We start from the raw sequence: 288,358 nt of genomic DNA, 5'->3' as shown, positions 1-288,358 counted from the left end.
TGATTATTATATGTAAATGAGATAGTTCACTGCAATTCCAGCAAAATTGCTGTGGACGGGTAGAACTAGCCTTTAGAAAATTCCCATTTTAAAAATTATCTTTTTATCAAATGCCCAGCCTTAAAAGATGCCCTCAATATAATGTTACTTGCTTAAATTCCTTGTACATAATTGTGTAAAACTTTACATTCCTGCAGCATTTCATCCCCCTATGTCTCTCTCCTGAAATCTGATATCTTAATAGCTTTTTTTTTGTTCTGTTCTCATTTCAACTTTACCATTAACAACTTTATAATCACTAGGCCCCAAGAGGTATACCTAAATTAATGGAAGGAAAATCTATCAGGTTCTGTAAGGGGACTACACAAAATTCTTTTCTCCATACTCCTCCCAAGCAATCAAGGCAAAATTATCTACCCACAAATGTTCCTTTATTTCAACTCAATTTACTAATTTCTTCTCATCAGTACGAGGATTAAGTTGGTTCCCTCATTTGATATTTTCCTGAAGTATTGTGCTTTTGTACATAATTTATCCCTAATTTCGTTCCCAAATGTTTTCCTTAAAATTACATGACATATTTTATTTCCAACCTCTTAAAAAACGTTATGATTAAAACTAAGTCACAATGATTAATTTTTCATAACCTGCCTCAGCCATGCTTCCATTTCTGTTTATGATGTTGTGGCTCTGTAAAATCCTGCCCATTCAGTCTCCCAGACCCACCCAAAGTGACTCTGCCAATTCCTAATTCCTCATCTCCATAAAGTATATAACATCCCTGCCACCTTTACTTTCTTTCCTATTTGATAATTCCTGACACAATTAATTCCAATCCTCAGGGAGATTTAAAATCTAAAGAGCTGTCCACCACCTGCAGCAACATCCAGTGTTGCTATGACAACAATGACAGGGAATGTGATGGATGACATATTTGTGCAGTCGTATCCACAGCCACCAATACTCCTGGTGGAAAATCCCAGAATTAGCATCAATTATTGGGGATCTTCTCTCACACCTTCCTGCCCAATTTCTTACTCTAATTAGCTAGCCTCTGTATTCCACAAAATCAGGATGTTAACTCCTTGGGAATTCCAGGAAAATACATACTGTAACAGATAATGTTTGGCCTTTTGGGTACATTGAATTTCTCATAATTTTACTCAAGTCAATTAAAATAGAAAGCAGTACATAATTGTTTTCTCAGTATGTTCATGCCCACCAGTTCAACATTTTATTCCTGTGTTGATTTGAAGACAAGTTCTGAATTCATTTTTGGTTGATCTAATCTAACAGCACGTGATCAGTCTGAAATTTTATTCACCTCAATTTAATGGATTACTTTAGAACTAAGAACACTTTCATCCCTGTATGTGATATTTCTGTATATATATTTTTTATTAATGAAACACCAAGAACTTGATTTCCAAAATCTATCTTGCAAGCCCTAATTTCTGTTTGGATCGGGCTATACAGGCAACAGACTGTCCTACACAAAGTACACTGCAGATGCTGTGGTCAAATCAACACGTACAAACAAGCTGGATGAACTCAGCAGGTCGGGCAGCATCCGTTGACGTTTTGGGCTGAGACATTGACTGCTCATTTCAACGGATGCTGCCCAACCTGCTGAGTTCATCCAGCTTGTCTGTACATATAGACTGTCCTACAGTAGCTCGGTTAAGTGACCATTCTTCATGTTGTAGATCTTAAAACCTGCTGAAGTTTAATACCCAGTAACAGGCTGCAGCCCGCTAGGCTCAGGTGAAAGGTGGACTTAGGGTTAAAGGGGGAGAATTTTTGGTTGAGTGCCACAAACAGAGTATGAGTGTAACTCAGGTTAATGTTAAACCATAATCTTAATACTGGAGCATCTCTGTAGTAGTTGGCATAATGTTTCACAGCACATGAGCAGGGTTCAAATCCCACCGCTGTCTGGAAGGAGTTTGCACATTCCCCCCGTGACACGTTCCAGGTTAGATTTAGTGAGTTGTGGGCATGCTGTGCTGGCACCAGAAATGTGGTGACACTTGCAGTCTACCTAGCACAACCCTCACTGATCTGATTTGACACAAATGAAACGGTATGTTTCAATGTACACTGTACATATAACAAATAAAGCTAACTTTTTATAATTTTTTGTGAAACCTGGAGAAGGCCTCCAGTCCCTGAACTCATTCAAAGAGCATTTATTTTTCTGAAAGTTTAAAATATCTTCCAAATGCTGGAAATCTGAATTATAGACAGAAAATGTCGAAAACAATAGGTTAGGCAGTACCTGTTGGGGGAAAAAAGTTAGCTACACAGGTTGAAGACTTTTTGTCAAGATGGTTCATAATTTTATATTTTTAGCTCTTATTACCTCTTAACAATGTAGACTCAGTAGATACCAATGAAAGGGATGACCTTCATTAATTATGTAGGGAGATAAATATGGACCAAGATACCAGGGACATCACCCTACTCTTCTTCAAAATAAGATCATCTTTATGATCACACATACATCAAAAAATGCCCCAGAATCAGAATCAGAATCTGGTTATCATCACCGGCATGTGACGTGAAATTTGTTAACTTAGCAGCAACAGTTCAATGCAATACATAATACAGAAGAAAAAACAACAAAATAAAATAATAATAATAATTAAAGTAGATCAATTACAGTATACATATATTAAATAGATTAAAAATCATGCTAAAAACAGAAATAATATATATTTTTAAAAGGGAGGTAGTGTCCAAGGGTTCACTATCTATTTAGGAATCGGATGGCAGAGTGGAAGAAGCTGTTCCTGAATCGCAGAGTGTGTGCCTTCAGGCTTCTGTACCTTGTACCTGATGTTAACAGTGACATCCAGTGAAATGTGTCATTTTCATCTTTGTGTCAATGACCCAACACAGTCTGAGGACTGTGCTGGGGACAGTCCGCTAGTGTTACCACACTTCCCGCACCAGCCAGCATATCCACAACCCTCTAATCCTAACTATATATCTTGGAAATGTAAGAGGAAACTGGAATACTCATGGGAAATCCACACAGTCACAAAGAGAATATACAAACTCCTTATAAACATTATCAGGAATCGAGCCCCAATCGGTGTTCACTGGTGCTGTAAAAGAATTGTGCTAATTATTATGCTACTGTGCCACCCTTCATCAAGCTTCAATAGATATGTAATACTGGTATAAGAATGTCATGCAATAGTTAGATTGAGATACAGGATACATAGAATAGGAATAAATGGGGCTTTTTCAGGTTGGCAGGCAGTAGGATCAAAATTTCACCTCATCTATTTACAATAAATATCGGTGATTTGGGTGAGGGAACCAAATGTAATATTGCTGAGTTTGTTGTTGTGACAAAACTGGATGGGTTGCATGTTATGAGGCAGATGCAAAGAGGCTTCAGAGGGATTTAGAGAAATTAGGCTAATGGGCAGATACAGTCTAATGTTTTCTACTTCTATTGAATAAACAGAAAGATGGAATGAATTTAAATGATGAAAGATTGTGAATGGTGATGTACGAAAGACCTGGATGTCCCTGAAATTATGTCACCAGTTACCTAAGAAAAGACTAAGTAAACCAGACATGTATTCACAGAGCAGCACAGCTGCATGGCATTTAGTGTGACGTTGTAAACTAATTGCGTTCAATTCCAGTGCCATCTGTAAGGAGTTTGCATGTTCTCCTGATAAACCATATGGGTTTATGGTACTCCAGGTACTCCAATGTCCAAAGATGTAGGTTCACTCTAAATTGTCCTGTGATTAGGCTTGTAATGAGTTTATTGGGCCTGCGCAGGGAGCCGGAGAACATTTGGCACCAAGATTTCCAGAGCACTTTAATTGTTTAATTGTTGTGTAACTAGTTTCATTAATTGTTTAACCTTGTTAAGTTTAGTTTGATAGACTGGAGGATTTCAGGTCACCTGTTCTACTTGCGGAGATGTGCCTCAGCGCTTATAGTGGGGTCCTAGCTCAGAGAATGTTTCGTTTCATGGTGTCGCTCTGTCAAGCCACCAATGTTCTGTCGGAATTCCTATGTATGAGCTCATGTTTGCTGTCCATACATGGGAGTCCATCTTTCCTTCGCACCTGGGTTCCATCACTGCCAGCGCACACTGTGACAAGGTTAAAGAGGTGGGTTGCTGCATTGGGCCAGAAAATGTTCATTAGAGGTCAGAAGAATGAGGAGAGATCTAGCTGAAATATGTAATCTGACAGACATTGGCAGGCTGGATGCCAAGAGACTGTTTCCCTGGACTGGTAGGCCAGTGCTAAGTGTACAATCTTTTCAAAAAGTACTTAGACTGAGATGAGGAAACACATCTTCACTAAGAAAGTGGTGAACCCTTGTAATTCTCCACAACATAAAGAGATGGAAAGTAAGTCACTGAGTATATTTAAGAAGTGTTTCGATAGATTGACAGGCACAAGATCAATCAAGACTTCTGAGATTGAAACAGAGTATTAACCATGACCATATGAATAATAGTACAGTCTTGAATGACTGAGGGGCCAACTAATGCTCCAAATTTCTGTTCTATGTTTTAAATGTACTATTCATTGATCAAAGCAGACAAATATTAAATTTAAGAAATCGTGAAATAATTTTGAGTGATCCATCTATCCCATTTCTACTACTGTTTTCCAGTTTTATTTTCTGCTTTCACTGACCAATAACATTGCCTCATGATGTGAATTGTTAAATTTTTTAGTGTAATCATATATGTGAATTACAGTCAATTAATTTGATGTACATTTTTTGGAATGTCACTCTCATGCTCATTCTTCACCCCAATTTTCAGTCAACTGTTAGCCAGAACCTTTGCTTACCTCAGACTGTCATGTATTTCAAATCACATGTTTACATTAAATGTACTGGTACTAGCTCTCTTGAAAAAGAAATGTAATATAAAATATTTTTATTGCAGTTTAACTAGTTTGAATGTTCAATTTTCATTACAAAGCTGCACTATTACCTCATTTCCATTTCTTATTATTCACAATCAATGCACTTTTGCTGATTACAGTGAAAATCTAACCCAGAATCTGTCCTGCTGATTAAATTACTCCCAAAAGTCAAAAGAATTTTGAAGGGGAAAGAACTGATTCAACCAGTTGACCTCTTTCCATGCCCTTAGGACAAACAAAGAAGAAAAATCATCAATTGTGGTCCCTGTGGGCAAATCAAACAATTGGCATTTCTAATGAGTTTTAGACACATATTTGATTGGTTATATCCTCGTGGTTGACATCCTGAAAACTGCTTTAATGGAGAAGGCACAGTTAGAACATTGGAGCTTAAAGCAATTCAGATAAACACAGGATCTTTCTAATTATAGCTCCTAGTTGCTCAGTTCTTACTGTACTTTATTCAATAGCTTGATTTGATTTTAGTGAAATGGGCTCTATAGTATTTAATTGATAACAAATATGTATAATTAAGTACTCTGGTTTTATTCTAAAATTTTAAAGAAGCTTTTCTCATTGATTTATGGTATTGGTGTTTCAATATACATCACGCAGTTCTGTGTAATGCTGAACCCTATTGTTTAATGTTATTGTTAAAGCAGGGAGAATTGACAGGCAAATACTGTAGATTGAGCTGTTTAAACTAAAGGAATGAAGCAAGGTAGATTGAAACAGATTTCCTTGCCCTTGCTGGGGAGTGTCAAACACAAGGGCAGAAGTAAACTAAAATGTTGAAAATATAAGACAAAGGGCTGAATTGGGGGGTATGAAGCAACAAAACACAGATTATGTTACTGATTGAAGTATTGACCATTGAAGAACAGATGGCTGAAGGAAAGAGAAATAAATGGAGAAAGAACAATGATAAGAAATGTTGCTCTTAGTTGAGGATGAAAAACAAAATAGATCAACTAGACAAAATAGTCTATTAGAGTGTTGTAATTGCAATCTAATTTTACATCATGTATTTTTCTTGTATGATTGAGCAAGTGACTTTTGAATATAGAGGAAACCCTGAAATAATAAGTGACTAAGCTCAGTTAACCAATAATGTTATTTTATAACCTGAAAGAATGAATACCATTTGCTAGCTGAATAGCGTTTGTAAGAATAATTTTATTTCAGAAAATTTTTGAGTTATTTTACAGAGAAAGGTGAATTAAGAACGTGTGACTGTCCATCAGGTAATAGAGCATAGTTTGAAGTTTCTCATATCAATTTGTCATGACCAATCAATAAAATTTGGCGCAACTGCTTCAGAAATTCCTGCAGTGTATTTAATATTAAAGTAATATTTGAGTATTCTGGCTTGTTTAAATAATACATTATGAGTAATATAGTGTGTATAAATACACAAATTGCATATGTCATGTTACCACATGTTATGTGAACACCTTGCTTAAAGTAAGCACAAAGTTAGACCCACATTCCTGGACTCTCATATCTTCCTTTGAATTAGTTTAATATTTTGAAGTTACAAAACATAACACTGGCAACAAGGTATTTTTAAAACAAACCCAAGATGACTATTGCCCTGATGAAGAACAGTGAGACTTTCAAACTCAAAAAGATGCAGCCCAGCACATACAGAGATGGTTAAGTTTATAAAAAAAGGCAGTAAAAAAATAATGGAAGAATTCACAAGTTCATAAGGTGTGAGTACTGGGTGATAATAATCATAAAAAAGGCAAAGGAAAAATTGATATGTTTGATTACACAACAGATAACTGGATTTTATATACTGAACAAATTGAACAGTATTTTTGAAGCAAATGAAATAGCCAATGAGAAACAAGTACCAATTTGGTTGAGTGTATTAGATTTAAAGGCATACAGTTGGCTCTAAAGTTTTAAATGCTCCAACCAAACATTCTGAAATGAGCTTTGCTGATATTCTTAAAGAAATACAGGAACATTTAGAACTGAAAACAATGTTGATTGCAGAATTTTTTAGGTATCATAAGCAAAATCAAAAGGAATTGGACTCCATTTCAGTGTTAATGGCTGAATTGAAGAGATTGTCTGAGCATTGTCAGTTCGGTAGTGGGATTAATGATGCACTGAGAGATTGTTTAACTTGTGGAATCTTACAAGAAAACATTCAAGAATAGCTCTTAACTGAAGCACATCTCACTTTTAAAAGAGCAGTTGAAATTGCTGTATCAATGGAAACAGCAGACAGAGACGCAATTGAGTTGCAGTCAGGAATGAAAGCAAGTATGAACAAAACAGCAAAGTCTAAACAGAAACCAGCCTGGCTGAACAAATTGTGTTACCATTGTGGCAAGCACTCACCTACACCAAACAAATGCAGGTTTAAAGATGAACCTGGCAGAAAATGCAACCAAGTAGGACACCTACAGAGAGCATGTCAGGCAGACAAAAAAATAGATGGACTGCACAGGGAAGAGAAAGAGCTAAAAACTAAAGCTGAAGTTTCAAAAAGAGAACTAATCTGCACACTGTTGATGAAAAAATCTGATAATGATGAAGGTGACACAGAATTGTATAGCCTTGAGACTTATTGTGTGAAAATTAACAATAGACAAACAATATGGCTTATGCCAGAAGTGAACTAGACACTGACTCAGCTTTGTCAGTCATTCCACAAAATGAATTTGAACGGCATTTCAATGATACCTAACTGAAGCCTGCAGGTTTTCAATGCAGAGCTTATGCTGGAGAAAAGATAACACCTATGGGAATGGCATCTGTAATAGTGAAAGACAACAAGCAACAAGCCACATTGGGCTTGTATGTGGTAAAAACAGTATGGCCAGCATTGTGGGACTGTGATTGGCTGAGACAACTACAACTTGATTGAAAATCCATTCACCATTTGAATACCACATCCGCTGGAATGAAGCCAACCGAAAGAGTATTAAGAAATGTACTGGATGACGCCACAGTAGTGTTCAAGGATGGCATTGAAAAAGTCAAACATATCAAAAGTAAAATAGTGTTAAATGAAAATGGCCCACCCAAGTTTTGCAAAGCCCATCCAGTTCCTTATGCCATCTGTGATAAAGTAGCCAGTGAGCTAGATCACATGGAAGCTAAAGGAATTCTTTTCAATGTTGAATGGAGTCTGGGGGCAATGCCAGTAATTCGAATAGCCAAGAAGAATGGGTCTGTCAGGATCTCTGGTGATTTTAAGGTCACCAGCAACACAGTACTGAACACAGATCAACACCCTCTGACCGGGATAGAGGATATCTTTGCATAGCTTTCTGGAGGGGAACACTTCAGCAAAGTGGACTCAGGCAAAGGCTACCTAAAGATGGAAATGGAAGAGGAGTCCAAAGTGTTTCTCACCATAAACACTTAGGAAGAGCTTTATCACTATAATACACTTATTTTTGGAGTAGTGTCTACACCTGCATTCTGACAGAAACTTCTGGACTGGGTGCTGCAAGGCTGCCCAGGCGCTCAGAGTTACCTGGATGACATCACTGTTACTAGTCAGAATGACAAGGAACATCTCCAAAATCTCAAAATGGTGTTGTAAAGATTAGAAGATCATGGGCTCAGAAAATGATGCAACAAGTGTGAATTCCTTAAACGAAGCATCACTTACTGTGATCACACAATTGACACACAAGGTTCACACAAGTGTGCTGAGAAAATTCAAGCCGTGGTGGATGCCCCAATGCCAAAGGATGTGTCACAGTTATGGCCCTTTTTGAGAATTTGTCAATTACTGTAAGTGCTTCCTGTCAAACCTGGCTAATGTGCTCCACCCCTTGAACTCATTACTACAGGTCAGGAAGAAATGACAACAGACAAAGCAGGGTGATATGGTTTCCAAAAAGGTAAAGGAAATTGTGACATCAGACACTGTACTGGCACAATATGATCCACATCATCCAGTGAAGCTGGTCTGCGATGCCTCAGATTAAGGTACAGGTTCAGTCATGTCACATGTTTTGAGTGGCGGAAGTGAGCGCCCCATTGCCTTTGCAACATGTTCCCTTAATAGTGCAGAGAAAAATTATTCACAGATTGACAATGAAGCTCTGAGCCTGGTTTGGGATTAAAAAGTTTTAACCAGTACTTGTATGGGAGAGAGTTTACCCTCATTAACTGGTCATTGACCATTGGTGTCTATTTTCAGTCTACAGAAGGGTGTTCCACTAACATCAGCAACGTGAAAACTGGGAGGGGCTCTGCTTCTTGGAGGACACAATTACAAAACTGAATTCAAGAGAATCATGGAAATGCTGATGGATTATCCCATTCGCTCCTGGAAAAGGAAATACCAGAAAAACTTACCAAACAAAACACTTCTCGATGTATTCTCCCTAATGCAAATCAAAAGTCTCACTATTATGGCAGAGATGATCCAAAGGGAAGCTAGAAAAGACCCTACACTATCTCAGCTCTACATGGCTAACCAAAATGGTTGGAAGGTGCAGCAGAAGCTCCAGTTCCCCCATTTTACCGGCACTGATATGAACTTTCCCTTGATGGAGGCTGCCTTTTGTGGGGATTGAGAGTTGCTGTACCATCCAAGCTGAGAGCTAAGGTGTTGGAGGAGCTACATGTCGGTCATCTAGGCGTGGTCAAAATGAAAGCAATGGCTCAGAATTTTGTCTTCTGGCCAGGATAGATCAGCAGATCTAGCAGCTTGCTAGATCTGTACGGGATGACTACATGCCAAGAGCAGCGCCTCTGCACCCCTGGGAATGGTCTGCATTGCCCTGGCACAGGACTCGTGCGGATTTTGCTGGACTGTTCATGAGCACAAATTTCTTGGTATCAGTGGATGCAACTACAAAGTGACCAGAAGTGTTCCCTACAGCCTCCAGTACTCCTCGCACACTGTTGATGTATTGAGACACCTCTGCTCAAGTACTGGTGTTCCAGAACACTTAGTCTTGACAATGTACCACAGTTTACTGTCAAACAGTTTCACTCATTCCTAAAAATGAATGGAATAAGACATATTCCATCTGCACCATACCACCCAGCTATAAATGGCTTGGCAGGAAGGTTTGTCCAGAGTCTAATGAACACACTGTGAACAATATCAGCAGAACACACTACACTAAAACTGAAGCTGAAGCTTGCCAAATTATAATGCAACGTACTGCACAACCAACAACTCACAAACTTTGCTATTTTTGGGTTGTCTCATGTGTTCACACTTGGATCTCCTCAATCCCAATCTCAGAAGGAGTGTGCAGGACAAACAGCTGAGTCAAACTGAGGGCTCCTCAAACAAGGAGGTTTCATGTTTCACTCCTGACCAAGCAGTCATGGCAAGGGTCTACAGGTGTGTTCAAAAGTGGGTTCTTGGAAATATTAAGGATAGAACAGGACCACTCTCCTACATTGTGAGATAGCATATGCTATCATCTGGAGACAACACATTGATCAGTTGAGGACAGCAGAGTCAATTGTTGGAGAAGAAAGTTGGCTACGGCTATCATAACAACTTACTGCCGTGTCAGTCAACTCCTACAACCACCACGGAGGAGGCCCCAGATCCTGAGATTGTTTCACAGCCACAAATCTCACCTGTAAAGCAGAATGATCACCCTCATCAGGAAAGATGTTATCCCACAAGAGGAAGAAAGCTGCCACAGCGATTAAATCTGTAGACCTAAACAGGACAATTCAAACAACAACACACACAAAATGCTGGTGGAACACAGCAGGCCAGGCAACATCTATAGGGAGAAGTGCTGTCGATGTTTCGGGCCGAGACCCTTCATCAGGACTAACCGAAAGGAAAGATAGTAAGAGATTTGAAAGTAGTGGGGGGAGGGGGAAATGCAAAATGGTATGAGAAGACCGGAGGGGGTGGGATGAAGTTAAGAGCTGGAAAGGTGATTGGCGAAAGTGATACAGAACTGGAGAAGGGAAAGGATCATGGGATGGGAGGCCTCAGGAGAAAGAAAGGTTGGGGGGGAGCACCAGAGGGAGATGGAGAACAGGCAAACAACTAAATATGTCAGGGATGGGGTAAGAAGGGGAGGAGGGGCATTAATGGAAGTTAGAGAAGTCAATGTTCATGCCATCAGATTAGAGGCTACCCAGCCAGTATATAAGGTGTATATAAGGTATATAAGGACAATTCAAAATTTACTATGCTGTGGATGTCTGCATATAGTAGTTGTGTTATATAGTATACTGTTTATATAGCCAAGATGCATTCTCTATTGAGTTGAAGTTTATAACTAAGCAGGGAGGAGTGTTGTGTATTTAATATTTAAGTAATATTTGAGTAATCTTGTATATATATTGATTGGTTAAGCATTCTTGTTCTTTTAAATAATTCGTTATGAATTATATGTATAAATGAATGAATTGCATATGTCATCACACTACCAAGTAATACGTGCGTACCTCATTTAAAGTAAAAATAAAGTTAAACTAATTCAAAAGAAGACATTCCCAGACTCCCATATCTTCTCTTGAATTAGTTTAATGTTCTGAAGTTACAAAAAAGGAATTCCAAAATGACTACTGTAATATTTAAGGTTCTTTGCTACTTATGAAACATAACTTTTTCAGAATCTGTAAAATATAAGCCAAGCATATTTTACAGCAATGATTTTATTGAGCACAATCACTGTCCTGTATCTAGTCATGCATCTATTGATATATAAATTGATAATATTAAACTTAATGTTGTAAAGTACAATAAGTATATTTTAGTTCTATATATTTGGCCATTATGGATGCACAAACGATTCATATAATTCCAAATTATATTATAATGTAGTAAGAAGCTATTTTGGCTCATCAACTCTATGCCAGCTCATGGACCAATCCCATTTCTCTACTAATTTACCCTGTGACCTCTCCCAGCCCTTGCCCACCCCACTTCACATTCACATCAACTCTATTACACTCCTACAAATACTGGGGGCTATTAACCCTCCAATTTGAAAAGTTTTAGGAAAACAGAAAATAGAGGAAACTCTTGCAACCATGGAAGAATATGGAAAATCTACAGACAGCATCAGAGGTCAGGGTTAAACCTAGGAGATGTGAAGTTCTACTATTTGGAGGAAGTTGGGGTTGATGGTTAGAAGACTGGAAGATGTGTTACATCAGAGCTCAATAATCAGGGAACTGAATCAGAATCAGATTTAATATCACTGACATATGTCATGAAATATGCTGTTTTGCAGCAGCAGTATATTGCAGTACATAATAAAAACTATAAATTCCAATAAGAAATATATATATAAAATTTAATTAAGTACTGCAAAAAAAGTGAGGTAGCACTCAAGGGTTCATTGTCCATTCAGAAATCTGATGGCAGTGGGGAAGAAGCTGTTGCTGAAACGTTGAGTGTGTGTCTTCAATCTCTAATACCTCCTCTTTGATGATAGCAGTGAGAAGAGTGCATGTCCTGGGTGATGGGGGTCCTTAATGACAGGTACCATCTTTTTGAGGCATCGGTTTTTGAAGATGTCCTCAATGCTGGGAGGGCCGGTGTCTATGATGGAGCTGGCTGAGTTGGTAACTTTCTGCAGCTTTTTCTGATCCTGCGCAGTAGCCACTTCGTACCAGGCAATAATGCAACCAGATAGAATGCTCTCCACAGTACATCTGCAGAAACTTGCAAGAGTCTTTGGTGAGCAACAAAGTCTCCTCAAGATCCTAATAAAGTATAGCTGCTGTCATATCTTCTCTGTAATCGCATCAATATGTTGAACCCAGGATAGACTTTCAGAGATGTAGACTCCCAAGAACTTGGAACTGTTCACCCTTTCCACTGCTGAGCCCTCAATGAGTACTAGATCCCCTTCCTGAAGTCTACAATCAATTCCTTGGTCTTACTGATGCTGAGTGCATGATTGCTGTTTCGACAACATTCAACCAGTTGATCTTTCTCCCCGCTGTACGCCTCCTCATCATCACCTGAAATTCTGCAACAGTAGTTGTTTAAGCTTTGAGCTGAGCCTAGCCACACTTTCGTAGGTGTAGAGAGAGTAGAGTAGCAGACTAAGGACACATCCTTGAAGTGCATCGGTGTTGATAGTCAGCAAGGAGGAGACTTTATTTCAGATCTGCACTGAGGCCAGAGGTGCAGGGTGGTGATCAGTACCTTGGGGAATGGGAGCAAATGCCCTTCAGACCTTCCAGAATCAGGAGTATTGGGAAAGTTGCTGATCGGGGCTTTGGGACTGGACTGATTAGGTTTCTTGGTGTTGTGGGTGTAATTTTGTAATCTGGACTCTTCGTAACTAGATTTTGGACCTCTTGACTGAAAAAGCACAGTCAGTCTGTATTGACAGCAACTTCTCTAGCTCCATCACACCAAGCACCGATGCCACCCAGGACTGTGTGCTCAGCCTGCCGCTTTTGATGCTGATGCTAGATCCAGTTCAACAGCAGTTGGCCTCTTCAACAATAATGATGAGACGGCATACAGAGAAGAGGTGGAGTAGCTGTTTGAATGGTACGAGCACAGCAACCTGAGTCTCAACGTGGACAAGACTAAAGAGATGATTGTGGACTTTAGGAAGTTGCAAGCTGACCACTCTTGCCCACACCTAAACAGCTCCTCTGTGGAGAGATCTAGGAGCGCCAAGTCTCTGAGAGCACACATAACAGGTGATCTCACCTGGTCCCTCAACACCACCTCTTTAGTCAAGAAAGCACCACAGTGTCTCCACTTCTTAAGGCAATTGAGACAGGCGTAACTCCACCTGCCCAACTGTAACCAGTTTTTACAGGATCACAACTGAGAGTGTCCTGACTAGTTGCAATATCATCCTGGTATGGGAATTACAAGGCATACGACCACAAGTCCTAACAAAGGACCACAAGGACTGCAAAGTGGATCATCGAGGTCTCTCTTAGGCACTGCTGAGGGCTCACCTTGGGTATTATGAACAATTTTGGGCCCCTCATCTTAGAATAAATGTGCTGGCATTGGAGAGGGTCCAGAGAAGGTTCACAAGGATGATTGTAGGAATGAAAAGGTTATCATATGAGGAAAGTTTGACGGCTCTGGGTCTGTACTCACTGGAATTCAGAAGGATGAGGGGGGATCTCATTGAAACCTTTCAAATGTTGAAAGGCCTAGACAGAGTAGATGTGGAAAGGATGTTTCCCATGGCAGGAGAGTCTAGGACTAGAGGGCACAGCCTCAGGATAGAGGGACACCTTTTCAAAACAGAGATGCGGAGAAATTTCTTTTTGACAAAGGGTGGTGAATTTGTGGAATTTGTTGCCACATGCAACTGTGGAGGCCAGGTCTTTGGATGTATTTAAGGCAGAGATTGATAGATTCTTGATTGGACATGGCATCAAAGGTTACGAGGAGAAGATCGGGAACTGGAGTTGAGCAGGAGATATAAAAAAAAGAATCAGCCATGATTGAATGGCAGAGCAGACTCAATTGGCCAGATGGCCTAATTCTGCTCCTATGTCTTATGGTCTTATGGTATTCCACCCATCTGAGATATACCAGGACCACTGCATATGCAGGGCACTTAGCATTGGATCTGATACCTCCCACCCAACCAACAATCACCATCAGGCAGGAGATACTATAGCATTCAGATGTGAAACAGCTTCTTCACCCAGGCTGTGATACAACTGAATTCTCTGCCACCACCCAGATCATCATCACAGAGGCAAGGGATAGGAAGGGGCAGAGCCCTCCACCGGGCAATGGCAATCTGGCCTGGCTTACCCGACAGTGGCAAGGGATAGGAAGGGAGCTCGGTCCAGGGTGACCTCAATACTCTCTGCGGCCGGAAGACTCAGGCGGCTACGGAGCAGCCCAGTCCATAACTCACTCACAGAACTCGTCATTAACATTGGTACTCCAACCGAGGATGGACAGGACAAACCCCCAACTATATTCACTCCCAGAGCCCCTTATATTCACAGCCAACCGATAGGCATCAGGTGCACCTCCTTGAGCCCAACCAAGCTAAGATGATCCTCAGGTGTGACTATTTGAGTTTGAGGCGAAACGAGGGGCGGTCGAAGGACCCGGAGTCCAGAGTCCGCGCACCAGATCAAGAACCGGAATGCGGACTTTGGACCCGACCATAACAATATTAACTTCTAAATTGTACTTATCTTCTAAAAATATAAGTACAATTTATTTCCTGTCATCAAGAGAAAGAAATAAAATTAGTGTATTTATAAACCAATAATTCATTTACATTGAATTATCAATGGACTGCATTGAGCTGAATCTGGCCCACTGCCTAGAGTTGATGCACACAATCCTCATTCATTCGTGCTTACCTATGTGGATGCAGAGGACTGAATGAGATCAGGAGCAGGCTGTCCAGCATAATGTAGGGGACTGCACTGTTGAACTCCACGTAGACAGGTGGAAATAGCAGCTACTCCAACACTATTGCTCACCGCATCCTAGACATTCACTGAATTAGCCTAAGTTTGAAGCTGACCAAAAGCCACTGAATACCAGCTATTTCCTTATAATTCAATATCAATGGATTTTACTTTCAGATTTAATAAGATTTCTGAAAGGAAACATAAGCTAATAATCTTGTGAATCAATATTACAACTGGAAACTGAAATATGCAAAAGATATAATGCTATTCTGAAAGTAGAGGTTGTGCTAAAATCTCAGGAATAAAATTTTAGGATCTCAGGACTCCAAAGTGATATTTGACTTGGTTAGAACAAAACATTGAAACTGACAGTATCAAAGCAAGTGAATTATTGCTGAGAATCTTCACTGTTGTACAAACCCTCCTGTGGTGAACTACGTATACCTGTCTGGACACGCCCCCCCTGCTGACTGCTCCTGTGGCTCCTCCCACTGACTGTGGCTCCTCCCACAGACCCCGGTATAAAGGCGATTGGGGCCTGAGCCCTGCCTCTCAGTCTCCAGGATGTAGCATGGTGGTCAATTGCTGCTTGTTCTTTCTTCCAGTCAATAAAAGCCGATATCTCGCCTCACGTCTCAGAGAGTTATTGATGGTGCATCACCTCCTAATTACTTTTAACAGCTCCAGTTTACTGTTATAAAGGGAGAACTTTGTCTTTAGCTCTTAGTGCTCAGTACGTGCAAGTGTTTCAGTTAGTTTTTCTTCTCTCCTCTTGACATTCAGATCCTTTAACTCCAGGTTATCTAGGCCATCTTGTCTGTGATAGCTCATTCCTAGATGATTTGCCACATATATTCCCATGACCGTCTTATATATTATGCACATATTTCAGTGACCACATAGATGTTTCATAACCCATCAAACACTCCAATCCTGCCTATACTAATAATACTTGATCATACAATTATTATGCATTCAAGCGAAAAATAAACTACAAAGGAACTCAACAAGTCAAGCATCTGAGGAGGCAAAGGAATAGTGGATGATTGACATTTGATGCAGGGTCTTAGTATGAGATGCTGACGATCCCTTTGCCTCCACAGATACTGCTTGACCCACTGAGATCATCCAGCAATTTAATTTCCCCCGTATTCCAACGTTCCAACATTGTGTCGTCAATAATCCATTCAATTATTATACCAAAAGCATTCTGACAATATTGAGCTATACCATACTTCAGCAAATATATCTGAAAACAATAAACCACTCTAATCACATCACTGTAACCTATATTCAGAGAACAAAGCTCATTCTTGCATTAACATCTTTAAACCTGCCATGCTTAACATTTATGACAGCAGTTTGTTAATAAACTGAATCCATCTCAATTATTAACCAAAACATTCTGAATGAATTAATTAAAAGGAGAGCTCAACTGTCTGTTATAGGTGCTGACTGAATTTTGGGTGCATTAAAGGATTGGGGCAGCACAATGACATGGACATTAGAGCTGCAGCAGAGCTCCAATGACACAAGTTTCATGAGACTCCTAGTGTAGTGTATTTAATATTTCAGTGATATTTGAGTAACATTGTGAATATATTGTTTGATTAAGCATTCTTTCTTTGCTTATACAATTCATCATGGGTTACATGTAACAAGTACATGAATGACATACAACATTACAGCATTACATCATACGTGAGCACTTCACCAAAGTAAAACTAAATGGATGTGTTCATCCTGGCCCCTGTGTTTCTGGATTAGCTTCTGGATTTACAAAATGTAGTAGTGGTGAAGAGGAGGTTTTAAAATGAATCCGAGGTGATTACCTACCTGTTGAAGTGCAGCACTTTTTCTTCAGAAGGGGAGAGAGATGTTCAAGCTTTTTTTAAAAAAAACACAACATGAGTTTCTTCAGAAAGGAAGTGAGATGTTTAATTTTTCAAAAAGGCAGAAAACGGACGAAATTAACAAGTAAGCAATGTGTACCAGGCAAAAATAATAATCATAAACTAAAAAAAGCAGAAATGGCTGGCTACATCAGAAGGATAGACACATTCAAATGCACAACAGAAAACTGGATGATGTATACTGAATGAATTGAGCAGTATTTTGAAGCAAATAAAATGGCCAATGAAAAGCCAGTGTTACTGACTGCAATATGTGGAATAGCATACAGTTTGCTCAGAAATTTAACTGCTCCAAGAAAAAACAGCCAAAATTAATTCTGCTGATATTGTGAATATAATGAAGGAACATTTAGAACTGAACCCATTGTTGATTTGCAGAACACTTTAGGTTTCATTAACAAAGTCAAAAGGAAGAGGAGTCCATTGAAGAAATTGTCCAAGTGTTGACAGTTCAGTTGTGGGCTTAATGATGCACGGAGAGGTCATTTAGTTTGTGGAATTTTATAATGGAGCATTCAAGAACATCACCAAGCTGAAGCACAGCTCACATTTAGAAGAGCAGTTGAAGTTGCTCTATCAATAGAAATAGCAGCCAGAGATCGAGTTGCAGTAAGGAATGGAAGCGGGCATGTACAAAATTGCAACACCTAAACAGAAACCTGCCTGGCCAAAAAAAAATAGTGTTACAGTTGTGGAAGCAGCCCACATCCACTAGACCAACACAGGATCAAAGGCAAAACTTGCAGAAAATGCAACAAAGTAGGACACATACAAAGAACATGGCAGGCATAGAAAAATTAATGGACATCACAGGAAAGAGAAAAACATAAAAAGATAAGTTGCAGTTTCGAAAACAGCACCAATCAGCATGCTGTTGATGAAAAAATTGACACTGATGAGACTGACACAGAGCCATGTAACCTTGAGATTTAGAATGTGTAAAATAACAAGATTCAGGCAATACGGCTTACACTAGAAGTGAATGGCAAATTAATTAAAATGGAATTGGACACTGGCTCCACTGTTTCAGTCATTCCAAAAAAAAAGAATTTGAATGGCATTTCAAATACAAAGAACTGAAGCCTGAAGATATTCAGCTAAGAACTTTAACTGAAGATAACTCCTGTGGGAATGAAATTTGTAACAGTGAAATACAACAAGCAACAAGCGACCTTGGACATGTATGTGGAAAAAGCAGCAGGGCCAGTATTGTGGGGCTGTGATTAGCTGAGACAACTACAACTTGATTGGAGATTCAACCACTTTGCATGCCATATCCCCTGTAATAATGTCAAACTAAAGCAAATTAAGTAAGGTTCTGATTGATGTCACAACAGTGTTCAAGGATGGCACTGGAAAACCCAAACATATCAAGGGTAAAATTGTGTTAAAAGAAAATGTAATACCCAAGTCTTACAAAGCCCATCTGGTTACTTAACCATCCATGATAAAGTACCCAGTGAGCTAGATCGCATGGACGCTGAAGGAGTTCTCTCCAAGGTTGAGTGGAGCCCCGGGTAATCCCATCAGCCAAGAAATATAGGTCTGTAAAGATTTGTGATGGATTTTAAGGTCACCATTAACCCTGTACTGAAAGTTGATCAATACCCTCTGCCCAGGGTAGAGGGAAATGCTTCGGCAAAGTGGACTTAGCTGAGGGCTACCTACAGATGGAATCAGAAGTCAAAGTGTTTTTCACCATAAACACTCACTAAGGGATTTACTGCTATAATGGGCTTGTTTTTGAGATAGCATCTACAACCTGCACTCTAGCAGAAAGCTATGGACCAGGTGCTGTAAGGTAGCCCAGGCACTTAGTGTTACCTGAATGACATCATTGTTACCAGTGAGGATGACAAGGAACATCACCAAAATCTCAAGACTGTGTTAAAAAGACTAAAAGATTATGTTCTTAGAGCAGAATGCAACAAATATGAATTCTTTATATTAAGCATCACTTACTGTGGCCACACCATTGATGCACAAGAATTACACAAGCGTATTGAGAATATTCAAGCAGTGGAGGATGCCCCAAAGCCAAAGGATGTGCCACAGTTGTGGTCCTTTTTAGGATTTGTTCATTACAATATAATAAACAGGTTTGTTCCTGCCAAACCCGGTTACTGTGCTCTACCCCTTGAACTCATTTCTACAGATCAAGAAGAAATGGTAATGGACTAAACAATGTGAGGTGGATTTCCAAAAGACAAAGGAAATGGTGATATCAGACACTATACTCACACATTATGATCCACATTATCCAGTGTAACTTGCCTGTGATGTCTCTCTTTATGGTATAGGTGTAGTCATGTCACTTGTTACGGGTGACGGAAACAAATGCCCCATAGCATTTGCATCACGCTCTCTTACTGCTGCAGAGCAAAATTATGCACAGATTGACAGGGAGGCCTTGAGTCTGCTTTGGAGTGTAAAGATAGGTATTTTACTCATTCCAAAGGAAATCACAGTGTCACAGTAGCATTACAAGTGCGCAGATGTACAAATATACACATATTAGAAGGGAAGTAAGAAAGAATAAATAAATAAGTTACCTCAAACAATCTAACAGGAGGGGGTCAACACTTCCCAGCTATAGATTGATTCATTATAGAGCCTAATGGCCAAGGGTAAGAATAACCTCATATAGTGCTCTTTGAAGCAGCGCAGTTGTCTTAGTCTATTACTAAAAGTGCTCCTCTGCCTAGCCAAGGTGGCATGCAGAGCATGAATGACATTGTCCAGAGTTGTCAGGATTTTCCATAGAGTCCTTTGTTCTACCACAACCTTCACTGAGTCCAGTTTGATTCCTTTTCAATCAGTTTATAACATGAAGCTGGTTGATACAGAAGTTTTTATACAACAAAATGAGCCACTCTCAAAGGAAGAGGCCTGTGTGATGAAATATCACATGACAGTCTATATGCAAAAGAACAAAGGGAGTGGCAGAACAATTCTATAGTGACAATATATCTACAATGCTTCCTTTGAACTACATATGAGTTTCCACCTCCTTCTTCATACCAACACTCCAGACAGCCAAAATGAATGTTAATCAATATTGCCTGGTTTTCAGTTAGCTGATGTCCAAAGGTCCAGGAAACTATTGTCCAGAGCTGCATTTTAAATTTAATCTACAATCTGTGTTCAGGTCTAAAGATTGGTTGCTGAAGTTAATATTTTGCTATATACCCTGACTCCAGAGTATGCCCTAACAGGTACTTGTATGGGAAAGCGTTTACCATCATTACTGACCATCATCCATTAGGACACAACTACGTGATATGGAAACCATCTACAACTCATGATGTCTACAGCAGGTTTGCAAAATCGTGATGGATTCATCCCAGCCGAGTAATCACCTGTTCAATCTCCTACCATTCTGTAGCAGATATAGAAGCATCTCTACACGGACATCCAGACTGAAAAACAGCATTCTCCCCAGGGCTGTTGTGCAAGTGAACCATACCCCATTTCAGAGTTGTTTCTTTTTAATTCAGTTGTAACTCAGATTTTCTTTTAAATTGATTCATTATGTTTTTAATAATTGAATTACCAGCATGCTGCTTGCACTGAATGGAGTAGCACTGCAGTCTTGGTGTCCTCAGCAATGACAATAAAGTTCTAACTAACTAGTGTCCTTTTTCAGAAGACTGTTCCACTAACAGCAGCAGCATGATTGCGGAGATGGGCTCTGTTCCTCAGAGAGCACAATTACAAGATTGAATTCAAGAGGACAGCTAATCAAGGAAATGTTGATGGATTGTCCTGTTTACCCTTAGAAAAGGAAGTACATGAAAAATTTACAAAAGAAGGCACTCGTCGTGACACATTCTCTCTAATGCAAATAGAAGGTCTCCCTGTTACAGCAGAGATGATCCATAGGGAAACCAGAAAAGAGCCCACACAGTTTCAGGCCTACATGAGAACTCAAAATGGCTGGAATGTGCAGCTGAAATTCCAGACTCCCCTGCCCCCACCCAGTTTTTACCAGCGCCAGGATGAACTTACTCTTGATGGGAGTTGCTTTAAGTGGGGATTGAGGGTTGTTTTACCATCCAAGTTAAGGGTTAAGGTAGAAGTAGTTCCTGTAGAAGTAGTAGAGGCCAGTTCAGTTGTGTCATTTAAGGTAAAATTGGATAGGTATATGGACAGGAAAGGAGTGGAGGGTTATGGGCTGAGTGCGGGTAGGTGGGACTAGGTGAGATTAAGAGTTCAGCACGGACTAGGAGGGCCGGAATGGCCTGTTTCCGTGCTGTGATTGTTATATGGTTACATGGTTAAGGTGTTGGAGGAGCTACATGCCGATCACCTAGGAGTGATCAAATTGAAAGTGTTAGCTTGAAACTTTATCTGGTGGCTGGGATAGAGCAGCAGATTGAGCAGCTTACCATACACTGTTCAGGATGCCAACACGTCCAGAAGAAAGGTGTCCAGAGCTGTCAGAAACATATATATATGAAAGATGACTAGAGAGCAATATGCAATATTTTTGAGGTGAAATACTTTCTATGCTGAGTTGGAGTTTATAGCTAAGACAGGAGTAAAGTGATATTTGAGTAATGTAAATATATTGTTTGATTTAGCATTCATTATCATTTACATAATTCATTAAGGGTTATATGTAAGAAGTACATGAATGGCAAATGTCATTATGCCAGCTCATCATATGTGAGCACCTCACAAAAGAAAAACTAAATCAACACGTTCACCCCGGCTCCTGTGTTTTTCCTCCAATTAGTTTCTTGAGTTACAATATATAACACCAACTACTACCTAAATGGAGTTCCAGTTTCTTCCCACATCCCAAAGAATACTGGTTGCTAGGTTAATTGGCTGCTGTAATTTTTCCCTCGTGTAAGCTGAGAAGCAGGATGAACTGATGAGCTTGCGTGAGTGAATAGTTTCAGGAGACGAGTCAAGGAGCGGGGCTGATGAGACCCAGCATAGAGTAGATTGGCCAAATAGAAATGTGAAGCAAGAAAGTTGTGGGAAAACTGGGTCAGGGTTACAAAAACATAGCCAATTCTGAAATAGGCAAATAGCTGGTGCAAGTGGGGGGAGGGGGAAGGGGAGGGTGGATGCTTCTGCTGCTGCATGTACATGGGAGGGGGAGAGTTTGGGGTTCTGATGTTACTATCATTCTTTGCGGTTTCTTGTTTCGTGGATGATTCTGTGAAGAGTAAGAATTTCAGGCTGTGTACTGTGTACATTCTCGGATATTAAACTGAACCATTTGAACCAACCATTTGAATTCACCATTTTGTGGTAGTTTTGTAATAGAAAATGCCTGTGTTATATCCACACTATCACCCAGCACACTTTTTGGCCATAGACTATGTTGCCCACATTTTGTGTTAGTGGTGACTTCCATTTTATGAGTATTTAAGAACTGCAATTAACACCAGTAAAGTCATTCTGACTATATGGCATTAGCATTTTAGTTCTCCCTCTCTTTAAAAAGTCCACCATTTTAGCATTTCCTCTTGATAGCACGTTGAAGAGGTTATCTTTTAACTGGCATAATTAACAGGCACAATGGCCATAAACAGATATAAACATAAAAACAGAAATAAATGCATGACATTTTGTCGGGAAGTTCAAATGTCATTAACTGATAAGGATGTAGGAGTGGAAATTCATGAAACAATCAACTAAAAGTTCAAAGTTCAAAGTAAATATATGTCACCATATACAACCCTGAGATTCATTTTCTTGTGGGCATACACTGTAAACCCAAGAAAAATAATAGAACCAATGAAAGACTGCACCCAACAGTACAAACAACCAATGTGCAAAAAAAACAACAAACTGAGCAAATACAAAAGAAAGAAAGGAAATAATAATGATAATAAATAAATAAGCAATGAATGAGAGTGTTGGCGCGTGGCCAAACAGATAAGGTGTTGGTCTAATGATCTGAAGGTTGCTTGGTCGAGCCTCAGCTGAGGCAGCGTGATGTGTCCTTGAGCAAGGCACTTAACCACACATTGCTCTGCGACGACACTGGTGCCAAGCTGTATTGGCCCTTGCCCTTCCCTTGGACAACATCAGTGGTGTGGAGAGGGGAGACTTGCAGTATGGGCAACCGCAGGTCTTCCATACAACCCTGCCCAGGCCTGCGCCCTGGAAACTTTCCAAGGCGCAAATCCATGGTCACTCGAGACTAACAGATGCCTATAAATGTTGAGATCATGAGATGAAGAGTCCTTGAAAGTGAGTCCATAGTTTATGGGAACAGTTCGGTGTTGGGGTGAATGAAGTTGAGTGAAGTTCAAGAGCCTCATGGTTAGAGGTAATAACTGTTCCTGAAACTGATGGTGAAGGTCCTGAGGTTCCTGTATCTTCTTTCTGATGGAAGCAGTAGGAAGTGAGCATGGCCAGGGGTGGGGATCCTTGATGATGGATGCTGCTTTCCTGCGATAGAGCTCTGTGTAGATGTGCTCAATGGTGGGGAAGTCTTTAACCGTGATAGACTGGCCCATATCCACTACCTTTTGTTTCCATTTAAGGACATTGGTGTTTCCAACCCAGACTGTGAAGCAATCAGTCAATTTGCTCTCCACCACAAATATATAGAAGTTTGTCAAACATTTAGATGCCATGCTGAATCTTTCTAAACTTCCAAAGAAGTAGAAGTGCTGCTGTGCTTTCTTTGTAATTGCACTTACATGCTGAGCTCAGCTCCGACTTCCGAAATGATAATAAGGAGGAATTTAAGGTTGCTGACTCAAAACTAAACAATAAGTTTCAAGACCTTGGCCTCAATATCTCCTTGTGCAATTGGGTTCTCGATTTCCTCAACTGTTTGCTGACAACACCATTTCAAAGGTGGTGATGGATCAGCATATAGGAGGGAGACTGAATTTCTGGCTGAGTGGTGCCATAACAACATCTGCTTACTCAATGTTAGAAAGTCCGAGGAGCTGATTATTGACTTCGGAAGGAGGAAACCAGACATCCATGAGCCAGTCCTCATAGGAGAATCAAAGGTGGAGAGTTTGCAACTTTAAATTCCTAGGTGTTACTATTTTGGAGGACCTGCCCTGAGCACAGCACATAATAGCAATTAAAAATAAAGCATGGTAGCGCCTCTACTTCCTTAGAAGTTTGCAGAGATTCAGCATGACATCTAAAACTTCTACATATGTGTAGTGGAGAGTATACTGACAGGCTGCGTCACAGCCTGCCTGAGAATGAATATGGCCTGTAAAAGCCAGTGACATGGCACCTGCTGTGGACCTGTAATGCTGGATTGGCAAATTGGAGTAGATCCAGGTTATTTGTCAGGCAGGAGTTGATAAGTTTTATCACCAACCTCTCAAAGAACTTCATCACTGTGGATGTAAGTGCTACTGGACAATAATCATTGAGGCAGGTTACCACATTCATCTTAGGCACCGGTATATTGAAGCCTGCTTGAAGTAGTTGTTTTCCTCACATTGCTAATGTGAGAGGGTAAAGATATGAGGGAAGACTCCAGCCTGTTGATCAGCACAGGTATTTAGTACTCAGCACATTACCCCATCTGGGCCTGATGCTTTTTGTGGGTTCGGCCTCCTGAATGGTGCTCTTATTTTGGCCTTGGAGACTGAAATATCAGGGTCGTTGGGGGCTGTGGGAGTTTGTGAAGATTCCTCCATGTTTTGGCAGTTAACGAGAGCATAGAAGACATTGAGCTCATCTGGAAATAAAGCCTTGTTGTCACCTATGTTGCTTGGTTTCACTTGGCAAGAGATAATAACATTCAAGGTTATGACTCCATGGCTGCCAAGCATCCTTCATGATTCAAGTTTGGTCCTTTGTACATTAGATGACTTTCTGGAGATTGTACCTGGACCTCTTATATCTCACTTGGTCACCAGACCTGAATGCCACTGATGTGACCTTCAGCAGATTGTGGATCTCATGGTTCATCCAGGGCTACTGGTTGGGGAAGACTGAATAATATTGTGGGAACACACTCGACCATGATGGCTTTATGAAGTTCATGATAACTGTGATGTATTCACTCAGATCCTCTGATGAGTCCTTGAACACAGCCCAGTCCACCAACTTGAAGCAGTCCCATAGCTGCTTCTCTGCCTCCCAATGATTACCTCCTTTTTGTTCTTATCTCTGGAGCTTTCCTCTTTCGCCTCAGCAGACAGGGGAAAGACAGCCAAGTGATCAGATTTCCTGAAATGCAAAGGTAGGCATTCCTTATCATAGTATATGAGAAGCGAGTGTGCTGGGACCCCCTCGTGCTGCAAGTTATATGCTGATGATAAATGGGCAAAGATTTCTTCAAGCAAGCCTGATTGAAGTCCCCAGCTATGATTTGAAATGTGTCGGGGTGGGCTGTTTCTTGGTTGGTGATGGCAGCATTCAATATCTCATCAGATCAGAATTATTGTTATTAAAACTTTAACAACTCACTAGTTATTAAACTTGATTCTGATTCTGAAAAATTAATAAACTTTCTGTTCATTGGTGCATAACTTTCCACTTTTACATCTTTATCAATCAGCTATATTTGAACATCCAAAGAAAAAGATGTGCATTCATTTTTATTTATTTTCCTTTTTATTTTTATATTTGTTTATGACCATCCTGGCTGTTAATTGTGTCATTTTAAAGATAATCCATTCAATATGCTATTACAATGAAATGCTCGAATGGTAGACTCTTTCAACATACAGGGAGAACTAAGCTGCTAATGCCATATTTGACTCTACTGGTGTTAATTGAAGTCCTAAATACTCAAAAAGCAAAGTGGAAGCAACCGCTAACTGCAAGGTGTCCCACTCTAAACTTTCTTTTTAGTCTATTTTAATGTTAATCCTACAACTCTTTTAACTGCATTGTAATTACAAGCATCTAGGCCACATCATAGTATGCCATTATTTTGTTTTAATTGGGGGAAAAAAGAACCTGCTATGTATTCAGTTACAAAACAACACCTTTATTTCATCATGATGTTCCAAAAGGCATTAACCCATTGAATACAGGTAATGTGTTTGTATAGAGTAGGTAATATTACAAATTACTGTGCAACTTATAGGGCAACACTATAACCTGTACCTTTGCTAATTAATTAAGAGGATCATTCCAGATTTACAGACTATTGTCCATTTCAAACGTGCTTGTGGGGGATGGCAACTCAGTTTAAATGTTATTATAAAATTATCAAGCTAAACGGTGTACAAAGAGTTAAAATACACCCAAATCCCTGCCATAATGTGTGGTGTTGTTAATACAGATGAGTTAATAATTGGCTAGCAGATTTATCTTCTGAAGTGCAAGACAGACAACAAAGCTTAGATTTTTTTTTCGCTTTCCTTCAGGTTGTGTGGGTAAGCCACCAGCTGACAAACACAAAAGAGCCAGACATCAGAGAATGGTGGAATTTTGAAGAAAACACCTTGTTCCACACCTGCGTTGCTGCAGTAGCCTGCAAAGAAAGTCAGCCTGAACAGATTTTAACATACCAGCCTCCAAGTGGATTACAAAGAACACCCTTGATCTGATTCAGTTGCTACAAAAGAATACAAGTTTATTGGCACTCAGGCAAAGGAGGTGAAAATAAGAATAAACCCTTGAAATGCCTTGAAATATTCAAGATCTGCTCTTGGTGAGGGTTTAAATGTTTACTGAGAAAAAAACAGCCCACCTGTTTGGTGATATTATGTATAATGAATGTCTTTAACTTTGTTAGTTACATTGTGTTACTTAAAGTAACTTAAAAGCAGTTTTATAAGTATTTTGTGAAGCAGAATGCACCGTTAATAGATCACTGGTTGTTGAAAAAATATCCAATGTTCATTGGAGATTATATTATGAAATGTTCATAACCAATTTCAATTTTAAACTTGGATACTAGCAGTTGTAATGAATAACAATAATTTTTTTAAAAAAAAATTAATATACTATAGGTGATTTTGTTAGTCTTTCAGAAATTTGATCATTTTTCCAATCACTTGTTTTCTCTCAGTATTTCGGAATGTGGATTTTACATTATTTCCATATATTTTCGTATTTACTCTCAATTAACACAAAACATGCCTCCATCTATTCTCTCTGCCAGTCTCCTTTGCAGCTAAGATGGTCATCAATTATTTCTCTATCCTTTATCTAAGAACAAAGAAGCTCTTGGATTAGCAATTTGCATGTACTTCCTCTGATCAGCAATAGTATATTACCAGATGGTCTGCAGTCTTCTCTGAATTATGAACACAAGCATTACTTGTCTTGTCAATATGCCAATCTTCTCAATTATGTCTGCAATTAGCTTGGCTTCTCTTGTCACTTGAATTATCACCATTGGCCTAGTGACGCAGCTAGTGGAACTGCTGCTTTACAGGAGCAGTCCTGGATTCAAACCTCACCTTGAGTGCTGTGTGTGTGGAGTTTGCACGTTCTCCCCGTGGACTATGTGGTCTGCTCCAGTTTCCTCCCATATCCTAAGCATGGTTGGTAAGTCAAATAATATGTAGCCCTATAAGTTAGCCCTAATGTATAGATGAGTGGTAGAATCTAGAAGAATTTTCAAGAATATGGGGAGAGTTTTGAAAAATAGGACTAATGTAGAACAAGTATAATTGAGTGCCTAATTGTTATTGCATTCTCAGTGGACCAACAAGCCTGTTTCTGTCCTGTCTCTCTCTACGCATCTATAGTTCCATATCTATGACTCTAATTTCCCTTTTCATTCTATTCCAATTACTATATCATTTCCCATTCATATTGCTCTATCCAAGCTCAATGTTGGCCAGGAGAATAATATCTCTTAGCACATTAAACTCAGATGTGAAAGGTTTCTTTGAATTCAGATATCAGCTTTTTTAAATATGTATTTAAAGAAAGAAGGTGGTAAAGACTGAAATTGGAACTGTTGGCATTGAGCTGGGCCAATGTAGCAAAACTAGAATCCAGACTAATTCAGTTTGTTTCCTGAATATTGAATGAGTGATGGACTGCACTCTTGTGGCACTTTATGGTCTTCATCAACAGCAAAGGCTATGACTTGCTGCCACTCATCTTCAGTAAGGCTACCAACAAAATCTGGCATCATCAGTGCTGTATTCCTGAAAAGCTCCCAAAATTGTTGGTGGCTCTCAGTAGACAAAGACTACTGCTTCTATGAGTTCTCATTTCTCGCCTAAGCTAACCATAGCCATCAGATCACCAGGAGCAAAATGAATCAGAATCCTCAAGATGCACTTTGCAATACTCTGCATAGAGGACCTTTTGCTTCATTATTACCTGCTGATTGCAACCAACCTCATCAATCTCTTGTTGCATTGTTGCAAGAAAGATTGGAGATCTATATTAATAAAGGTAAAAGGACACTCAGTCCACACTATCCATTTGTCTGTTATCTCTAGAGTCACATGCTCAGGAAGTTGGCCATAGGCCCAATTTGGATTATTTACAAAGTTCAAAGTAGGTTTATTAAGTAAATTTAATATGTTGCCAATTATAATCCTGAGATTCTTTTCCTTGCTGGCGTACACAGTAAGTCCAAGAAAGACAATGGGATCAATGAAAGACCACACCCAATAGGATGCACAAACAAACAATGTGCTAGAGACAAAAAACTGCAAACGCAGAAGCGATCTAATGATAATAAATAATAAGAAATAAATATTAAAAACATGACTGAAGAGTTCTTGAAAGTGAGTCCATAGGTTGTGGGAACAGTGCAGTGATGGCGGTGAATGAAGTTATTCCCTCTGGTTCAAGAATCTGATGTATGAGGGGTGATAGCTGTTCCTGAACCTGGTGGTGTGGGCTCCTGTACCTGTTTCCTAATGGCAGCTGTGAGAAGAGACCATGGCCTGGATGGTGGGGATCTTTGATGATGGATGCTGCTTTCCCGCAACAGCACTCCATATAGATGTGCTCAATGGTGGGAAGGGCTTTATCCACAATGGACCGGGCTGTTACCACTAATTTTTGTAGGATTTTCCATTCAGGGGGCCATCTTTAATTTGGCCAATGATGATGGCGTCATCAGCAAAGTTAAATATGGCTTTGGAAATGTGCTCAGCCTCACACTCATAGTATGAGGCGAGTAGAGCTAACTAATATATCTAGAAACATGTTGAAGAATCCATCGTTGCTTCTATAAATCCTGTGAGCAGTTTCTGGATTACTCATCTAATAGCAAGTGATCTTTGTTTACACTGCTGCACCCTAACTTCAAAACTCAGCACTGCAAGTTTTAGTGGAAACAATTTGTTTGGTGCTATCATTTCCTTTTACATAGTTAAATGTTGTAAAGTGTTTGTTAACAAACATTAATGTTTTTAGAACATTAAAGGATGTATTTATGTTTGCCTGGGGGACTGAACATGGGAGGGGTTCTTGGTTGTGCACATGATTTTTGTTGCCTACAGAAATTTTAGGCTCCTTTTCTCAGCACACAAGGACTTGGTGCCTACTAATCATACAGGTTTTCCCACATCACTCACTCGTGCACTGTATTCTGTGAGGAGAAACACAAGCCTTATCTCTCAACAGCGCATAGTCCATGGTCTGAAAATGAATACAGTGCAAGCCATAGATTTAAGTCTTAAAGTGCAAGTTTAAGATAAAATTCTGGGAATAGCAAGATCAAATGTGGAGCTAGTGGTCTATAGGGTAAAATTCCAAATCATGTTAAGGAGATGAATGCTGGATTTGCCTCTTTAAAAAACTCTAATCCGCAGTAATTGCATGCATCACAGTTGAGATAGATACTTGTGATTACCAAACAGTTCTAGTCCTGTTTGAACTGGAAAGATAGCAATATCAGGGAATTGTTCAGAAAAATTTTTTAAAACTGATATTCAAGTATTTTGTGAAAGATACAAGTGATGAAGAAAAGCATCAGAGTTGTGAAAGAAGGATTAGCACAGAAAGGATGGAAGGATAGTGAAAGTGAATGTGTGGCTGCAAGGATGGTCCAGGAGGAAGGGCTTTTCATTTCCAGAACCTCGCCAGGTTTGGGACCGATATCCTTGCAGGAGGGTTTACTTGTCCTAAAGGAAGGGTTTGAACTAATCTGGCAAGATGATGGTAACTTCAAGGAAGCAGAAAAGGGAAATTAAAAAATAACAGTAAGTGAAATAAATAAAAAGAGAAGGGTGAAATATAGTCAAAGTATGGAAAAATGTTATATAGCCAAAACTGAAGGTCTAATATCTAAATGCTCACAGCATTTACAGCAAATTAAGATCAGTGACAGAAATAGAAGCAAGCCATTCAAGGAGAATATTTTGCTTATTCCAAGCTATGTCTCTAAATTAATCAATATAAAATATTGTGAAGCATGTGTTGACTTGATTGGTGCAGACATGAAAATATATGGAAATACTGAAGTGATCACGGATGCATCGGTCATGATCTTTTAAAAATCATTTGATTCTGGCATGGTCCCAGAGGACTGGAAGATAGCAAATGTCACTCCACTTTTTAAAAAGAGAGGAAGCAAAAGATAGGAAATTATAGGCCAGTTAGCCTAACCTCAGTGATTGGGAAAGCGTTGGAGTCTATTATTAAGGATGAGATTTTGAGATACTTGGAGACTAATGATAAAAATAAGTCAAAGTCATCATGGTTTCTGTGAAGGGGAATCTTGCCTGACAAACTTGTTAGTGTTCTTCAAGGAAGTCACAAGCAAGGTGGACAAAGGAGAGGCAGTGGATGTCATTTACCTGGATTTTCAGAAGGCATATGACAAAGTAACACATGAGGCTGCTTAACAAGATAAAATCCTATGGCGTTACAGGAAAGATAATGGCATGGATAGCACAATGGCTGACCGGCAAGAGGGGAACAGTGAGTGGGAATAAAAGGTGCCTTTTCTGGTTGGCTGCTGGTGACTATCAATGTTCCTCAGCGGTATTGGAACCGCTGCTTTTTACATTGTTTGTCAATGATTTAGATAATGGAATTGATGGTTTTGTGACAAAGTTTGCAGCTGATACGAAGATTGGTGGAGGGGTATGTGGTGCTGAGGAAGTAATGCAATTGCAGCAGGACTTGGACAAATTGGAAGAATGGGCAAAAAAGTGGCAGATGGAATGCAGTGTTGGGAAATGTATGATAATGCATTTTGGTAAAAGAAACAATAGTGGGGACTATTACCAAAATAGGGAGAAGGTTCAAACATCAGAGGTGCAGAGGGACTTAGGAGTCCTCATGCAAGACTCCCAGAAGATTAATTTACAGGTTGAGTCTGTGGTAAAGAAGGCAAATGCAATGTTGGCATTTATTTCAAGGGGATGGAATATAAAAGTAAGGAGATAATGTTGAGCTTTTATAAGACACTAGTCAGACTTCACTTAGAGTATTGTCAACAGTTTTGAGCCCCATATTTCAGAAAGGATGTGTTGTCATTGGAGAGAACCCAGAGGAAGTTCACGAGGATGATTCTGGGAATGAAGGGGTTAACATATGAGGAGCGTTTGGCAGATTTGTGCCTGTACTCACTAGAATGTAGAAGAATGTAGGGGTATCTCATTGAAACCTACCGAATGTTGAAAGGACTAGATAGAGGGTGGATGTAGAGAAGATGCTTCCTAGGGTGGAGGTATCCCGAACTAGAGGCACAGCCTCAGAATTGAGGGGTGGCCCTTTAGAACAGGAGGAATGTTTTTAGCCAGAGAGTAGTAAATCTGTGGAATGCTTTGCCACAGATCGCAGTGGAGGCCAAGTCCATGCATATATTTAAGGGGTAAGTTGATCTTTTGCTGTTCAGTCAGGGCAACAAAGGATATGGCAAGAAGGCAAGTGTATGGGGTTGAGTGGGATCCGGGATCAGCCATCATGGAATGGCAGAGCAGACTCAATGGGCTGAATGGCCTATTCTGTTCCTATGCCTTATGGTCTTATTGTCAAGATGACATATTTAAGTACTGGATAGACGGAGAGGTGATTGGGAAAGGATCAAATTTATGGAAAGATCATCTAATTGTTATTGTGGAAATATGGGTACAGGGCTACAAACGCTCAGTGCTTAATGCTTAAGTATATTTAGGAACGACAAAAAAAGGGAGAAGTTGTAGTGATATTAATAAGAGGGGAGATTGGTGCTATGATAAGATTTTTTTTTGGTTATATACAACAAGTGGTAGAATTATAATCTATATAGTTGTTCTAAGAAAGAGAAAAGGGCAGATATCAATGGTAGAGTTTTTTTAAGCTACCAAATAATTGTTATAAAATTAAGCATGAAATAAATCAGGAAATTAAAAGTTTGTATGTAATAGGGTCAATTTAGTAGTAATGCAACAATTTAACCTAGGTATAAACTGGTCAAGTCACATTATCCATAATAAAATGGAAGACTATTTTCTAGAAAATACACCAAATGGTTTTCTCAATCAAAATATTGAAAAAAAATCTAAGTTATTTTCGATCTCATTCTGAGCATGAACTCAGAAGAGGAAGAATATCTTCAGCCAGACGTATATCTATGGAATTATTTGCTATGGAGGGTAGTGGAGGCCAAGTATTGGTGCATTGAAGTTAGATATTTAAGGGTTCATAATTAGTAAGAGGGATTTATGTGAAAAAACAATGGGGTTGACAAAAATCAGCCATGATTGAATAGCAGAGAGAATCAATGGGCTGAATACCCTGATTCTACTCCTACATTATGGTCTTATGGAATTGAAACAAAAGCTTGAAGTGAAACTTCAGAGGATGGAGTTGAAGAGGGTAATAGTGAAACTCACAAAATCTACTGGCTGCCTGAATTTTACCAGCTAGTGAAAAGCCTAATGTACAAGAAAGAACAAACTTTGACCAAAAAGAACTAAATAAATAATAAAGAAGGTTCACTAACTTTATCTCTCTGACAAGCATTGTAAAAGTCAAAGTAAATTTATTATCGAAGTGTGTGCAATGTGCAATACTACCTTTTCATTTTCATTTTCTTGTAGGCATTTACAGAAAAATAAAAATATACAGTAGAAGTTATGGTAAATTATATATAAGTAAAGACTGACGAACAATCAACATGCAAAAGAAGACAAATTTTGCAAATAAATAAATAATTCTGAGAACATGAGTTGTAGACTCCTTGAAAGGCAGTTGAGGTGAATGAAGTTAATTCATGCTGGTTCAGAAGCCCCACAGTTGTAGGGTAATAATTGTTTCTGAACCTGCTGATGTGGGATCTGAGGTTTCTGTACCTCCAGCAAGAAGAGAGCATGTCCTAGATCCTTGATGATGAATGTAGCTTTCTTGTGGCAGAATTCCTTGTTAATGTGCTCAATGGTGGTGAACTTAGCCGTATCCACGACTTTCAGTAGACTTTTCTGTTCCCGGGCATTGATGGTTCCATTCCAAGCTGCAGTGTAACCAGTTAGGATACATGATGGAAGAAACGGGCAGTGAAGTGTGAAGCTATATGAGGAACCCTCACTGTGTGTCTTAAAGCAAACAAGGGTGTGCTTCACCAGAAAGTAATCACGACTCACTGAGAATGCAAGCCAGCAGTATGAATTACAAATCTATGATGTAGGTGGGAAAGCTCATGACTGTAATTTCCACAAAGCAACAGGAAGAAGCAGAAAGGCTGGCTGAAGTTAAAAGCTGACAAATGAATCACAAAAGAGAGAGAAAGCCAGTTCAAATAGGACAAGTGAAGTTAAGACCAGAAAAAGTTACAGCCATCTCTTAGATGAAAGCATCAAAGGGGAAGAAAGAACAGAGAGACTTTCTAGGGCTAATCTAACACATGAATTCTTTTATTCCTTACATGTCAGAACATGTGATAAACCCGACAGAACAACTGGAAGAAGATGCTGAATGCCAGTGGTCATCATCCCATGAAACAGGTTTTAACGAACTCATGAAGATTGTGTACATTGAAACTAGTCTGTTGTATTACAATAGAAAATAAAGTTACATGTCATTGTCTCTATAAAAGGAACAGAAGTAGCAACAATGCAACTTGAAAATCCAATGACATCTACTTGGAAAACAGTCACATTGGCAAAAACTAAATATATTAGCACAGATATATGTGCATAAGCAATTGTGCATGGAAGTTCCACACTTAGCTCTAAAGAAGGTAATTTGAAATAAATCATAGTCACTAACTTTCATAGCAAATCTACAAGAAAAACCTATGCAGAGAAGTGACAAGAATAGAAAGGTTATTCTTGAGGCTTTAGAGTTACAATTTCCATCTGAAATACAAGGCAGAAAAAGAAATGTTGCCAACGGATAGACGACCTCATCTGTCACCGCACGAAAGGTTTGAGATGAGAGACCTAGGTGGGAAAATATACCATTTTGTAAACATGATACCAACAAAGGCGAATAAGGACAGCAAACAGACCAAAGATGAGATGTTACAGATACTTTCTGAATAAGTGATTCAGGAGTGGCCTGAAAAGATGAAACAAACATAGTCAGTTACAAGGCATTTTTGGTCAGTCAACAATAATGTCCGATTGGTATATGGTGTATTTTACCCATAGAGATGTGAGGAAAATTACTCAAGAAAAGACATTTTCAACCTCTCACTGCTATGAGTGGAAGTTCCTGCTTACTTCAAAAAGGCAACAATTATTTCAGTGCCTAAGAAGAACCATGTGGGAAACACAAAGTACACTGCAGATGCTGTGGTCAAATCCACACGTACAAACAAGCTGGATGAATTCAGCAGGTTGGGCAGCATCCGTTGAAAATACGTTGATTTTCGTTGATCCGTTGTGTAACACTCACATCGACAGTGATGAAATGCTTTGAGAGGTTGGTTATGATTAGACTAATCTCCTGCCTCAGCAAGGACCTGGACCCATTGCAATTTGCCTATCGCCACAATAGGTCAACGGCAGACACAATCTCAATGGCTCTCCACATGGCTTTAGACCACTGGACAACACAAACACCTATGTCAGGATGCTGTTCATCGACTGTAGCTCAGCATTTAATATTATCATTCCCATAATCCTGATTGAGAAGTTGCAGAACTATCTCTGCAATTGGATCCTTGACTTCCTAACCAGAAGACAACAATCTGTGCGGATCAACACTGGCAAACCTCAGGGATGTGTGCTTAGCCCACTGCTCTATTCTCTATATACACATGATTGTGTGGCTAGGCATAGCTCAAATATCATCTATGAATTTGCTGATGATATAACCATCGTTGGTAGAATCTCAGGTGGTGACGAGAGGGCGTACAGGAGTGAGATATGCCAACTAGTGGAGTGATGTCACAGCAACAACCTGGCACTCAACATCAGTAAGATGAAAGAGCTGATTGTGGACTTCAGGAAGGGTAAGACAAAGGAACACGCACCGATCCTCATAGACAGATCAGAAGTGGAGAGAGTGAGCAGTTTCAAGTTCCTGTGTGTCAAGATCTCTGAGGATCTAACCTGGTCCCAACATATCAACAACACACACAAAATGCTGGTGGAACACAGCAGGCCAGGCAGCATCTATAGGGAGAAGCACTGTCGACGTTTCGGGCCGAGACCCTTCGTCAGGACTAACCAAAAGGAAAGATAGTAAGAGATTTGAAAGTAGAGGTGGGAGGGGGAAATGCGAAATGATAGGAGTAGATCGGAGGGGGTGCACCTCAAAAGGTGGACACTGCATCAGAAACTTTTCAAATGGAATTGATTGAGATGCAGAGTGACGACATATTGAGATTGAAATTTCATTCTGAAGATGTGTCAGTGCTTGACATCTTATATTCATCCAAGTAGGAAGTATCCTAACTTAGTGGACCATGCAAAAAAGATGGCATCATTGTTTGGCAGCACTTATCTGTGTGAGCAATTATTTTTAAAAATGAAGCATACCAAGAGCCATTTGAGAACAAGATTGACTGATGCCCATCTGGATAATGTCTTGCTCTTGGCATCAACAAGTCTGACACCCAATATTGAGAAGCTTTCAAGCAACAAACAGCATGAAGTTTCATTTCATGTTGACTTATCAACTGTTTGCATTAAAATTTTCTTTTTATTATACTTAAATTACCACCATTCAATGCATCATGTTCATACATTTTATGTTTAAAGACGTTGTGTCCTTTTAATAGATTCAAAAGATGCCTTGATTGAAATAAATTGCAACTAAACTGAGTTCTTTGATTACTAATTGGCATCCTTGGTTAAGCAAAAATGATTTTCTAGCATGTGTTATTCATTAATTTGAGGCAAAACATAACTATATGTATTTAAATGGATAATTCCCATATTTCAAGTTTTTTATGGCATTTATCTGGCCCACAATCCGCTCATTAATATGCGATCCGGCCCACAGAGGCAAAAAGGTTGCCGACCCCTGACCTAAGCAGTGGGAGTTGCAGATGATACATGCTGCTTTCCTGCAAAATGCATTACGTAGATGTGCTCAGTGGTGGCGAGGGCTTTAATCGTGATGGACTGGGCCATATTCACTACTTTTTGTAGGATTTTCCATTCAAGGTCGTTGGTGTTTCCATAACAAGCTATAATGCAGCCAGTCAATATACTCTCCACCACACATCTATAGAAGCTTGTCAAAGATGTCATGCCATATCTTTGCAAATTTCTAAGGAAGTACGGGTGCTGCCATACTTTCTGCACTTACATACTGGGCCAAGAAATAAGTTCAGAGTTCAGAGTAAATTTTCTATCAAGATATATATGCGTCATCATATACTACCCTGATATACATTTTCTTGTGACCATTCATAGCAGATACAAAAACACAATAGAATCAAAGAAAAACTATACACCAAGATGGACAAACAACCAATGCGCAAAAATGACTAACTGGACAAACACAAAAAGAGAAAGAATACTGCAATAAGTAAATAAATTTTAAATAATGTTGAGAACATACTGAGTTGTCAAGCCCTTGAAAGTGAGTTCATAGGTTGTAGAATCAATTCAGTGCTCAGGTGAGTTAAATTATCTGTTCTGGTACAGGAGCCTGATGGTTGAAGGGTAATAACCATTCCTGAACCTGGTGGTGTGGGACCTAAGGTTCCTGTAACTTCTTCCCAATGGCACCAGTGAGAAGAGAGCATGAACTGATGGTGGCGGTCCTTGATAATAGATGCTGCTTTTTTATACCAGTGCTCCTTGTAGATGTGCTCACTGGTGGGGGTGGTCTTTTCCTGTGAAGGACTAGGCTGTACCCACTACTTTTTGTAGGTTTTTCAGTTCATGGGCATTGGTGTTTCCACACCAGACTGTGATACAGCTGGTCAGGATACTCTCCACTGTACATCTATAGAAGTTCATCAAAGTTTTAGATGACATGCCAAATCTACACAAAGTTTTAGTTGACATGTCAAATCTAAGAAAGTAGAAGAGCTGCCATGCCTTGACCACCATATATGCTGGTCCCAAGATAGATCTCCTTAAATATAAGGCCAAGGAATTTAAAGTTACTGACTCACTCCACCTCCAGTTCCCTGTTGAGGAATGGTTTATGAACCTTGGGCTTCATTCTCCTGTAGTTTCTAATCAGATCTTTGGTTTTACTGACATTCAGTGAGATGTTGTTGTAGCACCATACAGACAGATTGTTAATCTCCCTCCTATATGCTGATTTATCACCTCCTTTGATTCAACCAACAACAATGGTGTTGTCAACAAAATTAAATATGACAATTGGAGCTGTGCTTAGCCTCACAGTCATAAGTATAAAGCAAGTAGAGCAGTGGGATTAGCAAATAGCCATGTGGTGCACCTGTGCTGATGGTGATTGTGGAGAAGATGTTATTGCCGGTCCAAACTGACTGTAGTCTGCTAGTGAGGAAATGAAGGATCCAGTTGCACAAGGAGGTAGCGAGGCCTAAGTCTTGAAGCTTATTGATTAATTTTGAGGGAATGGTAGTGTTGAATGCAGAGCTGTAGTCAATAAAAGGCATCATGGTGCATGTATCTTCATTGTCCAGGTGTCCCAGGGTTGAGTGAAGAGCCAATGAGATAGTGTCTGCTGTTGGCCTGTGTGAAGGTAGGCAAATTGGAACTGACCCAAGTCACAGAAGAGATAACACACATTCTCCTAGCTCCATTCTTCTGCTGTTGACAATTTTATTTTCTCTAGATCATGGATTCTGGAACCAAGAAAAACAACGTGCCAGGTCCAAACCTGACCTCCATTGCAGTCTATTAATGACTGCATGAGACTCCCCTCCCCCCACCCTCCGTGTTCTGACTTCAACCCACTTCACATGGTTGTTAGATTCATTGACTTCACTCTAAATTGCGAACTGGTGGGAATTTTTGTTTTTGGGGTTGGGGAGGGGTGGTGTGTGAACAGGCACAAGTGAGAAAACAGATCGCAGAGGAATAAGCGGGAATAGAAATGCTCTAGGATTTGGCATAGCCTAAGTGGGACAATGGGCCTGCTTCTAAGTATTAATGGCATGTATTGTCTTTCCTACTACAAATGTACTTCTGTAACAATGGACAGCCAATTATTCATCCATGAACTTAGCTCTTCCCCAAGGAAGGGCATCAGCTCACAGAACACATCCCAGAGCTCAAAATATGTTAGAATAGAGGGTTACCCTGGATGGCAGAGTTTCAACCTCCTTGGCAGCAATCTTGCATAAGGTCTGATCTCTGCAAGACAAGTCTGTGTGTCTAGGTGTATTGTGTTTAGATGAGGCTGGAAATATTCAGCTGGACAAGCAGCATCTGTAAAGAAAGGTAGATAAATATTGAAAAAGTGGGGGAAACAAAGGGGGTGTCTGTGATGGTTCAGAGCCCAAGACAAAGTAATTGATTAGTATCAACTGAGAGACGGGGGAGAAGATTTGTAATGGCAACCAATCTATCTGGAGCAGATATAAGCAGAGAGAAAAATAAGAGCCTTCTGAAACTGAGATACAGAGCACAACAGCTTTACTGTAATACCATGGGCTGTTAACTTGGTAAGCAGCCTCATGTGTGGCACCTTGTCAAAGGCCTTCTGAAAGTCCAAATATACAACATCCACTGCATCCCTTTATCTATCCTACTTGTAATCTTCTCAAAGAATTCCAACAAATTCGTCAGGCAGGATTTTCCCTTAAGGAAACCATGCTGATGTTGTCCTATCTTGTCCTTTGTCACCAAGTACTCTATCACCTCATTCTTAACAATTGACTCTAACATCTTCCCAACCACTGAGGTCAGATTAACTGGTCTATAATTTCTTTTCTACTGCCATCTTTCTTTCTTAAAGAGTGGAGTGACATTAGCAATTTTCCAGTCCTCTGGCACCTTGCCAGAATCCAATAGTTTTTGAAAGATCATTTCTAATGGTGCCATAATTTCTAACACTACCTCTTTCAGAACCCCAGGATGCAGTTCATCTAGTCCAGATGATGTACTTTTAGGTCTTTCAGCTTTTTGAGCACCTTCTCTCTTGTAATAGTAACTACACTCACTTCTCTTCCTTCACACACTACGATATCAGGCACACTGCTAGTGTCTTCCACGGTGAGGACTGATGTATAATACTCATTTAGTTCATCTGTCATCTCCTTGTCCCCGTTATTATTTCTCCTGCCTCATTTTCTAGTATTTAGTATCTAGTATTTGCACAGTTTGTTTCTTTTGTACATTAGTGTTTGTCAGTCTCTGTCGTGTGTGATTTTTAATGGATTCTATTGTGTTTCTTTGTATCTACTGTGAACACTCACAAGAAATTGAATCTTAGAGTAATTTATTCTGACATACATGACTTTGATAATAAATTTACTTTGAACTTTCTGAACTGTGAAGTTGAAGATCCATGATTAGATCTCTGACCTGAAATTTTAATTCACTCTTAAATTACTATAAATAGCAAGATCAAAGGAATTAGGGGGAAACTGAGTCATCTTGGTGTGAAGGCCCAATGATTCTTGTCAGTGCAGTTGAATAACATTGTGAAAAAGGACTTCATTAGTCAGGGCTGTAGGGAAATATAGTGGAGGCTGGCAGAGTAGTGAAGATGATTTAGCAGAGAGCGTTAACTTTAATAATAAACTGCAAAGTAACAAGCTATGAGGAGCCGCAAAACAGGAAAGGCAAATACTTAACTCAACAAAGCAACAAGGTAACTGAAGGCTAGGAACAACTGGTTGAAGTTAGCTGTTTCAAAGGAGTAATAAAGGACTGTGGAAGGGCTGGGTTTAAATAGGCTGCAGGTGACGAGTTGGAAACAAGTGTTAGGTGACTCCTGTTAGCTGGATGAAGGACTAAGAGAACCCCTCCCCCCTAAGGCCAGCCTCCAACAGCCTAGGATGATCCAGAAGGGTCCAATGAAATTCCTCGAGGCATGATGGGTCCAAGATGTAACTGGACGGTACATCCCATCCTCGACAATGTAAATCCATCAACCAGCGACCTGTGTACTCTGGAGCACCTTCCATCATCCTAGGTTCCAGGTATGCAGGCACCAGTGGGTAGAGTGGTCCTTGGACAATGGGCTTGAGGCAGGGCAAGTGGAAGGTACATGTGATCCTGAGAGATGGTTGACTGGATTGATGAAATGGGTAATCTTAAGGGGACTAGTATAACAGGGCGGGAGCCTGTGGGAGTCATTGGAAGGAGGAGATCTCAGGTGGACAGCCAGTCATGATCTCCAGGTGAGAGTAGTCTGGCCAGGTGCCGACAGCAGTTGGCCTGGTGATATTAAGCATGGTTGATAGTTAAGATAACTCTCTGTGCTCTCTTCCAAACATTCCAGTATTAGCAAACCAGGGTGCTGGAAGATGAGAATGAGACTATTTGCTCCTGTGAGGGCTACAATGGGGGTTGGTAGGCATGAAACACTGAAAAGGGTGACCTACCTGTGCAGAGGAGGTGTGTAGATTGTGGGACAGCTCAGCTCAGAGTAGATACTTCTTCTAGGTGGAAGGGTTAGAGATGGCAAAGCATTATAAAAACTTTTTCTGACTGGCCATGACAGCCAGAGAACAAACCCACTGAGATGTAGAGGAGGGAAGAGAACGCTCACCAAGAAGTGGGAGAAAAATTGCATTACCTGGTCCAACACAATATTCTGAGGAGGCCACGGAGGTGAACTACATGTTGGAGAACCATGTCTGACATCTCAGCGGCTGATGGAAGTTTTGGAAACGCAATGAAGTGGGCCACCTTGAAGAACCAGTCCACCACTGTCAAGACCACCAATATGGCCCCATTGGAAGGTGGTGAAATCTATGGTGACGTGGGACCTTGTGTGTCAAAGGACCAGCAGGGGCTGTCAGAGCCTTGTGGGCCCATTGAGGGCAAGCAATGAACTAATGACACAGATCTTCGACTTTGGTGCGCCACCAGAACTAGCTTCACATAAAATCCAGAGTCCAACACGTACCTGGACAGCAGGAGGAGTGGGCTCACTGGAGTGCCTTAGAGCACAGAGGCACAGGCACGTACATGCAGTTGTCGGGTGTATTGGCCAGAGTAGGCTTTGCTATAAGGCCTGGCTGATCTGGTTCTCAATGCCCCAGGTGATTGGGGCTAAGACCTACGAGGATGGAATGATGGGCTGAAGGTTGATCTCTGTCTCAGCTTCATCAGAACAGGGCCTTGGTGTTCTTGGAGCTGGTTCAGTAGGAGATGGTAATGCTGAATTGCTGAAGAAGAGGTGCTAGCAAGCCTGATGTGGGTTGAGTTGGCAGGTCTGTTGAATGGATATGAGGTCCTGGTGGTCAGTCCAGATGAGGAAGGGATCAATGATCCCCATCACATAATGACTCCTTTCCTCTGAGGCCCATTACAGTACTGTGTAGGGCTGAATTGCACGAGAAGAAAGCACAGGGGTACGTATTCCCATCCAGTCCTTGCTAGGAGAGGATGGCCCCTGCACCCACATCAGATGCGTCCACCTCTACCACAAAAGGTCCAGTGGGGTTTGGATGGCAGAGGATGTTAGTGGTGGTGAAGCATCTCTTGAGCTCCTCAAAAGCATGATCTGCTGCAGGAGACCAGGTCATCCATGAGGTAGGCAACTTGGTGAAGGAGGTGAGATAAGCAGCAATTTGGCTGTAGTTTCTGATGAACCAGAGGTGGAAGCTGGAGAAGCATAAGAGGCACTGTACCTGTTTGAGGGAGCACGGTCGAAGCCATTCAATGACAGCATGCACTTTGGGTCTATGGTTATGCCTTGGGGTGAAAGAATATAATCTAGGAAGGAAATGACTGGGGTGTGGAAATGGCATTTCTGCAACTTGCAGTACAGTGGTTTTCAAGAAAGTACAGAAGGATTGATCAGATGTGACATTCATGTTCTTGGGGATCCATGGAGAAGATGAGGATGTCGTTGAAGTCGTCAAACACGTACCTCTGTAGCATGTATCAGAGGATCTCATTGATGAAGGCTTGGAAAACAGTTGGGCCCCTGGAGTGTTTCAAATGAGGAGAGAGAAATGTAGAGGAGGCTTGACCAAAACACAGAACAGTGAAGACAATTTTGTGTTGAGCAATAACATTAATAATAAACTGTAAAATAATAAGCCACCAGCGGCTACGAAGTAAGAGAGAACAGATATATAACTTGACAAGGCAACAAGGTAACTGAAGGCCAGGAGCAACTGGTTGAGGCTGGCTAGTTTGAATGAGTAAACAAGAGCTGTGGAAGAGAAGTGGGTTTAAAGAGGCTGCAGGTGATGAGTTGGACAAGAGTGGCAAATGACTCATGCTGAAAGAGTAAGGAGGTTATGCTCTAAATTTATTAGACATTGGTCAGACCTCAGCTGGAGTACTACACGTAGTTCTAGTCACCACACTCTATGAAGGATGACAGAATGCTAGGGTGGGTGCATTGGAGATTCACCAGGACATTGCCTCAGATCGAGCATTTCAGTTATGAGGGGAGACCAGAAAGGGTTGGACTGTACTCTCTAAAGTGGAGAAAGTTAACATGGAATATGATTGAGGTATACAAAATTATGATGAGTTCAGATAGGGTAGCCTATAGGATTTTCCCCCATATTATCGGTGAATGAAACTAGAGGACAGAGAGGGTAAAGGTCAAGAGATTTAGAGGAGGGTGTCTTTCAACCTGGAGAGTGGTGAGTACTTGGAATGCACTTCTTGAGAAATTGGTGGAAGCAAATCCCAGCATTTGAAATCCCTAGCAAAGGAGATTGATAGTCTAGGCATTGAAGGCAATGAGTCCCAAGCTGGAAGATGGGACTAATTCAGAGAGATGATGCTGCTGTCAAAAAAATTAATTTATCACACTGATTCATGTTAGAATAATAGTGGACATTATATTTAAGTTCTGAGAAATTAAATATCATACATACTCTTAAGTGAACAGTTGGACTGTGTACATGTACAAGATCACAAATCTCATCATTTTTGTGACAGATTGTGCTAAGCTTATTTAGAATACAAGCAGAACAACAAAACCCAACCAATAAAGCTGCCCTCCATAATCATAGATCAAGGAAAAGACAAAAAAAATGTCAATTTTGGTTGGTATTCGTGGACCACTGTTGGAAAGGGTATGTGCTGGCTTGTTGGACGTGGTCAGTATGATGGCTATCATTGTTCTCACATTTTGGTGGTTTGTCGGTACTCATTGCCTATGCCTCCAAATAGGAAGTGGAATGGTCTCTTGGGCATTATACCAGGTTATTTCCGAAGTTGTTAGAGTTGCAGCCGGGAAAATCTTTCAGAGAAGACAGTCAACTGAGAAAATTTCATTTTGGCATTTCAAAATGTGTACTATTTTTAATTTACTATATTAATTGCTAGTTATTGTTTTGAAATGTCTGCTTCACAATTCTGTGTTTTTATTTGCACCACTTTCAAAGATAATATCAAAAAGATTACAAACTCTGTTGCAACATGCTTATCCAGTCTGTGTTGCTCAGGTCAGTGCCAATTCTACACACTTAAAGATACCAAATAACATAGAGTATGTCTGATCAAGAACCAAGAGAAATACCCAGAAGTGCTTTCTCAAAATGCTGCTCAAGAAAATTTCCTTGACATGTAACTCAGCAAAATGACTGTCTGTTGTCTCTGTAGAAGTAGAATTGTCTGGTATAATTGGCAGACTTTAAAGGACCAAAACAAAGAGATGAGGGTCAATGAATTCTCCATGGATGAGTTATCTTCCCCTTTCTGAGGCCCACTTCACTGCCTTGTCAGTTGACAACTCCCAGGGGTACCTGTTCTCCATATCACATCTGCTTCTGCCAAATTAGAACAAAAAACATTTGCTTAGTCCCAGGCAAGACTTAATGGGTCATTGTATAATTCATTGAAACTGCAAATCACAAGCAGCAGAATGGATTATATACGACACTGGGACGATGATTCATTTAAGGAGAAAAGAGGCTTCATTGGCTATGGGTGACATTGTGTTATTATATTGAGTTACAGGTGCCTTAAGAAATAGATAAATGGTATTGAATGTGGACTGTGGTCAACTGACACTGGAGCTGAATGGAACTGGAATGACTCAATGCTATTATTCAGCCTGTGAAGGTATACAAGGAGCAGGGAGTATATCCAAACGCTAATATAAAAAGACCACCCAAATGCAAAAAGACTTCAAAGGAACAAGCTACTCCATTAAAGGGAACTATTGTCTTTACCAATTTGTAAAATATTTTAAACATTTAATTCATATAATTAAATGCTTAACCAAATAAATATATTATTACATTTAGAAAAGCTAGATTGAGTTTCTGATAGTGATTTAATTGTTTATTTTTATTGGACTTCGTAAACATGATAAAGCATCAATGTTCTGCTTATAAGAGAAAATAAATGAGAACTTCTTTCAAAGTTTGCTTTTGTTACTATGGTGCCAAGTTTCCAGATATTAAAGATATGCTGAAGTACAACAGCAAAAGAAACTGGAATCCCAATGAAGGATTTTAATCCTGTAGACTGCAATGGTAAATCCTTGCATCAGATAAATGGTTAGAATTCAAATACTTAAGCCAAGCTTGAGAAAAAAAATCAGTGCAATATTGCAGCTATTTGAAAAGCGCAGCTGCATTAAAGAAGTAAAAGGCAGATATAGCGTCACTCCAGGTCACTGTGCATTTTACCACATAAGCAATCCAGATTCTTCTGTTGCAATTATGGTGGGAGAAGGGAAAGTCACTTTTTTCATCATTAAAGTGGAACATTCATGCTGATTCCAGTGTTCTGCACATTGAGTTCATTTTTGTATTTTCTCCACTTCCTTTCCCCTCCTTCTTGAAGGCATTAATCCTGTTACAGTATGAACCTAAAATATATTCCTTCATATTGTAACCTCAGCAGGGAGTTTCATCGGACCACTTAACCGTAGACCATCACAACCAAGCTTCTGTTCACCTATCACAAACAAAAGAAAATCTGCGGATGCTGGAAATCCAAGCAACACACACAAAAATGCTGGAGGAATTCAGCAGGCCAGGCAGCATCTATGGAAAAAGGTACGGTCAACATTTTGGGCTGAGACCCTTCAGGAGGACTGGAGAATAAAAGATAATGAATAGATTTAAAAGGTGGGGGAGGAGAGGGAGAAGCACGAGATGATAGGTGAAACTGGAAGGGGGAGGGATGAAGTAAAGAGCTGAGAAGTTGATTGGTAAAAGAGACACAGTGCTGGAAAAGGGGGGATCCGATAGGAGAAGACATAAGGCCATGGAAGGAAGAAAAGGGGGGTGGGTGAAGGACAGGCAAAGAGATAAGATAAGAGAGCGAGAAGGGGATGGGAAATGGTGAAAGGAGGGCATTACTAGAAGTTTGAGAAGTCAATGTTCATGCCACCTGTTGGAGGCTACCCAGACGGAATAAATGGTGTTGTTTCTCCAAACTAAGTTGGAGGAACTCATCGCGACAGTTGAGGAGGCCATGAATTGACATATCAGAATGGGAACGGGAAGTGGAATTAAAATGGGTGGCCATTAGGAGATTCTGCTTCTTCTGGTGGCCGCATGTCTGTTCTTACTCCTATTGTTATCTTTCGTGTAAGTAGGTTGTCAGAACTGCACACAGTACTCCACATTAGGCCTACCAACATCTTATACAACTTCAGCAAAATGTCCCAACCCCGTACTTAAAACTTTGTGAAACCCAATGTGCCAAACACTCTGTTTACGATCACTTTCTATCTGCCACCACTTCCATGGAATTATGGATCTGTATTTTCAGTTCCCTCTGTTCTACTGCATTCCCCAGTCCCCTACAGCTCACTGTATAAATCCTACCTTGGTTGTCCTCCCAATGTCCAGTAATTGTTCAGTAATTTGAACATTCTTTCACATTTGGGAAGTCCAGAACGAGGGGTTTGAGGATAAAGGGGAAGCCTTTTAGGACCGAGATGAGGAAAAACTTCTTCACACAGAGAGTGGTGAATCTGTGGAATTCTCTGCCACAGGAAACAGTTGAGGCCGGTTCATTGGCTATATTTAAGAGGAAGTTAGATATGGCCCTTGTGGCTAAAGGGATCAGGGGTATGGAGAGAAAGCAGGTACAGGGTTCTGAGTTGGATGATCAACCATGATCATACTGAATGGTGGTGCAGGCTCAAAGGGCCGAATGGCCTACTCCTGCACCTATTTTCTATGTTTCTATGTTTCTTACCCTATCCTCCTGCCACCCTACCAGGGATAAAGTTCCTCTTGTCCTCACCAACCTCCGCATGCAGCATATAATTCTCCACAACTTCCACCATCTCCAACAGGATTCCACCACCAAGCACAGCTTTCCCTTCCCCCACCCAACACTTCCTGCTTTCCACAGGAATCGCTCCCTACGTGACTCCCTTGTCTATTCGTCCCTCCACACAGAACAAGTGCTACACCTGCCCCTACACCACCTCCCTCACTACCATTCAGGGCCCCAAACAGTCCTTCCAGGTGAGGCAACACTTCACCTGTGAGTCTATTGGGGTCACCTACTGTGTCCGGTAGTCCCGATGTAGCCTCCTATATATCAGTGAGACCTGACATAGATTGGGAGACCACTTCGACAAGCACCTATGCTCCATCTGCCAGAAAATGTGGGAACTTCCAGGAATGCCATCAGGATCAGAGTAATGTACATATTTTTACAACTGCATGCTGCCCAAATACTTCATAGCAGTGGTAGTAATAACTAGTGTGCAAAATTAATGTATTTTCCAATTTATTTAAGAACTATAAATAATTGTTCTGTTTACATTATAATATCATACTGCTAGAAGTTAGTGGAATGACAACACAGAGTACAATTAATTTGCAGTGTAATTTCAGGAATTATTGCCAAAGAAATTAGCAATCAAACAAGCATTCAAAAGTGGAATGGATTAAAGTTAAAATGAACACATGGACAACATTTGATCCAGAATTATTAATTCTGCATAATCACTTTTTGAGCACAACTAGAGCACTTAAAAGTTGCCTGCCTATCATTCCATATTGATGACTGTCTGTGAAGAGAATTCCCATCAGAGTATATAGAATAGTTAGATCAATCAATGTCCAACCATAATTTAACATCAACTATTTAGAGGTACACTCACCAGCCTACACCCTCCTTTCTGCATATACAACTAAACATGAATCTAACAGCAAAAGCACCTCCTGAACTCACCTCAAAGAAAGAAATCAACAAATAGTTTGAAATAATTTGATTGTTGACTTCTTCTATTTGATGTTGCAATATTACAAGGGTGTGTGCCAGCTTTGAACTACTCCCTCTCAGTAGCCAGCGGGGATAGCTGTTTGGCTGACATACAACAACAATGGTGAACCAGCATGGATAGGAGGATAAATGCTGAAATTACAACAGAACCGTTACTGCTTCTCTGGGGTATGGCTCCAGCACCCTAGCTGACAGTTCACTGGATTCCAGGCACTACGTTCAAGTCCTTTAAATGATTTAAAACACAGCCCAAATGAGAGCATTCTGAGCTTGTTTAGCAAAAGTCTGATTTTTCTCTGCAACTCAGGCAAACATTGTTTGTTTTGCAATGAAAGTTACATCATTGTATATTAGATAATGATTGGGTCAAGAGTGCAAATTGGGTTGGCCACCTGTCTGGCAAAGAACAGGCTTCAAGCTCTATTCTAGCAAATCATTCATGATGGCTCTCCATCCATTCATCTCCAACTCCAAATTGGGCTATAGACTAGAGACACAAAAGACTGCAAATGTTAGAGTCTGGAATAACAAGCAAGTTCATAATTTAAAGTTCTAATTTCTAAGTAAATTTATTATCACACACACACACACACACACACACACACACACACACACACACACACACACACACACACACACACACACACACACACACACACACACACACACACACACACACACACACACACACACACACACACACACACACTCACCAAATACTACCCTGAGATTAATTTTCTTGCAGGCATTCATGATAGAACAAGTAAATATAATAGAATCAATGAAAACTTATACATAAAACGGACAAGCAACTGATGTTTCAAAAGAAGACAAACTGTGCAAATACAAAATAAATAAATAATGCTGAGAACGTAGAGTCCTTGAGGTTGTGTTCAGTGATCAGATCAGTGTTGTGGTGTGTGATGTTGTCCACACTGGTTCAGGAAGTGGATAATTGAAAAGTAGTCAAATCAAGTCGTGGTTATTGTCATTTAACTATACACATGTATACCATCAACCGAGACAATGCTTCTCTAAACCAGGGTGTAAAGGACAGTAGTACACATAACACACACTAACTTATGAAAGTAAAGATGAAATCTACAGATGAATTACACATAAATAAACAAAACTACAGTGCATAAATTAAGTATTTTAAGGTACAAAACAACTAAGGATCCTGGGTATGCAATGCTCCTGATAAGTCCCCCGATGGATGCCAGGGAGACCCCAATGATACTCTTAGCTGTTCTTATGGTCCTTTATAGGGACTTCCATTCCAATGCTTGGCTGCTCCCATACCAGATGGAGATGCAGTTTATCAGGACACTCTCAATGGTGCCCCTATAAAATGCAGTTAAGATGGGTGGGGGTGAGCCTCGCTTGCCTCAATCTCCTAAGGAAGTGAAGGCACTGCTGTGCTCTCTTCTTCAGTGAGGTGGTATTAAGGAACCAGGTGAAGTCATCCCTAATGAGAACTCTCAGGAGTAATAACTTTTCCTGAACCTGGTGGTAAGGACATTGGGCTCCTGTACCTCCTTCCCGATGGTACAATGAGAAGAAAGCATAGCCTAGATGGTGGGGTACTTGATGATCAATGCTGCTTTCTGAAGGAATTCAGTGAGTCAAGTAGCATTGGTGAAAGGAATTGAAAGGTTGACACTCTTGATTCAGATATTTCGTGGGAACTGGAAGATAGAGGGGAGATAAGCCTATATAAAGAGGTGAGGGAGGGGCTGGAGCAAGAGCTGTCAAATCATAGGCAAATCTAAGTATGGGAAGGTGAAAAGAGGAGAGAAGGATGGAAAAAAGCAAGAGGATTGAGCTAATAGTTGGAGACAATAAAGGGCTGCAGATGATGGAATCTGATGGGAAAGGGTTATGGAATCAAGTAAGGAACGTATGGTGATCAGATGGGAACAGTGGGAGAGGGGACCCAACAGATGATGGACTGATATAATGGGTAGTTTTAGACTACTTTGTCGAGCATATTAACATCAGATTATGTACAATTGTGTGAATATGAACATCTCACTTATGTGCCACTGTGTGAAGAATTTGTTGGAGAAAAAATAAAAGTTGCAAGTGTGAAATCCTGGGACTTTGTGCCGTCATCTTCACTGTCCTTAACTGTTTTAGTTCACCGAGTTTCCAGCCTTTGCGGTCTGAAACAAAAGACTAATAAAGGCAAAGATGTAGTGCAGGAATGAGGAAAATGTGCTTGCACTGTTTCCCTGTAATTCAGAAGAGTTTGTAGATCGAGGTAGAGGTGCAACATGAAAAGAAGGATCAGGTTGAGAGTACAATCCCTTGAGCCTTTGGCCACAACCTTAGTAAGAGGTTGTTCATCGATGGCCAGCACCATCTTTCCTATAGGAATTAAGGGCTGCTTAGAGGTCTTCTGCCTTTCACTCCATGTTGCTAAGAAGTGTTTATGTGCCTTGCAAAAGGGAGGCAAGTAAGTCCTGTGCTATGTTTTTTGGCAAAATGTCTGATGTTATTGTATAGTTAGTCCTGAAACAGGCTGCAAGAGTAGTTAATGCAAGAGTATGTTAGGTATGCACACTGATTGACAGAGATTGTTAGAAGATGGCCGATGAGGCACAGTGAATAGAAGTGCTCTGAGGCAGTTAGTAGGCATTGAAAATGAATATACTGACCCCAAGTGATGTAGTTCAACATCTTTTGCATTTGGCCACTCAGGATTTGACTCAGACCACTAAAGTCTACAGCTTACTAATCCAATTGCTACTGAGTTAGCACCTCAAGGAACATCTGGTCCTCTCCAGATAAGATTCAAGATTCAAGTATATTTATTATCAAAGAATGTATAAATTATGCAACCTTGAGAGCTGCTCGCTCACAGGTATCCACAAAGCAAGAAACCTGAAAGAACCCAATTAAAGAAAGAAGAGAATAAAAATGTAAATAAAAGACCAACACTCGATGCACAAAAGAAAGAAAAAAAAATCATGGAAACAACTGAAACAAACAAGAGCATTCCAAACCAAAATTGAGTCCTCAGGTCCAAACCCGGAGCAGCCTGGAGTAGGCCCAAAGCCTCACTTATCAGTTCAGCATATGAGTGGACATGGAGCACAGCAGCCGGGACAATCTTCATAGCCGCAGTGCCATGGAGATGAATCTTGCGGAAGACGAGTGAAGTTGGCTCTCACTTTGGATCTCAACACCTTCTTTCCAGTCTATCTGGGCTGGCATTTAAATTGACCCAACAGCAGAACAGTGAAAGGTTCCAGCACCATGGAGAGATGAGTGCAGATTGCGGGGAGTGAGAAATTGGCTCTTACCTCCGATCTGGGCTGGCGTTTAAATTGTCTAAACCACGAATTGTACCTCATTCTAGGACCCAACTATAGCAAAAGGCTCTAGGCCCAGACCACATTGCACCTGGCCTAGATTTCATTGCCCAGCTGAAGTCGCTCTCAAGCTCTTCAAATCAGCTTGGCACCCAGAGCAATCCAAGCTCAGTCCCAGGCCGGCAAACGCCATTTTGCCTCACCACTGCTTGCCCCTTCACTGTTTGTGGCGATAATTTAACACTACCTCAGAAAAAGTATTTTTAGTGACGTTTCAGTTGCATTTCTTAGCTTTTTGACTACCAGAAGCTGCCGTACACATTCTAACCGGAAGTTAGATAATAACTTGAAGATAATAATCCTCTCTTCTCCTTCGTCCAGCACACTATTCAGAAAACCACTTTCTTCAACACTGTGCATACTAAACAGTTTTACAGGTTAGCTTCAGTTGCATGATTTCTGTCAACTTTCTCTCCATCCATATTTTACTCTCTTTAAAAAACTGCATGTAATGTATCAGCTACAATATAACTTGGGCTAGCCATTATAACAATATAACATTGCGCTACTGCTGAAATCTCCCAGGGAGAAATATGATTTGCACTGACCAATCACTGCCATTAAAGCTGACAGCTAAAATTAGGATGACGCATTGCCTGAATTATTTTGCATGAACATAGGTAAATTGGATTTCTTGATCAATGTGCTAATTTTTAAAGTATTTTCAAATTGAGTGCTTGTTTGTTTTGAAGCATGTTGTAATAAGTAGTCCATCTAAAATAATAGTTAATTATTTTTATCTGTAAAGTAAATCCTTGAGCACATCAGCCACTTAAACTGGTTTCTTTCTCATTACAACAAGTAATGGAATTGTCTAATCCATTCGAACAACTGTACCAGTTATCTTAGGATTTCTAATACATGAACTTTTCCTTTTATCACAGTATTTCATTAATATGACATGGTATATTTTAAATGAATGAGACAATATTTTATTAATTTTAAAAGCACTCTGCCCTATAAATGTGACCGATTATCTTGAACAAGTCTAGCCACATTCTTCATACATTCTTTAAATGAATTGGGATTTAGAAATTAAAGATGCAGCAGATTTGCTAAAATACTTCAAATGGGCTAAGTACCTGGCACAGGGCCATTTTGCTGCACTATCTTAATATTCCCCTATTCTATTTTAAAATTGTAAGTGTTCCAATGGAATAAAACATATTTCAGCAAGCATTCAATAAAAGAAAAAAAACATGCACAGAGCCAAGCTTTTGCTAGCCAATGCACATCCAGCATATCATGCCTTTCAAGATGACAAATCTTTAAAATATGGCTTAGAACCTCATAATTAAGGACTTTACCCATCAAAGTGTTATTCATCCAAGGGGCAAACATCAAACTTTGACTGCAAATCACAGTCATGTGCTCTGTTCCTAATTAACTAATTGATTAATTCAGTGTCAGTATTTTTATAGTTTTATACACTGAGGCATTTTTAACAAATAAACAGGTAAGTAAATATAATTGTATTTTAATCAAATGCTATAATCTATCATCTATGGGACAATGAAAACTTAATAATAGAATAACCAATTTGCAGTATGTTAAGCGAGCTCTGGAAAGCAGTCAGAGGCTATCACTACAATGAATATTCTCAGCATTCCCCTCCCCCACATCTCTTCGCGTCCTACTTTTGATTAGGATAGAATCCTTATGGGAAGGAAGACTTCTATTTTCCCTGGAAAACCTAAGCGACTTTTCGGCTTCATGGTCATATCTACAGCAATGCTGGTATACAAATAACTTTTGGAAGGATTAATTTATTTGGAAGTTCTGTTGCACCTTTCGAAGGCTCATGATTTTCTGAACTTACCGTATTTACATAAATGCTTCGGTTAAGGTTTTGAGCTCTAGTCCCTCATTTGCTATCTCATGTCTTAATTAGCACGTTAAGGGCTGCTGTTTTATGTAAGTGCCAGTAAAATCATAAAGTCCAGCCAATTATTAAAGACTCTTTACATGCTCTTAAACTCTTTAATTCGTAGAAGTACTCCTGATGTTTACTTTGACAGTTTAAATTAATGATGATGGTAATGTGAGACACAAACTAACAGTGAATTATGCAACCTGAGACGAATCATTATCACATTTAGCATCTACCCTAATAATGAGATGGTGATTTTCAAATTTATTAGCGGTAGAAAAACTGCCATTAGCAAATCAGCCAACCATTATGCACTTTGCCTAATTTTATATTGAGGTCAATGGAAAGCAAAATTAAGGAAGTTGCAGGAAGGGCAGCCAGTCTGTTACCACTGTCCTCAGACCCTGGCCACAAAATGATCAGAATCAGTTAATCGATTAGGTTTTAAATACTAGTTCAAAATGCTAGGTCTCGGAGTCTAGCATCTGACGCTAAAAGTGCAAATGTTGAAAACATCGCTCTTGTCCATTTCTGAATCTTACATGATGTGCCCAATTTGCTTGCAGAGGTAAAAACTGTAAGGTGGACATAATATGTAATATTTGAGAAGGTAAAATTAGTGAGGGGAGAAGCTCATGTCAAAACAGAGTGTGAAGCAGGACACAACTCGTGGCTGTTGCTACATTAAGAATATCAGTCCTTCATCTCCTTCTTAAGAAGTCAACCAAATATATTAATCGGCATGAACTAATTACCTAACTCTCATTCATCATTTCCAATGCAAAATAAAGTACTAATGAGATGTCTTCAGTGTTGATTCCTTTTTATCCATCCAGAACTTTACACATGTTCTACAATTCATTTTTCATCCAGAAATTATGTTTCTATTGAAGAAATAAAACAGGCACATTATTTAAAAGATACACAACTAGTTAAAAAATAAATATATATCTTGAGGGTAATATTGTCTGCAGCTTCTGTTTGAAGGATACACCTGAAAAGAAGGGAGGAGTTGGCCTTTGCTGAAGTCCAGGTGACAGAGTGTAGGACGTTAGAAGTACACAAGATTTCCTTTGAACCAGAATCTATTTAATAAAAGGGCTGCATCCCATCTTTCATTTGTGTACTGCATAATCTTTCATTTTTAATATAAATCTGAACATCAGATTTTAATATCACGGAGATCACATCTGTTGTGATGATTAGAAAAGCCCTGTAATTTCCAGTGTTCTCTGATCCTAATCTAAAAGACTAAAGTTAAATTCGTCCTCCCTAATCCCCATGTTCCAGCTGCAGTACCAACCAAAGATATGCAGATTTACTTCTGATTTACTGTGCCGTTACAATTAAATTGATCTCCTAATTTCTTGTGAACTTAATTAACACATCAGCTTGCTTTAAAGAAACACTCACAGAAACGTGGCCTGGATCTTGCTCGCAAAGGAAAATGAAAGCACCAAGCATTCACTACATGTAATAAGCACAAGAGATTGTGCTGTTGTTGAAAGTCTTGAGCAAAACATACAAAACGCTGGAGGAACTCAGCAAGCCAGGCAGCATCTCTGAAGGGCAATAAGTAGCTGATATTTTTGGCCCAAAATGTCAACTGTTTATTCCCCTCCAGAGCTGCTGTCTGACTTGCTGAGTTCCTCCAGCATTTTGTCTGTGTTATTTATTACATGTAGTCTTGTTCATAGACTGTAGGCTTTTGCCCTGGAATTTATTGTATTTTGAAATCTTCTGCAATCTTTACAGAAAATATCAAGAATGTACATGAGGAACAATATCTGTTTGTATCCTCCAATCGGACTGAAGATTATTTTCTGATATTTGAAATCCTGCATTTTGGTCCACAGGAGTGCTGGGGTTTGGGTGTAGATAAGCATTGAACATGGGAACTTGTTGGGAATTGGGAACACACACAAAATGCTGGTGGAACACAGCAGGCCAGGCAGCATCTATAAGGAGGAGCACTTTGTTAGTCCTGACAAAGGGTCTCGGCCCGAAACGTCGACAGTGCTTCTCCCTATAGATGCTGCCTGGCCTGCGGTGTTCCACCAGCTTTTTGTGTGTGTTGCTTGAATTTCCAGCATCTGCAGATTTCCTCGTGTTTGCTTTGGGAATTGGGAAGTTTGCTCCAAACCACCAAACTATTCATTTCACTAGTTGCATGTGTGGAACTAATCAGGAATAAAGGTTGTTTATTATATATTGATTACTTACACATTTTGAAAATTTACTTTGCTCTAGCATAGATTTCCGAGCCTTCCAAAAAGTTGATAATGAAAGGAATATGAGTATATTCTGGCAGTTAAAAGAGTTGAATCATTCACAGGACACCAGGCCAGATGTTCTCAAATACTTGTTAACTCGCAGAGAGGTTTCATTTTACACTTCCCCTGTCATGTCTAGAGTGGGTCTGCTAATATAGGCATCGATTGGGCCTTAGATCAGGACCAAAATGACCGATAATAGTATCAGCAAACAATCACAGAGCTATAACTGCACTGCAATGAAGGAAACTGGCAAGCAGCAATATAGGGTCATCAGGGAAAGGCTTTGTTTGGTTAGGATGTCTGAATATCTCCCAAGGTGCAAATTGTTATATCATTTGGTAGTTGACATATGCATCCTCAGAGAAGTTCTGATGGCTGCTAGTGTCCCTAGTCAGCTGCCATTATCGAGGTCACTGGTACTAAATGGCCACTAGCAAATATTCTGCTTCCACATCCTACTCAAGTATGCTGCAGGAAATCACAAAGTGGTGGAGCCCATGAGGGGATCAGCAGTTCTGGATTGGCTGTTGTATAATGAACCGGATATGATTAGGGAGCTTAAGGTAAAGGAACCCTTAGGAAACAGTGATCATAATATGATAGAATTCACCCTGTAATTTGAGTCAGATGTATCAGAATTACAGTGGAGTTAAGTGAATTACAGAGGCATGAGAGAGGAGCTGGCCCAACTTGATTGGAGGGGGACACTGGCAAGGGTTGTGTATTTAATATTTCAATAATATGAGTAATGTTGTATATATATTGTTTTATTAAGCATTCTTGTTCATTTAAATAATTAATTACAGATTAGATGTAACAAATGTTAATTGCATACATCATCACGCCACCAGGTGATAAGTGCATGCCACGCTTAAAGTAAACTCGAAGCTACACCCGTATCTTAGACTCCCCGCATCTCATTTGAATTAGTTTCATGTTTCAAAGTTACAAGACATAACATTGGTGATGAGGTATTTTTGAAATGAAACCAGCACCTCTACCAGCACAATGGTGGAAAACGTTCCTCTTGGCAGTCGTGAGTTCCTCCGAATCGGAGCAAGCTTCCAACTTTCATTCCCAATGCACGGTGGCCCAGGCCAGTCAGAAGAGTGATAATGGAGGCCTCTTTTCCACACTCTGAAGGGAACTCGGATGGCTGGAGTTCGAACACTAACGAGCATTGACTGGGAAAGCCGTGGCAAGAGCCTGTCTGGGGCTGGAAGTTACGCTGGCTCCGCACAGCAACCAACCGGCCCTCCCTGAGTGACTCTGGCTTCCTTCTTGTGGAAGTTGACAAACAGCTACCTGGAGGTCATGAATCTCCAGACTCTGTCTGGAAATCTTCGCACTGTGGCTGGTCATAGTGGATGAAAGACTCCGATACCCCGCGGGGTCCATGCTGCCTGAATCATACTGTGACGAGAGTCCTTCACCAGGATGATTTGTACCTAAATGCTAGAGTATCCTAGGCTAGGATTGGAACACGGAATAAAACTGGATTAAAAACAAAATGCTAGACGATATCACTGGTTGGCATTACAATTGAGCACTGAGGCTTCGTTCAGGTGTCCTTTAAATACTTAGTCCTTGGTACCCAAAACATGATTCCCAGTTAGCGGGACAGTCCTGACCCCTTAAGGGGGCCATGCCAGCTATCCATACTCTGGAGAGTTAGAGCATCTAAAGCGGGCATAGTGGATGTGTCTTGTGCCAAAAACTTGGGAAAAATGAAACAAAGTAGGACACATACAAAGGGAATGTCAGGCAAACAAAAATAAAGGAACTGTTCAGGAAAGAGAAAAGACTCCAAAGTCAAATTACAGCTTCAAGAAGAGCACTAATCTGCATTCTGTGATGAAAAGTCCGATAACGTTGACAGTGACACAGTAGATTTTGCAGCCTTGAGAGTTACAGTGCGAAAATTAATAATAGACAAGCAAAATGGCTTTTGTCAGAATTAATAACTAAATTAATTAAAATGAAATTAGACGCTGGCTCAGCGATTTCAGTCAGTCCATAAAATGAGTTTGTACAACATTTCAAGGATACCAAATTGAAGCCTGCAGATATCCAGCTGAGAACATATACTGGCGAAATGATAACTCCTGTGGGAATGACATCTGTAACTATGAAATACAACAACCAATAAGCCGCATTGATTTTGTATGTGGTAAAAACAGAAGGACCGCATTGTGGGGGCATGATTGACTGAGACGACTACAATTTGATTGAGATCCATCCAGCAGTTGTATGCCACATCCCCTGCAATGAAGCCAACTGAAAGCAAATTAAGGGAGGTACTGGATGATGCCACAATTGTCTCCATGCCAAACACCATGAATTATTGCCCAAAGGAGGACAAGCTGCTATTGGTGCAAATCTCTATTCCTTGGGTTGGAAAGTCTATTTAACCAAAGAAGGATCATGCCGCTCAGAGGAAGCAAGAAATTGACAAAAGTAATGGTCCAAGTACAACAATTTTTGTCTGCAACATCTGAAAAAGATTCTGATATGTTAATCAGTTACTTGCAAACTCTGGCTTGTTTTTAAGTTGGAAGAGAGTTCAAGAAGTTTCAGGAAAGTTGCAAGCTTTTGAGTTTAAAGAACCAAAATCTACTCTGAATGCAGTAAGCTTATCGCATGAACTTCAAGTGAGAGACAAAAACCTACTTGTAAAAGTAGGTGCAAAGACCAAAGTCCAGCTGGATGAATGGAAAAACATATGGAAAGTAGTCAATGGAGATACAAAAAAAGAGGATTTGTCAGATTACGTTGTGGATGAGGAAACCAAGAGGAGACCAAATCGTAAAGGGAGCAATAGAAGGATTTATAAGAGAATACTCCAGTAAATTAAATTAATCTTCCCAAGATTAAGATGCACCAACTAGAAGAAGAAAAAGGAGGGAAAAGATGGAGAAAAAGAATACAACAGAGAAGGGTGTGTAAGAAAGAATGAACATGAGAAAAAAGAAAGGGATTGAAGTAGATACAGAGAGAGAGAAAAGGAGAAGAAAGGTGTACAAAGTTGTCTGAGCCACTTCCTGAACTCTCAAAGTCAGCTCCTGCGACTACCATGGAGGAGGAACCAGAACATGAGATTGTTTTCACAGCCACAAGTTTCAACTGCCAAGCAGAGTGACTTAGCCCACCCCCCCCATCCCCCACTGCCAGGAAAGGCATTATCCCACAAGAGTAAGAAATCCTCCACGGCAATTAAGTTTTTAAGTCTGAATAAGGCAGTGTATAATTTACTATGCTGTGGATGTCTGTATATAGTAGTTCTCTTATGTACTAAAATGTGTATATAGTTGAGATGCATTCTATATTGAGTTGGAGTTTATAGCTAAGTAGGGAAGAGTGGTGTGTATTTAATATTTCAAAAATATATGTAGATATATTTTATTTTATTAAGCATTCTTGTTAATTTAAATCATTAATTACAGGTGATATGTAAAATACATTAATTGCATACATCATTAAGCTATCACATAATACTTGCGCATCTCACTTAAAGCTACTTGAAGCTACAACCATGTTTCAGACTCACTGTGTTTTCATTTGAATTAGTTTAATGTTTTAAAGCTATAAAACATAACAGCAGGGATGATGGCAGAACAGCAATGGCTGGAGCTTCTGGGAGCAATTTAAAATGTGCACGATAAATACATCCCAAAGAAGAACAAACAACAGACACAAAATGCTGGTGGAACACAGCAGGCCAGGCAGCATCTATAGGGAGAATCTCTTACTACCTTTCCTTTCAGTTAGTCCTGACGAAGGGTCTCGGCCCAAAACGTCAACAGTGCTTCTCCCTATAGATACTGCCTGGCCTGCTGTGTTCCACCAGCATTTTGTGTGTGTTGTTTGAATTTCCAGCATCTGCAGATTTCCTCGTGTTTGCTCCCAAAGAAGAAGTAGGATGATGGCAGGACGATGCAACTGTGGCTGACAAGGAAAGTCAAAGCCAACATAAAAGCAAAAGAGCAGGCATAGAATAGAGCAAAAACTTAGTGGGAATTTAGAGGATTCGGAATGTTTTTAAAAACCAACTGCAGGCATCTAAAAAAGCCATAAGGAGGAAAGATGAAATATGAAAGACAACTAGACAATAATATCAAAAATGATACCATATGTTTTTCAAGTATAAAGAGTAAAAGGGAGGCTAGAGTAGATATTGGACCACTGGAAAATGACACTGGAGAAATGGTAACAGGGGACAAGGAAATTGCAGATGAACTGAATAAGTATATTACACCAGTCTTCACTGTGGAAGACACTAGCAATATGCTTGAAGTTCGAGAGTGTCAAGAGGCAAAAGTGAGGACACTTACTAGGGAGATGGTGCTTGGGAAACTGAAAGGCCTGAAGGTGGATAGGTCACCTGGACCAAAAGGATTACACCCCAGGTTTCTGAAAGAGATAGCTGGAGAGATTGTGGAGGCATTAGTAATGATCTTTCAAGAATCAATAGATTCTGGCATGGTTCCAAAGGACTGGAAAATTGCAAATCACTCCACTCTTCAAAAAGGGAGGGAGGCAGAAAAAATGAAATTATAGGCCAGTTAGCCTAACCTCAGTGTTTGGGAAGATTTGGTAAAATTGGCCAAAGTCGGCATGGATTCCATACAGGAAAATCTTGCCTGACTAATCTGTTGGAATTCTTTGAATAAATAACAAGCAGGATTGACAAAGGAGAATCAGTAAATGGTGTATACTTGGACTTTGAGAAGGCCTTTGACAAGGTGCCACACAATAGACAGCTAATCAAGGTAAGAGCCCATTATACTACAGGAAAGATGCTAACATGGATAGACCATTGGCTGATAGGCAGGAGACAAAGATTGGGAATAAACGGATCCTTTTCAGATTGACTGCCAGTGGTGTTCCACAGGGGTCTGTGGTGGGACCGCTTCATTTTACATTGTGTGTCAATGATTTAGATGATGAAATTGATAGCTTTGTGGTCAAGTTTGCAGATAATATGAAGATAGCTGGAGGGATAAGTAGTGTTGAGGAGGCAGAGGCTGCAGAAGGACAGACAGATTAGGAGAATGGGCAAAGAGGTGGCAGATGGACTGCAGTATTGGGAAGTGAGTAGTCATGCACTTAGGTGGAAGGAGTAAAAGCATAGACTACTTTCTAAACAGGAGAAAAGTCAAAAATCCGAGGTGCAAAGGGATTTGAGAGCCCTCGTGCAGGATTCCATAAAGGTTAATTTGCAGGTTGAATTGGTGGTGAAGAAGGCAAATGTAATGTTAGCATTGATTTCAAGAGGACTAGAATATAAAAGCAAAGATGTAATGCTGAGGCTGTATGAGACACTAGTTAAGCCTCACTTTGAGTACTCCGAGCAGTTTTAGGCCCCTTATTTAAGAAATGATGTGCTAACACTGGAGAGGGTTCAGAGGAGGTTCACGAGAATGATTCCGGGAATGAAAGGGTTACCATGTGAGTAGCAACTGAAAGCCCTGGGCCTGTACTCCCTGGAATTTAGAAGAATGAGGAAGGATCTCATTGAAACCTATCAAATATTGAAAGGCTGAGATAGAGTAGATGTGAAGAGAATGTTTCCTTTGGTGGGGGACTCTGGGACGAGAGTGGAACAACCGAAAATAGCAGGACATCCATGTAGAGGAGAGATTAAGAAGAATTTCTTTAGCCAGAGGATGGCAAATCTGTGGATTTCATTGCCACAGGCAGAAGTTAAGGTAGATTTAAGATCATCAGACCATAAGGCATAGGAGCTGAATTAGGCCATTTGGCCCATTGAGTCTACTCCGCCATTCAATCATGTCTGATCAATTTTTCCCCTCCTCAGCCCCACTCCCCAGCCTTCTCCCCATAACCTTTGATGCCATGTCCAATCAAGAACCTATCAATCTCTGTCTTAAATACACCCAACGACCTGGCCTCCACAGCTGCCTGTGGTAATAAATCCCACAAATTCACCACCCTCTCAGTAAAGAAATTTCTACGCATCTCTGTTTTAAATGGACACTCCTCTCTCCTGGGCTGTGCCCTCTTGTCCTTGACTCCCCCACCATGAGAAACATACTTTCCACATCTACTTCATCCAAGTCTTTCAACGTTCAAAAGGTTTCAATGAAATCCCCCTTCATCTTTCTAAATTCCAGTGAGGACAGACCGAGAACTATCAAACATTCCTTGTACAATAACCCTTTCATTCCTGGAATCATCCTTGTGAACCTCCTCTGAACCCTCTCCAATGCAAGCACATCTTTTCTTAAATGAGGAGCCCAAAACTGTTCACAATACTCAAGGAGAGGCCTCACCATTGCCTTATAAAGCCTCAGCATCACACTCTTGCTCTTGTATTCTAGACCTCTTGAAATGAATGTTAACATTGTATTTGCCTTCCTCACCACCAACTCTACCTGCAAGTTAACCTTTAGGTTGTCCTGCACAAGGACCTCCAAGTCCCTTTACATCTCAGGTTTTTGAATTTTATCCCCATTTACAAAATAGTCTGCACATTTATTTCTACTATCGAAGTGCATGATCATGCATTTTCCAACATTGTATTTTATTTGCCACTTTCTTGCCCATTCTCCTAATCTGTACAACTCCTTCTGCAGCCTTCCTGTTTCCTCAACACTACCTGCCCCTCCACTAGTCTTTATATCATCTGCAAACTTGGCAACAAAGCCATTTATTTCATCATCTAAATCATTTATATAGAGCATAAAAAGAAGTAGTGTCATGGTCCAGTCCGTGAAAACCGTATTCCGGTTCACGGTCCGGTCCATGTACCTTATTCCAGGTTTTCCAGGTTTCCCCAGTTTCTGTTGAGGCAGCTGATTCTTGTTTAGGCTGGCTTCATAAATAGCTTCAGGATTCAGCCTCTGGCTGCTGGATTGTTCCTGTTTGTATCCCCTCCCTTTGCCTTCCTCCTGGAGCCTCTGCCTCAAGCCTCGCCTTGCCCTGTTTGGAACTGTCTGTTGGTGTCCATGCCTTTGCTAGGTAGAGTTGGCTGTTTTGCCACTACCTAGAAATGGGAACTGCCTCTCTGTGTCCATGCCTTTGCTAGTTAGGTCTGGCTGTTTTGCTGTGACCCAGCATTGGGAACTGTCTTGTGTTCAGAGTTGTGTGTGATGAGTCCTGGCCCTAGGTCCTGTACCCAAGGAGGGGTCCTGGCTCTGTGTTCTGTGTTCCTGTCACTTCCGCGACTAAGTCAAAGCTTCGGGGTCTCGTCCGGTCCTAGTCACATCCGAAGTCCTTGTCCTGTCCAAGCCATGGCTTTGTGTTCTCGTCTTGTCATGTGCCTCACTCAGCACAGGAGTACCTTGCCCAGCCCAGTGCTGGGATTCCCTCGTCCTGTGCTGAGGTCCCCTTGTCCCGTCCAGGAGTCTCACAGCCAGTCCTGTTGTCTCTCCCTCGACCAAGGCTCTGGGATCTCCTCATGTCCATGTGCCTCACCCAGCACAGGAGCACCTTGCCCAGCCCAGTGCTGGGATTCCCTTGTCCAGGAGTCTCACGTCCAGCCCTGTGCCTCTCCTTGTCCTGTAGCCACGTCTTGTCCTTGCCTGGTTCTGGAGTCTGAGCCCGAGTCAAGACCCAGGTTCTGGGTTCTTGTCCAGTCTCTGGCTTGGAGTCCAAGCCCAGGCTCCTAGTCCCCAGTTCCATATCCTGGTTCCCTGTCCTAGTCGGGTCCTAGCTCAGGGCTGGAGTCCTTGTCTCGTCTGGAGCCAGTGTCATGTCCAATGTCTTTTCTTCCTCTCTTCCCCTGCTTCCTTCTCATGTCTAGTCCTGTTCCTGGTAGTTAGGGGTTTGTGTCTCGCATTTGGGTCCACTCCCAATGTCCCCTGTTATGACAAGTATTCCCAACACTGACCCTTGCAGAAAACCTCCAGTCACTGGCAGCCATCTAGAAAAGGATCCTTTTATTCCCACTCACTGCCTCCTACCAATCAGCTAATGCTCTAGCCATGTTAATAACTTTCATCTAATACTGTGGCCTCTTAGGTTGGTAAGTGGCCTTATGTGGCACCTTGTCAAAGACCTTCTGAAAGTCCAAATATACAACATCCACTACATCTCCTTTATCTATCCTACTTGTAATCTCCACAAAGAATTCCAACAGGTTTGTCAGGCAAGATTTACCCTTAAGTTAACCATGCTAACTTTGTACTATCTTGTCCTGTGTCATAAAGTACTCCATCACCTCATCCTGCACAATTGACTCCAACATCTTCCCAGCCACTGAGGTCAGGCTAACTGGTCTATAACTTCCTTGCTGCTGCCTTCCCCCTTTCTTAGAGCATGGAGTGACTTTTGCAATAATGCTTTCTTGATTGTGGAAGAAGTGTTCTGGCACCACGTGAGGATGTGTGAGACGTACACTCCCAAGCTCGCAGTTTCCACTGCTGTGCCACCGATGTGAAGAGAGGTGAGTGTTCAGGTCTTCCTGAAGTCGATAACCATCTACCTGACTTGTCTTGTTGATATTGAGGAAGAGGTTATTGCCTGGCACCAGACCTTGAGCTCCTCTCTCTAAGATATCTCATTGTCCATCACTATTGTGCCATCGGCGAACTTGACAATGTAATTGCTTGGATGCTTGCCCATGCAGTCACGTGTGAGCCAAGTATACAACAGTGGCTTCTGCACACAGCCCTGGGGGTTGGGGAGGCCTTGCTGAGGAAAATGAGGAGAGAGGAGTAGTTATACGTCCTGACTGTCTGAGATCAGATGGTAAGGAAGTCCAACATCCTGTTGCACAGTGGTGTATTTAGACCAATTAGTAAGATTTTGTTCACCGAGTTCTGTGGAACAGTAGCTTTGAATGCTGAAATGAAATTTGGAAACAGCATTCTGACATAAGTGTCCTTGTTTTCTTGGTGTGGCTAGGTGCATGACAGATGCTATGGCAGGCAAGGTCAAAGTCAGGCAAAACTGACCTATGACTTTACATTCCAAATGGAGGTGATTTCTTTGTATAAATTTCAAAATTAAAATAGTTATTCAATTATCATTGCAATAAACTAACTGACAACAATAGAACATGGAACATCCGTCTCTATCAGTTTTATCAAAACTTATTCTTAGAAGAATTCAGCCAAAATATTAAGCGGACTTTGGCAAAAACATTGTTGCTGTTCATACAGACTCAGTTGTTAGCCAAAGAAAGGAATGGGATTCATAATTGTTGAAATAGTGCATAAAGAGAAGTTGAATGGTCACTTTGTCCTAATAGCATGCTTCTCTACCTGTTCCATAGCCAGTACTTCACTGGGTGACAAGATTGTACATCCCGGTGACAACCTTTTAAATTTAGACTCACACCAGATATATTTTGCTTGATCTCACACCAGATATATTTTGCTTGCCAGAGAAAATAATAGGCATCGAAGAAAGCCAGAATCAGTCTCTGCCCTTTTCGAAGAAAGCCAGAATCAGTCTCTGCCCTTTTCCAGTAGTTCCATTATCTCCCTCTTTTCAGTTCTGATTCAATTCCTTATTGGAAGTTATGACTGGCTGTGTTAGACGGTGTGATCAGGATGCTAATTAAAGTTTCTCTTTATGGCTTTATGGCTTCATCCTTCCACCAATAAATAGTGTTTTGGGAGTTCAGACAGCTGCTAAACCCGGGGACCGTGGGGTAGATACTGTACCTACCAATGAGTGGTTTTGCTTCTTCTCCTTCTTCCACTACCTCCCTCCCTCTCTCTCCACTCCAGCCCACATCTCCCAAACTGATGGGATTTACAGGCATTTGTCCTGTTGTAATGTACAAACTAGATTAGAAACAGCTTTATCTGAGCAGCGCTCATTGGAAGATTTGCCCGATATAACAGCAGCACTGCATACGCAGGGCCCTTAGTGTTATTAGGGATCCCACCCATCCATCCAGCATCCTCCCTGACTTTCTACCATCAGACAGGAAACTATGGTGCATAAAAGCAAGAACGGTCAGGATGAGAAACAGTTTCTTCCCCCAGGCCAGTCGTCTTCTGAACTCCAGGCTGCATCATATTCAACGTGTCACTGTTTAATCTGTTCCATACTTCACAATATTTAATATTAATGCACTTTAGTTTGTTATTTATGTTTGATTCATCTGTAGATTTTATCTTTACCTTCATCTTTACCTGATCGCGTCCAAGATATCCTGAAGTGGGAGGGTGAGGAGCCAGAGGTCGTGGTACATGTAGGTACCAATGACATAGGTAGGAAAGGGGAAGAGGTCCTGAAACGAGAGTATAGGGAGTTAGGAAGGCAGTTAAGAAGAAGGACCGCAAAGGTAGTAATCTTGGGATTACTGCCTGTACCACGCGACAGTGAGAGTAGGAATGGAATTAGGTGGAGGATGAATGCGTGGTTGAGGGATTGGAGCAGGGGGCAGGGATTCAAGTTTCTGGATCATTGGGACCTCTTCTGGGGCAGGCGTGACCTGTTCAAGAAGGACGGGTTACACTTGAATCCTGGGGGGACCAATATCCTAGCGGGGAGGTTTGCTAGGGCTACGGGGCAGACTTTAAACTAGTAAGATGGGGGGGCGGAAATCAATTTGAGGAAACTATGGGAGAGGAGGTTAGTTCACCAGTAGAGCAAGTAAGTAGACCGTGTGTGAGGGAGGACAGGCAGGTGATGGAGGAGGGATGCGCTCAGCCCGAAGTTGTAGGGGAGAAGAAAGAAAAGGATAATAAATTTGAATGCATTGCTAGGGATGAAAAGAGAGGAGGAGGTGGAGAGTATCTTAAATGTATCTATTTTAATGCTAGGAGCATTGTAAGAAAGGTGGATGAGCTTAAAGTGTGGATTGATACATGGAATTATGATGTTGTAGCTATTAGTGAAACATGGTTGCAGGAAGGGTGTGATTGGCAACTAAATATTCCTGGATTTAGTTGCTTCAGGTGTGATAGAGTAGGAGGGGCCAGAGGAGGAGGTGTTGCATTGCTTGTCCGAGAAAATCTTATGGCGGTGCTTTGGAAGGATAGATTACAGAGCTCCTCTAGGGAGGCTATTTGGGTGGAATTGAGGAATGGGAAAGGTGTAGTAACACTGATAGGAGTGTATTATAGGCCACCTAATGGGGAGCGTGAGTTGGAAGAGCAAATGTGTAAGGAGATAGCAGATATTTGTAGTAAACACAAGGTGGTGATTGTGGGAGATTTTAATTTTCCACACATAGATTGGGAAGCTCATTCTGTAAAAGGGCTGGATGGTTTAGAGTTTGTGAAATGTGTGCAGGATAGCTTTTTGCAACAATACATAGAAGTACCGACTAGAGATGGGGCAGTGTTGGATCTCCTGTTAGGGAATGCGATAGGTCAGCTGACAGATGTATGTGTTGGGGAGCACTTCGGGTCCAGTGATCACAATAGCATTAGCTTCAATATAATTATGGAGAAGGACAGGACTGGACCTAGAGTTGAGATTTTTGATTGGAGAAAGGCTAACTTTGAGGAGATGCGCAGGGATTTAGAGAGAGTGGAATGGGTCAAGTTGTTTTATGGGAAGGATGTAATAGAGAAATGGAGGTCATTTAAGGGTGAAATTATGAGGGTACAGAATCTTTATGTTCCTGTTCGGTTGAAAGGAAAGATTAAAGGTTTGAAAGCGCCATGGTTTTCAAGGGATATTAGAAACTTGGTTCGAAAAAAGAGGGATGTCTACAATAGATATAGGCAGCATGGAGTAAAGGAATTGCTCGAGGAATATAAAGAATGTAAAAGGAAACTTAAGAAAGAGATTAGAAAAGCTAAAAGAAGTTACGAGTTTGGTTTGGCAAATAAGGTGGAAGTAAATCCGAAAGGCTTCTACAGTTATATTAAAAGCAAGAGGATAGTGAGGGATAAAATTGGTCCCTTAGAGAATCAGGGTGGTCAGCTATGTGTGGAGCCGAGGGAGATGGGAGAGATTTTGAACGATTTCTTCTCTTCGGTATTCACTAAGGAGAAGGATATCGAATGGTGTAAGGTGTGGGAAACAAGTAAGGAAGTTATGGAACCTATGACAATTAAAGAGGTGGAAGTACTGGCGCTTTTAAGAAATTTAAAAGTGGATAAATCTCCGGGTCCTGACCGGATATTCCCCAGGACCTTGAGGGAAGTTTGTGTAGAGATAGCAGGAGCTCTGACGGAGATCTTTCAGATGTCATTAGAAACAGGGATTGTGCCGGAGGATTGGCGTATTGCTCATGTGGTTCCATTGTTTAAAAAGGGTTCTAGAAGTAAGCCTGGCAATTATAGACCTGTCAGTTTGACATCAGTGGTGGGTAAATTAATGGAAAGTATTCTTAGAGATAGTATTTATAATTATCTGGATAGACAGGATCTGATTAGGAGTAGCCAGCATGGATTTGTGCGTGGAAGGTCATGTTTGACAAACCTTATTGAATTTTTTGAAGTAGTTACGAGGAATGTTGACGAGGGTAAGGCAGTGGATGTAGTCTATATGGACTTCAGCAAGGCCTTTGACAAAGTTCCACATGGAAGGTTAGTTAAGAAGGTTCAGTCGTTAGGTATTAGTGCTGGAGTAATAAAATGGATTCAACAGTGGCTAGATGGGAGATGCCAGAGAGTAGTGGTGGATAATTGTTTATCGGGATGGAGGCCGGTGACTAGCGGGGTGCCTCAGGGATCTGTTTTGGGCCCAATGTTGTTTGTAATATACATAAATGATCTGGATGATGGGGTGGTAAATTGGATTAGTAAGTATGCTGATGATACTAAGGTAGGAGGTGTTGTGGATAATGAGGTGGGTTTTCAAAGCTTGCAGGGAGATTTATGCCGGTTAGAAGAATGGGCTGAACGTTGGCAGATGGAGTTTAATGCTGAGAAGTGTGAGGTTCTACATTTTGGCAGGAATAATCCAAATAGAACATACAGGGTAAATGGTAGGGCATTGAGGAATGCAGTGGAACAGAGAGATCTAGGAATAACAGTGCATAGTTCCCTGAAGGTGGAGTCTCATGTAGATAGGGTGGTGAAGAAGGCTTTTGGAACGCTGGCCTTTATAAATCAGAGCATTGAGTACAGAAGTTGGGATGTAATGTTAAAATTGTACAAGGCATTGGTAAGGCCAAATTTGGAATATTGTGTACAGTTCTGGTCACCGAATTATAGGAAAGATATCAATAAATTAGAGAGAGTGCAGAGACGATTTACTAGGATGTTACCAGGGTTTCAGCACTTAAGTTACAGAGAAAGGTTGAACAAGTTAGGTCTCTATTCATTGGAGCGTAGAAGGTTGAGGGGGGATTTGATCGAGGTATTTAAAATGTTGAGAGGGATAGATAGAGTTGACGTGAATAGGCTGTTTCCATTGAGAGTAGGGGAGATTCAAACGAGAGGACATGATTTGAGAGTTAGGGGGCAAAAGTTTAAGGGAAACACGAGGGGGTATTTCTTTACTCAGAGAGTGATAGCTGTGTGGAATGAGCTTCCTGTAGAAGTAGTAGAGGCCAGATCAGTTGTGTCATTTAAGGTAAAATTGGATAGGTATATGGATAGGAAAGGAGTGGAGGGTTATGGGCTGAGTGCGGGTAGGTGGGACTAGGTGAGATTAAGAGTTCGGCACGGACTAGGAGGGCCGGAATGGCCTGTTTCCGTGCTGTGATTGTTATATGGTTATATGGTTATAAATTATCGTGTGTTATGTATTTTACACCCTGGTTTGAAGAAACTTTGTCTCATTTCTATATACATTATGTATGTTATATACACGTATGTAGTTAAATGATGATAAACCTCACTTGTTACTTGTCACTTGTCACACTGACCAGTGCAAACAGCTCACTGCTAATTGCAAAGTCCAGCCCATTGATGCTGTAGACAGATCACTAGCACCTAAAGAATCCAACCCCATGAATTTAAAAGGTGAGGAAGTTTCAGAAGCTTTAGTCATAATTTATCCCGAGGTTCTCTTAAATATGAAATTACCCCTACATATTAGAAAATTGCAAATCCAACTTGAGGAAATTATAGACTTCTTAGTCTAACATCTGTCAGGGGGAGATATTGGAATCTATAATTAAGGACAAAGTGAAATAGCACTTAGAGAAATTGGAAGAAGGTTTGTAAATGGTAGTCATAGATAACAATCATTTAAATATTTTTGAGATGTAAGTAAAAAAGTAGACAAGAAAATGTCTATTGAAGTAGTTAATATGGAATTCAAGAAGGAATTTAAGAGATTTTTTATGTTTAAGTTTAATAATGAATCCTAACTATGCAACTTAGTGACAAACTCTAAAATGATTTTTTATGTGGATGAAAACAGACTGAGCAATACATTTTCCTCCTGTTACATCGTTTTTTTTAGCATAATGATGAGCCAAAAATCCTGGCAAGCATGGGAAAATCAGCCTATGAAGCATTCGAGGTGTTACTCATTTTCTGCACAGTGAGAAAGCAGTCACAAATCTTTCCAGGTTTACAAAATGGTGCAATTCAGTAATAAAATGGCTGCGAAGACAAATACCACTGTGTATAAAGCCTGTATCATCAGTACCATACGATACAATAGAGATATATTTATGACTAAGATAACACAATAGAGAGAAATATATCAAAATTTGCTAAAGATACGTTAGTGGATTAGATTGGTTCATAGTGTTCAAGAATAAAGAAAAAAATCATTGCAAACAGATCATCACCGTCCACAAAATCCAGCGTCCACGGTCCACAAAAACTACTGGGAGAACAAGCGCATTGTAGTCTGTGAATATCAATTCTGATTCAGAACAGAACAAATACAACTATTATTTGAATGGTGGAAAGTAGGTCTGTCAATCAACTTTAAAAATGAATTGCTATTAACAATATTGTTTAAAATTAATTGTAAGTTAATAACAGCTTTAATTGCATTGTTAATCAATAATGGAGTATCAAGAATTTACACTTTATAAATTTGAATTAATTGACTTATATATTGTGTGATTTTTTTTAAATGTTTTAATATTTTTATAGTTTAATTTTTAATGATTTAATTCATTTTTTATTGTTTTTGTTTGGAGAATGTTTGTGTCATGGCAGACTTAGACACATGACTGTTAGGTCACTTTCTGAAGATCAAAATCATGCAAGACAAGAGGCTTAAAAATGCTTAATCAATGCAAAGGACAATAAAATAATGAAACTCTGTCCACAAATAGATGCAAGTTCAAATTGAGTCATGTTTTACAGCACAGAAATATGCCCTTTGACATACCACATCCATACTGACCATTGTACTTTTCCATACAAATCTTATTTATTTTTATTTGCTTCATTGTCTTCTCTGCTTTGGCAATAAAAGTATTTGTCTTGATGCTTCCTAAATGCCGTGAGAGGACCTGCTTTCACCACCTCCTTAGCATATTCCAGATTCTAACTATCCACTGTGTGAAAAATCTCCCCCTCGGATCCCCTTTAAAAATGAGTAACTTTATTTCAGGAATTACTTTCCAAAGTATGGATTTAAAATTATATGAAACCAAGCAGGGATACACATTCTGGTACAGATCAGTTTGCTCCTGACCCATTCAATTCAGTTGCCCAGACAAATAATCTCAAGATTGAGTTGAAATCCCACCATACAAATGCCTATGGCAAAGTTAATAAAATTAGCATTGATGCTTCCAGTGTTTAATGGAGGAAACTGTATAAGATTCAAGATTAACATCAAGGATTGTCAGCAGAGGTCATATTAGGCATAATTAAGCAATATCAGCATAAATGTGAAAGCTGATGTCTGCATTCATCAAATATGCCTTCAGTAGTCTCTTTCATTCTCCAACCATTAAAATGTCACTTGGATGAAACATGTTTCCAATAGTTTCCTATAATCAAGATAGTGACATGAACTTCAATCTGTTCGGGAGAAATCAAATGAGTACAAGTAAATTACCTAGGATTACTTGACTGTTAGAAGGCTGCCAAAAACAGTGTTGCACATTTTAGCATGTTTAGCATAGACACCTGCCCAGAACCATGGGTCTTTACGTCTGCATGCTTTGTCCCCTGATATAATTCAGTGATAGTCTGACTGGACATTTGCTGTAACTCTCCTTGCAGACAGAAGTAGGATTAGAAGTTATTTCATTTAGGAAAAGAAGCACCAGTATCCTAGAAACTAATGAAATGTTGGCAAATATTATGACTTGTTAATGTGCTCTAGATTCTTTTCCGGCAACACCTAATGAAGGAAAGGAAGCAGTAGGTCTGGATGGTACACTTCCACGAAGCTCGTGTTTTCACTTTTCAATTTCAGTGTTTATAAAGAGTTGTAAAATATATTTTTTCTGCCAGTAAGTGACATAAAGAAGAGAATGAGGGCAAGTGGTGAATATATTGAGCAGTTACATCACGGTCTGATATGGAAGCACCAATACCCTTCAATGGAAAATCCTGTAAAATGTTGTGGATTCAGCCTAATACATCATGGGTAAAGACCTCCCCACCACTGAGCACATCCACAGTGAAAGCAGCAGCCATCATCAGAGATCCTCACCACCCAACTCATGCTCCCTTCTTGCTGCTTCCATCAGGTTGAAGCTACAAGAGCCTCAAGACTCTTAACACCAGGGTCAATAGAAGGGGATAACTACACTCACTTGGCTCATCATTGAAATTTTCCTGCAACCAATGATCTCAATTTCAAGGCTCTGTATCTTATTATTTCATGTTTCTGTTATTTATTGCTATTTTCCTGTATGCTCAGATGAAAATGAATATGGTGACATGTATGTACTTTGATAATAAACTTACTTTGAAACTTTTAAGTTACAACAGATATTAAAGAGAGGAAGCAGCTCTATATACCGAAGCAAATTCGGACATAATAGGATCCTCTCAACTTCCTAATATTCACACACTTTATAGCTTTCCTGCTAACACACTTTTACACCATCTGAAGCCCGTGATACCTGTCTCTCCCTTGTAAAATGAAAATGATGGCCACCTTTTAAAGATCTGATCAAAGCAGACTCAGTCCAACAAAGTCCTTGGTGAATCTTCAAATACCAGCTGTCATTTTTCAAGTGAAATGCAGCTTGCCATCATCTTACCCTGTGATTTGTTTTCTTTACATTTTATTTGGTGAATTTTATAACTTAAACAAAAACACATAAATCATTGCAATTGAATTATTATACTGTTTTACATGTCTCTTGACATAATGAATTTGATGTTTCACTATCAGTTTCAAAAGCTTTTAAATGGCTGTAAAATTCTGAGCTATTCTGAGATTGTGAATGGTGCTATAGAAATGAAAATCTGTCTCATTCCTGCCTTAATGTTGTTTTGTTTCTGGTGGTGGCCTGACTTCTGAACTGTATAATTAGGCACTTGGCAAGGGCCAATAAAAAGAAGTTAGGTTTAAGCAAAGTGGTCGTTGTAGGAGTGGGCATTGTGTGAGTGGGGAGTTGAGGCTTTGGAGAGGTGTAAGCTGTAGGTAGATTTTTTTTCATTATTTATTCTCTTTCTTTCTTTCTTTCTTATTACATATTTCGAGCATTGGGCATACCAGGCAGAAGAGTGGAATGCTCCTCTTGCAAAATATGGAAAGGCAAGAAGACCTCCAGTGTCATTGACCCCTGCACCTGTAAGACATGCATCCAGCTGCAGCTTCTAACAAACCATGTAAAGCAGTTGGAGCTAAAATTGGGTGAACTCTGTATCATTCAAGAGGCTGAGGGGTTGATAGACAGGACATACAGGGAAGTAATTACACCCGAGGTGCAGGACACAGGTGGGTGACTGTCAGGAGGGGGAAGGGGGATAGGCACCCAGTAGAAAGTGCCACTGTGGCCATTCCCCTCAACAGGTATACCACTTTGGATACGGTTCGGGGGACAACCTACCAGAAGAAAGGCACAGCAATCAATTCTCTGGCACAGTCTGGCTCTGTGGCTCAGAAGGGAAGGGTGGAGAAGAGGCAAGTTGTAGTGATAGAGGATTCATTGGTTAGGGGAACAGAAAGGAGGTTCTGTGGACGAGAACGAGATTCCCAGACAAAATATTGCCTCCCAGGTCCCGTTGTCAGAGGCATCTCAGATCAGGATGTCTCTGACTTTGGAACCTGGGAGGCAACATCACATCTGGGAATCTCGTTCTTAAGTGGGAGGGTGAGCAGCCAGAGGTTGTGGTCCACATTGGTACCAATGACATCAGTGGGGGAGGTGGGGGGGGCAGAGGGTGATGAGGTCCTGTAAAGTGAGTTCAGGGATTTAGGTGATAAATTGACTGACAGGACCTCCAATCTTTTTCTCAGCATTGCTACATATGCCACATATTACTGAGGTCAAAGAGAGGAAGATCATACAGTTTAACACATGGTTAAGGAGATGGTGCAGGAGGGAAGGCTTCAGATTTTTGAATCATTGGGTTCTTTTCCAAGGAAGATAGAATCTGTACAGAAGGAATGGTTTGCACCTCTACTGGAAGGTGTCTAATATCCTAGCAGGAAGGTTTGCTAGTGGTGCATGGAGGGGGTTAAACTAGAGTTGCAGGAGGATGTGATCAGATAGTGGCGTGGTTGTAAAGCAAGATTTGTTAAGCCTACTGTACATACAAATTCAGAATCAAAATGTTCAGCGTTGTTCTGATCTGTGTATATTTTAATGCAAGTATTGTAGATAAGTGGATGAGATTGGGGCACGGATCAGAATGTTGAATTATGGCACTGTAGCCAATAGTGAGATTTGGTTGGGGCAGGAATGATAGCTCAGTGTTCTGGGGTTCCATCGTTTTAGACGTGTTAGAGCACAACAGATTAAATGGGGAAGGGTAGCATTACTAGTCAGGGAAAGAGTCATGGCAGCACTCAGTCAGGACAGACTTTGAATTATTGAATGGCGGAGCAGACTCGATAGGCCAGATGCCTGTCGAATGACTGGCCTGCTCCTATTTCTTATTTTCTTACGTTCAGACTTGGAGAACCCATCTAGTGAGGCCTTTTGGGTGGAACTGAGGAATAAGAAAGGTATGACCATGCTAAAGGGATTATGTTATCCCAACAGTCTGTGGGATTTAGAGATTGCAGACTTGCAAGAAACATATGGTTGAGATAGTAGGTGACTTTAATATTTCACTTATTGACTGGGACTCCCATACTCTAATAGGGCTGGATGGGAAAGAGTTTGTCAGACATGTTTAGGAAAGTTTCCTTAAGTCTCCTACTTGGAAGTAGGTACAGAGGAGATGTCAGGGGTAAGATTTTTACGCAGAGGGTGATGAGTGCGTGGAATGGGCTGCCGGTGGCGATGGTGGAGGCAGAAACGATAGGGTCTTTTAAGAGACTCCTGGATGGATACATGGAGCTTAGAAAAATAGAGGGCTATGGGTAAGCCTAGGTAGTTCTAGGGTAAGGACATGTACGGCACAGTTTTGTGGGCCAAAGGGCCTGTATTGTGCTGTAGGTTTTCTATGTTTCTTAATCAGTACCATAAAAGTACCAACTAGAGAGAGTATGATACTAGATCTCCTATTAGGGAATGAGACAGGGCAGGTGACAGATGTTTGTGTATGGGAACACTTTGCATTTGGTGGTCATAATGCCATTGGTTTCAAGGTAATTATAAAAAAAGGATACGTCTCCTCAGGTTAAGATTCCAAATTGCAGCAAGGACAATTTTGATGGTATCAGAAAAAAATCTGGCAATTGTGAATTGGAGCAGATTGTTTTCTGGCAAAGATGTACTTGGGAAGTGGGAGATCTTCAAAGGTGATAGTTTGAGTGTACCAATGTATATTCCTGTCAGAATAAAAGGCAAGGATAACAGGTTTAAGGAATCTTAAGGTCTTCTACAAATACATTAAGAGCAAAAGGATAGCAAAGGTCAAAATTGGACCTCTGGAAGATCAGATCTATGCATGGAGCCAAAAGAGATGAGGGAGATCTTAAATAGATTTTTTAAATCTGTATTTACTCAGTAGAAGGACACAGTCTATAGATGTGAGGCAAAGCAGAAGCGAAGGTCATGGACCCTATACAAATTACAGAGAAGATGTGGGCTGTCTTGAGGTAAATTAAGGTGCATAAATCCCCAGAGCCTGACAAGGTGTTCCCTCAGATCCTGTAGGAGGTTGCTGCAGAAATTGCAGGGGCTCTAGTAGAGTTATTTAAAAACCCTTAGCCAAAGGTGAGGTGTCAGAGGATTGGAGGATAATGTTGTTGTGTCGCTTAAGAAAAGCTCTAAAAATAAGGCAGGAAATTTTAAGCCAGGGAGCCTGACATCAGTAGTGGGAAGTTAATGGAAGGTATTCAAAGGGACTGGAAATATGTGTTTGGATAGATAGGGACTTATTAGTGATAGTCAACATGGTTTTGTGTGTATGTCATCTCTAACTAATTTTATAGAGTTGTTTTGAGGATGTTGCCAGGAAAGATGTTCAATGCAAGATGGTGCATGTTGTCTACATGGACTTCAAAAAGGCCTTTGACCAGGTCACACATGGGAGGTTGGTCAAGAATGTTCAGTTGCTTGGCATTCAAGATAAGGTAGGAAATTGGATTAGTTATTGGCTTCGTGGGAGAAGCCAGAGAGTGGTGGTAGATGAGCGCCTTTCTGACTGAAGGCCTGTGACTAGTGGTATGCCACAGGGATACCACGGGTATGTCCATTGTTGTTTGTCATCTATATCAATGCTCTGGATGATAATTTGGTAAACTAAATCAACAAATTTGTGGATGGCAAGATTGGAGATGTCGTGAGGATATCTATCAAATTTTGCAACGTGATCTGAGCTGGATAAGTGGGCTGAAAATTGGCAGATGGAGACAATTTAATGCAGGTGAGTATGAGGTGTTGCACTTAGGGAGGCCCAACCAAAGTAAGACTTACACGCAGAACATTAAGGCACTAAGAAGTGCAATAAAACAGAGGAATCTGAGAATACAAATCAATAATTCCTTGAAAGTAGTGTCACAGCTGGATAGGGTCAGAGAAGCAACACACACAAAATGCTGCTTCTCCTTATAGATGCTGCCTGGCCTGCTGTCTTCCACCAGCATTTTGTGTGTGTTGTTGTTTGAATTTCCAGCATCTGCAGATTTCCTCGTGTAGGGTCATACAAGAATCTTTTGGTACATTGGCCTTCATAAATCAATGCATTGAGTCTAGTTTTGGTCACCTACCTGCAGGAAAGATGTAAGTAAGATTGATAGAATGCAGAGAAAATTTACAAGGATTTTGCCAGGACTTGAGGACCTGAGTTATAGGAAAAGGTTGAATAGGTTAAGACTGCTCCCTAGAAGATAGAAGACTGAGGAGAGATTTGATAGAGGTATATAATATTATTAGATCAGGTAAAACTACAACTAAAGGTCATGGATTAAGGGTGAAAGTTGAAATGTTTAAGGGAACATGAAGGAAATCTTCTTCACTCAGGTAGCAGTGGGAGTGCGGAATGAGCTGCCAGCACAATTGGTGGATGCAGGGTCAATTTCAACATTTAAGAGAAATGGATGGGAGGGATATGGTCCAAGTGCAGGTCAATAGGACTAGACAGATCAATGGTTTGGCACAGACTAGATGGGCCGAAAGGCCTGTTTCTGAGCTGCAGTGCTCTGGGACTCTATAACTCTATTTCTTTTGAAGCACGTGTGATTGTGATTGACTTTCGAAGTGCAACAAATACCCTGTGATAGAAGTTAAATGTAATTCAGTTTAAATGGAAGTTTCAGTCGGTGGGTCACTAATTTAGTAATCAACGATATTCCCTTCAGAATATCAGATAGCTGTCACTAACTGTTTCACACAACAATGACATATACTGACAAGGGGTAACAAATGCTGCGTTTCCAGATATCATTATTTATAATATTAAAAACTGAAAGCCTGCTGAGGCATACACTTCCCCTTTAAACAATATTTCCAGTCCATGCAATTAAGAATGAAGATGAACCCTTCTCTTAGACCACCCAATCTGTTTCCAGCAGGGAGATCATCTCAAGATTCTCTTTCCTATACCAGAGTGTGAAACTGCTATTAGAGGCATGGCCTTGGATAAATCATTAGGTTTGGATGGATTGTCCTCATTGTTCTAAGTCATGACAAATGTTACTTAATAACTTTTAACAGCAGATAGTCATCTGGCATCCTCCCATGTCTATGACCTCAGTTCAATTCACTATACTCCCACAGGAAGAAAAAAAAATCACTTGCACTTACCACCAACAGAATAATATCATTAGTTAATCCGGACTGTAAAATTGTGACAAAACTGTCCTTACATGCCCAATGACCATGCTTCATGCTACAATTCATTTTGATCAATAAAGTTTATGAAGTGTGTCACTGACAGACAACTTGTAAAGGATCCTCAACACCCCTGAATATTGTAGACTGAATATTATAGTAGACATTCAATCTGCTGATGTAGTGAAGCTATTTGTTGTGATGTCTTACCCCGTAGAATGTATCTGAGGTTTAACTCTGTCTTATGATGTTAAATGCTTGTTCAACAACAAGGGCTTCAAATAAGTTTTATGAAGTTTACTTCAACTTCGAAAAACCTAGCTGAGTGTTGGTCAATTATTCAAGGAGATTAGCATTTAGTGAAAGAATTAGGCTGCCTATCTTTTCCTTTTTCAGTGTGAAAATGGTCAGTGTCAAATATTAGTTCAAGTTTAATGACTGTTCTTCTTGCGCCAAAAATAACAAAATTAATGAGATATTTTCTTCACAGCCAAGTATCTCTCCTAAGGTAAGACATAACTTAGAACTGAACACTTTGGTATTTATATGTTTAGTTCTTTGAGATTCAAACTTCCTAGGAGACCCATCACGGAGAAGATAAAAGACTATGTAGCCTATTGTTAAATTTTATCCATCCAACCTTCCTACAAATAGATAGACCTAGAAGATTTGACACCATAATATTTCTAATATGAAGACAAAGTTAAATGATCTAGTACCAAACAGCATGAGAGAAAAGAAATGGACTGAAAACGTCCACCAAATTTGGCAAAAGATAAAAACATAAATATCTGAAAATGCAGTTGCTTTATACATAAAATGCCTGATTTCACCTTGCTTGCTGAGTTCCTGACATAATCAGTCTAACTTGAAATTCAGGAGAAGTTAAAAACCATGCAGTGATACTGTATGGTATTCAGACCATCAATAACAATTTTAGTTGAATCTGGCCCAGATTTATCAGTAAAAGCAAGTGACAGTTGTTGAAGCTGTATAATAAGATGTTAGCAGATAAATGAATGGAAATCAAAGGTTCTTTTTAACTACCTAAAGAGTTTGCAGCTTTGAAGTTTCTTCTTTTACACTGTTTTGAACTAAATATTTTCTGTAAGCATTAGCTGCTCCTTAGGCCTTCTATTTCTATGACTTTATTCTGCATTCAGAAAGACTTTGAAGACACAATACAAATTCAGCCTTTGTACCATTATCCACAAGAAAATAACATATCTAAACTACACAGGGATCATCTACTCAGAGGAGTTTCCCAGTACATAGATTGAAGTAGCAAAGTACCTTTACTGAAATCATACAAAGAAACAGTAAAGGTCAGAGGAAAACATTCTTGAGCAGGTTCTGCTGACCTCCCAAACCTTGTCTGTTGGACATTGAGCATGTCAAAATGGACAGTGCTGAATTGTAAAAGCAATTACTCTAAAACTGGCAGTGAAGTGAGATAAGTTGCAAATTCATCATTTCTGCTATTACAAACATTACATTGTTTTTTATTCATTGTCAAAATCATAGCATCACTTGCAAGACAGTATTTCGTGTCCATCCCTACCTGCCCTTGGGAAGCTGGTAGTGAGCCACCTTATTGAACTCCCATGATCCTTCTGGTGAAAGTAAATCTGGTGTTCCCAGATTTAGTACACAGAAAGTAGAAAGTATAACAGTACTGCACAGTAAATGATGTTAGAACAACCTTTTAACTACAAGATCAATCAAATGCCTCCTTCCCAGGTAGCCCCCCATTTTTCTTTCATCCATATGCTTATCCAAGAGTTTCTTATATGTCTCTAATTTATCTGCCTCTGCCATCATCCCTGACAGTGTGTTCCACACACCCATGTGTAAAACACATACTTCTGGCATACCCCTATACTCTCCTCCAATCACCTTAAAATATTAGCCATTTCTGACCCTCTCATTAGCTATGTCTGCCCTGGAAAAAGGCACAGGCCGTCCATTCTATCAATGCCTCTAATCATTATATACTTCGCTATCAAGTCAGCTCTCATCCACCTTTGCTCCAGTAATTTAGACCCATCAATGATGAACGACAGGCAATAATGTATACACTCCCAGATCAGAACTGTGTATGACTTCATGGGGAAACTAGTGTAGTGAGGTTCCTGTGACTACTGTAACACCTGTGTAGCACCAGTCTTTACATGTGTGATTAGTCGTCGCACTCTTTAGAGAAAATCAAATTACACTAGGTGCTAATACACCATCAGAAGAATCCAGGTATCGGAAGGAGGCAGTGAATAGAAACCACACACTTCTGGAAATAAGGCTATGTTTATAAGAAAAAACAACAGGTACAAAATATTTACATGAGCAACAGCAATTCAAAATTCAAACATTCGGTTTAGGTTCCAAATCAAGATTCAAGATTCAAAAACTTTATTGTCATTCTAACCGTACATCAGCTCTGCAGGGCAGAATGAGACAGCGTTTCCCAGGAGCAGTGCAATCATAACATAACACACGCAACACTAAATAATAAACATAACAATAAATAGTAAAACACAACAGCCACATGTCAGTTAAAAACAAGTTATAAGTGTCCAGTGCAAGTTAAAAGAGTCCAAAGCAGAGTCAGGTAGAGCAGCTATTTAGCAGTCTGACTGCCTGTGGGAGGAAGCTGTTTAGTAGCCTTGTGGTTTTAGTTTTGATGCTCCTGTAACATTTACCTGATGGCAGAAGAACAAACAGTTCATGGAGAGGGTGTGAGGGGTCTTTAATGATGTACCGTGTCTTCTGAAGACATCGACTCTGAAAGAGGTCTTGGACAGAAGGTAGGGAGACCCCAATAACCTTAGATATCAAACCACAACAAATTCCTTTTTAGTTAGAATCAATGACATTCATTAGAATTACCATTGTTACTCCAATTTATCTAACTAATTAGATCTAGTGTTATTCCCTATTTAAAAGTTTTCAGACTAAACTTTCCTTTTTACTTATCCCCAGTTGGTTAGAAAACCAAATACAATCCCTATTCTCAAGTATTATAGTTAATTTCAGTTTCAGTTCCAGGCAGTATATCTACAAGTTTAAATACAAATTCAAAAATTATATATGCGCAGTTTAACACCTTTCACAAGTTTTCCAACATCACAACTTTTAAACAAAGTAAATCTCATTCAGTAACATATCAAAGTCTTTGCAAAAGTAATCAGTTCTTGCAGATTCTTCGAATGAAAATAAACTTATACATCCAATCATACTAAATCCTCTGCGTCATTACACTTTTCATTCCCGCACTGGTTCTTCATCTTGGGTGGCTCGCCATCATGTTTTTTGGATTCGTTGGAATGAAATAGTTCTTCATCCACAGAAAGTCAATTCACAAACTTGTGCAAAACTTGACCAAGTGCCTTGGTATGATTTTGCAGAACTAATTCCCAACTACACGGTAGGGATTTTGGACACTGGTCTCTGACGATATTGTCTCATTATAGCTGCTGCATATTGTAGCTGTACCTTCAATAAATCTTTTATTGCTATTGTCTCTCCTCCAGCAGTTTCACCCTGAGGGTTTCAAATTAGGTAGGGTAAAGCTACTCACTACTAATTCCACTCTTAACAGTTCATGTCTTCAGCTTCTAATCGCTGCTGCGTTTCTCTCCTTGTCCATCCTGTATTCAGCCCACCCCTCCCCCACATAGTGTTTTTTTCCCAAATTCTTTTTTTGAATCAGTAAACCTCATGTTCATCCCTCCGCAAGTAGAACTTTCTAACATTCCAATTTTGGGTTTAATTAACCTGGGTTACGCTACTGTTCATGTCCATCTTAATGGTTGTTAAGGGATTAGGAGATGCTGTCAAGGTAGCCTGGATGAGTAACTGCAAAGTATTTTGCAGATGAGCAAGGAGGAGGGGAGGAATTTTAGAGGTGGTAGGTAATGCCAATTAATTCTCTTGGATGATATCAAGTTTCGAGAGAATTGTTGGTACTGAGCTCTTCTAGGCAAGAGGAGAGTATTCTATCATATTTTTTATTTGTGCCCTGTATAAGGTAAAAGAAACTTTGGAGTCAGAAGTGTGCAATTGTCTATCATTATTCGCAGCTAAATGTGTTAGGATTGTGGAGCTTTGATCTGATCGATTGGCTGGGAATGTTTTGTTCTGAATATTGAACACTGTTGAAAATGCACTGCAAAAACTTGGTTAGTATTTGCATGGAATATCCAAGTGTTGACCTGGTCTTTCAGATGTACATATTAAAGTGGTCATTGAATGTATACTTAATGTGGGATATACAATATATTCTAATGAAACTTCATAAAGTGTTGGTCAGACCATAATAGGAATACCGTGTGCAATTTTGACCCCCGTATGTAAGGAACAAAGTGCCAGCCCTGGAGAGAATACGGAGGAAGTTCCCAAGAATAATCCAGAAATAAAAAAGCTTAATGAATGAAGAGCAATGGCCCTGGGCCTGTACTCGATGGAGTTCAGAAGGATGACATGGGACCTCATTGAAATCTACCAAATATTGAATATCTTGGATAGAGTGGACATTCATTTGTAGGAGAATCTAGGACCTGATGACATAGCATCAGAATAAAGGGACATCCCTTTAGAATTGAGACGAGGATGAGTTACTTAACCAGAGGGTGGTGAATCTGTGAATTTCATTGCCACAGAAGGCTGTGGATGCCAAGTTATTGGGTATATTTAAGGCAGAGATTGGTAGGTTTATGATTGGTAAGGGGGTTAAGGGTTATGGGAAGAAAGGGGAAGAATAGGGTTGAGGAAAAAAAACTCAGCCATGACTGGATAGCAGAAGAGGCCCAGTGGACCAAATGATCTATTCTGCACTCATATCTCATAGTAGTATGGCGTATAATACATAGATTTTGAAGACTGCAAGGCTATTTTAAAAATTAGATAACTGAAAATCTGACTATTTTTTATCTTCCATGTATTTAACATTGTTTAAGAAAGTGTCCAGAATTATAGTTTGGCCCAGTGCTGCTTGTCCAGTATCGTGGGCCTGTCCAACAAATCCCACCTTCTACAAGTCATGCCTACAGCCGGGATGACGTTTATTTGCTCCTTTTAATAGTTCCTCGTGCAAAATCCAGAGAGAGACTGATTAGCAGACTTGCTGCCTGCAAGGCATGAAAGCACCAGCTAAGCAGGTACAAGCTGAAATTAGGCAATTACAGAATCATTACAAGACAAGAGACGGCTGTTCAACCTATTAATCCTACTGGTTCCGAGTAATGCAATCGCTTCAGTTACATCTCACTATTTTATTCCATAACCCTGCAGGTTATTTCATCATTTGTGACTCCGATTCACTTCTGAAAGTTTCTCCATATATGCAAGCAGTAAGCTCCAGATCATATCCACTCTCTACTTACGTACTTTTCTTTACATCTCCCTTATATCTTTTCCTAAAATGTTAAATCATTGTCCTTGAACCATTCACTACTGAGAAAACCTTCCCTCTACCATCAGGGAGGAGGTACATGAGTCTGAAGATCCACACTCAATGCTCCTAGAACAGCTTCTTCCTCTTGGCCATCAGATTTCTGAATGTTCCATGAACCCACGAACATTAACTTACTATTTGCCACTAACTCACTATTTGTCTTAAGGTAATTCTTATATCAAGCACTGTAGTGCTGCAACATAACAACAAATTGGATTTCCCATGTAAGTGATAATAAACTATTCTGGTCCTGTACATGTCTACAAATTCCCCTCTCATCCTTCTTTTCTTCATGGTGGTCATTAGGGAAAACAAGTCATGCAAAGAGATGTAGTTATTAGGCCAGGAGGAAATGCTCCTCTACCATATAAACAGTGCTGTAAGCTCATTTACTTCATGAATCTAGTTTTTCTTTCTCCAATTTATTTACAGGACTTCTCCGTGGATTGTCACCTTGTCATGGTGGAGAAGCTTGTGTGGTCCTGAGATCCCAAGAGCAATGCCGTCTGGAGCGATGCTCCTGGTCAGGTCACCCACGATGGTAAGGTCGAGGGTGAGGTCCCCAACAAAGAACAATCCAACCAAGACCTCAACGGTGGAACAGACGGATGAAGTTACTTCGAACTCAACAACTGTGAAGGCAGATGAAGGCGGCAACAAATCCATCAGTTCCAATCGTTGTGGTTTCCATGCCATTGGAATCAGTTGTTTGGTTTGTAAAGTATCGTGTGCTTCTTGGAGTGCAACATCAGGTACATGTTAAACAAGTACACGCACAGGCATCTTCGCTCTGTGATAGATCAACAGAACGAAGACCATCATCCTCAACCTCGAGGGATAGCCACGACGATGACGATTTGCAGGAGTTCCCTCCAAGTTCAGTTTAGAGGTTTTAAAACATTTTCGTTCCTGGTCCTACTCCTGGACTTCGAGACTTTCAAATTCAGATTCATTTATTTATCGCAAGAACCACAAAACATACACTGAAATGTGCTGTTCATGCTAACAAACCTAAGGGGCAGCCCACAAATGCCACCACATATTCCAGTGCCAACATTGCATGCCCACAATATTCAGCAGAGCAACAAACCACTTTTCTCCCTCCTAGCCACCTATTCACACATACAGAAAGTCCTCTAAACCCCAGACAGGGTACTGCATGGAAGCTGAGTGTTGACATCAATAATCTTTTTTGAGACCAATACAGAATGATGGGATGGGATCATTTGTAGTTCACTGAAGGCAATGAGTGGATGGCAGGGTCCTGAATAATCTCATGGGTTGAAAACTCCTGAGAACACAGAAACAAAAGAAAGGCTGCTTCATTCCACTTTGGTTTTACAGGAAGCAGAGGCTTAAGATATTTGATTGAGCAAACATACTGTCAGTGACATGATTAGTCCATTTGTGTAGGACAGGTTGACTGAAATTTCTGATGTCTTCTGAGGTGCTTTGAAAGGAGCATGTGACATAAAGCCTGCTCACAGTTGAACAGCTATGGTGGAAGTTGTTTCCAGAGCAGATTCCACAAAAAGACACAACGGCTGGGCCACAACTGCTGAAATGGTATTTGTAGAAGCCTTGTTTCCCCAAAGCTTTTCAACAATGCTTGTTCAAAGTTGGAATTATCCAACGTAAGAGTGCCATTGTAAGTACTCCCACAACAAATTCAACAATTCAACAAATTCTCTCCAGTTTTTTGTCCATTTTCCAAATGTAAGCTATAAATATATAGGTCAGACAGAATTCTAATAATTAATAACTTTGTTGTCAAATATCCTTTAGTGCAGATGTACCCACTGAAGTAGAATGTTAAAAAGGACTATAATTTCTGATAAGTTCTGGAGAATCTTCAGTTACGAAAAATATTCCATTGCATAAATATTTTTATATTCATTCAAATTATATGGACTTTAGTTACCCTTTAGTTTCCCATCCTTAGTTACCCTTGAGAAGTCTTGTAGTGAGTTGCGATCTTGAATTGCTTCAATCCTTGAGGTGTGGATATAACCACAATGCTGTTAAGGAGAGAGTTAAGGATCTTGACCCACTGATGGAGAAGGAACAGTGACACATTTCCAACTCAGTATAGCGTGTGGCTAGAAGGGTAACTTCCAGGTGGAGATTGAATACTGTATGTTTTTACTACCCTTGTCCTTCTAGCTAGTAGAGGTTACGGGTTTGGAAAATGCTGTCCAATGAATGCTGGTGGGTTCAAAAGTTGAAATTTCAAAGTAAATTTACTAGCAAAGTACATATATTTCACCATATATAACCCTGAGATTCATTTTCTTGCAGGCATACTCAATAAATCCAATACCATAGTAGAATCAGTGAAAGACTGCACCAGCAGGATGGACAATCAGTACGAAAAACACAACAACTGTACAAATACAAAAATAAAGTAAAATAATTAATTTTAATAATAATAATAATAACAAGAAATTCAAATGGTAGAATTATTCTCTAAAGATATAAACATGAACTTTGAACTAGTTAAGAGCAGAACATTAATCATAAAGACCAGTACAATAGAGCTAGTAGAATATAAAACAGGGCAGCAGGATACAATACAGCTGATAGATGAATATGAAACACATCAGTATCTGGGATACCAACAAACAAAGTAAATAGATCATAGTGTGAAAACTTTCAACAGAATTTACTTGAAGGCTTAAGAAAATCTGCCAGATCTCAACAGTAAAAATATAACAAAGGCAATAAACACTTCAGCTATACCAAAATTAACATATTCATTTGGCATATCTTGGTTTGAAACCAATCTTGACAATTTACAAAGAAAAATAAGAACTGGAACGATACATTTTAGAAAACACTAAAATGTTTAACACACTAGCACAGGAGGTGGAAGAGGAATAACAAATATTAAAAATGTACACAACAATTAGATAAAATTTCTAAGGATATACTTTCATCAACAAAAACACATTCAGCACTCCATGCAAGCATATGCAATTCTGATAAGAAGTATACCCTAATAAACCCAACTGAAAGCACAACCCTGAAAAGTGAATCACTATTGAAGAAAAAGTTACCAATTGAAGAGCATGACTCTCCATGGAAGATAACCTCATTATCTGAGAGGACTAGATGTCAACAAGGAAGCGTCAAATGCCTGGCTCAGAGTTGGTAACTCTTCCCAGAAACAGAAGGGTTCCTTTTGGCAATACAGGACCAGGTGGTTAACACAAAAAAATATCAAAACTACATAATAAAAGACCAACAAATTCATGACAATAAATGCAGAAAATACCAAGAGAAACCAGAAACAATCCAATATATTATAGGATCCCGCAGCAGTTCAACTCAACCTGATTACTTACACAGGCAGAATCAAGTAGCAAACATTGATCAACAAAATTTTGCTTTAAAATGCAAACTCATAAAAGACACCATACCTTACTATAAAAACAAGCCTGGTCTAGTTTTAGAGTCAGAGTCCCTCAATCGATCCATTATTACAGATAGGGCAAGCCATATTAACTGTCTGGATATAATATTACAGGGGAAACAAGCAAGAACAACTTACTTAATCGATACAGCCGTTCCAAACACACATAATATAAGAAATCAATAGGTGAAAAACACCAGAACTGTGCTGAACTATCATCAAAATGAAAGACTATGGAGCATTAACAGGGTATATATTATCCCAATAGTAATATCTATGACTGGTCTCATCCTGAGGTCACTACATAATAGCATTATACAATTACGGCTACACAGCAATATTTATGTAAATTTCCAGAAAGCCAAAATGCTAAACACCAGCAGGATAGTCCGAAAGTTCTTAGCAAATGGTAAATGAGTGTGCTTGGCTATGCCGGTACCTCAGATTTTACCAGCTTGAGCTGAGAAAAAAATAAAAATATAGTACAGTGTGGACTTCCATTGGTCAGAGGCAACCATGGATGTTACATGATTGGTGACTAGACATGCAAGTCTGGGCAGTACAATACAGAGAGAAAGCTATTGCCCATATAGTAAACTCCCCCTCTCCACGCATCTGATGAACCCAAAGGAATGGCAGAGTTTGGCGCCAGCAGCATCACAGGAGTTGCCAGTCAGCTTCAAACTCAATGTAGATTTGGCTTAAAGACTCTGGCTCCAGAGTTTTCCTTCTGGGCTATTTCCAAAGCCTTCCATGAATGGGTATAACCACAAGGCAGTGGAGGTTTAAGATTAAGTGGTCCTGTCTCTGGCACTGAGGTTGGACCCACGACTAGGAAGGGGAGGAGGGAAGAGAAGAGAGCGGTAGTGATAGGGGATTCTATAGTCAGGGGGGCAGATAGGAGATTTTGTGGGGAAGATCGGGAGTCTCGGATGGTATGTTGCTTCCCTGGTGCCGGGGTCCGAGACATCTCAGATCGGGTGCAGGTTATTCTCGAGAGGGACGGCAAGAATCCAGATGTTGTGGTCCATGTAGGGACCAATGACGTGGGTAGGATGAGTGAGGGGGTCCTGCGTAGGGAGTTCAGGGAGTTAGGTGCGAAGCTGAAGAGCAGGACCTCCAGGGTAAACAATCTCAGGATTGCTACCTGTGCCACGTGCGAGTGAGGCAAGGAACAGAAGGATTATACAGATTAATACATGGCTGAGAGAATGGTGCAGGAGGGAGGGCTTCAGGTTTGTAGATAATTGGGCCTTGTTCCAGGGAAAGTGGGATCTGTTCCAAAGGGACGGTTTACACCTGAACTGAAGCGGTACTAACATTCTTGCAGGGAAGTTTGCTAGAGCTTCTTGGGGGGGTTTAAACTAAATTTGCAGGGGGCAGGGATCCAGAATGTGAGAGAGGATAGCGAGAGGAAGAATAAAGGACAGGTGGGGACTACACGGTTCCGGAATATTAAGTGTGTAGTAGAGGAAGGTGAGGCGGAACAAGTGATAAGGAGGACTCGTGTACAGAGGGATGGTCTGACGGAACATGGAGTTAAATGTGTTGAAAGAATAAGTAAATTTAGGAAGGACAACAAAATTCTAGGGGTGTATAGCCCGATGGGAGTTCGGGGAGCTGGGTTAAGCACAATAGGCAGCGATTCAAACAGAGAGAGGAGAAATGGGTTAAAAATTCTATATCTGAATGCACGAAGTGTCAGCAATAAGGCAGATGAGCTTGAAGCCCAGGTGCGAATGGGTAACTATGACGTTGTTGGGATAACGGAGACATGGCTGCAGGGAGATCAGACCTGGGAAATGAATGTACAAGGGTATACGTGCTATCGCAGGGACAGAAATGTGGGCAGAGGGGGTGGGGTGGCCCTGTTGGTGAGGAATGAGATTCAGTCCTTTGCAAGGGGGGACATAGGGTCAGGAGAAGTAGAGTCTGTGTGGATAGAACTGAGGAACAGTAAGGGCAAAAGGACCCAAATGGATGTTGTCTACAGGCCACCAAACAGTAGCATGGATATTGGGTGCAAGTTGAATAGGGAGTTAACATTGGCCTGTGGCAAAGGTAATGTTGCAGTAGTTATGGGGGATTTCAACATGCAGGTGAACTGGGAGAATCAGGTTGGTGCTGGACCACAGGATAGGGAGTTTGTAGAGTGCCTACGGGATGCATTCTTGGAACAACTTGTATGAGAGCCGACCAGGGACAAGACTATTCTGGATTTAGTGTTATGTAATGAATAGGATTTGATAAGCAATCTCGCAGTAAAGGAGCCATTAGGAGGTAGTGATCACAATATGATAAGCTTTTATCTGCAATTTGAGAAGGATAAGGGCAGCTCGGAGATGTCAGTGTTGCAGATGAACAGGGGAAACTATGGAGCCATGAGGGAGGAGCTGGCCAAAGTTGACTGGACGGATAGCCTAGCAGAAAAGACAGTGGAACAGCAATGGCAGGTATTCTTGGGAATAATGCACAAGGTGCAAAATCAGTTCATCCCCCAGAGAAGGAAGGATTCAAAGGGGGAAAGGGGCCTCAGTGGTTGACAAAGGAAGTCAGAGACTGCATAGCATTAAAAAAAAGGAAATATGACAGAGCTAAGGTGAGTGGGAGGACAGATGATTGGGAAGTTTTTAAGGAACAACAGAACTTAACTAAAAAGACAATACGGGGAGAAAAAATGAGGTACTAACGCAAGCTAGCCAGGAATATAAAGGAAGATAGCAAAAGCTTTTTAGGTACGTGAAGAGAAAGAAGATAGTTAAGAACAATGTTGGGCCCTTGAAGAATGAATTGGGTGAAGTTGTTAAGGGAAACAGAGAAATGGCAGAAGAATTTAATGAGTACTTTAGATCTGTTTTCACTAAGGAAGACACAAGCAATCTCCCAGATGTATGGATGGGCCAAGGACATAGGGTAACAGAGGAAATGAAACAGATTGACATTCGGAAGGAAACGGTGATGAGAAGACTGATGGGACTGAAGACTGACAAATCCCCAGGTCCAGATGGTCTGCACCCTGGGGTATTAAAGGAGGTGGCCCTGGAAATTGCAGATGCATTGGTAATCATTTTCCAATGTTCCTTAGATTCAGGATCAGTTCCTGAGGATTGGAGAATGGCTAATGTTATCCCACTTTTTAAGAAAGGAGGGAGGGAGAAAACAGAGAACTATCGACCTGTCAGCCTGACATCGGTGGTGGGAAAGATGCTAGAGTCCATTATTAAGGATGAAATAGTGGCATATCTAGATAGCAGTGATAGGATTGGGCCAAGCCAGCATGGATTTACCAAGGGTAAATCATGCTTGACTAATCTGTTGGAGTTTTTCGAGGATGTAACCAGGACGTTAGACGGGGGAGATCCAGTGGATGTAGTGTACCTCGATTTTCAGAAGGCATTTGATAAGGTCCCACATAGAAGATTGGTGGGTAAAATCAAAGCTCAGGGCATCGGGGGGAAGGCATTGACATGAATAGAAAACTGGTTGGCAGATAGAAAGCAAAGGGTAGCGGTGAATGGGTGTTTCTCGGAATGGCAGGTGGTGACTAGTGGGGTGCCACAGGGCTCGGTATTGGGACCACAGCTGTTTACCATTTACGTTAACGATTTGGATGAAGGCATTGAAAATAACATCAGCAAATTTGCTGATGATACTAAGCTGGGTGGCAGTGTGACGTGATGAGGATGTTAGGAGAATTCAGGGTGACTTGGATAGGCTGGGTGAGTGGGCAGATACTTGGCAGATGATGTTTAATATGAATAAGTGTGAGGTTATCCACTTTGGGAGTAAGAACAGGAAGGCAGATTATTATCTGAACGGTGTAGAGTTAGGTAAGGGAGAAATACAAAGAGATCTCGGAGTCCTTGTTCATCAGTCACTGAAGGTGAATGAGCAAGTGCAGCAGGCAGTGAAGAAGGCTAATGGAATGTTGGCCTTTATTACAAAGGGAATTGAGTACAAGAGCAAGGAAATCCTCTTGCATTTGTACAGAGCCCTGGTGAGACCACACCTGGAGTATTGTGTACAGTTTTGGTCTCCAGGGTTAAGGAAGGACATCCTGGCTGTAGAGGAAGTGCAGCGTAGATTCACGAGGTTAATTCCTGGGATGTCTGGACTGTCTTACGCAGAGAGGTTAGAGAGACTGGGCTTGTACACACTGGAATTAAGGAGATTGAGAGGGGATCTGATTGAAACATATAAGATTATTAAGGGATTGGACAAGATAGAGGCAGGAAATATGTTCCAGATGCTGGGAGAGTCCAGTACCAGAGGGCATGGTTTGAGAATAAGGGGTAGGTCATTTAGGACAGAGTTAAGGAAAAACTTCTTCTCCCAGAGAGTTGTGGGGGTCTGGAATGCACTGCCTCGGAAGGTTGTGGAGGCTAATTCTCTGGATGTTTTCAAGAAGGAGCTAGATAGGTATCTTATGAATAGGGGAATCAAGGGATATGGGGACAAGGCAGGAACCGGGTATTGATAGGAATTGATCAGCCATGATCTCAAAATGGTGGTGCAGGCTTGAAGGGCCGAATGGTCTACTTCTGCACCTATTGTCTATTGTCTATTAGAATTTCCCTTTTCCTAGATGAGCTGACAACCACAGCTGACGAGCCCCATCTGTCCAAAGCAACTGTTTTTAAGGCAGCAGTAACCTGCCTTTACCCATTCTCCTGTCAGTAGGAATGGTTTCATCGGGCTTAGGAGCTAAGCCACGTTTGAAGGCCAGGAGCTGGATGTGTTTGTCAGAGGCTACTTGAGGTGCATGCCATTGGCAGCATTTAATCGGTATTGGGAGCTTGCCCCCATTACCATCGCCAGTTACAACAACCTTAAGGAAACTTAAAGATATACGGTAATATTTAATTAATAGATATCAAGAACATGAGATGAAGAAAAGTGAGCCCATAGGTTGGGGGAACATTTCAGTGATGGTTCACATGAAGTTGAGCGAGGTTATCCCCTCTGGTTCAAGAGCCCGATGGTTCAGGGGTAATAATTGTTTCCAAACCTGGTAGTATGAGTCCTGAGCACCAGTATCTTCTTCCTGATGGCAGTAGCAAGAAAAGAGCATGATCTGGGTGGTGGGCGGCCCCGATGATGAACGTTGCTTTCCTGCGACAATGCTCACTGTAGATATGTTCAGTGGTGGGAGGACTATACCCATGATGGATTGGGCCATATCCACGACATTTTATCGGATTTTCCATTCAAGGGCATTGATGTTTTCACAACAGGTTTTAGATGGCAAGCTGAATCTTCACAAGTTCCTAAGGAAGCAGAGGCACTGCAGTGCTTTCATCATCATTCCACTTACATGTTGGGACCAGGACAGGTTCTCTGAAATGATAGCACAGAGGAATTTAAAGTTGCTGACCTTCTCCACCTCTGACTCCCCTGATGAGAACTGACTCATGGACCTCTGGTTTCCTCCTTTTGAAGTCAATAATCAGCTCCTTGGTCTTGCTGACATTGAGCAAGGGGTTGTTGTAGTGGCACCACTCAGCCAGATTTTCAGTCTCCCTCCAATATGCTGATTCATCACCATCTTTGATTTGACCTCTGACAGTGGTGTCATCAGCAAACTTAAACGTGGTATTGGAGCTGTGCTTAGCCTCATAGTCATAACTGTGAAGGGGCTAAACACACAGTCTTAAGGTACTGTGTTGATGGAAACTGTGGAAGAAATGTTGTCATCATTCCAAACTGACTGGGATCTGCATGTGAGGAAGTTTCTATTGCACAAGGATGTATTGATGCCAAGGTCTTGAAGTTTATTGATTAGTTTTGAGGAAATGGTGGTATTGAACGCTGAGCTGTATTTAATAAAGAACATCCTGATGTTCGCATCTTTGCTGTCGAGATGTTCCAGGATTGAGTGAAGAGCCAAAGAAATGGCATCTGCTGTGGAACTTTTGTGACAGTAGGCAAATTGGAGTGGATCCAAGTCACGTCTCAGGCAGGAGTTGATGTGTTTGACCACCAACCTCTAAAAACAGTTCATCGCTGTGGATGTAAGTGCTACTGAATGATAGTCATTGAGGCAAGTTACCACTTTCTTCTTGGGCACCAGTATAATTGAAGCTCATCCTGTACATGGTACTAGCTTCTATTGTTGTGCTTTTGTGGTGGAGTCAGTAGATGGTGTGGATGTGTACCTATGACGCAGGATGCTATGTCCCGTGTGGTATCTAGCTTCTTGAGTTTTGTTAAAAGATGGGAATCCATTTAAAGGGATTTCTATACTCTTACACATGTTTAATATCCAAACCAATCCCACTCACTAGAAAATATACCCTGCAATCCTTATGAAAGGAGGGAAGAAAAATCATGAGAATAAAATATAAAATGTCATATCAGCAAAAGTATGGCATTAGACCACCCATTGTTACTGCCAAAGTAACTTCTTCAGACAAAAAATACGTATTCTTTTTGGGCATAAATATAGTAAGCCTGATATTGAAATTCAATACAAGTGGAAAGTAAAGGAAACAATGATTGAATCAATGGTTTAACAATGCTGCAAATGGCTGGAGTTAGTTGAAGTGATTTGCATTGTCATTGGAACCCAAAGGTTCAAATTACTCCCTTACATGTGTCAGTCAATTTTTATTCGTAATAATGTATACGAGCTAATATTTATAGCTTGTTGAAGGTAGGTTGGTTTCAAATTACTGAACTGTGTCTTCAAGGTGATGTGGTGAAGATGAAAGCTGTTCCAAGTGCCATAGGTGAGAGGATAACAAAGATAAGACTAATGTTGGACGTGAAGGAGTACAGAATCACATAACTAATACTATCATGTGTAAGGCTCATTTATCCTCAAGCAAAATTTACACTGATGTTGTCAGTCAGCTTTCTTATATACCAAGTCAAATAAGAGCAATACTACAGTGATAAAATAATTAAATGATAGTTAAAAAGTATATACTTCAGTAATTTGTTAACCTAGTGAAGAGCATTCTGATTTTATTTGTTTGGTATTATTGAACTTTCTTGTTATTATATAATATTATCGAACTTACATCAAAGCTTGGTTTTGCCCTCAAAATAGCGATTACATCTATCTACATGCATATGTTGCAAAAGCTTTGCCAGGAGAAAGATTAGCTGTAAGAGTGGATATCCAGACTTGATGTTTGAGAATCACTGATTCAGCATATTGACGTCTCACTGTCTTTAATACCTCATCACTGAAAAGCATGTTATATATGAACTATAGACTCTGCAGAGCATTATCATTTTAAAACTTAGCCACCCCTTTAACCAAATGATAAGCATTTATTACTGCTATATTACCCCACTCGTACAGGAAGATAATGAATTCAAGTGTAGAATCACTTTAAGGAATGAACGGTTGATGGAGACATTTTAAAAGTGTAACTTTTATTTTTTAATTTTTTTTATTGAAGTTCATCATCAAACAAACATTTCCATAAGATGTATTTCAGACATTGTACATATATATCTCATATAATCATGATATAACCATTCCATATATAACCATATAACCATTCTTCCTCAGATATAATTATCCCTCCCTCTTTCTCCCATTTTGTTTTAATGTATGAAGTCAAATGTGTTTTAAGATTTGACAACCCCTTATGTATGCTTGAAATGATTCTACTACTGGTATCTGAATTATAAGCCTTTTTAAATAGCTCTATCAAGCACATACTTGCCTTAGTTACATTCTTAAGCATCTTATTAACATATTGTCGCATCTGTAAATACCAATTAAAAATCTTGTTTTTAAAACTTTTCATTTCTCCTTTGCTTTTCTCGGAATGCAATCAATCTTTTTATCCTTTTGTTATTAGTCATTCAGTGTCTGATTTAACATGGAATTACCTTAACTAATTCACAGTTTTTCCTTAAGTTTTGTGCTATTTATTTCACTATCTTTGTATCTGAATGATTGGCTCTGCCTTTCATTCCAAGATACCACTTCACTGTGACGTTTTCATTTAGAAACTTGCCATTTTTTCCATTGATGCCAAAATCAGTTCTAAAGTGTCAGACTGGCATCAAACCAGGGATGTCAGAACTTGCTAAAAATTACATTGGAAAGAACAAAACTTTCATTTTCAGCTACTTTTCCCATCTCATTCCTGTTGCCAACAGCACAGATTCAGGACCTGCAAAACCACACACCCATCAATCGTCGTCTTTTATCTCTGCCACTACTAAACTCTCAGTTTTGCAAAATTGTTGAACTGCCAATGCTCAATAATATTTTGGAGCAACACACACAAAATGCTGGAGAAACTCAAAGATTTCAAAGGTACATTTAATGTCAGAGAAATGTATACAATATACATCCTGAAATGATTTTTCTTCGCAAGCATCCACGAAAACAGTTGAATGCCAGTTAAATGTTAGAACCCCAAAGTCCACCCCCTAGCTCCCCTCCCTCCCGTGCATAAGCAGTAGTGAGCAAGGCAACAGCAAAGACACAGACTTGCAGTACCCCAATGACTACATTGTTTATCTGACATTCAACATACCTCAGGTTCTCTCTCTCACTAATAAGGGAGAAAGGGGTGTCTCCATTTCACAGCGAGAGGGGAGACATAACAAACAACATGCTGGTTTATGATATTAAAAGTCCATTGCGTTGCTTCTTCTGAGCTCTGTGCCCAAAGATCTCGGGTCTCTGGACACACAGCCTTAGATTTTCCATCTCTCATGACACACTTCTGCTTGGACTCAGACCTTCAATTTCACCCCCCCCCCCCCACCCCTTATCTCCAGAGTTTTGAAAAATTGGTGCTCTGAAGGCAAGTGGAGCTCTTAGGCCAAGCACTTGGCGTGCTGAACAACGGCCAGTTGTGAAACCCCAAGAGCGGGTCCCATTCCCACAAAGAACCATAGTCAGCCTGTAACTCCAGGTCAGGGTTTTCAAATGAACCCTGAAAGGGAAAAATAGAGACATTAAAGATGGAAATAGAGCTGTTTCCAAAGATGCCAGCAAAGGAGTTGCCGTGAAGTGCTAATAACCCTCCTAAGCTGTGCCTTCACAGTCAATGTTTTGGGTCTGAGTCCTGATTGAAGCCCAAAACATTTACTATTAATTCATTTCCATGAATGCTGCTTGACCTGCCAAGTTCCACCAGCATTTTTTGTGTGTTGCTCTGGATTTCCAGCATCTACAGGATCTCTTGTGTCAACATTAACATTTTATCCATGCTTTGTTGCCTGCAGGTTTAACTCTTCAAATGAAGTACCTAGTCACTAAAGCTATATTAACACTTTATTCGTTGGCTATACTGTGCAATACTACCTTCTATTTTCCTTTCATAATATCAATAATAATACTGCACTTATGATCTCTGATGGCTGATGTTTCCAATCTTTCATTTGCATCTTTTAACCAACTTTGTTCAACTTTTATTCTGTCCTTTAGAAATCAGAATACAACATTTTTAAAATTAATTGCTTGTTGTTGAAATGATTACTGCAACAATACATTAGCCCTCTTGGCTCTTGAAAATGTCCACCATGTTGAAAATTCCTTTAGGTCAAACAAAACATTCAGCCTAGGATGGCCTAAAAGAAGAACATATTACAAAAATGAACCAGAAAGATAGCAAGTTTCAAAGCAACAGTTCAATGGAAAGTCAATATTTAAGTGGACTCCAAATTATCCATTGAAATTAAAACGTATAGTTGTTCCTTCAGTTCTTCAAGTGTGTTAGTCAAATTATACAGTAATCTGTATTTAGAACTTTTATTTATTTTGGGTCACTGTAATTAAATTTCTCCACAACTACACAAATAAGTCATGTGACAAGCTTTATCTTGAATACCCCATGAATTGAATTCTTCTTGGTGAAGAAAGAGGCTTTCAACATAGTGACCAGAGCATGTGGATAATATAAAATGATGTAACATGATGTATAATGTCACATCATTCTCTAGATAAAATCAGAATTCAAAACATACGCTTGAGGTATAAATCCAAATCAATGCCATCCTTTTTATAACAGTTTTGAATGCAGAATATATAGAGTTCTTAAGATCAAATAACTTTTAAAATCTCCTTTGAGACTTCTGTAATTCTGCACAACAATCCTTTGGAATGGGCAAAATCGTTTTTTTTTTGTTAGCAACTTAAGCTAGAATTAACTAAATGCTTGAATGATGTTATAATCTATTGAGTATCAGAATCATTATACAGGAATGCATGCCGATGCTGGAGATTTGATGTATTATTACAGTAATCAGCAGGTAAATGCACAGGAGGCTTTTATGGATTTGCTTGTGTCAGTTGTGTAGAAACAAATACCGGCTATACATAAAATATTTTTTCTGACCTTCAAATACCTTTATCTAAGTCTCTTATTTCTAAGTAGTGTGGGTACATTTAAAGAACAGCTATTTCATCTGTTCAACAAAAGAATAATAGGTCTGTCAGAAGCATTCAAAAACTTGCAGTTCTGACAAAGATAAATTATGGAGAGTTTTTGCGACTTGAGATGTGCTATTAAGTGCTCATATTTCATTCTCTGCCTTCGTATATGTACAAGAATGATGTTGCATTATGACCTCTGTCATCCTTCAACAAATGTCATGCTAGAATTATTGGATGAAAATAAACAAACATTAGAATGTCAGAACTGGAGATTTTATCTCCAGTTAAACATCCCACAGGCTGTTCACTACAAGGGATTTGATTGCCGTGGAATTTACTTTAAACAGAAGAAAATACTGATAAAAAAACATGCAAAAATAAAAAAAGGATGAACCAAACATTAGCGTTTTATGCTGTAGAGCTTATATCTACAAAAAAATGATTTTGAGAAAAGAATCCCCACACATTTTTGGAATCATAAACAATAATATAATACTTGCTAAATGTGTTTTCACTATATTTTAAATGGTATTCAAAAGTATTAAGAAAATATTGGTAAATATGTGCTGTGGAAATTTGTGATTAAATCAAGTGAATTTCAATGATTTTCAATAAATATCATATACCTAATGTATTTTCACTGCAAGTTTAACATCAATACAGATGTGTCACAGCTTCACACTGTGATCTTAAACTTGTGGAGTATAAATCAGGTGTTAAAGCACAAACTGCGTCCAAAGCAAGGTAGTATTAGACTTTGACCTCTCAAGAGTATAGAGAGTTTCTCTGATATTTGCTCTTCTGACGGGCTGTGTTGAATCTTCCAGATTATACTTACAACTCAACCATACTGTTTCAAATGGAAGTGGAAGTAAAATGCCTTTTCTCTGATGTTACAGTTACTGTGTGAAAACATCTTCAACTACCTTTACTGAAAAGAAATCTCCATCATTCTGGTTTGCAATCTATTTTTTTGCTTGCAAAATCTAAAATGGAATAATTCTTCAAATCAATCAATACAAATCATACCAAAATGTAAATGAAGCCAGATTATACAGTCTCCAGTTTTATTTTATTTATAAATAAATAAATCCATGCAATAGAAGGAAGTTACTTTGCCTATCATCTCCATGCCATGCAGGAAATGACTATTTGGATTTACCCTATTTCCCCGGTGTGGCTGTTCCAGAAATCATCCATGTATTGTGCAAATGTGGTAAATGTTCACTGAAGTTTGCTGCTTGACCACCTTCGAGGCAGATTTTATGCTTTGATACAGCAATGGCATAAGGAATATTGTACTAAAATCACTGTGCAGCAAACTTATTGAAAATCTTTTCAAAATTGATATGTGCTATCCAAAAGCAAGATTGCATTTTCTGATAAAACAACTGGAAAATGAATAACCCTGTGTTTATTTAGGGTCCATGAGAGGCTTCCCCTCTGGCTTTATGTCAGAAAATCTTTACTTTTTTTAAAATGTATTTATATTCAATTAAAAAAATCTTATTTTGTTTTTGTGATTGTCGAGGATTGTCACAGCAGACAAATAATGGCACTAAAAGACAAACAATTCAAAGAGCTGGTGTATTTTTTTATAATCTGTTAGATGAGCAATTCAGAGTTCTATTTTTATCTTAAGGCTTTAATCTTTACCAAATATCTCATTACAATAAGATGTCTAGACTTCCAGGATATTTTACCACCCTGAGTTGTCAAGTAGGCCAAATGAATGCAATGAAATATATTTCTAATGTTCTTATTGAATATGCCCCAATTATATTGAAAATCAATCGTATTTAAAATTGTTGTCGATAATTTTACCATCATAATTCTATCCTATAGAGAACATTTTCTAATCTTAACATATTAGCATTTATTGGAGGAATGCATTTGAATCCCACCATTATAGTTAAAGAATTCATATTTGATTAATTAAATCTGGAATTCAAGAGCTAGCATCAATAATTGCTGTAAAACCCATATCCTTCAGGAAAGGGAATTTGCTGTCTTTACATGACCCAAAATGTCTATAGACCTACAACCATTAGATCTAGAATAAAATTTGGATGGACAATAATGTAAGTCTGAAAGTGACCACCACATCTTGTGTACAAAGTCATTTTTTTCACTTAACATAATGTTTTCTCATCCCCCAAGAAAAGTCTGTCAAACCTACATGTTTTAGCAATAATAAAATTATTTTTATTTTAATTCACAAAAAGACTACCAAGCTAGCTGAGAAATAAAGTTTTTAATATCCTGCCTCATGCTTAACTACAATAGTGTTAAATGAGTCTAGTATTCATGATAAAATCCATCAATAAATGCATTAAATTAAAGGAATATAACTGACAATTTGATTTGTATGCCTTAATGGTATCATCTAAGTGTACAGGTATTTAAAAACTAAAAAAGTAAGCTGAGATAAATTAGGTGCAGTGCAACCCTGGAAATGTAGTGCCATAAAGAATATAAAGAGAAGTTTAAAATGAACAGAATAATTAGGTATGACATCATCAGCTAGAACACCTGAAATGTTTTTTTCTAAAGTTAGTTTTACTGTTAAGCATTTTCTACTAAATTTGATGTATATATGCTCATCGTTCATAGCAGGATGCAGCATATAAAATGAATGGAATTATATTTGTTTAAATACCAATACAATAACCAATAACAGTGTCTCGTCACATATTTACAGAAAACAATGATAAAGGCCAGAGTACCAACTGTTACTATGGTCTTATAAGTCTGAAATTAATTCTTCCAAAATTGGCAAGTCAGATTTTATATTAACAGGATCTTCAGCACAACCACATAAAACAGCAGATTAATGAAATTTTATCAAGTGCTGTGGCAATAATAGGTGGCTTGGTGAACATCAACTGAATTTATCTAATCCTTGCATGATGACGGGAACTAATTCTTAAACATGTCCTTCAATGCAATCCCACTAAAATGCCACAATGAAAAGAAATTGAGAAAGTCAATGGGAAAACTGAGATTTTGCAACTTTTTGTGCTCAGCTAAAGAGTTTTTCACCAGAAGCTGATTTTGTCTTTAAAACCAGCCACGCTCATTGGTCAAGATAATCACATCACAGATTTATAACAATTGGGTATATGCATAAACCTTCCAGGAAGGACTTGAAATTTACCTGCTTTTAAGGCATGGGGGGACTGCTAAAAACAGTTAAAATCAAATAAAATTTAGAGTATGTCAATGAAGCTAAAAAATAGTTCTGTACATGTTTGTTTTTTTTAAGTCATCTTACTCATAGCTGCTAAATTAGACATTCATCTAAAATGCTTATCTTTTGTAATAAGTCTATTTCACTGTATAAATAAAGATTCATCAGGTCACCATCCTAAAATATATTGAAGAATTTTTTCACGCAAAAGAAATAAACAATTATATTCTTTAAAAATTCTCAGACTCATCTCATTCGTGAAAGGTTATAAATTAATGATTATGCAAACACTTTTAAACATTAACTTAAAGAGTCACTGCTCTTTAAAAAACCAATACAATTTGCTCATAGGCTACTATTTATGACCAAAACCAAAACAATGTTTAGGTGAACCATAAATACATAATAAATCAGTTATGCTAGAAGGGACATTTTATTCTCATAAATTATGTGCAATGAAACATTATAGAATAAATGATGTAGTCCTGCAAAGATATTATTGCATTATTTTATATGGCTTTGGTGCAACAATGTTATGTGCAACTATGCAATTATCAATTTGTAAAAAAGAAAAAGGTTTTATTGTAATATGTTGTGTGCTGGTCTCATCTCCTAAATTTTCTTTAAGATGAGGCATTGCATTGTTTCTAAGCTACCCCAAACCTTCTTTTCCCGAAGGTAAATATACATTTATGATTAGCTTTCAATGATCAACATTGGGATGCATTAGTATATGAGGATGAAGACATTTGGGAAAAGATTATTAAATCATTAAAGACTGTTCCTTCGCATATATCAAGAAGTAGGCAGATGCTTCACTGGACATAGAGATTAGCATAGGTATCATATCTTAAAAATTGGTGTATTTTTTGAGTAACATGCTCTTTTAGACCCACGACAGTAGATGATTTTTCCTGTTAAGTGGTATTTCATAATAATGTTACCCATTCTATTGGCAATTGACAAGACATGATTAATCAATCCCATGAATGTTCACTAGATATGTTAAAGTGTACTACACCTATGATCAAATGGAGCAGTATGGTACAATAATATTTCCATGGAATACTGCTCTTATTGTCATCACCTGAAAGATCTATAATTCAAAGAGACTGTTAATGCAGTTCATTTCTGAAGATAATTCCTAATAGTCACTCAAAGATGGTGGACACCAACTTTCATCTGATGTTCTTCAAAATATATTCTGAAAACATTGAAGAGATGGACCCAAAGCTATTTCTAAATATTAATACTGTTTATGAACATTAACACAGAAAGATAGCGGCTGTATATTTGCTTCAATTCTCACTCAAGCAAAGATGGCTTTTATGAATTATAATTATCAGATATACTATGTATATATTACATGATTTTGACTTCAAACATATGTAGAACTGTCATCAATAATTAAACTATATCCACAAAAAATATTCATATTTGCCCTAGATAGTGAATTTGTGCAAATATGTAAAATGGGTAATAGTGAAATGTATGTCTCCCCTTATTTCATTAGACTCAAGAGCAACAATTCTATCTTTAAACTAAAAAATGTTTGTCAGAGTAAATAAAAAATCAGGATATTGATTATTCTCTCTTAATTTATCAATATTATATTATAAAGCACTTTAATCTGAAAGTTTTCAGTTAGTTTTAGATTAGGTTACTGCAGTACCCATTAAAACAATGTCAAAATCTTCACTCCAATATTTGTTTTAACAGTGTGGCTGTCTGAATAGTTGTTAATTGGGATATTCCTAAAACACAAAAAACAATAATCATCACTGATACCTAATAGTATTTTATCAAAGTGAAGAGTAATGTTAGAGAGTTATTTTGCATAAGCCATTTAATAACAAAAGGAAAAACACTTTTACAGTTCTCATTGGATAAAAGTTCAACAAAATATTACTGCAAAATAAACTCATTCCATTTGCTCCCAATCAGGTAGCAAATATTACTATGGCTTTATTGTAGAATTAAAATCTAATCCCCTAATTATGATAAATTACTGTTTTTTCAAGATTGGTTCTTAAATGAAGAAGACTCTGTGCCTATAAATTATTTTCAATACTTTTTTTAATTCCCTTTTGAACATGTGCTGCATTTAGTACAGAAATGGAAACAGTTCCTTATGAAACAAAAAAGAAACTGATATTGTCTTACAGTACAGTCAAGAGACAGATACATATGTGGATTACAAAAAAATGCTTCATGTTAGGGAAATCAATGTTTGTAATATTTCATGATGTATTGAGAAAATCCTCTGAATTAATATTAGCATAGTTCATTTTGTGTTTCTTTAAATCTTACCTGTACAGTTCTCAGTAAAAATAAACTCTGTTTCATAAATAATTATATAAAATAAATATATGCAATTTGGAATTGTATAAATACATCCATCTAAAAAGACCTGTAAAGGCTCTTGTCCAAGGTCGCCCAAGGCAATGTGAGTATAAGTTCTGAGCAACATTTATGATGGAGGCCACACTATTGTGAAATAAATTACAGTAACTCATTCATTGTTCTGATACTCTGTAATAAAAGTGAAAAGTCTAGCAGTAGTCTTCATTTTGGATATCTTAGGTTGACCTTTAGCATTTCTCCATCAAGTCCAAGTGGTGCTTATCCACAGTGATACAAAGGAACATTCTTGTAGCACTACTCTGTCAATGTAACTTCTCGGTGAAAAGGCACCTGCAGCATCATATAGCAAAGTCTACAATCGACACATACCAATTCCCTTTGTCTGCTGCTATTTATAGCATTACTGATGTCCATAAGCTGTGAATGCCTAGCAATAAGATGTAAAGATCCTGAACAGGTGATTACACATCAGAAATGCTTTTCATTTGATGACAGTAAGGCCACCTCCTTTCCAAACCATTCTCTCAACCAGATGTAGCCATAGGAAGCTCATGTTTCTGTGATAAACAGAGTAAATAATTCTTCGTCTTCTGATGTTGGGTTGTTTCAGCTATAACCTAATAAATCTTTGTAGAGTTCAGGTACTTTCTCTGGATTCACAGGTCTTGGCAAAAAATGAGTAAACTTCTGGTGCCTTTTGGATCTGCTCCCATCTCTTGGAGATCCATCTTTATTGAGTGCAACAAAATACCGCCGCCCCGTATCACTGTGTTTATATAGGTTGGACGAATACGTGTTATACCAATTTTCTTCAAATTGTTCTCTGAAGATGCACTCAGCTGTCAGCTTTTCCTAAAAATAAAATAACAGATAATAAAGTCTCACTTACTGCAGCAAAATAGTGCAATAATATTTACATTTATAAACAGAAAATAAATTTAGTGAGTGTAACTTGTTGAATTCAATGCTTAGCTAACAACACACCTCAAAATGGGAAAAATATATTTAAATCTATATTTGTTTGCAGGTACGAACAGATTAGTTCAGTGAAATACAGTAAATTTAATCACAGAAGCATATGTGAGCATTCTCCAATTGGAATAGGGGCAGATTGGAAGATGTTTCAGTTGAGATAAGCCACTCCAACAACTACATTACCCATACCCCACAATGACCATAGCAATATTGAGGATGTATATGTCTGTAATGTGCTGCTTCTTTACACGCTGTTACATAAATGGTCAAATTTTGTCAGGTTTCTGAATGGACTATGAACCCAAGAACACTACATCACTATTTCTGCTCTCTTCTTCCTCTACTTATCGATATATTTATCTCCCCCTCTCTCTCCCTCCCCCCCCTCTCTCTTCTCCCCTCTCTCTCTCTCTCTCTCTCTCTCTCTCTCTCTCTCTCTCTCTCTCTCCTCTCTCTCTCTCTCTCTCTCTCTCTCTCTCTCTCTCTCTCTCTCTCTCTCTCTCTCTCTCTCTCTCTCTATATATATATATATATATATATATGTTATAGTCTATTTTAAGTATTGCACTGTGCTGCTCCCAAATGACAAGTTTTACATCATACATCAATGATAATAAACATGGTTCTCATTCTGAAATTTCAACTGTTGCACTCTTGCATCTTCCTTGTCAGGAATATTGGATCACAGGGACCTAGTTCAGAACAAAATAAGAGTATGCTCATAAGGCAGCTAACCCAATGTGTTGTATTAGTGTCTGAATGACATGAGTACTAAGAAGATGACAGATCTTTGCACTCAAACTACAGCAGTTCTTGTGTTTGAACACAAACCCTCCAACAACAGAAAAAAACTTGCTAAAGAATAACTTTACTTCATATTTCCAGCAGTTGCGGTTTTTTTTTGATTTTCTAAAATCTTTCATGGGTTTACTCTATAAATAATGCTATTATTAATATGAGGTTAGTTTCTCTGTGTTTGTCTGGCTCTTTTCAACCTGTCTGTTCATGTGTTTGATCTATACTACCCAATAATTAGGCCATTCTTCTAACAAATCTATCCATGATGCTACAACCTCATTTTGCCATAAATGATAACTTTTTTCAAATTTTATTCCTATTTTTTGTAAATTAACTTGGTACTGAATTATTTAAGCAAAATGGCCAATGTTATATCAATACATCACTTTAAAAATTCCACATCAATATTATTCCTAGTTGTAAATAGTATTACAAGTATTTTGTTATTTAGACACCACCTGCTGGATCTTCATTCTATTGCAGCAAAAAATGTGTAATGTATAATGTGACTGTTGATAAACCAAAATCTCTATACAGCAATGATCCCATTAATGCTTAATCAAGCTAATCTGTTACATATTTATTATGTGCTGTTAATATTATATTGTATTAATCAATTACCATTAGTTATAAATTCAATAATATTCATCACTATGCACTATTTATCAGCAAGTATACTATTTGAATGTGACAATTTTTATATACGTTATCTTATCCATTGTATAAGAATACTAGCAAGAAGGAAAGTGTAAATATAAAATTCAAATATCATTATAACAACACACTTCCTGGATTAATATTTGAGCTGGCTATATTCAACTTAAATGTTACAATTAGTTGTCATTAATTCAAAGAAACATCCTAATACTATCTAATTTTCTAAATATAGCACAGATTTTTACATGCTGAAGCACTGGTCAGTAACATTGTCTAATCAACGTCCAAGATCCCTCTATAGTATTAAGATAACTTTGTTTCCAAGACCATTTGTGCTTACTATTTCACTAAGTGTGATTGCTTAAGTAGCATTATTTAGCACTGAAATGTAAAATTTTGACATTTGTGTCCCTTGACAACCAGATCGAAATGCATGTATTAAATACAATATGTGACATATTCTTAAAATGTCAGATAAATTGTTTCTAGGCAGTCATGAAATGGCCCATGAACCAGAACCAATACCTGGAGGCAATTATTCAAATTTTTCATCCTCAAATTTACCTTTTCTGTGAAATATATCACAAAAAAGCAATATTTCCATGCCCTGTTGCTCTAAGATGACTCAAGAATTGCCTATACCCAGAAATTCTCTGCAAGCCCTGACATAATTCAATAGATACTTAGCAAAGCTGGCAGAAAACAGACATCTTATTTTAGAGGAAGTATTTCTATTTCATGCTTTTGACATGTTGGGTAAAAGTAGCACAAGTATAAGCTTTGCACAAGTGAAAAGTAATGTCAGCACAATATCACAGGACAAAAGGCCTGTATTGTGCAGCGATGGTCTATGTTCCAGTAGCTTAAAAGTAATGAAAAGAATATAAAACTTCCCCATTATTGTACCAGTACAAATTTTAATTCAAATTGATATAAAATAATGAAGATGTACACTATGGTGTAAAACCACATGCATCTTACCATAGCTCTCAAACTCTTGAACTCTTCCCAGTGTATTTACATAAATATCACGATATTTCACTATTTATAAAAATAACTTTATGGAAACAGAGAGCAGTATAGCCCATCTAAAATATTGCAGATATTGTTAATGTCCACACTCCAATATCAACTTTATTTTCTTTTTCTCTGATAGAAGCTTTGGAATTTATTACCCACCGAGCCATATAATTCTCCTTTGTCGTTCATTCCTAGGTACAGTCCACTATCCACTCCTCTAATGCTGACCAGCCCTACGGCTATACTGATGAACTCCAGGATCCCTAAAAGAAAGTGGGGAAAAAACGCATTGAAAGTTTGCATTTTTCAAAGCCAGTTTGCACAAGCTACATATTTAAATGTTCGCGTTAGCTCAACCGTCGCACGTTCCGGATTGCGCATATCAAAACCCCTGTGAAAGTATGGAATTCTGAGTGCTCAGATATTTACGATGTGCATTTCGAAGATTGAAGTGCCATGCAATATCTACAATTTCCACAGGTGCATGCAAGAAGGAGAAAGTACTTTCGCCACTGTCCGATGTTATTTTCCTGATAACAAGGAGGATTGTCCAATTCAGATTATAATTTTGGAACGATTTTAATAAGATGACATTTACCGGAAGAGTGTTTGAAATTTCCGAATGTCAAATTCTGTCTGCGCTGCTTCCCCAATCAACCCTGCTGGAGAAGAGCCAACTTACGATCGTACCTTTGACACGAGTACCTACGCATTCGGGGAGAATCCCAAACGCGGAGAGCGACTCTCCGGAGAACTTATCGCGGAGAAACGGTTACAATCTAAAGGCTGGACTATAAGAATCTAGGCTCTGGAGATGGCATTTTGTGAAGGTCTACAGTGGAGCGGGAATGCAGGAAACCCGACCAGTCATCCTATGGCTCGGCACACGTTATGTAGTGAATTTCACTGAATTCCCTATGATGTTCAAAGTTACGGCGGTCGAGGGTTGTATCGCTGTGTTCACTGCAGGCAGGCGGTTTCATATGCTTTAATAGGGGGTCTTACAATTCTGAATTATGTCCATATAGTCTCAAGAAAACCAGTAAATTCACGCGTACGTTGCAGGAAATAAGTTGTTAAACTCGTTAACAGGAACGCGTGTGCCTCGGGCATTGAATGTGACAAGAAGTGTGATTTATCTTCTGTCTTATACACCTAAGGGTCTAATGAAAGGTAGATGTCTAAAAGAACGTCTCGAAATGTTTGATGTCTTGCTGAGTGATGTCTGCGGAGTTTCTCTCTACAGTGTGTTAAGAGTTCCCAAAACGTGGTTTAAATGTCTTGCAAGTATTTTTAAAGGGGTCCATCTACTTCGTAAGTATCACAAAATAGGTGCCTCTCAAAAGCAGTTATTGTAACCCTGAAGGAAGAAGTGATGCACGAAAGGACACTAACAGCTAAATTTGGGGGATATGGTCCAAGCACGGTGAAATCTTACCGATCCGGAACAACCTTTCAAACCTGGCTGTCAGCGGAGGGAAATAGTCTTGATAGCTTTAGGATATTATCGCGTATGTTTCTGAATTTTGGTATATAAGAAGAAAAAAATATGATATCGGATTGCTTGTTTTACTTTTGAAAGAGGCATTGCCTACCGAATCGGCTGTGGTCTCGCCTGGTCCCCCGCACTGCTCCACCTGGAAGGATCTCCAAATGAAAGCCAGTCCTGCAATAAAGCTGCCTCCTTCGCAAAATCCCTTGCAAATGCACTAAGTCCGTGGTGGTGCTGCGAGACAGCCTGCTTTCGGTCTGGGCGAGGTGATCGCTCAGAAGGACCGGGGCGTCCACCGCAGGAAGAAAGAAAGGGGCTGCCACATGTCCACCGTCTAGACCGCCCAAGTAGCTCCCGATTTCGGTTAACGGGGCCATAGCGAGCCGCTCTGCACGATCAAGGAAATACTCCAAATACTGAAATAGAAAATGACAAAAGAAAAAAAAACAAAAATGAAAAGATAAGCTTCTGATTATATATTCTTATCTCTGCTTCTCATTCGGTCTTCTTGTTCTGTTTCCTAAAGGCGCCTGGAGTAATATATTCTGGTTTGATGCTGTTATGAAAACGGATCAGATTAGCCGACTGTTTATACCGTATGTAAATAAGCCCTCGGGGCATATGCTAATAAATTCGTCTTCAGATCGCCAAACTTTTTTCGTTTACTTTCCTATACCGCAACACGATCTTACGCAATGTTCAACACACTAGCAGTACAATTAAAAGACCGGCGAATGTGAATATGAGTTGTGCACAAAATCTCTATTCTAAGATTTGGTGCCGAACAGCTGTTGAAAGCTTTCCCTTCTTACCTTTTGCTCAAGGAAGGAGATATATTCGGCTTATTTCCCTAGTTTAAGACATGGATTTTATATAAACACCGGGCAGTTTGATTTAATGGGTACTCTTTGCATTACGTGGAACAGGTGCAAGGTAGGAGTGGAGGCGTTACCCGAGACTTGTACCTGCCCAGGCACATTAAGGCGTAAATGTGTGAACCACCCCTCCCCCTCCCCTCCCACAACGGCAACACCACCACCACCACAAGATTCTTGGAAGCAAACTTCAACTGTAGATGCTGCGTTAACGCTGGAAGAGCGATTTATAGCAGATGTAGGGAAATAAACAACGTTAATCAGTCGAATAAAAATAAAAGCTATGCACCTTCCCTTTTCGAATGGGAACTAGTAAATTTGATTTTGAGCCTCTTCTTATAAGAAAGGTCCAATGAGGTTATTATCAAGATTTAACCACTTACTTATCAGAATATAATATTGTATAAGAATAAGGAAGCGCGTATAAAGTTCCACAATGCTCATTTACAGTACCTGAATTAAATCCCAGTCTCGGGTGGTATGAAAAGAGAATTATTTATAAGAAAGCGTTTAGCGTGTGTTCTAAATCTAATCAATAACAATTCACCAAATTAACATTCTAATAGGTTTAGTTTTGGAGTCCTTCAAAACTCAGCAATGTCTTGTATTTTGTTGGAATCGCCAAGGTGTGTGTGTGTGTGTGTGTGTGTGTGTGTGTGTGTGTGTGTGTGTGTGTGTGTGTGTGTGTGTGTGTGTGTGTGTGTGTGTGTGTGTGTGTGTGTGTGTGTGTGTGTGTGTGTGTGTGTGTGTGTGTGTAATGTAAAGACATAATTAAATAACTCTGTTGCTTAATTCATTTGTCAAGAATATTCCACACAAAAAAGGACGACAGATGAGAAAAAGCTACCTCGAAATCAAACTGGCGATGTTCCAGCTAAGGACGGATTTCCAATTTAATTTCATTTTTGTATTAAACAATGCTGATAAATTACCCCAAACAAGTATCAACGATCCCGCAGCAGGTGCCTGTTGCATTATTTCCCTTTGTAAACTATGATGTCATGTGGCGCGAACCGCAAACCGCTATAATTGTAATCTCAAAGCATATCCGTGTCAACATAATAACCTAAATGTTAACACTTCTACTGATCAGCTCTTTGAAAATTTTGTTTGATTCTAGAGTGAAATCAAAGGGAACAGATCAAAGTTTCAAAAAATCCTATATTTAAACATTATCTCGAGGCAAATTTTATGACTCTGACAATGAGACGCAACTGTTGAAGATATGGTGTAAACCATTATAAACCATTGTACTTTATCAGAGATATCGAATGTCTTTTGGTTAGAAATTCACTGTAGTTCATAGATTATTGTTAAATCGATGCTTTTTGCCTACATTAGAAAATCAGTCGCACATTTTTGTTCTAAGTTAAAATGTGTATATGGTAAATCATCCTCACCCTGGGGCTAAAATACACAACAGTGATTTCACTACCAGTTTAAATTCTTTCAATTCATATTCTGTGTTTTAAAATCATCATGGAGTTTTATGGTGGCCCTGATTCAGCAATTATTACGTGACAGTCACTGTTCTATTTTTAATTAATGGAACTATCTGAGCTTCTTGTTCAAATTTGATTAATTAGACCTAAAATTTCACAAATGCTACAACATCCTGGTGAATTTCATTTGCATCCTTTCCAGTGTAATCACATTCTTCCTTTAGTATGGCGCCCAGAAGTGCATACAATACTCTAAATGTGGCTTAACCAGGTTTTATAAAGTTGCACCATGGCTTCCTTGCTCTGATATTCCATGGTTCACCTAATAAAGGTGAGCATCTCTGTACCTTCTTCACCATCTTAACTTTCTTTCTGCTATTGTTAAGTGTCTTTGGATTTGCAATCCAAGGTTCTTCTGTTGCTCTATACTTCCTTGGGTCCTAACATTCAATGTCTGCATCCTACTCAAAGTGTATCACCTTTTCAGGATTGAATTCTATCTGCCATTTCACTGTCCAGTTTACCAGCTAATCAATTTCATTCTGTATTCTAAGACAATCCTCTTCAATATCAACAACATCACCAATTTTAGTGTCATTGGCAAATGTAGTAATCATTATTCCTACATTTAGTATACCAGATTATTAATGTATATGCAAATAATAAGAATCCCAGCACCAGACACTATGGTCCACTATTCATCACAGACTTCCAATCACAAAGTGAACTTGATCATTTCTTTCCATCTTCTATTAACCAAACCAATTTTGAATCCAATTTACCTTGGATCCCTTTTGGGCCAGTCCTCCATATGGGATCTTTCAAATGCCTTAATATAATGCCCATGTAAGCTAAATCAACTGAACTGCCTTCATTTCAATACTTAGTTACATCTTCAAAAGTGCAGGTCAAATTATTCAAACAGAATCTCCCACCAACAAAGCCATGCTATCTATTATTGATCAATCCTTGTTTTATGAGTGTAGATAAATCCTGTTCCTCCATTTTTTCCAATAACTCACTGGCCAACATTCACTTTGAAATGCTGAAAGAGGGGAGTGGGGGGAAGGTATTCATTCAGATATTGCAGGCTGGGATATTTGCATTTCCTTTTGAAATATACTGTTTTTCCTATCAAGTCTATCACCAAGCTTCTATACTAAGGGTAATCTGTGGTAGCCAATTCATGTCTTTCGGACAAGAAACATGCTGCTGGGGGATCTCAGCAGATCAGGCAGCATCTGCGAAAGGAAAGGTCTGATCAGCATTTCAGGTCAAGATTTTGCATCAGTTCCTCCAGTAGCCTGCTTATTGCTCCAGATTCTATCATCTGCAGTCTCTTGTATCTTCAAGTCTTTGGAATGTAGGAGGAAACTGGAACACCCAAAGGGATCTCCCACAGACACAGGGAGAACTGGTAACCTCCACAAAATCAAAACCAGGTCACTGAAACAGAACTACCCTCTGCATCACTGTCTTACTCTATGATATAATTAGGGAATGATATAGAACATTAGAGAATACTAGGTTATTTTAGATGAAATAATGAACTTAAATTCTCCAAAAGGATATTCCCACACCTAATTTTCATTAAGAGTTATATCAAATACGATAAGTACTCAAGTACTGAAAGAAAAGCATATTAAAAGGCACAACATAAATATAGATTTGAAAATAGAATGGCATTTTCAGTTACTCAAATGAAATGTATAAATCTAAATGAAAGATTCCAAATTTGGAAAATAAATTATTTTTATAAATCACCAGCTTCTACAAATCAACCAATTTGTAACGAATGTCATTTCTAGAATTCAAATGGAAATTATTTAGGACGGGGGGGGGGGGGGTAATTAGAAGAAATTAGCCACATACAGTAGATTCCAAATGAATCTTCAGTAGGTGGTTCCTAAATTTATCTTCACATTTGCTTACCTATCAGATAGACTTATAAGTATTTTGTGAATGTTCTTTCTCTGTGGAGGGTTCTCCTAATGTATTTCAGTTTAGCATTGGGGCTCAGAGTCTGCACAGGAAACTTGTGCCATGAAAATTAGAGTCAAATCCATTGAATGCAATGAAGACACAGAACTAAACGATTAGATCTAAAGTATGCCCAACTATTAAAATCAACCAGGTTTCACACTTGCATGATGTTGAAAACTTTTTGTTTGTTTCAGCCTCCTTTGAACCTTTGCCATTTGCTTAACATCAAAGCCCTTCATCTTATGAATTCGAAGAAACTAATATAAAAGAAAAAGTACTGTTGTGTCTGCAAAAAAAATCTTTAGATTGTATCCAAAATACTGTCTTTTTCTTTTGTGTTCAGGTATGGAGAGTGATACAGAAACCCTGGAAAGAGTTCAGAGGTAGACCATTAGATTAATAACAGTTTTAAAATCCTTGGTTATTATAATATATCCAGATGGCTGGATCACATTACTCTAAACAAAAATGTAGGCTTCAACATGACCTCACTGAGTTACTTAAAATGATAAAAGAATCCGAGTATGTTCAGAAAAACACATTGACTTGCATTTACTAAGTCAAATAGAGTCTTAGATAGATATAGCATGGAAACCAGTCCTTCAGCCCAGTGAATCTACACTGACAATCAACCAATGATTTACACTAATTTTACATTAATCCCATTTTTATACTGTATATGATTAACTGGATATGATGGAGATGGTCAAATGGTTCAGGATTGTTTCCTTAATGAACGTATAAAGGTCCCAAACAGAGAAAGTGCCATACTGTAACTCCTGTTAGAGAATGAGACAGGGCAGGTGACAGAAGAGTGTGTAGGAGAACACTTTGGATCTAATGATCATAATTCCATTAGTTTCAATGTAATTGTGGAGAAGGATGGGAATTGTCCTCGCACTGAGATTCTAAATTAGAGAAAGACCGATTTGATGACATGAAAAGGATCTGGCTGGTGTGGATTGGGACAGGTTGTTCTGTGATAAAAGGATGCATGGTAAGTGGGAGGACTACATGAATAAAATATTGAGAGTATAGAGTTTGTATTTTCCTGCTAGAACAAAAGATGAAGCTAGCAGGTTTAGAGAACTTTGGATTTCAAAGGATGTTGAAGCCCTTAAAATGAAGAATGAGGTGCATTGCAGGTATAGGCAGCAAGGAACAAGAGCAAAAGGATAGTAATGTCACAGTCCGGTCCATAGACTCAGCATTCCAGTTCACGATCCGGTCCATGGATTCCTCAGTCCAATTGTTTCTGTTTTCCCTTGTTCCGTTGGGCACCTTAATTGAGACACCTGATTCTCGTTTCGGGCTGGCAACATAAATAGCTCGGGGGTCCAGCTATTCCTTCACTGGACTGTCCTGTCAGAAATCCACACCAAGAAGCTCGGCATCAGAAACTCACACCAAGAAGCTCGGCATCAGAAACTCACACCAAGAAGCTCGGCAACAGGAACCCACACCAAGAAGCTTGTTACCAGAAACCAGTTACCAGAAAAACATGACCTCAGCCAGTGCAGGAAGTCTGGACCATTATCGGAGCTACCGAGTATCGTGGACTCTAGGTTGCTTCTGTACCTGTGGCTGCTTAGCGAATTCAGTCATTTTCATGTCCAGCTGTCTGCCGCTGCTCTGAGTAAGATGCAAATTCTGATGCTTTCGTGGCCAGCTGAGAATTGCTGGCAGTTTGCAGTAAGAAGAGTCCCGGCTCTGTGTCCAAGAAGAGTCCCAGTCTAGTCAAGTCTGAGTCTGAGCCAAGCCCAAGTCCCTGGTCAAGACCCAAGTTCCGAGTCATGACCCGAGTTCCCAGTCAAGTCCAAGTCCCAAGTCCTAGCCCAGGTTGTATCCTACGTCTATGTTCATGTTGTCATCTTGTCCTTACTCCTTGGCTTCCCTAGTATTCTTAATAAACATTGTCCTGTTCATACTACTTCAGTGTCTGTGTCTTGCAGTTGGGTCCGCTCCCAACACCCCTTGTAACAAGTAAGGAACAAGTTTGATCCACTTGAAGATCTGTGCATGGAGCTGAAGGAGATGAGGAAGGTCTTAAATGCATTGTTGCATCTGAATATGGATATAGGTTTGACAACAATTTTTAAGAGAGGTTTGGAAAAGTACATCGATGGGAAAGGTATGAACTACTATGGGTCAGAAGCAGGTCAGTGGGACTAGGCAGAATAACAGTTCTGTATGGTCCAGGTAGACTGAATGACCTGTTTCTGTGCTAAATAGTGTTCCATGACCTAATGATGTGACAGTAGCATAGCAGTTATCCAGAGTTCAGAGTTCAATTTCCCATGCCCTTCTGTAAGGCGTCTGTTTGTCCTCCATGTAGAATGTGTTGATTTCTCCGGGTGCTTCACTTTCCTCCCTCGGACTGGGTAGGTTAATTTATCATTGTAAATTGTCCTGTGATTAGGTTAGAATTAATTGAATTTGTCAGGGTTGCTAGGGACAGCATGGATCAAAGGGCTGGAATGGCCTATTCTGTGCTGTATTACTAAATGGATAAACTCTCCACAGGTTCTCCTCACTGCACATACATGGTTTCTCCATGGAGAGTTAGGAGCAGTAAGTTTCTAGACGATCTCTCCTGGTCCCTCAACAGCACCTCTTACGTTAAGAAAGCACAACAGCATCTCCACTTACTGAGGATATTGAGGCAAGTGAGGCTATCCTCTCCTCTCCATTTTAACCAATTTTACAAGAGCACATTGAGCATGAACAGATGAATTGCATCACCATCTGCTACAGGAATTGCAAGGTATCTGACTGCAAGTCCCTACAAAGGATTGCAAGGACTGTTGAGAGGATCATCGAGGTCTCCCTTCCACCCATTAGAGATGTTTATCAGGAGTGCTGTGTACACAGGGCCCTTAGCAGTCAGTGATCCCGCCCATCCGTCCAACAATCTCTCTGACCACCCTACCATCAGGCAGGAAGTACCATAGCATTAGGACAGGAACTGTCAGGAAGGGAAACAGCTTCTTCCCACAGGTCAGAAGAATACTGAACTCCCTGCCACTACATAGGAATCTCATCGTATGGTTTCATTGTGTATGAAGTGCCAGTAGTGTTATATTGTTTACTTTTTAACTTGTATCATATCATAGTGTTATTATTTGTTAACTTATTAGTGGTAATATCACCTAACTTGTGTTATGTGCGTGAGCGATATGTACTGTGCTGCACACCTTGGTCCAGATGAATGTTGCTTCATTTGACGGTATACATGTTGTCAGTATCTCCAGTTGAACTCTGTCTTTTTGTGTGTTTCCCCCAGCTGTCAGTCTGTGGTTTTGTATTGCCATGTACTCCTGTCCCCGCTCCTGCTCTACTCCGGCCCCTGTATTACTGAGTACTCCGTCTCTCACCTGTTTCTCATTATTACCTGTATTGCTGCCACCTGTGTCTCATTGTGCTCCACCTATCATCTGCCTCTCTGTTTATTGCTCAGTGTATTTCAGTCCTGTGCTTTTGCCAGATTGTGCCAGTGAATTTTTCTGAGCCTTTCTAGTATGTGTATCTGTACTCTGTCTGCCTGCCTGAATGTTGACTCTGTGTTTTCCCTGATTCTGGTTTTTGGATTTCCCTGCATGTTTTGATCTCTTGCTAAACTTTGACTCTGACTTTTTTTTTGTACCTCAGGATTGTACTCTGTCTGCCTGAATATCAACTCTGCCTGATTCTGGTTTTTGGATTTCTCTGGATGTTTTGATCTCTGCCTGAATGTTGATGCTGACTTTGTTGCCCCCTCCTGTGGGATTTGTTACTCAGTAAATATCACAGTGTGCACGGTGCTTGGTCTGCGATTGGGTCCTTGCTTCAGTACCCTGACATGTGTACAGCTGAATGACAATAATCTAAACTTGAACTTGAAATTCAACCACTTAACTACATACTGGTAGTAGTGGCCAGTGGGAGGAAACTCAAATGAAGCCCTTGTAATCATAGAACATGTAGATTCTATGCAGACCAGACTAGAGTTCAAGATTAAACCTGGGTCACTGGCAAGTAAAAGGGCTGGGTGCACTTCAGATCTGTCCACTCAGTTTATGCCAGTCATAGCTATTGTATTTGAAACTGAACCCTGACTGAAAAGGTGAGTGATGACAGATTTTAGTTTTACTTCACTGATGTTTTAATTCATTTACTTCAGTCATATATGTTGAATTTAATGTTTTGATATTATTAATAATTTTGATTCTTTAAATGTTTTTCATCTGCTGTCATAAGGTTTTAAGGTCTGTCTATTTCTCCCACCTAGTTACCATTTGTAGATTGCTCTGCTTATGGGATGAGAGCAGCAAAAATACCATGGCAAGGCTAGTGTTAGTGTCTGGGCTGAACTTGAACTTGATTGGCTTGTGAATGAAGAGTGCTGCTAGCAACATTTGGACCACTGCATTAGTCAAGACACTTTTATTGTCATTTTGACCATAACTGCTGGTACAGTACACAGTAAAAACAAGACCATGTTTTTCAGGACCATGGTGCTACATGAAACAGTACAAAAACTACACTGAACTATGTAAAAACAACATAGAAAAACAACTACACTAGACTACAGACCTACCCAGGACTGCATAAAGTGCACAAAACAGTGCAGTCATTACAATAAATAATAAACAAGACAATAGGCACAGTAGAGGGCAGTAAGTTGGTGTCAGTCCAGGCTCTGGGTATTGAGGAGACTGATGGCTTGGGGAAAGTACTTAGTCTGGTCATGAGAGCCTAAATGCTTTGCCTTTTCCCAGATGGCAGGAGGGAGAAGAGTTTGTATGAGGGGTGCATGGGGTCCTTCATAATGCTGTCCGCTTTGCGGATGCAGCGTGTAGTATAAATGTCCGTAATGGTGGGAAGAGAGACCCCGATGATCTTCTCAGCTGACCTCACTATCTGCTGCAGGGTCTTGCAATCTGAGATGGTGTAATTTCTGAACCAGGCAGTGATGCAGCTGCTCAGGATGCTCTCAATACAAACCCTGTAGAATGTGACGGGGGTTGGGAGATGGACTTCCCTCAGCCTTCGCAGAAAGTACAGATGACCAGGTTGAGGGACCAGGTGGGATTCTCAGCCAGGTGAAACCCAAGAAATTTGGTGCTCATAACGATCTCTACCGAGGAGCCATCAATGTTCAGTGGAAAGTGGTCACTCCGTGCCCTCCTGAAGTCAAGAACCATCTTGTTTTATTCACATTCAGAGACAGGTTGTTGGCTCTGCACCAGTCTGCTACCTGCTGCACCTCTTCTCTGTAAACTGACTCATTGCTCTTGCTGATGAGAGCCATCACTGTCGTGTCATCAGTGAACTTGATGATGTGGTTTGAGCTGTGTTGCAGCACAGTCATGGGTCAGCACAATCCAGACATACTCCATTCAGTTCCATAGACCCATCAAGGTTAAACATTTTATCCTCGGTGTTTTGTCTGGTTTGACAATTATCCTCTTGTTCCAATGTCTTTATCTTTTGCTGTATTGTCTGTATGTTATTTTCCTCAGTAAACAAAATAAAATATGAATTTAATATTTGTATTGTATCCCTGTATTTACCAAAATTGTTAACCTGTATTAACTTTTAGTTTCATCCTACTTTTACTATAAATGTAACCTTAGAATACTTTGTTTAATATTTAATTTTTATTGCAATGCACTTTGGAATAGGCCCTTCTGGCCCCTCAAGCTGTACTGCCCAGCAACCCTAGCCTAATCACAGTACAATTTATTGCTTAATTTTGTTTGTGTTTTTGTTATTTGATCTAGTTTCTAGTCCTCATTGTGGTCACACTTTTTTGGTACTACTTAGGTTTTTTGAATTAGGATGGCTTGCAGATAACGAACACTCAACTGAACCATACTGAAGTATGCCTTTTGATTTTCATTTTATGATCTGTATTTTTGCTCTTATTTTTTTGTTGCCATTTACATTTTTTTGTGTGAGGGGGGAGGGGGTTTTAATGTTTTCCTTTGAGTGTGTTGCTTCCATAGTTCTTTGTTTCATAGCTGTCTGTGGGGATGACAAATTTCAGGCTTATATACTGCATACATAAATAATGTACTTTGAATCTCTTTGTCCTTTTGTCATATCCTTCATTTTAGTGTTCTCTTTTACTATAGTTTCTATTGGGTTTTTTCTTCATTCATGGGGTGAGGTGACAAGATTACTTGTTTTTAATGACTTGTATTCCCCTTGTATGTTAGCAAACAACACCATTGCTGCTCTACCACTTTGCCAGTATGTTTCAGAACATGAACTTGGAATATTGCAGCACAATACAGGCCCTTTGGCCCACATTGTCATGCTAACCATTTAAGCTAGTCTAAGATCAATCTAATCCTTCTCTCTGACATAGGCATATGGATGATAGCAAATTGGAAGTCTAAGTTTCTTAAATGTTCTTCATTTACTTAGTTCCATTCTGATCCCTTTATATTTAACCATTCAATTATTTGTACAGTGTAACTGATCCTCTAAATTTTTTTTGTCATAAACCTTGTGCTGCGATCACCAGTACATGGGGAGTAGACAGGCACCCAGAAAACAATTGGAAAAAGTCATTTGGCACACTGGCCTTCAGCAGTTAGGGCATTGAGTATTGGCATTAAGCTGCTATGTTACAGTTGCATGATGCTGGTGAGGGTGGACCAGTAGTACTGTGTACAGTTTTGGTTACCCTGTAATAGGAAAAACACCGGTTGAAAAGGGTGCAAAGAAGATTATATGAATGCTGCCAGGACTCGTAAACCTAAGTTATAGAAAAAGAATGACATAGTAGAGATGTATAAGATCATGAAGGACATGAATAAAGTGTGTGCATTCATGATATCCCAGGGAAAGGGAATCAAAAGTAAAAGAAATAGGTTTAAAAGGACCTTTACACACAAGATTCTACAGATGCTGGAAATCCAGAGTAACGCACACAAAATTCTGAAGGAACTCTGCCGTTCATCAGGACTGAAGCATCTCAGCCCGAAGCATTCATTTCCATCAATGCTGCCTGGCCTGTTGAGTTTGTCTGGCATTTTGTGTGTGCTCCTCAGGCTCAACTACCTCTCACAGAGGATATGTACGTATTATATAAACTCTCAGAGGAAGTGTTTAAGGTGGATACAATAACAATATTTAAAAGATGTTTGGACAGGTACATGGATAGGAAATGTTATCGGCCAAAAGGTAGGCAAATGGGACCAGTTTAGATGGATATCTTGGTTGGCACAGACAAGTCATTACACTAATGCAACGATATTGTCTTGCAATTTTATTTGAATTAGTTCAACTCCAGATGGTAGCTCCAATGGTTCTTATGTTAGCATTTTTTTTATATAGTAGGTAAGAAAGTGATCCTGCACTTTTTAAAAACACTGTACCATACCTGCAATATTTTCTTACAAATTTATTTTGGGTGGTTACAAGCACCCACAATTATTTTTCCTTGCTGTTACTCATTTCTAGAAAACATACTTCACTTTCTCTCTCTCATTTATTGATTGCTCCTGAAGGTATTTCTTTAGAGCTTGAAGACTTTTGATATACTGGATTCAGGGAAATTTAAAGCATTATTTTTAATAATTAATTAATGAAATCACAATTTATAACCAGTTGTCAATTAACAAAATGACCCAGGTACTTTCCCCAAGCCATCAGGCTAATCAATACCTATGCCCGTTAACACACCCCGTACCCCAACCAACTTCCTGTCAGTCACCCTATGTATAGATACTCGTGTACCTACACTTAGTGGCCAATTTATTAGTGCAGGAGTGGAATCCAGTTTGGTCTTCTGCTGCTGTAGCCCATCCACTTCAAGGTTTGACATGTTGTGCATTCTGAGATGCTCTTCTACACACCACTGTTGTAATGCATGATTTTCAGTTGTTGTCACCTTCCTGTCAGCTTGAACCAGTCTGGCCATTCACCTTTGATCTGTCTTTAGTAACAAAGTGTTTTTTTGCCTAAAAGAGTGTTGCTCATGGAATGTTTTCACACGATTCTCTCAAGACTGTTGTGTGCATAACTCCCAGATCAGCAGTTTGTGAGATACTCAAACCACCCCATCGAGCAGCAACAAACATTCCACAGTCAAAGTTATTAGATCGTATTCCTTCCCAATTCTGATGTTTGGTCTGAACATCAACTAGACCTCTTGACCATGTCTGCATACTTTTCTGTATTGAGTTGTTACTGCATGACTGGCTGATTAGATATTTGCATTAATGAGCAGGTGCACCTAATAAAGTAGCCATTCAGTGTATGTATATAAGATTAGCTTATACTGTACACATAGACTGTATACATCTGTATGTACATAAGGTAATCTTGTATATTTATAGTGTATTTATGCTTTATGCAGTATTGAATATGGAATAACAATCATTTCCCTGTCTTTTCACTTGTGTACTGAAGAATGACAATAAACAATTTTGCATCCTGAACCTTGAAATTATAGTGCTTGCTCTACTTTAAATAATTCTTAACAATTTATGTAGCTGGAACAACAATGAATGAGATTTTCAGATTCACAACAATGATTTGTGTAGATTCATCCATCCTCTTGGCATTTCACCTATCAGGGTAATCAGCAATCCATATCAACCTTAATTTTAAATCTAGTTTATTTTTCATTTTGACTTGATTATCTTCTTTATACTCCTTGTGTACTTAAAGACATGGCTATATCTGATCTTGCATGTAACGAAGCTGTGGAAATTAATGTTCTCTGTATTCTGTTACTGGTATGGTTAGAGCATTGGCTGATTGGTAGGAGGCAGCGAATGGGAATAAAAAGGATCCTTTTCCGTTTGGCTGCCAGCAACTCGTGGTGTTCCACAGGGGTCAATGTGGGAACCACTTCTTTTAATGCTATATATCAATGATTTAGATGATGGAATAGATGGCTTTGTTGCCAAGTTTGCAGATGATACAAAGATTGGTGGAGGGGAAGTAGTGTTGAGGAAATGGGTAGGATGCAGGAGGAGTTAAACAGATTAGGAGAATGGGTAATAGTGGCAAATGAAGTATAATGTTGGAAAATGCATGGTCATGCACTTTGGTAGTAGAAATAAATGTGCAGACTATTTTCTAAAGAGGAGAAAATCCAAAAATCTGAAATGCAAAGGAACTTGGGAGTCCTTGTGCAGAGCACCCTAAAGGTTAACTCGCCGATAGAGTCGATGGTGAGGAAGGCAAATGCAATGTTAGCATCATTTCAAGAGACCTAGAATGCAAGAGCAGGGATGTGATGCGGAGGCTTTGTAAGGTACAGATGAGGCCTCATCTTGAGTATTGTGAACAGTTTTGAGCTCCTCATCTAAGAAAAGATGTGATGGCATTGGAGAGGGTTCAGAGAAGGTTCATAAGAATGATTGTGGGAATGAAAGGGTTATTGTACGAGGAATGTCTGATAGCTCTTGGTCTGTACTTGCTGGAATTTAGAAGGATTGGTGGGGGGGGTGGAATCTCATTGATACCCGTTGAAAGGCCTTGATAGAGCAGATGTGGAAAGGATGTTTCCCATGGTGGGGGAGTCGAGAACAAGAGGGCACAGCCCCAGGTTAGAGGGGTGTCCATTTAAAAGAGATGTGGAGAAATTTCTTTAGCCAGAGAATGGTAAAATTGTGGAATTTATTACCACGGGTAGCTATAGAAGCCAGGTTGTTGGGTGTATTTAAGGCAGAGCTTGATAGGTTCTTTTCCTGAAGCTGAGAAAGACTAATTATCATCCCTGTGTTGCATTGGACACAAATTCTGAGTTCACATCTATATATCCAGTCCACTAAGCTGCATATAATAATCAATGTAACAACATCTGACATTTGACCCTGTTCCTGACGCAATATCATTTTTCCAGCTGATGAAGCCTCATCAAAACTTTTGTTACCTCTGGATCTGAATATTCCAATGCTCTCTTGGCCAAATTCCCATCTTCCACCCTATATCAAGTTCATTCAAAATTCTGTTGCCCATAATTTAGCTCATTCTTGGTTTTGTTCACTCATCGTATAAGTGCCTGTTCATATTGACTGGAATCTTCACTAACGATGCCTCAATTTTAAGGACCACTTTCCTTCTTTCAAGTCCCTCCTAGGCCTTTCGTGCATCTACTGTATCTCAAAACTTACTGGATATACAAGCTAGGCATTATTTCAACTTCCTTGACATCAGAACATTCCTCCTAAAACACCCTGCCTATTTCTTTGACATTTAAGATTCAATTTTACCAGTGTACTTTGACATTCAAATGCAGTCTTCATGCCTCAGTTAATCTCACTGAAACTCCAGAATGTTTTGTATGTTTGGATTAAGATTGTAAAGAAGTGTTAGCAGAATTGAAATTAAATGTGGGGTGAAAGTAAATGCTGCTTGACAATATTGTTCATGACCTATAATCTTCGTCATTCCTGAGAGTAGATATTGATTGACCGGGTTGGATTTTCTTTTTCATAGATATACTGGAACAAGTTTCAATTTGTAATATTCAATTTATCCTCTACATTTGTTTAATGTAGGATATTTTGAGTCATCAGCACTCAATACAGTAATTCATTATCATTGTAAACACTACACTTGTTTGACATAGCATGTTATTACTCAATACAGTATTCAATTACAGTAATTCATTTTTAACATTGAAGTAGCTTAAAAAAATTATATCTGGTGGTTCTTCCAATTGTTATCTTTCAACAGTGCTACAAAATACTTAAAGCATGAGAGCTGAATGAAGACATGAGTCTACAGCAAAAGTGTAAATGTACGATACTGAAAAGCAACTATCAACTTTTCTATAAACCAATGAGATGTCAACATTGACTGGTTCTTCCTCATCTGAAAGTTGATGGGCAGCACCATATGGTGTGTATGTTGGTAGTTCTGAAAGTTCTGCTGGCTGATAATGGCTATAATAATTACCAATGATCTCTACCAGAAGAATCTGAATGGCAATACAGCAAAATCACTATTTTTGAGCTGATAAACATGCAAAATATTGCTCTCATTCAACATCTCCACAGAATCCTTGTGTCACAATGTCAGATTGTGCTGATGGAAGGTTTCTGCTTTGGTTCCTTCCTTTTAATGAGACACTTCTTCAAATGACATTTTGAATTGAGGAAATTAAATTGATAAACTGGTTTATTATGGCTATGTGTACTGACAGTGAAAGACTTGTCATGCATACTTATATAATTAAATTGATTACAACTGTACATCAACATAGTACAAGGAAAAGCAATAGTCACAGAATTAAGTGTATGATCATAACAAGGTAGAGCGTGTAAAACAGTATAAGGAAAATCCAAGAGTAAGGACATAATTGTTCATATCGGATAATATATAAAACAATGCAGCCTCCTCTCTGTAGAGACCCATTGTAAATTGGGGTACTGCTTCGCTAAGCACCTCTGCTCCATCCACCAAAAGCAGAACCCCTCCCCTTCCCCTCTTTTATTCCTCACTCTGGCCTTTTAACTCGTATCTACCTATCCCCTCCGCCAGGGTGACCCCTCTTCTATGGCCCGCTCTGCTCTCATATCAGATTCCTTCCTCTTCAGCCCTTTATCTTTCCTACTCACCTGGCTTCACCCATCGCCTTCTAGCTATCCTCCCTCCTTCCCCTCCCCCTCCCCCCCCCACATCATTTTATTCTAGCATTTCCCTCTTCCTTTGCAGTACTGAAATGTCGACTGATAATTAACTTCCATGGATGCTGCATGATCAACTGATTTCCTCCAGCATTTGGTGTGTGCTGCTTTGGATTTCCAACACCTGCAGATTTTCTTGTGTTTAAAACAAAATATGATTTGCCTCCTATTTATCTAATTCTTTATAATATACAATTGGTGCAGAATGGTGACTTATTACATAACAATGATTTCACTTGAAAAGTGAATGCATATAACTATTACATTAACATACAGAAGCATGCAATGCAAGCTTTCTTGTAACAATTCTGTTCATTTCAGTCTAATTACCTCTATCTTTCATTTTGTTTTCCTATTTTTCTTCCCTTTGTGTATTTTTATAATCTTTTATGTTTTAGTTTTCATTTCATTTTCTAACATTTGTGAAGCCAACCTTCCTAACTCTGTTCTTTGATAGTGGGGCTAGGAGATGTTGAGAGTTGATGCAGTGCACAGATTGACAAAGCTGGAGGATGAGAACAAAGGATTTAAGGCAATGAAAAAGAGTTGGGTGCTTGATGTTAAAGATAGTCTGGGTGTAGCAAATGTGTCTGGGACAAAGTGTATAACTAAAAAGTCAAAGTGGTGGGGGTGTGTAGCAGATCACATTAAGGAATAAAGGGCTTGGTGAAACCTGCTGGTGCAGATGAATAACCTGGCAACAGTTAAGAAGGTGAATTCAAAGAGTATTCAGGGATGGACAGGTAAAGGTCTTAAATTTCCTGGAGAGCATTTTCAGCACCATTCACCTCTTGGGGGGCACTCAACCTTTTAGTATTTGGTCACTGATTTAAATTGAAAATCCTAACAGCTCTTAAAACATAGTGAATTCCGGATCAGTGGGCCTTTTTTGCCACTTATTTGCGGCAACTCTTAAAGAACAAAAATGAATCGAGAAAATAGCCAAGATTCCCTTCATTCATTTGAAACACTATGCAGCATAATTGGGATAGAAGACTGTTACTGAATGGTTTTTAACTAGTGTTGCTCACATGCATGTCTGTGGCTGTTAGACATCATGCCATGCTTAGAGCGAAGAGTTTATAAGTAGCATTATTTGCATGTTTTGTGCTTAAGAAGCAGTGATTTTTGTCACTGATAGTTGGCGAGTAATGAACAGTAAGACAATTCAGAAGTGTTTTGCTCACTGCAGTTTTAAACATTCAGGCTTGGAAATGCCAGAAACGGGCAGGAGTGAAAATGAAATGAGTTAGGCACTATGAAGAATTTTGTTGAAAGTTACAAATAAAATGAAGATTTGGAAGATGCAATCGTTGAAAGCAGAATTTTAAGGCGATCCATTGTCTGCACTAGGTGTCTGTGCTGATTTTGTTCATTTACAGTCAATGAAGAGAGTACAGCAGCATGTGGATTAATTCCTCTGTTGATAACTATTAGGAACTAATATGCAGATTTATAGTACTGTAGTGGTTTTGATAGTTTCCTAATTTGTTCTGTATTTCATTTAAATATATAATTTGTTACTTGGTTAAATGGTAGTTTGTCTTTTCTTTAAACCTTTAATTATTTCCATGAAGGTTTGGCTAATTGGGGCAGCTGCTTAATCAGATCAAAAATAACTGGTCCTGATGTCTCCCATTGAACTTGCTACTCGTCCCAGCTTTCGACAGACCACCGCCGTGCCCAGCGGTTCGGGGCTATGCATGAAACTCCTGCTGCGCTCGATGCATCGGAGCCCTCAGCTGGTTCACTCACTGCGAATCGCCGGGAATTGCAGCACCGGCGCCCGCATCGCTCACGTCGCGTCGGGCGAACCGGCCCGCACGCGCTAACCGTCGTTCTCGCGAGAGTTGCCGGTGCTGCTCCGCTGGCAGCCGAGCCGGTTGCCAACGAGACGCAGCAAATGGCCGCGATGCGGAGATTCCTTTTGCTGCAGCGTTTGTACCCCGGGCGCAGGCGAACGGCCGCTTTGAGCAAGCCTGCCTCGAACAGAGGGGCGAGCTCGGTTGCATGGCGGTCGGGACCGGGTGGAAGGCGCGGGCTGTGCGTGGCGGCGGTGTGCGGTGCGGCAGCTGCCGCCGCCTCCTGGTGCTACTACGATACGGAGTCGGAGGCTGAGAGCAGCAGGAGATGGGCTCTTCCCCGCGGGGGTGTGCGAATACCGGCTGTAAAAGCCAAGGTAGGAGCTGGAAGCGGTGCGTTCGTGGCTTCGTGGTCGCAGATTGAGAGGGCGAATGACTGCTTTGAGCACCCGGGCTGCCAGCCGGAGCATCCAGGCTGACGTTTCTCATCACGCACTGCAAACAAAAATTTTAGTAATATTGGTCTCACTAATTTATAATATCACTTCTGTAACCTGTCTTCAGAAGGTTGTTCTTTATGTGTAGTGACAAATGCCTGCGGGATGCTGCACCAATTGTTGCAGACTCCCTCCCACCCTAAAAGGATGCACCATTTTAAGCCGATCTAGCAGCAGCGTGTATGTATTACAATGCCTCTAACTAAATAAAATCTTACCAATAAATTTTACCGGAGTGTTATCAGGTTTTTAAAAAAGTTGATCCCAAGCATCAGATGTGAATATTAGAACAGATGACGAAAACTTACCTGTTTTATAAGCAATATCAAAAAGATATTCAAAACAAAATTCTACAGATGCTACAGATTCAGAGTAGGGCACACCAAATGCTGGAGGAACTTAGCAAGTCAGGTAAAACCTAAAGAGAGGAATAGGTGGTGCCTGACCTGCTGATTTCCTCCAGCAATATGTTTCTGTTATTCAAAACACTGGAACTTTGCGACTGACGATCGAGCTCCAAACACAGGAATATCTGCAGATGCTGCAAAATCAAAGCAACACATACAACATGCTGGAAGAACTCAGCAGGCCAGGCAGCATCTATGGGAAAAGAGTGAACAGTTGATGTTTCAGGCCTAGACCCTTCATCAGGACTGTTTACTCTTTTCCGTGGATGCTGCCTGGTCTGCTGAGTTCCTCCAGCGTTTTGTATGTGCTGCTTTGAAGTTTGAGCTGCTAGAAGACGAAAAGTTAGATTTGGGTTATTGAAGAATATCATGGATGACTTGGAAAATTAAAGGATGGGGAGAGATAATAGAACTTGGAAGGGTGGATTTGAAAACCTGGAGTGTAGGTATAAAAATCAAGTTATTACTTAACTGGAGGCAATTAACCACAAGGGCCTGTTTCAATTTCACTAGCACTCTGAATGACCTCAAGTTTGTTGAGATCAAGGGAGATTAGTTAGGTGTCTCTTGGAATTGTCAAGTTAAAAGGTAACCGGACATTATTGAGGGTTTTAGCACCAGAGAAACTGAAGTACAGGCTGAATTAAGTAGCTTTACAGAGACTTGGTTAACAGTCAGAAAACAAAGATAAGTTGGTGTTTTCGCATGTTGGCAGGCTGTGATAAGTGGAATGCCCATAGCAATTGGTGCTTACTTAGGCAATTATTCAAAATCTATGTCAACAATTTGGCCAAGGGGATGAAATGTCTTATTTTCAAAATGCTGGTGGAACGCAGCAGGCCGGGCAGCATCTATAGGGAGAAGCGCTGCCGACGTTTCGGGCCAAGGCGTCAGTCCTGACAAAGGGTCTCGACCCGAAATGTTGACAGTGCTTCTCCCTATAGATGCTGCCTGGCCTGCTGCGTTCCACCAGCATTTTGTGTGTGTTTCTTGAATTTCCAGCATCTGCGGATTTCCTCGTGTTTGTCTTATTTTCATATTTGCTATTGGTACAATGCTAGGCAGGATTGAATAGTGAGAATGAAAATCCTGTAGGTGATTATTAATCCTTTATGATCAGCGTTTCGAAACTCTTTCCTTCCACTGAGGTTAAATTATTTGAGAAAGTAATATTTGCTACTTTCCAGTCATCTGTCACCAGCATTTTAAGTTAATGGTTTCCTGGGTGATTTCCTCCTGATCCCATCAAACTCCTTGGATGCTTCCCATTCAGACGTTAATCGACTTAAATTCAGCCAACTTTTCTCATACCTCCATGTTACCAGTTTTGGATGTACCTTGTGTTTCAGTTATCTCCTCCTTCACTTTTTTGGTGAAAACAGGTGGAAGAGATTTGGAAAAAATTAGGTAGTGATCTCATGAAACTTATAAAATTTTTATAGGACTCAACTTCATCTGAGTTGTATGTGCTGTTCAGCAGCATTGTGGTTAGTACTTCCAGGCCTCATGCTGGTTTGTGTCATTATCAAAAAAGCAATAATGCTTTGAAAGGATGGAAATGAGAGTAAATGTGTCTGGCTGGGTTTGCATGCATAATTACTTACCGTATTTACTTACCAGATTCCATAAGTCATTATTGGAAACAACAAAATAGCAGTTGAATAATATCATCTAAAAATAGTGTTAAGTTTCAAGTGAACTCCTCTGGTCCTAACAAAGAGTTGTGGGTTGAAATCTATCCTCTCCATAGATGCTGCCTGAGTTGAGTTTCTCCAGTATTTTGTATATGTTAAGCTGCTCAATTATTAGTGGCTCTGGAGGCATTGAAGGATAGGTTGGTTTGGAAAGTGGTAACGCAAGTGCCATGTTCTGAAGAAGAGGTCTATGGCCTTGGGTAGGTTTTGAGAGTGCTGTGGGAGCTATCCCTTGTGTTCTGGGTATTACTGAAAAAGATTAGTGGGCTTTCCCATATTGTGTCTGTGGGACCTTAATGTGTGCGAATCATTTGTATTGTTAATTAATACAACACATCTATTCATTCCGTCTATATCCCCCAATTACCCCTCTGTTCCCAAAAGCCACCCACTTGTCTCCCCAAAACTACTTGTTATGTTCAGTTAACTCTTTATCCTTTATCTCATAAGTTTCATTTATGTTCAGACTAGGATGTTTTGAACCAGTTCAAATTTTCGAACATTTTTGTTGCAGGCTGGAGTATTCTGTGCAAATCACTATTTTGCCAGTAGGTTTTTCATGTTTGTGGAAATTAGTAGAAGGATGGTAATAATAAAGTATTAGAAACTTCAAGACATGTTTCTGAAGCTTTTTATCATCGTACCAATAAAGTACATTGGATTCTGGTTAACTGGGACACATAGGGGCCAGTATATTTTGGCCCATTTAGCTGAACTTTCATGGAAATATTTAAAATGTATAAAAAAAAAGACAAACCACAGTTTAACTGAGTAACAATTCATATACAGGTGTCCCTCGCTTTCCGAACGTTTGCTTTACGCAACTTCGCTTTTACGAAAGACTTACATTAGTACTTGTTTTCACTAACCGAAAGAGGATTTTCGCTTTTACAAAAAAAGATGCCTGCTTTAAACTTGTTTACCTCGAGAAAGACTACCATGACCGTGAAGCCTTATGTGGGCAGGTGTATGCGCATGCGTGTACGTGCCGATTTTTTTTCTCTACAAATCTGTTTTGGCTCAATCTTCCCTATTCTGGTAAGTGAAACTACACTGTACATACATTATTTGGAATTTATATAGCTGTGTATTTATCATATCATTCCTGCTTTTACTACATATTAGTGTTTTTTAGGTTTTATGTGTTATTTGGTATGATTTGGTAGGTTATTTTTTGGGTCTGGAAACGCTCAAAAATTTTTCCTATATAAAGTAATGGTAATTGCTTCTTCACTTTACACTATTTCGGCTTACAAACAGTTTCATAGGAACACTCTACCTTTGGATAGCGGGGGGAACCTGTATTTGAATGAAATACACAACAGATTAGAACACTGCCAATACCGCTAAAGTTCAAAGTGCATTTATTACCAAAGTATGTATGTAATAGAACCTTGAAATTTGTCTCTTTACAGGTAGCCACAAAACAAAACTTAAAAGAACCATTAAAAAAAGAATACTGACACCCTCAATGTATGGGGGGGAGGGGGGAACAAATCGAGCAAATAATACATAGCATTTAGAACAAAAATGAGTCCTCAGACACAAAGCAGGCCACAGCCTTAGCCTCAGATCAGCATATAGCAGGATAAGCATCGCAGAGCCCGGAGCAGGCCACAGCCTCAAGTTTACCGTAGCGCAGAGCGGAGTAAACGGCACAGAGCAGCGTGCAAAACTGGTCCGACCCTCGCCTCTCTTCCCAACACCCTGCCTTTGCGAGCCGTCTGGCCTGTTGTTCAAATCGTCCAAACATCAGGTTGTTCCTCACTGTAAGACTTGGGGCCCTACCATATTGATATGCTCTGGGCCAGGACCCTGTCGTCACATCTCAGCTTATCCCAACCTTTACAGATCAATCAAACCTCGCTCTCAGTTTAGGTGGATAGGCTTCGAATATGCCTCTCCTCCACTCTGCTCGCCACAAGTACGCCTCAATCTTGCCATTGTTTTCGAAGATTGTTTACCATAATACTGCTATAGAAAAGGTGTTATCGATAAAAGTATCCTTGTTTTGTTAACCACCAGTAAGTAGTCACTTACTTCACAGTACCACCTATAGAACTGTAATATTTCTTAACATTTATCAATGTAGGAATTCATCTACTGTGTCCTTCTGATTGACTGTAAATGAACAAAGCCAGCACAGACACCTAGTGCAAATAATGGACTGCCTTCATACAATGCTTTAAACGATTGTATCCTATAAATCTTAATTGTTTTTGTAATATTCAAGACGATTGTCGATACCATCAAATTTTGTTGTAATTTCTAACTTGTTGAATTAGTGAAATTGTTTCATTTTCATGCCCAGCCTTTTCTGCCATCTCCAAGCTTGAATGTTTTAAAGCGCTGTGAGCAAACCAAGTCCAAATTGTCTTATTGCTTATTTCTCACCAACTATCAGTGACAGAAATCTTTGCTTTTTGAACAAAAGCACGCACAACTGATGACGTTTCAAAACTGATCGCTTTAAAATGGTGTGGTGTTTAACAACCGAACAAGCATATGTGACTGATAGTAGTTAGGAGCTATTTGGCAACAGTGTCTAGCCCCAGTTAAGCAGCATAGTGTCCCAAATAAATGAAGGGAATCTTGGCTATTTTCTTGATTTAATTATTGTTTTTTAAGAGTTGTCTTAAATAAGTGGCTGCCCTGATTAACCGATGGCCCGATTAATCGGAGTCCACTTTACTTAAACTGATGTAGACCTCTTTTAAGATGTTGACATTATTTTACTGTTTTGATGCTGGATTTATCCATGTGAGTTTACAATGAAATGTAAGTGCACACAAAGGATTTCAGTAAGTAACTCTATTTGGTACAAAAAACAACAAGAACAATAAACATTTTGAGAGAAAACTTTGCCAAGAAGTGATCATGTTCGTTATTTTAAAAGTTAATCCGTCTCCATGCTTGCTTTGAGGGACAGTGCTTTACTTTCTGCACATGTTCTATTCCCAAAGTAAACTTCAGATGCAGTTGCATAATTTATACAAGAACATAATGGAAGGTCTGATAACAAGAGCAAGCCTTCACACTATTGTTCTATATGTACAAATTAAATAATTTAGTTTTTAAAAACAATTAATTTACTATATCTTGGTGGGCTTTCTGTTGTTGCTGTGTCAGTGCAAGCTTACTGTTTAATGCATGATTGTTAGGCAAGGGTACTCACATCTTTCCAAAGAAAGAATCTGTTTTGACACTCGGTTTTAGTTAGTGCCTTTGCTGAAAATTCAATATTCACCAAGGTAAGTGGAATGACCGGCAGAATGTTTTGGACTGCAGCTTTAATGAGTTCTGGATATTGTTTATTGACTTAATGAAGCAGGTAAGTTTGGTCTGTAAATTGTAACTTCAAACCCTTGACACTTGACATGTCTAGATTTGAGAATGGGTCACATTCCTTTCCATGAATCAGAGTTAAAGGGGCTCCTGAACTTCTGGAAATTTGTTGAGATGATATTATTTTACTTCGAAGTCTGAGATCAGTGTCTTCATTGGCATCAATAGCCATCAATGCAAAAGACAGAATTATGTCAGAACAATTGCTTTTGACTCTTTCTTGCCCAACTGTGATCGTCTCCCACTTCAAATACACAGGATACACTCCTCTACATGATTGCTAGATAAGCTGTTGGATAAGCTCAAATTTAAAGTAAATTTATTATCAAAGTATGTATATGTCACCATATATTACCGTGAGATTTGTCTTCTTGCAGGCTTTCACAGTAGAACAAAGATATACAATACAATATATGAAAAACTACACAAAGACCAACAAACAACCAATGTGCAAAAAAAGACAAAAAAATTACTAAGTATATGAGCTGTAGAATCCTTGAAAGTGAGTCTTATCGGTTGTGAAATCAATTCACAGTTGAGACTTTTCATGCTGGTTTAGGAGCTTGGTGGTTGAAGGTAATAACTGTTTCTGAACCTGGTGATGTGGACGCAAGGCTCTTGAACCTACTTACAGATAGCAGCGGCAAGAAGAAGAACATGTATGGTGGAAGTTCTTGATGATGGATACTGCTTTCTCGTGGTAGGACTCTTGTTGATGTGCTCAATCATAGAGAGGTCTTTGCCTGTGATGGATTGGGTTGTATCCACCGCCTTTTATAGGCTTTTCTATTCTTGGGCATTAAGCCTTTATGTAACCAGTCAGGATATTCTCCGCTGTACATCTATACAGCCTTGTGAAAGTTTTAGATGCCATGCTTAATCTGCGCAAGCTTTTAAGGAAGTAGAGGCATTGTCATGCCTTTGTAATAGCACTTATGTGCTGGTCCCAGGACAGGTTTGTTGGTATCATAATGCCATGAGTTTAAAGTTACTGAACCATTCTACCTCTGAACCCCTAATTGGCAGTGGCTCATGGACCTGCGGTTTCTTCCTCCTGTAGTCAATAATCAGCTCTTTGGTTTTGCAGACGTTGAATGAGAGGTTGTCGCTGTGGCACTATGCAACTAGATTTTCATTCTACCTCCTATATACAGCAACCTGTATTCTACCATAGGAGACTTAATAAATGAAATGTCTTTCCATTCATGACAGTTCATGCTCTCAATTCAGCCAAAGAAGCATTGTGGTGCTTGAGTACCCAGTGTACATAATGAATAGGAATGCCACATTTCTATATGTCAATCTGTATTGTAAAGAATTAACATTTTTGCTTGTTGAATATCTTCAGCACCATGGCCTTGAGCTTATTGTGCAAATGCAATACAACTGTAAGAATACAGTGCATTGGCCATGAGAGTACAGCCGTGAGAACATGGAAGTTAGGTGAACAGTGTTCCTTCTAATTTAGCTTACAGCTGCATGAACCAGCTATTGCTCTGAGCAGGAAATTTTTACACGGCCTGAAAACTGCGGTACTTAGTTTTTTTTTGTAATATGCATACTATAAATACTTAGAATGAAAACAGAAAAATGACATACTTGATTTTATTTATTAATTAATGGTTATAATGAAATACAGTACAACAAAGAAAATTTTTCACATTTTCTAAACTTTTTTTTGTTTGTCTATCATCTTATGTTTCTTCCTCCCTTCCCCCACCACCTTATTCTGACTCCAGTCTTTTTTTCTCCAGTCCCAATGAAGGGTCTCAGCCTGAAACACCGACTGTACTGTTCTCCATAGATGCTGTTTGGCCTGCTGATTTTCCTCCATCATTTTGTGTGTGTGGGGGGCTTGGATTTTCAGCATCTGAAGATTTTCTCTTGTCTGTAAACACTGCCCAGATTAATTTTGCATCCCGATGAAAGATGCATCTTAATACTCATAAGTTCATCCAAATGTTCCGCTTCTAGTCTTATTTCTGCATTTACATTTGATTGAACTCAAAGATTGAATCCACATTCGTAGTCATCGCAATAAAATTGAAATGTTCCAACAATATCAACAAGAATTGACTGTCCTTCAGACTCTTCATTTCCAAGCATGTAGTTCAACATATCAGTGAATATCTCAATTTAACTACTTAGCTTTCTCATAAATGACAAATTTGAAATCACAGTATTGCTGCAATATTTTTGAGGCAACACTTTCGTGATAGATCATAATGGTAGCTGAGTTTTTTTTGTCAATAGTACAATATTCACTTTTCCAAATTCACAATTAGTTGCACTTGCAATAGCAACAAGGTCAAAAACTTGCCATTCAAGTGTTATAACCTAAAGCACAATGACAATGTAAATATGTCGAAGCTCTAAAATGTTTCAAAGTAAAGATTGTGATAAGTTTATTATTCAGAAAATTTACAGGTTATATGCATTAACACGTAATTATAGTGTTTTTCACAATTATATTAACATCGTATAAAGTGTTATATAATTTGCGCAGTAACAAAGCCTGTGTGCTCAAGAGCATTTCAGTTGCTGCACTGCGGTGCACCGTGTACCTTAATGTAGGTGAACATGGGTGGGGCTCATTAAGAGTGGTGACAGGTGATGATTGGTTCTGGCTCAATGGTTTGAGCTGGTATTAGTCCACTTACTGCACCATACATCAGTGGAGAAGGTATAAAAGAGCAGTTGGGAGCTTGTAGATTTTTGGGGCCTCATCAATGGGCTAGTTGTGATGGTGCTATGGATCATGTGGGAGGTGTGCTACAGTGAGAGGGCCCCACGCCAACTTAGGTAACTGTTTTAATGCTTGTATTCCATCCTAATAAACAAAGTTTTGTAGTTCTAAGTAGGTAATTGGAGTCTGTGCCTCTCTGCCTCACCCAGTTGAATCTGTGAACTTTTTGGTGTAACGTAATACAGTCACATCACAAATCAGCCTGACAAATTTTGCTCTCAATCATTTGGGATTCAATATTATCTATAATGTTGAATTTAGTGTAAGGCATTAAACATCTGATGAAGAATGTTGCTAATTATTAAGGGTATTACTAAATCTCCATGTAATGTAAATGATTTACATTTAGCAATGCCATGGACAGGTGATGAGACATTTTCATCGTACCTGTATTATTATTGCAATGCATTGGGATAGCAGTCTGTCTTGTTTCTATTGGAAAAATTCCAGACTTTCTTATGCTCGTGTGTTTGGTCTTGATTCAAATGATTTGTATCAGTTTTATTGTCACTGATATATTATAAGTCATGAAAATAGTTTTGTGCAGCCATATAGTGCAGGCATGACAAATTACTGTAAGTTGCAATGAAAGTAAATAAATAATGCAGAAAATCAATAGAGAGGAATAAGAATAATGAATAATGAGTTCATGGGCTATTCAGAAATCTGATGGCAGAGGAAAGCACCTATTCCTAAAGTGTTGAGTGTTGTACTTCAGGCTCCTCCTGTACATCCTCCCTGATGGTAGTAATGAGAAGAGGGCATGTCCTGCTGTAGTTATAGTCTGTAGTGATTGATGCCAGCTGCATGTCTTTGGAGATGTGGGAAGAAAGCAGAGCACCCAGAGGGAATCCAAGTGTTCACAGAAAAACCGTGCTCGCTCCACACAGACAGCACTGAAGACAGCAGCTCTACTGACTGCACCACTGTGCTACCACAGGTGTCTGGTAGATGATCTGTCTTAGTGTCATCTTGAAACCCACAAAATAGATGTCAGTTTTTAGGCAATAAAAATACCCTGAATGATACTAAGAGATGACATATTGGATGTAGGAAATTCTCTGGGCCCTGTTGATACCGTGACGAGCACTGGACATGTGCCCTAGTGATAAAATGCCATTGTTTATACTGTAAACAAAGATAGGATGGATCCAATGTGTCATATAACAGTCCTATTTGCCTTCTCTTAATTATCAGCAAAGTGATTATTTATTGAACAATAATCTGTTTGCCAGTGCTCAGTCTGAGTTTTGTCAACTTCTCTCAGCTCATTTCAACCTTGGTTCAAATATGTTATAAGAGCTGAATTTCAGAGGTGAGTTGGGAGTGACTGTAGTTGAACAATAAGCTTGTTAGTATATTAACCATTGAAAGTTACTGGGTTGTATAGCTTCTCATCAGAATTTTCCCATAACTTCTCAAGATAGTGAACAATATGGATTATAAATTCTTGCCTTGTCGTCTGGGATCAGTTATTCTAAACATCAGATTTTGGGTCTCGGATATCATTAAATACACTGCTTTTAATTATTACACTTTATCTATCATAATTTAGATAACAAAAGATTCAGAGGTTAAATCACTATGTGGGTGTTAGATTTTTTTATCTGTTCTTGCTTTCAGAAAAACAAAAAGAAAAGCTAAATATGTCTTGTCACTTGTAAATTAGTCACACAGTTAATTAAGTTACTCTCCCATTCCCTGCTTTGGTGCTCAGGTCGAAGGAAGATCGTATTAAACATTACAACTGAAGTCCAGTCCCAACATTACACAAAAGCCTATGACTGGTAACGATTTAACTGTCAATGTAGACATTGGAAGCCAGCTAGCATCATTCTGTGTTGTAATGTACATAAGCATAAATATATCAGTGATACTTTTAGCAAAGACCAAGCTGGTGTCTTTTGTAATGCTGAATGTTATACTTTAAAAACTGACTTCCTAGTGCTAAACTCAAAACATAAGGTAGAAACATTTGCTCATGTTTATTTAAATAATAATGCTACAGAGGTGAAGAAATCTGCCCTTAATTTTATGCTTTTCGCTTTTTTAGTTGCAGCAAGATGATGAGAAGCACGCTTTATTGGAAAGGAGAACTGTCTTAATAAAAAGAACAAACATACATTATAGAAGTAATTACCATAATTTGCAAAGAATTTAAGAAGCAATGTGTTGCGATGAAATAGACAAAGCATTGATTAAAAGATTTATCAAATGGCATATGTCTTTTTTCTGACCATGCTATATGTATTTTTCATGAAAATCACATTTTGAATAAATGACCTCATTGCTCTCTCAAGGCAGGAGATTGAATCATTCTGTTATTTTCAGAAAGTTGTTTATTTAGGAAGTGCTCTGAAGGTTTAAATGTGTAAGTGTTGTTTGCATGTGAAAAGCATCTTAGAAGGAATTAATATTTCAATGTTTTACCTGACCCATACCTATGTTGCTGCCATGACATTCTTTGAAGCACTGCAGAGTCTTCCATCTTTTCCTTTGTCTGGGGTTAATACTTTACTGCAGTTTGACTGCTGCTGTGTGAAGCCTAGGGGAAAAAATGGAGACAGTAAAGCCAAATGACTAATGCTGCACTATCTTGCACATACTCTTGGGACAGCAGCATTTCCCAGGCCAAATCCCATCAGAACACTTAATCAGCAGAACATATGAAGCATTAGCAAGCAGCCCAGAACAAGATATTCTGCCGTGTTGTGATCACTCTTTCCTAAGGAATTTTTACTATAAGATTATTAATTACACAGAGATGACCTTCAAAGTCTTTCTCCTGCTAAAGCATGTCACTTCTTGCAGAAAGGAATGTCACTTTATTACAATTCTGATACTGCCTGTGCTACTATCCACTACTGAGATTCTAGCCCCCCAGTAGCGCATGGAGCACTAGAATAGGTGGTAGGTAGAACAGTAGAAAAGCATTACCAATAAAGCCAAATTCTTCTTATTTTCTAATTAGAAGAACAAAAAGCTATGTTGATCTGAATGTTTTGCTTCAAGGTAACAGCAAGAATGAATAGTGCTCTCACTTGGTTCAAACTATACAACACTGATGCCTGTCCTACGTTAGGATTAGACACACATTGACAGAATACCCTTTTGTTGGTTTCAGTGGAAGAGTGCAATAAAGTGACATGCATTTCTGCAAGAAGTATCATACTTTAACAGGAGATGAAACTTAAGAAATCTCTGTTATTAATGATCTTACAGTAAAAAATCCTTAAGAATGATCACAACATGGCAGAATATCAAATTTATTTGGAAATAAAAAAGGGTATGAAATTAGTGTATATAAATTTAAGTAAAGTAATAATGATTTGAGGGCTGTATTGTCTAATGTGGTTAGGACAAAGTAAAAACAGCAAAATAAATAGTGTCAAAGATTTAAGGAGATATTTTATACATTTCAGGAAAAGTATTTCTGATGGAGGGACTTGCAACATATACTGGGGTGCTGTCTTCAGTTCCCTGATGAAGTAACAGTAGTTTTTGGCCAGGCGCATATATTGTCAGGTGGTGCCCAACCTTCTTGAAGTGTTTCGACCTTTAACCACAATGCTGTCCAGTTGGCGGGTTGGCAGTGGTGGCCAAATCACTGCCCATTTGCTTCTGACTTCTGGTTCAACTCTTCTCACCTCCTCCATATCTAGCAAGAGGCTCTTTCTGCTTCCTCCCCCATCCTGTGAGCTGCTTGATTTTTGCTCTTTTCATCAAGGCCCGGTGCATTCAGCAACCTCCATGCCAACCTTGCCGGGAACACTCTACAGCCAATCTCAATGGGGAAAAGCCAGATCTGCCATACTTTGTTCCTGCATGCCTGGACTAAGGGCTGGTATTTCAGGGGCTTCCTCTCGTGAGCCTCCTCACATCCTTCCTCCCATGGTACCGTGAATTCCACCAGGATGATCTTCTTGTCTTCAGTGGACCACAGTACGATGTCTGGTCTAAGTGTGGTTTGAACCACCTCCAGGAACTGCAGCTTCCTCCCCACATTAACTCTTTTCTCCCATGATTTGGCAGTTTGCAGCAGATTGAATTTAGGCCTCTTTGGTATGACTGGCGAGGCCCTTTCCTTAATGAATATGACTGCCCTGTTTGCCTCTCTGCCAGCTGGTCTCTTTTTACACCTCTTTCGCTCCAGTGTGTCAGCAAGGGACAGCAGGACCTTGGCATGACACCACCTATACTGTCCTTGTGTTAAAACTGGTTTGCATCCTGTCAGTATGTGTGCCAGTGAACCCCGCTGACCACAAAGCATGCACTTAAGGTGCACTCTCAGTCCCAATGTGTACAGCTGTGATCGTGTATGGAGAGTGCCATGGCTGGACCGCAGGTTGAAAGAAATACAGAAAAGCTCCAGTGTCCAAAGCTTTCCCCAAGTGGTCTTGTGCTTGGGAAGATCCTATTTCATCCAAGCACCCTATGACTCCAACACCACTGCCTTTGATGCCTGCCTTTTGTCCTCGCAGTTCCATACCTCTGCCTGGACCATATCACACCTATCCCTTACACTTGCACTCCCCCATCTTTGGAAGTGTGCAGACCTGAGGCCTTGCCATCCCAGGCAAGGATTGCTGCTGATGTCTCTCAATTGCAGGGAACTCACTGCCTGGCTCATGGTTGAGTTGCTGTCCCACTTCCAGTCTAATCTTCTTGTGACTCCTGCTTGGTTTATTAGCTTGTCACCGGAGCCCCTCAGTGTTAACACAACTCTATACTTTGCCATCTTGAACTCCTCCACTACCAATGTCAATGGTAGCTGTAGCTGGCCTGATATTATGTAGACCCCCACTGAAGAAAAATATGGTGGGATGCCTGGTCACCTCCGCAGGTGCTTGTTGACTTTCCTCTTGATGCCTTCTGGAGTGGTCATGAGGAACTCGTACACAGTGAAAAGCTAGAGCAGTCTTGGAAGAAGACCATGTTGGTACAGCCATGTCTTAAATTTGCCAGAGAGTCCGGTTTTGTCTATCTTCAGCAATTCTGCAGTCAGCTTTACGGTGTCAGTGATGTTGACACTGTCTGCCATTGCTGCATTAAACTACTTTCCAAGACACTTTACTGGGTTCTCCTCTATGGATGGAATGGTTTCCTCCATACTTAAAGACAACTTGCTAGTAACTTTGCCCTTTCTGATTACCACACATCTGGACTTCTTGGCCTTGAGGTTATCCTAGCCCAGGTAGCTACATTGTCCAGGGTTTCCAATACACATCTTGCTTGGACATGGATTACGATGGTTACTTTGATGTTATCCATTAACCCGCTTATAGCAGGCCTTCGGATGCTGAGTTTCATCACTGGACCTCAGGTTAAATCTGCTGCTGCTGATATGAGGAGGCTCATGCACATGACAAACAAGATGGGGGAGATGGTACAACCAGTTTGAATCCCTTTTTGGAGGTCTTGCCACCTGGTTGTAAAGTGGGCTGAAGTGAAGCGTAGCTTGAATCCTCCTAGGTAGCTGGTGATCATGTCCCGTGTTACTGCTGGGATACAGTAGTAGTCCAGGCCAACCTGGAAGAGGATGTGGAATTGATTCATAGGTATTGGCTAAGCCTAATCAGATAACTGTTAGGTCACCTTTCTACTGCCTGGCCTTGTTGATCAATTGGCAGATTTTTGAAGTGTGTTCAAAGCACCCAGAAAAACTTAGGGTGCCACCTTCTGGATGGATGTGTTGAAAGCGATTCTCCATTAAGTAAGAGGTCAGCCTTGGAATCACTGAGAAGAATATCTTGGACTCTATGCTAAGGTGGGAAATACAGTTGTATCAGCATGAATTAAGCAGTCTGTTGGGCTGGTGGAAGAAGCTGTCCTGGAGCCTGTTGGTCCTGGCTTTTAAGCTGTGGTTCCATTTCCCAGATAATAGCAGCTAGTGATTGCGGTGGCTTGGGTCCCCAATGATCCTTCGGGCCCTTTTTACATACCTGTCTTTGTAAATCTCCTGAATAGTGGGAAGTTCATATCTACAGATGTGCTGGGCTGTCCACAACACTCTCTGCAGAGTCCTGTGATTGAGGAAGTACAGTTCCCATACCAGGCAATGATGCAGCCAGTCAGGATGCTCTCAATTGCGCCCCTTTAGAAAGTTCTTAGAATTTGGGGGCCCATACCAAACTTCCTCAACCATCTGAGGTGTAAGAGGTGCTGTTGTGCTGTTTTCACCACACAGCTGCTGTATGCAGACCATGTGAGGTCCTTGGTGATGTGGATGCCGAGGAACTTAAAGCTGTTTACCTTCTCGACCTCAGATCCATTAATGTCAATAGGGGTTAGCCTGTCTCCATTCCTCCTGTAATCCACGACCAGCTCCTTTGTTTTTGCGACACTGAGGGAGAGGTTGTTTTCTCGACACCTCTGTGTCAGGGTGATGACTTCCTCTCTGTAGGCTTTCTCGTCATTATTTGAGATTAGGCCAATCAGTGTAGTGTCCTCAGCAAATTTAATTAGCAGATTGGAGCTGTGGGTGGTGACACAGTCATGGGTATACAGGGAGTAAAGGAGGGGACTTAGTACACAGCCCTGAGGGGCAGAGGTGAGGGAGCCCACTCTTAGCACCTGCCAGCAAGCTGACAGGAAGTCCAGGATCCGGCTGCACAAGGCAGGGTCAAGACCGAGGTCTCTGAGCTTCTTGTCAAGCCTTGAAGGAATTATGGTGTTGAATGCTGAACTGTAGTCCAAGAACAGCATTCTCACATAAGCATCCTTCTCCAGATATGTAAGGATGGTGTGTAGAACTGTGGCTGTCATCTGTCAATCGGTTGTGTTGGTAGGCAAATTGTAGGGGATTTAATGTGGGTGGCAGCACGCGCAAATGTAGTCCTTGACCAGCCTGTCAAAACAATTGCTTATTATTGGGGTGAGTGCAACAGGATGCCAGTCGTTTAGCCATGTTGCCTTGGTCATTTTCGGTACAGGAACAATGGTGGATGTTTTGAAGCAGGAGGGCATTCTACACTGGGAGAGGGAGAGATTAAAAATGTCTGTAAACACACTAGCCAGTTGGGCTGTGCACACTCGGTGAGTACCTGCCCTGGGATGCCATCCAGTACAGCAGCCTTGCGACTGTCCACTCGTTGGAAACACCTGCATACTTCGGCCTCAGAGATGACCAAGCTGCTGGTCATATCAGGGGCTCAGTATTGGCAACATCGAATCAAGTGTAAAAAAGATTTAGCTCATCTGGGAGAGAGACACTGATGATGTGCATACCTTGCTACAAGCTGCATGTATTGTTGGTGACTAAGGGATGATGTCAAATTAAAAGAAAAGTTGGATCATGCTGCAGCAATTGGTAGTAGGCAGCGGAGATTGTGGACACAGTGGTTGTAATCTGCCAAAGTTCCGTGGATTTGGAAGACATCCCAGAAGACTGAAATGAAACTATTCAAGAAAGAAGGGAGGCAAGAAGCAGGAAATTATAGGCCAGTTAGCCAATGTTTGTCTTCTGGAAAATGCTGGATTCCATTATTAATTTGTAATATGACATTTAGAAGACATTTAGAACACTGGACCATGAAGATTTTGCTTCCTGAATACTTTTGGGAGTATCTTATAGATTTTGAACTGCTGATAATGAAAATCACCATGAAATTTCCCTATCACACTTTTTTTTTTGACTTCGCCCATATTTGAAGGACTTGATATTCTGAGAAAGGGTGAGCAAATTGGATTTATATTCATTGGAATTTAGAAGAATGAGAGAAAATGTTGAAGCAAATGAGATTCTAATGGAGATTGACAGTGTGAATGCTGAAATGATGTTTCCTTTATTCAGATTGTCTAGAACCAAGGTGTATAGTTTATCTATAAGGTGATGCCCAATTTGGGCAGATGAGGAAAAAATTGTTTTAAACAGTTGCAAATCTTTGGAATTCTTTGCTACAGAGTCATGTAGGCAGTATAAGTGAATATATTCAAGTGGAATTTGAGGTCTTTGGGGAAAGAGTTGGTAAGTGAGATAGATCAGACTCTTCCTCCAGGAGCTGAAACATATCCAGTAAGCCAGATGGCTCCCTCTCATGTCATGACAATTCTATGATTCAGATCTAGCATGATTAAAATCTGAAGGAATGTGTTTTCACACTGGCAATTGTTAATTTTCAGTGCCAAAGAAGTTACTTAACATTAATTACAACATTAAAATTTCAACTAGATAAAATGAATATCCTTTTATCCTCGGATATTCAATAACTTTCTCTCTCATAAGTACCACAGTAAATACATGCCATTGCATGTATTTCTCTGGAAAATGTCTCAGTGAGATGCTAATATTAGCAAAGCTTCTGGAGGGAGACAGCAGAAATAATAAGTTAAAGAAAGATGTTTTCAACTATTCATTTCTCTTTGATCTAGACTTTAATGATTGCAAGTGTTGGTAGATACACCAGTATTCTAAGGCATTTTGCTCGTGCGTGAATGATAAACATGGTATTGCTACTTACTGCTATTTGCTGAAAGCAAAATTTGAAAAATCTATTAAATATATAAAAAACCCTCTTATTTGCACCTAAAGCTCTGTTCCTTCTGTTCTTCTTAATTTAGTTGGAAGTGGCAACTTTTAAAGCAACCAAGAGTATTGATCAGTATTGCTTAGAATCATTTTTGTCATCCTTTTAGCCTTTGCTATATTTGAAGATGCCCAAAACCATGTATAGTTGCAATGTAATTCCTCTCATTTAATAGATTGAGAAGGGAATGAGATATTGCAATAGTAGTAAGTTAATGGATTTGTTGAGTATGCCCACGAGAAAATGAACCTCAGGGTTGTATATGGTGAGAAATCTATACTTTGATATTAAATTTACTTTGAACTTTGAAGTGTGAACATGAAGCAGAAACTTAATTGATTATTATCATGCTTTCTTGCCAATGCAAATTTTAAACTCTATGTTCCATTGCTTTGTGTTGTATTCTAATAAAAAGATAAAATTATTTATTGGGCATTTCTGGCCTGATTTACCACTTACCCTAAGTGGCAAATGTTATCACTGATGGACATGTCCATAGGTGATGAAAGCCTTGTGTTGTATTAAGTAAGATGAAAGATTAAATTGTCTGTTTACTTCCTTGAGGCCCCATACAATTGTTTGACACCTGCTTTCCTTGAGTGGTTGTGAATTCTTTATCTGGAAGCCAATCATGTTGTCATGGGAAAACAAAATGTAAAAGATCTGAGTAAAAATTTAATGATGTTAGTTCAAGGTAATATGAGACAACATATTGGCAGTGAACCTTGATTTTAGTTAGTACTTAAGATAATGATAGAGAGTACAACCTACTTATAGAACATCTATTGCTATGCTTCATTGGAAATCAGTTAAGAATTTGATAGAAGGGAATTGGGAGTGAGAACAGAAAATCTCCAAGAACTTGAATTAAAATAAACTTCAAATTCTGAAAGCGTTTTACATTATTTAGTTATAAAATGTAATTCTGTGTTTGTTTGGCCATTTATTTGAGTTTACAATCAGTATGGCTCTGATGGTTATTCAATACAGATTGTCAGCAGTATGAAATGTTTAAATAATCCCATTGTGGTATACATTTCCACTGCTTAAACTAATGGAGGAAAAAAATGTTGAGCTATTTTATACTACTAGGAAGTGATGAATGTCATGGGTAACTACACTGTTCTGTTGAATAAGATGTTAAATCAAGCTCCTGCCTTTTCTAATTGATTCAGATGGATGCTAAAAATTATTCTTGCTGCTGATCAAAGATGATGAGCAAATTCACCCAATATTTTCATCCTTAATGTCACTAAAATAAAGCATTTAACTTGCTAGTCTTAAAGATGTTGAGTCAAAAGGCACCCTTTGTTTTTGTAGCAAATGATGCATTGTAAAGAACTTTTAATTCATGTGATTTATTCAGAGATACTTGTGAGGTTTTATAATCTGTAGCCGCATATGGTTTGAATTGATGACCTTTTAGGTGAGATCCTTAATTGCAATATCTTTATGTTGATGTATCAAATATGATACTAAACCACAATATTATTATTAGAATAACTTTAAGGTACATCTGTAGGAAGGAGTGAAAAAGATAGAGAGATGTTGTACTTTTGGAATTGCAGAGCAATGTTGATGAAGTTTCAAGTTGCCAATGTCCTAGAATGCAAACGTTGAAGAATCCAGGACTGGAGGAGGTTACAAAAATTGGAATCAAAGCTTAAAGTATATCAGAGTCGGGTTTATTATCATCGGCATGAGTCGTGAAACTTGTTACCTTAGCAACAGCTGTTCATTGCAATACATAACATATTAAAAAAGGTAAAAATAATTAAATACATCAGTTACAGTATACGTATATTGAATAGATTAAAATCATGCAAAAGCAGAGATAATATATTAAAAAACGGAAGTAGTGTTCATGGGTTCAATGTCCATTTAGGAATCAGATGGCTGTTCGTGAATCGCTGAATGTGTGCCTTCAGGCTTCTGTAACTCCTACCTAATGGTAACAATGAGGAAAGAGCATGCCTTGGGTGCTGGAGGTCCTTAATAATGGACGCTGCCTTTCTGAGACACTGCTTTTTGAAGATGTTCCGGGTTTGTTATGTTTTGTACCTTAAGAATGTTAAAATAATTCGCAGGAAGACATGGGAGTCCAAAATGAGTCTTGACTTCTTGTTTACTTTAAGTGAAGCGTGTGCATATCACAGGATAGCATGATGACATATGCAATTCGTGTATTTATGCTGTTATGAATGTACCACAGCTCTGAGGGGCCGAAGGGTGCGGGGGTAGCCCCCTCCTTTGTGAGAATCGCAAGATCACTATTGAGTCAATTCAGGAGACACAGGAAATGAGAGAAAGACATGCAGAATCCACAAAAGGGTTAGAATGTGTCCTAGCCTCCGAAAGGCGGACCCATTGATACCGGCTATTGTCTCTTGGAGACGGACTTTTGTATTGCACCCTGTACGATGCCATCAAAGCCCCAGGCAATGAACCAACGAGGAGGTTGGTGGAGGGATTGCATCATCCCCAAGCTGATTGACACCTGAGACCCTATGAGTCAGGATAAAAAGGTCTGTGGGAACAGCCCCTCAGACGCACCAGAAGAAACGCTAGCGATCCCGTAATAGCGAAAGCCGGTGGAAGGCCACGTGCGTCCGCTTCCATTTGCCCGGAATCGGTGACCTTTGCCACGGAAAAACGGTTTTTAGCTAACAACGGGGAACTCAACTCTCAACGACTCTCGAAGGATTGACATCATAAACAGAATGGGCAAGTTTTAACCCGTCTCTCTCTCTCTCCAACAATTGCCACACAGGGTCTCCAACGGCGGCAGCCTGTATGAACTGAACGAACTATATATTTCCATCGGACAATTCATTATCCCCTAGACAACGATACAGCTTATTTCTTATTGATTATTATTATACCCGCGCTTTTAGATTTAGTATTGACGACGTATATTATCTGTGTATTTGCATTGATGTTATTTTTTGTGTATTTCTATCAATAAATACTGTTAAAAATAGTACCATCAGACTTCAACGGACCTCTCTATCTTTGCTGGTAAGTGACCCAGTTACGGGGTACGTAACAATGCATATAACCTGTATTAATTAATTAATTAAGCAAAGAAGTGTTTAATCAAAAAAATTATAAGATTACTCAAATATTGATGAAATATTCCTCCATGCTTAGCTGTAGGTTCCACAGTATATTATGTAATACAACCACTATATACAGACATCCGCAGCATAGTAAATTTTAATTTGTCCCTATCAGGCCTAAAGATTTAATCACTGGAGGGTTTCTTACTCTAGTGGAATAACATCTTTGCTGACAGAGGATCACACTGTTTGGCAGGTGAGACTTTTGCCTGTGAAACAATCTCAAGTTTTGGGGATTCCTTAGTGGTGGTTGTAGGAGTTGACGCTGGGACTGCAGGAAGTGGTTCTGACAGCTCTGGACACCTTTCTTCTTCTGTTTTCTTATTCTGGTTTGTGCATCTTGATCTTTCAGATGCATTTTTTCACTGGAGCAGTCTAATATTAATCCTGTTATTTCCTTTACAGTCTGATCTCTCCTCTTGGTTTCCTCACCCACAACATCCTCTGACAAATCCTGCTATACCTCCATTGACTCCTTTCTTTTTGGCCTTCCATTCATCCAGCTGGAATTTAGTCTTTGCATCTACTTTTACAAGCAGCTTTTTGTCTCTCACTTGAAGTTCATGCAGTAACTTTAATGCAGGCAGAGTAGATTCTGGTTCTTTATACTTACAAAAGCCGAATGCTTGCAACTTTCCTGAAACTCCTTGAATTCTTTTCCAGCTTAAAACCAAGCCACATTTTGCAAGTAACTGTCAGATAAGCATTTCAGAAGGTTTCTCAAATGTGTTGTAGTTGGACCACTGCTTTTGTCACTTTCACGCTTCCTCTGAGCTGCATGGTCCTTCCTTGGTCGAATATGCTTTTCAACCAAAGGCAAAAAAGTTGGCACTAATACTTGTTTGTCCTCTGCGTGGCAACATTTCATGGTGTTCGGCATGGATTTATGGCGTCATCCAGTACCTGTCTTAATTCACTTTGTTGGCTTTATTGTGGGTATGTGACATGCAAATCAAATTGTAGATGTCACATTATGCTGGTCCTCCTACATTTACCAAGCTCAATGTGACTTGCTGATTGTGGTATTTCACTATGAATATCATTCCCACAGGAGTTGTCCTTTCTCCAGTCTAAGTTCTTAGTTGGATATCTGCATACTTCAGTGTAGTATTTTGGAAATGCTGTTCAAGTCATTTTGTGGAATGACTGAAACAGCTGAGCCACTGTCCAATTCCATTTTAATTAATTTGTCATTCTGGTGTAAGCCATATTGTTTGTCTATTGTTAGTTTTCACATTGAAAATCTAAGGTTATTCAATTCTATGTTACTCTAATCAATATCAGATTTTTCATCAACAGCATGCAGATTAGTGCTATTTTTGAAACTGCAATTTGACTTTTTAATCCTTTTCTCTTTCCTGCACATTTCATTTATTTTTGTCTGCCTGATATGTTCTTTGCATATGTCCTGCTTTGTTGCATTTTCTGCAAGGTTCTCCTTTAAGTCTGCATTGGTCTGGTGTCTTTCACAACTATAACTCAATTTGTTCACACAGACTGGTTTCTGTTTAGACATTGCAATTTTGTTCATGCTCACTTTCATTCCTGATTGCAACTCAATTGTGTCTTTCTCTGCTGTTTCCATTGATACAGCAATTTAAACTGCCCTTTTTCATTTAAGCTGTGCTTCAGTTAGAAGCCATTTTTGAATACTTTTTTTTGTAAAATTCCACATACCAAACAATCTATGCATCATCAAGCCCATTGCTGAACTGACAATGCTCAGACAGTTTCTTCATTTCAGCCACGTATGCTGCAATGGATTCCACTTATGTAAAGTGTTCTGTAATCAGCTTTCATTGTAAGTGTTCCTGCATCACTTTCATAGTATCAGCAAAGTTCATTTTGGATGGTTTGCTTGAAGCCATTAAACTTCAAAGCAAACTATATATCTTTAAACCCAATGCACTCAGCAAAATTGGTACTTGTTTCTCATTGGCTATTTCATTTGCTTCAAAATATTGTTCAATTGCTCAGTATATAAAATCCAGTTATTTGTTATGTAATCAAACGTGTCTTATCTTTCCAATGTAGCCAACTATTTCTGCTTTTTTTTAAATAATTGTTATCACCCAGTACTTCCTCTTTATGAACCCATGAATTCTTCTGTTGACTGATTTTTCTTTTTAACTCAAGTGTTTGCACGTGCTGAGCTGCATTTTTTTTAACTCGCCATTCCTCACTGCATTCTTTTTAGTTCGAACATCTCACTGTGCTTCAACAGTTCGATAGCCATCTCAAGCTCATTTTATAAATACATTGTCACTAATGTTATGTTTTGTAACTTCAAAGGAAGACACGGGAGTCTGAAATGTGATTTATACTACTCTAGCGAGGTGTGTGCATATATCGTGACAATGTATGCAATTTGCATATTTATACATATAACCTATAATGACATTTAAATGAACAAGAATGCTTAACCAAACAATATATATAAGATTGTTCAAATATTGAAATATTTAATATTCAACACTATTGAAATAGCTTTATAATATTTTAATACTCTAGGAAGGAATTGTTTTTATTCATTTTAACAGCATTTTTAAAGGTTGAGTTTGCAATAAGGAAATCATCCTTGTAAGTTGATGTGTCGTGATTAATTGAGAAGTCTCAGATTTTAAATTTGATTTTACATTTGATAGGGTAATGCTGTTAACCAAAATTGCTGCTTCTATTTATATTTAAGCTTATGAGCTAGTAGATGATTATCAAGTTAGATAATGGCATGGAAAAAAATTGTTCACTATTGTGTGCCAAAATTCTGAAATTCCCATGAATTAACAGGAAATTTCTGGACTATTTCAGTGCCAGTTGAATGGTTTAAATCATTTGAGGAGTGTGTTTTGACATACTCCCTCAACTTGTTTTTAATGGTCTGTTCTAGACATTCCTGGTCAAGCTGCCTTGAATTGAATTGACTTTATTTCTTAAATCCTTAACATACATGAGGATTAGAAATCTTTACGTTACATCTCTGTCTAAATGTGCAATCATAGTAATTTATAATAAATAGAACAGTCAATGTAACATAGAAATACACTCAAATCAGCGTGAGTTAATCAGTCTGATGGCCTGGTGGAAGAAGCTATCCTGGAGCCTGTTAGACAGATAGACAGACAGACAGACATACTTTATTGATCCCGAGGGAATTTGGGTTTTGTTACAGCCGCACCAACCAAGAATAGTGAAGAAATATAGCAATATAAAACCATACATAATTAAATAATAATAAGTTAATCATGCCAAGTGGAAGTAAGTCCAGGACCAGCCTATTGGCTCAGGGTGTCTGACACTCCGAGGGAGGAGTTGTAAAGTTTGATGGCTACAGGTAGGAATGACTTCCTATGACGCTCAGTGTTACATCTCGGTGGAATGAGTCTGGCTGAAAGTACTCCTGTGCCTAACCAGTACATTAAGGAGTGGATGGGAGTCATTGTCCAAGATGGCATGCAACTTGGACAGCATCCTCTTTTCAGACACCACCGTCAGAGAGTCCAGATCCACCCCCACAACATCACTGGCCTTACGAATGAGTTTGTTGATTCTGTTGGTGTCTGCTACCCTCAGCCTGCTGCCCCAGCACACAACAGCAAACATGATAGCACTGGCAACCACAGCCTCGTAGAACATCCTCAGCATTGCCTGGCAGATGTTAAAGGACCTGTCTCCTCAGGAAATAGAGATGGCTCTGACCCTTCTTGTAGACAGCCTCAGTGTTCTTTGACCAGTCCAGTTTATTGTTCATTCGTATCCCCAGGTATTTGTAATCCTCCACTATATCCACACTGACCCCTTGGATGGAAACAGGGGTCACAGGTGTCTTAGCCCTCCTCAGGTCCACCACCAGCTCCTTAGTCTCTTTCATATTAAGCTGCAGATGATTCTGCTCACACCATGTGACAAAGTTTCCCACCGTCGCCCTGTACTCAGCCTCATCTCCCTTGCTGATGCATCCAACTATGGCAGAGTCATCAGAAAACTTCTGAAGAAAAGTCTTGGCTTTTATGCTGCGGTACCATTTCCCGGATGATAGCAGCTGGAACAGTTTGTGGTTGGGGTGACTCAGGCCCCCAACGATCCTTCAGGCCCTTTTTGCACACCTGTCTTTGTAAATGTCCTGAATCATGGGAAGTTCACAACTACAGATGCACTGAGCTGTCCACACCACTCTGCAAAATCCTGTGATTCAGGGAGATACAGTTCCCATACCAGGCAGTGATGCTGCCAGTTAGGATGCTGTCAGTTGTACCCCTGTAGAAAGTTCTTAGGACTTGGGGACCCATATCAAACTTCCTCAAACATCTGAGGTGTAAGAAGCGCTGTTGTGCTGTTTTCACCACACAGCTGGTGTATGCAGACCATGCGAGGTCCTCAGTGATGTGGATGCCGAGGAACTTTAAGCTGTTTACCCTTGCAACCCCAGATCCATGCTGTCAGTAGGGTTAACCCATCTCCATTCCTCCTGTAAACTACAACCAGCTCCTTTGTTTTTGCGACACTGAGGGAGAGGTTGTTTTCTTGACACCACTGTGTCAGAGAGATGACTTCTTCCCTATAGGCAACCTCGTTATTGTTTGAAATTAGGCCAATCAATGTAGTGTTGTCAGCAAATTTAATTAGCAGATTAGAGCTGTGGGTGGCGACACAGTCGTGGCTATACAGGGAGTAAAGGAGGGGACTTAGTACACAGCCCTGAGGGGCTCCTGTGTTGAGAGTCAGAGGGATGGAGGTGAGAGAGCCCACTCTTAGCACCTGCCAGTGATCTGACAGGAAGTCCAGGATCCAGCTGCACAAGCCAGGGTCAAGGCTGAGGTCTCTGAGCTCCCTCTCTAGCCTGGATGGAATTATGGCGTTGAATGCTGAACTGTTGTCCAGGAACAGCATTCTCACATAAACACCCTTCTCCAGATGTGTAAGGACAGTATATAGAGCAGCGGCTATTGTGTCGTCTGTCAGTCGGTTGTGTCCGTAGGCGAATTGTAAGGGGTCCAGTTTGGGTGGTAGCACGCTGCAGATGTAATCTTTGACCAGCCTCTCAGAGCATTTGCTTATTATTGAGGTGAGTGCGTCAGGACGCCAGTTGTTCAGGCATGTTACCTTGGACTTTCTTGATATGGGGACAGTGGTGGATAATGTGAAGCAGGAGGGCTCTCTACACTGGGAGAGGGAGAGATTAAAAATGGCTGTAAACACACCTGCCAGTTGTGGTGTGCACATCCTGAGTACTCACCCTGGGATGCCATCTGGTCCTGCAGTCTTGCGACTGTCCACTCGTTGGAAACATCTGCATACTCAGCCTCAGAGATGACCAGGTTGCAGGTTGTAGTGGTGGCTTTCCTCAGAGGCTCAGAGTTAGCGACGTCAAACCAAACGTAAAAGCGATTGAGCTCAGCTGGGAGAGAGGCCGCAATGTTGGTGACTCCAGTATGTTTGGTTTTGAAGTCTGCGATGGTATGCAACCCTCGCCACAAGTCACGTGCTATTGGTTGTGAATCTTGACTCAATCTTGTCTCTGTATTGTTGTTTCACAGCCTTGATAGCTTTGTGCAGATCATAACTGCTTTTCTTGAGCTCCTGCTGATTGCCGGTAGCATAAGCTCTGTGTCACAGTAAGTGCTGCTCGCACGGAACTTTTGATTCAGGGTTTCTGGTTTGGGAAGACCCTGACCTTGGACTTTCTTGATATTTGGGGGACAACATCGTAGATGCACTTTGGGATGAAGCACGTGACTCCGTGAGTGAACTCGGAGACATTCTCATCATGGAATACATTCCAGTTGATGTCATCGAAGCAGTCCTGTAGCATGGAGACAGATTAGTTGGATCAACAGTGGACAGTTTTAACCATGGCCGCCTCTTGTTTCAGCTTCTGCCTGTATGTCGGCAAAAGCAGGATCGAAGAGTGATCTGATTTTCCAATAGCTGGGCGAAGGAGGGCTTTGTAAGCGTTGTGGAAGGGAGAGTAGCAGTAGCAGTGGAGCTGTTGCATGCCATACTCGCATATTACTCTTGATGTTCCTCTTTCCCTCAGGGTCTCCACCACTCTCTGCCATGCCGCACTCCCTGCCACGCCCCTTGTCCCTTCCCCCCCACCACACCCGCTCTCTGAGTATATTTAATGTGGAGATTGATAGGTTCTTGATTAGTAAGGGCGTTAATGTTATGGGGAGAATGCAGGGTTGAGAGGGACAATAAATCAGCTATAATGGAATGGTGGAGCACACTCTATGGACCAAATAGCTTAATTCTGCTCCTTTGTCTTAGGGCACTCTTATTGTCTTATTCAAGAATTTGGAGAAAACGGTAGAATAGAGATAAAGTAATTGAGTTTTGTTTATGAGACAGGCAATAATATGAGATCTGAATGCAAAAAAATGACAAAGCCTGTCAACAATCAAGGAAGGGTCATTCAGTTGTTTTGTAGAAACAATTAAAAATTAGAGGTGAATCTATATATGTAAGATGAAACCAGTGGCCCCGTCACCTAATTAAGATGTCCATAACTTTGCATGACAACTAAGTTAATTTTAAAAAAACATTAAAATAAGAGTAGTCAGGTTACGCCATACTGGAGAGAGACAAGTAATTAATATTTGGGTTTATTGCCTCACTGTACACCCATGATTGTATAGGCAAGTTTCCATCAAACTCAATATATGTTTGCTGATGACACCACAATTGTAGGCCGTATCTTGGGTAATGATGAGTTGGAGTACAGAGAGGAAATTAAGAACCTGGTGGCATGGTACGAAGACAATAACCTATCCCTCAATGTCAGCAAGACGAAGAAATTGGTTGTTGACTTCAGAAGGAGTAGCGGACCGCACAACCCCATCTGCATCGGTGGTGCGCAGGTGGAACAGGTCAAAAGCTTTGAGTTCCTCAGTGTGAATATCACAAATGACCTGACTTGGTCTAACCAAGTAGAGTCCACTGCCAAGAAGGCCCACCAGTGCCTTTATTTCCTGAGAAAGCTGAAGAAATTTGGCCCGTCTCCTAAAACCCTCACTAATTTTTATAGATGCACCTTAGAAAGCATTCTTCTAGGGTGCATCACAGCCTGGTATGGAAGTTGTCCTGTCCAAGACCGGAAGAAGCTGCAGAAGACCGTGAGCATAGCCCAGCACATCACACAAACCAATCTTCCATCCTTGGACTCACTTTACACCACACGCTGTCGGAGCAGTGCTGCCAGGATAATCAAGGACACGACCCACCCAGCCAACACACTTTTTGTCCCACTTCCCTCCGGGAGAAGGTTCAGGAGCTTGAAGATTCGTACGGCCAGATTTGGGAACAGCTTCTTTCCAATTGTGATAAAACTGCTGAACAGATCCTGACCCGGATCTGGGCCGTACCTTCCAAATATCCGGACCTGACTTGCACTACCTTACTTTCCCTTCTCTATTTTCTAATTATGAATTATAATTTAATTTTTATTATATTTACTTCGATTTGTACTCCAGGGAGCACGAAGCACAGAATCAAATATCGCTGTGATGATTGTACGCTCTAGTATCAATTGCTTAGTAAAGTAAAGTAAGTTTAGTTGTTTATTTTGATTATGAATGTCATTTAAACCAATTATCATTACTAATGGTGCATAGTTGCCTGTTAAAATTGCAGCTAATGGATATCGTGCAATGTGATACCATTAACATGAGAAAAGTTAATTGTTCTCCAGTATGTGAGCTATTGTTACTGTACAACTTGCAATAAATTTCAATTATCACACACTAAATGCTGGTGGAACACAGCAGGCCAGGCAGCATCTATAAGGAGAAGCACAGTCAACGTTTCGGGCCGAGACCCTTCGTCAGGAATTAAATTTCAATTAAATGAGTATGTCTTAAAAAACTTAAGATATGTAGTTCTCTTGTTTTTAAACACTAATTCTCAGTAATACCAAAGCACTGTAGTTCTTTTATACTCATTGTGTCTTGAAAGAGCAACCAAGTGATTCATTAATTTTTATCTGATGACATACATATGTGAGATGTACTTAAGATGAAAAATATTGATTCTTTCAGTTTTTTGATAAAACTTGTGTAGTGCACTTCTTAAAAAGCATATAAAATTAAACTAGGATGGCAAATACATTCAAAAATAATGCTTGCTTAGATATTATATGCTTTGGTAATCAATACGAAAGTCATAAGTGTCATTGTCTTCTTCCAGCTTGTAAAATATATAGATAATCACTAAGTCTTTTAATTGACAAATCCAATTTATGTGGTGTGTACAGCAGCAGAGCCAGATGCAGTGGTAATAGACATCCAGCTCATTTCAGACTTCTGTATTTCAGTTAGAAATTGCTGGTCGTTGGCACTATGACTAAAAATGGACAGGGAAAAGAGTTCACTCCTCCCAGATCAACTAGCTAAATCCTTTGAAATTAGACCACAACACTGGATTAACACTCTCTACATGGTGAATGGTGCAAAGTGAAATCACGTTTCAGTTATATTAAACTTCAACTTTCTATTATTAATAAGTCGTTACACAACACTGAGGATTATGTTGGTTTTGAAATGACGGTGTGTTTTTAAGTTTTCCCTGTTTCATTTATTTAAGAAACATTATAATCGAATTGAATAGGGTGCCATGAAATTTCACATCTAAGTGACTTAATACATCATTATGAGTTGCTACTACATAAATGTAAATATCAGTATTCAAAAACATAAGACCAGCATTTAATTTTGTATCTTTCAGAATACAATAGAAGAAATTGATTTTGAAGATGTAGAACTATATGTTTCTTCCCAGGAACAAAGATTTAGACTGTTTACATCGCTGGAATATGAAGGGCAGCTCTTTATGACCCCACGGGACTTCATTGAGTCTGTCACAACAGATGAACCAAGAAGTAAGTATATCTGTTCTCTCCAAATGATTTCATATGTAACCATTTTTAAAGCATGGTAAAGAAGCTGCTACTTTGGGAGATGTTAAATGCAGATTTTGAAGAAATGTGAAAACAATGGAACTTAGGAAAAGGGCACTTAATTTGTCCAAATACATATGGACTGGAGGCAGAAATGGTCTTGAGTTGAAAGGTTTTAGTTGGAGCTGGAGAAGATGATAAAAGGGAAAGGAAAATAAAGTGTGTTTCCAGGGAACCACAATGCTCATTTCTAGAACAGAGCAATACTGGATCTAGTTTTTGGAGATTAAGGTATAGGACAAAGTGGTCCATTTTAATGCAATAACATATGATGAAAATTATCAGATCAGTCTTTAAACGGTATGTTACAGACATATGATAAAATTCAAAGATAAAAATATCCAGCTAGAAAACTGAGGTGGAGAACACATTTAGGTGATTTTAAGAGAGATTTTGTACAATTTGACTTGAAACATTGTCTAAGAACATTCCCTATGAAGTTGAATTAAGAGACATTCGAATTTGATGCTCCCAAGATAATGGAAAAAATTAAATTAAAATAGGAAAAGAATGTTGGAAGAGCTATCAGGAGTGGAATTCTTAGGAAAATCAAGTCAAATGCAGAGAGTACATAAGAAAATTGAAGAGTGTTTCATGAAGGATTAAAAGCTAGGTAATTTCAAAGGAAACACACAAATATTTTATAAACTTAGAAAATGATAGATCCAGAATGTAAATTCCATGGACAATGGGTAGGGTCTGCATCAAGAAATGATATAGAGATGACTGGGTGGGTCTGTTTCAGTACTGCAGCTTATGACTACAGCTGTTGATGGTACTAAATCCTCATACAGTTAGTAGTATTGTCCTTGCATCTACAACATGGGCTTTTCAACAGCACAGAATTTAAGTCAATATGGAGAAGCACCTTGCAAAATAAGCAGAACCTACTGAGTACAGTCGGCCCTCCTTATCTGCAGGGGATTGGTTCTGGGACCCCTCGCAGATACTAAAATTCGCGGATGCTCAAGTCCCTTATTCAACTTGTCTCAATGGGGTGGACCTTAGGACTCAGCGGAACCCCAGACATTATTTAACCTGTCTCAGTGCGGTGGACATTAGGACCCAGCAGCAGAGATCTGAATCCGCAGTGTTTCTGTTTGCGAAAATAATCACAAACACAATTGAAAATAAAGTGGAAATAATAAAGCAAACGGAAAGAGGTGAAACGCCATCGGTCATTGGAAAAGCGTTAGGCTACGTCGGTCAACGATCGGAACAATTTTAAAGGATAAAGTGAGAAAGGCTCTGCACTGATGAAAGCTACATTTATTACTAAGCAACGCAGTGGCTTAATTATTGGGCTTTGGGGTTTTAGATTTTGGGCTTTTGATCCTCCACATTAACCTGGCACGGTGGAGAGTGCACTCGGGAGTGGTCTGGCCCGAGTCCCGAGAACTTCCATTCCCAAGCCTGGTTCTGAAACATACGTTTCTTAAGTGTTTTATATGCATAGAAAGGTAAAATATATACTAAGACAAACGTTTGACTAACTGATGCTAAGTAATACCGGATGAACCTGTTCCAACTTAAGAGAACTTCCGATTTTTTTCGATCCCGATCCACGATAACCCACGCACATCCTCCCGTATACTTTAAATCATCTCTAGATTACTTATAATACCTAATACAATGTAAATGCTATGTAAAATGGTTGCTATACTGCTTTGTTTAGGGAATAATGACAAGAAAAAAAAGTCTGCACATGCTCGAACATCAAGTGCTGGAAGAGCATTTCCAGGTTTTTGCGATTGCGGTTGGTTGAATTCGTACATGTGGAATTCGCGGATAAGGAGGGCCAACTGTATACTGTATTCACAGAACCGCAATCTATTTCCAGAGAAATTGGACTGTTGAATTTGCAGTCCTGTGAGCTGGAATGGCTACCCACTGTGTTGTAATAAGTATGTGTAGTGTATTCAATCTTTCTGTAATATTTGAGTAATATTGCAAATATATTGTTGTATTAAGCATTCTTTGTTTACATAATTCATTATAAGTAATATACAGGTAGTCCCCAAGTTACGTACATCCGACTTACGAACAACTCATAGTTACGAACCCAAGATGGAGAACGCAGTCTGCCATTTTAAGTTGGATTGCGATGCTGTCTGCCATTTTAAGTCATTGCCGTTGACACTGTGTTGACTGTGTAACTTTGTATTTGGCTTAAATTTTTCTTAGCACGATTCACCGCAACCCCGCCACCCCCCCCCCCCCCTTTTCTGGTCAGCTGGTGGTGCAGTGAGATCAGCGTCGGGCTCGAGAACGGGCGTTCCCAAATTCAATCCAGTGACAGACCGCTCTCGAGCGCGCTCTCCATTCGTGCCGGGTTGATGTCGAGCTTGCCACTCGACCTCGTAAAAATAAACACTGCCACCTCCAGTTTAAATTCCCATGCAGAATATTGTGGATGATCAAATACCCAAACCCAGCACAGCCCCCACTTGTCCCATTTAAGCTGTCTCAGTTCGGTGGACTTTAGGACCCAGGGAATTCAGTGTGGTGATACTTAGGACCTGGCGGAGCTCTGGACCCGCACCAGCAGTGTTTCTGTTCCGTTGACGGAAAGTGATCACGATTGAAAATAAAGTGGAAATAATAAAGCGTTTGGAAAGAGGTGAAACATCATCGGTCATTGGAAAAGCATTAGGCTACAGTCGGTCAACGATCGGATCAATTTTAAAGGATAAAGTGAGAATAATGGAGCATGTGAAAGGCCCTGCCCCGATGAAAGCTACAATTATTACTAAGCAACGCAGTGGTTTAATTATTGGAATACATACGTTTCTTAAGTATTTTATATGCATGGAAAGGTAAAATATATACTACATATTAAGACAAATGTTTGACCAACTGACGCTAAATAATACCGTATTGTTCTGACTTGCGTACAAATCCGGCTTAAAGGTGAACTCAGGAACGGAACTCGTTCGTAACCCGGGGACTGCTTGTATAAGAAGTACGTGAATGACATACGTCATTTGCTACCACCCCATGTTTGAGCACCTCACTAGGAGAAGAAAGAAAGAAAAACTAAGTAGACAAGTATCCTGGCTCCTGTGTTTTTCTTTCAATTAGTTTCTGGAGTTATAAAACTTAACACTGTTAACAAGGAACTTTTGAAACAAACCTAAGATAACTACCTACCTGTTGAAGTGCAGCACATTTTTCTTTGGAAGGGGAAATAAACTTTCGAGTTATAGTATAAAAAGACAAAAAAAAAGGATGAAATTAGCAAGCAATGAGTATGGACATGGGTTCATAAACAGTGAGTACTGGGTGATAATTTTAAAAAAAGTAGAACTGACTGGCTACATCAGAAAGATAGCCTCGTTCGATTGCACAAGAAATAACTGGATGATGTCCACTGAATGAATTGAGTAGTATTTTTAAGCAAATGAAATAGCTGATGAAAACAAGTGCCAGTGTTGCTGAGTGCAATGAATGGAGGAGGTCTCATACACTAGACCAAAGCAGGTTTAAAGTGAAAACTTGCAGAAAATGCAACAAAGTAGGAAATAGAAAAAGAGCATGTCGGGTGTACAAAAATAAATGGACTGCACAGGGAAGAGGAAAAGATTAAAAAGTCAAGTTGGAGTTTCAAAGAGAGCATTAATCTGCAAGTTGTTGATGAAAAATCTGATAATGATAAGATTGACACCGAACTGGGTGGCTTTGAGATTTAAATTGTGAAAACTAGCAAGAGACGAGCAATATGGCTTACACCAGAAGTGAATTGCAAATTAATTAAAATGGAATTGTATACTGGCTCAGCTGTTTCAATCATTTCACAAAATGAGTTTGAACGGTATTTCAAAGATACTGAACTGAAGCCTGCAGATATCCAGCTAAGAATATAAGCTGGAGAAAAGATCTTTGCTGTAGGAATGACATTTGTAACAGTGAAATACAACAGCCAACAAGCCACATTAGACTTGTATGTGGTAAAAACAGAGGACCAGCATTGTGGAGCTGCATTTGGCTGAGAGAACTACAACTTGAATGGAGATTTATCCAACATTTGCCACACCCCCTGAAATAGTCAATTGAAAGCAAATTAACAATGGTACTGGGTGATGCCACAGCAATGTTCAAAGATGGCATTGGAAAACTCAAAACATATCAAGGGTAAAATGGTGTTAAATTAAAATGCCACACCCAAGTTTTACAAAGCCTCTTCCTACTCCTTATACTATCCATGATAAAGTCGCCAGTAAGCTAGATTTTATGGAGGTTGAGGGAATTCTTTCCAAGGTTCAGTGGAGCCCATAGGCAACATTAGTAGTGCTAGTAGCCAGGAAAAAAATGTGTCTGTCAGGATTTGTGGTGATTTTAAGGTCGCTATTAACCCAGTACTGGAAGTACTGTAGATCACCCTGCTTTGTCCAGATAAAGGATATCTTTGCAAACCTTTCTGGAGGGACACACTTCACCAAAGTGGACTTGGATGAGATGTACCTACAGCTGGAGATGGAAGAAGAGTCCTGTGATTCTCACCATAAGCACTCACAAAGGGCATTATCATTATAATGGGCTTATTTTTGGAGTAGCATCTGCACCTGCACTCTGTCAGAAAGCTATGGACCAGGTGGTATAAGGCTTTTTCCAAGTACTCAGTGTTACCTGTGTGACATCATTGTTACTAGTAAGGATGACAAGGAACATCTCCAAGATCTTGGGACAGTGTTAAAAACATTAGAAGATTATGGGCTCAGAGCAAGACATGACGTGAATTCTTTAAACCAAGCTTTACTTACTCTGGTTACACCATTGACACACAAAAATTACACAAGTGTGCTAAAAATATTCAAGCTGAGGTGAATTCCCTCAGGCCAAATATGTGTCATAGTTGTGGTTCTTTTTAGGATTTGTCAATTACTATAAAGGGTTCCTGTCAAACCTGGCTACTGTGCTCCATCCCTTGAACTCATTACTACAGATTGGGAAGAAATAGCAATGGACAAAGCAGTGTGAGATGGTAACCAGAAATGGTGACAACAGACACTGTACTTAAACATTATGATCCATATCATCCAGTGAAGTTTGTCTGTGATGTTTTGCCTTATGGTACAAGTGCAGACATGTCGTATGTTATGTGATGTAAATGAATGCCCATAGTCTTTGCATCACTTTCCTTTCCACTGCAGAGAAAAGTTACACACAGATTGACAGCGAGGCATTGATTCTGCTTTACAGTGTAAAATGTTTCAATCAGTACCTGTATGAGAGAGAGTTTTCCCTCATGACTGATCATCAGCCACTAGTGTCCATTTTGAATCCACAGAAGGGTGTTCCATTAACAGCATCAGCACAAATGTCTTGGAGAACACAGTTACAAGATTGAATTCATGAGGACAGCTAATCATGGAAATGCTAATAGATTGTCCTTCTTACCCTTGCAAAAGGAAGTACCTGCAAAATTTACAAAAGAGGACACTTTTCTTGACATATTCTCCCTAATGCAAATCGGAGATCTCCCTGTTACGGCAGAGATGATCCAAAGGGAAAGCAGAAAAGACCCCACATTGTTGCAGATCTACATAGCAACCCAAAATGGCTGGAATGTGCGACAGAAATTCCAGTTTCTACCTATGTGTACCAGTGCTGGGATGAACTTGCCCTTGATGGGAGTTCCTTTATGTGGGGATTGAGAGTTTTTGTACGATCAAAACTGAGAGCAAAAGTGTTGGATGAGCTACATGCCAGTCATCTAGGTGTGATTAAAATTAAAGTGTTGGCTCCAAGGTTTGTCTGGTGGCCTGGGATAGATTCGGGGATTGAGCAGTTTGCTATGCACTGATTGGGATGCCAGCATGTTCAGAAGATGCCAAAAGCAGCACCTCTCCTTCCCTGGGATTGCATTCTTTTGGCAGAGGATTCATGTCGATTTTGCCAAACCATACATGGGCACAAATTTCTTCATAGTAGAAAGTGGCCAGAAGCATTCCTGAACTCGTCCACTGCAGCCTCGCATGCTTGATGTGTTAAGAAGGCTCTTCTCAAGGACTTGTGTTCCAGAGCACTTTGTCAGTGACAGTGGACCACAGTTTGTCGAAAATGAATTTCTGAAAATAAATTGAATAAGACATATTTGAGCACCTCCCTAAGGGGGAGAAAAAAAGGAAAGATATTAAGTAGACAAGCATTCAGGCTCATGTGTTTTTCTTTTGATTAGTTTCTGGAGTTACAAAACATAACAATAAGTTTAAAGAAAGAGAAGGAAATGCGTAGAAACTGGAAGTGATTTGTGATGTTATCTAGTTAACTAAAGAGGAATGATTACGGAAGAGCAGTCTCAAGGATTGAATCGAGATAAAGAATAGTAAGGAGATCCTTTACAAATTAAAAAACATAGGGAATCAGAATCGGGTTTATTATCATCGGCATGTGACATGAAATTTGTTAACTTAGCAGCAGCTGTTCAATGCAATACATAATCTAGCAGAAAGAAAAAAAAAATAACAAATAAAATAAAACATAATAAATGAACAAGTAAATCAATTACGCTTATTAAATAGATTTTTAAAAAGTATGTAAAAACAGAAACACTGTATATTAGAAAAAAGTGAAGTATTGTCCAAAGCTTCAACGTCCAGTTAGGAATCTAATGGTGGAGGGGAAGAAGCTGTTCCTGAATCACTGAGTGTGTGCCTTCAGGCTTCTGTATCTCTTATCTGATGGTACCAATTAGAAAAGGCGTGTCCTGGGTGCTGGAGGTCCTTAATAATGGACACTGCCTTTCTGAGACACTGCTCCCTGAAGATGTCCTGTGTACTTTGTAGGCGAGTGCCCAGGATGGAGCTGACTAAATTTTCAACTCTCTGCAGCTTCTTTCGATCCTGTGCAGTAGCCACCCCCCCCACCCATACTAGACAGTGATGCAGCCTGTCAGAATGCTCTCCATGGTACAACTATAGAAGTTTTTGAATGTATTTGTTGACATGCTAAATCTTTTCAAACTCCTAATAAAGTATAGCGGCTATCTTTCCTTCTTTATGACTACATCAATGTGTTGGGACCAGGTTGGATCCTCAGAGATCTTGACACCCAGGAACTTGAAGCTGCTCACTCTCTCCACCTCTGATTCCTCTATGAGAATTGGTATGTGTTCTTTTGTCTTACCCTTCCTGAAGTCCACAATCAGCTATGAATGAGATTTTGACTGGGCCAGAGGAAATAAGGACCTAAGTTGTTAATCACCATCTATACATAATTGTAAGGAGAAAGCCAAATTTAGTGGTTGTTTGCAGAAGACCATCAGCATGATGTATTACTTTTTTAGGTTGGATCCAATGCATTCTTCATATGACTATTTCTGGGATGCATTAGATAAGCTGTTATTAATAATTAGATATTATGCAAACTGCATCAAATGAAGGAGATTCATTTAATGCCTTTCTTATAAAAATTAATCATTGGGACTCTACAATCTTGAACAAATTTGAGCAGTAAGCATTCAAGTATCAAAAGCTTTTCATCTCTGTACATTGACAATATGATACCAATACCAATAGTTTAGGATTTAGTACAGAATTTGCAGTTGAACTTCACTATAATTACTGTAAACCTGACAACTGTTTCTAATATTTGCCTATTTACAACTAAATGCAAACATCCAGAATTGTCCTGTTCCTCCCAGGTGAACACAATACCAAATCTGTGTCATAGCTTAAATATCAACATTTTCATACTATGTTCATATACTTAACCATCAGCTGTTTATATGTTACTTTCCAGAGGGTGTTCAATAAGAGTCCTCAAAAAAGATATGTCCATAAAATAAGGATGCATGGAGTTGGGGGTTAGGTGTTAGTTATTAGTTAATCAATAGAAGACAGAGAATTGAGATAAATGGATGTTTCTTTGGTTAGCAATCAGTGGAGAGCGGATTGCAGCAGGGGATGGTGCTGTGCTTGTAACTTTTCACCATATACGTTAATGATTTGGAAGAGGGAACCGGGTGTAACATATCCAAGTTTGCTGATGATACTAAATTGAGTAGAAAAGCAATTTGCAGATATGTGGAGAGTCTACAGAGAGATAGAGATCTTTTAAGTGAGTGGGCAAAGGTCTGGCACATGGAGTACAATGTTGCCAAATGCAAGGTCATCCAATTTGGAGGAAAAAACTGAAGATCAGATTATTATTTAAATGGTGAAATATTGCATATATGATACAGAGGGAATTGGGAATGTTTCTGTATGAGTCACAAAAGGTTGATTTCCAGGTGCAGCAGGTTGTCAAGAAGTTAAATGGAACGTTGACCTTCATTGTTAGAGTGATTCAATTTAAAAGCAGGGAGGTTATGCTGCAACTGTACATGGTATCAGTGAGACTGCACCTGGTGTACTGAATGCATTTCTGGTCTCCTCACCTGAGGAAAGATATACTTGTTGGCCATGGAGGCCATACAGAGGAGGTTCACCAAGTTGGTTCAAGAGATGAGGGGTGAGCCCATGAGGACAAATTGAATTGGCTTGACTATACAGTACTCACGGGATGGAATTCAGAAGATAGACTAAGGAATACTTGTTTTGGAATTCCATAGTCTTGAAAAATTAATTTGATGTCTGATTTTTTTTTACCAATTTATTGCTTCACTATACACACACACACACACACACACACACATCCTAATGTCTGTTTATGTTCTGTAAAATGTTTTGGGTAAAATTAGTGTTTTTTGTTTCTTTGTTGTCTATGTGAATTCTTCATTCAGAGTTCCCATTCAGTCTTTAACATGTGGACTCTTTCTGGGAGTTCACATATCTCTTGCAGAACCCACCTCATTGCAAATCGGATTATAATAGGAAGAAACATGCCACATAACCTGCTTAACCTATTTTGGGCAGGTTTCAACAATGTCATTAGTGAGCAGCATCACTGTGCTACTGATTAAAGATTTAGGTCAATGTATCCAGGGACCAAGTAATTGCTCAAGCTTTGGTTCTGAGAGTGTTTTTGCAAGAACGAAGGTTATTTTATTATCTTTATTGTGAGTCCACAGAGCATATGTAATAAGCTGTTCTTTTCATCGTTGCACAAAGTCTGTATCTATTGCACTTGCATGTATGTCTATTCCTATTGGACACTAATCTCAGTTTGTTTAGGTTCTTGCAAGGTCCTGACTCTGAAGATGTGATGCAAGTCTAATGAAATTTATGGCTTTATGTCCTAGTCATAAAAACTGCATATATGTACATAGTAAATCTAATTGTGTGAAGTGCATTGATGATAGGCAATTATAGTCAATGGGTGTATTACTAGTTTATTATCTTGATCCATAAAGAAAGCAATACTTTGGATATGTTACTAATGCAAACACTTTTTGTATTTTTAATCAAAACCATATGCATAAAATATCCATTTCAATGTTGTAATTTCTGGTAAAATTAGGTCCTGAATTTTTAATTTTGTTTTCACTGAGTTTATAAAGAGAACTCACGCTTGAAAGCATATGTTTAAACAATAAAGCTTGGCTCTGGATCATTTTGAATCCTTTTAGATCTTGGCAACAAAGAATCATCTGGACTGATATTATTTGATATGCCTTCTTGTTTATTTCTGAATGGTGTATTTTCAATATTTTTTCAAATCAGATATATAAAGGGAGTCTGACTACTTTCGCATTATTTACTATTTATTATTCTGTCTTTTTGTACTAAACTATGGAATAATTAAGTGATTTCAATTAAATAAAATGTGTAACATTCAAATTGAGAATTTAAATAGAATTATTTAAGTAGAAATATTGTTTTCGACAGCAGTGTTCTGGTGCACACAAGATCATACATCTTTCTGGAGCCTTGCACTTCTGGATAGACAAAAAATATTATTATCAAATGGAACAGGAGAGGATTTGAAGAAACATTGTAGGATTGCATTTACTAAGCTTGAATTCCCTTGAGTTCAGAAGATTAAGTGATGATGTAATTGAAGCATTCTAGCATATGTAAATATTTTGATAGGATAAAAACCAATCTGAATCAGGTTTATTCAAATATGTATATGTACATATGACACCATATAGTACCCTGTGATTCATTTTCTTGCAGCCATTCACAGTAAGTACAAAGAAACACAAATAGATTCAATGAAAACATGCGACAAAGGCAGACAAATAACCAATAGGCAAAAGACAACAAGCTGTGCAAATATAAAAATAATAATAATATATAAATAAGTAATAAATATGAAGAACACACAGGTTGTGGCGTCCTTAAGAGTGAGTCCATAGATTATGAAATTAGTTCAGTGCTGGGGTGAGTGATGTTATTCCCTCTGGTTCAGGAGACTTATGGTTGAGGGGTAATAACTGTTCCTGAACCTGGTAGTGTGGAACTTGAGGCTCCTGTACCTCCTTCCTGATGATAGCAGTGAGAAGAGAGCATGGACTGGATGGTGGGGTCCATGCTGATGGATTATCACTGACATATGTCATGAAACTTTTTGTTCTGCGGCAGCAGTACAACAGTACATAATAAAAAAATACTGTAAATTGTAATTAGAAACAGTGCCTATAAAAGTATTTCTTCCCCCCCCCCTCCCACCCCCGGGGTGAAGTTTCCACATTTTATTGTTTTACAGCATTGAATCACAGTGGATTTACTTTGGCGTTTTTTGACACTGATCAACAGAAAATACTTTTTTTTGTCAAAGTGAGAACAAACTTCTACAAATTGGTCTAAATTTATTACATTTATTAAACACAAAATAATTTATTGTATAATTCCTCACCCTCTTTAAGTCAGTATTTAGTAGATGCGCCTTTGGTAGCAATTACAGCCTTGAGTCTCTGTGGATGCATCTCCATCAACTTTGCACATCTGGACACTGCAATTTTTCCCCATTCTTTTTTTTACAAAATTGCTCAAGCTCTGTTGTATTGCATGGGGATCATGAGTGAACAGTTCTTTTTGGATTGAGGTTTGGACTCTGACTTGGCCACTCCAGGACATTCATTTTGTTGTTTTTAAGCCATTCCTTAAATGGTTGAGGGGTAATAACTGTTCCTGAACCTGGTAGTTATCTTTGGCTTTATGCTTGGGGTCATTGTCTTCTCCCAAGTTGCAGTTCTCTTGCAGACTGCATTAGGTTTTCCTCCAGGATTTCCCTGTATTTTACTGTATTCATTTTACTCTCTTCCTTCACAAGCCTTCCAGGGCATGCTGCAGTGAAGCATCCACATAGCATGATGCAGCAACCAACATGCTTCACAGTAGGGATGGTGTGTTTTTGATGATGTGCGGTGTTTGGCTTACATCAAACATAGCATTTAGTTTGATGGCCAAAAAGTTCAATTTTGGTTTCATCAGAGCATAAAACAGCCTTTCTCAACCTTTTTGCCCTAGAGGAACCCTTGAAATAAATTTAGGTCTCAGGGAAACCCCTGCATACAAATTATTATATGTAGAACTTACAGTACATTAGCATGATCAATAAGATGTAAATATAATAATCCAAAGATAATTGTCAATGCTCCTTTAAGTAGAGAATGAATTTTTAGCCAATCTTTCTTGAAAAAAAAGATAGTTAAGCTTAGCTTACCTTTCTTGAAATTAATCTTCTTTTCATAAATTTTAAAACCTCATAAGGTAAACCTAATAAATTTCTCAATTCTGGGTTTAATTTCACATGGATTTCATCTTCAACTGAAATGAGACGATTGCAATCCTTGCTCTGCCGCTGTTAAACGAGAAAGGTTGCTCACACACGTAAGAAGTTCAAAACTGCAGCAAAATGTTCATTGCTTTCATATGAACGTGGCAGGATGCTCTTTCACAGAGATCCAGAACTTGTCCAGGGGCAGGTCAGTAAATCTAATCTTGAGTGCATGATCAGAATGTAGCTTACAAAGTTCTTCTTCTCTCAAAGTCAGGTTGTCAGGCTGAGCAGAAGATTAAGAGAAAAAGTCCCTCACGCTGTCATACACTTGTGTTGAAAGGGAGGAAAAATACTGTTCAATTTTGTTCTGCAGTTCTTCCAGGTTGTTTTCAATAAGGCTCTAGACTTTCTGACATTCTTCCTCATTCTCAAGCCCAAGCAGCAGTGGAAACATTTCAAGGTCCTTGTGCAACATGATTTTTTCAAAGAATCAGTTTACTTTTAATTACAAGAATCTTGTCACTTAACGTCAAAACATTTTCTCCAGGGCCTTGCAGAGACTTGTTCAGCTAGTTCATATGATGAAAAATGTCTTAAGTTGGTTAGTTTCTGCAGCCATTCTTCATTTCCATCTTTACTCACCTTTCAGCTCAAACCCTTTATTTGCTAAGCCACCAGTTATCTCGATGTAGCAGGAGATTGGTGTGCTCTGTCCAGGTTTTCAGTTTTTTTTAACATTCTGGAGTGAACTGGTCTTTACAGATACCAAATAACTTGCTTCCTGAATCTTTCTAGTGACTGTGACTTTATTTTAAAAAGCTTTAATCTGTTTGTTTTGAGATTCCAATGGCCATTTAAAATAATCAGCACTTTTACGTGTCATATGGCTGTGATTTGTAGTTCAGTGTCTTTTCAATTTTGCTGGAGCCATTGCTACATTTGTAAGTTGTTTGCCACAGACCAGGCACAATGGAAAAGGACAACCTGGATCACCAGTCCATGTAAAACCCATTGATAAATAGCTTTCATTGTAAAAATGGGCTTTTTTGTGTCTATTGTTGGACTAGTGCAGTGAAATGACTCAGATGATTGTAATTCTTCATCATTAACCTTCGTCATTGTCTGGAGGTCTAGACCTAGAATCCTCCTCTTCCATCTCACTCCTCCTCTTCAAAAATCGCTACACTGTACAGTTTTTAGAATGAAAATTTCCCTCCAGTTTTCTGCAACACTGGAAGCGCGTTCATTCCCATTAGTCAGTTGGTGATGTTTAAGGCAAAGTTGGGAGAGGTAGTTCAGGAGGGACTAGCTTGTGTAACACCCCATGTTGGGCGAGTCCATTCAATGCTTGGATAGCCCACTTCATCCTCATCAGCCCACAGTCCTCCCCTCTGTGCAATACAGCGCTCACCAATTATCAATGGCCTCCCTATCTTGCATCAAAAACTGAGAATGGACTGAACCAAATAAGCATGGTCCAACTTCGCACTCCCATTACGGGCTGAAAGTGGTAGCTCTGTCACTGCCCACCTCTGCAAGTGCTAGCATTGTGCATTGCATGAGGTTGAAGACAATTTTAAAAAAAATCTTTTTTATTAGTTATTATTGAAGAGCAACAAAAATACATTAAGGTAATCAAGTCAATATATCATGTACAATGAATTAAATTAGCAAATAACTGATTAACAAAGCTAAGCAATGTATCAATAATAATAAGAAAAAATAAAGTGTTAAGAATTTTTTTTGAAAGAAAGAAAAAAAAGAACCCCTACTAACTAAGAGAAAAAACCCTACTAACTAAAAAAAAATGAAAAAAAAAACCATTGGGAGCACAACCCTGGAGCTATACATCATACAAGCTTACATAGAATAAAAACATCAATCGGTCAACTCAAATCCATTTAAACAAAAATCAGAAGGAAACCATATTAATTAACTCAAATCAGATGATAGTAGCGGGCAAATGAACCCCACCTTTTCTCAAAATCAAATCAAGGATCAAAAGTTGAACTACTGATTTCTTCAAACTAAGACATAGCATCACCTGAGAGAACCATTGTATCAAAGTAGAAGCAGAAGCATCTTTCCATTTCAACAAAATAGCCCTTCTGGCCAATAATGTAATGAATGCAATTACATGTTGGTATGATAGAGAAATACCATGAATACATTGCGGGATTATACCAAACAAAACTGTCAATTTATTAGGTTGTAAGTTAATTTTTAGAACTGTAGAAATTGTAGAGAAAATAGATTTCCAAAATTGTTTCAATACAGAACACGACCAAAACATATGTGTCAATGTGGCGGTTTCGGTTTTACATCTGTCACACTAACTATCAACATTAGGAAACATTTTAGACAGTCTCTCCTTTGTCAAATAGTAATGATGTACAATTTTAAATTGAATTGAAGAGTGACTGGCACAGATCGAAGAACAGTTAACCAACTTCAAAATCCGCAATCAATCCCTCTGTTATCAAGGTCATGTTAAGCTCTCTCTCCCAATCTTGCTTAATCTTAAGTGAAGGGTAGTTGTGCTGTTGTAACAATAAATTATAAATTTTCCCAATAAAACCTTTCACTAAAGGGTTCATTTAAAAAATAATACCTAACAGGTCAGAATCCTGTATATATGGAAAATTACCTAAATATTCTTGTAAGAAGTGTCTGACCTGAAGATATTGCAGGAAATGTGAATATGAGAGAGAGTATTTAGTTACTAATTTCTCAAAAGACATCAGTCAGCCATCTTGGAACAGATCGATGAAGGATCCTTTATTCCATCAAAGATGAAAGGCAAGATCACTTAATGAAGGTTTAAATAAATAATTTCGATAAACTAAAAAGTTTAAATTTTTTAAGATTTAAAAAATTACAAAACTGGAACCAAATTCATAATGACTGCTTAATCACAGGGTATAAATTTAAATTAGTAATTTTGGCCAGTTGTACAGATAGAGAAGTTCCTAATAACGAGGTTAAGTGAAACTGTTTCACAGCATTCAATTCCAAATCAGCCCAAGGTGGTTGTTTATTTTTATCAGCCCAATATAACCAAAACACATATAACGTATATTAAAAGCCCAATAATACATTCTTAAATTAGGCAAAGCAAGACCTCCATCCTATTTTAATTTTTGTAAATGATGTTTACCAATTCTTAATCTTTATTATTCCAAACAAAAGATGAAATAATAGAGTCAACCTGATCAAAAAGCTTCTTAGTTAAAAAAGTTTAAAAAATAGAGATATTTTGAAATACATATAAAAATGTTGGTAAAATTATCATTTTAACTGAATGAATTTGGCCGGCTAACAAAAGTGTAAGTGGATTCCATCTACAAAATAATTGCTTCATAAAATCCACTAAAGGAACCAAATTAGCTTTATAAAGGTTTTTATGATTGTTAGTAATAATAATACCTAGATATTTAAAAGAGTCCATAACTCTAAAAGGAATGCCATCATATATAGAAGCAGAATCATTTAGGGGAAATAATTCACTTTTATGAAGGTTTAGTTTATATCCCGAAAACATTCCAAATTCGTTTAATAGTTTCAATAAACAAAGAGTGAATTCTTCAGGATTTGAAATATAAACTAAGAGATCGTCAACATAAAGGGAGATCTTATGAATAGTCCCATTTATGAAAATTGCATGAATATCTTTAGCTTTACGAAGTGCAATAGCCAAGGGTTCCAACACCAAATTAAATAACTAGGGACTTAACGGACATCCTTGTCTCGTACCCCATGAAAGCTGAGAAAAAGGAGATCTGCAATTATTAGTAATAACAGTAGCAATAGGGCTTTTATATATCATTCTGATCCACTTATTAAAATTAATACCAAAGCCGAATTTCTCAAAACATTAAATAAGTATTTCCATTCAACTCTGTCAAATGCCTTTTCAGCATTGAGAGAGACAACACATTGGGGAGTCTTAGAAAAGGATGAATATATTACATTTGACAGTCTCCGAACATTAGAGAAGGAATAACGGCCCTTTACAAAACCTGTTTGGTTTAGAGATATAATTTTAGCTAGAATATTCACCAGCCGATTAGCCATTATTTTTGAAAGAATTTTAGCATCTACATTTAATAATGAAATAGGTCTATATGACAATTTATTTTAATCACAGTCTTGCAGATCCCCTAGCGATGTCTCACGGAATCCCAGTTGGGAAACCCTATCATTGAACCTTCTTCCAGCTGACTTTAGAGTCTCCCACGTGCTTTATGGCAAACTCTAGCCGAGATTTCATGTAAGTTTGTTTTCAACAGTGGCTTTCTCTGTGCCACTCTCCCATTGTAAAAATTGACTTTTTTGTGTCAGTTGTTGCACTAGTGCAGTGAAATGGCTCAGAAGATTGTAATTCTTCATCATTAACCTATCATTAACCTTCATCATTGTCCATAAGCCTAGATCCAGAATCCTCCTCTTCCATCTTATTCCTCTGCAACTAGTGAGTTATATGCGCAGTCTCTTCCATCTCAGCCACTGAAGCTTGTAACTCCTCCAGAGTTGTCATAGTTTTCTCGGTGGCCTCCCTCACTAGTCACCTTCTTGCACAGTCACTCGGTTTTTGAGGACAGCGTGTTCTAGGCAGATTTACAGCTGTGCCATATTCTTTCCATTTCTTGATGATTGACATAACTCTACTCCAAGGGAGAGTCAGTAACTTGGAACACTTCTTGTATCCATCTCCTGACTTGTGTTTTTCACAAAGATCACTTTATGGATATCTGTTTCCACTTTGACCTTTACACCGGGTTGTTTGGAGTGGTCTTTTGTCTTCATGGTGTAGTTTTTACCAGGACTCTGACTCACCAGCAGTTGGACCTTCCAGATACAGTTGTATTTTCACTACAATCAATTGAAACACCTTGACTGCACATAGGTTTTCAACAATAGATCTCTATTTAACTACCGTAGATTCCGGATTTTAAGCCGCTACTTTTTTCCCACATTTTGAACAGCTTTGAACTTTGCGGCCTTTAATCCAGAGCGGCTAATACATGATTTTTTTCATGCCGCCTCGTAAACATTTTGCCTCATAACAGTAGACCAATAAAATTGATGAGTAGTTCACAAAGGTCCAATGAAATTGTACGATAAATCAAGCACACTTTCACAATTAAATTATTGTAAATCAGTCATTTGTACTCACCCTCATCAACATGGAAAACACTCGAAGCATTGTGCTGCCTTATGGCAGTTACTTAGTTTATAATATTTTCGCTTAGTAATTCATTTTCTAGTTAAAGTTAGAAGAGTTTTAACTATATTTGTTTTCTGTACTACATTGCGGGATGCTATGACGTCACACCCGGTTTCGCGGTGTCTTGTGGGAAAAATGCCGTTTGCGATAAACGGAAAGGTGGGAGGGAGCACATTACGCGAGCGGCTTTGGATCTGAGCGAACGCTGCTTTTAAGTTAAAGGCGATCAATAACTTTTCCTGGTAGGCTGCAGTATATATATTTTTTACCAGTCGTTAGGAGATATTGGAATGTTGTTCAGTAAAGAAGTATACGCAACGTATATTTAAAAGTAGCCGCGTTACGGGCACGGTTCGAAAAAAAGCATTTGCAATATGTATTTGTTTTTGTTACCATATGGATTTAATTAAAAGTTAAAAAATCCTCATGTGTAATATCTTTCTGTGTAAATATCTCATATTACAACGTGGGACACCTGCGGCCGAAAATCCGGTGCGGCCTAAAATCCGGTGCGGCCTAAAATCCGGTGCGGCCTTTACAATTAAAAAATTGATTTTATTTCTAAAATTAGAGCCAGCGGCTTTTAATCAGGTGCGCTCTGTAGTCCGGAATCTACGGTAATTATGTGACTTCTAAAACCAATTGGCTGCACCAGTGATGATTTGGTGTGTCATATTAAAGGGGGTGAATAGTTATGTTTTATATTTGTAAATAAGTTAGATCACTTTGTGGAGATCTGTTTTCATTTTGACATGAAACACTCTTTTTATGTTAATCAGTGTCAAAAAAGCCAAATTAAATCCACCGTGATTCAATGTTTTAAAACAAGAAAACATGAAAATTTCCAATATTTTTAGAGGCAATATGTATATAAAAATTAAATAAGTAGTTCAAAAAGAGAGCAAAAATAGTAAAAATCTGCTGATGCTGGAAATCCAAGCAACATTCACAAAATGTCAGAGGAACTCAGCATCTATGGAAAAGAGTATAGAGAGGGAATGCTCGTGGGTACTATTCTGATGGCAGAGGTGAAGAAACTTGAGTGTGTCTCTTCAAGCTCCTTTACCTCCTCTGATGATAGTAATGAGAAGAGAACACGTGCTAGGTTATGAGTGTTGTTAATGCTGGATGCCACCTTTTTGAGGCATCCTCTTTTAAACATGTCTTCGATGGTAGGGAAGCTAGTGCCCATATTGAAGCTGGCTGAGTCTACAACCCTCTGCAGCTTCTTGATCCTGTGCTATAGAGCATCCATGCAAAATGATGATGCAACCAGTTAAAACAGAGCACTTGTAGAAATTTGGTGGTGTCTTCAGCGGCATACCAAATTTCCTTAAATTCTCAATGAAGTATATCCACTGCCTTATTTGTAATCACATCAATATGTTGGGCCCAGGATAGATCTTCAGAGATGTTGACTCCCAAGAATTTGAAACTGCTCACCCTTTCCATTGCTGACTTCTTGATGAGGACTGGTGTGTGTTCCCACATCTTCCCCTTACTGGTCCAAAATCAGTTTGTTATTCTAACAGGCATTGAGTGTGAGGTTAATATTGTGACATCGTTCACCCAGCTAATCTATCTCAATCCTGTACGCCTCCTCTTCACTGCCTTTAGATTCTCTCAAAAACAGTTGTGTCGTTGTCAAATTTATAGATGGCATTTGCACTGTTCTTAGCCACACAGTCATGGGTGTAGACAGAATAGAGCAGTGGGCTGAGTGTGCATTCTTGAGGTGCACTAGTATTGATGGTCAGCGAGGAGGAGATGATATTTTTGATCCACATTGACTAGTCTCCTGGTGAGGAAGTCAAGGATACAGTTGCATGGGAAGATACAGACTCCCAGGTTTTGAAGCTTGTTGATTAGTTCTGGGGGGGATGATGGTGTTTTAAACAGTGCTAAAATCAATAAACAGCAGCCTGAAATAGGTCTTACTATTGTCCAAGTCATCCAAGGTCGAGTGAAAAGCCAGTGAGATTGTATCCCCTGTAGACCTATTGTGATGGTAGGCAAATTGAGGTGGCTCCAGGTCCTTGCTTGGGCTGGAGTTAATTTTTGCCATGATTAACCTCAAAGCATTTTATCACAGTAGATGTGAGTGCAGCTGGTGATAGTCATTGAGGCAGCACACCCTGCTCTGCTTGGGCACCAATAAGATTGATACCCTTTTGAAGTAGGTGGAAACCTCAGACTACAGCAGTTAGAGATTGAAGATGTGCTGTAGGTTTTCTGTGTTTCTATGTAACTCCACGCAAATATCCCTGAACACTTGCCACATTATATACCTTTCCACACCTGTACTGTACCCAGTGTTATACACTGACAGACCCTTACCCACCTGTACTGTACCCTAATGTTATACAGTCACAGACCTATCCTCACCAGTACTGTACCCCAGTGTTATACATTTAAACCTGTCCATGTTCCCTTTCAGTTCACTGCTACAGTGCACCAATGAGCAGCCAAACAATCTTTTGAGGCATTGTACTCCCTCGTCAAGCAATTAACTCCTGCCTCAATAACTTAAATGTGTTGTCACAGCACCTCTATTTCCTGAAGGATGCACATCACTTAAAGCACTCAGAACATGCACATAATCCATTCTCCTTAGAGGTTTTCCATGTTCCTCCGAAGAGCTTTAATGAAAGTTTCAATACTACGGCAGTCCCATTGACATCCGTGGCAAACACTCACTAGTATAACCAATACAGCTGAGCTAATGAATGTCACATTACCTCAGGCACTTTGGCATGTAGAGGTTTGGGAGTTGAGAGCTAGTGTGAGGTTATTCATTTTGGTCTCCAACCAACCACATCCTTCCTAAAGTGTGGCAACCAGAAGTACATACAATACTCCAAAGGCACTTAATCAGTAAAGTTTCAACATAATGTCCTAATTTTATAGTCTCTACCCCAACCTATGACAATGATTTTATTTCTTTATTTCAGATATAGCACGGTAACAAGCCCATCCGGCCCACGAGCCTATGTCACCCAATTACATCCATGTGACCCCTTTTTGTGATTTTTATAAATAGCCTGGATAAGGAAGTGGAGGGATGGGTTAGTAAATTTGCTGATGACACAAAGTTTGGGGGTGTTGTGGATAGTGTATAGGGCTGTCAGATGTTACAGCGGGTCATTGATAGGATGCAGAACTAGACTGAGAAGTGGCAGATGGAATTCAACTCAGATAAGCATCAGGTGGTCCAGTTTGGTAGGTCAAATATGATGGCAGAATATAGTATTAATGGTAAGATTCTTGGCAGTGTGGAGGATCAGAGAGATCTTGGGGTCCGAGTCCATAGAACACTCAAAGCTGCTGCACAGGTTGACTGTGTGGTTAAGAAGGTATACAGTGTATTGGTCTTCATCAACCATGGGATTGAATTCAAGAGCTGAGAGGTAATGTTACAGCCATATAGTACCCTGGTCAGACTCCACTTGGAGTACTGTGCTCAGTTCTGGTTGCCTCACTACATGAAGGATGTGGAAGCCATAGAAAGGGTGCAGAGGAGATTTACAAGGATGTTGCCTGGATTGGGGAGCATGCCTTATGAGAATAGGTTGAGTGAACTCGGCCTTTTCTCCTTAGAGCGACGGAGGATGAGAGGCAACCTGATAGAGGTGTATAAGATGATGAGAGGCATTGATCTTGTGGATAGTCAGAGGCTTTTTTCCCAGGGCTGAAATGGCTAACACAAGAGGGCACAGTTTTAAGGTGCTTGGAAGTAGGTACAGAGGAGATGTCAGTGGTAGATTTTCTACGCAGAGAGTGGTGAGTGCGTGGAATGGTCTGCCGGCGACAGTGGTAGAGGTGGATACAATAGGGTCTTTTAAGAGACTTCTGGATAGGTACTTGGAGCTTAGGAAAGTAGAGGCCTATGGGTAACCCTAGGTAATTTCTGAAATAAGTACATGTTCGACTCAGTATTGTGGGCTGAAGGGCCTGTATTGTGCTGTAGGCTTTCTATGTTTCTAAGTCCTTGAACACTCTCCCCAGTTGGTTGCATAGATTTTAAGTGCCTTTCTGTTATGTTTGTAACTTCAAAACATAAAAACTAATTAAAAGCGAAAAAACTGAGAACTGGAAATAACGTGTTGAGTTTTACTTTTATTTGACATGGTGGCGTGATGACGTATGCTGTTCACATACTTCATTCACGGAACCATACAGTTGAAGTCAGAAGTTTACATACACTTAGGTTGAAGTCATTAAAGCTCATTGTTTAACCACTCCACAGATTTCATATTAGCAAACTATAGTTTTGGCAAGACATTGGGGACATCTACTTTGTGCACGACACAAGTAATTTTTTCAACAATTGTTTACAGACAGATTATTTCACTTTTACTTGACTATATCACAATTCCAGTGGGTCAGAAGTTTACAAATAAAATCAAAAGAAATCAGCTAAGAGCTCAGAAAAAAATTGTGGACTTCCACAAGTCTAGTTCATCCTTGGGAGCAATTTCCAAACGCCTGAACAAACAAAAGTATGAAAGTATAAACACCATGGGACCACGCAGCTGTCATACTGCTCAGGAAGGAGACGCATTCTGTCTCCTAGAGATGAACGTACTTCGGCGCAATAAGTGCAAATCAGTCCCAGAACAACAACAAAGGACCTTGTGAAGATGCTAGAGGAAACAGGTAGACAAGTATCTATATCCACAGTAAAACAAGTCCTATATCGACATAACCTGAAAGGTTGCTCAGCAAGGAAGAAGCCACTGCTCCAAAACCGCCATAAAAAAAGCCAGACTACTGTTTGCAAGTGCTCATGGGGACAAAGATCTTACTTTTTGGAGAAATGTCCTCTGGTCTGATGAAGCAAAAATTGAACTGTTTGGCCATAATGACCATCATTATGTTTGGAGGAAAAAGGGTGAGGCTTGCAAGCCAAAGAACACCATCCCAACCAGGAAGCATGGGGGTGGCATCATCATGTTGTGGGGGTGCTTTGCTGCAGAAGGGACTGGTGCACTTCACAGAATAGATGGCATCATTAGGAAGGAAAATTGTATGGATATATTGATGCAACATCTCAAGACATCAGCCAGGAAGTTAAAACTCAGTCGCAAATGGGTCTTCCAAATGGACAATGACCCCAAGCATACCTCCAAAATAGTGGCAAAATTCCTTAAGGACAACAAAGTCAAGGTATTGGAATGGCCATCAAAAAGCCCTGACCTCAATCCGATAGAAAATTTGTGGGCAGAACTGAAAAAGTGTGTGTGAGCAAGGAGGTCTACAAACCTGACTCAGTTACACCAGTCTTGTCTGGAGGAATGGAACAAAATTCCAGCAACTTACTGTGAGAAGCTTATGGAAGGCTACCCAAAACATTTGACCCAAGTTAAACAATTTAAAGGCAATGTTACCAAATACTAACAAAGTGTATGTAAACTTCTGACCCACTGGGAATGTGATGAAAGAAATAAAAGCTGAAATATATCATTCTCTCTACTATTTTTCTGACATTTCACATTCTTAAAATAGTGATCCTAACTGACCTAAGACAGGGAGTGTTTTCTAGGATTAAATGTCAGGAATTGTGAAAAACTGAGTTTATATGTATTTGGCTAAGGTGTATGTAAACTTCTGGCTTCAACTCTATATGTACACATACATATATACAATTGCCTATAAAATGTATTCACTCCCGTTGACAGTTCACATGTTTTATTGTTTTACAACATTGAATCACAGTAGATTTAATTTGATTTTTTTGACACTCATCAACAGAAAAAAGACTCTTGTGTCAAAGTGAAAACAGCTCTCTGCAAGGTGGTCTAAATTAATTACAAATATAGAACACAAAATAACTGATTGCATTAGTATTTACCTCCTTCAAGTCAGTGTTTATTAGATGCACATTTGGCAGCAATTACAGCCTTGAGCCTGTGTGAATAGGCCTCTATCAGCTTCGCAATTCTGGACATTGCAATTTATCCCCATTCTTCCTTACAAACTGTTCAAGCTCTGTCAGATTGCATGGGGACAATGAGTGAATTGCCCTTTTCAAGTCAAGCCACAAATTCTCAATTGGACTGAGGTCTGGATTCTAACTTGGCCACTCCAGGACATTAACTTTGTTGTTTTTAAGCCATTCTTGTGTAGTTTCGACTTTATGCTTTGGGTCATTGTCTTGCTGGAAAACAAATCTTCTCCCAGGTTGCAGTTCTCTTGCAGACTGCAACAGGTTTTCCTCTAGGATTTCTCTGTATTTTGCTGCATTCACTTTACCCTCTACCCTTACAAGCCTCCCTGCGGTGGTAAAGCACTCCCACAGCATGATGCAGCCAGCATATTCACAGTAGGGGTGGTGTGTTTTTTGATAATGTGAGGTGTTTGGCTTATGTCAAACAGAGCACTTAGTCTGGTAGCCAAAAAGCTCAATTTTGGTTTCATCAGATTATAGAACCTTCCTCCAGCTGACTTCAGAGTCTACCATATGCCTTCTGGTAAACCCTAGCTGAGGTTTTATGAGTTTGTTTTTAACAGTGGCTTTCCCTTTGCCATTCTTCCATAAAGCTGCGGTTAGTGAAGCACCCGGGCAAAAGTTGTATGCACAATCTGTCCCATCTGAGCCAGTGAAGCTTGTAACTCCTCCAGAGTTGTCATGGGTCTCTTGGTGGTCTCCCTCACTACTCCCCTTCTTGCACGCTCACTCAATTTTTGAAGATGGCCTGCTCTAGGCAGGACTCTGCAGAGAGTGGTGTGGACAGCCCAATGCATCTGTAGTTGTAAGCTTCCCATGATTCAGGACATTTACAAGGACAGGTGTGTAAAAAGGGCCCATAGGATCATTGGGGAGCCAAATCACCCCAACCACAATCTATTCCAGCTGCTACCATCCGGGAAACAGTACCGCAGCGTAAAAGCCAGGACCAACAGGCTCCGGGACAGCTACTTCCACCAGCCCATTAGACTGATGAACTCATGCTCATTTGAGTATATTACATTGACTGTTCTATTTATTATAAATTACTCTGATTGCACATTGCACATTTAGATGGAGACATAACGTAAAGGTTTTTACTCCTCATGTATGTGAAGGATGTAAGAAATAAAGTCAATTCAATAGAATTTACAGTTGTGTCATATTCTTTCCATTTGTTGATGATTGACTTGCCTGTACTCCAAGGGACATTCAGTGACTTGGAAATTGTATCCATCTCCTGACTTGTAATTTTCAATAACCTTTTTGTGGAATTCCTTGGAGTGTTCTTTTGTCTTCATGGTGACAAAATACTGCCAGAATACTGACTCACCAACAGTTGGACCTTCCAGGTACAGGTGTATTTTTACTACAATCAATTGAAACACCTTGACTGCACACAGTCTCCAAAAACAGATTTCCATTTAACTAATTATGTGACTTCTAAAACCAATTGGCTACACCAGTGATGATTTGGTGTGTCATATTAAAGGGGGTGAATACTTATGCAATCAATTATTTTCTGTTTTGTATTTGTAATTAATTTAGATGACTTTGTAGAGATCTGTTTTCACTTTGGCATGAAAGAATCTTTTTCTGTTGATTAGTGTCAAAAAAGCCAAATTAAATCCACTGATTCAATGTTGTAAAACAATAACCATATAACAATATAATAAAACATGAAAACTTCCAAGCAGGTTGAATACTTTTTATAGGCACTGTATATATACCTAAGACTTTTACACAGCACTGCATATTTAAAATATTACTCAAGTTTGACCTAAATATTAAAAACACCTGTCCTCCCTGCTTAGCTATAAAATCCAACTCAAGATAGAATGCATCTTTTACACAATATACTATGTAATACAACTATTATTTAGATATCCACAGTGTAATATATTTTAATTTGGCCCATTCAGGCCTGAAGATTTAATTGCTGATAGAGGTGTATAAGATGATGAGAGGTATTGTTCGTGTGGATAGCCAGAGGCTTTCTCCCAGGGTTGAAATGGCTAACACTAGGGGCATAGTTTTAAGGTGCTTGGAAGTAGGTACAGAGGGGATGTCAGGGGTAAGCCTTTCACACAAAGATTGGTGGGTGCGTGGAATGCACTGCCGGTGATGGTGGTGGAGGTGGATACAATAGGGCATTTTAAGAGACTCTTAGATAGGTACGTGGAGCTTAGAAAAATAGAGAGCTATATGGTAGGGTAATTCTAAGCAGTTTCTAGAGTAGGTTACATGGTTGGCACAACATTGTGGGCCAAAGGGTCTGTAATATGTTGTAGATTTCTATGTTCTACACTCTGGGGGTTTTCTTACTCTTGTGAGATAATCACTTTCCTGATTATGGGGATCACTCTGCTTCACAGGTGAGACTTACAGATGTGAAACAATATCAAATTCTTTGGCCTCCTCCATGTTGGTTGTAGGAAGTGGATCTGACAGCTCTGGATATCTTTATGCGTTGCTCCAAAGAGCACTATATGAGGTCATTCTTACCCTCAACCATTAGGCTCTATAATGAGTTAATCTATAGCCGGGGAAGCGATGACCCCCTCTGTTAGACTGTTTGAGGTAACTTATTTTTTTATTTCTTCCTACTTCTCTTCTAATATTTGTATATTTGTGCACTCGTAATGCTACTAAGACACTGTAATTTCCTTTGGGATCAATAAAGTATCTCTCTGTCTATTTCTTCTGGACACATTGGCATCCTTAACAATGCATGGCAAGCTTCACTGGGATGATGTGGATCAATATGTGTGAGTACATATTGAGTCTGACGCCAACAGTTCCTTTACCTTTTGGAAAGCCACCCCTCACTACTTTGTCCATTGCTATTTCTTCCCGATTTGTAGTAATGAGTTCAAGGGATGGAGCACAGTAGTCAGGTTTGGCAGGAACCTGTTATAATAATTGACAAATCCTAAAAAGTACTGCAAATCTGATACATCCTTTGGCCCTAGGTCCAGGACATCTACCACTGCTTGAATTTTCTCTGCACACTTGTGTAATTTTTGTGCGTCAGTGGTGCAACCACAGTAAGTGATGCTGGTTTAAAGAATTAAGATTTGTTACATCATGCTTTGAGTCCATAATCTTCCAATCTTTTAACATTGCCTTGAGATTTTGGAGAGGTTCCTTACCAGTCACAATGATGCCATCCAGGTAACACAGTGTGTCTGGACAGCCTTGCAGCACCTAGTCTATAGCTTTCTGACAGAGTGAAAATGCAGATGCTACTCCAAAAATAAGTATTATAATGATAAAGTACTTTTAGTGTTTATGGTGAGAAACACTCTGGACTCTTCTTCCAATTCTACCCATAGGCAAGCTTCAACTAAGTCCAGAAAGATTTGCAAAGATATCAGTACTTTTTAGTAGTGGGTTGATGGTGACCTTAAAATCACCATACATCCTGACAGACCCAACCTTCTTGGCTACTGGGACCACTGGTGTTGGCCATGGGCTCCTAGGAAAGAATACCTTCAGCCTCCATGTGATCCAGCTCACCGGCTACTTTATCAGAGATGGTGTAAGAAACTGAACAGGCTTTCTAAAATTTGGTGTGGCATTTTCATTTAATACTATTTTGCCCTTGATATGTTTGAGTTTTCTGGTGCCATCCTTGAACACTGCGGTAGCATCATCCAGTATTTTCCTTAATTCACTTTTGGTTTACTCTATTATAGGTGATTTGACATGTAAATGGTGGATGGTTCTCCAGTCAAGTTGGAGTTATCTCACCAAGCACATCCCCACAATGCTGGCCCTCCTGTTTTTTTTTTACTGCATACAAGTCCAGTGTGGCTTATTGGTTGCTATATTTCACTGTAAGAAATGTCATTCTCACAGGAATGATCTTTTCTCCAATGTATGTTCTTAGTTGGATATCTGCTGGTTGCAGTTTAGTATCTTTGAAATGTCATTCAGATTCCTTGTGTGGAATGACTGAAACAGGCAAGCCAGTGTCCAATTAGATTTTAATTAATTGGCTATTCATTTCTGGTTTAAGCCATATTGCTTGTTTATTGTTCGTTTTTCACATTGTAAATCTCAGGGCTACTCAGTCCTGTGTCACTTCCATCATTATCAGATTGTTCAACAGAATGTAGATTAGTGCTTTTTGAAACAGCAACTTTTTCTATTTTTCTCTTTCCTGTGCAGTCCATTTATTTTAGTTTGCCTGACATGCTATTTGTATGTGTACTTTGTTGCATTTTGTGCAAGTTTCAATTTTAAATCTGAATTGTTCTGGTGTGCATGAGCCCCTCCCACAACAGTAACACAATTTGTTTGGCCAGGCTGGTTTCTGTTTAGATTTTGTAATTTTATTCAGGATCACTTTCATTCCTCACTGCAACTCAATTTTGAATCTCTCTGTGGTTTCCATTGATACAACAATTTCAATTGTTCTTTTAAATATACGTTATGCTTCCATTAGTATCCATTTTTGAAAGATTTCTTAGGTGATTCCACAAACTAAACAATCTTTCATGCATCATTAAGCCCAAGACTGAGCAGACATTGCTCAGACAATCTCTTCAATTTAACCATGTACATTTTGAAGTAGACTCCTCTTTGTTTTGATTCTGCTTACGAAACCTAAAGCTTTCTGAAATCAACAATGGTTTTGGCTCTAAATGTTCCTGCATTACATTTACGATATCAGCAAAACTCATTTTGGTTAGATTGGCAGAAGCAGTTAGCCTTTTGTGCATTAGTAAGTTTAGAACTTCCACATGAATGTGAAAATTTGAAATATGCTGATCACACTGGGCAAGAGTATTCCTGACTAAGAGCACCTATCTAACAAACTTTTCATATTTTGAAGGTCACTTTTGATTAACCCATCCCTAACCCAGTCCAATTCACAAATCTCATTTACTTTGCAGAACGTGCTGTAAAACCGTGTCCAATTGATTTAGTGGTATTTTGCTCGATGTATTGATGGCAACTGACTATTTTCTATTAATTTTATGTTGTCTAGTTTATTTTGTTTGTATATATGTTTCATTATCCAAACAAACTTTGTATCTGGTTACATAGGAAATGTTTGGCCTAGGTGTAAATGGGGATCGCGTAAGGAGGTTTGACTGTGGGGGTAATGGAAATTACTTAAAACATTTAGACTGGCAGCAATGAACATCCATTTGTGAAAAATAATACATATTTTTATTTTAAAATGTCTGCAATTTGTTGTCATAATTGTCAATGGTATAAAATGAAAAGGTGTTTCAATGCGCTATTGTTATGGAATGCTCAGATGCAGATTTATCCGTCATTCTTGTAAAAACAACACTTTCCCTACTATCATTCCTCAGTTAAGTTACCCTGCAGTTTTGGAATTCTCTTTCTTGTTTTCAAGACTATAATTTTCATCTTTCTGTCACTGTAATTTATTCCAGCTCTGCAAATCTGTGACATATCTGCCTTTCCCCAGTTCCAGCAATCTCCGTTTTAATCTCAAAATTGGTGGCAGCATCTTCTGATGTGAGACCTCAACTTTTGAGAATCCTGTCATAAACTTCTCTTTTTTTCTAATCAAGTTCTTGCCTCAAAGTTTTTCAGATAGCTTTATTTTTCACAAAGGCCTGCATGGAAAAGCTCTCTTGGGGAAAGCAAATAGCCTGTTTTTTTTTCCCCCATATTCTTCGCAATTTTAGCCCATAAACAAAAACTAATATTCTGATTTCTACAAATAGTAAAGAACAGTACTTTCTGGTGTGCTCTTTTGCGTAAACAATTTTATTATTTTCTTTAGCTTTTTAAAAAAAAATTTAACCCAATGATGCTTCTAGAAGAGAGCTCTATAGCTACAGCTGCATGCACCTTAGGAAACCCATACAGTCACAGGGTATTTATGTAAATTCCACACAGATGACACCCAAGATAGTAGCCCTGAACCTGGGTTGAACTCATCTAGTCCCACAATTGTAGAAGATTCCGCCCGTCTTCATTCTCCTGTTCTGCTGCATGCTTGATATTGCTCAATCTACCAGGGTGACCATTCCTTTAATTATAGGTCTGAAATCTGTCTATCAATTACTATAGCTCTTTTACTAATCTAGTTATTTTTACAGTCCAATCCTTTATTTTAAATGGATTTTCTACACTCTTTCAACAAGTCTCTTAAATATATCCAATTGCTATCTCACTAACTAGTGAAAATAAACTATCTTATAATTCAATATAGTAAAAAAAATCACTAAATTACCATATGATCTTTTCTGCATAGGTACTAAAAATAAAATTAATAAACATTGAATTTGTTTTGGATTTTAAAATGTGGATATGGTATTACCTCTACAGTTAACAAAGGTCAAGAAATGACATAACTCTTTTCTTTTGCAGGTTTTAAGTCTAGAAAATCACTCTCAAGGCAGGTGAGTGCTTATGAAACAATGGGACGTATTTTTACTTCTGGTTGGAAAACTTGCGATTAGTGCATATTTCACTCCATAACAAAAACTGACCAGGTTCCTTGATTATATGGATCAGTTTTGTTTTCTAATTCCTTTATGTACTGCACACCAAATATATGATACTGTTTTGCTTTGTGCCGATTCCAGACACAAAAACAGTGAAACTACACGTTTTGATCAAAGACGCAAAGAACTGTATGACTCTAATTTTTACAAAGTAAATCAACTAATTGAATATATCTGCCTATATAATGCATCAAGCTAAAATCAGATTGCTTTTGACAAAAGATAGGAAAATACAAAATACTGTATATCTAAATTTCTTCTATTCCTATTCAGATACAGCAATTTACTATATAAATTTAACTGACTTTATAGCAAATATAACAATGGTAAATTGTGGACGTAATTGTGTTGTCACAGAAGCAATAATTGCCAGAAGTTAAATTGAAAATATTTAGTATTTTTGCTTATAATAATAGAATTAATGTTAAGTATCAATAGCTCAGAAGAGGGAGGGAGCATAATAAAATGTTTTTTAAAACTACATTCACCAGATATATATGATGCGTACAGATCCTCTTGCAGGATAATATAGAACTAGGTATCACTGTTTAAGAGAAGTTTAACACTGAAGGTAGGTAATGTAATTTTTTTTGTGTCAGAAAGTCATGAGTCCTCTGAACTGTTCTTAAAAGGGAGGTGTAACCAAGAGTATTACACATTTTTATGACAGTTAGGTAGATTCTTGGAAAACAAGGATATTAAAGATTACTGAAGGCTGTGATGTGGAATTGAAGCTAAAATCAGATTTGCTGTAAATTATAGAAATTACTTAAATGTGAATGATGTATACCTGCTCCCTATTCATTTATTCATATGTTTGTATATTAAATAACATAACTTAAACCCTTCATATAATTCTGATAAATGTAAGGTAAAGCATTTTGTGAAATCGAACAGTGGTGAGACCCATGCAGTGAATAGCATAATAATCAGGAATGTTGGTGAACAGCAGAACCTTTGGGTGCATGTCTACAGTTCACCGAAAGGAGCAAAAGCAGGGAAATAAGACAGTACAAAAAGTCATAAGGCATGCTTATCTTCATAGGCGATGGCATAGACTGTAAAGTTACAAAGCACTGGTTCAACTACTAAGTGTTGTGTCAGTTTTGGCTATCACATTACAGAAAGGATGTGATTGCGTTGGAGAGTGTGCAGACAGGATTTGAACAGAATGTTGTCTGGATTGAAGAACCTTAGTTATGGGAAAAGATCGAACAGACTGGGTCTGTTTTCTCTGGAGTGAAGGAGACTGAGAGCTAACCTGATGGAGTCAAATAAAATTATAACAGGTATAGGGTAAATCTTTTCCCATGATAAGGGTATCAGAAACAAGAGGGCAAAGATTTAAGGTGAGAAGATATTGTAAAGGGGATTAGAGAGTTTTCTTTTTACACAGTTGATATTTGAAACTTGTTGCCAGACGGGATGGTGGAATCAAATGCCATCACTACACTTAAAAAACATTTGGACAGGCACTGACATAGAAGAACATTGGCTAACGTGGCAAATGGAATGTTGATGGGTATAAAGGTTGGCGTGGATGTGCTGAACCATAGTCCATTTTTGTGCTGTGCAAATCTGTGACTCTGTTTGCATCCAATAGTGTTCAAGATTCCTTCAAAACTACAACAGAAAAATTGCCTGGATAATTAGTATGCAGCTACAAAATAAACTTTTGTAATGTAATTTCTCTATTAATGTATTAAATAAAATGGATCTTCTGGCTATTAATGTAACAAATGCAATCAAACGGCAAGCTGAAGGGGATAATTGACTAGAGTCCATCACTGGTAATCCAAAAATTGCAGTAATAGGATGAGTTTGTAAATCACTACGCAAAACTGCTGAAGTATCAAAAATATCTTTACAATATTTTTCCAAAAGAGGGCAAGACCAGAACATATGTCAGTGCCTGTCCAAATGTTTTTTAAATGTAGTGATGGCATTTGATTCCACCATCTCGACTGGCAACAAGTTTCAAATATCAACTGTGTAAAAAGAAAACTCTCTAATCCCCTTTACAAGGAAGCTACCTCAGACTTACATTTGTCACAGACAGGATTTATATGACAATAAAAATGAGCTAACATCCTTGGACATATGGGCCCTATGAACCACTTTAAATTGTATCAAAGCATGTCTAGCACACATTGAAGAAGTGTTACCTAATTGAAGAATTTTCTCCCATTTCTCTATAGGTAAAGATACCTGAAGTTTTCTTTCCCATTCATTCTTAATTTTATCAGATGTACCTAAATGTATTTTCATAATCAGATCATAAATAATTGCTATTAAACTCTTCTGATAGGGTTTAAACCTAAAAAAATTTCTGTAATTTCAGTTTGATGTGATATCGGAAAAGTAGGTAAAATAATATTCAAGAAGTTTCTAATCTTAAGTATCTGAAAAAATGTGATCTAGGCAAATTATATTTATCAGACAACTGCTCAAAAGACATGAGACAGTTATCCATGAATAAGTCACAAAAACATGTTATTCCCTTCATTTTCCATAAAAGAAAAGCTTGATCAATTCTGGTTGTTTGGAAGAAAAAGTTAGATATAATAGGACTTGATAGGATAAATTTATTCAATCCAAAAAATTTACGAAATTGAAACATGTTTGTATTGTATGTTTAGTTATTGGATTAGTCATTTGTTTATTCAGTTTAGTAAGTGCAAAGGGAAGGGAGGCCCCTAATATAGAAGCCAATGAGAACCCCTGTACAGACTCGTGCTCGAGGTTCACTCATCGCGGACATTGAATTTCATCCAGTTCTTGTGTCCAGAACGTTAAATATTGAATATTAATTGCCCAATAATAGAACTTTAAATTCGGCATTTCCAGTACGCTCTTCCACTGCCCACTTTTGATGCCCTTGCCACCTAAACTCCTCCTTCAATTCCATTTATCATTCTCCTTCGCTACCTTTAAGACACTCCTTAAATCTGTAATAAAAATAGAAATGCTCAGCAGGTCAGGCCACTTCTATGGAAAAAAAGTTAACTTTTCAAGTCCTGAACCTAATAGCATACCTCCAACATTCACAAAACTTTATTGATCAATGTTGGATCAGCAGATTATAATTCAACACCTTCAGTAAAATATTCAAGAAACTATTTGAACTTGCAAGTAAATAACTATGAAAAGAGAAATGTTTGAATAATTTCTTCATGAGGAATCACATGTAACTTACAGGATTTAGAAAATATGCTTGCAGAAACTCCTCCAGTATGGAAAGGCTCTTCAAGACTCTTTCGAACTCTGAGTGATAGGGGTGAGTAAAATTCTCCTGATAACTTGTTACCACTTTGTTATTCTTTGTGAATTCATGATAATTGAGGTCATAAAGTAGGGATATTTATGGTCAAAAACAAAGAAAAATTACAAATGCTGGAAAACTGAAATTAAAATATAAAATACTGGAATTAATTCCTCTGAAGAAACATCATTGATCTTAAATGCTAACTGTTCACTCTTCTCACCTTACCAGATGATTATTTCTGGAATTCTATGGCTTTATTTATGTGTATGCTCAGCAATGTTTAATTGGCTTTGCTCTTTGGGTGCCACCAGCCTTTTTATAATTCCATTGAAAATGCATACATTTAAACTAAGCTCCTTTTATAACAACAACAGTGGATGCATCAACAGGAGCCTGAAGCAAAGGATTTTTAAATGGAATACTTGCATTATGGGAGAAGTTGTACTTGCTTATACTAGAGAACTTCATTGTAGCTGGAAGTTTTTTTTCTTACCTTTTTTTTTCATTTTAATAGTTGGGAGAAAATCTCTATCACATTTCAAGATTGCATTCCATCAAGCAGAATCTTAAGCTGTAAAAGTTTTAAAGTTACTCACACAATTAGTTTTGCTGTACTTCAAAACTTGATACCATGTTGTCCAACAAAACACACTTTTGTTTATACTTATGTAAAATTATTCCAAGGCTGTGTGCAGACGCAACTTGGGAATTGAATACCAAGCCCAGGAAAAATCTAAAAGATAAAACTGAATATTTAGAGGAAGTTTTTAAAGGAGAAGAGAAAGGAAGAAAGACAGTGGGTCAAGAAGGGTGTATCCAGAATTGTGGATCCAATTAAGAAGACTCTGGAAATGATGAAGTGAAAGGAAAATGGACAAGATATACTACATGTAGAGTTTGTTCAGGATGTGGAGAACCCATGAAGTGTCAGAAGATATGAAAGGTAGAATAGTTGCTTTGGAATAAGGTCATAATAAGGTTTGGAGCTTAATGCCCCTAGTGATTCCAAACAGCATCAGTAACTAGGCTTTTGGTGAGTAAATGCCATTTCATAACACTTTCATTAACTTTTTTCAGTCACTTTTTGATAACTGAAAGCTCGCTAATGGGACAGTAATTGACTGAATTGTATTTGTCATGCTTTTCCTGTGGGCAAGGTATATTTTAGACAACTTTTCCATTTTGCTGAGAAGAGGTCAATATTGTCATTGTATTGGAGAATCTTGACTGGAGATGAGGTTTGTGCTGGACCTGGAGCATAAGTCTTCAACACCACAGCTGCAATGTTGTAAAGCTCCATATCCTTTGTACCCAATGCATTGATAACTTGTGAAGTGTTGAAACAATTCAATTTAGTTAAAACCTGGCTTCTGTGAGGGGAATCTCAGGAGACAGAGCTAGATCATTCCATTCAGCACTTGTCACTGATGTTTACAAACTCATCAGTCACCCTTGCTTTTTGTTCTCAGTGTGGTTCCTGCATCATTAAGAATAAATATCTCCATGGGGCCTTCTCTCCATGGACATCACCATTCTCTGCTGGATGTTGCAGGTATCCAGAATCTGAATCTGTTCTGTTGTTGATGAAACTAATTAACTTCACCTCTTGCATGTTGTTTCTATTGTCTAATATTAAAATAATCCTGTGCTGTAACTAATAGGTTAGTATTGAACATAGAGCAGAACCATAACAAGCACTTAAGCCCTCAATGTTGTGTCAAGCTAATTAAACTAGTAATTAAAAGCTGAACTAAACTAGTCCTTCCTGCTCATACAAGTTCATATTCCTCCATTCTATGCATTTTCATATGACTCTCTAAAAGTTTCTTAAACACCTGTATATTTGCTTCATTCCAGGCAGCCACCACTCTCCGTAAAAAAAAATACAACGTGCCATGTACATCTCCTTTGAATTCAAGCCCTCTCACCTTAAATATATACCCTCTCATATTAGACATTTTGATGCTGAGTAAAAGATACTGTCTGTCTATTTATACATTTCATAATCTTATACCTTCTAATCTCGAAACGTCCTGACAAAGCACCTCTGCATGCTGACATCCTCCACAAAGTTTCCACATATTTTCTCTTATGTTGTAACCAGAACTGAATGCAACATTCAGATTCACGAGAATTATTCCAGGATTTAATGGCTTGTCATACGAAAAGCGTTTGATGGCTCTGGGCCTGTTTTCACTGGAATTCAGAAGAATGAAGGGTGACCTCATTGAACTCTATCAAATGGTGAAAGGTCTTGATAGAGTGAATGTGGAGAGGATGTTTCCTACGGTGGTAGAGTCTAGGACCAGAGGACACAGCCTCGTAATAGAGGGGTGTCATTTTAGAACGGAGATGAGGGGGAATTTCTTTAGCCAGAGAGTGGAATTCTATGCTACAGGCAGCTGTGGCCAAGTCTTTGTGTATATTTAAGGCAGAGGTTGATAGATTATTGATTGGTCAGGGTATGAAGGGATATTGGGAAAAGGCAGGAGGTTGGGGCTGAGAAGAAAATTGTATCAGCCATGATAAAAAGGCAGAGCAGATTTGATGGGCTAAATGGACTAATTGTGCTTCTATATCTTTAGCTTAGATGCTGCCTGACTTGCTAAGTTCCTCCAGCATTTTGTGTGTGTTGCTTTGGATTACCAGCATCTGCAGACTTTCTTGTTTTTATACTTTGTTAGTATATTTAATAAGTTATGATTGGTCCCTGGGTCGCTAGTTTGTTTCTTGATTCCAGGACCAGCATGGGGTATTAGGTCCTTTGGGAGGCTACTGCATCTTCCACAGTACTTCTCTTGGTTAACACATGCATCAAATGTACAGGTGATATCATTGTCTATATCTTGAAATTTACAACAAATCTAGATTAGACATTGTAGAAATTGTTTAAAATCTGCGAAGGGTAAAAGTGTTTGAAAAATATTACTTTTATATGGAGGAAAATTTATTGAATATAAAACATCTTCAATCTTTATCAAAAACCCTGTCATAGCTGGAGACAAATATCTAATAGAACATAGAATAGTACAGCACAGTACAGGCCCTTTGGCCCACAATGTTGTGCCGACCCTTAAACCCTGCCTCCCATATAACCCCCCCCCCATATACCTGTCTAGTAGTCTCTTAAATTTCACTAGTGTATCTGCCTCCACCACTGACTCAGGCAGTGCATTCCACGCACCAACCACTCTCTGAGTAAAAAACCTTCCTCTAATATCCCCCTTGAACTTCCCTCCCCTTACCTTAAAGCCATGTCCTCTTGTATTGAGCAGTGGTGCCCTGGAGAAGAGGCACTGGCTGTCCACTCTATCTATTCCTCTTAATATCTTGTATACCTCTATCATGTCTCCTCTCATCCTCCTTCTCTCCAAAGAGTAAAGCCCTAGCTCCCTTAATCTCTGATCATAATGCATACTCTTTAAACCAGGCAGCATCCTGGTAAATCTCCTCTGTACCCTTTCCAATGCTTCCACATCCTTCCTATAGTGAGGATACCAGAACTGGACGTCCTCCAAGTGTGGCCTAACCAGGGTTTTATAGAGCTGCATCATTACTTTGCGACTCTTAAACTCCATCCCTTGACTTATGAAAGCTAACACCCCATAAGCTTTCTTAACTACCCTATCTACCTGTGAGGCAACTTTCAGGGATCTGCGGACATGTACCCCCAGATCCCTGTGCTCCTCCACATGACCAAGTATCCTGCCATTTACTTTGTACTCTGCCTTGGAATTTGTCCATCCAAAGTGTACTACCTCACACTTCTCTGGGTTGAACTCCATCTGCCACTTCTCAGCCCACTTCTGCATCCTATCAATGTATCTCTGCAATCTTTGACAATCCTCTACACTATCCACAACTCCACCAACCTTTGTGTCATCTGTAAACTTGCCAACCCACCCTTCTACCCCCACATCCAGGTCGTTAATAAAAATCATGAAAAGTAGAAGTTTTAAATTTAAGTTTTAAAGTTCTAAAAGTTTTAAATCATTACTTCTACTGAAAAATGGCATAACCTTCAGGAATTACAACAATAAATTTTGAAAAATCATAAGATGTATTTTCCCACTTTTATGCAGTTGAGTTTTGCTTTAAAGTAGTTTATGGTGTTTTCTATTTTTTTAACATAATGCTAATACTTGATCCTCAAAAAAAGTTTTGTGACATGACATCAGTATTTTGAAGTATTGGAACATTTGGAAATGCTCATATTTACTGTACAAGTTTTATCTAAATTCGTAAAAGTAAATTTTCCAAACAAAAGTTGTCTATTGTAGTCCATAATTTCAGGAACATAATCCATCAAAGTAATTGGAAAAATGCTAAAATTACTGTGATTTTCATACCTTTGTTAGTTGGAGTTTGTGATTTTTAAAACCTTAAATTTCCAGAATGTTGCTCATTGTTGAGGGATAAAGCAGCTATTAGAGCTTTGAAGAGTTATTCCAACACTGTGAATACCTGTGATGTAGGTATTTTTCCACACTCAGACTGAATTGCTGTGTTGGAACTGAAACTGAGCACCAGAACTAGGTTGAAACCTGTTAATCCTGGTGTTGAGTTTCAAACCAAAGCAAAGTCACTCACAAAGGTATTATGTTGGCCGTCAAACAAACATCATTTTTACGTAGATGGCCTTGTGAAGGCACTCGAGAATGCCTAAGTCTATTTGAGGTCCCTGACTAGCAAGACTTTTTTAATGTTCTTAATTCTATTCACAGTAATCAGTATTAACTGTTAGAATAGCATTGAGTTACAATGTATGTAAGAAAGCTTTTTGTGAGGTGTTGCTGTGGAATTTTTCAACTTAACGACATCTATTTAACCTGTCTTGTCAGTGTCAATTATTTGAACAAGAATTTGAAGGCATTCACAAAGAAACACAGCAACACTTTGTAATTCAGTAGGCATTAAGTATTTTCATTTATATAAACATTGATTATATTTGGAGGGAATCTAGTCAAAGAGTAGTATTATCACACTCATGACTGGAGGAGAAAAATTTTATATTTGAATCTGCAGGTTCATATATAATCATACAAGACCAAATTTATTGAGAAAATATCTATTACCCAATCTATTTCAAGCTCTTGCATGAATGAATTTTGCACGATTTTAAGGTGTCACATGCCATTTGATATCACCCTGCTAGCTCACAGCTTTCATGTTTATGCACATCATATTTCAAGAAGACCTAAGTGCAAATATTCAGAAGTGATCTCTATATAAGCAATAATGTTAGGTTTTAGATTAAGTTCCTTCCCATTGTGAGTTATAGAGAAACTCATTAACTTCAACATCTATTTTTGTAAATTTGGTCAAAAAGTTGATATGTGTTTAATCAATCTTGTGTTCTATCTGGCGATATTAACACAGCTTTGTTACCCATTCTTTACTACTATTGCAAATGGTATAGTTCTACAGTGTTTTAATCTTGAGCAAAAAAGTATATTTCATACAATAATTATCGGTTAATCAACTTGTATTTAGGTCACACAATTATTTACAAAAGGGCAAATAGCACAAAATATTGTTCATTACTGCTTACAAAGTTTTGCTACACAGGTCAGCTGTTCAACAAATATCAGGTGTTCAATGAGCAATTTACAGTCTATTGAGTTTCAATTGTATAATGCACTCAAACATCCAAGTAATATAAGATACCTTTGCAGTATGATCTTTGTACATTGATTAATAAACAATGAGTTGCCTGACACCAGCACTTCCAATGACATATTTTTTAGAACTATGGACAAGGATAACATTCTTTTCTAAGATACTCAAAAGGCACTTCACTGGAATGTAACGAAACAAAAATTGACACCAAGCCAATGAAGACTTCTGAAAGGGTGACCAGAAACTTTGGTTGAGGACAAGAGTTTGAGGAATGCTTCAGGGAGTGGTAAAATGAAAAATTTGGGGAGGGATTTCAGGAACTTTAAGTCTAGGCAGCTGCATGTTTGGATGACAGTGATGAAGGTGTGAAAGAAATCCTGAGTAGGAGGCACAGAGTCAATGGAGATACTTTTGAGGAGATTATCATTGTAAAACCATAAGACATATGAGCAGAATTAGGCCATTTGTTCCGTCGAGTATGCTCTACCATTCCATCACGGCTGATTTATTATCTGTCTACACCTCATTTTCCTGCCTTCTCCATGTAAACTTTGATGCCAGACTAATCAAGGACCTATCAACCTCCATGACTTGGCCTCCACAGATGTCTGTGGCAATGAATTCCACAGATTTGCCACCCTCCAGCTAGAGATATTCCCTCTCATCTCCGTCCTAAATGGGCATCCCTTTATTCTAGACACCCCCACCCCCTCACACTGTAGGAAAAGTTCCTCTCCACATCCATTCTATTTAGGCCTTTCAGTATTCAGTAAGTTGCAATGAGGCATTAAGACTTGTATTAAACATTGATCATGATTCCAAGTTCACATAATTTATCTCTTTAAATCTATGTCACATTTACTGTCTCTTATTGAGTACTTAATCACATTGCATAGCATCATCAGCTAATTACAAAAAATAGCCATTTCATATTAATACACCCATGAGTATGTGGCTAGGTACAACTCAACAGCATCTATAAATTAACTAATGACACAAATATTGTTGACAGAACTTCAGATGTGAACAAGGAGATGTACAAGAGTGAGATAGATCAGCAGGTTGAGTAGTTTTGCAGCAAGGAATTGACAGTGGACTTCAGGAACGGGAAGTCACACCAGTGCTCATTGAGGGATCAGAAGTGGAAAGGGTGGGCAATTTCAAGTTCCTGAGTGTCAGCGTCTCTTGAGGATCTATCCTGGGTCCAACATCTTGATACAATTACAAAAAAGGCACACTAGTGGGTATGTTTCATTAGGAATTTAAGGAAATTTGGTATACCACCAAAGACACTTCCAAATTTCTACAGATGTAGCGTAGAGAACATTCCAACTGGTTGTATCACCAGAGGGGCCATTGCTCAGGACTGGAAAAAGCTACAGAAAATTGTAAACTCAGTCAGCTCCATCATGAGCACTAGCCTCCCCTGCATTCTGAACATATTCAAAAGGTAATGTCTGAAAAAGGCAGCATTCATCATTGAATTGAATTGACTTTATGACTTACTTCCTTCATATACATGAGGAGTAAAAATATTACGTCTCCATCTAAATGTGCAATGTGCAATTTATAGTAGTTTATAATAAATAGTATGTACAACAGGACGGTCAATATAACAGAGAAATACAGTTGTGTCAGCATGAATTAAGTAGTCTGATGGCCTGGTGGAAGAAGCTGTCCCGGAGCCTGTTGGTCCTGGCTTTTATGCTGCAGTACTGTTTCCCGGATGATAGCAGCTGTAACAGTTTGTGATTGGGGTGACTCAGGTCCCCAATGATCCTTCGGCCCCTTTTTACACACCTGTCTTTCTAAATGTCCTGAATATTGGGAAGTTCACATCTACAGATGCGCTGGGCTGTCCGCACCACTCTGCAGTGTCCTGCGATTGAGGGAAGTACAGTTCCCATACCAGGCAGTGATTAAGGGCTTCCATCACCCAGGATATGACTTGTTCTCATTTCTACCATCAAGGAAGAAGTATTGGAGTTTGAAGACACACACTGAATGTTTCAAGTACAGCTTCCTCCCCTCCGCTGTCAAATTTCTGAATGGACAATGAACCCATTAACACTACCTCAGAATTTTCCTTTTTTCTTTTTTTGCCCTACTTATTTAATTTATATATATATATATCTGTCTGTGTGTGTGTGTGTGCGCACGCGCGCGCATGCATAGTAAGTAATACATCATCATCATCATCATCATCATGTACCATGTCATATGATTTAAGTGATCATGATCCCATCCATGACCATGATTGTTCTTGGCAAATATTCCTACAGAAGTGGTTTGCCATTACTTTCTTCTAGGCAGTGTCTTTACAAGATGGATACAACAGAGTATTTTAAGAGATTCTTAGGTACACGGAGCTTAGAAAAATAGGAGGCTATGCATTAGGGAAATTCTAGGCAGTTTCTAGAGTGGTTACATGGTCAGCACAACATTGTGGGCCAAAGGGCCTGTAATGTGCTGTAGGTTTCTATGTTTCTAAGACTGATGACCCCAGCTAGTATCAATGCTCTTTAGAGATGGTAAGTCAGTGGTTGCATAACCAGAACTTGTGATATGCACCAACTGCTGCCATGGCTTCATGTGACCCTGATTGGGGGGCTAAGCAGGTGCTACATCTTACCCAACAGTGACCTACAGGCTAGTAGAGAAAAGTGGTGCCTTACACCTCCTTTGGTAGAATCGTAGCTCTACCCCACCACCCATGGAGTAATACAGCTAAATACTTTACTCAACTTTGTAGCACACTATGTGAATCAGAATCAGTTTATTATCACTGTCTTACATGATATGAACTTTGTTGTTTTCTGGCCACAGTACAGTGAAAAGACATAAGATTTACTACAAACTACAAAATAAATAATGTAACAAAATAGGAATGACGAGCTATTGTGTTAATGGATTGTTAGAAATCTGCATTTCAAAAATTCCATGTAGTCCAAACAGTAATAATATTGTTATTAGAATGGTTCCAGGTGGTCACTTCGTGTACACTACTCCCTCTATATTGTACTGTAATTTTAATATTGTATAGAGAAAATGCCCTAGATTTTACATGTCAGGCATTCCTTGCTGGATCTCCCTTGCCTCCACATCTTTGAATTTAGCAATAAAAGTCAAACTTGCAGGCTGAAGACATTCTTGATTTTCCCTTAAGACCTGCATGGCACTAGGATAAATGAGGTGGATAGAATAAAATAAGTCAAATTTACAAACCAATGACCGTATGCTGCCAGACATCAAACCCTCTCCTGGTTTAATCCTGAGCTATTTCTAACATTCAGAAGAATTCCAACAGACATAAAATGACCATTGAAAGTTTGCATCAAAAAAAAACTTTAGGTAAATTCAGCATTGCTCTAACAGCATATAATGAGGGGAAATGTAGCTGTTTTCTTTGTACCTGTAAAATCTCCACTGAAATGAATGGATTTACAGATCTTGTTATCATGTATTCTGGCATAGAATATCAAACTATTTTTGTAATTTAGAGTAATTTTAAGCATTTGCACTGTAGGTCAGCAATAATAATCAGAATCAGATTTATTATTGCTGACTTATATGACTTACAGTGCAAAGGCTTAAATTACTATAAATTACAAAAATTAATAGTGCAATTAGGAAAAAGGAATGACATGTTAGTCTTCACATGTTAGTAGCCCGTTTAGAAATCTGATAGTGGAGGGGATGAAGTTGTTTCTGAATAAATGAACATGAGTCTTAAGGTTTCTGTGGCTCCTCCCCAATGGTGGTAATAAATACGGATAGCAACGGTTCTTAGTGATGATTACAATCCTCTGGAGGAACCAGCTCTTGAAGATGTCCTCAACAATCGGGAGGACTATGTCTAGGTGATTCAATATGATTTCAATTAGTTACAATGACATAGTTTACTAAATACTTTGTGTTGACAAATAGTTACTTTGAGATACATAGTTTAAGCACACGGCAATTGATAAGACACCTCTGAAGATCCAAATGCCTTTGGGAAAAACTAATTAGCACCAATATTCTAAAACCTTTTGATGACAGAGAGTCAGAGACCCAAAATTCACGTCTCTGTTTACACAACTATGAAAAGTACACAAAAACTATGTGACCATGTTTGATATGGTAAGTGACAACATCCATCTGGTCTGCCAGTTTGCACTCAAGTCACGATGATACCAATAAGCTTAGCCATGTTGCCCGGTTTGATGCTGGCCTGTTAACACTATCCCATTGTTATAACGTTTGGCTTTGCTTCTGCAATCCCTTAGTCTGTGGAGTGGCCTGTGCTTTTAACTTTAATTTACTGCATGCAACCTACAAAAAAAACTGAAGGCTAATTGCAAGCTTCAACTTATTTACATTTACAGAACTGAAGCCTGGTTCTTGTTTGAATTACTATCTGCTATATTCATAAAACTCCAGAATACTTCCTAACATACCTTCCTCTTGGCCTCTTGACAGAAATCTGCTCCAGGAGAGCTAAACTTTAAGGACAATTGGATTAAGGGTGGGGCAGTGAAAATACCCTTCACTTAATTCCCTCTCCTACTTACTAATCTATAAGTGCGTAGATCCGCACTCTTTAACATCCCTATTTGGCTATCTACAAGACACTGCAGAGAAGCCAATAAAACGTTCTAGAAATTTGATCCTCTTCACCCCTTCAATCTTGAATAGCTAAAACTATCAGTAGTGGCTGTCAGTAGTTCACATTCCTTGCCATGGCAAGATTATCAGAATGATCTTGACAACCAGTCTTTTTGAGATCAATCTACAGATGGGTTTGGAATGGTCTCTATTCAAATAGTTGCAAGGAGTGGTGTCATCCCTTCCCAGTCTGTCCTTTCAATCGCTTGGCCAACCACTGAAAGGGTTCAGCTTAATTGGGTTCACTCCCCATTCAGCTGGAACAGCTGCCTTATAACATTGTGTGTAATTTCTTCTCTCTTTCTCAGTTTGCCAAGCCATTGAGGTTGTGGAACTTAATGTCTCTGCCTTAACTTGGATCCCTTCCCATCTATTTTCCCCAATATCTTTTTATTTTGATCTATGTAACTACTCATCTACCTCCAAGAACCAGCCTTCATTTCAAAGTATAGTTACCATTATACTTCAAAACTTTATCCCTAATTTGATGATGCTCTCTCTCCTCTGTCTTCTACATTTGCATTTCTGTTCTCTTTTATCTGTGGGACTACTTCCATCAGGTGTGGTCAGATGTGATGCAGCAGGCTAGTATTCATCACTTAGATTCTCTGTAATGACACTGTTGTTGCCCTGTGAACAAAGTCACTTGAGAGAAGTACTGCTAGGTATGATGTAGTCTCTATTGGACAAAATGAGTCCCAGCAGGCATCATATAGAGACCCTTTCAGAAGAAGGTCTTCTTGACCCAACACTGCATGACATTTTATATGCTGAAGTACAAAGGACAATTCGGGATAATTCCATACTTGGGATGCTTCCTTTGAACTACACACCACCTTCACAGCTTCCTCTTCACACCCACACTTAAGCCACCCAAATGACATCCAAATAACAAATTTAAATCAGCAAACAGGAAGAAATCTGCAGATGCTGGAAATTCAAGCAACACACACAAAATGCTGGTGGAACGCAGCAGGCCAGGCAGCATCTATAGGAAGAAGCACAGTCGACATTTCGGGCCGAGACCCTTCATTTAAATTAGCATTGTTTGGTCTTCCAGTCTACAGTTCATATTCAAATCTGAAGACTGGTGGCTGAAGTCAGTTGCTGAAGTTACTAGCTATACGAGTTAATCCCCCAAAAACACTCTTAACACTGTTAATGGATGGATGTGATCCCTTGCTCTGTCTGTGAGGGCAACAAGAAGGTGAGTCATATTGTGTGACCTGTGTCCAGTCTTTCCACTGGCTGCTTCATCAGGACTGCACACAAATACAGGTGTTTCTTGTCTGGAGTATCCCCTGTGGTCATATCTATCCCCGCACCCAACCTCAAGGGCTCACCCTGAACAGTTTCCACAACTTTTAAGGACTCTTCATCTTGTGTTCTCAATATTTATTTATTGTTTCTTCTTCTCATTATTCTTTTTTGTTGTCTATTGCACATTGGTAGTTTGTCAACCTTGTGTGCATTTTTTTTTTACAGATTTTATTGTGTTTTTTGCATTTACTGTGACTGTCCACAAGATAAAATGAATCTCAGGGTAGTATATTGTGACATATATATATATATATATACCTTGATAACAAAGTTACTTCGAACTGTGAACATTACTGATACTGGATTTTTATTCAAATTCCCTAAATGCCTTGGAGTGATTCAAATTTGTGCCTCCAGATGGGCTACTACATCATTAATTTAAACATTATTCCAGGATAGTTTACATACTGTTAATTGCATAGGATTTTGTGACAGTATACTGTTTATTAGCTCACTTCTTGATATTTTTTTCGATCTGCTGGATTTCCACACTGTGTGAAGCATACATTCCTTCTAGAGACCATGATGTAAGAGAGAGATTCACACATTTTGGTAAGAATTCGGGAGGTCTACAGCCTCTATTGTAATTCAGTGAGCACATCCTCCAATGAGACCATCCTTTCAAAAAACTAAAAACAATATGCAGAAGGAACCAATTTTCTTTTAAAAAAAATAAATATTTTCAGTGATTATTAAAATTTTTCCTGCAGTCTATCAAGTATGGCTGGCTCCTCCACTGGATTATTGTTTATTTGTTTTGCCACATTAATTAATTTCTGCATGCCATTTTGGAACAGAATTGAGAAGCTGGAGCATTTTTGGCTAGTGATTTTCTTTTACTAATACAGCAGTGAAGCAGAATCTGAAAATTTACAGGCCTTTTTAACAGGTATTGTACATCAATCCTGGTATTTAAACAGTAATGGTGGCACTAATGTAAAATTATCAGGTCTTCTTTGTGTTATCTTTGTGGTCTATTTTGTGGTGACTGTTCCAAAATCCTTCTCCCATAGCCTAATTTCAGTCAACCATAGCTAGGTGATAGTTGGTTACAATCTACTATAATAGACAAAAGACCAAATACTTTCAGGGGCTAGCAGTTTGCTTCATGTTTAGTTATTTGTTGCCCATTAGATGCTGTTCTCTTTGTGAGAAGGAAATCTCTTTGTAGTAAAACAAATAAAAACAAGAAGACTGTTCACACTAATTGAGTGATTACATAAGGATGTTTTACACCCTGCTATCAAAACCCAAGGAGCATCTTATCAGCAGATGAATGTCATTATAAGTATCTCCATTTTATTTGAATTTGTAGCCACTTAGAAGGTCAATTATACCATTTGTTCTCTACTTTTATATGTTTTAGGGAACAAAAGCAATAGGTTGTAAAGTTAGAAGACTACTTTACCTCAACATGTGCACTTTAACGTTCAGGTTTAATGTAAACAGGAAATTTTGTTCTAAAAGTTTATTGTAGTTGTTTCACTTACAATACTAGACGGCTTTGACATATTAGAAAACCATTAGGGCATGCACTGCAGTTCATACATTCTGTGTTTTGTTTTCAAATGTGTTTCTGAATGCTGAAAATTTACAGCTTTTTTTTGTATATGATAATCAGTTATGCCATTGTTTTTCTCTAGGTCTGATTGCCTACACTGAATATTTGTTTCTTTTGTGCATATTAACAAGTAAGTACAGAAAATGACATATTTAATCATTTCAAATGCTAAGCATATTTTAGAACTCTCACACACCAGTAAATTGCATTCCTCAAGATGTTTTGAAACCTTTGAGTCTGAATCACAGCTATTTCAAACCTTAATTTAGCTCCATTCATCTTTTTTCTTCCATTTCAAATTCAATTTTTTTTCTTTTGTTCTTCTGTTTTGGCCAGTCCTTTTTTTCCTTTGTTCTGGGAAATATTAACATGACTTTGTTCCAGATGAAAAAGACTGCTGTTTTTAAATTCAGTTTTTGTAATTATTTGATCAAGTTGTTATTAATTATATTCTCATATGTGTACTCCCAGTTGGCAATAATGAAAATATGCTAAAAAGTGATTAATATACTTTGCATTGCAGCATAGGATTTGTTTTCAAACTAAAGGTATTAGTAAATTCTGCAGCTTCTTTTTCATGCAATTGAATACTACTTGAAACTATGCAACGTGTCTTCTAATAAAACCTTAATGACAGGGGAAGTCATTAATAAATCAGGAAATTAGTGTAAACCAAATAATATGCAGTAGAAAGTTGTTTTTCCAAAAACTTGTTTATAATTTGAGAAAAATTATGTGTTCTTTTACATTTACTTATACTGAAATATAAAAATGTATACTTGTATGTTTATTGAATCAATTTTAAAATCATAAGCAAAGGTGTATTTATTTTAAATTAGTAGTCTATCACACTATTTGCATTTTATTATTATACTGTTAAGGAGGTTTCCTTGTAATGTGATTGATTGTCTCTTGTAGATAATGTACATATCTTAAATGCTTATTTAGTATTTTAAGTTCTATATCTATTAAAGTTTTATATTTCGGTTAATGCTTCAACACCAGAAATGAGTATTTTGCATTCATTTGTTATTACTATTTTATAACTAATTTATCTTTTTCATGAATGTTGCAGAGCCTCATGCAGGTTTTAAAATAGCTTTCAACATGTTTGATACTGATGGCAATGAAATGGTAGACAAGAAAGAGTTCTTGGTGGTATGTACTTTAAAATGCCTTAATTTTAGTTTATTGTGACTTAAAAGAAAATTAATTTAATCTGATTTTATTAAAATCTGCTTTGAAGATAATGTAAGAATCCTTCTGCAACAGGCCTGTACCATGTAAAATGTTATGGTAAATTAACTTAAAATATCCTGATACGTGAAGAAATAGTCATGTACATATATTTTTCTTCAGTATCTTTTTTATGCTGTGCACATTTCTTGATTGGAGTGAGCACTTACAACTCAAAATTGTGGCACTCAATTGAAGTATAATTTATCACTAAGCTTAGATCACAGTTCAAAGTAAAACTTATTATCAAAGTATGTGTACGTCACCGTGTATTACCTTAAGATCCACTTTCTTGCATACATTCACAATAGAACAGAGAAATACAAAGGAGTCAATGAAAAACTAAACACAAGGACTGACAAATAACCAATATGCAAAAGAAGACAAGCTGTGCAAATAATAAATCAACAGGCAAATTAGTAAATAGATAAATGATAGATAAATAAATATCAAATAAATAAATAAAATCCTGAGAACATGAGTTGTAGAGTCATTGAAAGTGAGCCCATAGGTTGTGAAATCAGTTCAGAGTCAAAGAGTGTGAAGTTATCCACATTGATTCAGCAGCCTGATGATTGTAGGGTAATAACTGTTCCTGAACCTGATGGTGTGGGACATCAGTTTTTTATGCTTCCTGTCCAATTGTAGTAGCGAGAAGAGAGCATGGCCTGGATGGTGGGAATTCTTAATGTTATGCTGCTTTCTTATGACATTGTTCCTTGTACAGTAAATGTGTTCAATGGTGGGTGTAGGAGCCAGGCATCTGTTCTCTATATTTGCTAGTATTTTGTGTTGTGCATTGATTATGTTTATTATGGTAACTAGTCACATGAGTAGGGGCATGGTAAAAGCGAAATTATTATTATTAAAATTGAAATTATTATAAATTGTACATTGCACATTTAGATGGAGATGTAATGTAAAGATTTTTGCCCCTTATGTATATGAAGAATGTAAGTAATAAAGTCTGGAGGGGGACTAACATCCTTGCGAGTAGATTTGCTAGTGCTGCTCCGGGGGAGGGGAGGGGGTTTAAACTAGATTTGCAGTGGGAAGGGAACCAGAGTGTTAGAACAGATAGTGAGGTGGAGAAGGATAAAGGTCATGCGAGGACTGCATGTATAGATAAAGATCAAAGGTTTGTACGTGATAGAAATGTTCTCAGGTGCATCTATTTCAATGCAAGGAGTATTGTAGGTAAGGTAGATGAGCTTAGGACGTGGATTGGCACGTGAAATTAAGACGTTAATGCTATTAGTGAGACTTGGTTGCAGGAGGGGCAGGACTGGCAGCTTAATGTTCCGGGGTTCCGTTGTTTCAGACGTGATAGAGGGGGAGGGATGAAAGGGGGAGGAGTGGCATTACTAGTCAGGGAAAATATCACAGTTGTGCGTAGACAGGACAGCCCGGAGGTCTTCTGAGGAATGGGAAAGGTGTGACCACACTAATAGGTTTATATTATAGAATGCCCAATAGTCAGAGAGAATTGGAGGAGCAAATATGTAGAGATAGCAGACCGATGTAAGAAACAGAAATTTGTAATAGTAGGGGATTTTAGCATTCCACATATTGACTGGGATTCCCACACTGTGAAAGTGCTAGATGGCTTGGAGTTTGGCAAATGTGTTCAGAAAAGTTTTCTAAATCAATATATAGAGGTACCTACAAGAGAGGATGCAATACTTGATCTCCTATTAGGGAACCAGACACGTCAGGTGACAGAAGTATGTGTAGGCGAACATTTTGGGTCCAGTGATCATAATGTCATTAGTTTCAAGTTAATTATGGATAAGGATAGGTCTGGTCCTCGAGTTGAAGTTCTAAATTGAAGAAGGGCCAATTTTGTGGAAAAGAGAAAGGATCTAGGAAGAGTGGATTGGGATAAGTTGTTTTCTGGCAAGGATGTGTTCAGTAAGTGGAAGGCCTTCAAAGGCATAATTTTGAGAGTGCAGAGTTTGCATGTTCCTGCCAGGATTAAAGGCAAAGTTAGCGGGCATAGAGAACCTTGGTTTTCAAGGGATATTGGCGATCTGGTTAAGAAAAAGAAAGAGGTGTATAGCAGGTATAGGCAACAAGGAACAAATGAGGTACTTGAAGAGTATAGAAAATGTAAGAAAATACTAAAGAAGGAAATCAGGGAGGCAAAAAGAAGACATGAGGTTGCTTTGGCAGATAATGTGAAGGTAAACCTGAAGGGTTTCTACAAGTATATTAAGAGTAAAAGGATAGTAAGGGACAAAATTGGTCCTCTAGAAGATTGTGTATGTGTGGAGCCTCACGAGATGGGGGAGATCCTAAATAGGTTTTCTGCATCAGTATTTACTCAGGAAACTGGCATAGCGTATATGGAAGGAAGGAAAACAAGCAGTAGTGTCATGAAACATATAGAGATTAAAGAGAGGAGTTGCTCCCCCAGGCCTGACATGGTATTTCCTCGGACCTTGAGAGAGACTAGTGTAGAAATCGCAGGGGCCCTGGCAGAAAAATTTAAAATGTCCTTAGCCACGGGTGCGGTGCCGGAGGATTGGAGGGTAGCTCATGTTGTTCCATTGTTTAAAAAAGGCTCCAAAAGTAAACCAGGTAATTACAGGCTGGTGAGCCTGACATCAGTAGTAGGTAAATTATTGGAAGGTGTTCTGAGAGATTGGATATACAAGTATTTGGACAACCAAAGGCTGATTAAGGATAGTCAGCATGGGTTTGTGCATGGTAGATCGTGTTTAACGAATCTTGCAGAGTTTTTCGAGGAGGTTACCAAGAAAGTAGATGAAGGAAAGGCTGTGGATGTTGTCTACATGGACTTTAGTAAGGCCTTTAACAAGGTCCCACATGGGAGGTTAGTTCAGAAGGTTCAGACACTAGTTATTTATGGAGAGGTTGTAAACTGGATTCGAAATTGGCTGTGTGGGAGAAGACAAGAGAGTAGTAGTGGATGGTTACTTCTCAGACTGGAGGCCTGTGATTAGTGGTGTGCCTCAGGGATCTGTGCTGGGACCATTGTTGTTTGGTGTTTATATTAATGATTTAGACAATAATGTGGTAAATTGGAACAGCAAGTTTGCTGATGACACTAAGACTGGAAGCATTGTGGACAGCGAGGAAGACTTTCAAAGCTTGCAGGGGAATCTGGACCAACTGGAAAAATGGGCCAGAAAATGGCAGATGGAATTTAATGCAGACAAGTGTGAGGTATTGCATTTTGGAAGGACAAATCAAGGTAGGACATACACAGTAAATGGTAGGGCACTGAGGAGTGTGGTGGAACAAAAGGATCTGGGAGTTCAGATACATAATTCCCAGAAAATGGTGTCACAGGTAGACAGGGTTATAAAGAAGGCTTTTGGCATCCTGGCATTCATAAATCAAAGTATGGAGTATAGGAGTTGGGATGGTATGGTGAGGTTGTATAAGACATTGGTGAGGCCAAATTTGGAGTATTGTGTACAGTTCTGGTCACCTAACTATAGGAAGGATATCAGTAAGATTGAAAGAGTGCAGAGAAGATTCACTAGGATGTTGTCGGGTCTTCAGGAGTTCAGTTACAGGGAAAGATTGAACAGGTTAGGACTTTATTCCTTGGAGCATAGAAGAATGAGGGGGGATTTGATAGAGGTTTTATTATGAGGGGTATAGACAGAATAAATGTGAGTAGGCTCTTTCCACTTAGATTAGGAGAGATAAATATGAGAGGATATGGTTTTAGGGTGAAAGGGGAAAGGTTTAGGGGGAACATTAGGTGGAACTTCTTCACTCAGAGAGTGGTAGGAGTGTGGAACGAGCTGCCATCTGACGTGGTAAATGCAGGCTCACTCTTAAGTTTTAAGGATAAATTGGATAGATATATGGATGGGAGAGGTCTGGAGGGTTATGGACTGGGTGCAGGTCAATGGGACTAAAGAAATAAAGTTTTGGCACTGTCTAGGTATGTTCCAATGAGACAGGGAAGTTATGATAGGGTACAGGAACCGTGGTGTACAAAGGCTGTAATAAGTCTAGTCGAGAAGAAAGGTTCAGAGAGCTAGATAAAGTTAGATTTCTAGAAGAATATAAGGCTAACAGGAAGGAGCTTTCGAAGGAAATTAGGAGAGCCATAAGAGGCCATGAGAAGGCCTTAGCGGACAGGATTAAGGAAAACCCCAAGGCATTCTACAAGTATGTGAAGAGCAAGAGGATAAGACATGAAAGAATAGGACTTATCAAGTGTGGCAGTGGGAAAGTGTGTATGGAACCGGAGGAAATAGCAGAGATACTTAATGAATACTTTACTTCCGTATTCACTACAGAAAAGGATCTTGGTGATTGTAGTGATGACTTACAGCAGACTGAAAAGCTTGAGCTTGTAGATATTAAGAAAGAGGATGTGCTGGAGCTTTTGGAAAGCATCAAGTTAGATAAGTCACCGGGACTGGACGAAATGTACCCCAAGCTACTGTGGGAGGCGAGGAAGGAGATTGCTGAGCCTCTGGTGATGATCTTTGCATCATTAATGGGGACAGGAGAGGTTCCAGATGATTGGAGGGTTGCGGATGTTGTTCCTTTGTTCAAGAAAGGGAGTAGAAATAGCCCAGGAAATTATAGACCAGTGAGTCTGACCTTAGTGGTTGGTAAGTTGATGGAGAAGATCCTGAGAGGCAGGATTTATGAACATTTGGAGAGGTATAATATCATTAGAAATAGTCAGCATGGCTTTGTCAAGGGCAGATCGTGCCTTACGGGCCTGATTGAATTGTTTGAGGATGTGACTAAACACGTTGATGAAGGAAGAGCAGTAGATGTAGTGTATATGGATTTCAGCAAGGCATTTGATAAGGTACCCCATGCAAAGCTTATTGAGAAAGTAAGGAAGCATGGGATCCAAGAGAATATTGCTTTGTGGATCCAGAACTGGCTTGCCCATAGAAGGCAAAGAGTAGTTGTAAACGGGTCATATTCTGAATGGAGATCGGTCACCAGTGGAGTGCTTCAGGGATCTGTTCTGGGACACTTACTTTTTGTGATTTTTTATAAATGACCTGGATGAGGAAGTGGGGGGATGGGTTAGTAAGTTTGCTGATGACACAAAGGTTGGAGGTGTTGTGGATAGTGTGGAGGTCTGTCAGAGGTTATAGCGGGACATTGATAGGATGCAAAACTGGGCTGAGAAGTGGCAGATGGAGTTCAACCCAGATAAGTGTTAAGTTGTTCATTTTGGTAGGTCAAGTATGATGGCAGAATATAGTATTAATGGAAGACTCTGGGCAGTGTGGAGGATCAGAGGGATTTTGGGGTCCGAGTCCATAGGATGCTCAAAGTAGCTGTGCAGGTTGACTCTGTGGTTAAGAAGGTGTACGGTGTATTGGCCTTCATGAATCGTGGAATTGAATTTTGGAGCCGAGAGGTAATGTTGCAGCTATATAGGACCCTGGTCAGACCCCACTTGGAGTACTGTGCTGAGTTCCAGTCGCCTCACTACAGGAAGGATGTGGATGCCATAGAAAGGGTGCAGAGGAGATTTACAAGGATGTTGCCTGGATTGGGGAGCATGCCTTATGAGAATAGGTTGAGTGAACTTGGCCTTTTCTCCTTGGAGTGACGGTGGATGCGAGGTCACCTGATAGAGGTGTACAAGATGATGAGAGGCATTGATCGTGTGGATAATCAGAGGCTTTTTCCCAGGGCTGAAATGGTTGCCACAAGAGGGCACAAGATAAGGTGCTGGGGAGTAGGTACAGAGGAGATGTCAGGGGTAAGTTGTTTACTCAGAGAGTGGTGAGCGCGTAGAATGGGCTGCTGGCAACGGTGGCGGAGGCAGATACGATAGGGTCTTTTAAGAGACCTTTGGATAGGTACGTGGACCTTAGAAAAATAGAGGGCTATAGGTAAATTCTAAGGTAGGGGCATGTTCGGCACAACTTTGTGGGCTTAAGGACCTTTATTGTGCTGCAGGTTTGTTATGTTTCTAGAAAGGCCGAATGGTCTGTTTTCTGTGCTGTAGTTTTCTATGGTTCTAATTCAATTCAAAAGGGAATAAGTTACATTTCTGTGCCTTGTTTGGAGTAGTCTATAGCTAGAGGCCGACGGCGGTTGTATCTTTTGCTGACTGCTTAATAACACTCAATTACAATGATCTTACACTTGGGTATGCTTAAGTTTCATCACTTCAAGATTGTGTGTTTGCTAATTGGTAATAAAGAATTGAATAATTTTGGAGGCAGCATTATTGGAGTGGGGGTATGTCATGCTAGTATGTCAAACCTGTCGGGTCACCAGCAGTGGCAAATGTTTTCGTTTTAGTTTGGTTTGACCAGGACCATCAGGCTCCAGGACAGCTTCTTCCACCAGGCCATCAGACTGATTAATTCATGCTGATACAATTGTATTTGTATGTTATATTAACTGTCCTGTTGTACATACTATTTATTACAAATTACAATAAATTGCACATTACACATTTAGATGGAGATGTAAAGATTTTTACTCCTCATGTATGTGAAGGCCGTAAGAAATGAAGTCAGTTCAATTCAATTCAATTCAATACAATGGGGAGTGCTTTGCTTGTGATGTTTTCCTATGTATTCAGTGAACTCTCCCCTCCATCACAAGTTGTGTTTTCATACTTACTAAACATGAAGATTATAAAATAGATCTTATTGTGACAAATTTGCTCAGGATTTAAAATTTAAATAGTAATAATAATAATTGTAGGCAATTGAAAATTGCCAAATTTAAATTTTGGAAGTGAAAGTTTAAAAACAAAATTATTTTTAAAATCTCTTGATTAAGCAACTGTTAATGTTTCAGGTCAAAGCTTTTAAAGGATTCCTTAGCTTTTTCTTTCAAATACAATTCAAATTTTTAGGCCTTTCTTCAGCACTGTAACTGCTCCTGATCTGAATAGGCGGTACTTGATTAGAAGAATGAGAGATGTTCTCATTTCAGTGTGCTTCAGCACAAGATTCTGAGAGAGCTTGACAGTGTAGATGCTGAAAGGATGTTTCTGTTGGTGAAAAAGTTTAGGGCAGAAGACATGCGTTGACCACTTTTGTTCTCGCTTTTCTTATGCCATCAATTCTTTTTGTAATTCCTTTTCATTTGCTTTCTTCAAAATCATAGACCATTCCTTGAACTCCCTCTGCCCCTTTTTTGTATTTGAGTTTATCTCTTGCTCCAGTTCCTTTGACAGTCATATACTGTACCTTAGAAATTAAATTTTGTGTTTTCACAGATGCAGCCTAACCTACTACCCATTTCTAGTATTTTTTGTTCACTTCAGAAATACACCACCCATTTTGCTTTACTAATGTAGTTAATGCAGAAAAAAGTGTATCTTAGTTCATAACAAATAGAAACATCCTGTACTCTGTTGATCAATATTGATTTAACTTGTAAAAAATCATTTAAATGAAAAAGCCCAGTGCAGACTGACGAGTCAGAGTTTTTAACATCTAACTTAACATTCTGGTCAAATATTTCCCCAATAATTGAAATTATTGTAATTTTTACCTGAACTATACATAAAAAGGACAGACATTTATTAATGGAACTTTTTTAGTCTTGTGTTCCTCTTCTATCAAAATGCACAGTTTAAAGATAGGTGTAGGTATGTCTGGCTTCGGGTTCAGGGTTTTGTTCCATAAGGGAATCAAGAAATGCTGTATCTAAGCAGTCTTCAACATCTAACATTTACTCTTTATCACAGAGTCATACATCAAGAAATGCCAATTCAGTTTTCTGCTCTTGCCCCATAGACTTTTACGCTTTGGCCATTCAAGTGCTCAACTATATACTTTCTTTAATATTGTTAGATGCCTGGTTCATTATCCCCTCAACAAGTGCTTTCCAAATTCTAGTTACCTTCTCTCTTTTTTTTGTAATTTATTCTTTTATTGACGTTCATCATCAAACAAACATTTCATAAGATGTATTTCAGACATTGTACATATATATTATATAATCATATATATCACAAATCTCCACAAAGTATTTATCTGAGGTATACACTTATAGAAAAGAGTGGAAAGAAAAAACGAGTAAAAGGAAAGAACTATGTACAAGTAGGGAGTGATCTTTTTTTACAACATATTCTTTGATTTGTGAGAATAAAATCAGGCCTATGAGGCATTATGTAGTTAAACCATTTTTCCCAGTATGAATCAAATTGTTCCAGCTTATGGTTAACAGATGCTATTATCTTCTCCATTTTGTAAATGTCCATTGTAATTTCCATCCATGTATTTAAAGTTGGGCTCTCCTGTGATAACCATTTCCTAGTAAGAGTCTTTTTACCAGCCACCAACAATATATTAATTAAATATTTATCTATTTTCAACCATTCTTGAGGTATATATCCAAAATATATGGTCTTACTCTCTAAGGGTATTTCACATTTAAAGATGTCTTGTAGGGCATTGTGTATCCCCCTCCAATAGTTTTTGATAACAGGGCAGTCCCCAAAAATATGATAATGATTTACATTTTGATTTCCACAATTTCTCCAGCTTACAGGGAGGTTACTATCATAATGGGATTTCTGAGAGGGTGTAATAAAATATCTTATCAAGTTTTTCCATCCAAACTCCCTCCATTTCTGTGAACTGGTACACTTCCATTGATATCTCCATATTGTTGTCCATTCTTCCTCAGATATAATAATCCTTCCTTCCTTCTCTGATCTAAAAAAAATCTCTTCCTCCAAAATCCATTCAAATCTTTTTCTTTGCCCTCTGGTTTTATAGTTCAATGGGGGAAAGATTTTTTATTATCTGCTTTAGCTATGCCCCTCATAATTTAGTATGCTTCAATTATTCTTGGTTAGAAAACAGTGAAGCTTCTCTTCATTGTACCTGTATGTCAACATACATGTGCACATGACAGTAAACTTGACTGGAGTGGACCTGACTCAGTGTCCTCTGCTCCAAGCAAAACAAACCCAGATTTTCCAGGCTGTCTTAAGTGATGCACTCCATCCCAGATAAAATTCTTGTGAATCTCATCTGTGCTCTCTTCTGTGCAATTGCCTTCCTGTCGTGTGTTGATCAGACCTACGCATAGTGCCGTAGTTGCGGCTTAACCAATGACTTATAAGGTTGTACTATAACCCTTCAGCTCTTATATTTTGTGCCCCAGCTTGTGAAAATAAATTGTGACTTGTGACTATGCTGCCACATTAAGTATCCTTGGACTTGTAGACCAAGGTCCCTCACAGATGAACTGTAGTTCCACTAGCCAACATCCAAACTCCAAAGTCCAGTGCACAAACAGGCCAACTAAAGAAACATCTTGTAGATGAGGTCACCCAGATCGTATAGAGCATCTCAGAATTCCCACATGTTACAAGCGATTGAAGTAGTTAATCAACGATTAATATTTTTGTTCAGTGGATGGCAAAATGCATAAAACTTGATGAGGTTGATGTGCTATTTCATATCTGTTAAATCTACAATAGCTCTAAGTAATTGATCACTGAATTTTCTATATTTTTGCTTGTATTTGAAACATGACTTTCACCAACAGCAGTAATGGTTTCAAATTGTCTTGGTTTTTCTTGCTTTTATTAGTAATTGTAAAACTTGTAAAGGATTTTAATTATTAATTGCAAATAGTTCAGTCATTTTAACATTTAATATTACTGGATACTACTGTAAATGACTGGGAAGGTAAGATGGCATTGCAGAGAAGGCAGGTGTGTGAAATGATGGGGGAAGTGGTAGCATTCAACCTTATTAATGTGACTTTACCTATCAAGTACCCACGTCAAGAGTTTGGGCATGGGGGGTGGGGGAAGAAGGACCATCAGAACATATTGGGGTGAATGGGACCTTGGTTGGCCTATGTTGTTATTCAAGTCTATTTACAAGCTGTTCAGATTGTGAGTAGTTCACAAGAACAGAATCCTATTATAACCTAAGGGAGAACCTTTATTTGATATTTGTATATGTTTTTCTTTAAGCAAATTAACTGTTCTAAGTTATATTTACAAGTTTAGACTTTGCCTACCACAGTAGGGATTCTTTGTTCTATTTGGGTAAAGAAAAGTTGGCCTAAAACTCCAATCAGTTAACTCTGTTTTATTTAAGACATCATTTATGAAAATAACAAACACAGAAAGTTCTGAAAATGTGGAAAATCCAAAGTAACACACACAAAATGCTGGAGGAACTCAACAGGTCAGGCAGCATCTATGGAATGAATGTCGACATTTCTGGCCAAGACCCTTCTTCAGAAGTGGAAAGGAAAGAAGATGCCAGAATAAAAAGGTGGGGGGGGAAAGAGAAAGCAGCATAGCTAAAAAGTAAACACGAGGAAATCTGCAGATGCTGGAAATTCAAACCACACACAAAATGCTGGTGGAACACAGCAGGCCAGGCAGCATCTATAGGGAGAAGCACTGTTGACGTTTCGGGCTGAGACCCTTTGTCAGGACTAACTGAAAGAACTGAAAGAGAAAATCTCTTAGTATCTTTCCCTTCAGTTAGTCCTGACGAAGGGTCTCGGCCCGAAACGTCGACAGTGCTTCTCTCTATAGATGCTGACTGGCCTGCTGTGTTACACCAGCATTTTGTGTGTGTTGTTAGCTAAAAAGTGATAGGTGAAGCCAGGTGTGTAGGAAAGGTAATGGGCTGGAGATGAAGGAATCAGATAGGAGAGGAGAGTGGACCATAGGAGAAAGGGAAAGAGGATGGGACCCAGGGGTAGGTGATAGGCAGATAAGTAGAGGTATGAGGCCAGAGTGGGGAATAGAAGAGGGGAGGTTGAGGGAATTGATACCAACCGAAAGGAGAAATCAATATTCATGCTATCAGGTTGGAGGCTACTCAGACATAATATAAAGCATTGTCCTCCACCGAGAGGGTGGCCTCTTTGTGGCTCAAGAGGAGGCTATGTACCGACATGTTGGAACGGAAATGGGAATATGAATTAAAATGTTTGACCACCGGGAAGTTTCACTTTAGGCAGATGGAATGACGAAGTGGTCCACCAATTTATGGCAGGTCTTACCAATATAGAGAAAGCTGCATTGGGCACACAGGACGTAATAAACAACCCTAGCAGATTCTCAAGTGAAGTGTTGCCTCACCTGAAAGGACTGCTTGGGGGCCTGAATGGAGGTGAGGGAGGAGGTGAATGGGCAGGTGTAGCACTTTGGCTGCTTGCAGGGATAAGTGCCAGGAGGGACGAATGGATAATAGTTGTTTTCCAGAGTACAGAATATCAATAGTTTCGGGATTATTTTGCCTCACTCTGAAAATTTAGACCACTTGGACAACACAAACACCTTCATCAGGATGCCATTCATCGACTAAAGCTTAGCATTTAATACCATCATTCCCACAATCCTGATTGAGAATTTGCAGAACCTGGGCCTCTGTACCTCCCTCTGCAATTGGATCCTCGACTTCCTAACCGGAAGACCACAATCCGTGCAGATTGGTGATAATATATCCTCCTCACTGACGATCAACACTGGCGCACCTCAGGGGTGTGTGCTTACCCACTGCTCTACTCTCTATGTACCCATGACTGTGTGGCTAGGCATATCTCAAATATCATCTATAAATGTGCTGATAATACAAGCATTGTTGGTAGAATCTCAGGTGGTGACGGGAGGGCCTACAGGAGTGAGATATGCCAACTGGTGGAGTGGTGCCGCAGCAACAACCTGGCTCTCAACGTCAGTAATACGTTGACTGTGGACTTCAGGAAGAGTAAGACGAATAAACACTTATCAATCCTTATAGAGGGATCAGAAGTGGAGAGAGTGAACAGTTTCAAGTTCCTGGGTATCAAGATCTCTGAGGATCTAACCTGGTCCCAACATATCGATGTAGTTATAAAGAAGACAAGACAGCGGCTACACTTTATTAGGAGTTTGAAGAGATTTGATGTGTCAACAAATACACTCAAGAACTTCTATAGTTGTACCGTGGAGAGCATTCTGACCGTCTGCATCACTGTCTGGTATGGAGAGCTACTTCACAGGACCAAAAGAATCTATAGAAGATTGTAAATCTAGTCAGCTCCATCTCGGGCACTTGCCTACAAAGTACCCAGGACATCTTTAGGGAGCAGTGTCTCAGAAAGGCAGCATTCATTATTAAGGACTTCCAGATAGATAGATAGATAGATAGATAGATACTTTATTCATCCCCATGGGGAAATTCAATTTTTTTCCAATGTCCCATACACTTGTTGTAGCAAAACTAATTACATACAATACTTAACTCAGTAAAAAAATATGATATGCATCTAAATCACTATCTCAAAAAGCATTAATAATAGCTTTTAAAAAGTTCTTAAGTCCTGGCGGTAGAATTGTAAAGCCTAATGGCATTGGGGAGTATTGACCTCTTCATCCTGTCTGAGGAGCATTGCATCGATAGTAACCTGTCGCTGAAACTGCTTCTCTGTCTCTGGATGGTGCTATGTAGAGGATGTTCAGAGTTATCCATAATTGACCGTAGCCTACTCAGCGCCCTTCGCTCAGCTACCGATGTTAAACTCTCCAGTACTTTGCCCACGACAGAGCCCGCCTTCCTTACCAGCTTATTAAGACGTGAGGCGTCCCTCTTCTTAATGCTTCCTCCCCAACACGCCACCACAAAGAAGAGGGCGCTCTCCACAACTGACCTATAGAACATCTTCAGCATCTCACTACAGACATTGAATGACGCCAACCTTCTAAGGAAGTACAGTCGACTCTGTGCCTTCCTGCACAAGGCATCTGTGTTGGCAGTCCAGTCTAGCTTCTCGTCTAACTGTACTCCCAGATACTTGTAGGTCTTAACCTGCTCCACACATTCTCCATTAATGATCACTGGCTCCATATGAGGCCTAGATCTCCTAAAGTCCACCACCATCTCCTTGGTCTTGGTGATATTGAGACGCAGGTAGTTTGAGTTGCACCATATCACAAAGTCCTGTATCAGTTTCCTATACTCCTCCTCCTGTCCATTCCTGACACACCCCACTATGGCCGTGTCATCAGCGAACTTCTGCACATGGCAGGACTCCGAGTTATATTGGAAGTCTGATGTGTACAGGGTGAACAGGACCGGAGAGAGTACGGTTCCCTGCGGCGCTCCTGTGCTGCTGACCACCGTGTCAGACCTACAGTCTCCCAACCGCACATACTGAGGTCTATCTGTCAAGTAGTCCACTATCCAATCCACCATGTGAGAGTCTACTCCCATCTCCGTTAGTTTGTGCCTTAAGATCTTGGGCTGGATGGTGTTAAAGGCACTAGAGAAGTCAAGGAATGTAATCCTCACAGCACAACTGACCCCATCTAGGTGAGAGAGTGATTTGTGCAGCAAATACGTGATAGCATCCTCCACTCCCACCTTCTCCTTATACGCAAACTGAAGAGGATCCTGGGCGTGCCTGGTTTGTGGCCTCAGATTCTGTATTATCAGCCGCTCCATGGTCTTCATCACGTGCGACGTCAAAGCAACAGGTCTGAAGTCATTCAACTCCTTTGGTTGTGGTTTCTTCGGTACCGGGACAATACAGGATGTTTTCCACTGTCTGGGTACTCTTCTCTGCTCCAGGCTCATGTTGAAGATGCGCTGTAGTGGTTCTCCCAGCTCAGTTGCACAGGCCCTCAGTAATCGTGGGGAAACTCCATCCGGTCCAGCCGCCTTGCTGGTACAGATCTTCCTCAGTTGACCTTCCACCTGTGCAGCCGTAATCCTGGGCGTGGGCAAAGTCTCCTGTGAGTGGCTATTTTCCTGTGAGGGAAGTAAGCCTGGTGTGGATTTCTGCGGTGAGGATGAGATTGAGCTGTCGAACCTGTTGAAGAAGTTGTTCAGCTGGTTCGCTTTCTCCACATCTCCACTTATGTTTGCCCCCTGCTTTGCACCGCATCCGGTGATGATCTTCATCCCATCCCACACCTCCTTCATGCTTTTTTTCTGCAGCTTTTGTTCTAGCTTCCTCCTATACTGCTCCTTTGCCCCCCTTATCTGTACTCTGAGTTCCTTCTGAACTCTTTTAAGCTCCAACCGATCACCATCTTTAAAGGCCCTCTTCTTCTGGTTTAGGAGGCCTTTGATGTGACTAGTGATCCAGGGCTTATTATTGGGATAGCAGCGAACAGTTCTAACAGGGACAACTGCATCCCCCCAGGGCATGCCCTTTTCTCACTGTTACCATCAGGGAGGAGGTACAGAAGCCTGAAGGCACACACTCAGCGATTCAGGAACAGCTTCTTCCCCTCTGTTACCTGATTCCTAAATGGACATTGAATCTTTGGACACTACCTCACTTTTTTTTTAATATACAGTATTTCTGTTTTCGCACATTTTTAAAATCTACTCAGTACACATAATTGATTTACTTGTTTATTTATTACTATATTTTAAGAATTTTATTTTATTTTTTCTCTCTGCTAGATTATGTATTTTGTTGAACTGCTGCTGCTAAGTTAACAAATTTCATGTCACATGCCAGTGATAATAAACCTGATTCTGATTCTGTATTTTTCTGGACACTTTCTGTTACAAGTCTGCATTCACCAATGAAGTATTTTGTATATCAGACATATGGGGATTGAACAGTATATAATGGTAAGTGTAAGACACCTGAAATTTAAAAAAATTTGGTGGAAGTACCCAACAGGTCAGGCAGCATCTGATCCCTTATTTAGAACAGGATGTACTAGCATTGGAAGCAATTTAGACTTGAGGAATGAGAAGGTTCAACCACAAACAGCCAGAAGAATTAGACATATTTTTTTGAATGTTAGAAGAATGATGAATGATCTTATTGAAACTTGCTAGATCCTAAGGGGGACATGATACAATAGAAGTTGAGATGTTTCCACATATGAGAGAGACCTGCACCAACAGACAGAGTTACAAGATAAGGTGCAGTAGGGGGGTCATTAAAACTTAAGTGCACTAGAACTTCTGTAATTCTTTAGCCTAAAGTTTTTGTGACAGATAGAACACTGGGCATTTTTAAAGAGGAAGTAGATGAATATTTAAAAGATTGAGAAAGGGAGGACAGTGGGAATCTGTCACAGGAGGAGTTCACCCTGGCCAGATCAAGCATGATCATATTGAATGGCACGGCAGGTATAAGGAGCCAAATGGCCAACTCCCAGTCCTATTGTGCTCTCGAGTAGAGAGAGAGAGCAAACTTAATGTTTCAGGTTGATGATCTTCATTAGAAGGAGGAAAATTTAGAAATCCATGAAGTTGCAGAGAAGGGGCGGGGTGTAAAGAGAGAAAAGAGAGGCTAGTTAATGCTAATATTGTTGGTACCAGCGAGAGAACATGATAAAAGCTTGATCTGTCTGCAGGAGAAGAATGGCAGAGGAATGAGAAAAAGCAACACAGGAACTGTGAAATATAAAACACTGTGGTTGCAGGAAATATGAAGGCAAAACTGGACAATTTTTCCCCTCCCTTTTAGAATTCCAAATGGACATGGGTGACACAGTGGGACTGTTTGTAGAACTTGCTGCCTTGCAACTCCAGCATTCCAGGTTCAATTGCTGATATTTGATGTGGTCTTAGTGGAGTTTGCTTAGGTTTAATCTGGGTGTTCCAGTTTCCTCCAATATACCAAAGATGTGCAGGTTAGTAGTTTAATTGACCATTGTGAAATGCTGCTGATATAGATTAAGGGGGAGTTATTGTGAATGTGGGTAGAATAAAAATTGGGATTGGTATAATAAATGCTTGGCATTCAGTACATACTGTGTGGCCAAAAGGTCCATTTCCATGCTTACTGACTCTACTTTAAGGTGAGCTCCTGTCTTGGAAGGGCAGACTTCTGATTTACAACACTGCACTTTTGACTACAGGACTGATGCAGGGTCTTGACTCAAAAAGTCAACCATTCTTCTGTCTCCACAGATGCTAACTGACCTGTTGAGTTCCTCTAGCAGCTTGTTTTTTTTTGCTCAAGATTGGAGCATCTGCAGTCTTTTGTATCACTACTGCAGCTATAATCTTACTAACTGTAAGATACAGACAATGCCTGAAAACCAGTGGTGATAAAAAAGGTTCAAGCTCCACACTGCCACATGAATTCAGCTGACAAGGTTCTCTGCCACAACCTGTATTGTACAAGTCTCAGGAAAGCCTCTCGACTCTTTCTGAGCCTATTGATCAAATCCAGCTATAACTGCCTGCTGCATGATGTCTATAGAGATTCAGTTAGGCAGTCCCAGTGGAGACTTATCTATTCCTGCACCGACCAAGAGGAGGGAGTATTTCAAGTATTTCCTATTTTCATTATTGGCCATTATGTTACTTGTAAGGTTCAAGATCTCTTGTAGAAACCAGAATGTCAGTTTACTTAACTCTTAATGGCAATACCAATTCTTACACACAGTGAGCAAATGTTTTTGTACAAGTATAAATCTAAGGTTGTACAAGTTTTTTAACTCAATATGTGGGTGTGTGATCTCTTTTTTATATAAAATAAGTTAAATAATTTACCTGATGCACCCTGACTGGCATTTTGCTTCTCCACTCTCAAGTCTTAAGTAGGTTTTCCACCCAAAATGTTAACAATTTCTTTTCTCCCACAGATGCTGCTTAACCCACTAAATTCTTCCAGCAGATTGTTTACTACTACAGATTCCAGCATCTTGCAGTCAATTGTGTCTCCAATTTACTTTCCAGCTTGCTTCATTGTGGACAGTTCAGGGTTAAAGGAACGTTTCACAATGGTGCTTTAAACTTACTGTAAACCTAGTATTGCATGTAGATGTAGAATTAAATGTGAGCTATAAAATAATATTTTATTTTAGTTACAGGAAATTTTCAGAAAGAAAAATGAGAAAAGAGGTAGAAGAGGTATCGATGAGGAGAAGTCGGCGCAAGTGGTGAGCATGTACTTCTTTTCTAGTTTTGATTGTAATGAAGTTGGCTATTTAAAATGACATGAACAGCAGTTTAGTCTTAATCGTATCACTTGTGATGTCAATTACAAACCTTCAAAAATCCTAGCCATGATTGATAATTTGAGTCTTGTATATCAATGATTTTCAGAGATCAGGGCTCCAGAGTAGACGGGGAAATATCAATATTAGACCCAAGACATCAGTTCTATTCTGCCTGTGTGTTTTAATCTGAGAATGTGTTTGTATGACTGACTGCACTTTCTAATTGCTTTATCTTTTCCTTTCCTTTTCTAATTTGCTGACTACAATCTGTAATTTGACACCACACCATATGCCATGTAAGAATCTGCAACTTTTTGGTTATCAATATGCTCCTAATTACAGTGTATGTATTGCTCTTCAATTATATCTGCATGTGAATTTATGCAGGATACCCTTTAAGAGTGTAATACTTGCGTATGAAAAGATAGCATGCTTCTTGATTAGTAACATCCTGCATCCCAAAGCGGGCTTCAAAGTATAGAAAATCTATCTTATAATTATCAAATGTACACATACATGTTTTGAAAATTAAACCTTCAGAGGCTCTGGTAACATGATCAATCAAAGTCTTCTTTAAAAGCTTAATCCAGATTGAATTAAGTAATTGTTGAATTCTAACCATTTCAATTAATTGTTTACCAATTATACTTCCTTCCTGAGGGCATGTTTAGAATTTAATAATATAAAAATCAATAAAATCATCTGATAACACAGCTAATAGACTAAGTAAATGCTACTGTATTTATATTGGAAAATGAAAAGAGTATCTGTTGAAGAAGACTAAATTGATCATATAATAAGAAGATGAAAGAGTTGTTCTCTAATTTCTGGTGCCAGGCAGCACAGTGGCATAGTGTTTAGCACAATGCTTCACAGTATAATTTCTGGTGCCTTCAAAAAATAATCTGAACTGGATATTTAATTTACTATGTCATTGCATTGATTAGATGAGAAAGGAAATAGTTTTATATAAGTTTAATGAAAGAAAAAAACTATTTTTTATATACATTAAGAAATGTATAATGTATTCTGCATGTACATGCAGAAAATACGCTATAAGCATTTTCTGCACATTTCCATTTTCATTTGTCTGTGTACATTTGCAACTAAGCTGACTTTCTTACCCATATAGTTTTATGGATGCTTATGTCATTCTAATTGTTTCTTCTTGGTATTAACTGATATCAAGACCCTGGTACTTCCATTCCCTACTTCCAGCGGCAATCTGTCTCTGGACTCCAGCCACAGGCCAACTTATTTCACTTCCATTCATGCATGACAATCTGAGAAAGAAATTGTAGTTACACCTATTACTTCAAATGTTTTTCCCATTAGACTTCGTAGATTTAGAGCTTTAGAAACCTGTTCTTAGAGTTATTACCATATTAATGAAAAATCAGGACCTGTTATTATCAACACTTTACAGCATATGATATTTTACATGAATATACCATGGATCCCTCAAAATTCTATATGATATATATCTTTACTACAGAGGCAAAAAGCTTGGAGCAAAGCTTAAAAGCATGGTATGACACTTGGCTTAAAACTAGTCTGTCTGTCATAAGCTGTGTCTCAGTCTTGAATTTTTAGTAATTAAAAACAGTGTTCTCACTTTTCTGGTCTGAGGGCTCTGTTTCCACTACACCCCCTTTTCATCTCAGACTAGTTGGTGACAAACCTTCACTGCAAGACAATATAAATTCTACTTGTTTAGTGTCATGTGAGATTTCTGCACCTCGACTGTGTAAAGGAAAATAAATGAATATGGCATACAGATAAAAATGTGCCTAATCAGAGTAAGATGAGTAAGAACTTGACAAACTTTGTCCAGGGCAAAGAACACAGAGAATACAAAAATACAGCAGATACCCAGAAAGAGATCACAAAAGAAAATTGCAGAAATGGGGAAAACAGAGGAAAAACTCAGGACAAATAAAGAATTAAAGATGATCCAAAATGACAAAATTAGAATAGAGAATTAATAAAATTCTGTGCATACATGAAATAGAGCATCAAAGAATTAATGAAACAGGTATTATCAGTAACTTCACAACAACTGTTTTTTCCCTCATTTCTAGATTTTTTTTAAAGATTTTACTAAAAGATACTAAATTTCAATTATTTACTTTCTGAAATTTAGTGAACTTTTTCTTGTATGGGGGAAAATGTCTTTACATGAGTGCTATTAATAGTGCTACAAGAGTTAAAAGATTAAATTAAAACCCAAGAATATATATTTCCATACTTTTATTTCCTTGGTCTTGTGTCGTACATTTATGTTCCTTAAATAATAACATTTAGAATACATAATAATAGCACTGTATTTGAACAGTTCATTTACAGTATTTATGCAGGAAGAAGAATGTCTTATTTTTAAACAAAATAGAAAGTTAACAGTACCAGATTAATTTTGATACAATCTGGTTATCCAAAAGTTGACGTTTGACGAGTTTTATTCTTTGTGTTCTTGAACTTACTTGCTCATATATATTGTTGCTATAAATCAATATAGGTAGAACATTACAATATGTTTACAGATCATACCTAGGTTGTGAAAGCAAGGCATAAAGGCAACATGTTAGCATAGTGGTTAGCACATAGCTTTACAGTGCCAGCGACCTGGGTTCAATTTGCACCACTAGCTGTAAGCAGTTTGTACATTCTCCCCCATGGCTGTGTGGATTTCCTCTGGGTGCTCCAGTTTCCTTCCACATTACATACATGTATGGGTTAGTGGGTTAAGTAGTCACGTGTAGTTAGGCGGCACAGGCTTGTTGGGCCAGAAGGGCCTGTTACAGTGCTGTATCTCTTTTAAAAAAATATGTACAGCCTATGCTTATGATTGAGCATTTAGGAGACAAGTAGAATTTATTTGCTAGCTGCTGCAGGTCTGCAGGCATTTTCTGCCATGCAGGAACTCGGTTCATGACCACATTTCTCACTTGCGAACTGTTTGGGTTATAAACAAATCACAGGAATGGAACCCTGCTGTAAGCTGGGAATGACCTGTAAAGTTATATAAAGAATGCAGACTCCCCTATTCATTACCGTGCAGTATTTCTGGGCTAGTAGGCTGTATCAAGAGGAAGTCCACAGGAAGGAGCAAGTTCTTGTATCTCACTACTTAAAGATTGGCTGATCCCTTTTGTAATCCTGCAAAAATGTAGAATCCGACACTTCGAGAAAAATAATAACCTACCACTTAAGTATAATAGATTTGAAATGCAAAAGATTGAATTAATCCATAAACTTACCTGGAAAAGTATGATTTTTATGAATAATTGCATTTTGCCCTACAATTCATTTTTAAGAACTTGAGAGCATCAGAAATAGCAGCTGCATTAGTCTCTTCAGCACTTTGGGCTTTTTGTGCCAATCAGATCTTAACTGATCTTGATTTTGATTCCAATTTTCTACTGATGCTCAATTTCTTTGATAACCTTGTCTCAAGTCTATAGTTCTCAGTCTTGTATATATTCACTGATTGACTGCCCAGAGTTCCCTATGACAGAACATTCCAGAATTCACTACACTAAATAAATGTATTTTTGCATGCATCTTGAATTAGCATACCTCTTATTCTTGGGTCACGCCACCTAATTTTGCCACAACCAATTTTAAAAGCCATCTTAGATTAGAAAAAGGAGAAGGTCATAGAGTCATAGAAAAGTACAGCACAGAAATAGGCCCCGAGGCCCATCTAGACCAAGCCAAACCATTTAAACTCTACTCCCATCGACCTGTACCGGGACCATAGCCCTCCATATCACTACCAACCATGTACCTATCCAAACTGCTCTTCAACATTGAAATTAGTTGGCATTCACCAATTGTGCTGGCCGCTCATTCCACACTCTCATGACCCTCCGAATGAAGAAGTTTCTCTTCATGTTCCCAATAAACTTTTCACCTTTCACCCTTAACCCGTGACCTCTAGTTGTAGTCCCACCCAGAGGAAAAAGCCTGCTTGCTTTTACCTTACCTATTCCCTTCTTAGTTTTGCATACCTCTATCAAATCTTCCCTCAGTGTTCTACGAACTAAGGAATAAAGTCCTAACCTATTTAATCTTCCCTTGTAACTCAGGTCCTCCAGACTGGCAACATCTTTGTAAATTTCCTCTGTAGTCTTTTAACTCTATTTACATCTTTCCTGAAGTAAGGTGACCAAAACTGCACACGATACTCCAAATTAGGGTTCACCAATGTTTCTTACAACTTCAATATAAAATCCCATCTCCTTCAATACTTTGATTTATGAAGGCCAATGTGTCAAAAGCTTTCTTTACAATTCCATCAACCTGTAATGCTACTTTCAATGAATTATTGACCTGTATTCCCAGATCCCTTTCTTCTACTGTACTCCTCCGTGCCCTACCATTCATTATGTAAGACCTACCCTGTTTGTCCTTCCAAAGCACAAAGCCCGACACTTGTCTTCATTAACTTCTATCTGCCATTTTTCAGCCCATTTTTCCAGTTGGTCCAGATCCTACTGCAAGCCATGATAGTCTTCCTCACTGTTCACTACACCCTCAATCTTGGTGTCATCGCAATTTTACTGATTCAGTTAACCACTTTATCATCCAGAACATTGATACAGATGACAAACAACGAAGGACCCAGCACCACCTCCACTGTAATCTGTATATCTGTATAGAGTCCATGAAGTTGATGATGTTTTGCCTTACTTTGATAGACTATGTAAGTACAGATGCAAAAAAAAACATTTAGGATCTCCCTCCATCTTTCTTGGTTCGACACATGGATTATGATCTTCCAGAGGACCAATTTTGTCCCTAGCAATCCTTTTGTTCTTAACGTATCTGTAGAAACCCTTAGGATTCTCCTTCACCTTGTCTGCTAAGGCAACATCATGCATTCTTTTAGCCCTCGTGATGGCTTTAAGTGTTCTCTTGCATTTCTTATACTTTATAAGCACCTCATTTATTCCAACCTGCCTCTATCTGCAATTCACCTTTTTTTTTAACCAAGGCCTCTGTCTCTTGAATACCAAAGTTTCCTACACCTGTTATCATTACCTTTTATTCTAACATCCACATACAAGCTTTGTACTTTCAAAATTTTGTTTTTGAAGGCCTTCTATCATTGCCAGAAAACAGCCTGTCCCAATTCATACTTACCAGATCATTCATGATACTGTCAAAATTGGCCTTCCTCCGTATTAGAATCTGAACCCAAGGACCAGACCTATCTTTTTGCATGTTTACTTTGAAACTAGATGCAAAGTGTTCCCCTACACAAATTTGTCACTTGTCCTGTCTCAATCCTTAATAGGAAATCAAGTACTGCACACTCTCTCTCATTAGGACTTCTGTGTACTGATTAAGAAAACTTTGCTGAACACATTTAATAAATTCTATCCTATCTATTTCTTATACAGTATGGAAGTCACGGTCAATACATGGAAAGTAAAAATCACCTACTATAACAACCTTATGTTTCTTGTAACAGTCTACGATCTGTCTACAAATTTGTTCCTCTAAATCCCACGGTCTGTTGGGTGGTCTGTAATATAGCCCTATTAACATGGTCATACCATTTTTATTACTCTGTTCCACCCAATGCGCCTCACTAGACAAGTTCTCCAGTCTGGCCTGACTGAGCACTGCTGAGACATTTTTCTTGACTAGTAATGCCACCCCTCCTCCTTTAATCCCTCCCACTCTGTTACATATAAAAAAACAACAGAACCCCGGAGTATTCAGCTGCCAGTCCTGTCCCTCCTGAACCAAGTCTCACAATGGCTACAATATCACAATTCCAGGTGTTGATCCATTCCCTGAGCTCTTCTGCCTTTCCTACCCTACTTCCTACATTGAAATATACACCTCTCAGGTCATCAGTTGCACCATCAACTCTCTCCTCATTCTCTTACTCTCTAGTGTTTTTATGGATTCAAGGACTGTTCAGAAATTTGATGGCACAGGAAAAGAAGTTGTTCTTAAAATGTTGAGTGTATCCTTTAAGCTTGTACTCCTCCCTGATAGCAGTAATGAGAAGAGGGCATGTCCTGGGTGGCGGGGGTCTTTAATGATGGATGCCACCTTTTCAGGCATCGTCTTTTGAAGATGTCCTTGATGGTGGGGAGGTTAGTGCCCATGATGGAACTAGCTGAGTTTACAACCCTCTCTACCTTTTTCCGATGGTGTGCTTTGGTGCCTGCATACCAGACGGTGATGTAACCAGTTTGAATGCTTTCCATTGAACATCATTAAATATTTTCTAGAGTCTTTGGTGACATACCAAATCTCCTCAAACTCATAAAAGATGTATAATCACTGGCATGCTTTCTTTGTAATTACACCAATATGTTGGGCCCAGGATAAATCTTCAGAGATGTTTACACACAGGAACTTGAAACTGCTTACCCTTTCCACTGCTTGACCATCAATAAGGACTGGTTTGTGTTCTCCTGACTTCGCATCCTGAAGTCCACAATCAGTACCTTGAGTGAAAGGTTGTTGCTGCAACACCACTCAACCAGCCGATCTATCTTTCATGGCTTTACACTAGCCATGAGGCTAGTATAATTATTTTTAGATCCAGGAAGCAAAACTATACACAGTATCACACTCAAAATGCTGGAGGAACTCAGCAGGGCAGGCAGCATCTATGGAAAAGAGTACAGTCGACGTTTCAGGCTGAAACCCTTCAGCTGTACACAGTACTCCAGGTTACAAAGAAACAATGTATTTAAATTATAGGATATGCACTCCTAAAATTCCTTATTCAATCAAAATGAAGGGAGCAGAATTACTTAATTTTTTTTAGTGTCTTGTATGGAACTTTCACTATATCTCCTTAACAATGTTGAACGTTACAACAATTATACCTTTTCATAACTCTGCAGGTGTTAAAAAAAGATTGCCCAGATCATACCACAGATCGAAGTTACTGGGATACATTGAGACGTAACACCAGCCAAGCACTCTTTTCAGATCTTGCAGAGGTACAAAAATAACTGAAAGAGTCCTGAGAAATTTTAGTAATTTATTTGTGTCAATGCATTTTATTTGCAATGTGCTTACACTGTCATTTCTGTGGTTTGCAAAACACAAAGGACAGTGTGGTTCTAAAGTTAAGTTCCAAAACTTGAGACTGTGTAGTACAATAGTGATTATTACCAGATTATCAACAGAAAATTCAAATCCCCACATTAGCAGTTTTGGGATCTATTTTTTTTAAATCAGGGAATAAATTGTTAGCTTATATAAAATATATTTAAATAAAATGATCTTTAAAGAATCACTGGAGTCAGGGAGGGGCCCAGAGGACTGTAAATGTTAAGAAGTGATCATGTCTAACAAGTCTAGAATTCCTCTGAAGGTAACAAGGAAGTTAGATGGAAGAATCTGGGTGTATTTACTTGTATTTTCAGAAGGCCTTCAATAAGGTGCCACACACAAGGCTGCTAAACAAAGTATTAGCATAGAAAGAATAGCTGACTGGCAGAAGGCAAAAAATGTATATAAAGGAGTCTTTTTCAGGATGGCTGCTGGTGATCAGTGGAGTTCCACAGGGGTCAGTGTTGGGACCACAACTTTTCACTTTGTATATTAATGATCTGCAAGAAGGAAATCATGACATTTTTGCCATATTTTTAGATGATTCATAATAGGTAGAAGGACAATTAGGGATGCAGAGGCAGAGAGTCTCTGAAGGACATAGGTTAGGAAAACAGGTACAGGAGTGGCAGGTGGAATACACCAGAGGGTAGTGTGAGGTTATGCACTTACTCGGAAGAATAAAGGCGTGGATTATTTTATAAATAGACAGAAGATTCGGAAATTGAAGGTGCAAAGGCGCATAGAAGTCCTAATTCAAGATACCCAAAAGTTAACTTGCAGGTTGAGTTGGTAGTAAGGAAGGCAAATGTAATATTAGCATTCATTTCAAAACGACTAGAATACAAAAGTAATGAAATACTACTGAGGTTTTATACGGCATTGGTCAGATTAAATTTGAAAGGTTTTGAGCAATGTTGAAAAATTTGATCCAGAACGTAAGGAAAGGTGTGCTTACCCTGGAGGGTCCAGAGGAGGTTCACACAAATGATCCTGCGAAAGAAAGGCTTAATGTACAAGGAGAATTTGATGGCTCTGGGCCAGTACTCCCTGGAGTTTAGAAGAATGCGGTTTTATTGAAAACTACCATATATGAAAGGCCTGGATGGAGTGGATATGGATAAGGTATTTCCAATAGTAGGAGTGTCTAGGATGTAAGGTAAAGCCTTAGCAAAAAGATGCCCCTTTCTGAAGGAGGAATTTCTTTAGACAGAAGATAGTGAATCTGAAACTGCAATTGGAATTGGTTTACGATCGTCACTCGTACCTAGATCCAGTGAAAATTTGTCCTGCATATAGTCATACAGATCAAATTGTTCTACATCAATGCACAAAGTGCAACTGAGGTAGAACAAGGTTAAGCTATAACAATACAAAATATAGTGTAATAGCTACAGAGAAACCGCAATGCAGGTAAACTACAAGTTGTACAATCCTAATGAGGTAGCTTGTGAAATCAAGATTCCATTTTATTGCACTAGGGAACCATTTAATATTCTTATAACAGTAGGGTAGAAGCTGTCCCTGAGCCTAGAGGTATGTGCATTCAGGCTTTTGTATCTTCTGTTTGATGGAAAAGGAGAAAAAGAGAATGTCCGGGGTGGGTGAAGTTTCTGATTGTGCTGGCTGCTTTACTCAGGCAACAATAAGTTTAGACAGAGTCCTTGGAGGGGAGTCTGGTTTCCCTAATGTGCTGAGCTGTATTCACAACTCTGCACTTTTTGCAGTGACCTGCAGAGCAGTTGCCATGCCAAGCCCATTATGCATTCAGAGAGGATCAATGTGGAAATGCCAAATTTCTTGAGCCTTCTGAAAAAGTAGAGACTTTGATGTGCTTTCTTGGTCATGGCATTCAGGACAAGCTATTGGTGATGTTCACTGCTAGGAATTTGAAGCTCTCAACCTCAACACTGTCGATGTAGACAGGAACATGTGCACTGTCCCCCTTCCTGAATTCAATGACAGTTCAAACACGAGGAAATCTGCAGATGCTGGAAATTCAAACAACACACACAAAATGCTGGTGGAACACAGCAGGCCAGGCAGCATCTATAAGGAAAAGCACTGTCGACGTTTCGGGCCAAGACCCGAAACGTCGACAGTGCTTCTCCTCAATGACAGTTCTTTTGTTTTGCTGACATAGAGGGAAAGGTTGCCGTCATGTTACCAATTAGTCTATCTCCTTCCTGTATTCTGATTCATCATGATTTGAGATATGGCACATTACAATGATATCTGCAAATTTGTAGATGGATTTAGAGCAGAATCTGGCCACGTAATCATGAGTGTAAAAGGAGCAGAGTAAGGGGCAGAGGATGCAACTATGTGGAGTAGCTGTGTTAAGAATCGTCATAGTGTAGGTGTTGCTGTCAGTAAGTCAAGGATTCATTTGCAATAGGGAGTGTTGCCATGGAATTTGATGTCACAGATGGTTGTGAAGATCAAGTCATTGGGTGTATTTAAGACAGAGGCTGATTAGTTCTTGATTGGTAAGGGAGTTGAGGGTTATGGGGAGAAAGCAGGAGAATGGGGTTAAGGAAGTAAATCAGCCACAAATGCATAGAGGAGCAGACTCAATGGGCTGAATAGCCTAATTGTGCTAACATATTTTATGGTCTTGTATCAATAGCATAAAAATCCATTAATTTCTTTCCAGTAGAAAACTATTCACTAAAATGACTGATTCTTTCTGGGTTTCCTGTAACGTAGCAACCGGTTTGAACTGCTCAATAGTTCAAGAATGTGACTCACTACTTCTTTCTCAACTCAGCTAGGAATAACCAATAAATGCAGACTTGTCTGTATCCATATCCACTTTTAAAATAGTGACATATAAATTGTTAAATTTATGGAGGTTTTTTGGTATGGAGTCAAAATTTTAAAATACTCAAGCATTTGGCTTAAGTATATCAATGTTTAGTAGAATATAGGAAATGAAATTCTATCATAGGGCAATGTTTTATGCAATGCATTTAATCTAAAAGTGATCAATGGATACTTTTAGTACTTTGTATCCATGGAATGGTCTTTAGAATGTTGGATCTGGCTGCTTTGGTGGACAGTGAGTAAAACACTCCATTTGCCCATAAAACAATAGAATTTGCATGGTCTGTACTCAATTTGGACTTAGATTAAAAATTTTCACCTAGTATACAAAAATGTTGTAGTAGACAGATTTCAAAACTAGTGATTTATATTTAGAGGATCCTGTTAAGTAATTAAATTTAGTTATGAGTTTATTCGTTCATTATTTCCACAACCTTCCCCATTAGTGTTACATTGGTAATACTTAGGCGCAAAATACTCATTCATGAACTCACTTACATCTTCCTCTGTACCTTATGGATTCCATTATTTTCAGTTATTATTTTATTATTAATATGCTTATAAAAGACAATTGACAGCAGTAATTTAGCCTCAATTTCAATAAACCTGCTTAATTACTCACTCTGTCAGTCAGTATTTAGTAGGTGCACCTGTGGCAGCAATTACAGCCTTGAGTCTTTGTGAATTGAATTGAATTGAATTGACTTTATTACTTACATCTTTCATATACATGAGGAATAAAAGTCTTTATGTTACATCTCCATCTAAATATGCAATTTATAGTAATTTGTAAAAAATAGTATGTACAACAGGATAGTCAATATAACATAGAAATACAGTTGTGTCAGCATAATGGCCTGGTGGCAGAAGCTGTTCTGGAGCCTGTTGGTCCTGGCTTTTATGCTGCGGTACCATTTCCCGGATAGTAGCAGCTGGAACAGTTTGTGGTCGGTGTGACTCAGATCCCCAATGATCCTTCAGGCCTTTTTTACACACCTGTCTTCGTAAATGTCCTGAATAGTGGGAAGTTCACATCTACAAATGCGCTGGGCTGTCCGAACCACTCTCTGCAGAGTTCTGCGATTGAGGGAAGTACAGTTCCCATACCAGGCAGTGATGCAGCCAGTCAGGATGCTCTCAGTTGTGCCCCAGTAGAAAGTTCTTAGGATTTGGGGCCCATATCAAACTTCAACTGTCTGAGGTGAAAGAGGTGATAGGTCTCTATCAGCTTTGCACATCTGGATATTATAATTTTTCCCCATTCTTCTTTACAAAACTGCTCAAGCGCTATCAGATTCCATGAGTGAACAGCCCTTTTCAAGTCCAGCCACAAATTCTCAATTAGATTGAGGTCTGGACTCTGACTTGGCCAACTTTGTTGTTTTTAAGCCATTCCTGTGTAGCTTTGGCTTTGTGCTTGGGGTCATTATCTTGCTGGCAAACAAATGTTCTCCCAAGTTGCTGTTCTCTTGCAGACTGCTGCATCAGGTTTTCCTCCAGGATTTCCCTGTATTTTGCTGCATTAATTTTACCCTCTACCTTCACAAGCATTCTAGGGCCTGCTGCATTGAAGCATCGCCACAGCATGATGCAGACACCACCATGCTTCATAGTAGGGATGGTGTGTTTTTGAAGAAGTAAGGTGCTTAGCTTATGTCAAATATAGCAGTTAGTCTGTTAGCAAAAAGCTCAATTTTGGTTTCATCTGACTATAGAACCTTCTTCCAACTGACTTCACAGAGTCTCCCATATGCCTTCTGGCAAACTCTGGCTGAGGTTTCATGTGAGTTTTTTTCAACTTTAAGGCTTTCACTTTGCCACTCTCCCATAAAGCTGCGACTAGTAATGCACCCAAGAACAGTTACCTTATGTGTACTCTCTCCCATCTCAGCCACTGAAGCTTTGAACTCCTCCAGAGTTGTCATAGGTCTTTTGGCTCCCTCACTAGTTCCCTTCTTGTACAGTCACTCAGTTTTTGAGGATGGCCTGCTTCAAGCAGATTTACAACTGTGCCATATTCTTTCTATTTCTTGATGATTGACTTTTGTACTCCAAGGGATATTCAGTGACTTGGAAATTGTTTTCTATCCATCTCCTGACTTGTGCTTTTCAATAACCTTTCTGTGGCATTGCTTGGAGTGTTCTTTTGTCTTCATGGTGTAATTTTTACCCGGATACTAATGCACCCTTCAACTACAATCAATTGAAACACCTTGACTGCACACAGATCTCCAAAAACAGATTTCCATTTAACTAATTATGTGACATCAAAAACCAGTTGCTTGCACCAGTGATGATTTGGTATATCATATTAAGGGGGGGTGGGGAATACTTATGCAGTCAATTATTTTGTGTTTTGTATTTGTAATTAATTTAGATCACTTTGTAGAGATCTGTTTTCAGTTTGACATGAAAGGGTCTTTTTCTATTGATCAGTGTCAAAAAAGCCAAATTAAATACACTGTCATTCAATGTCGTAAAACAATAAAACATAAGAACTTCCAAGGGGGTGAATGCTTTTTATAGGCACTGTGTATAAGGAAATGGTTGAATTAACTGTTGAAGGATTTCGAGAGAAACCAAGGTTTAGCTATCCAAAACACTCAACTTTTCTTGTACTGTATTCTCTGGTATCACTAGATATAGCAGTAAGTTTATGGAAATGCAGAAACCTGGATATTTGAAAGAATGTAAAACAGTATTAATTTTATTGTAATAAAGGTATAAATGGAAGAACACCTGAACAAATAGTAAATGCTAGAGAGGAGGAGTTCAGAGTTTTAATACCCTTATCACTAAAAGCAGGAAGATAGTATAATACAATGGATGCTGGAGATGTAGATAGTTGCTGGTGAGGCAAGCTATGAATGAGCATGGAAGAGTTGCTACAAAGAAACCACAAATATGAGAACAATATTTTACAACACGTTATTTGCTTTATACATTTAAGATTTCAAGGAGAAGTGTTTTCTTCACAAGAAATTATTTTAGGAAGAGATTTAGCTTGCAAGTAGATTAATGCTAAAATCAGAAAACTTTGAAACCATCTCAGAATCAGAAGAAGAATCAGGTTTATTATCACCAGCATTTGACATGAAGTTTGTTAACTTAGTAGCAGCAGTTCAATGCAATACATAATATAGAAGAAAAATAAATAAATAATTACAGGAAGGATATTAATAAGGTTGAAAGAGTGCAGAGAAGGTTTACAAGGATGTTACCGGGACTTGAGAAACTGAGTTACAGAGAAAGGTTGAATAGGTTAGGACTTTATTCCCTGGAGCATAGAAGAATGAGGGGAGATTTGATAGAGGTATATAAAATTATGATGGGTATAGATAGAGTGAATGCAAGCAGGCTTTTTCCACTGAGGCTAGGGAAGAAAAACACCAAAGGACATGGGTTAAGGGTGAAGGGGGAAAATTTAAAGGGAACATTGGGGGGGGCTTCTTTACAGAGAGAATGGTGGGAGTGTGGAATGAGCTGCCAGATGAAGTTTTAAATGCGGGCTCACTTTTAACATTTAAGAAAAACTTGGACAGGTACATGGATGAGAGGTGTATGGAGGGATATGGTCTGGGTGCAGGTCAGTGGGACTAGGCAGAAAAATGGTTCGGCACAGCCAAGAAGGGCCAAAAGGCCTGTTTCTGTGCTGTAATGCTCTATGGTTCTAAATAAGTAAATCTTATTCAGTATACTTTGTACAGTATATGTATATTGAATAGATTTAAAAATCTTGCAAAAATCAGAAGTACTATATATTTTTAAAAGTGAGGTAGTGTCCAAGGGTTCAATGTCCATTTTGGAATCAGATGGCAGAGGGGAAGAAGCTGTTTCTGAATCACTGAGTGTGTGCCTTCAGGTTTCTGTACCTCCTACCTGATGGTAACAGTGAGAAAAGGGCATGCCCTGGGTGCTGGACATCCTTAGTAATGGACTGCCTTTCTGAGACACCACTCCTTGAAGATGTCCAGAGTACTTTGTAGGCTAGTACCCAAGATGGAGCTGACTAAATTTACAACCCTCTGCAGCTTCTTTCGGTCCTGTGCAGTAGCCCCTCCATACCAGACAGCGATGCAGCCTGTCAGAATGCTCTCCACGGTACGACTATATAAGTTTTTGAGTGTATTTGTTGATATGTCAAATCTCTTCAAACTCCTAATAAAGTACAGCAGCTGTCTTACCTTCTTTATAACTGCATCTATATGTTGGGACCAGATTAGATCCTCAGAGATCTTGACACCCAGGAACTTGAAACTGTTCACTCTCTCCACTTCTGATCCCTCTATGAGGATTGGTATGTGTTCCTTCGTCTTACCCTTCTGAAGTCCACAATCAGCTCTTTCATCTTACTGACGTTGAGTGTCAGGTTTTTGCTGGGGCACCACTCCACTAGAAACATAGAAAAGCTACAGCACAATACAGGCCCTTTGGCCCACAATGCTGTGCCGAACATGTACTTACTTGAGAAATTACCAAGGGTTCCCCATAGCCCTGTCCAGGAGTCTCTTAAAAGACCCAATCGTATCCAGCTCCACCACCATCGTCGGCAGTCCATTCCACGCACTCACTACTCTCTGCATAAAGAACTTACTCCTGACATCTCATCTGTACCTCTTCTAAGCACCTTTAAACTGTACCCTCTTGTGATAGCCATTTCAGCCTGGGAAAAAGCCTCTGACTATCCATACGATCAATGCCTCTCATCATCTTATACATTAGTTGGCATATCTCATTCCTGTACGCCCTGTCGTCACCACCTGAGATTCTACCAACAATGGTTGTATCGTCAGCAAATTTATAGATGGTATTTGAGCTACGCCTAGCCACACAGTCATAGGCATATAGAGAGTAGAGCAGTAGGCAAAGCACACACCCCTGAGGTGCACCAGTGTTGATTGTCAGCAAGGAGGAGATGTTATCACTAATCCACACAGTTGTGGTCTTCCGGTTAGGAAGTCGAGAATCCAATTGCAGAGGGAGGCACAGAGGCCCAGGTTCTGCAACCTCTGATTCAGGATTGTGCAAACGATGGTATTAAATGCTGAGCTATATTCGATGAACAGCCCCCTGACATGGGTGTTTGTGTTGTCCAGGTGGTCTAAAGCCGTGTGGAGAGCCATTGAGATTGCATCTGCCATTAACCTATTGTGGCGATAGGCAAATTGCAAGGGGTCCAGGTCCTTGCTGAGGCAACAGTTCAGTCTAGCCATGACCAACGTCTCAAAGCATTTCATCACTGTTGATGTGAATGCTACTGGGCAACGGTCATTACGGCAGCTTACATTATTCTTCTTAGGCACTGGTATATTATTGCCTTTTTGAAGCAAGTCAGAATTTCCACCCGTAGCAGTGAGAGGCTGAAAATGTCCTTGAGTACTCCCACCAGTTGGTTGGCACAGATTTTCAGAGCCTTGCCAGTTACATAGAAACACAGAAAACATAGAAAAGCTACAGCACAATACAGGTCCTTCAGCCCACAAGGTTGTGCCGAAATGTCCCTACCCTAGAAATTACCTATAGCTTACCTATAGCCCTCTATTTTTCTAAGCTCCATGTACCTATCCAAAAGTCTCTTAAAAGACCCTATTGTATCCACCTCCACCACCTTTGCCGACAGCCCATTCCACGCAGTCACCACTCTCTGAGTAAAAAAACTTACCCCTGACATCCCCTCTGTACCTACTCCCCAGCACCTTAAACCTGTGTCCTCTTGTGGCAACCATTTCAGCCCTGGGAAAAAGCCTCTGACTATCCACATGATCAACACCTCTCAACATCTTATACACCTCTATCAGGTAACCTCTCATCCTCCGTCACTCCAAGGAGAAAAGGCCGAGTTCACTCAACCTATCATCATAAGACATGCTCCCCAATCCAGGCAACATCCTTGTAAATCTCCTCTGCACCCTTTCTATGGCTTCCACATCCTTACTGTGGTGAGGCAACCAAAACTGAACACAGTTCTCCAAGTGGGGTCTGACCAGGGTCCTATATTGCTGCAACATTACCTCTCAGCTCCTAAATTCAATTCCACGATTAATGAAGGCCAATACACCGTTTGCTTTCTTAACCACTGAGTCAACCTGCGCAGCTGCTTTGAGCGTCCTATGGACTCGGACCCCAAGATCCCTCTGATCCTCCATGCTGCCATGAGTCTTACCATTAATACTATATTCTGCCATCATATTTGACCTACCAAAATGAATCACTTCACACTTATCTGAGTTGAACTCCATCCGCCACTTCTCAGCCCAGTTTGGCATCCTATCAATGTCCGGCTGTAACTTCTGACAGCCCTCCAAACTATCCACAACACCTCCAACCTTAGTGTCATCAGCAAACTTATGAACCCATCCCTCCACTTCCTCATCCAGGTCATTTATAAAAGGTTCGGCGCAGCCAAGAAGGGCCAAAAAGCTTGTTTCTGTGTTGTAATGTGCTATGGTTCTATAAAGGTTCCAGAACAGAACCCTGAGGCACTCCACTGGTGACCGACCTCCATGCAGAATATGACCCATCTACAACCACTCTTTGCCTTCTGTGGGCAAACCAGTTCTCGGTCCACAAAGCAATGTCCCCTTGGATCCCATGTCTCCTTACTTTCTCAATAAGCCTTGCATGAGGTACCTTATCAAATGCCTTGCTGAAATCTGTAAACACTACATCTACTGCTCTTCCTTCATCAATGTGTTTAGTCACATCCTCAAAAATTCAATCAGGCTCATAAGGCACGACCTGCCCTTGAGAAAGCCATGCTGACTATTCCTTAGCTTATTATACCTCTCCAAATGTTCATAAATCCTGCCTCTCAGGGTCTTCTCCATCAGCTTACCAACCACTGAGTTAAGACTCACTGGTCTATAATTTCCTGGTCTATCTCTACTCCCTTTGTTGAATAAAGGAACAACATTCGCAACCGTCCAATCCTCTGGAACCTTTCCCGTCCGTGTTGATGATGCAAAGATCATCACCAGAGGCTCAGTAATCTCCTCCTTCGCCTCCCACAGTAGTCTGGGTTACATCTCATCTGGGCCCGGCGACTTAACCAACTTGATGCTTTCCAAAGCTCCAGCACATCCTCTTTCTTAATATCTACATGCTCGAGCTTTTCAATCTGCTGCAAGTCGTCACTATTATCACCAAGAGCCTTTTCCATAGTGAATACTGAAGTAAAGTATTCATTAAGTACCTTTGCTATTTCCTCTGGTTCCATACACACTTACCCACTGTGAAATTTGATAGGTCCTATTCTTTCACATCTTATCCTCCTGCTCTTCACATACTTGAAGAATGCCTTGGAGTTTTCCTTAATCCTGCCCGCCAAGGCCTTCTCATGGCCCCTTCTGGCTCTCCTAATCTCCTTCTTAAGCTCCTTCCTGTTAGCCTTATAATCTTCTAGATCTCTAACATTACCTAGCTCTCTGAACCTTTTGTAAGCTTTTCTTTTTTTAAATATATTTTTAATTAAATTTTTAAGAGAATTACATACAATGAATAGAATGATAGAGTAATGAAAATTAATATTAGCCCTCCCCCCTCCCCTTAATCCTTCCCCCCTTAACATCCCTGTCTAAAAAAAAGGAAAAAGAAAGAAAGAAAGAAGAAAGAAAGGAGGATTGCCTAGATATCAGAGGATCCCCACATGTTCCATGGAGTTCAAAATAACTTTAGTATATATCTTTTTTTTCCCCAAATAACTAATAATTTTATCTTCAAAGGACCTATATATTTAATCATATCTTTTGTAGATAGGGGTGCCAAATTTTCAAAAATATATTCATTTCTTAAATTATAAGTAATTTTTTCAAGTGGAATGCAGCTATATATTTCATTATTCCAACGGTCCATAGTTAAGTATTAATCTGATTTCCAAGTAACTGCAATAGCTTTTTTGGCTACTGCCAATGCAATTTTTATAAATTTTTCTGATATTTATTCAATTTAGGTTTCGGTATTATCCCTTCAATATCGCCTAATAAAAGTAATATTGGGCTATGTGGAAGTTGTATTCCAATAATTTGTTCCAGTAAAAGTCTTAGATTTATCCAAAAAGGTTGAATTTTAAAACAAGACCAAGTAGAATGTAAAAAAGTACCGATTTCTTGATTACATCGGAAACATTGGTCAGATAAATTTGGGTTTAATCTATTTATTTTTTGTGGTGTAATATATAATTGATGTAAAAAATTGTATTGTACTAATCTAAGTCGGACATTTATTGTATTTGTCATACTATCAAGACATAGTCTTGACCAATTTTTTTTCATCAATTTTAATATTCAAATCAGTTTCCCATTTTTGTCTTGACTTATAAATTCCTGGTTTAATTGTCTGTTTTTGAATCAAATTATACATACAAGACGTAAATTTTTTAATTTTTCCTTTTTGAATTAAAGTTTCTATTTCATCAGGTTTTGGCATTAACTTTGTTTGACCCAGTTTATGTCTTAAATAGGCCTTTAATTGAAAATAACAGAAAAGAGTGTTATTTGATATTTTATATTTATTCTTTAATTGATCAAACGACATCAATATACCTCATTCAAAACAGTCACCTATATATCGGATCCCTTTTTGAAACCAGTTATATAAAAGTTGATTATCCATTGTAAAAGGAATAGGTCTATTTTGAATTAGGGTTCTCTTTGCTAATAAAGATTTCTTTATCTCATCATTCACATTTACCTTATTCCATAAATCAATCAAATGTTTAAATATAAGAGATTCTTTCTTTTCCCATATCCATTTGGATTCCCATTTATATATAAAATCTTCTGGTATATTTTCTCCTATCTTATCTAACTCTATTCTAATCCATGCCAGTTTTTGTTCATCAAAAAAAGATGCAATAAATCTAAGTTGATATGCTTTATAATAATTCTTAAAATTTGGGAGTTGTAACCCTCCTAGGTCAAATTTACATGTCAATTTTTCCAACGATATTCTTGACATCTTACCTTTCCAAAGAAACTTCTTCACACATCTATTCAACTCTTGAAAAAACTTCTGGGGCAGTTGTATTGGTAATGTTTGGAATAAATATTGTAATCTAGGAAATATATTCATTTTTACAGCATTAACTCTACCTACTAATGTTATTGGTAACATCATCCATTTATCAAGATCTTCTTGTATCTTTTTCAATAATGACAAATAATTTAATTTATATAAATTCTTTATATCATTATCGACTCTTATACCTAAATATTTTATACCATTTGTCGGCCATCTGAATTGAGTTACTAATCAACATTGACTATAATCTCCTTTAGTAAGGGGTAAAATTTCACTTTTATCCTAGTTTACTTTATACCCTGATATTTTCCCATATTCTTCCAATCTAAAAGATAATTTATGCAACAAATGCAATGGATTTGTTAAATAAATCAGAACATCATCAGCAAATAAATTAATCTTATATTCCTCCTGGTTAACTCTGAAGCCCACAATATCTGGATCCATTCTAATTAATTCAGCTAATGGTTCTATCACCAATACAAATAGGGCAGGTGATAATGGACAGCCTTGTCTAGTTGACCTTGTTAACTGGAATGATATTGAAATTTGACCATTTGTCACTACTTTAGCTTTGGGACTAGTATTTAAGGTATTAATCCATTTTATAAAAGATTTTCCTAACCCATATTTTTCCAATATCTTAAGTAAAAAGTCCCATTCCAATCTGTCAAATGCTTTTTCTGCATCCAAAGCAACTGCCACACTCATTTCCTCCTTCTTTTGTGCCAGATGAATTATGCTAAGTAACCGAGTTACATTATCTGCCGATTGTCTATTTTTAATAAAGCCTGTTTGATCCATATGTATTAATTTTGGTAAATATTTAGATAATCTATTAGATAAAATTTTTGCTATTATTTTATAATCCGTATTCAACAAAGAGATAGGCCTATATGATGTTGGTTTTAAAGGATCTCCTATCTTTTTTTGGCAATACTATTAAGATCGCTGTCGAAAAAGATTGTGGAAGTTTATGTGTTCTTTCCGCTTGATATATTAACTCCATAAAGGGAGGGATTAATAAATCTTTAAATTTTTTATAAAATTCAGGCGGAAAACCATCTTCTCCTGGAGATTTGTTACTCTGGAGTGATCCTAGAGCTTCTTCAACCTCTTAATGTAAAGGGCATATCTAATCCTTTCTGTTCTTCCGAATTCAATTTTGGAAGAGTTATTTGTGATAAAAAAAAATTCTATCTCAGCAACTTCATTTTGTGATTCTGATTGATATAATTCAGAGTAAAATTTTTTAAAAGTTTCATTAATTTCTAAAGGTTTATAAGTAATTTTATTTGCACTTGTTCTAAATGCATTTATTGTTTTGGAAGCTTGCTCTGTTTTCAACTGCCAAGCAAGAATCTTGTGTGATCTTTCACCTAATTCATAATATCTCTGTTTAGTTCTCATAATTACACTTTCTGTTCGATATGTCTGGAGGGTATTATATTGTAGCTTCTTATTGACAAGTTGTCTTCGTTTTTCTTCTGTCATATATCTTTGGGATTCTTTTTCAAATTTTGTAATCTCTTTTTCTAATTGATCTATTTCTACCATATATTCCTTCTTAATTTTAAAAGTATAACTTATTATCTGACCCCTCAAATATGCTTTCATTGCTTCCCATAATATAAATTTATCATCAACTGAATATGAGTTTGTATCCAAAAAAAATTGGATCTGTTTTTTCATAAAATCACAAAAATCTTGACGTTTTAGTAAAATTGAATTAAATCTCCATCTGTAAATCAATTCCTCCTTATCCATCATTATCAAGGGGGAATGATCTGACAGTATTCTTGCTTTATATTCCACACTTTTCACTCTATCCTGAATATTCATTGATAATAGGAAAAAATCAATCCTTGAATAAGTTTTATGTCTATTTGAATAAAATGAATAATCTCTTTCTCTTGGATTAATTCTTCTCTATATATCAATCAAATTTAAGTCTTTCATCAATGATAAAGTTAGCTTTATTACTTTTGATTTTATAACAGCCTTAGCTGACATATCTAGAACCGGGTCTAAACAAAAATTAAAATCTCCACCTATTAATATTTTATCATGTACATCGGCCAAATTCAAAAAAACTTCTTGTATGAATTTTGCATCATTTTCATTTGGTGCATAAATGTTCATAAGAGTCCATAATTCCGAAAAGATTTGACAATGTATAATCACATATCTCCCCACAGAATCAATTAGTACATTTTGTATTTTAATTGGTAAGGTTTTATTAACCAAAATTGCAACTCCCGTCGACTTTGAATTAAATGAAGTTGCAATAACACTTCCAACCCAATCTCGCTTTAATTTCTGATGTTCTGTCTCTGTTAAATGTGTTTCCTGCAAAAAAAGCTATATCTCCTTTCATTTTCTTAATATATGTTAAAACTCTTTTTCTTTTCACAGGTCCATTAAGCCCATTAACATTAAAACTTAAAAAATTGAGTAAATTAGTCATTCATAATACCTTGGGGAATCTCTTTAAAATTCTCCATGTTGCTATGTGTCTCCCCCCACCCCCCCCCCAATCATCCAGGCAAAAAAAAAGAAAAATAGAAGAAAGATAGATAGTAATGAAAAAAAATAACAAAATACCCCCCCACTAATGTTGTGAATGAATAGAAACACAACATTACCCCCCTCCGTTTTACGGGTCATGGCAATCGCCATGATTACACACGTGAATCCCGCAGCAATCGATCAGAAGCTCCTCCAGCTCCCCCGTAACAAAATAAAGATATATATAAGTGAAGAAGAAAAAAAATTAATCTGCTCCTAATTAATATTCCTCCATTTTTTTTATCTTGTTCCCCTTCTATCATATACTTAAAGTATATTTGTATATTCTTCTACTCATAAATGTCCATCAAATCCGATCCCTATCTCAATCTTCATCTTTAATCCATTTCATTTCCATAATTCTTTACCACATCTCGCGAATATTAGGAAGTTCTTGTACAAACTCCTCCGCTTTCTGATGATCAGTAAAAAATCTTCTTTCTTTGTCATCCAAAAAAATTATCAGTGTTGCTGGGTAGCTCAATATAAATTTATAACCCTTTTCCCATAAGATTTGTATCACTGAATTAAATTCCTTCCGCCTCTTCAAAAGGTTGTAACTTATATCAGGATAAAAAAGAACTCTTTTCCCTTCTATCATCAATGGCCCACTTCTCTTTCTGGCACCTTGAGCAGCTGCCTTCAAGATCTTTTCTTTATCTTGATATCTTAAACATTTTATCAAGATTGATCGTGGATTTTGATCTTGTTGGGGCTTTGGTCTTAAAGCTCTATGAGCCCTTTTGATTTCAATTAACTGACTTCCCTCTTCCATTTCCAAGATTTCCGGAATCCATTTTTGAAAGAATTTTATTGAATCTTCTCCCTCTATACCTTCTTTAAGACCAACAATCAATATTGTATCGTCTGCTGAAATTTTCGAGCACATCTACTTTTTCCAACAACTGTTTTCTTTCTGATGTCCAGGCAAGGATATTATCTTCCATCTTGTCCATTCTTTCAGTGTTGTCTCCCATTTTTTCTTCCAACTTTTTAACTTCTTTGTCCATTTTCTTTTGTTTTTCCACTACCTTATCAAGCGTAATCTTCACATTTCTAATATCTGTTTTTTATTACTTTTAATTCATGCATTATTTGTATCAGGACTTTACTTATGTCTCCACAAAGTTTTCCACCTTTAATTTCCTCCTGTTCTTCTTCTTCATCTATTTCTTCATCTGTGTTTTCCAGAGAGTCTGATTCTACTTCCAATTCACCTTCATTTTCACTTCCAGTCACAGTTGGAACTCGTAGTTTTGTTTGCACCTGTTTGTGCATACTCGTTTCTTCACGCATGCGCAGCTCCCGCTGTTTCTTCTTAGAGACCGTTGATATTGCCGCAGCCTCCTGCCCTGCACCATCGGAGGCGACATGTACTTCGCCAGGAAGAGATCCAACTTGAGTACGAGGCTCTGCCAAAATGGCCGGGCCTCTTTCCCCGCCAACTCGCGCTGTCTTCAAAAGTAGTAATTCTCTTCTATTTCTGTTTAGGAGGCATATCTAAAGATAGTCCTGAATTGTTTATAAGTAATTTCTAGAAGGTATTTATTAACTCTTCTTCACTTAAACTTTGTTTTATTGGTTTTTACAGGAGAGCTGGATTTCCACGTCTCGATCCTACGTCATCACGTGACGTCCCCCTTCTCATGGCCCCTTCTGGCTCTCCTAATTTCCTTCTTAAGCTCCTTCCTGTTAGCCTTATAATCTTCTAGATCTCTAACATTACCTAGCTCTCTGAACCTTTTGTAAGCTTTTCTTCTTGACCAGATTTATTACAGCTTTTATACACCATGTTTCCTGCACCCTACCATAACTTCCCTGTCTCATTGGAACGTACCTATGCAGAACTTCACACAAATATTCTCTGAACATTTGCCACATTTCTAATGTACTTTTCCTTGAGAACATCTGTTTCCAATTTAAGTTTCCTGATAGCCTCATAATTCCCCTACTCCAATTAAACACTTTTCTAACTTGTCTGTTCCTATCTCTGTCCAATGCTATGGTAAAGGAGATAGAATTATGATCACTATCTCCAAAATGCTCTCCCACTGAGAGATCTGACTCCTGACCAAGGTCATTTCCCAATACCAAATCAAGTACAGCCTCTCCTCTTGTAGGTTTATCTGCATATTGTGTTGAGAAACCTTCCTGAACACACCTAACAAACTGCACCCCATCTAAACCCCTTGCTCTATGGAGATGCCAAACTATATTTGGGAAATTAAAATCTCCAGCCCATCTAAACCCCTCGCTCTAGGGAGATGCCAATCTATGTTTCAGAAATTAAAATCTCCCATCACAACAACTCTTATTATTACACCATTCCAGGATATTTTCCCTATCTGCTCCTTGATATCCCTGTTAATATTGGGCGGCCTATAAAAACACCCAGTAAAGTTATTGACTCCTTCCTGTTCCTAATCTCCACCCACAGAGACTTCATAGACAATCCCTCCATGACGTCCACCTTTTCTGCAGCCTTGACACTATCTCTGATCAATAGTGCCACATCCCTACCTCTTTTGCCTCCCTCCCTGTCCTTCCTGAAACATCTAAAACCCGGCACTTGAAGTAACCATTCCTGTCCTTCCATCAGGACCTTGGCTTGCGAGGGTTCACTTTCTTTAAAGAGTCTAACATCAGCCTCTGAGACGGAGATCACAGGGTCATCAGATGCAGCAGGGATCTTCACAGCTATAGTTATATTCTCCCTTTCATAGCGGGCATAGAAGGCATTGAGTTCATCTGGTAGTGAAGCATGGCTGCCATTCATGCTATTGGGTTTCACTTTGTGGGAAGTAATGTCTTGCAGGCCCTGCCAGAGTCTCTTCACCCTTGAAATAGCCCTTCGCAGATCATACCTGTGGCATTCAAGTCTGGATCGCCAGACCTGAATGCCACAGATCTAGCCTTCAGCAGACGACGTACCTCCTAGTTCATCCACGGCTTTTGGTTTGTGAATATGCAGTGTTTTTGTAGGCACACACTCATCCACACAGATACTAATGAGGTCGGTAACAACTGCAGCATACTCATCCAGGTTCAAAGATGAATCCTTGAATACAGTGCAGTCCACCAATTCAAAGCAGTCCTGTAGATGCTCTTGTGCTTCCCTTGTCCATACCTTCTTGGTCCTCACTGCTGGTGCTGCAGTCTTCAGTCTCTGTCGATACTCAAGGAGTAGAGGTACAGCCAGGTGATCAGACTTCCCAAAGTGATGGCGTGGATAGGCATTCTTGATGGTGGTGTAGCAAAGGTCCAGTGTGTTGTTTCCTCTGGTATTGCAGTGATCTGTTGATGGTAATTGTTTAGTGATTTTTTCAGACTGGCCTGGTTTAAATCTCCCAAAACAATGGTGAAGTGTTAGGATGCGCTGTTTTTCATGCATGTTGATCCCATTGCTCAGATCATCTAAAGCTTGATTGACATTGGCCTGAGGTGGAATGTATACTGCCTCCAAAATGACCCTAGAGAACTCCCGTGGTAGGTAAAAAGGAGGACACTTTACTGCTAGATATTCCAGGTCTGGTGAGCAGAATTGGGAAAGTACTGATATATTTCTGCACCATAAGAGTTGTTCATGAGGCATACTCCTCCACCTCTGCTTTTGAGAGACACTATAGATCTATCGTGATGGTGTGATCTGATCTGATCTGAGCCATCGATCTGATTCGCTGCATTCACCAGAGACTGCACATTTGCCAGCAAGATAGTCAGTATTGGGAGTTTAAAACCCCGTTTCCTTAAACGCACTTGAAACTCCAATCTACAGCCATACTTCTTCCGTGGGCGCTTCCATCCATAGAGTTATTTCTGTCATTTTTAAGCAGCGATAGTTCATTATTGAAATAGCTATGTTTGTTTTATTACAGCATGCAATGCAAAGTTTTCTTGTAGATACTACACTACTTGTGCACTTTTTTGGAAGAAAAGGAAAGGCTGAGCTGAATTTTGATGACTTTTACAAGTAAGTCACTAATTAAAATTTGTATTAATTTGATTAAATTGATGTGTGTTATAAAAATGCTAAGCATAAAATACTGATTAGCCAACTTCTATTTTAGCAATTTCCCGTAATTGGGGTAGTCTTTTGATGAATTCTATATATTTTTCAGAGATTCATTTGTGGGAATTAGTTAAAATATACTCAATCTAAAGTGATACATACATATATCATTAAGTACTTTGAAACTGTTGAGAGTTATTCTGGATAAACTTCTCTATTGCTAAGATCATTGGGGTTTGAGAATAGGAAAGTGAACAAAATGAATCAGTCCTCCAGTTAGAAAAAGTTAGAAATTGCCAGAATAACAGCAGATGCATATGATTGGCTATTAGATAGATGAAGTGATAAGATTTGCAGTAGCCACTAATAGAAAACTTATAGAAGATCCAACCAGATATAATTTTGAATTGTGTTTCTTGTGTTGATTAAGAAAAAGGAGTATAGCAGGCAGAATTTTTAAATGCAGCGTCATAGCATCCAATGTTGCACAGAGATGCAGTGCCAGAAGAGGAATCTATGAAATCTTCCAGTCCATTAAGAAAATCATTACGTTTTCCCATAGACCAGTCAAAAACTATAATTTTATTAAAGAAACCAAATTAACATTTTAGAAATTTAGAATAGATCTTAAATCATTCAGTCCATGCACCCTTAGCTATCCAAAATCAATTGCTGATACAGTATATGGTGTATCTAGGTATTCCTAGATTTTATAAGATGTAAATGAATACATTTATATTAATGTTTTCCTCCACACTTCCAATAAAATCCTATTCTGTAGTATAATAGTGCTCAGAATGACTAGGATTCTCCTACTTCCCAACTCACCATTTAATATATTACATCTTCTCCCATCTAGAACTTTACTTATTCCATCAAAATCCTACATAATTTACAACAAATTTCCTCTTATCCCAGACTACTCCAGTAAAGTAATTTAAGCCTTGCCTCCAAACTGTGGGTATGCATTCTAAGTGAATTTTAAGCAAATCTAATTTGCTGCAGGTTACTTTGGGACAATCTGAAATGAAACAATATTCAGCATTCCTTCCCATTTGTGCAATTCCATTTCTGGTCAGAAATTTGTTGCAGGAATTTAAAACGGAATGTTACGGTTTTAGATTGCTGACGATGAAGAAATTTATGGCAGAGTAGTTTATCATCAACCGCAAAAAGAAATTATCTGAAATAAATTCCTACAATATTTCTGATCAAATCATTGCTATTTTGGGTTTTATCCTTTTCTCATAAAAATAAAAATAATGTTTTCATGAATTACATGGGTCCTGTTTGCTGGCCTGTGTTTAAAGGAGAAGTTGTAGGCTATTATTCTATGTTACTGTTAATTAGAATAAGGTTGAAATACAACCTTGTTTTATATTGAAGTTGCATTTTATATTTCTAGTTAATAGATTTGCAAAATGTAAATGTACTGTAGAATATAACTTCATTGCTGTTTAAGGTGCTTGCAATTTATGAAAAAACTATTGCGTTAATTGAAGGAAAATATAGCATGTACAAAATTATGCTGATTTCAGTAATTCACACTATTGTGTCACATCAAAAAAAGTCTTTGGACAACACTTTGTTTTTTTTCTCATAGCCTGTTATTGTAATACTATTTTAGATTCATGGATAATATACAAACTGAAATTTTGGAAACTGAATTCCTTTCATACTCCAAAGGAATGACCACAATTAGTGAAGAAGATTTTGCTCGTACTTTGCTACGCTACACAAATGTTGAGAACACTAGCAATTATCTGGAGTCTGTTCGTCAAAGTATTCCTGATGAAAAGGTAATTTGTCTTTCCCAAGTGATCTGTAGCACTTTCTCTCAAAATAGTATGGAATAACTGATTTTTAATATAACATTTATATTTAGTTATTTTGTGATTATAAGAAACAAATTATAATACTGCTTTAATTAGATTTTCTTTCAGATCCAAGTCAAAAACACTTTGTATTAAATCACACTTTTTACATAGATATTTCATTGAGGCAAAACGTAACTTTAACAGATCAGAGAAGAGCTGAACACAAGAAATTAGTGGCAAAAGGTTTGGTTGAGCTATTTCAGAGAAAAGAACTAACGCAGCTGTAGTTACCACACTTCATGGTATAGCAAAAGATAGGATAAAATCATAGCATAAGTTATCTGACAAGTCATTTGGCATTGTTAACTTTTGGAGCCACAAAAGGTTATGAAATTCATTTTGAAAATGACAAGATATTTTCAAATTCAAATGAACATCGTATGTGTAATGAGAAAGGGTTACTTAATAACTTGGTTAAGTGGCCTTTAATGAAGAGGAATCTTATAATAGAATGTTGAATAAAGATTGAAAATAATTTAGCTCAGTTTGAAATTAGAATCTTTAATGTTTAAAAAAAGGCAAAGTGTTAGGTATGAGATCATTCTTGAAGATTGAGAAACTACATAAGATTTGACCATAAAGAAGCAATGACCATTAATTAAATAATTAACAGAGTTTAATTATTCTAAAAATACAAAAAAAAACAAAAAATATCCCTTTCAAAGCATAAAAACTCAAAAGGTAGTCTAGCTATAATTAGGATAAGGTAAGGAAAGGGCTTTTAATGTTGCCAAAAGGGGAGTAAGCCTGGGGATTGGGGAAATGTCAGAATTTAATGAAGGAGAATAAACTGATAAACTAGAAGAAGGAAGAATTAGTGAATGACATACCAAGAAGAACGAGAACAAACTACAGCTGTTTCTTTGGAATTATATATAAAAAAGTAAATGTTAACATGGTCCATTGCAAATTAATGCATGAGACAATTATATTTATGAAACAGGAAATGGCAGAAAAATTACACAATTTGTGTATTTCTTCAAGGAAAATAACAGTAAACGTTCTGGAAATAGTAGATAACAACAAAACTGCAGGTCGTCCCCAGGTTATAAGTGTCCGACTTTATGTACAGTTGTTTGTATAGGCAAGCATTTGGGAGACTGGCAAGATGGACTTGTCATCTGCTGCAGGCAACCTCTGCTGTGTGTGCACTCAGGTTGTGGCATATCATTGCATCTTACAGAGAAATCTGAATGGTTAAGTACCCTGGTTTAACTATATGCCACCCTTAGTTATCATATACTTAAATATACTGCTGGATAGTTGTATTTCCAACTTCAAAATAGTTTGGGTTGCAGGTAGTTCTCAGAAATGAAACTGTATTGTAACTTGGGGAGGACCTGTAGAATGAATGAATATCTGAAAGAAATTACCCATTCATGGCACAATTAAATTGTAGAATTTAATAACTCTGAAAGCTGATAACCACCTAAGATCTTTCTTTCTCAATCTTTTTTATTGAGTTTCGAGTAAACAGACTCCGAGTAACATGTGTAATCTAAGCCTCCCAATCTCTTAGTAACTAAACATGAAAAAGATTCAAAGATTTTTTTTTACAAAAGAGAAAAAAAAGGTCCACCTAAACTAAAAAAACAAGATAAAAACAAAACAAAACAAAACAAAAACAAAAACTGGGCTGCCATGTTTCATTGGTTAAAATCATTATTTGTCATTAACTCCGCACCTCTATACACAAACGAAAAGTTATTGAGAAGGATTCGGAAAAGGTCAACTAACATCATATGAAAATGTTGAATAAATGGCCTCCAAGTTTCTTCAAATTTAACTGAAGAGTCGATAGTGCCATTCCTAATTTTTTCCAAGTTTAAACATATTATAGTTTGGGAAAACCATTGAAATGTAGTAGCGGGATTAGAATCTTTCCATTTAAATAAAATGGATCTTCTGGCTATTAATATAACAAATGCAATCAAACAGCAAGCTGAAGGGGATAATTGACTAGAGTCCATCACTAGTAATCCAAAAATTGCAGTAATAGGATGAGGTTGTAAATCAATACTCAAAACTGCTGAAATAATATCAAAAATTTCTTTCCAGTATTTTTCCCAAAGAGGGCAAGACCAGAACATATGTGTCAAGGAAGTTACCTCAGACTTACATCTGTCACAGACAGGATTTATATGGCAATAAAAACAAGCTAACTTATCCTTGGACATAAGGGCCCTATGAATCACCTTAAATTGTATCAAAGCTTGTCTAGCACACATTGAAGAAGTGTTAACTAGTTGGAGAATTTTCTCCCATTTCTCGGTGGATAGATACCTGTTCTCTTTCCCATTCATTCTTAATTTTATCAGATGTACCTAGACGTATTTTCGTAATCAGATCAAAAATGATTGCTATTAAACTCTTCTGATAGGGTTTAAACCTAAATTTTTTTCTGTAATTTCAGTTTGATGTGATATCAGAAAAGTAGATAAAATAATATTCAAAATGTTTCTAATCTGTAGATATCTGAAAAAATGTGATCTAGGCAAATTATATTTATTAGACAACTGTTCAAAAGACACGAGACAGTTATCCATGAATAAGTCACGAAAACATGTTATTCCCTTTGTTTTCCATAAAAGAAAAGCTTGATCAATTCTGGATGGTTGGAAGAAAAAAATTAGATATAATAGGACTTGATAGGATAAATTTATTCAATCAAAAAATTTACAAAATTGAAACCATATTCATATTGTATGTTTAGTTATACCACCCAAGATCTGATTTCCTGTATTTCAAGTTTTTAAAGGAGATGGCGACAAAGATGGTGAAAGCACTGGTTGTAATTTTCCACCGTTCCCACATATTGGAATGTAGCAAATGGACCCCCACAATATGACAAAGGAGGAGTGAGAAAATGAGGACAGATCAGTTAGATTTATATCAGCCAAAGGGAAAATTCTAGAATCTGTTCTTTAAAAAATGGTAACATGGCATTTAGAAATAATGGTTGGATTGGACAAAGCCAATATAAACTCATAAAAGGGAAATAATGTTTCAGAAATCTGTCACAACTTTGATGTAGTTAGCAGAATAATAAAGTTATCCAGAAAGGTGCTGCTGGAATCAGTAATGCATTCCAGTTCATTATCTGTGTAGATTTGGATGAGCAAGTTGGAGGTTGAAATGTGAAAAGGAGGCAGGTGGATTCTGGAAGATATGGACTGCTAATTGAATGGCCAAAAGATATGGTAAATGGAATAAAATGCTGAAAAGTAGATATTAACTGTAGAGAAATGAAGAGACCACTCATTTGAATGTCTGGTCATTTCTATGACTCTATAAAAATTAAAAGATGCTGTTAAAAGGGACCTGGATATAATGTACAGAAATCATGGTAAGTTAAGCTGCATCAAGCAATTAGGAAGGTAAATGAAATGTTAGCTTTCATTGCAAGAGGGTTTGAGGATGAGTAAATACACGTTTTGCTCGCATTATATAGGGCCCTGGTGAGATGGCATCAGGTTTTCCTATCTGTGCAAAATATACTTATGAAAGAGCAAAATTCACCAGATTGCCCTGTTACTGCCCATGAGAACACTGTTGGATCAGATCGGTTGGGGGAGGGGCACGGTGGATGTCCCTCATTACAGTCCTTAAAGTACGTAAAACTAAGCTCTGAAAGGAGTTTCAAGATCTTGTCCCAACAGCAGGAAAAACAAGGTGCCCTTGCCTTAGAAGGGGGACTGAAAGTGATATTCTCTTACACCTGCTGTGATTTTCTTAGTAGATGCATATTTGAGAGTTACTGTTGGAGGAATCTTGCTTGCTGAGTTGCTTGCATGAAAGTAGCCACCTTCTTGATGGTATTATGCTATACGTAGAGGTTAGAGAAATGGGCCACATTTTGGAATGCCAGAGACTGAACCCAAAACAAACATTGATCACTGTAAATTTCAGTGTTTTTAAGGGCAGGGCTTGTTCTGCTTTCTTCTCTCATCCCTCATGACAGTGTTAGATCATGTAAGCCCTTGATGCCACACATTTCCTTGCCATTGAGGCTAGGGCTGACATTTTGCAATAAAGTGACAAATCCACAAAATGTAAGTATATTCTTGTTGCAGAAGTCGATGGAAAGTGGAAGAATGATACTGGCAAAATTGTGCCTTTGAGTTTGAAATGTGTATGAATCTTGAGGTAAAGTGAAGTTCGAGAGAGTGAGTACAGACATACTGTGACAAAGTGGAAAGTGGCTCCAGTAGTGCTACTAGGACATTATATATCGAACCAAAGTGTGCTGATGTTACTGTTTCATGATACTAATTCTAATGATCCATATCTCAATCAGTAGAAGCAAAACCTAGAAGATTATATCATTTTAATGCATTTCATACATTCTCTATATATTTTGTTTAAAAGCCTTTAATTTAAAAACTATCTATATCTGTATAGTTTGTAAACTCCCTTATCACTAAGTAAAGATTCATTTTAAAAGATTCCTGAAGTATAGTGAAGTATATTGCTCATCACCCCATTTGTTGACAATCAATGTCTGTTATCAATTGAGTATCCCAGCAATGAAAAAATCCTGTAGTAAGTAAATGCATCTTTGCAAATCAATGCTCCTGGTGTAACAAGTAATCTTTCAGGTTTGAGATGTTTTGAGTTATCCCATTGGTTTTGTTTATAATAGGATTAAGTTAACATATCACGGATGAACGTGAAAGCAGTTGTAATTGCTTTAAATTGTTACATTTTAGTAGTGTTTGCAGTTAAATGTAAAACCTGTAAAAATCTGTTTAATTTCTACAGGAAACTATCTCATAATGGTTTAGAAACATGTATAAGTTTGTGGTCTGATCTTGTTGGCTGTTCTTCTAGTACTTATGATTAAAGCAAAATTTTAATTTAAACTAAATTGCAATTTTGAGTGTCCAATGTGTCACACTAAATATTAAATAGTTATCTCTATCCCTCCTTCAGACAGAGGCAGCACTATAAGATATAGGAGCAGAATTAGGCCATTTGGCTCATTGAGTGTTCTGCCATTTCATCATAGCTGATCCATTTTACTTCTCAGACCCAATCTCCCACCCCATAACCTTTCATGCCCTGAGCAATCAAGAATCTATCAACCTCTGCCTTAAATATACATAAAGACTTGGCCTTCACAGAAGATGAATTAGATTCATATTTATTATGGTATTATATAGCACTAAACTGACATCCTACTATTCCATACTATTCCAGTCAGTTACTTCAAACTCAACAGGATTTTCTCTTCTCTTCTGTCTTCTCATCTTTGTCCACAACAGGTTACTACCCTCTTCCTTCCCAGACCTGATGAAAGGTCTTGGCCCAAAACGTCAACTGTTTGCTCATTTCCATAGATGCTGCCTGGCCAGCTGAGTTCTTCCAGCATTTTGTGTGTGTTGCTTTGGATTCCCAGCATCAGCAGATTTTTTCCTGTTTGAGGTTACTACCTCCTTTTCATTTTTTGCTGTCCTTTAACTTGTCTTTCTCTTCCTGCTCATCCTATCTCTCCAGAAAGATATTGCTCATTCTCGTATCTGGGCTGCTACCAATATGGGGTTCCATATATAACTTGTAAAGGAAAAAGAAGATTAATAATAGAAGCTGATCCCAAGAGGATTTTATCTCGCCAACCACTCCTTAAATTGTTACCTTTAACACACCTCCCAGGGTCATTATTTTATTTCTCCAACCCAAAATTACAGAGATCGCAAAATTGTTAACAGAGGAAAAGGTAACTGTTCATCATCTTTATAATTCATTAATTGTGGTTAATGTAGCCCAATTCTGTTCAAGGCCAAAATGTTATTTGCAATAATATAAAAAAATAGGAGCAGAATTAGGCCATTGAGCTCATCATGGCCGATTTATGGAAGGAATGTAATTCCTTACTAACCTCATTAAATAGCAAGAGATGGGTTTTGCACTTTGGTTATTGCATTACCTCCCTTTTTAATATTCTCTAGTGCAGGGGTTCCCAACCTTTTAAATGCCATGGGACCCCTAGCATTAACTTAGATTTAAATATCTGAAGTTGCCCTCAGGTGCACCATTTTGGACAGCTGATTATCTTCTCTCAGTGACGTTCATCAATCAAAAGGGTTTCATGTCTACAAGTCCATTTTATGGTCACCATTGCTGATATAATGTTTTATTTGAGCTACTGGTATATTAAAATAGTTAATATTTCATTTTTTATGGTAGAATTTGAACTTGTGGTTCTGGATGTAGGTTTTTAATTTAGTAGTAGAAATTATAAATGATTTTCAAGTGACTGAGATATGATCCGTATCTAATATATAATGTAGTATTTTGGAAATAGTTTTTAATATCTAGGTTATTAATCCATTTGTAACAGTGTACATTCTTACTTGCCTTGTTCCCTTTTGCTGTGTTAGTTAGGCACACTAAAAAGCTGAAGGTAGATTTAATTGGAATACTTATCTCTTGTAGTACCGTTCATAATAATTTCATGTCTTTATTTTTTATCTACCTTGTAAGTTACAATTTAGAACTCTCAATTGCCTTTCTTGACCTGAAACCATATAAATAAAGTGAACAGTGTTGTGCAATGTTCTGAAGGTTGGTATGTGTTGTCTGACATGAAAAAATTCTTATGTATGATATCAAAAACCAAAAGGTCAGCCTAATTGGGCGATGTTTGTTGACACTAGAAGTTCCCAAATGCTGTAAGCAAATAATTAGTACATGGCACTCATTAAAAAGTAATTTTTCTAAGTGCTATTTTAACTGAATTATGTCAAAAAGGTCAGCTGAAAAAAAACCTTTGATCTAATCGGAAGAAAGTTTACTGACCTTCAAAAATTTTTCACTCTGTGATCATGGAGTCTAGTATTAACCTTCTATTGCTGGGTCATATCACACATGAAGTGTTAGATTATGGAACCCATAACAATAAATCAAATATAGTACCCATTCAGTTACAATTAAAGGCCTCTTAATTGACATCAAAAACTATTTGAGTCTTGTAATGGTTCACTTGATATTTAAGTTATTTGCATTTTAGGGGATCACTTTTGATGAATTCAGATCATTTTTTCAATTCTTGAATAACTTGGAGGATTTTGCCATTGCAATGCAAATGTATAATTTTGCAAATCGATCAATTGGGCAAGGTAAGTAAAACTATTATTCCATTGTATTAATTTCAATTAGCAACAAAATATGGGAACAATTAATTTTGATTATGTTTTTTCAACTTAAGTGCTTAAGAGTTAAAAAGATTATGCTGAACGAACAAAGACCACTTTGTGTAATTATTTAAAAGTTTAGGCTACTGGCATTATTTAAATAATGGATAGTGAAGCATTTTTAATGGCTTTTAGCCCTGGTTTACTGTTTTACTACTATGTTTATAAGGAATTGTTTACCTTGACCCCCTCTCCTTTTAAAACATAGTTAAATGCTTGTTAGCTAGGCTTAGCGTTTATTTTCAAAGCACAGGTATTATAGATTTTAAATTACTTGTGGACGTTTCTTGATAATAAGAATTAATTAGCACGTGTTGTCATTGTTGGAGATAGAGGATGAAATAGAAATGAAGTTGTTGATAATGTCAGCTGAAAATATTAACATCTTTTCACTGAAATGGTATAAAACCAACTCTTAGCAGGAGGAGACTTTGAATGGTCTCTTTGTGAATGTAATATTTCAGTAATATTCTAAGTATATTAATTTGATTCCTTGTTTACTTAAGGCATTTGTAAAAGTATCTAAATCTCATATGTCACATGCCTCCATGTGATATATGTGCGCCTCACTTAAAGTAAAAACAAACTAAGATTCGCATCACTGGGATCTCTTGCTTCCCTTTCAATTAGTTTAATGCTTTGGAGTTACAAAACATAACCGTGGCAGTGGGCTTGGGATACTGGCGGATTCAGCAGTATTTTAAATCAAATGGAATGGCTAATAAGAAACAAATACCAGTTTTGCTGAGTGCATTGGCTGGAAAATCACTTGGAGATTGACTGCTCCAACCAAACTAGCTGAAATGAGCTTTATTGATATTGTGAAAGTAATGCAGGAAAATTGAGAATTTGTTGATTGCAGAATGCTTTAGGTTTCATAAGCAGAATCAAAAGGAAGGGAAGTCCATTTCAGCATACGTGGCTGAATTGAAGAGATTGTTTGACCACTGTCAGTTCAGTGATGGTTTAGTGATGCACCGAAAGATCATTTAGTTTGTGGAACATTATAATAAAGCATTCAAAAACAGCTTCTAACTGAAGCACAACTAACATTTAAACATGCATTTGTAATTGCTGTATCAATGGAAACAGCAGAGTGAGACGCAATTGAATTGCAGTCAAGAATGAAAGTGAGAATGAAGAAAATTCAATGTCTAAACAGAAAACGGCCTGGCTGAACAAATAGGGTTACCATTGTGGCAGAGGCTCACATACACCAGATTAATTCAGGTTTAAAGGCAAAACTTACGGAAAATGCAACAAGGGAGGACACATATAAAGAGCTTGTTGAGCAAACAAAAATACCGTAAATTCTGGTGTATAAGCCGAGAATTTGGCCCTAAATTTTGGTCCTAAAATTAGAGGGTTGGTTTATACAGAGGGTGCCAACTTTGGAAAAACAAATACATGGAAGACAGGTCGTATTTTTTTTGGCTGTTTTTGAGTCAAATACAAAAGAAAATACAAATGCTTATGAAATCTACACAAAAGAAAAGATCAACAAAACACATTCTGTTTCTCAATTTACTTGTACACACAGTTGTCATCAACCGTTCAGAGCTTGAAACTCTCACACTCTTCATTATCTGACTCTCCGAAAATCGCGCCCCATTCTTTGGCTGTCACCATATCATCGTAAGGATTGTTAATTTCTGCTTCAACATCGTCATTTGCAGCTTTCCTGGCTACCAAATCTCCATCGTCAAACCACCAGGGATGACTGCAATGTCCGTATTTTCAGCTTTCAGTGCTGCTTTTGTCTCACCTGACAAGTGTGCTTTGAACATGTCCCAGACAAGTAGCGACTTGTCCTTCCTGAAACCTTCGGGATGTCGACCCCACACCTCTTTAACCCTTTTCAAGCAACCCGCTTCGTCCATCCAGCTGCCTTCTTGAACATAAGCAACACCCTGCGGAAATTTTTGTTTCTTTGAGAATGTTTTCCTCTTAAAAATCACCATTGGTGGTAGTTTGGTCCCATCAGCCATACACGTTAACACAACAGTAAAATGTTGCTTCTCAGGTCCAGTTGTTTTGAGAAGGACTGTTTTCTCCCCCTTCTGATTGACAGTGAGGTTGCCAGCAAAATCAAAGAACATTGGTGTCTCGTCCATGTTACCAATCAGTGAGAGCGGGTAAGAATGTGCCTTTCAATGCTTGATTACAAACGATTGGAAGGCCATAACCTTATTTTCAAGGTCACTTGGCAACTTCTGAGCAATCTTTGTTTTTTGTCTCAACACAGGATCACGTCTATTCATAAATTGGGTGCACCAACTTCACACGGCTTTGAAATTTTCGCTGACCTCACGGTGTTTTTCGGCCCATTTTCACGCTGGAACTCGAATCATTTCTCTGGTAACAGTGTATCTAGACGATCACTAGTGATTCACCCACTCCAAAACTTTTTCTTCCAGTTCTGGCCACTGCCACGTTTTTCCGCAGTTTGTACATTTCGTCTTTGGCATTTCCCTCAGCGTGTCCTCTGCTTTTCTCCACTCTCTCACTTGTTTCTCGTTTACAATAAACTTCTTAGCAGCTGCAGAACTATTTGTTCCTTTGGCAAAATCAACAACCTTCAGCTTGAAGCCAGCATCATATTGCATTCATATTTAATCTTTTGTACCTGGTGGTCACAAGCTCAATACTGAGTACACGTATTGATCCCGCCACCCCGTATTATGTTTTAACGAGATTACGATGGCGCTAAATGGTTTCACGGGGGTTACATTTCAGATGATTCTTTACCATTGGAAACCTAATCCAAAACTTCCCTCCCTGATTTATTTATTAAGAATTTGCTTATAATGCTCTACAATGTGTCGGCCTGTTTTCTTAGCGGGTACTGGTTCACAAAATTTCCAGGTTCCGGATCTGGCAAAGCTGAGTACCAGCATGTGAGATCTTGTGATCTTTTCTGGTTAAATCAAAAACCTCTACAAAAGGGGTCGACTTATACAAAGGTAACATGAAAAAGTCGCTTTTTTAACCTTGAAAATGGGAGGTCATCTTATACTCTAGGTCAGCTTATACACTGGAATTTACGGTAAATGGACTGCACAGGGAAGAGAAAAAGATAAAAAGTCAATTTGCAGTTTCAAAAAGAGCACTAAACAGCACACTTTTGAGGAACAATCTGATAATGAAGAGAGTGACACAGGACTGGGTAGCCTTGAGATTTACAATGTGAAAATTAACAAGCGACAAGCAATATGACTTACACCAGAAGTGAACAGTAAATTAATTAAATTGGAATTAGACACTGGATAATCTGTTTCAGTCATTCCACAAAATGAGTCTGAATGGCATTTCAAAGATACTAAACTGAAGCCTGCAGATATCCAAATAAGAATAGATAGTGAAGAAACGTAACTCCTGTAGAAATGACATTCATAACAGTGAAATACAAGTGACATTGGGCTTGTATGTAGTAAAAGCAGAAGGGCCAGCATTGTGGAGGTGTGATTGACTGTGAAAACTAGATTTGAGATTGGAGATCCTTCAAGTATTTGAATGCCACATCCCCTGTAGTGGAGTCAACTGAAAGCAAATTAAGAAGGGTACTAGATGATGCCACATCCTGCACATCATGAATCGTTGTCGAACAGAGGGCAAACAAGTGTTGGTGCCAACCTCTCTGCCTCTGGTTGGAAAGCATATTGGACCAAGAAAAGACAATGCTGCAGAGAAATCATGAAAGTGAGGAATGCAGTGGTCCAACTACAACAGTTTTTGTAGGCAACAAATCTGAGAAATCTTCTGATATGTTAATCAGATAGTTCGAAATGTGGTTTGGTTTTAAACTGGAAGAGAATTCAAGGAACTTCAGGAAAGCTATAAGCATTCAGCTTTTGTGAGTATAATACTCTGCATGCAATAAGGTTATTGCATGAACTTCAAGTGAGAGATAAAAAGCTGCTTGTAGAAGTAGGTGCAAAGACCAAATCCCAGCTGAAAGAATGGATGGCCTGAAAAGGAGTCAATGAGATATGGAAACATGATTTGTCAGATGATGTTGTGAATGAGGAAACCAAGAGGAGAGATCAGATCATAAAGGGAGCAATAGAGGGATTATTAAGAGAATATCCCAGTGAACTAAATACACCCTTCCAAGAAGAAAAAGGAAAAGAAAGAGGATGATGATGTAGTGCTATGGAAATGGAAGAGGATAAACAGGACAAAATTAGCAAATTCAGGGATACTCACAAGAAACAGCAGGAAGAAAAAGGATGGTGGGAAAAAGAAAGAACAGAAGTTGAAAAGTAGAGAGATAGAAAAAAAGAATGTGAGCAAGAAAAAGAAAGGCATGAAAGAGAGAAGGGCCATGAGAGAGAAAAAAGAGCCAGGACTGAAAGAGAAGCAAGGATAGAAGTCGGAGAAAAGGAGAGGAAAGATGCCCAGAACTGTCAGAACTACTTCTGGCAGTTTCAGAGTCAACTCCTACAACCAGCATGGAGGAGGGCCCAGAACCTCAGATCATTTTCACAAACTCAAGTCTCAACTGCTAAGTAGATTAACCACCCTTGTCAGGAAATGAGTTATCCCACAAGAGTAAAAAATCCTCCACAGTGATTAAATCTTTAGGCCTTTGCTGTGGATGTTTGTACAGTAGTTGTATTATATAACATACTGTGTATATAGTTGAGATGCATTCTATGTTGAGTTGGAGTTTTTAGCTAAGCAGGGAGGATGTTGTGTATTTAATATTGCAGTAACATTTATGTAATATTATGAATAGATTGTATGATTAAGCAGTCTTTGTTATTTATGACAAGACTGTCCTGATGAGGAGTCTCAGCTCAAAATGTAGACTATGTACTCTTTTCTATAGATGCTTCCAGGCCTGAGTTCCACTAGCAATTTGTGTGTATTATTTCGATTTCCAGCATCTGCAGATTTTCTCTTGTTTGTTGTTTATATAGTGCACTGTGGATTATCTGTAAAAGTACATAAATGGCATATGTCGTCACGCATCCATGTGATATCTACATGCTTCGCTTAAAGTAAAGTCAGATTTGCATCTCTCGGCTCTTGTTTTCCTTTCAATTAGTTTAATGTTTTGGATTTGCAAAACTTAACACACTATTCCTGTTTTGCAGTTTTTATTGTTTTTATTTCTTCTTATTACTTATGGTATTTTTTCTAGTCAGCACTACTGTTGACACAAAACGACAAATTTCATGACATATGTCAATAACAATAAATCTGATTCCAAAGAATGCAGGCGATAGATGATCAATTTATTTTGTTTGTTTATGTAACAAGAATGGAGTATTAAGTTATATTGCTTTCTGAAAATAATTTTCATTTATCATGATTAGAATTACTGTCTTCACAGACTCTTGAAATATTTTTGACATACATTTGCTCATTAAATTATTTTGTTAGACATGGTAATATACTTATAAAGATGACCTTTTTAAAGTGAAGTATAAACACCTATAAAATATATATATAACATGAGTTAATTTTCCTTGTGTTTTTTTAGAAATTGCTTTTCAGTAGAGAAATCGAATTTTATAATTTTTAATTTTTTCAATTCAACACCTTAAATCTTGGCATCATCAAAAAGTTGGTTTTATATTTTAATTTGTTCTGTGGCTTGATTATGCAGATGAGTTTAAGCGTGCTGTATATGTGGCAACAGGCCTCAAACTTTCTTCACATTTGGTGAACACAGTCTTCAAAATCTTTGATGTAGACAAAGATGACCAACTAAGTTACAAGGAATTCATTGGTGTTATGAAAGATCGGCTGCACAGAGGATTTAGGGTGAGCATATATAGTTTTACAAAAGATTATTGCTAAATTGCTTTGAAAGTATATTTACTTATCTTTACAGCTTAATAGGTGATAATTACCTTGGTATCATCCAATCAGAAAATAACATATTACATCTTTAATGCAATTGAAAACAATTGGAATGCTAAGCACGTGTAACTGAAGTAAACAGTAGCACTTCTGGATTATCCCTGTGTTATCTCAAACCTCCATTTAATGTTTAAACTTTCAAGGATACTTTTATAAGATCTTGTCATAGTGAGTAACTATTTTTTTAAATCCTTCATCCATTGAAAATGTGGTCTATTTAAGTAAGTGCACCATCTGTTGTTTACATACTTATGCATACAAGGATTCAAAATTGCTCTTGAATTTTTTTTATTACCCAGGCTGATAAAGTCACATTATTACAAAACTATGATTTATAGCTTCATCTAATTCCTGTTTCTTAATTTTTAAAGAGTAAACTACATTTAACACATCTGCGTAACTCCTTTTAAAGGAATACAAAGGTGTGTTTTTTCATCAGTTGAAGTATATTTAAAACAGACTCTATTTCTTAACAGCTTAAAAAAATAAATTACTCCCCAATTTTGACAATTGTATCCCAATTACTGCTTTGAATCATAAACCCAAAGTAGCATCAGTTTTCATTTAGACCTTTTCAGAGGATCAACTAGTCCTCTGATAATACAATTGCTTTCACATCTGTGTTCCTTGTTTTTTTCCCTCATTACCAATTTCTTTAATTCCCTTTATCTTTCTTGTGCTTGAGTCCGAACTGATTGTAGTATATGTTCTGCAATAGTTAGCAATTATAATGTGACTTTGATGTAGAAATGGCAATGATACTATACAAAGAGGGAGAAAACAAATAAGGAACAAGATGATGAACAATGGAAAGAATGATAACCTGATGATTAGTCAATTGTTTTTGAAAGTGGAGAAGAGCACTTGTTCCAAAGTACTTTTTAAAAACGATGCTGTCATGTTACCAGAAATGAGCAAAAGAGAGCAGCTGCACAAAAGGAGAGGAATAAATGCTTGTTGTGTTTTTAGAAGTAACTATAGGTCTATGGCAGACACGATCTGAATGGCTCTTCACACAGCCGTAGATCACCTGAACAATACAAACACATAAGTCAAGATGCTGTTTGTTGACTATAGCTCAGCGTTTCTAACACCATCATTCCCACAATCCTGATCGAAAAGTTACTGAACCTGGGCCTCTATACCTCCCTCTGCAATTGGATTCTTGACTTCCTAACTGGAAGTCCACGGTCTGTGTGGATTGGTGATAATATCTCCTCGCTGACGATCAACACTAGCACACCTCAGGGATGTATGCATGTATGCTTAGTCTTCTGCTCTACTCTCTCTATACCCGTGACCATGTGGCTAGGTATAGCTCAAGTACCATCTATAAATTTGCTGATGATACAACTTTTATTGGTAGAATCTCAGATAGAGATGAGAGGGTGTACAGGAGTGAGATATGCCAGCTAGTTGAGTAGTGTCACAGCAACAACCTTGCACTCAGTGTCAGTAAGACAAAAGAGCCAACTGTGAACTTCAGAAAGATTAAGACAAGGGAACACAAACGAACCTCTGGCTAAAGAAATTTCTCCGCATCTCTGTTTGAAATGGACGCCCCTCTATCCTGGGGCTGTGCTCTCTTGGTCCTAGACTCCCCACCATGGAAAACATCCTTTCCACATCTACCATGTCTAGGCCTTACAACATTTGGATGTTCTCAATGAGATCCCCCTATTCTTCTAAATTCCAGCGAGTAGACCCAGAGCTTTCAAATGTTCCTTCTACAATGACCATTTCATTCTCGGAATCATCATTGTGAACCTCCTCTGAACCCTCTCCAATGCCTGCACATCTTTTCTTAGATAGGGAGCCCAAAGCTGTTCACAATACTCATGGTGAGGACTCACCAGTGCTTTATAAAGCTTCAGGATCACGTCCCTGCTCTTGTATTCTAGAGCTCTTGAAATGAATGCTAACATTGCATTTGCTTTCCTCACCACTGACTCTACCGGCAAGTTAACCTTCAGGTTGTTCTGCACAAGGACTCCCAAGTCCCTTCGCATTTCAAATTTATGGATTTTCTCCCCATTTAAAAAATAGTCTGCACATTTATTTCTGCTACGAAAGTGCATGACCATGCATTTTCCAACATTGTATTTCATTTGCCACTTTCTTGTTGATTCTCCCAGTCTGCCCAAGTCCTTCGGCAGCTTACCTGTTTCTTCAACACTTCCTAACCCTCCACCAATATTTGTATCATCTGCAAACTTGGCAACAAAGCCATATATTCCATCATCTAAATCATTGATATGCAACATAAAAAAAAGCAGTCCCAACATCGACCCCTGAGGAACACCACTAGTCACTGGCAGCCAACCAGAAAAGGATCTTTTTAATCCCACTCCCTGCCTCCTACCAATCAGCCAATACTCTAACCATGCCAGTAACTTTCCTGTAATATCATCAGCTCTTATCTTGGTAAGTAGCCTCATGTGACTTGTCAAAGTCCTTCCGAAAGTCCAAATATACAACATCTGCTGTACCTTTATCTATCCTACTTGATGTTATTAAAATGTCAGACAAAAGTCAGGAAGCAAAAGATGGAGCATGGTGGAACTAATGAGTTGTGTATTCTTCAGTGCACCAAGTATTGTATGAAAGACAGATTGGCTCAGGGGCATGGATCAACACACAGGATTATGATATTGTAGTCATTAGTGAGCTTTGGTTTCAGGAGGGGCAGGACTGACAGCTCAATATTCCAGGGTTCAGTTGATTTAGATGTAATAGGGTGGGGGTGATTAAGGGGGGGAGTGGTATTACTGATCAGGGAAAATGTCATGCCAGTGTTCAATCAGGAGGACAGACTGAGGAACTTGTTTAGTGAGAGGTTATGGGTAGAACTGAGGAATAAGAAAGGTATGGCTATGTTAATGGAGCCATATTATACACTACCCAACAGTCTGCAGAATTTAGAGAAACAAATTCTGACTGCTACAAGAGACATAAGTTTGTTATTGTAAGTGCTTTTCACTTTACACGTCCCATACTGTAAAAATGGCTAGTTGGGATAGACAATAGACAGTAGGTGCAGGAGTAGGCCATTCGGCCCTTCTAACCAGCACCGCCATTCACTGTGATCATGGCTGATCATACACAAACAGTACCCCGTTCCTGCCCTCTCCCCATATCCCTTGACCCCTCTATCTATAAGAGCTCTATCTAACTCTCTCTTGAATGCATCCAGAGACTTGGCTTCCACTGCCTTCTGGGGCAGAGCATTCCACATATCCACCACTCTCTGGGTGAAAAAGTTTTTCCGCATCTCTGTTCTAAATGGCCTACCCCTTATTCTTAAACTGTGGCCTCTAGTTCTGGACTCACCCATCAGCGGGAACATGCTTCCTGCCTCCAGTGTGTCCAATCCCTTAATAATCTTATATGTTTCAATCAGATCCCCTCTCATCCTTCTAAATTCCAGTGTATACAAGCCCAGTCGCTCCAATCTTTCAACATATGACAGTCCCGCCATTCCGGGAATTAACCTTGTGAACCTACACTGCACCCCCTCAATAGCAAGAATGTCCTTCCTCAGATTTCCTGAAATAGAGTTCATCAAATGTGTTCTGGAAAGCTTCCTTAATCAGTACATAGAAATTCCAATGAGAGAATGTACAATACTAGATCTCCTATTAGGGACTGAGACAGGGCAGGTAACAGAAGTTTGTTCAGGGGAACACTTTGCATCTAGTGATGATAATGCCATTAGTTTCAAAACGATAGATCTGGTCCTCAGGTTGAGATTCTAAATTGGAGAAAGGCCAGTTTTGATGGTATCAGAAAGATCTGGCAAGTGTGGATTGGGACAGGCTGTTTTCTGGCAAAGATGTAAGTGGGAGGTCTTCAAAGGTGAAATTTTGAGAGTAAAAAATTGTATGTGCCTGTCAGAATAAATTGCAATGACAACTGGTTTAGAGAATCTTAGTTTTCAAGTGATATTGAGGCCCTGGTTAAGAAAAAAACAAGGTGCATAGCAGGCATAGTCAGGTAGGAACAAATGAGGTACTTGAGGAGTGTAAAAAATGCAAGAGAACACTTAAGGAAAAGGTCAGGCAGGCTAAAAGAAGGCATGAGGTTGCTTGAGCAGACAAGGTGAAGGAGAATCCCAAGGGCTTATACAGGTATGTTATGAGCAAAAGGATGCAAGGGACAAAATTAGTCCTCTGGACGATCAGAATGCTCTCTCTGCATGGAGCCATAAGAGATGGGGACATTCTAAATAGATTTTTTGCATCCGTACTTACTCAGGAGATGGTCCAAGTCCATAAAAGCGAGGCAAAGCAACAGCAAGGTCATGGGTCCTATACAGATTACAGAGGAGGAGGTGTTTGCTGTCTTGAGGCAAATCAAAATGGCAAATCCCTCTGACAAAGTGTTCCCTTGAACCATGTGGCAGGCAAGTTCAGAAACTGCAGGGCTCAGAGTAGAGATATTTAAACCATCCTTAGTGACAGGTAAGGTACTGGAGGATAGTTAATGTTGTTCTGCTGTTTAAGAAAGGCTTTAAGAATAAACTAGGAAATTATAGGCTGGTAAGCCTTACATCAATTCTGGGAAAGTTACTGGAGGTTTTCTAAGAGAGTGGATTTATGAGCAGGGATTGATTAGAAATAGTCAGCATGACTTTGTGCATGCTAGGTCATTGCTAACCAATCTTAGAGCTTTTCAAGGATGTTACCAGGAAAATTGATGAAGGCAAGGCAGTGGACATTTTCTACATGAACTTTAGCAAGGCATTTGACAAGGTCCCGCATGGGAGGTTAGCCAAGAAGGTTCAGTTGCTTGGCATTCAGGATGAAGTAGTAACTTGGATTAGACATAGGCTTTGTGGGAAAAGCCAGAGAGTGATAGTAGATGTTGTCTCACTGGAGGCCTGTGACTAGTGGAATGCCACAGGGATCAGTGCTGGATCTGTTGTTTGTCATCCGTCTCAATGATCTGAATGATAATGTGGTTAACTGGATCCAGGACAGATCCTCTGAAATGATAACACTGAGGAATTTTAAGTTGCTGCCCCTCTCCACCTCTGATCCCTCAATGAGGACTGGCTCATAGGCCTCCAGTTTCCTCCTCTTGAAGTTAATATCAGCTCCTTGGTCTTGCTGACATTGAGTGAGAGGGGGTTGTTGTGGAACCACTCAGCCAGATTTTCAGTCTAACTCATTATGCTGATTTGTCGCCATCTTTGATTTGACCAATGACTGTGGTGTCATCAGCAAACTTAAATATGGCATTGGAGCTGTGTTTAGCTTCACAGTCATAAGTATAGAGCAAGTAAGTACATTGCCTTCTGATGCACTTATACTGATGGAGATCGTGGAGATGTTGCCAATCCAAACTGACTGAGGCCTCAAAGTGAGGAAATTGGGGATCCAGTTGCACGAAGATATTGAGGCCGAGGTCTAGAAGCTTATCGATTAGTTTTGAAGGGCTTATAGTATTGAATGCCAAACAGCAGTCACTGAAGAGCATCCTGATGTAGGTATCTCCGTTGTCCAGATGTTCCAACGTTAAGTGAAGAGCCAATGTAATGGCATCTCTTGTTGACCTGTTGTGATGATAGGCAAATAGGAGCACATTTATTTCTCCTCAGGCAGGGGTTGACGTGTTTCATCTCCAACCAAAAAGCACTTCATCACAGTGGTTGTAAATGCTACTGGACCATAGTCGTTGAAGCAGATTACCATCTTCCTCTTAAGTGCAGGTATAATTGAAGCCTGCTTGAAGCAGGTGGGTACCTCACACCGTCGAAGTGAGAGGTTAAGGATACTGGTGAACACTCCAGCCACTTGATCAGTGCAGGTTTTTAGTACTTGACCATCTGGGCCAGATGCTTTCTGTGGGTTCACCCTTCAGAAGGATGCACTCAGGTCAGCCTCAGAGACTGAAATCACAGAGTCACCGGGGGCCTGCAGGAATTTGTGAAGGTTCCTCCATGTTTTGACAGTCAAAGCAAGTATAAAAGACATTGAGCTCATTTGGGAGCGAAACCTTGTTGCTACCTATGTCACTTCGTTTCACTTTGTAGGCCCTTCCACAGCTGTTGAGTATCATTCAGTGATTCAAATTTAGTCCAGAATTGCCTCTTTGTATGTGAGATGGCTTTCCGTAGATTGAAATGGGACCACTGATATGGCCCTCAGCAGATTGCAGATCTTTTCTGGGGCTTCTGGTTCAGAAAGACGGAAATGATTTACTGCCCTACCTTAATCTATCCCCTTAATTACCCCTTCAAAATATTCCAATAATATTTGTCAGACACACAAAATCATGCCAATTAGTCCTGATGATGTTTTGACTGAAGTGATGATAGACCTAGTCACTCAAAATTCCCTCTAAAAACATTCCTACAACTCATAGTTCTCTGGCCAGTCTTTACTAACAATTTTAGCCACCCTCTAGTCTAATGAAACTTTTCTAGTGATTAATGATGAAGCAAATATCTCTACAAGAGCCTCCATAATTTCTTCACTGGCCTTCCATGAGGTTTGACATGCACTTTGTCTGGCCCTGGGGATTTGAAATACTTCCTTACTTGTAATATGTTCCAAGATGTTATTATTTATTGCTGTCACTTCTTTGGCATTCCATGATATTTTTCTCTGTAAACATGAGAAGTAGACATTAAAAATCTTCTTGGACATCTCCTGCAGCTCAAAATATTGGTGGCCCTGATAGCCTTTAAGACTACCTTGTCTCTCTTTGTCACCCTTTTTACTGTTAATGTAACTGGAAAACATCTTGGGATTATCATTAACTCTGCTGGCCAAATCTCTGGAAACCATCTTTTTGCCCTCCTGATTTCCCTCTTAAGACTACTCTGAAATTTTTATACCCGCCAAGTGATTCATTTGTACTCAGTTGCCTAAAAGCAATGTATGCTTCCTTCTTTTTCCTAACCAGAGCCTTGGTATTTCCCGTCAACCAAGGTTCCTGGAACTTGTTGTGTCTACCCTTCCCCTTGACAAAAACATGCCGAACATTGTGGGTATGCTATGTTGGCGCTGGAATGTATAGCGCTTGAACGTATGGAATGTATGCCCACAGCACACTCTCAGGTCTGTTGGTTGGTAATACAAACAATGCTTTTCACTGTACATGTGATAAATAATCATTTATCATGTGTGTTTTGGTTTCATTCATTCAGGTAATTGGGTACTATTCTATGCCCCTGGCATGCATATTGTAAAGGATACAAAGGCTTCAGAGAGAATTGTGAGGTAAATTGATAGCTGCAGGATATCCAACCTCTTACCACCTCTTGTAACTTGATGTTTATGCTGGACAAGTTAAGATTCTGCTTATTATTAATGCCCAGGATATTGATGGTGGGAACTTAGTTAAATATCAAGAATAAATTGTTAAAATTTCTGTCTTATTGATGATGGTCAATATCTGCCATTTGTGTGACACAAATGTAATTACCATTAGTGAGCCCAGAATGTTGTCTAGATCTTCCTCAGTGGGAAGATAGCACTCTAGTGGTCAGTCATGCCTGGTAAGTTGGTGATATTGAGATGAGAGGAGCTTTTCCCTTCCTATTCTCCCATCCTCTGCTGCACACTCAAATAGTAGCTAAGTCAAGATTCAGTCAGTGATGGTGTTATCCAGATCAGTTTCTGCATCCTTCCTACTTCTGTACTTCATCCAAAATGGTTTTCAACAGAAAAGAACACTGATTCATTAGCTGAAGGATGGCAATGGGCAGTGATCATTTCTAACCACGTTATGAGACTTCATGAAATCTAAGGACATTGTGATAGTTCTCAGGCAATATGACTGGTGAAATCTCTCCTAATAGAACATAATACTGGCAGGGATGACGGCTGAGCAGAGATGGCTAAAGTTTCTGAATAATTCACAAAGCACAAGATAGATATGTCTCACAGAAGAAGTTGTTTTCAAATGGCAGGGCTGCGCAACCATGGCTGCAAAGGAAGTTAAGGACTGCATAAAAGCCAAGGAAAGAGCATATAAGGTAGCATAAGTGAGTGGGGTTGGATGATTGGAAACTTAAAATCCAACAAAAGGCAACTAAAAAGCTATAAGAAGGGAAAAGATTAAATATGAGGGCAAACTGGCCAATAATATAAGCAAGATACTAAAAGCTATTTTCAGTTATATAAAGAGTAAAGGGGAGGTTAGAGTTGATATTGGACCACTGGAACATGATACTAGTGAGGTAGTAATAGTGGACAAAGAAATGGCAGATGAACTTAATAGGTACTTGGCATCAGTCTTCACTGTGGAAGACACTAGCAGTGTGCCAGAGGTCTGTGAGTGTCAGAGAGCTATTACAAAGGAAAAAGTGCTGGATAAACTCAAAGATCTTAAGGTGAATAAGTCACCTGGACCAAATGAAATGCATCCAAGAGTCCTGAGAGAGGTTGCTGAAGAGATAATGGACGTATTGGTCATGATCTTTCAAAATCACTTGATTCTAGCATGGTCCCGGAGGACTGGAAATTTGCAAATGTCACTCCACTCTTTAAGAAGGGAGGAAGGCAAAAGAAACTATAGGCTAGTTAGCTTAACCTCAGTGGTTGGGAAAGTGTTGGAGTCTATTATTAAGGATGAGGTTTTAGGGTACTTGGAGACTAATGTTCAAATAAGTCAAAGTCAGCATGGTTTCTATCAAGGGAAATTTTGCCTGACAAGTCTGTTAGAGCTCTTTGAGGAAGTAACAAGCAGGGTGGACAAAGGAGAGGCAGTGGATGTCATTTACTTGGATTTTCAGAAGGCATTTGATAAGGTGTCACACGTGAGGCTGCTTAACAAGATAAAATCCTATGGTATTACAGGAAAGATACTGGCATGGATAGAGGAATGGCTGACAGGCAGGAGACAGCGAGTGGGAATAAATGGAGCCCTTTGGCTGCCTGTGCTACTGGTGTTCCTAAGGGGTCAGTATTGGGACTGCTACTTTTCACATTGTTTGTCAATGATTTAGATAATAGAATTGATGGCTTTGTGGCAAAGTATGCAGATGAAACGAAGATACATGGAGGGGAAGGTAGTGCTGAGGAAGCAATGCAATTGCATCAAGACTTTAAAAAATTGGAAGAATGGGCAAGAAAGTGGCAAATGGAATACAGTGAATGATAATGTATTTTGGTAAAAGGAACAATAGTGCAGACTATTATCTATATGGGGAGAAGGTTCAAACATTGGAGGTGCAGAGGGACTTAGGGGTCCTCATGCAAGACTCCCAGAAGGTTAATTTATAGGTTGAGTCTGGTAAGGAAGGCAAATGCCATGTTGCTATTTATTTCAAGGGGAATAGAATAGAAAAGCACGGAAATAATGCTGTGCCTTTATAACACATTAGTCAGGCCACACTTGAGAGTATTGTCAACAGTTTTGGGCCCCATATCTCAGAAAGGGTATGTTGTCATTGGAGAGAGTCCAGAGGAGGTTCTCAAGGATGATTCCAGAAATGAAGGGGTTAACATATGAGGAGTGTTTGGCAGCTTTGGGGAAAGCTGGGGGAGGGGGGAGAAATCTCATTGAAACCTACTGAATGTTGAAAGGCATGGATAGGGTGGATGTGAAGAGGATGCTTCCTATGGTGGGGATATCCAGAACTAGAGAGCACAGCCTCAGTATTGAGGGGCTACCTTTTAGAACAGAGGTAAGGAGGAATTTTTTTAGCCAGCGAGTAGAGATTCTGTGGAATGCTCTGTCACAGACCACGGTGGAGGCCAAGTCCGTCAGTATATTTAAGGTGGAAATTGTTAAGATTCCTGATCAGTCATGTCATCAAAGGATAAGGTGAGAAGGCAGGTGTATTGGGTTGAGTGGGTTCCAGGATCAGCCATGATGGAATAGCGGAGAAGGCTCGATGGGCTGAAGGGCCTAATTCTGTTTCTATGTCTTATGGTCTTGTAATATACTTAAGAACAGTAATTCATGAACCTGGAACACTGGTTGGAAGGTATGATTTTGTGACTATAGCTATTTAAGACATTTGCTTGTCTAAATTTTGGGAGATCTCTTCCAATGTATATTCCAGTTTCCATTGGGGAACATTGCATGCTTCACTGTGCTGAGAATAACTTTGCTATATTGGAATTCAGTGCCTGGCTTCACACTTGATGATTGCTTTCTTTCTTCTTATTTGAATGCAATAGCTTGTCTCAGCTGAATAGTTTGGGAAATTCTATGTTGTTGTTAGAAATCTATTCTGTTCATTGGGGAATTTGAACGTGTGGTTTTGGATCATTTAAATTAAGTATTTATTCTAGATGGTGAGATATTCAGGGCCAGAAATTAACATCATAAGTACTCCTGTAACTTTAATATCAAATCCTCAGCACTGAAAATTAATATCAAAGTAATAGTGCAGCTTTAATACTCACCATTAGTAATAAAAATGTGATAGTAACTTCAAATGTGGGCAGTTTTTATATTTCTGTTAAAGATGTGTTGCTCCCTATCATGCATGTAACTTGCAGCAGAAAATATTATGCATATGAAACAGGCAGTAGGTTCTAACCAACAGTGAGTGTCATTTGCTGATGAGTTACATGAAGTTGTAGACCATTTTATCTGTAAGCCTGAATAAAAATGGGTTCCAGAAACAAGTGGAGCAGGGATATGACAGATCCTTGTAATGTGGAGGTGATGGAAACAACTATACAGAAATATCCCAAAGCCAGATGTGATGTGGAATCAGAATCAGGTTTATTATCAAAAGCATGTGACATGAAATTTGTTAACTTAGCAGCAGCGGTTCAATGCAATATATAATATAGGATAAATAAATAAATTATGGTATACGTATATTGAATAGATTCAAAATCATACAAAAACAGAAATATTATTAAAAATAAGTGAGGTAGTGTTCACAGGTTCAATGTCCATTTAGGAATTAGATGGCAGAGGGGATGAAGCTGTTCCTGAATCACTGAGGGTGTGCCTTTAGGCTTCTGTACCTCCTACCTGATGGCAGCAATGAGAAACGAGCATGCCCCTGGGTGCTGGTGGTCTTTAATAAAGGATGCTGCCTTTCTGAGACACTGCTCCTTGAAGATGTCCTGGGTACTTTGTAGGCGAGTGCCCAAGATGGAGCCAACTTAATTTATGACCCTCTGCAGATTATTTTGGTCCTGTGCAGTAGGCCCTCCCCCCCCATATCAAACAGTGATGCAGCCTGTCAGAATGCTCACCACAGTTCATCTATAGAAGTTTTTGAGTATTTTTGTTGACATACCAAATCTCTTCAAGCTCCTAATGAAGTGTAGTTGCTGACTTGACTTCTTTATAGCTGCATCAATATGTTTGGACTACATTAGGTCCTCAAAGATCTTGACACCCAATACAAACTGCTTGATGATCTCAGTGCACTAGTCAAGCAACATCCATGGAATTAGGGATGTTCAATAATTCAGGTCAAGATTCTGTATTGGGACTTAGAGTGTAGAGAGAAGATAACCAATATACGGTAACTAATAGAAATGAGAATAATCTCCTACCATTTGCATTTTTGACTGTATCAATTTAAATGTGATACTTTACTCTCTTGAGCTATACATTCTGGAAACATTCCTTATTTTTGTGATATGTGATAATGATCTGAACAATGATGGCAATAATTTGTCAATAGTTGGATTTAATTCAATCATGTGCACAAGGCTGGCATTTATTTACTTGAGCAGTGCAAGTTCAGTTAAAACCAATACAAAACACAGCTTTTATCTTGAAGTTAATTTAGATTTATATATCTAAATTCACTATGGTGTCTCAAAACATGAAGTATGTTAGTGCAGAAAATGTACAATCCTGGGGAACTTTGCTGCCATCTGCTGGGGTTCATTAGATTTATTGTTTCTATAACAATCTGAAGTTTTAAAATATATATATAATATACATATATGAACAGTGGATTTAACAGCATGTCAATTGCTTTCCTGGAAGTTATAGTTTTAAATCTTACTAGTCCTGTTCTGTAGATGTTGAGAAAATATCAGCCTCCAGGTGGACTTTCTACTCTAGAGCTTTGTGGAATTGCTTTATACTCCACTCTCTCTTAACATCTTCATCAACTTTGATGTAATTGCATACATCTAAATTATTTTTAGGGTTTTTTTTAGCTAAATTAATTTTCACTATCTAAGATGTGATGTTGCAAGACATTAAGGGTCATAGTATCCTTTCTTGTGAGGAGGCAAAAATAGCACCAATCTCCTCAATTCCATAAAATTTGACCATTTGTCCTCAGTGAATTGTGATGATTTTACATCTACTAAGTCCTCTGAAAGAATTTCCATTGCCAAGGGATTTCCAGAGATCCACTGCAGGACCACTATTGATGCACTGCAGTGTGTATGAGGAATATAGATCAGCCAGAAACAATATGAAGATGAAAAAGTATCCACCTTTATAAAATTGAAGCCAAATTGGAGTAATGGGGATCACCATATAGGCTTGTCACACATCTACAAAATTTTGGGGCTTCCCAATACTCCCAATAAAATGTGCTCCAAATATACAATTATATAGCTCCTTTCACAATTATAAGTAATTGCAAACACTTCACAGCAAATAAACTACTTTTATAGTTGCCACTAATTTCAGTTTGACAGAGAGCTGCAAAAAGCAGTAATACAAATGGTAAATATTGACCAGGATGGTGGCCCAGCTCTTTTATGAATAGCATCCTGTGATATATAACATCCTGCTCAGCCAGTCTCTAAGGATCAAGGATGTCATACATCCAAACAACACACACAAAATGCTAGTGTACACCAGCATTTTGTGTATGTTGTTTGAATTTCCAGCATCTGCAAATTTCCTCGTGTTAGTCATACATCCATTCAGGTTTTGTGAGTTTTGTGGTGACTGAGGAGGCCAATATGGGAACAGAATATTTACAAGCTATTAATTTAATATTTTGCATTTGGTACTTTATTTAGTGGTTAAAAATTCTTAATGATGTAAACAATATGCATACAAAAGACTGAAATTGAAAATACACAAGATAGAAAAATGAAGTAGAATTTGCAATCTAAGCACCTTTGGAAATTCAATAAAAATGCTCAAAGTTCTTAAAATTTGCTTAGTTAACTATTGCATATGCAATTAAAAAATTGTAAGAATTAAGCAAATTACTTCAGGTATAAAATTAGACACTTTGAAATAATTTTGAGAACTTTTCCTTGAATAAGCAGGTCTATTTTGCCCTGTCTTATTCACTGAAAAATCGTACAAATTATGTCATACACAATTTAATGTAAAGATAAGAAAGCAGCTGACCAAGATGTTATGGCTGGACATGTATTTCTCTCAATTTATTCCCCTCCCAAACTTTGCATTCAGAATTATAAAAGGGAAATAGAAGAACCACTAGATAGACTGATTTACTTGCCCTGTACCCAGTCTCTGCAGCAGGCAATACTCCTTCATAGTTTGTTAACCATGAATAACAATATAAAAGATAACAGAAATCCTGAGAAGGACTGAATGATAACTGTTGCTGATTGTTAATTGCAAAATGTGAGTAAATACATAAGATATTAATATCTTTGTTCTAAAATCAAGTATTCTGTATTGCACTTTAATGGATAATTATCGGCAATGTAAATGACTTGAAATTCTACAGTTACAGTTATCTAATTGATACTGTTACATTTATGAATGTTACTGTATTGTCATATGTACAATGTAAAAACAAAATACCTTTGTTCCAGGAACTCTGGAAGAAAAATGGAAAACACTGTAAATATCCAAGATAGACAACATTGTAGAAAGAAAAACATTTACTTTTGACTAATTTTATGAAAGCTTAAATGGTAATGTAAATAGTGATTTAAACTTTGATTTGAAATAATTAATAAAATACTCGTTTATGTAAGTGTTCTGCAAACTAAAATTATAAAATGCTACAATTCAAAAATGCATATCAGTACTAGACTATTATTTACTGTTAAGATAATGCCTTAGCTAAAAGGCAGTTAACATTTCAAATATTTAAATTTAATTAAAACTAAAACCTACAAATTATTTAATATTACTGTCTCTTCTGGTTCCCTACCTTTCATCCTGCAGGGCTACAAATCTACACACGGATATCCCAATTTTAAAATCTGCTTAAGAAAGGAGTTTGTCCGCAGATAAGTATGTAGAATTTATGTTGATTTTTCTTAAAGAGATATTTCCATGGCTTATCAAAATACTGTTATTGTTTATTGTTTATACTTTATCATTTAAAATGTAATTCCATTGTATTTTTCTCATCAAACTTTGTAACAATTGTCTTCAGTAATCTCCCAATGGGAGAAGCTCTTTGATGGAATATACAGTGACCCATTGAATATACTTCTTAAGTTCGTGGTCTTCCACTGTTGTGCCCTATCCACTTCAAGGTTTGACATTTTGTGTATTCAGAGATGCTCTTCTGCACACTATAATTGAAAAACATGGTTATTTGAGTTGCTGTCGCCTTCCTGTCAGTTTGAACTAGTCTGGCCATCCTCCTCCAACTCTCTCATCAACAAGGCATTTTTGCCCTCAAAGCTGCCATTCGTTGGATGTTTTTTTTTGTTTTTCCACTGCATTCTCTGTAAGCTCTAGAGACTGTTGTACATGAAAATCCCAGGAGTTCCGCAGTTTCTGAGATACTCAAACCACCCTGTCTGGCACCAACAATCATTCCACAATCACTTAGATCATATTTCTCCCCCATTCTGATGTTTGGACTGAACAACAACTGAACCTCTTGACTATGTCTGCATGCTTTTATGGATTGAGTTGCTGCCACTTGATTGGCTGATTAGATATTAATAAGCAGGTGTACTTAATAAAGTGGCCACTGAGTATGTTGGTTTTGGTAAGATTTTTCAAACAGTGCAGGGTACTATATTTAGGAACTTTAAGGACAATCTGAGATATTTTCCTGTTCTGATTTACATAATCAATATTTTATTGCATTTCTGATATTTAGGTTTCCAAAACACTTAATAATTATGAATAAACTAATTGTAAGATGTTTGTGTGATATCAGTCGTTGGACTTCAAGCAAGATTTCCAGTTTTAATCCACTGACAGACTTAATTTTCTACATATTTTGAGTATACTAGCAATTTGCATAGTTATTTTGCCAAGTTATTTTCCTTGACTTTTTGCTCAAATGTCAATAAAAACTCCCTGATTGTGTTTGATTTTATAATGCTGCTGGGACAGAATATACACAGTAATATGGTTCGGGAGGGTTTAAACTAATTTGCAAGGGGGCTGGGACCCGGAGCAATAGAGCAGTGAAAGAAGTGCATGGAGTAAAGCCAGATCTAACATATAGAGAGGCTATGATAAAAGTGAAGCAGAATAAAGGGTGTAAAGGTAGTAAGGTAGAAGGGCTAAAGTGTGTGTACTTCAATGCAAGAAGCATCAGGAACAAAGGTGATGAACTGAGAGCTTGGATACATACATGGAATTATGATGTAGTGGCCATTACGGAGACTTGGCTGGCACCAGGGCAGGAATGGATTCTCAATATTCCTGGATTTCAGTGCTTTAAAAGGGATAGAGAGGGGGGGGAAGGGGAGGAGGGGTGGCATTACTAGTCAGGGATACTATTACAGCTGCAGAAAGGGTGGGTAATGTAGCAGGATCCTCTTTTGAGTCAGTATGGGTGGAAGTCAGGAACAGGAAGGGAGCAGTTACTCTATTGGGGGAATTCTATAGGCCCCCTGGTAGCAGCAGAGATACCGAGGAGCAGATTGGGAGGGAGATTTTGGAATGGTGCAAAAATAACAGGGTTGTTATCATGGATGACTTTAACTTCCCTAATATTGATTGGCACTTGATTAGTTCCAAGGGTTTAGATGGGGCAGAGTTTGTTAAGTGTGTCCAGGATGGATTCCTGTCACAGTATGTTGACAGGCCGACTAGGGGGAATGCCATACTAGATCTAGTATTAGGTAACGAACCGGGTCAGGTCACAGATCTGTCAGTGGGTGAGCATCTGGGGGACAGTGATCACCGCTCCCTGGCCTTTAGCATTATCGTGGAAAAGGATAGAATCAGAGAGGACAGGAAAATTTTTAATTGGGGAAGGGCAAATTATGAGGCTATAAGGCTAGAACTTGCAGGTGTGAATTGGGATGATGTTTTTGCAGGGAAATGTACTATGGACATGAGGTCGATGTTTAAGGATCTCTTGCAGGATGTTAGGGATAAATTTGTCCCGGTGAGGAAGATAAAGAATGGTAGGGTGAAGGAACCATGGGTGACAAGTGAAGTGGAAAATCTAGTCAGGTGGAAGAAGGCAGCATACATGAGGTTTAGGAAGCAAGGATCAGATGGGTCTATTGAGGAATATAGGGTAGCAAGAAAGGAGCTTAAAAAGGGGCTGAGAAGAGCAAGAAGGGGGAATGAGAAGGCCTTGGCGAGTAGGGTAAAGGAAAACCCTAAGGCATTCTTCAATTATGTGAAGAACAAAAGGATGACAGGAGTGGAGGTAGGACTGATTAGAGATAAAAGTGGGAAGATGTGCCTGGAGGCTGTGGAAGTGAGCAATGTCCTCAATGAATACTCCTCTTTGGTATTCACCACTGAGAAGGAACTTGATGACGGTGAGGACAATATGAGTGAGGATGATGTTCTGGAGCATGTTGATATTAAGGGAGAGGAGGTGTTGGAGTTGTTAAAATACATTAGGATGGATAAGTCCCCAGGACCTGATGGAATATTCCCCAGGCTGCTCCACGAGGCCAGGGAAGAGATTGCTGAACTCTGGCTAGAATCTTTATGTCCTCGTTGTCCATGGGAATGATACCGGAGGATTGGAGGGAGGCGAATGTTTCCCCTTGTTCAAAAAAGGTAGTAGGGATAGTCCAGGTAATTATAGACCAGTGAGCCTTACATCTGTGCTGGGAAAGTTGTTGGAAAAGATTCTAAGAGATAGGATCTATGGGCATTCAGAGAATCATGGTCTGATAAGGGACAGTCAGCATGGCTTTGTGAAGGGCAGATTGTGCCTAACAAGCCTGATAGAGTTCTCTGAGGAGGTGACCAGGCATATAGATGAGGGTAGTGCTGTGGATGTGCTCTACATGGATTTTAGTAAGGCATTTGACAAGGTTCCACACGGTAGGCTTATTCAGAAAGTCAGAAGGCATGGGATCCAGGGAAGTTTGGCCAGGTGGATTCAGAATTGGCTTGCCTGCAGAAGGCAGAGGTTGGTGGTGGAGGGAGTACATTCAGATTGGAGAGTTGTGACTAGTGGTGTCCCACAAGGATCTGTTCTGGGACCTCTACTTTTTGTGATTTTTATTAACGTCCCGGATGTGGGGTAGAAGGGTGGGTTGGCAAGTTTGCAGACGACACAAAGGTTGGTGGTGTTGTAGATAGTGTAGAGGATTGTCGAAGATTGCAGAGAGACATTGATAGGATGCAGAAGTGGGCTGAGAAGTGGCAGATGGAGTTCAACCCGGAGAAGTGTGAGGTGGTACACTTTGGAAGGACAAACTCCAAGGCAAAGTACAAAGTAAATGGCAGGATACTTGGTAGTGTGGAGGAGCAGAGGGATCTGGGGGACCTGTCCACAGATCCCTGAAAGTTGCCTCACAGGTACATAGAGTAGTTAAGAAAGCTTATGGGGTGTTAGCTCTCATAATTCAAGGGATAGAGTTTAAGAGACGTAATGTAATGATGCAGCTCTATAAAACTCTAGTTAGGCCACACTTGGAGTACTGTGTCCAGTTCTGGTCGCCTCACTATAGGAAGGATGTGGAAGCATTGGAAAGGGTACAGAGGAGATTTACCAGGATGCTGCCTGGTTTAGAGAGTATGGATTATGATCAGAGATTAAGGGAGCTAGGGCTTTACTCTTTGGAGAGGATGAGGATGAGAGGAGACATGATAGAGCTGTACAAGATAGTAAGAGGAATAGACCGAGTGGACAGCCAGCACCTCTTCCCCAGGGCACCACTCAGTACAAGAGGACATGGCTTTAAGGTAAGGGGAGGGAAGTTCAAGGGGGATATTAGAGGAAGATTTTTCACTCAGAGAGTGGTTGGTGCGTGGAATGCACTGCCTGAGTCAGTGGTGGAGGCAGGCACACTAGTGAAGTTTAAGAGACTACTAGACAGGTATATGGAGGAATTTAAGGTAGGGGGTTATATGTGAGGCAGGGTTTGAGGGTCGGCACAACATTGTGGGCCAAAGGGCCTGTAATGTGCTGTATTATTCTATGTTCTATGGTCTAAATGATAGATTGTCTAGAACATTAGCTGAAAGATAGAACTGTGTAAAGTTGTTGCTTGATGTGAAGGCTCCCCCAATTTTTCAAGAACTTCCGAGTTGCTAGTGAGGAGGACTCTGCAGGGATTAAGATATTTTATATCTTTGACTTCTAAAAGTCAGTCTAATTTAGAAACCAGTTAGGAGTAACCACGAAAAAAATTATTTTTTGTCAAAATGTTGATTAACCAGATGTGAATAACCTTTTTTCCAAATTACTAAAAACAATATGTTCTGGTCATTTAGAAAAAGCTTCTGAAATATGCCCATTAATGTCACCACTATGATATTCATGAAGCATAGGATATGCAGACATCTTCAGTCAATATCTTTATTAAAACAGCTTCATTATCCAACAATGTATTGGTTAATAGAAAATTCATTTTAAAGTGACTGACTTTTAATGCTTCTTAGACAGCACCATGAACATATGTAGCACCTGCAATGTAAAACTACTGAAGGGCTTTGTTGATCATTATTATACAAAATTTGACAGAAGCTAAGACATTAGAACAGTGTCAAAATTGGTCTCAAGAACTAAATATGAAGGAAACTCTTAAAAGGCTTAGGGAAGAAGTGAAGGAAATCATTGCTTAAGCAGCCGGAGGAACATTGGTGGAGCAATTAAAATTAGGAATAAAGCTAGAATTGGTGAAATGTGGAGATCTCAAAGTGCTGAAGGGCAGGCAGAAATAATATAGATAGGGTTGGGCAATACATGTTGAAAATGGATGGGAATTTAAAAATAGTATTTGCCAGGTTGGGAAACAGTTCAGACCAGTACCAGAGGAGTTACAGGCAAAGTAGATTTTCTGCATTATGGGATATGGGGCATGCTGTTCTAACTTATGGAGGGTGGAATATGAGAGACTACTTAGAAGAGGATTAGCATAGTTAAACTTAAAAGGTAGCAAATGCTTATTAATTTTCTTCGCTTATTCCACAGGTGTTCAAAAGGCCTGATATTAAAGGTTACTACAGTTATATGCATAAAAATGGACAAATACTTGAAGCAACTGAAGACAATATAAAGCCTGTTTCTTTTGATGGTCATAAATATCCTAGAAAATCCATTGTCAAGGTGGAATGCTACTTTGTTATCTTTGCAAGAAATACAATTACCCTTGTACTGCCATTTAACTGTACAATTATTAGGAAAGTTTGACTGCATTGTGACCAAGTACTTAATGCACTGCTCAAATAGTTCAACTCTTTTAGTTTAAACGAGTAAACTAAGAATAGAAATAAGAAGCATGTATGATCATAATTCTATATATTCTTCTAGTGCTTCACTATCACTTGATGTATAAAATATAAACTGAGAAGTCGAAGATAGGAATACAGGAGCAAATTAATATGAACAAGCAAGATATCACGATCACTGATTTTATAAAATCATTAAAATCATAAAAGTATAAAATCATTCAAAGTATAAGGACAAAGCAGGCTGAACATCAATCCCAAGATGCGTTTTGTTTGTGTTAATGAAAAAACTCAGACCTACAACCTTTTGGGAGGAAATAAAGTTAATTTCTAGGGCTTGAAATGAATTCAAAATGTATTATTATTTGGAATTTAATTTGTAAGGACAAAGACAATGAGTGTATTCATGGGGAATGTGGAGAAGAACATGAAGGTTAAGGTTGGATGAAGTGAGCTAGAAAAATTTTTATATGTAGCACAATTGGCCTGCAATATTGTAGTCAATTCTTTGTAATTTATATAAACAAATCAGGCAAAGATAGGAGTTTTCATATTAATTTAAATGACAACATGTTCTTACGAGGGAAATGTGTTATTATAAAGCAGACTTTTTACTTTTTATCTTGAAAATAACCTCTATTTTCATCTTATTTATTATATCACAGTTCATGCACGGCAATTTATTGGTATGATAAAACCACAGTATAATTTCTATCAGCTTGTAATACTGTATAATTAAACACTATCAATATACATTTTCAAATTTAGACTGGGTTGCTATAGTTATCAGTTACAATTAGCATTCAAAAGCAGTTCAAACTTGAAGACTGATGTCTACATTGTTTTATAGTTACAATTACATAGTACACCTTTTCAAAAAAAAGTTAGCCTTAGCTTTGGTAATTTGTGAAATACATATTGCAATTATAAATAAAGCTAGAGATTAAATGTTTTATTGGATTTCCAAGTGTTATTTTTGACTTGGCAGTTATTAAACACAAATGAGACACAAGTGCTCTGCCATGCTGAAATTTACTAAGTACTAGAAATCTCTAATCACAGCAATATCCACCAAAGTATTCTACTTTTTTGAGAGTGAATAAACTAACCTAAAATTTGGAAAACCAATGGAGAAACATGCCAAACCACAGAAAATTTGTGACAGTTTATAATCTCATAACAATAAGACTGTGCATAATTTTAAAATTACAAAAGTGACACAGAATGCTATAAATCTACAATATTAAAATACTGCAACTTTTCCTCAATTATATGAGGAAAGAGAAAATACCATCTTTTAACCCATTTATTTGATCTAATCAATGTCCATTTATCAAATCGACTAAAATGTTACTTATAACATCTTTTCTGAAGAAAATTGTGGTGAACTATTGCTGCAGACAGAAAAGAGGCAGGCAGAGGCAAGGCTGGCTTGGAGGATGAGCTATGCTGGGGCATTGCAAAGTGCAATGTGTTTGAGCTGGAGTCACGGACGGAATTCGTATCGCTGTTGGAGACGGAGTGAGCGATTTGGAGATCAGTCGATGCGGAAGAATTTCAATGCCCATCAACCCAACCTGTTGCGAGGTTGGATTGCTCCAAGAGCCAAGCCAATTTGGTGAGATTGAGAATGCTTCGGACGAGATGCAAGGATCCAGTCCTAGAACATGGCAGTGCTCGGCGTTTGAACAATTTAAATGCTAGCCCAGATAGACTGGAAGCCCGAGTGTCAGATACAGAGGCGAGGATCAAGCTGATTTTGCTTGCTGTCCTGTGAGAGAGCAAATTCCTTTCACCGTGGCACCCTGGCTGTGAATTGATTCGGCTGGTGTGATGAACTGGGACCAAGTCTTTGGGCCTACTCTGGCTGTTCTGGCAGCAGATCTGGGACTCATTCTGGTTCAGGATTCTATTGGTTTGCTTCTATTGTTTGCATGATGTGTGTATTTTTTTTCTCTTTCTCTATGCAATTGATTTTGGTCTTTTTTATTGGGTTTTTCAGGTCACTTGCTTTGTGGCTGCCTATAGGCAGACAAATTTCAAGGTGTATAATTTATACATTCTTTGATAATAAATGTGCTTTGAATCTTGAATATTTGAATCAGATCAAATAAGCACCACCATTTCATTTGTATATTCCTTATTAAAAATGGTTTAAGTTATTTGCCTGGTCAAATTCAAATCAGAACTGATGTAGGATCTCGGCCTGAAACATCAACTGTGTACTCTTTTCGATAGATGGTGCCTGGCATCCTGAGTTCCTCCAGCATTGTATGTGTGTTACTTGTAAATGAAGTACAGTCCTGTGCAAAAGTCTTAGGCATATGTAAAGAAAACTTATATAAAGCAAAGATGCTTTCAAATTAATGAAAAGTTTCTGAAAATCAAGAATACTATAAAGAGCAGTAAATAGTAAAAATAATCAATATTATGTGTGACCACTCTTTGCCTTTAACTGTTGTGCAGTTTTGTAAGAAAATTGGTTGTTAGTTTGTCTGAGCATATGGGAGAGCTTGCCACATTTCATTAGCAGACTTTGGCTGTCTAGCTTGCTTCTTTCTCTCCAGGTAATCCCAGACAGCCTCAAAATGGTGTTCAGATCAGGGCTCTGTGGAGGCCATACCATCTGAAACCATTTTTAAAAATCTAGGATACCTAAGATTTTGCACAGTACTGTATTTCATGTATAAAACTTGGTTATGATGCAAGTAACATTTTTCCTTTGCAATAGCTTTGATTTGCAGTTTTTACATATTGTTAAATTTTCAGTATTTAAAAGTGTTTTGTTTTTCTTGTCCAACATCATTTATTACTCAGTTCAAAGATTATTTTCTTATTTAAAATGCCTTTATAGTTAATGCTGAAGCATTTGTTTCTCCAGATGCCTTCATGTGTGTGCATGCCATTCTAAGAATGCAGAAGCTATTTGGCAATTTTAACAGGATTAGATGTTTGTTAAGATTTTCAGCAGGCAATGCGTAAGTATGATACATCACACAATTTCTAGGCCAGAAACATTATTTGGTAATGTGAGGAAATCTCCTAATTTAGATCATTTGGGGTTTTACAAAATAATTATTTAAATTGAATGAAGAACTTCCCAAAAAATCCATTTGACAAGACAGTGCCATGAATATCTAACAAAGCAGATAAAAAAGTTAGTATAGATTGTGGAGATGAGTGGAACTTCAAAAGTGCTGCAAAGGATAACAAAATATATGGAATGGGCTTTGGGGGGAAAAAAGTATGAAATTTTTATTTAGATAGATAGATAGATACTTTATTCATCCCCATGGGGAAATTCAACATTTTTTTCCAATGTCCCATACACTAATTTATAATTATTTATTTATTTATATTTATAATAATTTATAATTTGTATAATTATACAAATTAGCTTTCAAATTACACCTAAATATGGACATTTAGGAAAGTATAGTGGTTAAAGCAGTGTTAACCATATCTCCATAAAGCTGGACAGCAAGATTGTAACTGCAAGTTATTGTTGAATGATTATGTCAATATATACATCCTGAGTAACAGAATCTATCTAATTAGGATAGACAAGGACTGATAGATAGTGATTGCAGCTTTATGCATAGGAAAAGCTGTCTGTCAGACATTTTTTAAAGAAGTAGCCATAAGGATTGATCAGGGCAGCATAGTGAATGTTATCTATATGGATTTTAGCAAGGCTTTGACAAGGCCCCTCATGAAATACTAGTCTGGAAGTTTAGATCAGTTGGGAAACGGAAAGCTAGCTAATAAGATACAAAATGGTCTTGATGATATGAAGCAGAAGGTGATGGAATGTTGTTTCTCAGACTGGAGGTCTCTGATTAGTGGTGTACCACATGGACGAGTGTATGGCCCATTGCTTATCATTTCTGAAAACAATTTGGATAAGGCTGTACAAGGCATGGTTAGTAAGTTTACAGATGACACTAAAATAGTGGTATAGTAGACAGCCAAGGTTATAAAAAAATTAGATTTTGATCAGCTAGGATTGGAAATGGTGCTCAATCTAGCTAGGTGCAAGTGTTGCATTTTGTGAGGTTACACCAGGATACAACTTCCATAGATAGGACTCTAAGATCAAAGTTCAGTAAATTCATTATCAAAGTACATATATGCCACCATACACAACCCTGTGATTCATTTTGTTGCAGGATTTCACAGTAAATATAAGAAACAATAGAATCATTGAAACACTGCCCCTAACAGGGCAGACAAATAATCAATATGCAAAAGACAACAACTGTATAAAAAGAAAGAAAAAGAACAAATAAATAGCAATAAATATTGAGAACATGAGATGAAGAGACCTTGAGAGTGAGTCCATAGGTTGTGGGAACCGAGTGAAGTTATCCTCTCTGGTTCAACAGCCCGATGGTTGATAAGTAATAACTGTTTCTGAACCTGGTGATGTGGGTCCTGAGGCACCTGAACCTTCTTCCTGATAGCAGCAGCAAAAAGAGAGCATGGCCTGGATGGTGATTTCTTACAAAATCACTCCATGTAGATGTGCTCAATGGTGGGGAGAGCTTTACCTGTGATGGTCTGGGCCATATCCACCCCTTTGTCTAGGTTTTTGTGTTACAGGGCATTGGTGTTTCCATACCTAGTAATGATACAACCAGTCAATATACTTTCCAAGGCATATCTATAAAGTTTGTTAAAGTTTTAGATGACATGAGAATCTTCACAAACTTCTCAGAAAGTAGAGGTGCTGCCATGCTTTTTAGCAGCATTTAAGTGCTGGATTCAGGACAGATCCTCTGAAATAAGGTATTCAAAATAGTTGACCCTCTCCACCTCTGATCCCCCATTGAGAACTAACTCTTGGACCTCAGGTTTCCTCTTCCAGAAGTCAATAATCAGCTCTTTGGTCTTGTTGATATTGAGTGAGAGGTTGTTGTTGTGGCACCACTCAGCCAGATTTTCAGTCTACCTCCTATACGTTGACTTGTCACCACCTTTAATTCAGCCAGTGACTGCTGCTGTTAGCAAAAGTAAATATAGCATTGGAGTTGTGTTTAGCCTCACAATCATAAGTAAAGAGCAGGGTTTAAGGACACAGCCTTGTGGTGCACCTGTGCTGATGGTGATTATGGAGGAGATGTTGTTGCCAATCTGAACTGACCTGTGTCTGCAAGTGAGAAAATCAAATATATATATATATAGTTGCACCAGGAGGTATTAAGGCCAAGGACTTAAAACATATTGATTAGTTTTGAGGGGATGGTAGTATTGAATTCTGAGCTGTAGTCAATGTAGAGCATCCTAGTGTATGCATCTTTGCTGTCTAGATGTTCCAGGTTGAGCAAGGAGCCAATAAAATGACATCTGCTGTTGACCTCTTGTGATATTTAGCAAATTGCAGCAGATCGAAGTTGCTTCTCAGGTAGGAGTTGATGTGTTTCATCTCAAACCTTTTAAAGCACTTCATCACAGTGGATGTAAATGCTACTGGATGATAGTCATTGAGGCAGGTTATCACATTCCTCTTTGGCACTGGTCTAACTGAAGCCTGCCTCAGACTGCCAAAATGAGATGTTAAAGATATTGATGAACACTCCAGCCAGTTGATCAACACAGGTGTTTAGTATTCGGCCAGGTACCCTATCTGGGCCCAATACTTTCCATTAGATCACCATCACGAAGGATGCTCTCACATCGGCTTAAGTTGACCTGTGAAATTCTTGCACAGGTAGGGCACTGGAGAATGTAGAAAAGCAGAGCAAGTTCATAGTTCCTTGTAGGTGACATCACAAATAGACAAAGTGGTGAAAACAGTGTTTGGCATGCTGTCAATCATGGGAGTCGATACATAATGAACCACTTATACAAGATACTGGTGAGGCTGCATCTGGAGTACTGGGCAATACATACGAAATACTGGAAGAACTCAACAAGTCGAGCAACATCCAGGGAGGGTAATAAACAGTTGAGATTTTGGGCTGAAATCCTTCATGACTGGAAAGTTAGGCAGAATAATGTGGCAGAAGGGGAAGGAGTACAAGCCGATGATAGATAAGACCAGGTGAGGAGAAAGGTAGGGAAGCTGGGAAAGGATAAGTGGGAGAGGTAAAGGGCTGAAGAAGAAATTAATAGGAGAGGACAATGGACCATAGGGAAAAAAGAGAAGTTGGAGGGTAACTAGAAGGAGATGACGGGCAGCTGAGCAGAAAAGGGGTAGGACGGTAACTAGAATGTCTGGAAAAACAAAGGAGGGATGGGGGGGAGAAATTACTAGAAATACTTTTTGTAACTCTGTTGTAGAAAAGATGTTATTAACCCCAAAAGAGTGCAAACAGAATTTACAGAAGCTGACTTTTCTGAGAGACCGTTTCGCTGAACACCTATGTTCTGTCCGCCAGAGAAAGCAGGATCTCCCAGTGGCCACACATTTTAATTCCATGTCCCATTCCCATTCTGATATGTCTGTCCATGGCCTCCTCTACTGTCAAGATGAAGCCACACTCAGGTTGGAGGAACAACGCTTTATATTTCATCTGGGTAGCCTCCAACCTGATGGCATTTGAACATTGATTTCTCTAACTTCCGTTAATGCCCCTCCTCCCCTTCTTAGCCCATCCCTTACTTATTTATTTATTCCCCCCTTTTTTCTCTCTGTCACTCTCACAATCACTCCTTGCCTGCTCTCCATCTCCCTCTGGTGCTCCCCTCCCCCTTTCTTTCTAGGCCTCCCGTCCCATGATCCTTCCCCTTCTCCAGCTGTGTATCCATTTTGCCAATCAACTTTTGAGCTCTTGGCTTCATCCCTCCCCCTCCTGTCTTCTCCTATCATTTCAGATCTCCCCCTCCCCCTCCCACTTTCAAATCTCTTACTTCAGTTAGTCCTGACGAAGGGTCTTGGGCCAAAACATCGACTGTACTTCTTCCTATAGATGCTGCCTGGCCTGCAGCGTTCCACCAGCATTTTGTGTGTGTTGCTTAAATAAAATTTACAATAATGTTGCCAGGACTGGACATTTTCTTGAAAAATGGTCAATTTCATATTTTCTTCAATTACACTCTATTTGCCAGATCTTTGCCCACTTACATTCTTCTGTAGCCTCCTAATGTCCTTTACTTCCCTGCTTTCACTTATGTCATCAGTAAATTGTCTAAACTTCTTTCGTTCCTTCATCCCAGTCATGTGAAAATTGTAAATTGAGACCCACCACCAACCCGTGGCAAATCACTTGTTACATTGTGCCAACAAGAACATATTTATATCTTCTGTTCCATCTTCTGTCCCAGGCCAAGACATTACCTCCAGTACCATCAGATTTTATTTTTCACAATAACCTTTGATATATTTGATAAAATGCCTTTTGAAGATATTTCATCCAGTTCTTTATTCACATCATGCTATTTCCCCCCCAGATAACATCAGTAAATTGACCAAATAAGTTTTCCTTTCTATTTAGTGTCCTACTATAATTCAGTATCTTCTAATATTCTGCCTAAGTGACTTAAGTGAACTAGTCTATTCTGGTTTATGTCTCCTTTTTCTGAATAAGGGAGTTACATTTGCTATTTTTCAATCTGTTGTAACTTTACAGAAATCTAAGTAATTTTGTACAATTAAATGCAACCCTTCAGCGTTTACTTACATTTTCCTTCAAGACCCTATGATGAAATCCTTCTGGACTTGCCTGCACTCCAACATTTACTAAAAGTATACAGGTTGCGTACCCCTTATCCGAATGCTTGGGGCCAAAGTGCTTTAGGTTTTGGATTTTTCAGATTTTGGAATATATAATGAAATAGCTTTAGATCACCATCATTTCCGTCCCTGAATTCATGTGCTACCAATAAGCAGTCTTTGTCTTACACTTGTTCATCACACTTAGTAGTAAAAATTATTACATACAATTGATATAATAAAAATATAATATGTGCAAGATAACAAAAGCAGCTCAGCAACACCAGGAGAATACCTGAATCAGCTGTTAACAACAAACAACGTCCAGTCTCCACCTAAGATGTCGTGTTTTGATTAAAAGGTTGCAGTACACTGTATTTGTATTTTACTGTTTTGGGTTTTAAGTAAGGTTTAAAAACAGAGCATTGTAGATTTGTTCAATATTAGATTTTCATCAGTGATACTTTAAAGTTTTTATATATAGGCATCCGTTAGTCTCGTGAGACCATGGATTTGCGCCTTGGAAGGTTTCCAGGGCGCAGGCCTGGGCAGGGTTGTATGGGAAACCAGCAGTTGCCTATGCTGCAAGCCTTCCCCTCTCCACACCACCGATGTCCAAGGGAAGGGCAGTAGGACCCAAGCAGCTTGGCACCAGTGCCGTCGCAGAGCAATGTGTTGTTGAGTGCCTTGCTCAAGGACACAACACACTGCCTCAGCTGAGGCTCGAACCAGTGGCCTTCAGATCACTAGACCGATGCCTTATCCACTAGGCCACGCGCCAACACTTTTATAATTTCATATGTAAGGTATAACAATGATCAGCATCATAGATTTGTTCTGGTGCTAGATTTTCGTGATCTGCAGACATTTTAAAAACTTAATGCCAAGCCTTTTCTTAAATTTCTGCAACCAGCCTGCTGAATATTCACAATTAACTTCACGTTTCAGTTCATTATGATAGACCTTTGCATGTTTCATGATCAGCACACCATTAAGCGGCATATGTTCACTCCAACGCTGATGATACATGATCAAGATCTTAATTTTTCACTTAATGCAGTGCTTTTCAATTCTATTGATTACATATGTGAGGTCACTTCTCAGGACTGTCGGAGATGCACAGAGATCTGTGTATCACCTGGGAACCTTCCCAGCATCTTATGGAATTTTCCATTTGTGACATCATGTCAGCACTCAAAAAGAAGTTTAGCTTTCAGAAGTTTGGAAAATATAAATGCCAGTATTGAAGAGAAGTGAAAGACAGACAATGAAATTATACACCAGTTCCGCTTGCATACACTGTTGAATTGTTAGTTAAGACTAAGTGACTAAACATCTTTCAGTTGAAGGAAGAAAGCTGAGAAGTGTTTTAAAGGTTAAATTTTGCACAATAAATCTGAGTGAATTTTCTTGAAACATAAACAAGGTAAAGTTAAAGGAAAATACAAGTATTTTTATAGAGACATAGAAAACAAATTTTAATGTCCTTAAGAAATTAAATTTGCCTGAAGGCAAAGCACACAAAATGAAAGTTAAATGACAGAAATTAATAAATTGAATGGCAAAATTTCTTTATAGGCAAATGTTAAGTTGCCCACTTCAGACGTAAAGGTTAGAAAAGTAATTTCTACATGGTCAAAAGCTATACGCAATGGAGGTCCACAGATGGATCCATGCACGTGTATGATTGAAATGTCATGAACTGGTAAAGTTAGCAAAAATATAATGGAATGCTGTCATTTGTATATGTTTTAATTTAGCTCTTCAAGCCATGGTTGATTTGTGATCTAACACCAAATTTCAAACTTTTGTTGAAATCCTTGATATCTTAGGTTAAAATATCCTTAAGTCTCAATTTAAAATATGCAATTAAACTAGTTTAAAGTGCAATTTGCAGAAGGTAGTTTCAAATTCCCAACACTTACTTTTATGTAGATATTTCCTGACTTAACTTCTGAAAGACCTGGTTCAAATTTTTTTTTTACAATATTTTTATTCAGAAAAAAACAAGATTTACAGAGTGCAACACATTGATACATCTCAACATAAATTGTGTACATTCATATATTGTAATAAAATTGATCAAAATGTTATAGCATATCACATGAAGGTATACCACTCTGTAATCAAAAATTTAAAGATAGGTCATACATCATAAAATAAATTTTGTATATAAACAAAAGTCAACCCCCTACCAACTATGAAAGAAAAAAGCTGATGGATGATAATGGACAATTAGAAAAAAAAAAAATCGCTTAAGAAGATAGAAATATAAATAAAAGTCTGTGCACTGTTAAACTTTATAAATTGGAAAAGTAATTTAGGAAAGGTCCCCAGATATCATAAAAAGATTGTTTCGAATTTAAGACTGAGCAGCAAATCTTCTCTAAATTTAAATAAGACGTAATATCACGTAGCCATTGAAGATGTGTAGGAGAGGTAGACTCCTTCCATTTAAGCAAGATTGTAGAAGAGAATGACGGGCACAGAAAGATGATTTATTAACCCATTTAAGAATTTTATTCCATCTTTCATCAGAAATCTGACAATTTAGGTCATCCTCCCAAGCTTTTTTTATTTTATCTAAAAAGTCTTGTCTAGAATCAATCAAGTTATAGATACCGGTAATAGAACCATTAACAAAAGGTTTTAAATTTAAAAGATCGTCCAGTAAATTTTTATCAGGACCTATAGGAAAAGTAGTTAATTGGGAACATAAGAAATCTCTAATTTGAAGGTATCTGTAAAAATGTGTTTTTGGCAGTGCAAATTTAGTTGACAATTGGTCAAATGAAGCAAGAGCTCCTGAGATAAACAGGTCCCAAAAACACTTAATACCTAGTTCATCCCAATCCTTAAAGACTTTTGTCAGTCATGGAAGGGAT

At 38.8% G+C, this 288,358-nt stretch overlaps 2 protein-coding genes across 3 annotated transcripts; one reads left to right on the top strand and one right to left on the bottom strand.

Moving 5' to 3' along the window:
* Window positions 1-101,893: 101,893 nt before the first annotated feature.
* Window positions 101,894-107,572, bottom strand: LOC140737493 (fibroblast growth factor 9-like). Its single transcript, XM_073063951.1, has 3 exons — window positions 107,200-107,572; window positions 105,764-105,867; window positions 101,894-103,006 (listed from the first exon to the last, which is right to left on the bottom strand). Exons 1-3 carry the CDS (start codon window positions 107,471-107,473, stop codon window positions 102,761-102,763), a joined length of 624 nt encoding a protein of 207 aa, XP_072920052.1. The 5' UTR covers window positions 107,474-107,572; the 3' UTR covers window positions 101,894-102,760.
* A 17,291-nt stretch (window positions 107,573-124,863) lies between these two features.
* Window positions 124,864-278,772, top strand: micu3a (mitochondrial calcium uptake family, member 3a). 2 transcript variants are annotated; one of them, XM_073064596.1, is made up of 15 exons: window positions 124,864-125,211; window positions 153,940-154,039; window positions 183,259-183,290; window positions 186,594-186,672; window positions 199,890-199,937; window positions 200,883-200,965; window positions 217,785-217,859; window positions 218,221-218,262; window positions 224,795-224,893; window positions 243,296-243,390; window positions 245,057-245,228; window positions 252,316-252,424; window positions 258,114-258,271; window positions 272,423-272,491; window positions 277,563-278,772. In XM_073064596.1, exons 1-14 carry the CDS (start codon window positions 124,936-124,938, stop codon window positions 272,489-272,491), a joined length of 1,437 nt encoding a protein of 478 aa, XP_072920697.1. In that variant the 5' UTR covers window positions 124,864-124,935; the 3' UTR covers window positions 277,563-278,772. The 2 variants fall into 2 exon arrangements, with proteins under 2 accessions (XP_072920697.1, XP_072920696.1); XM_073064595.1 differs by having other exon boundaries at window positions 153,886-154,039.
* The last annotated feature ends 9,586 nt before the right edge of the window (window positions 278,773-288,358 follow it).

This window comes from Hemitrygon akajei, chromosome 13 (assembly GCF_048418815.1).
Source record: "Hemitrygon akajei chromosome 13, sHemAka1.3, whole genome shotgun sequence".
In the NCBI taxonomy this organism is placed as follows: domain Eukaryota; kingdom Metazoa; phylum Chordata; class Chondrichthyes; order Myliobatiformes; family Dasyatidae; genus Hemitrygon; species Hemitrygon akajei.
Note: the sequence above shows the minus strand (reverse complement) of the source record. Positions and strands in the feature narration are given on the sequence as shown.

What these genes read in the sequence shown, in the direction of transcription:
- LOC140737493 (XM_073063951.1), bottom strand. Translation starts at nt 107,473, where the DNA reads ATGGCCCCGTTAACCGAAATCGGGAGCTACTTGGGCGGTCTAGACGGT. An exon ending in GCGAGACCACAGCCGATTCG is followed by an intron (nt 105,868 to 107,199) that starts GTAGGCAATGCC and finishes ACTTTCTTTTAG; the next exon opens with GGATCCTGGAGTTCATCAGT. An exon ending in AAGGAGAATTATATGGCTCG is followed by an intron (nt 103,007 to 105,763) that starts GTGGGTAATAAA and finishes TTTTATTTTTAG; the next exon opens with GAAAAGCTGACAGCTGAGTG.
- micu3a (XM_073064595.1), top strand. Translation starts at nt 124,936, where the DNA reads ATGGCCGCGATGCGGAGATTCCTTTTGCTGCAGCGTTTGTACCCCGGG. An exon ending in TACCGGCTGTAAAAGCCAAG is followed by an intron (nt 125,212 to 153,885) that starts GTAGGAGCTGGA and finishes TGTATCTTTCAG; the next exon opens with AATACAATAGAAGAAATTGA. An exon ending in CACAACAGATGAACCAAGAA is followed by an intron (nt 154,040 to 183,258) that starts GTAAGTATATCT and finishes TTTCTTTTGCAG; the next exon opens with GTTTTAAGTCTAGAAAATCA.